Raw genomic sequence first — 282,813 nt, 5'->3', positions numbered from 1 at the left:
TGGCCATGATTGAATTCAAAGGTCAGTTGGTTTCGGGGTGTGGTTTGTTGTGTGTGTGTTTGCAAGTGGGAATAGAGTTAGCGAAATGATTTAGCTTCAGACGGTTTGTTTGCAACCTGACTTTGGATAGCCTTTCTCCGTATGTAAATGAGACAATATTTTCACCTTTTAGTTTTCTCATTCAATTATTTCAACATTTGTATATGAATTTCTACAATTTATAGTTGGAGGTTTTTAAGTAATAGAAATGTGGATCTATTGGAATTTGAACATATTGTCCCATGGACATTGTCTGATTTACCAATGGTCCCTGACTAGCCCCATAGGGATTTCCAAAGTCGACCCACATTTACCAGGCATTACGATCGGGTCACATGCAGCTTACTTGTGTTCTGCCAGCTGTGGGCAGTATTGAAACAAACCCAACCTTAATTTATGTTGTAATGCAGTCATTTATGTTGTAATGCAGTCATGACCACAAGTCTTACAAAAACACAGTTTTGGACAAGACTGACTTTATGACCAAAATTATCCTATTTACACCTTGTAGTCAAAATGTTTCTGACTCATATCGATGCCACACAGGCTGTTTTTAAATCAGGGGCAGTTGCTCTGTAAAGTTATCATATACTGACATGACCAGGGCAACCCAACTGAAAATGTTAATTCAAGTCTCTGTATAACAGCGCAACACAACTCCAAACATGACAGATAAGAAGCTACATAGCCCCTAGGCTATATGAATATAGAGAAATGAACCCCAAAATATGACCTGTAGAATGGAATAAGTTATTAGACCTCTAGGATTCATTTCATCAGTTCTACCAGCTAATGGACAATTTTTAGATTACATCATATTTGAGGACTCATAACTTCAGGGCCTATGTACTTTCAATGTTTTGTTCACCTACAATCTAACCACAAACTGGCCATCTTTACCCCTCTTTCTGTCTGCCCTCCCCTTCTAAGATGAGTTTGAGTACACAGGGCAATAAAATGCTTACTTGCAGGTTAACCTCTTGACAACGCAACAATAATAGAACAACTAAGTAGCTCAGTGAATAAAAACAATACAAATGAAGGCTCGATGAAATAACTAATAATGGGTGTTTTTTTATATATAATTGCATAGCCTATTTGGAAATAACAGCTACGAGCTATGCATGTTTACCTGTAGAATGGAATAGGTTATAAGACCTCTACCCTTCCTGAAGGCTCATCCTGACATGACCCTCCAGCATGACAATGCCACCAGCCATAATGCTCGTTCTGTGCGTGATTTCCTGCAAGACAGGAATATCAGTGTTCTGCCATGGCCAGCGAAGAGCCAGGATCTCAATCCCATTGAGCATGTCTGGGACCTGTTGGATCGGGGGGTGAGGGCTAGGGCCTGGGAACTTGCAGGTGCCTTGGTGGAAGAGTGGGGTAACATCTCACAGCAAGAACTGGCAAATCTGGTGCAGTCCATGAGGAGGAGATGCACTGCAGTACTTAATGCAGCTGGAGGCCACACCAGATACTGACTGTTACTTTTGATTTTGACCCCCCCTTTGTTCAGGGACACATTATTCAATTTCTGTTGATCACATGTCTGTGGAACTTGTTCAGTTTATGTCTCAGTTGTTGAATCTTGTTATGTTCATACAAATATTTACACATGTTAAGTTTGCTGAAAATAAACGCAGTTGACAGTGAGAGGATGTTTCTTTTTTTGCTGAGTTTATATGAAGATGTTAGTTAGCTAATGTTAGATAAACACGCTGAAACTTTTTGATAGCTAGTTTGTTGGTTGAAAATCATCCAAAAATAAATTTCAATGGCTTGATTAATTACAAAACAATTCAAAATGGCTACATTGTATGGCTAAATCAATTTGTTTTGTTGCAACTACAGCCTAAAATTGTTCCTCAGCTAGAAATGTTACGGCCTCTCATGCCGCCATCATGAGTCCCCCCAAATATCCAGACTCTGACTGAGTGACAGATTTTTTGCAGAGTAATAAGATTGACATCTAACCTGTGCGGGAGGGGTCAAGGGGACGTGAGAGGTCCACTGCGTTGGGAAATCTTAACCAATCACAGCACTCTGCCTAGCTTAGTATTTGTATTGTTTATTTTTTGTCATAAAAATTGCTCAGTAAAACACTATTTTGAAATATTGCGTAGCGCAAGTGATGTGTGGTTATGGAAACTCATATCAGACTGAAATGACTGGACCATCAAAAGGTTCGGGGCTGGATCAAAAACATCTGGAAGCTGGAGCTCCGAAAGCCCAGGCCTAATGACACCACTGGTGTTTAAGTTATTTGATTTAACTAGACAAGTCAGCTAAGAACAAATTCTTATTTGCAATGACAGCCTACACCAGCTAAACCCAGAAAAATTGTGCACTGCCCTATAGGACTCCCAATCAGAGACGGTTGTGATACAGCCTGGAATCAAACCAGGGTGTCCATAGTGACACCTCAAGCACTGAGATGTCGTGCCCTTAGACCACTGCGACACTCGGGAGCCCCAGATACACATGGTGTAAACCATGTGTATCTAGTACATAGGACTAATAACACTTGAAAATGAATTGTATTTAACTTCTGGCTTCCCAAGGACTGTTTTTGTGCAACGCAATACAATTGAAAGCAATGCTAGTGTATGTAAGACTGCTAAAAAGTTAATTTAATGGTTACATGGACTATCTGCATTGACCCTTTCTTGCACTGACTCTATGCACACTCACAACAATATACTGTACACAGTAAATGTGATATTTAAGTTTTTTATATTTAATACATATGTAAACATTTCTAAAAACCTGTTTTTGCTTTGTCATTATGGGGTATTGTGTGTAGATTGATGAGGGTAAAAAACATTTTAATACATTTTAGAATAAGGTTGTAATGTAACAAAATGTGGAAAGAGTGAAGGGGTCTAAATACTTTCTGAATCACTGTATGTACTATACACACACACACACACACATACACACACACACACACACACACACACACACACACACACACACACACACACACACACACACACACACACACACACACACACACACACACACACACACACACACACACACACACACACACACACACACACACACACACACATACACACACACACACACACACTACACTACACTGACACTCTCACACAAAACCCACACACATACACTACATACGCTTACACATAACACACGCACACAGATACACACACACACATACTGTATACACACACTTTCACACTCATCATATGCTCCTGCTACTCTGTTCTTTATTTTACTCTTATTATGATCTATTCTGATGCCAAGTCACTTTACCCTTTCTTCATGTACATATCTACCTCAAATACATTGTACCTATGCACATTGATCTCGTACTGGTACTCCCTGTATATAGCTTAATTATTGTGCATTTTATTCCTCTTGTGTTACAATATATCTATTTGTTTTTACTCTTTATCTTTGGGAAGGGCTCCTAAGCCAACATTTCATGCTAAAGTCTACACCCGTTGTATTCGGCGCATGTGACATAAAATGTTATTTGGTTTTGAATTTGCATTGCGGGATGGAGGAGCACAAACTAAATATGTTAGTGAAGTATGCCTGGGCCAACTGTAATGCTACTTTCTTACCATCAGATTGCGCTCTCATCACAGAAATTGCTTCAGTATGGGACCATGATTATCTTGCTGTATGAGTTAACAACCCAGGTCACACATTATTTGGATAGTCCGGATAGTCCATTTGTAGATGCTCTACAGACATGCTCTACAGATGGTCATACTATTAACAAACTATCTGTTGATAAGCAATTTGTTGATAAGCAACTGCTTTCTAATTCATTCCTACTTAGATTTGGGTGTATTGGGTATATGTTATGTAATTTGTTAGATATTACTTGTTAGATATTATTGCACTGTCGGAGCTAGAAGCACAAGCATTTCGCTACACCCGCAATAACATCTGCTAATCACGTGTATGTGACCAATAACATTTGATTTGATTTGATTTGAGGTTCCATTTAGAGTTATATTTAGAATAAGGGTAAGGGTTAAAGTTAGGGCTAGGGTTAGGGTAAGGGTTAGAGCTACGGTTAGGGTTAGTAGATAGTTAGTTAAAATGTTACTGATAAGCCTGATGGACTTTCCAAGTAAAATGTTATCGCCGCAACCCATGTCTTCATAGGCATCTCTCAATGGCCAGCTTCCTCCTTCTTGTGTTTTAAAGAAGTTATACAATAAAGCAACACATAATGCTGGAAACGTTGGATCACTGTATCCAATAGCATAAATCAATAGCAATGACACAGGTCCATGCAGCCATGTCTGATTCTCACTTCCCTTGTTGTATTTCTGCTTAGTCATACCTATACTGTAGATGGGATGCCAGTTCTTCCCGTAAGGCTTGCATACTATACTGATCACTTTCCTCCCATCGAAGAGGCTGAGAGGAGGTGAAACTGATAGGGAGGTGAGGAAGGCTGATAAAAAAAAGATTGAAAAAAATGTACCTTTATTTAACTAGGCAAGTCAGTTCTTATTTACAATGACGTCCTACACCGGCCAAACCCGGACGACGCTGGCCCAATTGTGCGCTGCCCTATGGGACTCCCAATCACAGCCGGTTGTGATACAGCCTGGATCAGCCTGGAGAGAGCGATGCTTGGTCTGCCAGGCTCCTCCAGCCTCCATGCTCTTCACTCTCATAGGAAGAGACATTCTACACGGAAGAAACCTATTTATAGCTAGGCCCCTGGACATCCGCTCCGACTTGTAGTGTAGTAGGCTACGGGATTGTCTGTGTGTATGTCGGGAGGGGGCAGAGACTGAGAGACCAAGAGACTGAGAGACAGAGAGAGTGAGACAGAGAGAGAGAGAGAGAGAGAGAGAGAGAGAGAGAGAGAGAGAGAGAGAGAGAGAGAGAGAGAGAGAGAGAGAGAGAGAGAGAGAGAGAGAGAGAGAGAGAGAGAGACATAGATCAGTGGATTAAGACATACGAAAGAGAGGAAGGAACTGCATGGTCTGAGGTCCATTGTTACATTGTTACATTGTTACATTGTGAAGAAGAGGAAGAGTTGTGATTAATCATTGGATTCATTTTTTTTAACCCATTGAGATCAGAAGACCTTTTTCGAATGGAGACCTGGAGTGGGAGTGTTGGTCCAGTCTATTTACACGGAGCCCAGAAGATCTTGACTGGTAGCCAGAAGTCTTCTTTCTGGTGAGTGTTTCCTTTTGGTACTGTTCTGTAAAGCAGCTTTGCCAAGATTCCCTCTCAGGTGTGGAAGGCAGAGCTTAGAGCTCAGGGAGGTTAGCTTCTGACCTCATAATAACAATGTGCTTGGCACTGGATTGCAGTGTCTTCTGTGATGCTTTTTAAGTAGTTTGGATTATATATTATATAGCAATTTTAAAGTAAGCAATTGATTGAGGTTTAAATTGGACTAGTTTTGCTATGGGATATTTTGACATTGAAGGTGGTCTCAAAATTATATGGAAAATATGTCAATTATCTGAACGTCAATGCACGCAGACCAAATACTTTCTGAGAAAGCTACAATTGCCATGTTTTCTAATAATAATTATAAACTGTGTGGTTCGAGCCCTGAATCCGGATTGGCAGGAATATCACACCGTATAGTACGGGTATGACAAAACATTTATTTTTACTCTTGTATTTATGTTGGTAACCAGTTTATAATAGCAATAAGGCACCTTTGGGTTTTGTGGTATATAGCCAATATACCACGGCGAAGGGCTGTATCCAGAGACTACGCATTGCGTCGAGCGTAGAACAACCCTTAGCCGAGGTACTCTATATTGGCTATATCATACCCCCTCAGGCTGTATTGCTTAATAATAATACATAGTCTAATAATAATCTGACATAGAATTAACTATGTGTTCCAGTGTCATAGATATTTTGTTAAAATATTTAACTAGGCCTTAATTCTAATATTACCACACACACAAATATTACTACAAACACAAATTATGGCTGGTACTCTGTTCAGAGGTGCTGTGTACTCGGCCGGCAAACGCTATAGAGCAATGGTATACCATTTTATGATTACTGACAACTCCACTGGAAGACGTGATAATGATGTGAATGTGGATTGGCTGTTTTGTCAGAAGGGTATAATGCCTAGTCTTTGTCTGTTGTTAGGACATCTCTGCAATCAGCTGACCCTTCCTCCCAACACACGGTACTTTTCAACAGTACTGCTTTTGTTCCCTCGAGAATATATGGTCTACTTTAACTAAGGTTAAAACTCAGCATTTCCAGTGTTGGATTTCAATGTTTGGTGATTAAAACAACAACAACAGTAAACAAACAAACAAATTATTGAAAAATGAATAAATTTACTAAATGCTCACATCGGATTTTTGTGATGATGTCATGTCACATAATTGGTCTAAATAAGGATATCCATTTTAAGATCCATTTCCTTCAATGACAACAGTTCTCCTATATCTTCTGGGCCAATAATACGCCATTAGATGAATTTCAGGGGGAAATTAGATAATTGAGTTGATTCCAGAAGGGTTCGTTGGCAGGTCTGTATAGTGCTGCATGGAGGACCCTCTTTCATTCAATAGGCCAGTAGCTCTATTCTGTCATCGCTCAGCCTCCTGTTCAAGGGGGTATTCATTAGAGCACTCCGTAGCGAAACGTTTTGAAACGGAAAAGGTTTTGCAATGAAAATAATAGTTTCTTATTTGACAAGTTTAGGTAGTTGCTCCCGTTTGGTTCCTAGTGAATACACACACGCCAACTGAATAGAGGATATAATGATGGCTGTTGTGTTGCGGTGTGGTGTGCCAGGTGTGGAGGGAAGCAGTTTCTCTAACATACCAGTAGAGGGCCCCATCTACTGTGTGAGAGGACACAAATGCTGCAGCTTGAAAAGCACTGCCTCTTGAGACACACCCTTCTCTCTGTCTTTTTCTCTCTCTGTCTGTCTCTCTCTCTCTCTCTCTCTGCTGCTGGAGGCCTGCTGGAGGTCATTTTGCAGGGCTCTGGCAGTGCACCTCCTTGCACAAAGGCGGAGGTAGCGGTCCTGCTGCTGGGTTGTTGCCCTCCTACGGCCTCCTCCACGTCTCCTGATGTACTGGCCTGTCTCCTGGTAGCGCCTCCATGCTCTGGACACTACGCTGACAGACACAGCAAACCTTTTTGCCACAGCTCGCATTGATGTGCCATCCTGGATGAACTGCACTACCTGAGCCACTTGTGTGGGTTGTAGACTCCGTCTCATGCTACCACTAGAGTGAGAGCACCGCCAGCATTCAAAAATGACCAAAACATCAGCCAGGAAGCATAGGAACTGAGAAGTGGTCTGTGGTCACCACCTGCAGAATCACTCCTTTTTTGGGGGTGTCTTGCTAATTGCCTATAATTTCCACCTTTTGTCTATACCTCTTGATTCCGGAGTTCCAAATTAAGCAGCAGCAGCTGAAAAGATGAGCTCCTACAAATATTGAAATTTAAATGTTTTTTTAGAGTAAAGTACATCGAAAAAAAATCAAAAGAAAACTGCAAACTGAATAGGAGACCAAACAAGCAGCAAACAAAGAAGAAAGGCTTTTGAAAAAGTAACAATTTTTCATAAAATTATACCGTTTTCTTAGCTAGCTAAGTTGTTTACCTGTTGCTAGGCAGTTGCTAGGGACATTCCTGAAAGAAGCTAGCTAGCTAACAAGGAGTGTCTAGTTGGCAGAAGAGAAGAAGGGACAAAGAAGGGACAAAGTGGGACAAAATAAGGACAGAAGAAAAGGGAAAGGGGACATTAAGGTGAAGCAGTCCTCTAAAGACACAAAAGACAATAATACAAGAAACAACACTTCTATTGCCTCTCCCTCTACGATACGCACTTCCGGTTTGGTTTGGAGCGAGTAGTTGCATTCCGCTTTGCTCCACAGGTAGTATTACAGGTAGTATTACATTTCATTTCATTACAGTACAACAGTTTGATTTGTTTGATCTTAGCTGGCTACATAGCCGTCTTTGTATCCAAGATAATTGTGTAGTCTAGAGTAATTGTCGAGGTTACCTAGCCAGTTAGAGGTTACCTAGCCAGCTACACTTTCAAACAAAGTCAACAACGCAGCCACTGCTAGCTAGCCTATTTCACCAGCCGGCAGTACTATATCATTTTAGTCAATAAGATTTTTTGCAACGTAAGCTTAACTTTCTGAACATTCCAGACGTGTAGTCCACTTGTCATTCCAATCTCCTTTGCATTAGCGTAGCCTCTTCTGTAGCCTGTAAACTATGTGTCTGTCTATCCCTGTTCTCTCCTCTCTGCACAGACCATACAAACGCTTCACACCGCGTGGCCGCTGCTACTCTAACCTGGTGGTCCCAGCGCGCACGACCCACGTGGAGTTCCAGGTCTCAGGCAGCCTCTGGAACTGCCGATCTGCGGCCAACAAGGCAGAGTTCATCTCAGCCTATGCTTCCCTCCAGTCCCTCGACTTCTTGGCACTGACGGAAACATGGATTACCACTGATAACACTGCTACTCCTACTGCTCTCTCCTCGTCTGCCCACGTGTTCTCGCACACCCCGAGAGCTTCTGGTCAGCGGGGTGGTGGCACTGGGATCCTCATCTCTCCCAAGTGGACATTCTCTCTTTCTCCCCTGACCCATCTGTCTATCGCCTCCTTTGAATTCCATGCTGTCACAGTTACCAGCCCTTTCAAGCTTAACATCCTTATCATTTATCGCCCTCCAGGTTCCCTTGGAGAGTTCATCAATGAGCTTGACGCCCTGATAAGTTCCTTTCCTGAGGATGGCTCACCTCTCACAGTTCTGGGTGACTTTAACCTCCCCACGTCTACCTTTGACTCATTCCTCTCTGCCTCCTTCTTTCCACTCCTCTCCTCTTTTGACCTCACCCTCTCACCTTCCCCCCCTACTCACAAGGCAGGCAATACGCTTGACCTCATCTTTACTAGATGCTGTTCTTCCACTAATCTCATTGCAACTCCCCTCCAAGTCTCCGACCACTACCTTGTATCCTTTTCCCTCTCGCTCTCATCCAACACTTCCCACACTGCCCCTACTCGGATGGTATCGCGCCGTCCCAACCTTCGCTCTCTCTCCCCCGCTACTCTCTCCTCTTCCATCCTATCATCTCTTCCCTCTGCTCAAACCTTCTCCAACCTATCTCCTGATTCTGCCTCCTCAACCCTCCTCTCCTCCCTTTCTGCATCCTTTGACTCTCTATGTCCCCTATCCTCCAGGCCGGCTCGGTCCTCCCCTCCTGCTCCGTGGCTCGACGACTCATTGCGAGCTCACAGAACAGGGCTCCGGGCAGCCGAGCGGAAATGGAGGAAAACTCGCCTCCCTGCGGACCTGGCATCCTTTCACTCCCTCCTCTCTACATTCTCCTCTTCTGTCTCTGCTGCTAAAGCCAATTTCTACCACTCTAAATTCCAAGCATCTGCCTCTAACCCTAGGAAGCTCTTTGCCACCTTCTCCTCCCTCCTGAATCCTCCTCCCCCTCCTCCCCCCTCCTCCCTCTCTGCTGATGACTTCGTCAACCATTTTGAAAAGAAAGTCGACGACATCCGATCCTCGTTTGCTAAGTCAAACGACACCGCTGGTTCTGCTCACACTGCCCTACCCTGTGCTTTGACCTCTTTCTCCCCTCTCTCTCCAGATGAAATCTCGCGTCTTGTGACGGCCGGCCGCCCAACAACCTGCCCGCTTGACCCTATCCCCTCCTCTCTTCTCCAGACCATTTCCGGAGACCTTCTCCCTTACCTCACCTCGCTCATCAACTCATCCTTGACCGCTGGCTACGTCCCTTCCGTCTTCAAGAGAGCGAGAGTTGCACCCCTTCTGAAAAAACCTACACTCGATCCCTCCGATGTCAACAACTACAGACCAGTATCCCTTCTTTCTTTTCTCTCCAAAACTCTTGAACGTGCCGTCCTTGGCCAGCTCTCCTGCTATCTCTCTCAGAATGACCTTCTTGATCCAAATCAGTCAGGTTTCAAGACTAGTCATTCAACTGAGACTGCTCTTCTCTGTGTCACGGAGGCGCTCCGCACTGCTAAAGCTAACTCTCTCTCCTCTGCTCTCATCCTTCTAGACCTATCGGCTGCCTTTGATACTGTGAACCATCAGATCCTCCTCTCCACCCTCTCCGAGCTGGGCATCTCCGGCGCGGCCCACGCTTGGATTGCGTCCTACCTGACAGGTCGCTCCTACCAGGTGGCGTGGCGAGAATCTGTCTCCGCACCACGTGCTCTCACCACTGGTGTCCCCCAGGGCTCTGTTCTAGGCCCTCTCCTATTCTCGCTATACACCAAGTCACTTGGCTCTGTCATATCCTCACATGGTCTCTCCTATCATTGCTATGCAGACGACACACAATTAATCTTCTCCTTTCCCCCCTCTGATAACCAGGTGGTGAATCGCATCTCTGCATGTCTGGCAGACATATCAGTGTGGATGACGGATCACCACCTCAAGCTGAACCTCGGCAAGACGGAGCTGCTCTTCCTCCCGGGGAAGGACTGCCCGTTCCATGATCTCGCCATCACGGTTGACAACTCCATTGTGTCCTCCTCCCAGAGTGCTAAGAACCTTGGCGTGATCCTGGACAACACCCTGTCGTTCTCAACTAACATCAAGGCGGTGACCCGTTCCTGTAGGTTCATGCTCTACAACATTCGCAGAGTACGACCCTGCCTCACGCAGGAAGCGGCGCAGGTCCTAATCCAGGCACTTGTCATCTCCCGTCTGGATTACTGCAACTCCCTGTTGGCTGGGCTCCCTGCCTGTGCCATTAAACCCCTACAACTCATCCAGAACGCCGCAGCCCGTCTGATGTTCAACTTTCCCAAGTTCTCTCACGTCACCCCGCTCCTCCGCTCTCTCCACTGGCTTCCAGTTGAAGCTCGCATCCGCTACAAGACCATGGTGCTTGCCTACGGAGCTGTGAGGGGAACGGCACCTCCGTACCTTCAGGCTCTGATCAGGCCCTACACCCAAACAAGGGCACTGCGTTCATCCACCTCTGGCCTGCTCGCCTCCCTACCTCTGAGGAAGTACAGTTCCCGCTCAGCCCAGTCAAAACTGTTCGCTGCTCTGGCACCCCAATGGTGGAACAAACTCCCTCACGACGCCAGGTCAGCGGAGTCAATCACCACCTTCCGGAGACACCTGAAACCCCACCTCTTTAAGGAATACCTAGGATAGGATAAAGTAATCCTTCTAACCCCCCCCCCCCTTAAAAGAGTTAGATGCACTATTGTAAAGTGGTTGTTCCACTGGATATCATAAGGTGAATGCACCAATTTGTAAGTCGCTCTGGATAAGAGCGTCTGCTAAATGACTTAAATGTAAATGTAAATGTATTCCATTTGCACAACAGCATTTGAAATTTATTGTCAATCAGTGTTGCTTCCTAAGTGGACAGTTTGATTTCACAGAAGTGTGATTGACTTGGAGTTACATTGTGTTGTTTAAGTGTTCCTTTATTTTTTTGAGCAGTGTATGTGAACCCATTCAGGATACTAGGCGTATGTCGCAAGTCACAACTTCACAGGACAGCCGTTTGAACGTAAAACTTATTTTTCTAATCAAAATGCGTTTTTTTGGCAGAAATGCCTTCTCGAACATGTGAACCTTTTGTGCCTTGAACACAAACTTGTAGGCCATCTGTAAATCCGAATAAAATTGTTACATTTGGTCCGTAAACATCTGCCAAGAAGCGTAATGAAATGTTTGCCAGCAGAGCTGGTTAGACTGTTTTCATGTTATCCAGAGGTAAACAAATCATTGACCAGAGCATCAAGTGTGCACTCTGAGAGCGAAATGAGATGGGTGGGGCTAAACCTTAAGAAGGTGTGAACAATGCTGAATGGGTGTAGACAAAGAAGAGCTCTTCACTAGATACCAAAACATTCAGAGGCGATTTTCTCAAAAGTGAGTTTACAAGTTGATCAACTTTCAAAGCAGAATTACTTTCCCATTGTTCCGCAAATGCAGTGTATGATATACCATTTTGTAGCTCTGAGTCTCTACTTTTATCCAATGCAAAAAACACCATTTCACATTTTGCTATATACGTAAGACCAAATCCAGGTGGTGAGTCACATATTTTAGATTTTAGATTCTTCGAAGTAGCCACCCTTTGCTTTGATGACAGCTTTGCACACTCTTGGCATTCTCTCAACCAGCTTCATAATGAATGCTTTTCCAACAGTCTTGAAGGAGTTCCCACATATGATGAGCACTTGTTGGCTGCTTTTCCTTCACTCTGTGGTCCAACTCATCCCAAACCATCTCAATTGGCTTGAGGTTGGGTGATTGTGGAGGCCAGGACATCTGATGCATCACTTCATCACTCTCCTTGCTCAAATACCCCTTACACAGCCTGGAGGTGTGTTTTGGGTCATTGTCCTGTTTATAAACAAATGATATTCCCACAAAGTGCAAACAAGATGGGATGGTGTATCGCTGGTTAAGTGGGAGATGGGATGGTAGCCATGCTGGTTAAGTGTGCCTTGAATTCTAAATACATCACAGACAGTGTCCCCAGCAAAGCACCCCCACACCATCACACCACCTCCTTCATGCATCACGGTGGGAACCACACATGCGGAGATCATCCATTCACCTACTCTGCGTCTCACACAGACACTGCGGTTGGAACCAAAGATCTCAGATTTGTACTCATCAGACCAAAGGACAGATTTCCACCGGTCTAAGGTCCATTGCTCATGTTTCTTGGCCCAAGCTAGTCTCTTCTTATTATTGGTGTCCTTTAGTAGTGGTTTCTTTGCACCAATTTGACCACGAAGTCCTGATTCACGCAGTCTCCTCTGAACAGTTGATGTTGAGATGTGTCTGTTACTTGAACTCTGTGAAGCATTTATTTAGGCTGCAATCTGAGGTGCAGTTAACTCTAATGAACGTATCCTCTGCAGCAGAGGTAACACTGGGTCTTCCTGTGTCTGTCCTCATGAGAGCCAGTTTCATCATAGCGCTTGATGGTTTTTGCAACTGCACTTGAAGAAACTTTCAAAGTTCTTGAAACTTTCCAGGTTGACTGAACTTCATGTCTTAATTGGACTGTCGTTTCTCTTTGCTTATTTGAGCTGTTCTTGCCATAATACGGAATTGGTCTTTTACCAAATAGGACTATCTTCTGTATACCACCCCTACCTTGTCACAACACAAATGATTGGCTCAAATGTAATAAGTGTGTGCCTATTTTAATAAGGCACACCTGTCAATTTAAATGGATTCCAGGTGACTACCTCATGAAGCTGGTTGAGAGAATGCCAACAGTGTGCATTCAGCAAGAAGCGTCGACATAGATGGTCGCCTTGCTTCAGGTCCTTAGAAAACTATGCAGTTATTTGTTTTTTATGTATTATATCTTACAATGTTAACCCATAAAATCTCAAGTGTTAATTACATACAGCCGGGAAGAACTATTGGATATAAAAGCGATGTCAATTTACCATCATTACGAACATCATTACAATATGCCTTTCCCGAGTGGATCCTTTGTTCGAACCTCCACCCTGGACATGCGATCTTATCCCAGAGGCCAACCCAAAACAACGTGGTCGCCGCAGGAGAGGCCGACGGAGCGGCCTACTGGTCAGACTCAGAAGGCGAGCACACCATCCACCACTTCCAAGCATATAACTCGCCAATGTCCAATCTCTAGATAAAAAGGTGGACAAAATTAGGGCACATGTTGCCTTCCAGAGAGACATCAGAGATTGTAACCTACTCTGTAGCGTGGAAACATGGCTCACTCGGGATATGTTGTCAGAGTCGGTACAGCCACCCGGTTTCTTCACGCATCACGCAGACCGAAACAAACATCTCTCTGGTAAGAAGAAGGGCAGGGGTGTATGCCTTATGATTAACGACTCATGGTGCAATCACAACAACATACAGGAACTCAAGTCCTTTTGTTCACCCGACCTAGAATTCCTTACAATCAAATGCCGACCACATTATCTTCCAAGAGATTTTCTTCGATTAAAGTCACAGCCGTGTATATCCCCCCCAAGCAGACTTTTAATCATGGCAAGGTGACCGGAAACACGACCGAATACAAACAGTGCAGCTAATCCCTCTGCAAGGCAATCAAACAAGCAAAGCGTCAGTATAGAGACAAAGTAGAGTCACAATTCAACGGCTCAAACACGAGATGTAGGTGGCAGGATCTACAGTCAATCACGGGTTACAAAAAGAAAACCAGGCGGACACCGACATCTTGCTCCCAGAACAATTAAACAACTTCTTTGCTCGCTTTGAGGACAATACAGCGCCACTGACACGACCCGCTACCAAAGCCTGGGGACTCTCCTTCTCTGTGACCAGCGTGAGTAAAACATTTAAACGTGTTAACCCTCGCAAGGCTGCCGGCCCAGACGGCATCCCTAGCCGCGTCCTCAGAGCATGCGCAGACCAGCTGGCTGGTGTGTTTACGGACATATTCAATCAAAGGAATACCTATGCAAGAATGCTGTTCATTGACTACAGCTGAGCATTTATCACCATAGTACCCTACAAACTTGTCATTAAGCTCGAGACCCTGGGTCTCGACCCCACCCTGTGCAACTGGGTCCTGGACTTTCTGACGGGCCGCCCCCAGGTGGTGAAGGTAGGAAACAACATCTCCACCCAGCTGATCCTCAACACTGGGGCCCCACAAGGGTGCGTTCTCAGCCCTCCCCTGTTCACCCACGACTGCATGGACATGCATGCTTCCAACTCAATCATCAAGTTTGCAGAAGACACTGCAGTGGTAGGCCTGGTTACCAACAATGACGAGACAGCCTACAGGGAGGAGGTGAGGGCCCTCGGAGTGTGGTGTCAGGAAAATAACCGCTCACTCAACGTCAGCAGAACAGGTGAGATGATCGTGGACTTCGGGGAGCAGCGGAGGGAGCATCCTTCCGTCCACATCGGCGGGACAGTAGTGGAGAAGGTGGAAAGTTTTGAGTTCCTCGGTGTACACGTCACGGACGGACTGAGGTCATCCACCCACACAGACAGCGTGGTGAAGAAGGCACAACAGCACCTCTTCAACCTCCAGAGGCTGAAGAGATTTGGCTTGTCATCTAAAACACTCATAGGCTTTTGCAGATACACATTCGAGCGCATCCTGTCGGGGTGTATCGCCGCCTGGTGCGACCACAAAGCTCACCGGAGGGTGGTGCGGTCTGCACAGCGCATCGCCGGGGGCAGACTGCCTGCCCTCCAGGACAACTACAGCACCCGATGTCACAGGAAGGCCAAGGAGATCGTCGGGGACAACAACCACCCCAGCCACTGCCTGTTCACCCCGCTATCATCCAGAGTGTGAATTCAGTGCAGGTGCATCAAGGCTGGGACCGAGAGGCTGGGGAACAGCTTCTATCTCAGGTCTATCAGACTGTTAAATAGCCATCACTGGCATAGAGAGGCTGCTGCCAACATACAGACTCAAATCTGTCCACTTAAATAAACTGACTTAATAAAGGTATCACTGGTCACTTTAAATAACACCACTTTAATAATGTTTACATATCCTACATTACTCATCTCATATGTACATACTGTATTGTACACCATCTACTGCATCTTGCCTATGCCGCACACCATCGCTCATCCATATATTTACATGTACATATTCTTATTCATCCCTTTTCATTTGTGTTTATTTGTGTGTATAAGGTAGTTGTTGTGAATTTGTTAGATTACTTGTTAGATTTTACTGCATAGTTGGAACTAGAAGCACAAGCATTTCGCTACACTTGCATTAACATCTGCTAACCATGTGTATGTGACCAATAATATTTGATTTGATTTGATTTGAAGCTGTCATCAAAGCAAAGGGTGGCAACTTTGAAGAACCTAAAATATAACATGTATTTTTGTTTAACACTTTTTGGGTTACTACCTGATTCCATATGTGTATTCAGACCCTTTACTCAGTACTTTGTTGAAGCAGCTTTGGCAGTGATTACAGCCTTGAGCTTTCTCGGTTATGAAGCTACGAGCTTGACACACCTGCAGATCCTCTCAAGCTCTGTCAGGTTGGATGGGGAGCTTCGCTGCACAGCTATTTTCAGGTTTCTCCAGAGATGTTAGATCGGGTTCAAGTCCGGGCTCTGGCTGGGCCACTCAAGGACATTCAAAGACTTGTCCCGAAGCCACTCATGCATTGTCTTGGCTGTGTGCTTAGGGTCATTGTCCTGTTGGAAGGAGAACCTTCGCCCCAGTCTGAGGTCCTGAGTGCTCTGGAGCAGGTTTTCATCAAGGATCTCTCTGTACTTTGCTCCAATCACCTTTCCCTCAATCCTGACTAGTCTCCCAGTCCCTGCTGCTGAAAAACATCCCCACAGCATGATGCTTCCACCACCAAGCTTCACCGTAGGGATGGTGGCAGGTTTCCTCCAGACGTGACGCTTGGCATTCAGGCCAAAGAGTTCAATCTTGGTTTCATCAGACCAGAGAATCATGTTTCTCATGGTCTGAGAGTCTTTAGGTGCCTTTTGGTAAACTCCAGGCGGGCTGTCGTGTCTTTTACTGAAGAGTGGTTTCCGTCTGGCCACTCTACCATAAAGGCCTGATTGGTTGAGTGCTGCATAGATGGCTGTCCTTCTGTAAGATTCTCCCATCTCCACAGAGGAACTCTGGAGCTCTGTCTGAGTGACCATTGGGTTCTTGGTCACCTCCATGACCAAGGCCCTTCTCCCCCGATTGCTCATTTTAGCCGGGCGGCCAGCTCTAGGAAGAGTCTTGGTGGTTCCAAACTTCTTCCATTTAAGAATGATGGAGGCCACTGTGTTCTTGGGGACCTTCAATGCTGCAGAAATGTTTTGGTACCCTTCCCCATATCTGTGCCTCGACACAGTCCTGTCTCAGAGCTCTAGAAACAATTCCTTTTGACCTCATGGCATGGTTTTTGCTCTGACATGTACTGTCAATCAATCATTCAAATGTTTTTATAAACCCCTTTTTACATCAGCCGATGTCACAAAGTGCTGTACAGAAACCCAGCCTAAAACCCCAAACAGCAATCAATGCAGATGGAAAGTCAACTGTGGGACCTCATATAGACAGGTGTGTGCCTTTCCAAATCATGTCCAATCAATTTAATTTACCACAGGTGGACTCCAGTCAAGTTGTAGAACCATCTCAAAGCATGATCAATGAAAACAGGATGTACTTGACCTCAATTTCGAATCTCATAGCTAAGGATCTGAATATTTATGTAAATAAAGTATTTCTGTTATTTATTTTTAATACATTTGCAAAAATGTCTAAAAACCTGTTTTTGTTTTGTCATTATGGTGTATTGTGTGTAGATTGATGAGGAAATGTTTTTATTTAATCAGTTTTAGAATAAGGCCATAACGCAACAAAATGTGGAAGAAGTTAAGGGGTCTGAATACTTTCCGAATGCACTGTATGTGTGTATGCTCATGTGTGTCTGTTTTGTGTCCTCCCCCTTGACATAGCTTTGACTCTAATCACTGCTCTGGTTCTGACTCACTTCTCCTCCAACGCAGAAAAGAGGAAGAGGACCACAGTAATTACCACAGCATCTCTACGTCTGACATTTATCACCGTTCAATGTTAGTCAATCCACAAACTAGTTGATTTTTATGGAGACCAGCCTTGTTCTCTCTCCAGGAAAGGAAACATATTTAGCCTTTAACTATCAAACCCAACGTCTAATAATTTGCACCACAATATGTCTGTTCTGTTATTGCTCACAATTACACCTGTGATACTGAGTTTATTATGTGGTCCATAACATCCTCCTCATTCATGTGACAAAATCTGCTCTGTATCGTGATTCATGGATTCTGGGAAACTGGGATTCTAGGATTCCCTGATTCCGTGATTCCGGGATCCACCCTTCAACACCCTGTCTCAGAGGGGGGCTCTGAGACACAGTGTGGCATGTAGATCCTCCCTTCAAGGATGAATATGACATGGTGTGTACAGTACATCCTTGTTGGCGCCATATCACTGACGTCATTGTCGCCCTGTTTGGCCCGAATGATGAGTGTGTGACCCTCGAGCAGAAAACTAAAAACACACATTGACAATGAGAATCAGCCCTATTTTCTCCGCTACTCCGACTCTGTCAATTACTCAGGATTAAGAGCAGAGATCAGAGAGGAAAGATGTTCTACTTCCTGAGGAAGTGCCTCTATAGTGGACAGGGTTTTCAGTCACAGGTCAAAATGGAGTCTAAGAGCATCTTTCCCATCTTTCCCAGCAGGGAAAACTTTACATTCCTTTGCTGTAGGCTACGGTACTGTATGTTAGAGAGTAGATGCCTAGATGCTGGACCGGTGCCAGTGGGTCCATTTGCAGGGAGATTAGAGAAGCTTTGCTGCAGAGTGTACTGTAGCAGGAGAATATTTGGGATGGAGAATTGTTACGCAAGCAGAAGGCAGACATCCTCGTAGAGCCAGACATCAAACAGAGGGCAAACAGGACTGTTCCAGACTGCCGGACCACTCTGGGTCAAGACGACCACAGTTTTTTCAGATAACCGTATTGACTGAGGTGTTAGCGTAGTAACAGGGTCGTTAGCGAGGACACACTGGATCAAAGTGCGGTGTTAGATTATTCCATTACTAGCGGCTGTTATTCCACTAGCTTGAGATGATGAAGAGAAATGAGTTGGTGAGGCACACCTGAAGAAGCGCTTCTCTTCCATGTGTTGTCAGCTGTCCGAAGCACCTCTGATGGTCAAAGCTTCTCTGCACCTGACTGACAACAGGTTAGTTCAGACCAATATCTCAGGTGCTACAGTGAAGTGGAGGCAAGTTGTAGGTGTTGTTTTGTCAACTAATTAATGACATTACTAGTATAATGTGTGTTTCTCAATATGCATACTACCGTGCTCCACACTCTCATGTTCCTAGTGCATTCTCCAAGGACCTTGTCTTGAGTACTTTCTTGTGAGGAAGAGAGTGTGGAGAACGCATGAAGCATTACATTTGAGAAACACTCACACTCCTCCTACTGTATTACCTCACGCTGCACCTCTCCATTCATGGGACCTTCTTCCAGCAAGGATACTAGCAACAATAGAGACGAAACAAGATATAAACAAGGCAAACGTTTAACTTCATAATTTTCAGCTAGCTACAGTTGAAGTCAGAAGTTTACATACACCTTAGGCAAAAACATTTAAACTCAGTTTTTCACAATTCCTGACATTTAATCCAAGTAAAAATTCCCTGTCTTAGGTCAGTTAGGATCACGACTTTATTTTAAGAATGTGAAATGTCAGAATAATAGTAGAGAGAATGATTTATTTCAGCTTTTATGTCTTTCATCACATTCCCAGTGGGTCAGAAGTTTACATACACTCAATTAGTATTTGGTAGCATTGCCTTTAAATTGTGTAACTTGGGTCAAACGTTTTGGGTAGCCTTCCACAAGCTTCCCACAATAAGTTGGGTGAATTTTGGCCCATTCCTCCTGACAGAGCTGATGTAACCGAGTCAGGTTTGAAGGCCTCCTTGCTCGCACATGCTTTTCCAGTTCTGCTCGCAAATTTTCTGTAGGATTGAGGTTAGGGCTTTGTGATGGCCACTCAAATACCTTGACTTTGTTGACCTTAAGCCATTTTGCCACAACTCTGGAAGTATGCTTGTGGTCATTGTCCATTTGGAAGACCCATTTGAGACCAAGCTTTAACTTCCTGACTGATGTCTTGAGATGTTGCTTCAATATATCCACACAATTTTCCTTCCTCATGATGCCATCTATTTTGTGAAGTGCAGCAGTCCCTCCTGCAGCAAAGCACCCCCACAACATGATGCTGCCACCCCCATGCTTCACGGTTGGGATGGTGTTCTTCGGATTGCAAGGCTCCCCCTTTTTCCTCCAAACATAACGTTGGTCATTATGGCCAAACCGTTCTATTTTTGTTTCATCAGACCAGAGGACATTTCTCCAAAAAGTACAATCTTTGTCCCCATGTGCAGTTGCAAACCGCAGGACTGGATTTTTGACGGCGGTTTTGGAGCAGTGACTTCTTCCTTGTTGAGCGGCCTTTCAAGTTATGTCGATATAGGACTCATTTTACTGTGGATATAGATACTTTTGTACCTGTTTCCTCCAGCATCCTCACAAGGTCCTTTGTGTTGTTCTGGGATTGATTTGCACTTTTCGCATCAAAGTATGTTCATCTCTAGGAGACAGAACGCGTCTCCTTCCTGAGCGGTATGACGACTGCGTGGTCCCATGGTGTTTATACATGCATACTATTGTTTGTACAGATGAATTTGGTACCTTCAGGCATTTGGAAATTGCTCCCACGGAGAAACCAGACTTCTGGAGATCTACACATTTTTTTATGACGTCTTGGCTGATTTCTTTTGATTTTCAAGCAAAGAGGCACTGAGTTTGAAGGTAGACCTTGAAATACATCCACAGGTGCACCTCCAATTGACTCAAATTATGTCATTTAGCCTATCAGAAGCTTCTAAAGCCAAGACATAATTTTCTGAAATTTTACAAGCTTTTTAAAGGCACAGTCAACTTCTGACCCACTGGAATTGTGATACAGTGAATTATAGTTTAAATAATCTATCTGTAAACAATTTTTGGAAAAATTACTTGTGTCATGCACAAAGTAGATGTCCTAACCTACTTGCCAAAACTATAGTTTGTTAAAAATAAATTTGTGGAGTGGTTGAAAAGCACATTTTAATGACTCCAACCTAAGTGTATATAAACTTCTGACTTCAACTGCTTATGTGAATCGTAATAATCTAGCTAGCCTGCTAGTTAAACAGGCAAAAATGACCTAAACTAATGTTATGCAAGGTAGATGTACATTCTTTGTGACTGTCTGTTAGCTCATTTGACTTACTATGGGCTTGCAGGTAAACATGTCAAAATTAACACAGCATGTTTTTATTAATTTATTAAGTTAAAATATTGTAGTCAGGCAACATATGAGATGTGAATAGACAACCTTTCATTCCGAAGTCAGAGTGTATTTTCTCTCGCTTCAGCTCAGCCCATTGGTTTCAAGACATTTTTCAGACTTTTTTACATGGTTGCATCATATTTCTGTGCATACTTTCCGTTGAAGGTTGCTTCAAAATATGTACATACGGAGTAAACATTCGAAGTGCCCTCCGTTTCGCATACTTTGTTTTGGACAGACCTTCCCGTGCTCCAATTTGTGTGCTCGGAGCGCCGTAGTATGCATTTTTGAGAAAAAAAACAATGTCTGGGTTTGTTAGGCTTTCAAAAGCAGCATATGTTGGGAGAGCTTAGCATTCTAGCAGAATATCCCTGTCTCGGACGCAGGGACATATTTTATATATTTTTTTATTTAACCTTTATTTAAAACTTCTTAGGGATACTTTTTTTTAATTTTCGCCCTAACTGCCTATAGCTCAGGCCCTGAAGCAAGGATATGCATATTCTTGGTACCATTTGAATGCAAACACTTTAAAGTTTGTGGAAATGTGAATTAAATGTAGGAGAAAATAACACAATAGATCTGGTAGAAGAAAATACAAAGAAAAAACCAACCGGCAAATCGTGAAGGAGACATTTGCATTCATATTACATTTTTTTGCAAGAATATCGTCAAATCTGTATACTTGGATTTTGATTTAGCTTTTCCAGTATTAGTAGCCATATTATAAGTTAAACATTTGCAAAACAACCAGTTTTCATAACTTCATAAATGTGAATATTCTTAGAATTTTTGTCCAAAAGGAAAAGGCATGCTGTCGTACAAGGTTAGTAGCTACATTTTATGACAGATACATGTTTTCCGGACACTCCCGTAAAGCCCATCTCATTGGATATCTAGCTAGCTTTGTTTGACGCCGATTGGTGCTTATGTGACAAAGTCGTTCAAGAGAAGACAGTCTGCATCTTTCGGGCGTGCCATGAAGGCGTCACTCTCTGACCAAATACGGTGTCCTATAGGATATACTACACCCCTAATGATATAGTGAAGTCTCGTTACATTCTAGGATTGCTGAGGAATACATACGAACGTGTTTTGACTGGTTGAAACAAAGTTTAGGTTTCGATTTTCACAGATTCCTTTCTTTGCAAATTGAACGAGTGGAAACACAAAATCAATTGTGCATGCTATATGGACCTTTTAAGGATATGAAAAAGGATTTTATCTAACAAAACGACACTTCATTCTATCTCTGGGACCCTTTGGATGATAAATCAGAGCAAGATTTCAGAATGTAAGTACATTTTTCACCTTCAGAGGTGAATTTATCAAACCTATCGAGGTGAAAAAGTGTTTTGTTGTTAGGAGCTCTCCTCAAACAATAGCATGACATTTTTTCGCAGTAATAGCTACTGTAAATTGGACAGTGCATATATATTAACAAGAATTTAAGCTTTCAGCCGATATAAGACACTTATATGTACCGACATTTGTTGTTTCTTTAAATTCTGCAATCGTGACACAAGGCGCTACATGATTTACAATTGTCCCGTCAAAAGAAAAAAATATTATTTACAATGACGGCCAACCCCAGCGACGCTAGGCCAATTGTGCATCTCCCTATGCGACTCCCAATCACAGCCAGAAGTGATACAGCCTGGATTCAAACCAGGGACTGTAGTGACATCTCTTGCACTAGACCGCTGCGCCACTTGGGAGCATGACACATTGTTGTGAATTAAATACTCTGTTAAACAGGGTGAAATCAGGCAAATTAAAGTGCATCACTCAGAAATCCAGTTGCCTTGATTGATGATCTGTTTTGTCTGCTCTAAGTTGTCTGGGTAAAGACAGCTCTAATTGGCCCTACGAGGAAAATGTATAACTTTCTATTGCAGTGTTCACTTGATGTTTTAGTATCATCTTAAAAACTCTTCCCTCCCTGTGAGACCTGTTATGAATACAGATTGATGAATAAGCTTATTATGAACAAAACTAAGAGGGAGAATGCAAACTGCTGATATTGAGCAGAATGGAGCTACGATGTATTTTAGAACTTGGGAAAACACATATTATTTCAATTTGGACATGATGAATGCGGAGGATGATTCAGCCAACTGTAGTCTACTGTATTCTACTATAACCTCTATAGGACAATTCTGACTGTACTGTAGTCTACACACACACACACACATACACACAAACAAACACACACTATTTCTTTCTCTCATAAATGCTGGGGCTTACAGTGGGTTGTAATCTGGCCATCATGGGTGCAGCTGTAGACAGGGAGAGGGATCATGGGTGCAGCTGTAGACAGGGAGAGGGATCATGGGTGCAGCGTCAGACAGAGAGGGACCATGGGTGCAGCTGTAGACAGAGAGGGGGCTGAAAGGGCTGAGGACATGGCAGAGCAGAACTAATTCCTCTGGAGAAAGTCTGGTCCCATGCTAGGCGTCTGCTGTTGTGCTGGCTTCTGGGAGTCATGAGGCTAGTGTAGCCTGGGACATATACACATGTTGTTGGTTTTTGTGTAGCCTGGGACATATACACATGTTGTTGGTTTTTGTGTAGCCTGGGACATACACACATATTGTTGGTTTTTGTGTAGCCTGGGACATATACACATGTTGTTGGTTTTTGTGTAGCCTGGGACATATACCCATGTTGTTGGTTTTTTGTGTAGCCTGGGACATACACACGTGTTGTTGGTTTTTGTGTAGCCTGGGACATACACACGTGTTGGTGGTTTTTGTGTCCCTGGGACATACACACATGTTGTTGGTTTTTGTGTAGGCTATGTGTCACGTTCCTGACCTATTGTTCCTTTTTCTGTTATTTATTTAGTTGGTCAGGGCGTGAGTTGGGGTGGGTTGTCTTTGTGTGTTTTGTCTAGTCTAGGGGTGTTGTATGTGTATGGGGTAGAGAAGAGTGAGGTTGTCTAGTTATGTCTATGGTTGCCTAGATTGGGTCTCAATCAGAGACAGCTGTCATTCATTGTCTCTGATTGGGAGCCATATTTAAGGCTGCCATAGGCAGTAGGCTTTTGTGGGTAGTTGTCTATGTTGAACGTTTGTTGCTTGTCTGTGCACTTACGTTATTTAGCTTCACTTTTGTTAGTTTGTATATAGTGTTCGTTTTGTGTTTTCTCTCTCTTCTCAATAAAAGAAGATGTATTTTGCACACGCTGCGCCTTGGTCCAATCTCTCGCAAGAAGACGATCGTGACACTATGACATACACACATAGTCTGTTTCCATCCCATAGTCTGTTCTTGTCTTTGGGATTGTGGAGAGACCTTTAGTGGCATGTCTTGCGTGGTATGCATGGGTGTCTGAGCTGTGTACTAGTAGTTCAAACAGACACCTCGGTGCATTCAGCATGTTAACACACAAGTAGTGAAGTCAGTCTCTCCTCCACTTTGAGCCATGAAAGATGTACATGCATATTATTAATGTACATTTAAGGGACAGCCGTGCTGCCCTGTTCTGAGGAAATTGTAATTTTCCGAAGTCCATCTTTGTGGCCCTTGACCACATGACTGAACAGTAGTAGTCCAGGTGTGACAAAACAAGAGTCTATAGGACCGTCCTTGTTGATAGTGTTGTCAAAAAGAAAGAGCAGCGCTTTATTATGGACATACTTCTCTCCGTTTTAGCTAGCTATGTTTTGACCATGACAGTTTACAATCCACGGTTACTCCAAGCAGTTTAGTCACCTCAACTTGCTCAATTTCCACATCATTTTTTACAAGATTTAGTTGAGATTTAGGTTTTAGTGAGTGATTTGTCCCAAATACAATGCTTTCCATTTTTGAAATATTTAACACTAACTTATTCCTTGCCACCCATTCTGAAACTAACTGCAGCTCTTTGTTAAGTGTTGCAGTGATTTCACTCGATGTAGTAGCTCAAAAATAATTCTAAAAATGGCGGCGGAAGAAATGGCAGCAGTTTTACGTGCGCCCAACTAATTGTGATATTATTTGGGGGTTTTTCGCGTTATTTGTAACTTATTTTGTACATAATGTTTCTGCAACCGTATCTTACGGCAAAAAATAGCTTCTGGACATCAGGATAGCGATCACTCACCTCGGATTAGACTAAGATTTTTTCTTCAACAAACAAGACGCACAAGACATTCTCCAAACACCCGGCAGGGCCGACATCCCCGTTATTTGCAAGAGGAAGCGATGCAGGTACAGAGGACAACGAGCCGGATGCCTGGTCTGTGCATATTTGTAAAGAAAAGCTGGTGCACGAAATCTAAGGAAGTCTAGATTTTGCTCGCCTGAAGTAGAGTATATTGTGATAAATTGCAGGCCACACTACTTGCCTAGAGAGTTTTCAGCTATACTTTTCGTGGCTATTTATTTACCATCACAGACAGATGCTGGCACTAAGACCGCACTCAGTCAGCTGTATAAGGAAATAAGCTAACAGGAAACCACTCACTCAGAGGCGGCACTCCTAGTGGCCGGAGACTTTAATGCAGGGAAACTTAAATCAGTTCTAACAAATTTCCATCAACATGTTAAATGTGCAACCAGAGGGAAATAAATTCTAGATCACCTGTGCTCCACACACAGAGACGCGTACAAAGCTCACCCTCGCCCTCCATTTGGTAAAACCGACCACAACTCTATCCTCCTGATTCCTGCTTACAAGCAAAAATTAAATAAGGAAGCACCAGTGACTCGGCCTATAAAAAAGTGGTCAGATGAAGCAGATGCTCAACGACATGACTGTTTTGCTATCACAGACTGGAACATGTTCCGGGATTCTTCCGATGGCATTGAGGAGTACACCATCAGTCACTGGCTTTATCAATAAGTGCATTGAGGACGTCATCCCCACAGTGACTGTACGTACATACCCCAACCAGAAGCCATGGATTATAGGCAACATTCGCACTGAGCTAAAGGGTTAACCTGCCGCTTTCAAGTTGCGGGACTCTAACCCGGAAGCTTGCAAGAAATCCTGCCTTGCCCTGCGACGAACCATCAAACATGCAAAGCGTCAATACAGGGCTAAGATTGAATCATACTACACCGGCGCCGACGCTCGTCTTATGTGGCAGGGCTTGCAAACTATTATAGACTACAAAGGGAAGCACAGCCGCGAGCTGCTCAGTGACACGAGCCGACCAGACGAGCTAAATCACTTCTATGCTCGCTTCGAGGCAAGCAACACTTAGGCATGCATGAGAGCATCAGCTGTTCCGGACGACTGTGTGATCACGCTCTCCGTAGCCGACGTGAGTAAGACCTTTAAACAGGTCAACATACACAAGCCTGCGGGGCCAGACTGGCAGGTGTTTTCACTGACATTTTCAACATGTCGCTGATTAAGTCTGTAATACCAACATGTTTCAAGCAGACCACCATAGTCCCTGTGCCCAAGAACACAAAGGCAACCTGTCTAAATGACTACAGACCCGGAGCACTCACGTCCGTAGCCATGAAGTGCTTTGAAAGGTTGGTAATGGCTCACATCAGCACCATTATCCCAGAAACCTTAGACCCACTCCAACTTGCATACCGCCCAAACAGATCCACACATGATGCAATCTCTATTGCACTCCACACTGCCCTCAACGTAACCAAGACTAAGGAAAGTGGACTACAGGAAAAGAAGGACCGAGCACGCCCCCATTCTCATCGACGGGGCTGTAGTGGAGCAGGTTGAGAACTTCAAGTTCCTTGGTGTCCACATCAACAGCAAACTAGAATGGTCCAAACACACCAAGAGAGTCGTGAAGAGGGCACGACAAAGCCTATTCCCCCTCAGGAAACTAAAAAGATTTTGCATAGGTCCTGAGATCTTCAAAAGGTTCTACAGCTGCAACATCGAGAGCATCCTGACTGGTTGCATCACTGCCTGGTACGGCAATTTCTCGGCCTTTGACTGCAAGGCACTACAGAGGGTAGTGCATATGGCCCAGTACATCACTGGGGCTTAGCTGCCTGCCATCCAGGACCTCTACACCAGGCGGTGTCAGAGGAAGGCACTAAAAATTGTCAAATACCCCAGCCAACCCAGTCATAGACTGTTCTCTCTACTACCGCATGGCATGTTGGTTTCATAGTCACTTTAACCATATCTACATGTACATACTACCTCAATCAGCCTGACTAACCGGTGTCTGTATGTAGCCTCGCTACTGTATATAGCCTGTCTTTTTACTATTGTTTCATTTCTTTACCTTCCTATTGTTCACCTAATACCTTTTTTGCACTATTGGTTAGAGTCTGTAAGTAAGCATTTCACTGTAAGGTCTACACCTGTTGTATTCAGTGCACGTGACAAATTAACTTTGATTTGATTTGAGCTGACGTGCATAGTGTTGAGTCATCCGCATACATAGACACACTGGCTTTACTCAAGGCATGTCATTAGTGAAGATTGAAAAAAGTAAGGGGCCTAGACAGCTGCCTTGGGGAATTATTGATTCTACCTGGATTATTATGTTGGAGAGGCATCCTTTAAAGAACAAACTCTGTGTTCTGTTAAACAGGTAACTCTTTATCCACAGTATAGCAGGGGCGGTGTAAAGCCATAACACATACGTTTTTCCATCAGCAGACTATGTTCCATAATGTCAAAATCCGAACTGAAGTAACAAAACAGCTCCCAAAATATTTTTATCATCAATTTCTCTCAGCCAATCATCAGTCATTTGTGTAAGTGCCGTGTGTTTCTATGGGCTGAAGTAGTAAAGGCCAAATTAAATATATTGTTTTGATACCTAAAGGGATCCTACATTTCAAATAGCTAAATGACTCATGGTATAACCATCTTGAAACGGCTTAGAATTTTACCCAATGCCACTGACATCCAGCAAATTCAAGAGGTAAGGGTAGAGGTGGGCTTCTAAAGCTTACCGTAACATCAGTTATGTTTTTGTATGACCCCATGAGATGCATTACGCATTTTGTTTTCATTGGTTGTGGCTCCCATTAGGCAACCCCATTGGGGAGCTGAGTGAGGGAGTGAAATATAGCTATGACATTTTCTAAACCCCAATGTTAAGTGGGAATCAGAACTGGGCTGTTACAAAAACAAATGTGGTCCTTCTCTGGCTGTTATAAATCTTGCATCCAGTGGGGAGTCTGATCTGCTGTGAAATTCTGTCATTCTTTTCACTCGGGCGAATGTCTGTCTCCAAACGGAAGCCAGGCGTATAAACTCTCTGCTATGTTAAGCTAAATGTAATCATATAACAAATGTAAAACTGATCAGTTAGACACAGCAGGAAGGGAGATGTACTGTACGATCTGCAGGACTGGTCAGATCCATGTAAAATGGCCTGGGAATGTACTTAATGTAAGTAAGCATATGTTTGGTCGTGTGTGCGTGTGCTTGTGCATGCTTCCTTCGTCTGTGTGTGTCCCTGCGTGTCAGTGTTCGTGTGTTGGATGTTGTGATAATTTGTCATGATTCAGATGTACCTTTCCTCACACACCCACGTAATTCAATATCATGTGATGTGATGTGAAGAGTCTGGCCCTGGAATGCATAGGGAATACCACTAATGACTGGTGATGTCATCCCCAGTGGAACACACACACACACAGACCAATATCTCACTGCACTTGTACTGAACTTCAGAAATAATATCAATGTCAACTCTGATTATGGGATGGATGGACTGAAATAGTAACCTGTGGTATTACAGCATCTAGAGCAGTGGTTTTCAAACCTTTTCAGCGGGGACCCCATTTATTTAGCCAGAATTTCTGAGGACCCTAGAATTTCTGGCGACCCAACTCCAAATCTAATGACACAACCTTAAAATTGGTCAAGCATAATTTCTTTCAAATTTTCTTTCTCAAAAAACATTTGTATGTTGCCCCATACAATAATCAGTATTTTTTTATTGTTTGTCGTTGTCCCCTACCCAAAAAGGTATTTGACACCGACTTTGAATACCACTGATCTAGAGTATTGCAGAGGCAAGCAATGATGCTTCAAGCATATAAGATGTATTCTCAAGGGAAAACTAGACTGTATTTCTTATGCACTTATGTCTGAAAATTAATTTTTTGTTGTTGCCTGTGCTACTGAGTGTATCATTCTTATAACACAGTAAGCAAATCACCATAAGCCTCTCTGTCTGCCACGTCTCAGTGGTGTGTGTGTATCCTGGCCAATGTGGACTCTGGTTTGGGCCATCTGGTCCACAGATATGCTCCAGTGGTAGTCTTTCCAGCCTGACAAACCCAGAGTCTGGACACGTGTTTGCCTTGGAACCCTGCATCTATTTGGCATGTGTTTTTTGGGGGGGAACTCTCACATCATGCATTCCAAATGGTGCCTTATTCACTATATAGTGCACTGCCTTTGACCAGGACACATATAAGGCTCTGGTAAAATGAAGTGCACTATATAGGGAATAGACACCATTTGGGATGCATCCATACTCCCAGTCTGTATTAGATAGAACGTCGCGGTCCCCACCCGCCTTGGGGGAAACCAACCCATGGTTACCTTGGTTACCCCATTGGATCACAGAAAAAACTTTTTCAAATGCAATTCTCTTGTTGTCTGCTTGTTTTAGTCACAAAACTACATTTAAGAAAAGTCCAACATGTCTAAAGATAACTTTTCAACAGTGCCTGCTCTCAGGCGTTCTCACCACTTAAACGTAATACGATAGGGCTTCCCTCATGCCCCTTTTCATGACGGTGCTAGCAGCCACGTGAGTGAGTGAGTGTTAGCTAGCTACCGACCGGAACATTAAGACCAAAAACACAAACAAATATACTATAAAACTACAAGTAGTGAGTGGAGTAACACATGTACAATACTAAACAAGTTAAATGTCTTACCTGTGATGAAATGTTTTCCACACTCATAGCTACGTGTATCCTACTTGGACACAGGGTCACCACATTTCCCACTATCCCACTATGAATAGCCTGAAGCCCCACGACTCTTCTCACAGGCCCTATTTCCCTATGTAGGAGCATTGTGAACCATAGATTGTTAACCTGGTTGTACATTGAACAACACAGCAGCTTTTCGGCACATTTTGTTATTTCTGTATAATAAAAATGTATGACGACGTTTTACAATGGGGGTCAATGGGATTTAAAAAATATATAAATATTTTACCCTTATTTTACCAGGTCTGTTGACTGAGAATACATTCTCACTTACAGCATCGACGTGGGGAATAGTTACAGGGGAGAGGAAGAGCGACGAACAAGCCAATTGGAAGCTGGGGAAGATTAGGTGGCCATCATGGTATTGGAATTTAGCCAGGACTCTTACGATAAGTGCCATGGGATTTTTTGGTGACCACAGAGAGTCAGGATGCCCGTTTAACGTCCCATCAGAAAGATGGCTCCCTACACAGGGCATAGCATGTTTGTTTTTCACAATTTGTGGTCGTGATCGAGAGGAATTCCTTCTTTTGACGTGAATACCAACTTGGGGTATAGACTTCTTATTGACCATCTAGAATAGCTTGGGGTAGAAATCATGATTTGTGGTGGTGAAGTCAAATTAAGGATGTCTATGTGTAACTTAGTCTTGGACATTAACCCTAAATATACTACCATAGATTGGTTAGAGCCTGTAAGTAAGCATTTCACTGTTGTATTCAGCGCACATGACAAATAAACTTGGAATTGGTTTGATTTAGAAGTAGGTTATACTAAACAGCTGTTGCAGAAGAGACAGTAGCTGGGGGATGGAGGTGTGGATTCATCCAAGATATCTATTATGTGGTGTGTTCTATCAATCTATTGATATCTATTATGTGGTGTGTTCTATCAATGTATTGATATCTCCTCTGTGTTCTGTTCTATCAATCTATAGATATCTATGCCTGTGTTCTGTTCTATCAATCTATAGATATCTCCCCTGTGTTCTGTTCTATCAATCTATAGATATCTATCCCTGTGTTCTGTTCTATCAATCTATAGATATCTATCCCTGTGTTCTGTTCTATCAATCTATAGATATCTATCCCTGTGTTCTGTTCTATCAATCTATAGATATCTCCCCTGTGTTCTGTTCTATCAATCTATAGATATCTATCCCTGTGTTCTGTTCTATCAATCTATAGATATCTATCCCTGTGTTCTGTTCTATCAATCTATAGATATCTACATTTACATTTACATTTAAGTCATTTAGCAGACGCTCTTATCCAGAGCGACTTACAAGTTGGTGCATTCACCTTATGATGTCCAGTGGAACAACCACTTTACAATAGTGCATCTAACTCTAAGGGGGGGGGGGGGGGGGGTTAGAAGGATTACTTTATCCTATCCTAGGTATTCCTTAAAGAGGTGGGGTTTCAGGTGTCTCCGGAAGGTGGTGATTGATTCCGCTGACCTGGCGTCGTGGGGGAGTTTGTTCCACCATTGGGGTGCCAGAGCAGCGAACAGTTTTGACTGGGCTGAGCGGGAGCTGTACTTCCTCAGAGGTAGGGAGGTGAGCAGGCCAGAGGTGGATGAACGCAGTGCCCTTGTTTGGGTGTAGGGCCTGATCAGAGCCTGAAGGTACGGAGGTGCCGTTCCCCTCACAGCTCCGTAGGCAAGCACCATGGTCTCCCCTGTGTTCTGTTCTATCAATCTATAGATATCTCCCCTGTGTTCTGTTCTATCAATCTATAGATATCTATCCCTGTGGTGTGTTCAATCAATCTATAGATATCTATCCCTGTGGTGTGTTCTATCAATCTATAGATATCTCCCCTGTGATCTGTTCTATCAATCTATAGATATCTATCCCTGTGTTCTGTTCTATCAATCTATAGATATCTATCCCTGTGTTCTGTTCTATCAATCTATAGATATCTATTCCTGTGTGCTGTTCTATCAATCTATAGATATCTATCCCTGTGTTCTGTTCTGTCAATCTATTGATATCTATCCCTGTGTTCTGTTCTATCAATCTATAGATATCTATCCCTGTGTTCTGTTCTATCAATCTATAGATATCTATCCCTGTGTTCTGTTCTATCAATCTATAGATATCTATCCCTGTGTTCTGTTCTATCAATCTATAGATATCTATCCCTGTGTTCTGTTCTATCAATCTATAGATATCTATCCCTGTGTTCTGTTCTATCAATCTATAGATATCTCCCCTGTGTTCTGTTCTATCAATCTATAGATATCTATCCCTGTGTTCTGTTCTATCAATCTATTGATATCTATTCCTGTGTTCTGTTCTATCAATCTATAGATATCTATCCCTGTGTTCTGTTCTATCAATCTATAGATATGTATCCCTGTGTTCTGTTCTATCAATCTATAGATATCTCCCCTGTGTTCTGTTCTATCAATCTATAGATATCTATCCCTGTGTTCTGTTCTATGAATCTATAGATATCTATTCCTGTGTTCTGTTCTATCAATCTATAGATATCTATCCCTGTGTTCTGTTCTGTCAATCTATTGATATCTATCCCTGTGTTCTGTTCTATCAATCTATAGATATCTATCCCTGTGTTCTGTTCTATCAATCTATAGATATCTATCCCTGTGTTCTGTTCTATCAATCTATAGATATCTATCCCTGTGTTCTGTTCTATCAATCTATAGATATCTATCCCTGTGTTCTGTTCTATCAATCTATAGATATCTATCCCTGTGTTCTGTTCTATCAATCTATAGATATCTCCCCTGTGTTCTGTTCTATCAATCTATAGATATCTATCCCTGTGTTCTGTTCTATCAATCTATTGATATCTATCCCTGTGTTCTGTTCTATCAATCTATAGATATCTATCCCTGTGTTCTGTTCTATCAATCTATAGATATCTATCCCTGTGTTCTGTTCTATCAATCTATAGATATCTATCCCTGTGTTCTGTTCTATCAATCTATAGATATCTATCCCTGTGTTCTGTTCTATCAATCTATAGATATCTCCCCTGTGTTCTGTTCTATCAATCTATAGATATCTATCCCTGTGTTCTGTTCTATCAATCTATTGATATCTATCCCTGTGTTCTGTTCTATCAATCTATAGATATCTATCCCTGTGGTGTGTTCAATCAATCTATAGATATCTATCCCTGTGTTCTGTTCTATCAATCTATAGATATCTATCCCTGTGTTCTGTTCTATCAATCTATAGATATCTATTCCTGTGTTCTGTTCTATCAATCTATAGATATCTCCCCTGTGGTGTGTTCAATCAATCCATATAAATCCGTCTGATTATGGGCTTGAGATGAGCCGGCTCAGTTCCACAGGCACCCCTCCGGATGGGGCATGTTATGTCCATAACACAATATGACAGTTGATCTGAACTGCAGTGATCTTGACAGCATGAAGATGAAGAGGAAGACATGGTAGTTAACCCAATGAGTCCCACTGTCGCGCCGGCTTGATTTAGGGCTGCTAACCCTTTTTAAACATTGTCTGTTTGAGCTCTAGACTTTTGAGTTGATTAACCGGGGCTGAGCTAGAGCAGTGTTTGTGAGATAAGGGCACATCCCGAAGGGGCCCGGGGCCTGGGGCCGAGTCTTTCTTTTACAAAGGTCTGTAGAGACAGAATGGTTTTAGCTACAAAATATGAAAATGTATCTATTAAAAGCTGAGACTCTCACAAACACCCACGTGGAACATGTTTTGCTCTATGATGCTCACAAGCTACACAAGAGTCGTTAGAAGGTAAGGGGTTCTTCTACATAGAAGATCGTAGGAAATCCTAGGACACAGTGTCTATAATACTGTAAGAAGCTTATATAGTTGCTGTCACAGACTACAAACTTCACAAAACTGTCACTGACTAGTTGGATATTCATTTCCCACTGAGGAAACAATTTATGTGCTTACAGCATTTATATAAATTCATTTTTATCAGGTTTTTTCTTTGGGGACCTTATTTTTTTTTTAAATGGCATATGTCAATAGCACTCATGAATAGAACTGATTATGTCAAATTTGTATTCTACTTGTAGCCCTGGTTGTCCTGAAAAGAAAATGGTAAAACACTTAATTGTGAGGCTAAATATAAGGGCTGGACATGCAGATAAATGAAAGTCAGATAAATGGAAGTCAGATAAATGAAAGTCAGATCAATGAAAGTCTGATAAATGAAAGGCTGATTTTTGCCGAGGTCTCAAGACTGATAGGGTTTTAAGGATTACTGAATGCATTAACTCCATATGAACTGTCACATTACGTACGTAGACAATGCAAAGAGAAACTTCAGGGAAATGATTCAGGACAACCATGAAGAGTCTCATCCACCTCTACCTGCACCAGGAGGATACAAGTAGAAATGAATGTTTGGATTTCATATGCATGAACTGAATCTCACTTCTACTGCGCCATATAAGGTAAAATAGCTGCAGAACGGCAGTTATTCAATATCCAGTGCTTCTTCCTTCACTTTTATACCATTCTGTATTCTACTGACCTACTTGTCAGCCCACATACAGTAACAGATCTGTAGGCTAAGCAGCTCAGAATGATGGTCCCACGCCTACGCTCTCGGCAGCATCAATGCTCTTTGCACTACAGCCTCACCCTTCTATTCCTGCAGTAATAGTCAGAGTTCAATTGAGAAAACTGTGTCAGTTACATAACACTTTGACTGCAGGGGTCCTGCTTGTTTGTGTGGGATGGCACAGGGTTGATTGGCGCTGGCAGGGTATACTTTCCCTGCTGTGACGACTGCCTTCGAGGTTTGGCCATTTTGGATTTGGCAAGTCTGTTCTTTTAAAAAGCCTGTTTGTGACTAAGCAGAAAATATATGTGTAAAAGGAGTCAACTGACAAAAAATGTCCCTTCTGCGCCAAACTAGTTACACACCCTCCCTAAACCTACAGTGGCTGTGGCAGAGAAAGACAAAGGTTCAGGAATAATCCTATATATACTGTGGGAGCTTAGCTTTTCACTCAGAAATAAGTGTTAGAATTGCTGTTTTTCCTGTGTTTTGTATCATATTGTACAACAGCTGATGAAACTAACACTGTAAACGTGTGAAGAAATGTGATCAGTGTTATTCCCTGACTATCTACACAGGACTTTCTAATCAGCAGGTTTGCATAGGCGGCAGTTTCGGCTTTCCATGGTGACATCACCATGCGGTATATTGGTTAAGAGATGGGTTAGTTGACAACGTCACGAAAATGATGTGCACGCCTTGCTGAGGCAGAAGCTCTTGAGTTGTTGTGATTCCGGATGACCAGATCGCTACCAACAATGATAAAAAACTGTATTGTGGGGAATCTCTCACAGTCTCACGTCAGAATTAGATGTTCATCCATGTTTCTCAAACGTCACATTTCTAAGTTGTTCCAAATGTCACATTTCAAAGTTTTTAAGGTTCAGTTTAGGCATTAACTCAGAATTCTGAATTAACTTCGAATGGTTAAGGTAAGAGTTAATGTTTTTTATATATTTTTGTATTTATTTAACCTTTATTTAACTAGGCAAGTCAGTTGAGAACAAATTCTTAATTTACAATGAGGGCCTAAAGTTAGGGATAGGTTTTAAACAAAAATTGCAAAAACAGCTTTCTATTACTGGATTTGAACGTGTAACCTTTGGCACCAGTGGCAGCTGCTTACACCCATCCTCCATAACCAATGCAAAACTGAAACCTATTTGAAAGTAACAGCACTCACTGTTGCCCCTAGTGGCCGGTTTCCATGTCATCTCCCGACGTCCTCAGACATGGAGGGATGTCGAATACTGACTTGTATCATGGGTGACCTGGCTGTTATAATCAATAGCTAATTTGATAACTGCTTACATAGATATGCTTCTACAGTATATGGCTCAGTAGTGGGAGACAATGGTATAACAGCTAAATGGATGACAAGTGGGGAAAGTATAGCTGCAACTCTCACTTTTAAGATTGACTCCATTTGCTTTCACAAGATAGCAAGTTCAGCCAACCTATTGTATCCCACTCATGCACGCATACTGTGTACACACACGCGCACACACACACGCACACACACACGCACCCAAACACACACACACACACACACACACACACACACACACACACACACACACACACACACACATTCCTTCAGGAGAGTGGCTGCTGCATAGCTGCCGTAATTGTATTAGATTGTATGACGGATTGAGGAGTGAGCTTGACTAGCTTGAGTGAATGAGGAACAATGTGATTAGTAGCGATCTGTTCTGGGAAACGGAAGGGCTGGCTCCCAGGCTTATCCCAGGCTGTTATCCAGGTGGCTGTGATGCTAACACTGGGACCCAGCTTTGGACTGTTATGCTGGTGAATGAGGACCCAAAAGCGACGTAATAGAAACAGAGTCTTTATTCCAGTATCAAACAAACAATGATTCTCCTGGATATATCAAAGGTAAATCCAAAACAGGAAACTGAAATCCTCTCGTCAGTAGAGAGGAACGACTGGAGACGCGACCACAGACTGCAGGTCGCTTCAGGAAGGCACAGGCCGTAGCTGACATAGACACCTGCTCACACGCAGCATCTGAAGAAGGCAAAAACACGACAGGGCGGAACAAGGACACAGGACAGCAAACATCAAACAAGAATCCGACAAGGACAGAAGCGGAAAACAGAGGGAGAAATAGGGACTCTAATCAGAGGGCAAAATAGGGGACAGGTGTGAAAGAGTAAATGAGGTCGTTAGGAGAATGAGAAACAGCTGGGAGCAGGAACGGAACGATAGAGAGAGAGAGCGGGAGAGGGAGAGAGGGAGGAGGAGAGAGAGGGATAGAAAGAGGGAAAGAACCTAATAAGACCAGCAGAGGGAAGCACAGGGACAAGACATGATGATCAAAGACAAAACATGACAGTACCCCCCCACTCACCGAGCGCCTCCTGGCGCACTCGAGGAGGAACCCTGGCGGCAACGAAGGAAATCATCAATCAACGAACGGTCCAGCACGTCCCGAGATGGAACCCAACTCCTCTCCTCAGGACCGTAACCCTCCCAATCCACTAAGTACTGGTGACCACGTCCCCGAGAACGCATGTCCATGATCTTCCGTACCTTGTAAATAGGAGCGCCCTCGACAAGGACGGGGGGGGGGAGGGAAGACGAACGGGGGCGCGAAGAAAAGGCTTGACACAAGAGACATGGAAGACAGGGTGGACGCGACGAAGATGTCGCGGAAGAAGCAGTCGCACAGCGACAGGATTGACGACCTGAGAGACACGGAACGGACCAATGAACCGCGGAGTCAACTTGCGAGAAGCTGTCGTAAGGGGAAGGTTACGAGTGGAAAGCCACACTCTCTGACCGCGACAATACCTAGGACTCTTAATCCTACGTTTATTGGCGGCTCTCACAGTCTGCGCCCTGTAACGGCAAAGTGCAGACCTGACCCTCCTCCAGGTGCGCTCACAACGTTGGACAAAAGCCTGAGCGGAGGGAACGCTGGACTCGGCGAGCTGGGACGAGAACAGAGGAGGCTGGTACCCAAGACTACTCTGAAACGGAGATAGCCCGGTAGCAGACGAAGGAAGCGAGTTGTGAGCGTACTCAGCCCAGGGGAGCTGTTCTGCCCAAGACGCAGGGTTTCGAAACGAAAGGCTGCGTAATATGCGACCAATCGACTGATTGGCCCTTTCTGCTTGACCGTTAGACTGGGGATGAAACCCGGAAGAGAGACTGACGGAAGCACCAATCAAACGACAGAACTCCCTCCAAAACTGTGACGTGAATTGCGGGCCTCTGTCTGAAACGGCGTCTAACGGAAGGCCATGAATTCTGAACACATTCTCAATGATGATTTGTGCCGTCTCCTTAGCGGAAGGAAGCTTAGCGAGGGGAATGAAATGTGCCGCCTTAGAGAACCTATCGATAACCGTAAGAATCACAGTCTTCCCCGCAGACGAAGGCAGACCGGTAATAAAGTCTAAGGCGATGTGAGACCATGGTCGAGAAGGAATGGGAAGCGGTCTGAGACGACCGGCAGGAGGAGAGTTACCTGACTTAGTCTGCGCGCAGTCCGAACAAGCAGCCACGAAACGGCGCGTGTCCCGCTCCTGAGTAGGCCACCAAAACCGCTGGCGAATAGAAGCAAGCGTACCCCGAACGCCGGGGTGGCCAGCTAACTTGGCAGAATGAGCCCACTGAAGAACAGCCAGACGAGTAGAGACAGGAACGAACAGAAGGTTACTAGGACAAGCGCGCGGCGACGCAGTGTGAGTGAGTGCTTGCTTTACCTGTCTCTCAATTCCCCAGACAGTCAACCCGACAACACGCCCTTCAGGGAGAATCCCCTCGGGGTCGGTAGAAACCACAGAAGAACTAAAGAGACGGGATAAGGCATCAGGCTTGGTGTTCTTATTTCCCGGGCGATAGGAAATCACGAACTCGAAACGAGCGAAAAACAACGCCCAACGAGCTTGACGTGCATTAAGTCGTTTGGCAGAACGGATGTACTCAAGGTTCTTATGGTCAGTCCAAACGACAAAAGGAACGGTCGCCCCCTCCAACCACTGTCGCCATTCGCCTATGGCTAAGCGGATGGCGAGCAGTTCGCGGTTACCCACATCATAGTTGCGTTCCGATGGCGACAGGCGATGAGAAAAGTAAGCGCAAGGATGGACCTTATCGTCAGACTGGAAGCGCTGGGACAGAATGGCTCCCACGCCCACCTCTGAAGCGTCAACCTCGACAATGAATTGTTTAGTGACGTCAGGAGTAACAAGGATAGGGGCGGATGTAAAACGCTTCTTGAGGAGATCAAAAGCTCCCTGGGCGGAACCGGACCACTTAAAGCAAGTCTTGACAGAAGTCAGAGCTGTGAGAGGGGCAGCCACTTGACCGAAATTACGAATGAAACGCCGATAGAAATTAGCGAAACCGAGAAAGCGCTGCAACTCGACACGTGACTTAGGAACGGGCCAATCGCTGACAGCCTGGACCTTAGCGGGATCCATCTGAATGCCTTCAGCGGAAATAACAGAACCGAGAAATGTGACAGAGGAGACATGAAAGGCGCACTTCTCAGCCTTCACGTAGAGACAATTCTCTAAAAGGCGCTGGAGTACACGTCGAACGTGCTGAACATGAATCTCGAGTGAAGGTGAAAAAATCAGGATATCGTCAAGGTAAACGAAAACAAAGATGTTCAGCATGTCTCTCAGTACATCATTAACTAATGCCTGAAAGACAGCTGGAGCATTAGCGAGACCGAACGGCAGAACCCGGTATTCAAAATGCCCTAACGGAGTGTTAAACGCCGTCTTCCACTCGTCCCCCTCTCTGATGCGTACGAGATGGTAAGCGTTACGAAGGTCCAACTTAGTAAAGCACCTGGCTCCCTGCAGAATCTCGAAGGCTGACGACATAAGGGGAAGCGGATAACGATTCTTAACCGTTATGTCATTCAGCCCTCGATAATCCACGCAGGGGCGCAGAGTACCGTCCTTCTTCTTAACAAAGAAAAACCCCGCTCCGGCGGGAGAGGAAGAAGGCACCACGGTACCGGCGTCGAGAGAAACAGACAGATAATCCTCGAGAGCCTTACGTTCGGGAGCCGACAGAGAGTATAGTCTACCCCGAGGGGGAGTCGTCCCCGGAAGGAGATCAATACAACAATCATACGACCGGTGAGGAGGAAGAGAGTTGGCTCTGGACCGACTGAAGACCGTGCGTAGATCATGATATTCCTCCGGCACTCCTGTCAAATCACCAGGTTCCTCCTGAGTAGAAGGGACAGAAGAAACAGGAGGGATAGCAGACATTAAACACTTCACATGACAAGAAACGTTCCAGGATAGGATAGAATTACTAGACCAATTAATAGAAGGATTATGACATACTAGCCAGGGATGACCCAAAACAACAGGTGTAAAAGGTGAACGAAAAATCAAAAAGAAAAGGAAATGGTCTCACTGTGGTTACCAGATACTGTGAGGGTTAAAGGTAGTGTCTCACATCTGATACTGGGGAGAAGACTACCATCTAAGGTGAACATGGGCGTGGGCTTCCCTAACTGTCTGAGAGGAATGTCATGTTTCCGAGCCCATGCTTCGTCCATAAAACAACCCTCAGCCCCAGAGTCTATCAAAGCACTGCAGGAAGCAGCCGAACCGGTCCAGCGTAGATGGACCGACAAGGTAGTACAGGATCTTGATGGAGAGACTTGAGTAGTAGCGCTCACCAGTAGCCCTCCGCTTACTGATGAGCTCTGGCTTTTACTGGACATGACATGACAAAATGTCCAGCAGAACCGCAATAGAGGCAAAGGCGGTTGGTGATTCTCCGTTCCCTCTCCTTAGTCGAGATGCGAATACCTCCCAGCTGCATGGGCTCAGTCTCTGAGCCGGTGGGAGGAGATGGTTGAGATGCGGAGAGGGGAAGCACCGTTAACGCGAGCTCTCTTCCACGAGCTCGATGACGAAGATCTATCCGTCGTTCTATGCGGATGGCGAGTGCAATCAAAGAGTCCACGCTGGAAGGAACCTCCCGGGAGAGAATCTCATCCTTAACCTCAGCGTGAAGTCCCTCCAGAAAACGAGCGAGCAACGCCGGCTCGTTCCAGTCACTGGAGGCAGCAAGAGTGCGAAACTCTATAGAGTAATCCGTTATGGATCGATCACCTTGACATAGGGAAGCCAGGGCCCTGGAAGCCTCCTTCCCAAAAACTGAACGATCAAAAACCCGTATCATCTCCTCTTTAAAGTTCTGATAATCGTTAGAACACTCAGCCCTTGCCTCCCAGATAGCTGTGCCCCACTCCCGAGCCCGACCAGTAAGGAGTGATATGACGTAAGCGATCCGAGCTCTCTCTCTTGAGTACGTGTTGGGCTGGAGAGAGAACACAATATCACACTGGGTGAGAAAGGAGCGACACTCAGTGGGCTGCCCAGAGTAACATGGTGGGTTATTAACCCTAGGTTCCGGAGACTCGGAAGACCAGGAAGTAGCTGGTGGCACGAGACGAAGACTCTGAAACTGTCCAGAGAGATCGGAGACCTGAGCGGCCAGGGTCTCAACGGCATGACGAGCAGCAAACAATTCCTGCTCGTGTCTGCCGAGCATTGCTCCCTGGAACTCGACGGCAGTGTTGAGAGAATCCATAGTCGCTGGGTCCATCTTGGTCGGATTCTTCTGTTATGCTGGTGAATGAGGACCCAAAAGCGACGTAATAGAAACAGAGTCTTTATTCCAGTATCAAACAAACAATGATTCTCCTGGATATATCAAAGGTAAATCCAAAACAGGAAACTGAAATCCTCTCGTCAGTAGAGAGGAACGACTGGAGACGCGACCACAGACTGCAGGTCGCTTCAGGAAGGCACAGGCCGTAGCTGACATAGACACCTGCTCACACGCAGCATCTGAAGAAGGCAAAAACACGACAGGGCGGAACAAGGACACAGGACAGCAAACATCAAACAAGAATCCGACAAGGACAGAAGCGGAAAACAGAGGGAGAAATAGGGACTCTAATCAGAGGGCAAAATAGGGGACAGGTGTGAAAGAGTAAATGAGGTCGTTAGGAGAATGAGAAACAGCTGGGAGCAGGAACGGAACGATAGAGAGAGAGAGCGGGAGAGGGAGAGAGGGAGGAGGAGAGAGAGGGATAGAAAGAGGGAAAGAACCTAATAAGACCAGCAGAGGGAAGCACAGGGACAAGACATGATGATCAAAGACAAAACATGACATGGACGGGTGACCTAGTGATACACTTTCTCCTGTCCTTTCTAAAACTCTGACCTCTGAGTCTCTAGGCATGTCACCTCTTCCCCTCTGTGGACATCGATGTCTCATCAGGTTTGTCTAGTCCACAGCCCAGGGAACAAAGACAGGGAGTTATTTGAATGTTTTATTTACAGTATTGTGAATAATTCAGAAAGTAACCTATACATATCATACATGCAATCATATACACAATACACTCCATTGCCTCTAACTTTGTGCAGGCAAAAAAACTAAGAGAAGTATTGTATTAATCCTATTATAGCTATTTTCGGTTAGTGAACATATGGAATATTAATCAGACTCTAGATCCAGTTTCATCATTTTGAGCTTTATCTGTAAATCCTCATCATGGTAATTAAACAGCAGAGCAAAGGATTACAATGATCCTATTACAATAGTATTAAACCATAAATAACATGATCATTTCTAGATGAAAATATACAGTGGGGAGAACAAGTATTTGATACACTGCCGATTTTGCAGGTTTTCCTACTTACAAAGCATGTAGAGGTCTGTTACTTTTATCATAGGTACACTTCAACTGTGAGAGACGGTATCTAAAACAAAAATCCAGAAAATCACATTGTATGATTTTTAAGTAATTCATTTGCATTTTATTGCATGACATAAGTATTTGATCACCTACCAACCAGTAAGAATTCCGGCTCTCACAGACCTGTTAGTTTTTCTTTAAGAAGCCCTCCTGTTCTCCACTCATTACCTGTATTAACTGCACCTGTTTGAACTCGTTACCTGTATAAAAGACACCTGTCCACACACTCAATCAAACAGACTCCAACCTCTCCACAATGGCCAAGACCAGAGAGCTGTGTAAGGACATCAGGGATAAAATTGTAGACCTGCACAAGGGTGGGATGGGCTACAGGACAATAGGCAAACAGCTTGGTGAGAAGGCAACAACTGTTGGCGCAATTATTAGAAAATGGAAGAAGTTCAAGATGACGGTCAATCACCCTCGGTCTGGGGCTCCATGCAAGATCTCACCTCGTGGGGCATCAATGATCATGAGGAAAGTGAGGGATCAGCCCAGAACTACACGGCAGGACCTGGCCAATGACCTGAAGAGAGCTGGGACCACAGTCTCAAAGAAAACCATTAGTAACACACTACGCCGTCATGGATTAAAATCCTGCAGCGCACGCAAGGTCCCCCTGCTCAAGCCAGCGCATGTCCAGGCCCGTCTGAAGTTTGCCAATGACCATCTGGATGATCCAGAGGAGGAATGGGAGAAGGTCATGTGGTCTGATGACACAAAAATTGAGCTTTTTGGTCTAAACTCCACTCGCCGTGTTTGGAGGAAGAAGAAGGATGAGTACAACCCCAAGAACACTATCCCAACTGTGAAGCATGGAGGTGGAAACATCATTCTTTGGGGATGCTTTTCTGCAAAGGGGACAGGACGACTGCACCGTATTGAGGGGAGGATGGATGGGGCCATGTATCGCGAGATCTTGGCCAACAACCTCCTTCCCTCAGTAAGAGCATTGAAGATGGGTCGTGGCTGGGTCTTCCAGCATGACAACGACCCGAAACACACAGCCAGGAAAACTAAGGAGTGGCTCCATAAGAAGCATCTCAAGGTCCTGGAGTGGCCTAGCCAGTCTCCAGGCCTGAACCCAATAGAAAATATTTGGAGGGAGCTGAAAGTCCGTATTGCCCAGCGACAGCCCCGAAACCTGAAGGATCTGGAGAAGGTCTGTATGGAGGAGTGGGCCAAAATACCTGCTGCAGTGTGTGCAAACCTGGTCAAGAACTACAGGAAACGTATTATCTCTGTAATTGCAAACAAAGGTTTCTGTACCAAATATTAAGTTCTGCTTTTCTGATGTATCAAATACTTATGTCATGCAATAAAATGCTATTTAATTACTTAAAAATCATACAATGTGATTTTCTGGATTTTTGTTTTAGATTCCGTCTCTCACAGGTGAAGTGTACCTATGATAAAAATTACAGACCTCTACATGCTTTGTAAGTAGGAAAACCTGCAAAATCGGCAGTGTATCAAATACTTCTTCTCCCCACTGTAATAATGATGGAAAACATTCAAAATATGTGAAACACACCATAGGTGCTTCTTTCTTGTCAACCAGCTCATTTTCAAATCACTCAAGATGGTGATCGTCATGAGACAGAGATGTTAAAGGGAAGGAGGATGCCGATGCCTCTCTGCTGGAGGCCATGTTATAAGATAAATCAGAGCTGTGAGCTGTTTTCTCACTGGGGGCCTTTGGTCATATTGAAGTTCCCTCTTGTCCCCACACGCCTGCCTGTCTGTCTGCGTTTGTGTGTGTGTGTGTGTGTGTGTGGGGGGGGGGGGGGGGGGGGTGACTGTGTGTGTGTGTGTGTGTGTGTGTGTGTGTGTGTGTGTGTGTGTGTGTGTGTGTGTGTGTGTGTGTGTGTGTGTGTGTGTGTGTGTGTGTGTGTGTGTGTGTTTCTGTGTCTGTGTGTATGACTGTGTCTGACTGTGCATCTGTGACTGTGTGTGTGACTGTGTGTGACTGTGCATCTGTGAGTGTGTGTGTGACTGTGCATCTGTGAGTGTGTTTGCGCGCACCCCTGTCTCTGCCCCCCTGTTTCTGTCCCCTGCTTTCTGTCCCCCTGTTTCTGCCCCCCTGTTTCTGCCCCCCTGTTTCTGCCCCCCTGTTTCTGCCCCCCTGCTTCTGCCCCCCTGTTTCTGCCCCCCTGTTTCTGCCCCCCTGTTTCTGCCCCCCTGTTTCTGTCCCCTGCTTTCTGTCCCCCTGTTTCTGCCCCCTTGTTTCTGCCCCCTTGTTTCTGTCCCCCTGTTTCTGCCCCCCTGTTTCTGCCCCCCTGTTTCTGCCCCCCTGTTTCTGCCCCCCTGTTTCTGCCCCTGTCTGATAAGCTCCAATCTGACATACCCAGGACACACAGCACAGGAAGTGGCAGTGGAAATGTGGAATCTGGGACTCTGATCTAAATTTAACAGATATATGAGGACAGGACTGTTATATAAAGCTTGTTCTCCTTTTTCCTACAGTCTTAGAAAAAAAGGTTCCAAAAGGGTTCTTCAGCTGTCCCCATATAAGAACCATTTTTGGTTCCAGGAAAAACCCTTTTTTGTTCCAGGTAGAACCATTTTGGGTTCCATGTTCTACATGGAACCTAAAACAGTTATACTTGGAAACAAAAGAGATCGACCAAGAACCAACAATGGTTCTTCAAAGGGTTGGGGACAGCCGGAGAACCCTTTTAAGTTCTAGACAGTACCTTATTTTCTAAGAGTGTAGTGGTCAGCTGTAGTGCAGTGGTTCTCAAATAGTTTGGCCTTGGGACCCAGATTCGACCAGGCTGTTTTAGTCGCCACCCAATACTTGCATCGCGGATGCCATCTGGAAAGCTATTTTTAATGCTATATTGAAAGTAACTGTAGAAATGTATATGACAAGGGAACAACATTCCCACCTTTTCCATTGTCAACAATTCATTTTGCCCATATTGTTATTGAAGAATGTTAGTAAGCGCACTGATTTGAGACCACAAAATCTGTTTATTGCTGTATATATGGAGCTATTTGTAATTTCACAATGTTCAATCTAGTTTAACTTAAAGATGATTAATTGTTTGTAAATCCAGCACATTAAAACCGCAATTTGAACATCCCCTAACAACAGTTTCTCTTTTCACATTTGACTATTCAGGTGAGTTTTTCCCTCAGAATTGAAACAAGAGTGAACCAATGGCATTACAAGACTCAGGTTCAACATAAAGAGATAATGCATAAGCGTGCAGGCTATACTAAACTTGAAATGCCCTCAACTTTGGATGGTAAGACTCGGCCCTGAATGGCAAGGGCTCTGCAACAAGCAATTAAAAATGAATTTAGCCTTTTTTTAATTTTAGGCAGAACATTTAGAATAGCCTGAAGAGGGCTTCTTGGTAGCTAGTTATGAGGTCGGGAGATTGGGAACCTATCTGTGCCAGCTAAAGACAACTTCATACAATTGCTAAGTGGCTAGTTGTATTACAGAGAACAACAACAACAACAAAAATCTAAAATAAATAGTAGATTTTTACATGACAAATCTGAGGGGGAACGTGCCCCTCTACACCCTATGAGCATGCCGCCTCTGCAGCTTGGCATGATGTCACACAAAAAATATGAGTCACTGTGTGTGTGTGTGTGTGTGTGTGTGTGTGTGTGTGTGTGTGTGTGTGTGTGTGTGTGTGTGTGTGTGTGTGTGTGTGTGTGTGTGTGTGTGTGTGTGTGTGTGTGTGTGTGTGTGTGTGTGTGTACGTGCGTGCGTGCGTGCATGCATGTGTGTGCTCATGTGCATGTACGCTTATGTATGAGTACGCTCATGTGTATGTGTGTGTGCATGTCAGTGTGTGTGTGTGCGTTGGTGTGACATGTGTGTGGAATGTGTGTGTGACAGAGAGATTAAATAAGAGAGAAAAAGAGAGAGGTTACAAACATCCTGTTACAATACATTTAATCCTCCTTTTTAGCTCTTCCATTGGCTCGTTTTGTGTACAGCATCCTCTGACCCCCACTCACACACTCTCTCCAACGCAGCGTGTGGGTCTTCAATTGTATTCTTCATCATAGGTTCATCCCATTGCAGTGGTTAGCAGTTGGTATGGAACACTGACATATGCACGACTGCTTAGGACTTTCAGTGGAATTATCCTGTGGCTTTGCGTGAAAGAGGAAATCTGCAGTTGGGTAAGAAAATAACCGTCCTCTCTATTTAAGTCTGTCAAGCCTTTTCAGAACAGATTCATATTACTGTTTTACAATTTTACACATGTAAATCTAGTATTATGGCAAAAATAGTCTTTTCTCTTTTTACTCCATTCCTGTCTGGTTCTAGGTCTCTGTGTGTCATAACAGGAGACATCTCTATGCTTTCCTTGTCAATCTAACATCTTGGTGTGTGGTGTGCTCTGTAGATATGGGCTGCATTCTACTGGATGTCATAATAATCTGTGGCAAGATTCAGAGGTACAGTGGGTTCGTAAATGTTGATAAACAAACACTGTCACGTTGACTAGTTTAGACCAAATCAGCAGACTATAGGCTAGCAGTGTATGTTTAATCAATAAGGCCCGAGGAGGTGTGGTATATGGCCAATGTACCACGGCTATGTGCTGTTCTTACGCTCGACGCAATACGGAGTGCCTGGATACAACCCTTAGCCGTGGTATATTAGCCATATTTCACAAACCCTTGAGGTGCCTTATTGCTATTCTAAACTGGTTACCAATGTAATTAGAGCAGCAAAAATAAATGTTTTGTCATACCCGTGGTATACGGTCTGATATATCACGGCTGTTAGCCAATCAGCATTCAGGGCTCGAACCACCCAGTTTATGAAGAAGTCTGTATGGGCCATGTGTAGGAGGAGGCTTGTCACTCCATTGTCATTAATGTCAAATCTATTCATGTTCATCTATGTGTGTGTTTGTGTGGTGTGTGTGTGTGTGTGTGTACGTGCGTGCATGTGCAGATGTGTTCGTGTGTGTGAGTTTCTGTGTGTGTGTGTCTGTACCTGTGAGTTTCTGTGTGTGTGTTTGTACCTGTGAATTTCTGTGTGTGTGTGTGTGTGTGTGTGCATGTCCACATGCATTAGTTCATAGAGTGTGTGTGTGTGACAACATCTGCTGCTCTCCTACTATGCCTACATTACATGTGTAAATGCAGCCTTACTAGCCGTACCTCCAGGTTGTTCAAGGCACTGACCTGTTGTGTTTATCTCCACTCCGATGATTACTGAATGGGTCATCTGGAACAGACACACGGAGCCATGTGTTGTACAGGAGGGCAAATAGGACTAAATCAACTACACGTCCAATTATATATTACATTGAGTATCTCATAGTGATTGCCTCTGGCGATCTACTGTGCAGCTGCAGCAGAACACGTCAACAAGTCCCCCACGACACAGATATCTGCTGCTGTTTTCTTTTGTTGTGATATGAGGGTGGTAGACAGGGGCTGGGTGTTGATGGGGAGGCCATGGTCACCGTAGCACAGGGTGGAGTCCATAATGTCTATAATGTCTATACTCTACAACCCGTCACATATATCTTTATACTCCGGACTCCGACATTGCTCGTCCTAATATTTATATATTTCTTAATTCCATTATTTTACTTTTAGATATGTGTGTATTGTTGTGAATTGTTAGATGTTACTGCACTGCTGGAGCTAGGAACACAAGCATTTCGCTACACCTGCAATAGCATCTGCTAAATATGTGTACGCAACCTATACAATTTGATTTTAAGATGTAGCATGAACCAGGGACATGACCAGACGGTTAGTTGGGAAGGGGTGGGGTGCTGCTGGCACGACCTTAAAGGGCCAGCAGTCCTGCTGCATGTGGCAAACGATGTCAGTCTGTAACGATGTCAGTCTGTCACTGACTCTCCCAGCATGCAGTTCACTGGAGGGAAAAGGGGACTGATGGAATATGTTTGTGGCAAAGCTGCTCCAACCGAAATTATGAGAATTATAATATTAACACAATTCTATTTTATTTGACGTGACTTTCATACCCACGTCCCCACGCAGTCCCGAGCCTCTGTTGAAATCATCTTTGACAGGACATACAGTGAATCTATCGACAGTAACCCACTCTCTTTCTCTGTGTGTCAGACAGACAGCCTGGTAGGTACACCTGTTGTCCAGTGTAGAACAAATGTTACAAGAAGCATGCCATTTTCCGTCTCCTACGGCTTGCAAGAATATGATCCACAGTATATTTTGTATGAGATAAACACATGCACGTGTTCTCTCTAGTCTCCCACGAAGCAGGACCACACACATGGAGCTCTACAACACCCCTCAATTTGTTTCTGATTGATTCCATATGATATGTTCAGTAACCTAACTACTGATATTTGATGTTCAGGAAGGACAGATGTCGGATCTTAACATAATCCCTCTGTTGTCGCAGAGAATTTACCTGCTGCATCAGGAAATTCAAATGAGCCTCGTGAGTTCCTGAAAATGAGCAGTTCTCTTTCTCTCCACGCGAAGGCAGTCAAGTCATTGGGATCTGGGCTTGATATCAAAATAATGTTCTCTCTCGCTCAAACGCTATAGGCCTAGGTCCTAGTTCTACACCCTTCAAATGCTCAAAAATGTATCTGAAATGTAGCCATACACATCAACAGCCATGGTTTTATATAGCTTAATAACACAAGATTGATATTGGTCTCCACTTGGCTACGACAAGTGTCAAGTGTATACTAGGGTCAAAATGTAGTTCAATAGTGGCCTGGGGTCGGTGTAGCAGTTAGGACCACTGTCTTCAGAGTGCACATATAGGCTTACCATGTCGGTGTGAGTTCAATTCTGACCCACGCCCTTCTGTAACAAATAACTCAATCGCCCGATTGACCTGGTTTATTTACACATTTCAAATATGGACAGTCCAGGGATATTTTACCCCCAATCCTGATAAGAAATGACCATACCAGACACTTTTGGATAACTGTCACGTTCTGACCTTAGTTTCTTTTTTATGTCTTTGTGTTAGGTTGGTCAGGGCGTGAGTTGGGGTGGGCAGTCTATGTTCTTTTTTCTAGGTTGTTTGTTTTCTATGTGTTTGGCCTGGTGTGGTTCCCAATCAGAGGCAGCTGTTTATCGTTGTCTCTGATTGGGAGCCACATTTAGGTAGCCTGTTTTTCATTGTGTGGTGTGGGTGATTGTTTCCTGTTTTCTGTTTCAGTGTTTGCACCATTCGGGACTGTTTCGGTTTTCATTTTGATTCTCTTGTTCTTTTTGTATTTTGTATTCATTCTCATTAAAAGTTATTATGGATACGTACCACGCTGCACATTGGTCCGACATTTCCTACTCCTCCTCAGACGAAGAGGACGAAAGCCGTTACAATAACATAAATAGATAACAAATAAATTAATAACAGTAGGCTACACCAACATTAGTTTCCATTCATAAAAGGTATCTGGTAAATTGCCAGAGTAGATTTGCCGTGGTGAACAAGGAAATACTTGATTTCTACTGTACAGAATGCTTGCCTGTTATAAAAGGACTAAGTTGTTCTGATTGCAATACCATCCAGAGGGCGAACTTATCTTGAAATACTTTGGTTGCAAGCAGGACTAATGTTAATATGTCATTTCGTAAAGCTGTCAAGATGTTAAAACTTCTCATGAGTCACCATCCCGGATCCGGGAGCACCCTCATCAGTAAAAAAGCTGACTAGCATAGCCTAGCATAGCGCCACAAGTAAATACTAGCATATAAATATCATGAAATCACAAGTCCAAGACACCAAATGAAAGATACACATCTTGTGAATCCAGCCATCATTTCCGATTTTTAAAATGTTTTACAGCGAAAACACAATATGTATTTCTATTAGCTAACCACAATAGCAAAAGACTCAACTGCATATTTTCACAATTTTTTTACCGCATAGGTAGCTATCACAAATTCGACCAAATAAAGATATAATTAGTCACTAACCAAGAAACAACTTCATCAGATGACAGTCTTATAACAGATTTATTATATAGCATATGTTTTGTTCGAAAAATGTGCATATTTCAGGTATAAATCATAGTTCTACAATCACAAATATCACCAAAGCAGCTAGAATAACTACAGAGAGCAACGTGAAATACCTAAATACTCATCATAAAACATTTATGAAAAATACATGGTATACAGCAAATGAAAGACAAACATCTTGTGAATCCAGCTAATATTTCAGATTTTTTAAGTGTTTTACAGCGAAAACACAATATAGCATTATATTAGCTTACTACAATAGCCAACCACACAACCACATTCATTCACCGCAAAGGTAGCGACAGCGAAAAAACCAGCAAAAGATATAAATTTATTCACTAACCTTGACAAACTTCATCAGATGACAGTCCTATAACATCATATTACACAGTACATATATGTTTTGTTCGAAAATGTGCATATTTAGCGGTACAAATCGTGGTTTTACAATGTGAATACGTAGTCAAAATGCACAAAATTGTCCGGAGAAATCTTGGAGAGTCACCTAATCTAATCAAATAACTCATCATAAACTTTACTAAAAAATACATGTTGTACAGCAAATGAAAGATACACTAGTTCTTAATGCAACCGCTGTGTTAGATTTTTTAAAATAACTTTAGTACGACATACAGCTTACGTTATAGCGAGACAGCACCCAAAATAAGAGCGGAAAATATGACTAAACATTTTCAACAGAAATACGAAATAACATCATAAATGGTTCCTACTTTTGATGAGCTTCCATCAGAATGTTGTACAAGTTGTCCTTTGTCCAGAATAATCACTGTTTGGTTGTAGAATGTCCTCTTTTCCTGTTGAATTAGCAACCAAAGCTAGCCATGTGGCGCAAACGTGCCCAACTTCACATAACGCAAAGAAAAGAAAATGCCGAAAATCGCAATAAACGTTCAATAAACTGATATAACTCGGTTTAAAATAACTACTTTATGATGTTTTTATCACATATATCAAATAAAATCAGAGCCAGAGATATCTAACGTCTATACCGAAAGCTTTTCAGAACGCAACCTGGGGTTCCTTCTCGCGCCTTCCAAGACAATGAAAATTCCTGACACGTCATTCCAAAAGCTCTTGTTCGGCCTCAGATCAAGCTAGACACCCCATTCCACCTCTCACTGCCTGTTGACATCTAGTGGAAGGCGTATGCAGTGCATGTAGATCCATAGATTTCAGGCAAATTAATAGGAAGGCCCTGGAACAGAGCCTCGATTTCAGATTTTTCACTTCCTAACAGGAAGTTTGCTGCAAAATGAGTTCTGTTTTACTCACAGATATAATTCAAACGGTTTTAGAAACTAGAGAGTGTTTTCTATCCAATAGTAATAATAATATGCATATTGTACGAGCAAGAATTGAGTACGAGGCAGTTTAATTTGGGCACGATTTTTTACAAAGTGAAAATAGCGCCCCCCAATTGACAAAAGGTTTTAATGCATTTGCGACTGTCCAAAGACGATTTTATTGCGAGGAGACACTTTCTCTAATGTATAAATGATCAGACTTTTCAGTTAACTTCTTGAAAACATTTAAATAATTGCAATTAACTTGTTGGGCATAATGTAGGCTCAGTCTGGATACTAGATCACCCAGCATTCACTCGGAGCTGGAGCGCGCTACTAAGATCACTGCGCTACAACAATGCTCGAGAAAGCACAAAGAGTACAAATGATACATAGACGTGTAGTTTTTAATTATTTTGTTTTAATCCTTCCCCAAACAATAACCCTAACCTTAAGCACTGGGAATTAATGCCAAAACTGTTAAACTTTGACTTGTTTATGTTTTAACCCTGTAACAACACATAATTAACCCTGTAACCACGCAGAATTAACCCTGTAACCATGCAGAATTAACCCCTTAACCACGTGGAATGAATGCGTCAAAAATAGACATTCATCCATGAGTCAAAGGGCAGTGGGACGAATTCGAAGCTATGTCGACTCTGGCATTTGTGTGCTGGGGTCAGTGACTTTTAACCGCATGACCACACAGGCACAGAGGCAACCAAAATAATCGATTTTGCCTATTGCTTGCCTTCAACATATAATAAAATAATTGATAAAAAAAAAAAAATCATAACGAAAAATACATTTACCACTTACATATATGTCAATTTATTATAATCTACATATGAATTCGCACAAGACTCTCTGTAGCTTGCACGTAGCCTACAGAAGTTACGGTACTGCCAGTGACAGCCAGTGTAGTAAATAAGAATTTGTTCTTAACTGACTTGACTAGTTAAATAAAGGTTCAATTGAAAAAATAACTAAAAGAAAAGAAAACTGCATTTTATACAAACACCTAACTCAGGATTATTTTCCTCCTGTGACAAAATTCTATATTATCTGTCACTTTAATCTTAGTTATATGTACATATCTAACTCAATTTCCTCGTACTCCTGCATATCGACTCGGTACTGGTACCGCAAGTTGTGTTACTCATTGTGTATTTATTATGACTTTTATTAATTAACTTTTCTATTATTTCTCATTTTTCTTTCTCTGGCCCGTAAGTAAGCATTTCACTGTTAGTGAAACTACGCCTGTTGTTATCAAAGCATGTGATCAACAAAAATTGCTTTGATTTGAAAGGGATTAAATTAAGATCCGACATTTGTAGTCAAGAAAACACCATGAAAAAGGCAACCATTTAGAATCAATCAATTGTAGCATGGTAATAGTTTGGAGACTATCACTTGGTCTTATCCACATGTTAAAAAATGCTGAAATATGATATATTAAGAGCATCATGTCATTTTTGTATTATTTTTCTTTCAGAAAACCATGAGCGGCGGTGTGAACATCAAGACCATATCCCAGGCCCAACCAGGCTCAGGTCTGGTCTCTGGTATCCCCCTTCCCCAGAGGATAACCCCCCTCTCCAAACTGGACCCCAAACATCAGGGGGGCAGCACCCTATCTAACCCCACAGCACAGTTTCAACTCAGCACCAAAATACATCCCTCCTACTCTTCATCATCTTCATCATTTTCAAACGAGCTGCTGAGTGGTGCAGCTTTGAGGGGTGGTATCTGTCACACTGGCTCCTCCTCCAGAGTCTCCTATGCCCCAGAGAGAGGCACCATCAGCCGGTCAGCCTACAGCAGTCCCCAGGTCCCCAAGAGACAGACACCACCACCACGCTCCAAAGACACCCTGGACCTCCGCAGCAGCAGTGCTCTGTCCCAGAAGGCTTTTCGAGAACTTCACACCAGGAGAAATGCCAATGGGAACTGGGCCTCAGGCGGGGTTCGCCACAGCCGTCTGGACGACAATGGAGATGCACAGGATGCCCTGTCGAAGCTCTCTGGTGGTGATCTCCACTCAGGCCAAAGCAGGCTCTCCAACACTAAAGCAGGGAACGGGAATCTGATCAGCGCTGTGTTGATGACCACCCGTCAGGAGCAGAGGGAGCTAAGGAACCTCTCCTGCCAAGGCATGGTCGCTTCTAAAAAAGACATGCCCACCAACAAACATAGAGCATCCCGTCTGAGCCAGGGTGGTGGTGGTGGTACCAGGCAGACAGTCAGTGTGCCACGCAGAGGGAGTGAGCCAGCCGGTAGTAACATGGCCACTGTGGCACCTTTCAGGTTCAGGTGAGGGCACACTGATAGCATCAGCTCTACTTTAATGTATACTCACTGGGAGTATGTCTGGAATACATTTAAGACAATCCACTGGGGACAGATGTCAATTCAACATCTGTTCCACTTTCAATTGTTCAATTGGTTGAGTCAACCAGTGTGTGCCCAGTGGGAATACATTATTATATAGGCTATTCAATACATATCAAAAATATTGTAATATTGTAGTGTACAAATGTATTATATGAATGTCCCTGACAGAATTGTATGGTGGTTTAAATTGATGGTCATGCTGTGCGTGTAGGTTGAATGTCCAGGATGATGATGCCTCTTCTCTGGAGGACCTGAGTGACTGCTCCTCTGACTCCATGGAGGTGTGCTGTGACGACCTGGGTGAGTCACATTCACTTGTTGTCTCACCACGTTCACTGGACAGTACTAGTATTAGGGTTGGCCTATTTAACTCAACGACAAAGTATACTGCTGCTTGAGGATTGAAGAACAAACTGGTTTTGGATACCACATTCGGTTCGACATCCATTAAACATCTTGTAGACATCCTTTTTAACCAATTCAATGAAAATATGTCATAGGGTTTACTGCCCCAGTCCTACACCAATGTGATTAAGGTGTTACACAAATCTCCAGATCCAGGGTTTGGTACCAAATCTAGTCCTCCTGCTGTAGAAGGTTATCTGAGCAGGCTTTATGGGTATTTATAGTCGTTTACAGCCACTTATCTGTGTCTAAATCCGTCCTGACATACTGGCAAAAATATGTAGACATCTTATTGTCAAATATCTCATTCCAAAATCAGGGCCATTAATATGGAGTTGGTCACCACTTCGCTGCTATAACAGCCTCCACTCTTCTGAGAAGAGTGTGTCTGAAGTAACCAAATCCACAAATTTGAAGGGGTGTCCACATACTTTTGTATATACAGTGTATGTATCCGCTCTGATCTGGAGCTGTCATCTGAGGCATCAAGGCCACATGTATGAAGAAACAGCCTTACATTTGGACATGATTTTGCATATACCAGGAATAGTAGAAAGTATGGTAAATTGTACTCTGTTATCCTTGAGGAAACATAAAACCATTGGAAAATGTTTCTAGACAATCTTTTTTTTTTTGCTTGTGATCACAGGTTGAATTGGGATTTTGCAGGATGCAGGTGGTGGGATTGTTTCCAACTATGCTGTCCAATAATGTTGTATTTCCATGTTCATTTTCAACAGAAATCTATTCACATTTCACTCTATGGTTAGGATCAATTCTGTCCCCTGACCATGTTTTAAAACTTCTTCAGGATTGGTGGGTCCCCTGCGGGACGGTTGAGCTAACGTAGGCTAATGCGATTAGCATGAGGTTGTAAGTAACAAGAACATTTCCCAGGACATAGACATATCTGATATTGGTAGAAAGCTTAAATTCTTGTTAATCTAACTGCACTGTCAAATTTACAGTAGCTATTACAGTGAAAGAATGCCATGCTATTGTTTGAGGAGAATGCACAGTTTTGAACATGAAAATGTATTAATAAACAAATGAGGCACATTTGGGCAGTCTTGACACAATATTTTGAACAGAAATACAATGTTTCATTGGATCAGTCTGAAACTTTGCACATATACTGCTGCCATCTAGTGGGCAAAATCTAAATAGCAGCTGGGCTGGAATAATACATTATGGCCTTTCTCTTGCATTTCAAAGATAATGGTACAAAAAAAATAAAAATAAAAATAATTATTTCTTTGTATTATTTTTTATCAGATCTACTGTGTTACATTATCCTACATTCCTTTCACATTTCCACAAAGTGATTCCTTTCAAATGGTACCAAGAATATACACATTCTTGCTTCATTGCCCGAGCTACAGGCAGTTAGATTTGGGTATGTCATTTTAGGCAAAAATTGAAAAAAAGGGGACGATCCTTAAGAGTTTTTATCAGATGATTCAACCATGATAAGCCACTTTATATCACAGATGACACCCTATCATTTATTTTGCTAACAGATCACACCCTACCATATCTTTTTGTCAGTCATGGCAACACAGACAGTTAGGACATATTGACAAGCAGTTGTTTTTCAGTAAACAGGACAGCATGCCACGCAAATATGTACTGGTTGTTATAGTATTCCAGTGTTAATAGGCACCGCCCCTTTCACTAGTTCTCACTACAGTGTCTGCCAACATACAGTACAGTAAACACTTCATTACTCCCCACCTGTTTTATACATCAGGACCTAGGATCTCCTCCAGCAGTTTGTCACAACTGCATCTCACTGCTGCTGTTATATAAATACAGTTTTTCGTAAACGCACATGTGGGAAAATACGTTTTCCCGACTGTCAAAATCACTCTTAAATCCCATACAGCAGATGACTGTTTCTACATCTCGGGAGTACACTTGCCGTGAAATGTATGTCAAAACTGTTTAAAAAGCCATTAGAAGATCTTAACTTTAAACTCCAATGTCTGTTTTATTCTTACCGGAGCATGTATTTGTTTTGCATCTTCAAATGTTGAATAGGAGCATAGCGATTCATTTCACAGTGACATGTCTGTGAAAATGTTTAGTACCAAGTTTTCAGACTGCTGGGGGACATGAGGATTGGACATTGGAATAGTCCTTCTGACAAAAATATAAATTTGCAAACATCCCTGTCTACAACAAACCACAATGTCAACCTACAGTATAACTAACATGGACCTACAGTAAGAGGAGAATATGAAAGGAGAATACGGAAGTCACTCTGAGCCTGTAATGGAGAGAGAGGGGTCTAAGTGTTGCCCTGATTAGTACTGTTTAGGAACACCCAGCATGTAGATAATGAGAAAAGGAACTCAGAAAACCACTTTCACTATAAAAGCCTTGTAAGTAGTTATAAAAGCCTACTAAGTAGTTATAAAAGCATTCTGAGTAGTTATAAAAGCCTTCTGAGTAGTTATAAAAGCCTTCTGAGTAATTATAAAGTCTTTGAAGTATCTCTTAATTATGGTGATAACCGAGAGAGGGTGTGGTGGCCCCCCCTCACTATATTCTTCTGGGAGAGGCTGTGGTGACCGCTCACTATATTCTTCTGGGAGAGGCTGTGGTGGCCCCCCCTCACTATATTCTTCTGGGAGAAGCTGTGGTGGCCGCCCCTCACTATATTCTTCTGGGAGAGGCTGTGGTGAACGCTCACTATATTCTTCTGGGAGAGGCTGTGGTGGCCGCTCACTGTATTCCTCTGAGAGATGCTGTGGTGGCGCCTCACTATATTCTTCTGGGAGAGGCTGTGGGTGGCCCCTCACTGTATTCCTCTGAGAGAGGCTGTGGTGGCTGCTCACTGTATTCCTCTGAGAGATGCTGTGGGTGGCCCCTCACTGTATTCCTCTGAGAGAGGCTGTGGTGGCCCCTTACTGTATTCCTGAGAGAGGCTGCGGGTGGCCCCTCACTGTATTCCTCTGAGAGAGGGTGATGGCCCATCACTATATTCCCCTGGTAGAGGGTGGTGGGAGGTTGAGTGGTTGAGTGGTTTTTAGGGCCGAATGGACAGATGCAGGACTGAGGGACCCAGTGATTTGATCTGGAACGCACTTTCGCCTCCTGTCAGCAAGTGCCTCTCGTCCCCTCCGGACAGCCCTGGGGGTCTCTTCCAACCCATCACTGTGTCTTAGACTGTATTGATAAAGGGGTAAAGAGAGGTCCGCTCTATATTGAGAGGATATATGTTTATTCCATATTGAGAATGTTCTCTGTGTGGCTTCGTCAGTGTAATCAGTGTTTAGCTTCATCAAATCAAATGTTATTTGTCACATGTGCCGAATACAACAGGTGTAGACCTTACCGTGAAATGCTTACTTACACGCCCTTAACCAACAAGAAACAGAGTAGAAATCGAAAATATTTACTAAATAAACTAAAGTTAAAAAAAATGTAAGTAACACAATAAAATTAGATAACAATAACGAGGCTATATAAAAGGGGTACCGGTACCAAGGAACTTGAAACTACAGCCCCGTCGATGTTAATGGGGGCCTGTTTGGCACTCCTTTTCCTGTAGTCCTCGATCATCTCCTTTGTCTTGCTCACATTGAGGGAGAGGTTGTTGTTCTGGCACCACACTGCCAGGTCTCTGACCTCCTCCTTATAGACTGTCTCGTCATTGTCGGTGATCAGGCTGTTGTGTCGTCAGTAATCTTAATGATGGTGTTGTCATGCTTGGCCACTCAGTCGTGGGTGAACAGGGAGTACAGGAGGGGACTAAGCACGCTCCCCAGCTGTTGAGGATCAGTGTGGCAGATGTGTTGTTGCCTACCCTTACCACCTGGTTAAACCAGCTGATCTATGGCAGCCATATTGGAAACAACACCTGTTAACATTTTGAAATTGGTGGTGGTATGTCAAGGAACAATATAATAGTATTACTTCTATGACAGCACACAAAACACTCCCAGGTTAAAAAAAGGAAGAAAGATAATCACTTTGGTGAGACTTGAAACGAGCAAGATGACTTAGTAGTTTTCATCGGCCTTCCTCTACAGGTCTCCAGCATATTGAGCTCAGCAGGAATATACTAATATTCAGCATATGGGGAAAGTTGGGAGAAGAAAATGCACTCACATTACTATTCAGGTTTTTACAATATCCTGGACCCTGGGGCTCACATTCCACTCAGCACAATGATTTCATTAATGTTTGAAAGGAGTTGTATTTTTATGGTAGGACATCAAGGATTCTTCTGCGTTTCTTTGACACCACACACACACACACACACACACACACACACACACACACACACACACACACACACACACACACACACACACACACACACACACACACACACACACACACACACACACACACACACATTGGGCAAGAACGTTCCTTTGTATCTTTGATATGTTGCAACATCATCATGGTTGTGCCACAGCAGCTGAGCCGTCACAGAATAATTACACAGACTTTCCAGTTCACTGGCAGCTGTGGAGCTGTCCACCCCATAGCCTCTATACTCACACACACACACACACACACACACACACACACACACACACACACACACACACACACACACACACACACACACACACACACACACACACACACACACACACACACACACACACACACACACACACACAGCTGGTCAATCGTAGAGTCAAATTAGTCTCCAGATGTGTGGGAAAGCAGCGGCAGGAGGCTGGATTCTGGATGCTGGTCCACCCTGGCCTCTCCTGAGGAAGGGTGTCTCCCTCCTAGCACTCAGATATGTTACAATGCCCTAGTTCATTAACCCAGCACAGATACGTTACAATGTCGTCGTTCATTAACCCAGCACTCAGATATGTTACAATGTCCTAATTAATTAACCCAGTCCTCAGATATGTTACAATGTCCTAGTCCAATAACACAGCACTCAGATATGTTACAATGTCCACTTAAGGATCCGTCCCTTTTTTTCGATTTTTGCCTAAAATGGAGAACACAATAGATCTGGTAAAAGAAAATACAAAGAAAAAACCAACCGTTTTTTAATATTTTTTTTGTACCATCATCTTTGAAATGCAAGAGAAAGGCCATAATGTATTATTCCAGCCCAGCTGCAATTTCGATTTTGGTCACTAGATGGCAGCAGTGTATGTGCAACGTTTTAGACTGATCCAATGAACCGTTGCAGTTCTGTTCAAAATGTTGTATCAAGACGGCCCAAATGTGCCTCATTTGTTTATTAATAACTTTTTATGTTCAAAACTGTGCACTCTCCTCAAACACTCTTTCACTGTATTAGCTACTGTAAATTGGACAGTGCAGTTAGATTAACAAGAATTTAAGCTTTCTGCCAATATCAGATATGTCTATGTCCTGGGAAATTTTCTTGTTACTTACAAACTCATGCTAATCTCATTAGCCTACGTTAGCTCAACCGTCCCATGGATGGGACACCGATCCCAAATACGTTTTTAACCCAGCATTCAGATATGTTACAATGTCCTCATTCATTAACCCAGCATTCAGATATGTTACAATGTCCTAGTGCATTAATCCAGCACTCAGATTCAGTGGCTTGCGAAAGTATTCACCCCCCTTGGCATTTTTCCTATTTTGTTGCCTTTACAACCTGGAATTAACATTTATTTTGTGGAGGTTTGTATCATTTGATTTACACAACATGTCTACCACTTAAACGATTTTTTCTTGTGAAACAAACAAGAATAAGACAAAAAAAATTTAAACTTGCATAACTATTCACCCCCCCAAAAGTCAATACTTTGTAGAGCCACCTATTGCAGCAATTACAGCTTCAAGTCTCTTGGGGTATGTCTCTATAAGCTTGGCACATCCAGCATCTGGGATTTTTGCCCATTCTTCAAGGCAAAACTGCTCCAGCTCCTTCAAGTTGGATGGGTTCCGCTGGTGTACAGCAATCTTTAAGTCATACCACAGATTCTCAATTGGATTGAGGTCTGGGCTTTGACTAGGCTATTCCAAGACATTTAAATGTTTCCCCTTAAACCACTCGTGTGTTGCTTTAGCAGTAAGCTTAGGGTCATTGTCCTGCTGGAAGGTGAACCCCCAGTCTCAAATCTCTGGAAGACTGAAAAAGGTTTCCCTCAAGAATTTCCCTGTATTTAGCTCCATCCATCATTCCTTAAATTCTGACCAGTTTCCCAGTCCCTGCCGGTGAAAAACATCCCCACAGCATGATGCCACCACCATGCTTCACTGTGGGGATTGTGTTCTCGGGGTGATGAGAGGTGTTGAGTTTGCGCAAGACACAGCGTTTTCCTTGATGGACAAAAAGCTAAATTTTAGTCTCATCTGACCAGAGTACCTTATTCCATATGTTTGCTTATTTTTTTCTTTAAGCAATGGCTTTTTTCTGGCCACTCTTCTGTAAAGCCCAGCTCTGTGGAGTGTACGGCTTAAAGTGGTCCTATGGACAGATACTCCAATCTCCGCTTTGCAGCTCCTTCAGGGTTATCTTTGGTTTCTTTGTTGCCTGTGATTAATGCCCTCCTTGCCTGGTCTGTGAGTTTTGGTGGGCGGACCTCTCTTGGCAGGTTTGTTGTGGTGCAATATTCTTTCAATTTTTTAAATAATGGATTTAATGGTACTCCGTGGGATGTTCAAAGTTTCGGATATTTTTTTATAACCCAACCCTGATCTGTATTTCTCCACAACTTTTTTCCTGACCTGTTTGGAGAGCTCCTTGGTCTTCATGGTATCGCTTGCTTGGTGGTGTCCCTTGCTTTGTGGTGTTGCAGACTTTGGGGCCGTTCGGAACAGGTGTATATATACTGAGATCATGTGACAGATCATGTGACACTTAGATTGCACACAAGTGGACTGGTCAGCAGTACGTGCCCATAGCCCGGTGCGCTATAGCGCAGCCCCCCGAAAGTGTCATGCGAGTGTGGGCATCCAGCCAGGGCGTATTGTGCCTGCTCAGCGTGTCTGGTCTCCGGTAGGCCGTTTCGGTCCAGGGTATCCTGCGCCGGCTCTGCATGCTGTGTCTCCGGGATGCTGGGAGGGTGCAGTGCTTCCTATGCCTGCGCTCCGCTTGTGCCGGGCGAATGTGGGAGTGGAGCCCAAGGGAGAGGTGCGCGTAATAGGCACTAGATCTCCAGTGCTCACCCACAGCCCGGTTCAACCTGTGCCTGCACTCTGGAGGGTCCGGACTAGAGTAGTTATCCAGCCTGGGGGAGTGGTGCCAAGAATGTGCACCAGAGCTCCAGTGCTCCCCCACAGCCCGGTCCTTCCGGTGCCTCCTCCAAACACCAGGCCTCCTGTAGGTCTCCCCAGTCTGGTGGGTCCTGTGGCAGCCCCACGCACCAGGCTGCCTCTCCGTCTCCTCCCTACAGGTGCGCCTGTCTGTCCAGCGCCGCCAGAGTCTCCCGTCTGTCCAGCGCCGCCTGAGTATCCCGTCTGTCCAGCGCCGCCTGAGTCTCCCGTCTGTCCAGCGCCGCCTGAGCCGTCCGTCTGTCCAGCGCCGTCTGAGCCGTCCGTCTGTCCAGCGCCGTCTGAGCCGCTCGTCTGTCCAGCGCCGTCTGAGCCGCCCGTCTGTCCAGCGCCGTCTGAGCCGCCCGTCTGTCCAGCGCCGTCTGAGCCGCCCGTCTGTCCAGCGCCGTCTGAGCCGCCCGTCTGTCCAGCGCCGTCTGAGCCGCCCGTCTGTCCTGAGCCGCTAGAGCCGCCCGTCTGTCCTGAGCCGCTAGAGCCGCCCGTCTGTCCTGAGCCGCTTGAGCCGCCCGTCTGTCCTGAGCCACCAGAGTTGTCCGTCAGCCAAGAGCCGCCAGAGCTGCCCTTCAGTCCGGAGCTGCCCTTCAGTCCGGAGCTACCCCTCAGTCCGGAGCTGCCCTTTAGTCCGGAGCTGCCCTTCAGTCCGGAGCTGCCCCTCAGTCCAGTTGGGCCCTAAGTTGCCAGTCCTAGGTCGGCGGCGAGGGTTGCCACTCAAAGGACGCTACTAAAGTGGACTAAGACTATGGTGGAGTGGGGTCCACGTCCAGCGCCAGAGCCGCCACCGCGGACAGATGCCCACCCAGACCCTCCCCTATAGGTTCAGGTTTTGCGGCCGGAGTCCGCACCTTGGGTGGGGGGGTGGGGGGGGGGGGGGGGGGTGGTACTGTCATGCCCTGACCATAGTTTGCTTTGTATGTTTATATGTTTTGTTTGGTCAGGGTGTGATCCGAGTGGGCATTCTATGTTGTATGTCTAGTTTGTCTGTTTCTGTGTTTGGCCTGATATGGTTCTCAATCAGAGGCAGGTGTTAGTTGTTGTCTCTGATTGGGAACCAACCAACCACTCAGATATGATACAATGTCCTAGTACAGGTATTCCCAAACTGGGGTAAGCGCAATGCCGTTGGGGGTACGCCAAATAAAAATGTGAATCACACTTTAAAATGTATATATATATATATATATTTAAAATAAAATAAAAAGTAATTTGTCTCATTTTCAAACAGTCCGTTTATATTTTCAAACGGGACAATACATTTGGGTGAGCTTGTTTTTGTCACGCCCTGACCTTAGAGATCCTTTTTATGTCTCTATTTTGGTTTGGTCAGGGTGTGAGTTGGGGTGGGCATTCTATGTCTTGCATTCTATGTTCATTTTTCTATGCTTTCTATTTCTTTGTGTTTGGCCGTGTGTGGTTCTCAATCAGAGGCAGCTGTCTATCGTTGTCTCTGATTGAGAACCATACTTAGGTAGCCTTTTTCCACCTGTGTGTTGTGAGTAGTTGTTTTCTGTTTTGTGTTGTTTCTCTTTGTTATTTTGTTTTGTGTTCTGTTATAATAAATTAACATGGACACTTACCACGCTGCGTTTTGGTCCGATCCTGACTACTCTTCATCAGAGGAAGAAGAGTGTTACAGAACTACCCACCACAAACGGACCAAGCAGCGTGGAATCGAGGAGCAGAGGGTTCAGAACTCCTGGACTTGGGAGGAAATCCTGGACGGCAAGGGACCCTGGGCACAGACGGGAGAGTATCGCCGTCCTAAAGAGGAGCTGGAGGCAGCTAAGGAGTAGCGGCGACGCTACGAGGAGTTGGCTCGAGGTGGCGTGCACGAGAGGCCTACCCCAGAATTTTTTTGGGGGGGGGGAACACGGGGAGATTGGCGGAGTCAGGTCATAGACCTGAGCCAACTCCTCGTGTTTGCCGTGGTGAGAGAGTGACCGGGCAGGCACCGTGTTATGCGGTGAAGCATAAGGTGTCCCTAGTGCGCACTCATAGCCCGGTGCGCTACATCGCAGCTCCTCGCATCGGCCAGGCTAGAGTGGGCATCGAGCCAGGAGGGATGGTGCCGGCTCAGCGCATCTGGCCTCCAGTGCGTCTCCTCGGCCCGGGTTATCCTGCACCAGCCCTACGCACGGTGTCCCCGGTTCGCCAGCACATCCCAGTGCGGCCTGTTCCAGCTCCCCGCACTTGCCGGGCTACAGGGGGTATCCAGCCAGGACGAGTTGTGCTAGTTCTGCGCTCGAGACCACCAGTGCGCCTCCACGGCCCAGTGTATCCGGTGCCTCGGCCAAGGAAGAGGCCTCCTGCATGTCTCCCCAGCCTGGTGAGTCCTGTGCCTGTGCTAAGCCCTAACCCTCCTGCATGTCTCCCCACTCTGGTGAGTCCTGTGCCTTCTCCCAGAGCCAGGCCTCCTGTGTGTCTCTCCACTCCAGTGATGATCCACGGCACGAAGCCTCCAGTGATGACCCATGGCAAGAAGCCTCCAGTGGTGATCCATGGCACGAAGCCTCCAGTGATGATCCATGGCACGAAGCCTCCAGTGATGATCCATGGCAAGAAGCCTCCAGTGATGATCCATGGCACGAAGCCTCCAGTGATAATCCATGGCACGAAGCCTCCAGTGATGATCCATGGCACGAAGCCTCCAGTGATGATCCATGGCAAGAAGCCTCTAGGGTTGAGACATGGCACGAAGCCTCCAGAGACGGCCTCCTGTCCGGAGCTGCCAGAGTCTCCCTCCTGTCCGGAGCTGCCAGAGTCGCCCTCCTGTCCGGAGCTGCCAGAGTCTCCCTCCTGTCCGGGGCCCGCTGCAAGGGTCCCCAGTCCGGGATCGGCGGAAAGGGGCCCCGCTCCAGAGGCACCACCTAAGTGGGCCAAGACTAAGGTGGAGCAGGGTCCACGTCCCGCGCCAGAGCCGCCACCGCGGATAGATGCCCACCCAGACCCTCCCCTATAGGTTTAGGTTTTGCGGCCGGAGTCCGCACCTTTGGGGGGGGGGGGGTACTGTCACGCCCTGACCTTAGAGATCCTTTTTATGTCTCTATTTTGGTTTGGTCAGGGCGTGAGTTGGGGTGGGCATTCTATGTCTTGCATTCTATGTTCATTTTTCTATGCTTTCTATTTCTTTGTGTTTGGCCGTGTGTGGTTCTCAATCAGAGGCAGCTGTCTATCGTTGTCTCTGATTGAGAACCATACTTATGTAGCCTTTTTTCCACCTGTGTGTTGTGGGTAGTTGTTTTCTGTTTTGTGTTCTTTCACCTGACAGGACTGTTTCGTTTCTTACATTCTCTTTGTTATTTTGTTTTGTTTTCTATTATAATAAATTAACATGGACACTTACCACGCTGCGTTTTGGTCCGATATTGACTACTCTTCATCAGACGAAGAAGAGCGTTACAGTTTTAGCGCCTGAATAGCCTTGTTTCACTGCCAAATATAAAAGTAAACCATCTACTGTTCAGCAAAATAATAATTTCAAATACAGGTAACCTAGTCAAATGATTAACATCCAATCAAATTAACCGTTACTCTCTCACGAGAAACCTTCCTTCTTGCGCAGACATTTAGAAACGAAACATGACAATTTGAAAAATTAGCCACAGGAGTTTTTTTTGCAAGAATAAAGATGACTTTCGAGTAGTAAGACATGTATAAAAGCAACAGATACCATTAATAAGAAGGGGCTAGAAGCGTCTTATATGGTGAGCTACCGAGTGGCTAGGACAGGCAAGCTGGGGGAAAAGGCAAAAAAAACTATACAGACAACGACTTCATCAAACAACACTATTTCACGACGCATCAGTGACATGGCAGGAGAAGTTTTGAAACAATTACTGCTTCGCATACAAGCCAGTGAATTCTATGCGTTACAGCTGGATGAGTCAACAGACGTGGCGGGCCTGGCACAGCTCCTGGTATATGTCCATTACGTTTATGGGGGGTCAATTAAGGAAGACATTCTCTTCTGCAAACCACTGGAAAACAACACAACAGGAGAGGATATTTTTAAAGTACTGAACAGTTTTCTGACATCAAATGGACTTTGGTGGTCAAGATGTGTTGGTATCTGTACTGATGGTGCAAAAGCCATGGCAGGGAGACATAGTGGAGTGCTAACACGTGTGCAAGCAGTTGCTCCTGACGCCACTTGGGTACACTGCAGCATCCACCGGGAGGCTCCTGCTGCCAAGGGAATGCCTGACAGTTTGAAAGATGTTTTGGACACTACAATTAAAATGGTTAAGTTTGTTATTAAAGCAAGGCCCCTGAACTCTCGTGTATTTTCTGCATTACGCTTTTACAACATACAGAAGTGCGCTGGTTATCAAGAAGTATTGACACATTTTTTTTTAATTGAGAGATGAGCTTAAAGTTTTCTTTACTGACAATAATTTTCACTCGTCTGCCGCTTGCATGATGACGAGTTTCTCACACGACTGGCCTATCTGGGCGATGTTTTTTCTCGCCTGAATGATCTGAATCTAGGATTACAGGGACTCTCCACAACTATATTCAATATGCAGTACAAAATTGAGGCTATGATTAAGAAGTTGGAGCTCTTTTCTGTCTGCATTAACAAGGACAACACACAGGTCTTTCCATCATTGTATGATTTTTTTGTGTGCAAATGAACTCAAGCTTACGGACAATGTCAAATGTGATACAGCAAAGCACCTGAGTGAGCTGGGTGTGCAATTCCGCAGGTACTTTCCCGAAACGGACGACACAAACAAGTGGATTCGTTATCCCTTTCATGCCCTGCCTCCAGTCCACTTACCGATATCTGAACAAGAGAGCCTCATTGAAATTGCAACAAGCGGTTTTGTGATTTAAAAAAAATATATTTTATATATTTTTTATTTTACCCCCTTTTTCTCCCCAATTTCGTGGTATCCAATTGTTGTTAGTAATTACTATCTTGTCTCATCGCTACGACTCCCGTACGGGCTCGGGAGAGACGAAGGTCAAAAGCCAAGCGTCCTCCGAAACACAACCCGCACTGCTTCTTAACACAGCGAGCATCCAACCCGGAAGCCAGCCGCACCAATGTGTCGGAGGAAATACCATGCACCTGGCGACCTTGGTTAGTGCGCACTGCCCGCGGCCCGCCACAGGAGTTCTGGTGCGCGATGAGACAAGGATATCCCTACCAGCCAAACCCTCCCTAACCCGGACGACGCTAGGCCAATTGTGCATCGCCCCACGGACCTCCCGGTCACGGCCGGCTGCGACAGAGCCTGGGCGCGAACCCAGAGTCTCTGGTGGCAGAGCTAGCGCTGCGATGCAGTGCCCTAAACCACTGCGCCACCCGGGAGGCCTGTGAAAATTGTATTTAATCAGAAGCCACTGCCAGATTTTGGGATAGGGCGGCGCTCAGAGTTTATTGCCTTGAAAAATAGCGCTGTTAAGACACTGATGCCCTTTGCAACCACGTACCTATATGAGAGTGGATTCTCGTCCTTCACTAGAATGAAAATTAAATACAGGCACAGATTGTGTTTGGAAAATTATTTAAGACTGAGACTCTCTCCAATACAATCCAACATTGCAGAGTTATGTGCATCATTTCAAGCACACCGTTCTCATTAACCTGTTGTGAGTTATTCACAATTTTTGATGAACAAATAAGGTTTTATATGTAAGATAGCAAAATAAAGAGCAACAATATTGATTATTATTATATTATTATTTGTGCTCTGGTCCTATAAGAGCTCTTGGTCACTTCCCACGAGCCGGGTTGTGACAAAAACTCACACTCATTCTTATGTTTAATAAATGTATCTTATGTGGCAGGCTTACAATGATGGCAGAAAACAACATTTGAGAGTGCGCTGACCCTGGTGCTATAGGGGGTACACAGCTGGAGGTTGAACGTTTGAAGGGGTATGGGACTATAAAAAGTTTTCTAACCACTGTCCCAGTTCATTAACCCAGCACTCAGATATGTTACAATGTCTTAGTTCATTAACCCAGCACTCAGATATGTTACAATGTCTTAGTTCATTAACCCAGCACTCAGATATGTTACAATGTCCAGAAAAATCAGGAAATGACTTAGCCGTATAATTAGCTGACTGCGTCATAATCATTTTTGGAGACTTTTGTAAGCTACTTTTGAGTGCTAACGTTCTCTTTACAAGGACTCATGCACAGTTCATATGTTGGGTATGCACCAGTGTTGCTGAGGCAGAAAGGACTTGTTGGAATTGCAATTTTTTCAGCTACATATTATAAATATGTTCACACAAAAAATACTTTCAAAATGTTGTAATCAACTTAGTCCCATCCACAATGTCTACACAACAGGATCCAAGCTTGTCAGAGCAGCTTGGGAGTGAGGAGTGAGGTCATCATCAATGGACTCAGCGTGGGGGTATTGCTTTTGACGAGCCAGAACAAGACGTTACATTGTTTTCAGGCCCCCTCGCTAAGACCCATCAAATGACTTCATGGCTCTCAGAAGAACCCCAGGCGCCCCGGGACCCACATATCAGGCCAGTGGAGCGTGTAGGCACAGTGGGAGAGTGGAGTGGGAAAGGGCCCTCAAGGCATTGTAACAAACTGGTCAGTTGCATCAAAGCAAAGAAAACCAGGTCATGCAGTGTTTTTTACCAGTAGTTGATTGGTTATCCTGGATAAGAACAATTGAGCACAACCTAGAAATACTTCCTTGATTTCTCAAATACTAGAAGCACAATTGTGAAGATTCATCATACACACATACTATAGACATACATATGTTTGCAAAAAGAATCGTGAGTATGTATGTCGAATATATTGTACTATTTTACTGTTATAGAACGTGGAGAGGCTAATGAATGGGGGCATGTGTGATCAGAAAGCCTCCTGGCTGGTGAAGCGGTCCTCATGCACGAGATGTTTTCCATGGTGCATACATGTGCTTTGGAGCATTACAGAGTTCTCTTGAGAGATATGTGTGCATGTGGAATATCATTAAAGATGCTGCAGTAAGGGAGGGTCTTAAAAGAGCTCATCACTCCATGTTATTTTATTTATTCGCTATTCATACAAATTATGCTATTCAAAATATCTATTTTAGAGACCTGTCTCAAGAAAAAATAAATACATGAATTAAATAATCGAGAAGCACAATTAGTGGAGCTAAAATAGCATTCAGAGTAAATGAAAGTACACATGATCTAAGGGGAGGGGATGAAACAGACAGTAATTATGCTGGTTGAGTAATTGCAGTGCTATACTTAACTCGCATACTAAGAGAGTCTGGTTTGGATGCTGTTCCCTGGGTTTAGTGCTTATGCTGCCTGCATTTCTTTCCACACATCTTATAGTATCACCTCTGGTATGTACCTGATATTCAATTGGATATTGTTGAATCAGATTGTGCCGAGTTGTGCATATTTTATTGAATCTCGGAGAAACAAACAAGTAATTAACAGGTTAACTGTGTAATTACCATTTCACCACGCCATTACCTAGTTATTTCTGTAGTGTAAAATAAAGTGCTGCCTCGTGGTACAGGGTGTGTCCTCTTTCACACTGCTGGTACGTGGGACCCAGTTACACTCATCCAGGCGGGATACTGTATAGTGAAAGAGGACCTGACCTGAAAACCTCCATACTGTATACAGCTGCCAAAATATCAGCACGTTGTTTTGTTTGTTAACCATCAATCATTTCTGGTACACGTGTAATATTATCAATCTATTTATTCAATTTGTTTTGTGAATAAGCAGGTAATGTCCATATTAAAGGATGACTTCCATATGATGTTGGTACAGTATGGGACATACTGATGTGGTAGTGATGCACCGTGAAACCTATCGGACAGAATTGCTATTATATCATAGAAACATCATTAGACTAGTGTTCCATTTAAGTAAAAAGCTGATAACACTCAGTAGATTTAAATATATGATTTATTTTCATTAAAACAAGGGTTAGGCAATAAGGCAGCTCAGACAGGATCAACAGATAAGCTGGTTGTTCCAGTTGTTGAGAGCTTTTGGACACAGATTTCCTCACCATTTCCACATTTCCACACCAGTAAATCATGCATAATTGTGTGTGCGAAGAACGTGCCTGAAGAAAGGGAGGTGGGAAGAACAAAGGGTTAGAGAAAGAGACGAGAGCATGTGAAAACAAGCCTGTGATCAAAATAATGCTGTCCAGTTTAAAAAAATGTCATGTTTATCATTTCTCATCGCCCCCTTACATTTCACACATTCTGCTGAGGCAGAGCGAAGCATCTTTAAATGCAACAGAGGAGGAGTAAGGGAGGAGGGATGGAGAAAGGGAGGAGGAGGAGGAGGAGGAGGAGGAGGAGGAGAGATGACAGGCAGAGGAAGGAGGAGGGATTGTGGTTGCGTCTGGTGCTATTGTCATTCTGCTGTTGTGTGCTTCAGCGGCAGGAGGCTCTGCTGAAAGGAGGAGTAGAAAACAGAGCCAGAGAGGACGGAGAGAGAGAGAGAGAGAGAGAGAGAGAGAGAGAGAGAGAGAGAGAGAGAGAGAGAGAGAGAGAGAGAGAAGAGAGAGAGAAGAGAGAGAGAGAGAGAGAGAGAGAGAGAGAGAGAGAGAGAGAGAGAGAGAGGGAGAGGGAGAGAGAGGGAGGGAGGACAGGGAAAGAAAGAAGAGAAAGGAGAGCCTGGGCAGCACTGCAACAGCTGCTGCAGCAGTCTGTCAGGAGGACAGAGAGAGGCAGAGGGAATGAGGAGAGGAAAAAATGAATAATCTGTCTGCAAAGAAGAGCAAAGATCCAAGGACTGTGCCTTGTTAGCCTTTTCTTGTTTTCTCCTGAAAGGATAAGGGGGCTGAAAGGAAGACTATTTTTCTCTCTCCTTGCTGATGCTTTTCTAAATGCTCTCATGCAGGAGGCATGCTCAGAAGTAGCGTGAAAGGAGGCAGAGAAGGAGATTTAAAGATGGAAAGGGCGGAAAGCACCAAAACGTACGGCCAAGCCGAGGGCAAAGCTGTTGGCATGGCAGCCAAGAGAGGCAAGTCGGGGGTGCCCCAGAGCGCTCAACGAGGGGAACTGAGGGTGTACCGTGCAGGTAGCTCTGAGGGGCGGCTTCCAGTGTCCTCCAACCTCCGCAAGCAGAGGTCCATGACCAACCTGGCCGTGCTCACCGATGCAGAGAAAAAGATACACCTCTACGAGCCCAAGTGGTGTGATGACATGGCCAAGTCTGGAGCAGGACCCCTCAAGAAAGGCAAGCCCAAGCTGGCAGGAGGGGGTGGCGTTGGCGGACGAGGGGGCGCGCCGCTCTCACGCAACCTCTCCAAGTCAGAGCACTCTCTCTTCCAGGGCAAACCCAAAACCTTCAGCCCATTGGCGGCTCCTTCTGGTCTGGTCAGACCCAGTCAGAGCCGGATCCCCCGGGCGCCGTATGCAGAGGTGAAGCCCCTGAGTAAAGCCCCGGAGGACGGAAAATCTGATGATGAGATTCTCTCCAGCAAGGCCAAGGCTGCCAGCAAGAAGCAGGCAGTGGGAGCTTCTGTGGAGTCAGAGGCCAAGAGCCAAGGGGATGGAAGCCAATCGTCCTTCCTCAAGGTGGATCCAGAGCTGGTAGTGACTGTCCTGGGTGACCTGGAGCAGCTTCTCTTCAGCCAGATGCTGGGTGAGTAAAACCAACTTTTTTCCCTCCTGCAGACCTCAACCTGCCTGTCGAGCCTGGCTGTGTGTCTGTTGCTCCCTACAGCACAAAACAAAAATGGCCCTCTCTCCTCTCGATGCCTCTCCCCATCAGCACGCCCCCTTACTACAGCTGTCACTAACACCTGCTTGCTACTGCAGTCCTCATTGTCCCTGAATGGAGCTAATCTTGCTGGGTATAAAACTCCAGGGGTTTTATACCGTCTCTCAGTGTTCATATTGCATGCACTTGAAAAGCTTTCTCTTGAATGCTGCCCAAGATTTGGCATTTTATTTTAAAGCTGTATCCTGATTATTGTGAAGCATGGGGTTTTGATCAGTCACTGCAGGTGGTGGTGGACAATACCTCCATTGTTTGCAATGCGTTTAGGTTATTGTTTCTAATATCCTACGGGCTGTTCTCTGGTGTGTGAAGCATGATGTCATTGATTGTGTGTATAAGGTTGTTTCCTGAGTTCCATTCCATCTCAGCTCTAGTCTGCTGCAGTGGGTTGACCAACCAGCTAGGCCCTCAGTGATCCTGCAGCTCTCTTTATGCTCCATGCAGAGATATATGTGAATGGTTGCAGAAAATAGGACCTGGGAAATAAACTGAGCCATTATGAATTGATTTTAAGCTCCTTGTGAGACATATTTAACCTCCTTCCAGCCCCATTCATCCGTGGCCATTGACAGATGGTGCCCACACTGTCTATATGGGAAGTAAAATGGCCAGGAGTGGCTGGGCTTCTCTGGTACTCTATGTATCTCAGTAAAACTATAAGCTCTTTCTTTTCAACCAGGTGGATAAAGAAGATAGAGTAGCATGATATAATGTGTAAATGTCATTGAATGGATACAGCACATTTTGAACAGAATAACTTTATTTTTCTGAAACATACAGTACAGTGTAATGTTTCTGACAGGATTTACACTGACCAGAGGTATAGGTTGATCACTGGATTTCTTCCTGTGAAATATATTTATTGGCTATGCATCTCATTATCCAAAATGAGTACATTAGATGAGTGTGTTGAGTTAATTGGTTAACTGACTTTGACGTTGATCAGAAACAAGAGCACATCAGTTTTAGATTAAGACCAAGAACCAAATATCCAACTCAAACCTTGCTGTCTTCCTCTGACTGTCATACATCCCACTGTACTCCAGTTTGTGAATCAGCTGCTGAATTGTTGACCTAATTTTAAATTGTGCCCCTACCTTATTAGATTGCCAATTTCAAATCCCAGACCCCATGGGACCAGGGATCCAGTCTAGAAGCACGGTTTCTACTGTTCCTAAAGTCTTACTTCAATACTGCATTTTAACTGACACAAGGCCCAGAATGACAATTTCTATAGACGGCCACATTAAGTACCACAGTATGAGTCATAATACCCATAAAGCAGTCAAACAGGGAAATGGTTCCAATCATTTTTCCACCATAAATTTTTCCCATAAGGGATTTTAGAAACACTTAAAATAAGGGCTGCGTTTCGTACAGACTTACCCTGGCGTAACGTTTTCTTAACCGTGTAAATCTCTCTAGGACAAGGTGAGTTTTATCAATATATTTGCTTGTATTTACTCCCCAAAAATGAAATGCTAATTAGCTGCTAATGTGGCTATCAAAAATAACTACAAAATGCCATGATGATCTGGACGAGACTGCCGAATCGAGGCAAAGGTAAGAATCTCTGGATTAACTATCTAATGTTAGCTAAATGTAGTAATTAATAAATTGGCGAAGTTTCTCAAAATGGACAATTCTGTGAATTGTCTTGTGCAATTTTTAAATTTGCACAATACAGTGGTTCCTCCTTTAAAAGTTGCGTCATACTGCGGCACACCTGGTGTGACACGTCATTTAATTGTCAGCCATTTTTTCTGTTACTGCAAGTTATTGATAGTTTGACCACCAGAGGGCATCTTTGAGAAGCATTTGATAGTATTCCGTATTGGCATTACCAGAGAATTTAAAACCTTTTTTGTAATAACATAGGATATGGGATTGATTTTAAGAAATTTGGCTTAATTAATTTGAATAATATTATGGTGTTTCTATTCAGAGAAAAATGAAAAACAAAACCCTCACGGTTTCCATTAGGATGGAATGGAAAATATGGCGCTGTACAACGTGACGGTCGGGAGTAGGCTACAGGATTGGATGATTCTAAATTGTTTACCTTCATTAGACAACTTTGTTCCAATATTTCTGTAAATCAGTGATATTTATTCCCATAGTAATTCATTACGGATCCATAACTAAATAAACATCTGCATTTTGAAAGAGTATTTTTTATCATTATTTTATTTTCAAAATGTGTTTATTTGTTTATTAGGCTACTGTGCAGTCTACAATACATACCGTAGTAAACATGGGAAAGTGCCTAATTCCTTACATAAGGGAGAGCAGGCCATGTCTGTACTACAGAATGCAGGGCATGCGGGAGACCGGTGTTATTTCATAGTTGTGATGTCTTCACTATTATTCTACAATGTAGAAATGGTAAATATAGAAAAATCGTGGAATGAGTAGGTGTGTCCAATCTTTTGACTGGTCCTTGCTTAATTAATTTGATTAATATTATGGCGTTTCTTTTCCATGAAAACCGAAAAACCCGCTGGGTTTCTGTTAGGATGGAACGGAAAATATGGCGCTGTACCACGTGACGGTCAGCAGTACAGTACTGGGCTATTTAGCAAAAAAAATCCCTGTGTTGTGCAGACAAGAGACCAGGGTTCAAATCCCCGGCGGGGAGGAAGGAGTAGGCTTGTCTCAGAGTCCCCATGCTTGTCTCAGAGCAGCGTGAAACGGTGCTAAAGTAGTTGTAGGCTTTTGCTTCTAACTTCAATTGATAAAGTGTTTTTAGCCACAATCGGGCCTTCCCCAATTAATACATTTGGGCACAGTCGATAGAGTGATGGACTTCGGGCTAGAATGTTGAGGGTTCGAAACCTACTTGTTTCGTTAAATTATTATGCCGGTCTCAGAGCAAATAGCCTGGATTGTTGCTCCCATTTCATTCCTCGCTCTCTTCCACGCGTCATTCAGCACACTTGTGGGCGTGCTGGCAGGATGTACTGTGTTTTATTCTGTATATATGAATTACAAATCAGCCTTTACTTAAATCATGTTTCTAGTCTATTGCATAGTTACAATGTGTAATCATTGATGTCCCAGGAGCAGGAGTGGTAAACACTGTTGAAGTGTATAATTGTAATACATACTGTACATGCAGACACAGCATCATTCAAATAATGGAGTTTGGTACACCTGGTATTGGATATGACTGGAAAACAACTTGCTAAATAGCAATTGTTGCAAATTAACTTTATGACAAAAGAATATGCACAATCGTTTGTCTCTGCATTAACTAACATATTCCTCTTAATTGTACATTTTTTGCTTGACTCGTTATGACGTTATAAGTTTGCTTCCCCCGTAATGTTTTGTCAGCCATCTTTGCTGAAGAAAGTCACCAGGGACGGGTGGCTCACGTCAAATTCGTCATTGTAACCACTCGATATGATTGGTCATATAAAAACTTTGGGACCCAAAAGCATAATGAGTGCTCTAACTCCCCCTTGTGGTAGTCTGGAGCAATGAAGGCGTGACGCTGGGTACCTCTAAGTCACGCGGTGAAAACTCGCAACTTTAAAGGAGGAACCACTGTACCTGTTAGCAAAGGTGTCAGCAAGAAATGCAGAAACTAGCAGGTATTTGCAGTTTTGCATGATGTCTACTTTGATGCTAATTAGCATTTTCGAATCTTAGAGTAAATAGAGCAAAATATATTGAAAGTCACCTTGTCTGAGAGAGATTTCAACGGTTTTCAAAACATCACGCCAGGGTAAGCCTACATGAAACACAGCCATTATTTTAAGTGTTTCTAACCATTTCCCTGACCGCTAGATTTTATGGGTATTTTGACACCTCCACTGTGGGGTTCTATAGAGAAGTTAGATTAGAACATTTCTAACTAATAAGAAAGACACTTTAGTCATCCCCTTCGTGCACAAAACATCCATTGAATTATTCAAATAATTGTCGCTGAGGCTGATTTTTTTTCCATCACTCACAGCCGATTATATTAACATTTTATATTCATTCAATCTCTGCCATGTTTTCGGATGGCGTGATGACGTCATCGCTGCTCACACTGATCCCTGTACGCATTGAGTGCTAATGCTCATGTGAAGTTGGGCCATGTAAACCGGAAGCAACCCGGATATAGACGGTCCATGAATCGGCTTTTGCGAACGTGAGTACTGTAGATTATGTTGAAAACAATGGTCGGACATCTTGGACATAGAGACCTCAGTGCCAGACCCCCATTGTTGTTCCATAGGATGCTCATTTTGGGGTGTATTTTTCTCTGCAGGCTTCTGAAAGGGTCAGCTCTTCTCTGGACAGTAATTGAAGATGGTACTGGATGGTTTGAGAACATTAGGCCATTGCTTCGACTGGATCTAGTGATTGCTCCAAGGGCGTTAAAGTCTAATGTTAGTGAGCTCTGTCCTGAATCATATAGCCTAGAGACTGATTCAAACAAGACAATTGTTGACTCCAATAATCATACTTGCTGTTTAGAATCGCTTCATTTCTATAGTATTTCAATATGTTCCTGAATGGCCATTATTGATATCAAGAGGTTTTATGAACTAGCCAGTCAATGAACATTCCAGCTAGCCAATATCAATGAAGTCTGTATTTTGTTGACATCCCAGCTAGGCAATATAGGTGTGTTTGTAAATTCACTCTGGCTATCTATTCCGACTTCAGAGCACTCTCATCTGAATATGCCAGAGCGCAGAATAACTGATGAATTTACGAACGCCCAGAGCACACTCTGGCACTCCAGATTAAATTTAGGAAACACACCCATAGAGATATATTTTGTTGACGTCCCCTATCTCAACTTAATGGATACATATTTGCTGATCCGACTTCATGGCCATGCTTCATTAGTTTATATGACGGGAGGTTGACCTCTTATGCTTGTCACGCTTAGAACCAAGTAAACAGTGTCAGTAAACAATCACATCGTGAACATTGTGAGTCCATTGTGTGTGTATGTATGTTTACATGCTTGCATTTGGTTGCATAGCAACCACTTGTGACACATTTTCAGAAATGTACTCAATTCTCACCCTCCTAGATTTTCTAAGGAATGGAGATTTTAGTTTAAATCCATTGAGGTAATTATTTTAAAATGAGGAAATGTCATTTAAAACATCTGCTTAATGAATTATTTATTATTTTACAGGATAATCCCTCATGAGACAGCATTGCAATGAATGAACAGCTTTGTTTTATGAATGGTAAAACCAGGCAGAATTTCAGACAGGATGAACAATCATATACGAGTCATGACTCGCCTTCCCATGTATTATAAAACAGCCCATGGGAGCAAATATTATAACACACACACACAAAACTATTTCTCTTTGTGGCGCTGGGAATTAAAGCTACAGGCAATTACCTCTGCATGTTTACAGTAAGGGGCAGCTTGACTGAAACGTCAACAAATACATGTGCAGAGGCAAGATGTTTGCAGGAGTAATTTTCTTCATTGATGTAACAGACTATAAGGGGTAGCCAATCGTCTACGAGTGTCCAGCACATACAGATAGCATTCTAATTCTATGGTCCACCACACTTCTCCTTATTCCAGGTCATAACATTCATTACAGAACATGTCTTTCTTTGAGACAATTCCCCTTTCCTACTGCATGGTATACTACAATAGCCATCCTTATTGGACAGATACATTTATTCATGGCCTTTCATAGTGCATTCATAGTCTGCATAATGCAGCAGTAACCCACTTTTCATTCATTTTTTTGCTCATTACAGCAATAATGAAAGGACTGTTTTGATTCGTTAATAGAGTCTCTATTTGTGGGACACATCCTATGACTTCATTCTGATTCGGTGGTACAATAGTCCTCTGGATGTCATAATAGACTTATTTATGAAGTCAGTTTGTGTAATGCAACCTCGCTCAATTACCGGAACAACTCATTATAAGAGCTGGAGATAGACTGGTTCTCCCACTATATTACCTCTATTGTACAGTAGAGTGCAACTGTAATGGACAAGCATGCGGAAGGAACTTCAATAGCAATCGACAATTGCCAGGATTCAACTTATTCAAGAGGAATATAGTAATGTGGACATACTGTTATACAGTGCATAAAGGGGGATGGAGAATAAGTGCACATGAACATAACTAAGGGAGATTTGACTCGTTCTGTACGGCATATTCAATATGAATTCCTCCAATAGCCAAGTCCACGAGGACAGCAGGTCAGGTTGGTAAGCAGAGCTCTGGGTTATTACGACTACTGCGCGAGAACTAGCTGACGTGGCGGAGGCAGAATCCATGAATTATTGCAGTAATTGGCTTTTTGCAGAATGTTACTTCCGTATTTACTAAAAGTGATTCTCTCTTAGAATTTTGGACGTCTTCTTCTTCGCCAGAAGTAAACAATGAAGTTTTGCGGTTTCGCTACGTCACGGTCGCCATAGAAAAAAGTCAGACTTGGTCCTCGGGGTGCCATAACACTACACAGCTGATTCAAATAATCAACTAATCATCAAGCTTTGATCATTTGAATCAGTTATGTAGAGTTACGGCAAAAACCAAAAGGTGCACTCCTTGGGGTCCCGAGGACCGAGTTTGGGAAACGCTGCCGTTGGATGTGAACAGTCATGCAAGCCCTCAATGACTGTGACAATAGAATTCACTGCCATAGAGTAATAGGTATGTAGGGTATAATGGGTGCGGCAAACCCAGTGGTGTAAAGTCATTAAGTAAAATACTTTAAATTACTACTACTACTTTTACGTTTACTTCACTACATTCCTAAAGAGAACCATTTACTTGTTACTCCATACATTTTACCTGACACCCAAAAGTACCAATTTAAAAGTTACATTTTGGATGCTTAGCAGGATAGGAAAATGGTCCAATTCAGACAATTTTAAGAGAACATCCCTGGTCATCCCTACTGGCTCTGATCTGGTGGATTCACTAAACACACATGCTTTGTTTGTAAATTATGTTTGAGTGCTGGAGTGTGCCCCTGGAGTGTGCCCCTTTCATCTATGAATGAAAAAAAAGAAAATGGTGTCGCCTGGTTTGCTTCATATAAGGAACTTGAAAAGATTTATACTTTTACTTTGGATACTTAATGTAAGCTTATTTGAGCAATTACATTAAATGTTGATACTTAAGTATATTTAAAACTAAATACTTTTAGACATTTACTGAAGTAGTATTTTATTGGGTGCCTTTGTCTTGACTAATTTTCTATTTCTACAATTGGGTACTTTTTCCACCACTGGGCAAACCTATCTGGTCATGCTGCTCCACTAGGAGAATATCTTAAACACTCTCCTCATGGCACTGGAGAAAATGGATCATGAAAGAGTGTGTACACACAGATGAAATAGCTGAAAGTGATGGGATTTTTTTTTTGCTGTAGGATTTCTCAACCCTTGCTCTCATCGAGTTGGGAAGAAGGTGCCATTATATTGTGCGATAGGACACTAGCATTTGGTTATCTCCTATCCTCTGGGCTGTTTGTACAGTTGGAGTGGGGTGTTTGCTGCGGGAAACAATATAAAGGCCTTTCACTGCCCTTCTATCTTCCTCTCAGTGAACAGGCTAATCTATTGAGTGGACCTTAAAGGGACGACCTGTCAAATAAGTATTGATTAACTAATCTATACACCTTCACCCTGTCTGTCTTAGACCTGAGAGCACTGAACAGATGAATTTAGCAATCTGTCAATTATTCTGCTCCCTCATTTTTCTTTTTTTAAGAAAAAATAATAATTTAAACAGTAGGTAAAGAGTTGTGGAAATGTATATGACATTCATAATGTCCGTGGTCTTTCCATTGAGATCTGCTTTAGCGTATCTGTCTGTGTGTGAGTGAGGTGGATTGCTGTCCCTCTCACAGATCACTGCAATGCAGGGCACCAGGGACCTGTCAATCACTTTAGCATGTATTTCCTCAGCAGATGTGGTGCATAGCCTGCCTGCCTGCCTGCATGTCTGCTATTTGCTTTGCTGGCTGCCTCAGCTTCCTGTTTTGGGCCTATATGAAGGTCGCTAGCATCTACCCCCTTTGGTGTCTGCCACTACAAAGAGATGGATGTTTTCCTTATAGCTCTATGATGGAGGCACTGACAATAGATCACATCTTGACAGTAGGTCCATGGCACCATGAAGTTTGTGAAAAGTGATTGATGACATATAGTACATACATTTTATGGTTAGGAGGATATTAAATCAAATGGCATCGTAGATAAAATTGGCAAATACATTTCAATGTTACCTTCTTTGACTATACATGCCATGATTGGGAATAATATCAAAACTATAAGGCTAGCTACTAACGCCGCAGCCCGTCTGGTGTTCAACTTTCCCAAGTTCTCTCACGTCACCCCGCTCCTCCGCTCTCTCCACTGGCTTCCAGTTGAAGCTCGCATCCGCTACAAGACCATGGTGCTTGCCTACGGAACTGTGAGGGGAACGGCACCTCCGTACCTTCAGGCTCTGATCAGGCCCTACACCCAAACAAGGGCACTGCGTTCATCCACCTCTGGCCTGCTCGCCTCCCTACCTCTGAGGAAGTACAGTTCCCGCTCAGCCCAGTCAAAACTGTTCGCTGCTCTGGCACCCCAATGGTGGAACAAACTCCCTCACGACGCCAGGTCAGCGGAGTCAATCACCACCTTCCGGAGACACCTGAAACCCCACCTCTTTAAGGAATACCTAGGATAGGATAAAGTAATCCTTCTAACCCCCCCCCCCCCCTTAAAAGAGTTAGATGCACTATTGTAAAGTGGTTGTTCCACTGGATATCATAAGGTGAATGCACCAATTTGTAAGTCGCTCTGGATAAGAGCGTCTGCTAAATGACTTAAATGTAAATGTAAATGTAGCTAGAATTAACCAATAAGGGTGTGGTATATGGCCAATATACCAGGGCAAAGGGCTGTTCTTATGTGCGATGCAAGGCGGAGTGCCTGGATACAACCCTTAGCCGTGGTATATTGGTCATATACCACAAACCCCCGAGGTGCCTTATTGCTATTATAAACTGATTACCATGTAATTAGAGAAATATATTTTTTTTGTCATACCCATGGTATACAGTCTGATACACCACGGCTTTCAGCCAATCAGCATTCAGGGCTCGAACCTCCCAGTTGAAAATCTCCTTTAGATCACATTCACCATTTCCATAAAAAAAATGTTTTACTGTAAAGATCCAATATATCAGCAGGCTTTATAGGATTAAGTAAATAAATAACTCTTCATGCTCTGGCAGACTAATGGAGCCTTCTTAAAGGGTGTGTCTGTTGTGAGGCTAAATACTAAGGAGGATGGATGCACGCTATGGAAAGGTGCTTGTCACAGCTATTTGCAAAATGGTGGTGAAGTCCATCTACACTGGTTTCTAAAGGAGATAGCTAGGCTATATCAGTTTGAGCTGATGTAAGCTGATTTGAACCCAGGTGTAACCTTACATTTTTTGAAATAGTGAGTGCTGCAGAGATGCTTATTTTCAATTCAGTGATGCTGAAAAGGATCAGACACTGTAATTGCACATGCTTAAAACAGCTGAATGAGAGTATACATTTAGCTTACAATAGCACTTCTCAGAACATTAACATGACAGACTTTTTTATGTCACCCTGTTCAGGAATGGTATACGTCCTATAGGATGCTGAATTTCGGCCTCAGCTAAGTTACCTTAAAGGGATAGATTTTATTTTATACTTCCACGTGTTCGCAATTTGTTTGCCATGTGTCCTTGATAATGAAAAAAAAGGCCTTTATTCCAATGCATTAGATTTATTGGTTGATTTATCATTGTTTTGTCAGTCAGCTGTGTAGAGCGCTCATTGTTTTGTTTTTCAGGTGCGTGCATGTATTGGTATTCTCCATGCTTTCTGTCACCACAAGAAGTAGACCATATATTTAGCTTTTTTATTTTCTATCGATATTTGTTTTCTTTCCTGGATCAGCTGATGATGGTCGGCAATATTACTAGACACCTAGCCTACAGATAGACCCCAATGCACATCCAATCCATCCAACAAGTAGGCTATAAGTAATGACAGTAGGCCTATATTGGCTATAATTGACTCTTTCGGGGTTAGGATCAGTTGATTTTGCAATGACATAGGCCTACATTATTTTGGATTTGCGTGCCCATGAGACATGTTTTCACAGCAAAACATAATGAAATGTTATGTAGGCATAGTTACTTACATGACATTTTCTGAGATCTCCAAGATCCAGGATTCCTACAGAGTTGAATTAAGTTCAATGTTCTAATCCAATTGTTAACTTGACAAATAATGTGGCCATAAATGTCATTAATGTAAGGAAATAAAGGTAGTGTTTTATGACACACGATCTGTGAAGGCTCCAAGAATATTTTACTGTTTACAATGTCTTTATCAATTCATTGTCTCTGTTTCTACATGGTGATTGTGTGATGACAGGATAAAAACTACTAACAATGCAATATCTTAATGGAGCTTTCAAGACAACTGGGAATCATTACAGTACATCAGTGATCTTCAGGTCGGAAAGTTGGAGTTCTAGATAGATGCCCAAGTTTCCGATTTGGAATTGCAAGTTGAATGACCATTTAAAACGTAGCTCGTTTTTTTGCGGTCGTCTTGAACGCACTGAAGTCTGAGATTTCTGCGTTCCCAGTTGTTTTGAACTCGGCATAAGCAGTTTTATATGAAGCCTGCGTGTGTGTAGCATTGCCTCGGTTGATAGGGTAGGCTACCGCCAGTGGTGCAGGCCCACCTTTTTATGAAAATGCATTGAAAGTATAGGGAGTGTAACTTTTTCCACCGCGACCTGCAATCGGAGTTTACCCACCATTTTTCTTTTTCGCACACTAGGCTACATGACTGGATACAGGTAGGCCTGTTTGAAGTCCATGATGATACACATTGTCATGTAGCCTAGTCTATTACATTGACTGTGTGTGTTATGGTGACCATACTGTTTTTCCTGGGACAGTTTCAGCCCCATTTCATGAGTCCCTACTTTTCAGGCTAAAAAAAGGGCAATTTTTTAGCAAGACGCATCAATTAATGTAGGTCTAATCAATGGCATTAGGCGAATGTCATTAAGCACACTTTTTGGTGTTTTGTAACAGTAGATATTATCCATTAATTTGAATGCTGGAATTATTTTGTGGTAGACAAACATGCACCAGACAACCTAGTTTTTGAAGGCAATCAGATAATAAAAGGTCATTCATTTTTACCATTAGGCCCATACAGGAAATTGTGCATGCGTGCAATCATAGTGTAATTAGCACTCTGCTCAGAGTAAAGAACTAATGAATACGGTATATGGCCCATTATTTGAGATGCATTTCCTCTGCTATGGTTGACTCTCAGCCAACACCTCCAATTAATTCAATAGATTATCATTTTTTCAACTGTCGTGGGGTTTTGCCTGTAGCTATTTTACTAGTAGCTATTTTACTGTATAGTACAAAACGACATGTCTCCTCTTCACTATCTTAGTCAAAGACAAATCCAGTCATTAATTTTAACAAATGAGACATCTCCGTGTTATTGATTTAGGATAGGATGATTATGTCTTGTCCACTGCCCATGCAGTTCCCAATCTCCCTTTGTTTTGCTATAATTTACTATGGATTATTGTTAGAGTGTGTGAGTGAGTGCATGCGTGTGTAGATGGGCAGTGGGGGTGACTGAACACTTGTGTGAAATGTTTATTGTGTTATGATAAAATAATTGCCTAAATGTATGCAGGAACATGCACACACATCCTGGAGAATGTGTTTAACCTTTTGGGAGGCTATAGAGCAGGGATATCAAACTCATTCCATGGAAGGCCTAGTGTCTGTAGGTTTTTGGGGAATCCTGCTATAGAGGTTGGAGTTCACCCAGTCATCAGTGTTTCACAGTTAGGGCTGTGCCATTCAGGATCCAAAAGAGGGGTGTTCCACAGTTAGGGCTGTACCATGTCAGGATCCTGTAGGGGGATTAGAGCAGCGTTGCCATGGTGAGAATGACGACGAAGGGGATGGCAGCCGTTTTACGGGCTCCTAACCAACTGTGCTATTTTTTTTTTTTTTTCGCATTGTTTGTAACTCATTTTGTACATAATGTTGCTGCTTATGACCAAAAAGACCTTCTGGACATCAAAACAGAGATTACTCACCTCGAAATGGACAAAGATCTTTTCTTTAATGAGTCCGATGCGAAGGATATACTGCTTTGTCAAGACAAGACCCAAATCAAATCAAATCAAATTTGATTGGTCACATACACATGGTTAGCAGATGTTAATGCGAGTGTAGCGAAATGCTTGTGGTGTAGCAAAAATGCTTGTCATCTGCGTGCGAATTCGCCGGCGAGTAGGTAAACCACCACTAACTCCATATTATTGGCCAACGTGCAATCATTGGAAAATAAACTGGACCATCTACGATTAAGACTATCCTACCAACAGGACATTGCAAACTGTAATATCTTATGTTTCACCGAGACGTGGCTGAACGACGACATAGATAATATAGAGCTGGCTGGGTTTTCCGTACATCGGCAGGACAGAGCAGCTACGTCTGGTAAGACGAGGGGCGGGGGTGTGTGTCTATTTGTCAATATCTGCTGGTGCCCGATGTCTAATATTAAATAAGTCTCGAGGTATTGATCGCCTGATAGAAAATCTCATTATAAGCTGTAGACCACACTATCTACCAAGAAAGTTCACATCTATATTATTCGAAGCCTTCTATTTACCACCACAAACTGATGCTGGCAATAAAAGACCGCACTAAACGAGCTGTATAAGGCCATAAGCAAACAAGAAAATGCTCATCCAGAAGCGACGCTCTGTGTGGCTGGGGAGTTAAATCCATTTAACCTCATTGCCACCAGAATGTCACGTGCAACCAGATGGAAAAAAACTCTAGACCACCTTTACTCCACACACAGAGACGCATAGAAAGCTGTCCCTCGCCCTCCATTTGGCAAATCTGAACTATTTTATTTTTTATATAACCTTTCTTCAACTAGGCAAGTCAATTAAGAACAAATTCTTATTTACAATGACGGCCTACACCGGCCAAACCCGGACGACGCTGTGCCAATTGTGCGCCGCCCAATGGGACTCCCAATCACGGCCGTTTGTGATACTCTGGTTTGAATCCAGGCTGTGTCTGTAGTGACACCTCTAGCACTGAGATTGGATCAGGGGAAGGGGGACCCTGGTACCCTGGAGAAGGGTACCAAAAAATGTCTGCGGCATTGAAGGTCCCCAAGAACACAGTGGCCTCCATCATTCTTAAATGGAAGAAGTTTGGAACCACCAAGACTCTTTCTAGAGCTGGTCGCCCTGCCAAACTGAGCAATTGTAGGAGAAGGGCCTTGGTCAGGGAGGTGACCAAGAACCTGATGTTCACTCTGACAGAGCTCCAGAGTTCCTCTGTGGAGATGGGAGAACCTTCCAGAAGGACAACCAGCCCTGCAGCACTCCACCAATCAAGCCTTTATGGTAGAGTGGCCAGATGGAAGCCACTCCTCAGTAAAAGGCACAAGACAGTCCACTTGGAGTTTGCCAAAAGGCACCTAAGGAAATCTCAGACCACGAGAAACAAGATTCTCTGGTCTGATGAAACCAAGATTGAACTCTTTGGCCTGAATGCCAAGCGTCACGTCTGGAGGAAACCTGGCACCATCCCTACGGTCAAGTATGGTGGGATGTTTTCAGCGGCAGGGACTGGGAGTCTAGTCAGGATCAAGGGAAAGATGAATGGAGCAAAGTACAGATAGATCCTTGATGAAAACCCGCTCCAGAGCGTTCATGGCCTCAAACTGTGGCGAAGGTTCACCTTCCAACAGGACAACGACCATAAGCACACAGCCAAGACAATGCAGGAGTGGCTTCAGGACAGGTGTCTGAATGTCCTTGAGTGACCCAGCCAGAGCCTGTACTTGAACCTGATCGAACATCTCTGGAGAGATCTGTAAATAGCTGTGCAGCGACGCTCCCAATCCAACCTGACACCAAATACAGGTGTGCCAACCTTGTAGCGTCATACCCAAGAAGACTCGATGCTGTAATCGCTTCCAAAATGTGGAAATAGTCAAGGGGTCTGAATACTTTCTGAATGAACTGTATGGAGACTTTTTCTTGCCAAAAATGTTGGGTTAAATACATTTCACATATAGAACAGACACTTCAGAACAAACTTAATTTTTATATTTTTGGGCGACAATCTGTTGATACATGTAGTGAATCTGTTATTCAATGCATTTCTATGGGCTAATAGCAGTAAAGCCAAAATTTGTTTTTCATCAAAGAAATGTTTTATATGTATTTTTTTATACTTCAGGGGGTCTTAAAATTCAAAGAAAATATTTAAAAAATCAAATAGCTAAATTATCCTTGGTATGACCTTCTTAAATCAATTCCATATTGCTTAGAAGAACCCCACCCTTCCCCTGGCTAAGACAGGGCTTAGACTCTGATGGGTTATGCTTTTAATGAGTACCATTTATTCAGTACAGTCTAATTCAATCTTTGGGAAATCAAAGTTATGTTTAATATATTCAATAACTGGAACTCGAATATTTGGGATATCTCAAGGTATAAAGACACAACAGTTATCCCACAACAGTTATCCCATTTTGTATCTGACCATAGTGACTGGTGTAATGTCCCCACAGACCCAGAGTCTCACCATAGTGACTGGGGTGAGGTCCCCACAGACCCAGAGTCTCACCATAGTGACTGGTGTGATGTCCCCACAGACCCAGAGTCTCACCATAGTGATTGATGTTATGTCCCCACAGACCCAGAGTCTCACCATAGTGACTGATGTAATGTCCCCACAGACCCAGAGTCTCACCATAGTGACTGATGTAATGTCCCCACAGATCCAGAGTCTCACCATAGTGACTGATGTAATGTCCCAACAGACCCAGAGTCTCACCATAGTGACTGGGGTGAGGTCCCCACAGACCCAGAGTCTCACCATAGTGACTGGTGTGATGTCCCCACAGACCCAGAGTCTCACCATAGTGATTGATGTTATGTCCCCACAGACCCAGAGTCTCAGAGGAAACGTACGGTGCAGAACGTCCTTGACCTCAGACAGAACCTGGAAGATACCATGTCCAGTCTCCGGGGAGCCCAACTCAGCCATGGGTGAGTACATTACCATACACTAAGTTCATAGATTATAGTTAAGCAATAAGGCCCAAGGGGGTGTGGTACATGGCTAATATACCATGGCTAAGGGCTGTTCTTATGCACGACGCAACGCAGAGTTCCTGGATACAGCCCTTAGCCGTGGTATATTGGCAATATACCACAAACCCCCAAGCTGCCGTATTGCTATTATAAACTGGGTACCAACGTAATTAGAGCTGTAAAATACATGTTTTGTCATACCTGTGGTATACGGTCTGATATACCACAGCTTTCAGCCAATCAGCATTCAGGGCTCCAACCACCCAGTTTATAATAGACAGTACATACTGGGGTGTTTCTGATGTTATGTACTGGTGTGAGTGGGGCATAATGTTAAAGAGCATTCTCTTTCTTTCCATCTGTTTCCATCTCTTTCCATCTGCTCAAACGTTACTTCCCACCCACACATTACCTGTCAGTCAGCGGTATATATATAATAGTTTCATTGATCACAAGTAGATATGCGTGTAAACTTAGAAGAAAGCTGTGGATTTGTTTGAGACATGTAATATACTCATACACACATGAAACACAATGGACAGATTGATGGAGTACACATGTAATCAATGTTTACACTCAATGTTAACTCTCATCCTCTGTCATCTTGGCAACCTGCCACCTGGTAAACATGTTCTGTCAATCCCTCTCAAACAGACTTTATTTGTCAAGACCGTCATGTTCGGTACACGTTTCAGACTGTCTCTATCACTGTGAGACACACACAATAACAAAAAACACCAGAGTTTAGTCCCACAGGATACCGAAAAAACTGGCAGAAACCGAAACATTTGTTACCAAAAAGTCATTCAGCATTCAAAGCCTGTATGCCTGCCATTTTGGCTGCTGCTTATCCCCAGCGCAACAGTATGTGCTCTGCCTACCAATGTTCCTTGCCTTTAGGTCTCTCTGTGAGGTGTGTACAGTTGATGTGCCAGGGGATTCCATCCCAGACATGAGCTCTGAATTGCCATAGCCCTGGCCTCTGGAGACTGACAGACTGTTCAGTAACTTTACACAAACACTTTGACCTTGGCCACCGAACTTCTAGGCACTGATCAAAATCTACTTTAGGTAACATCCACATTCAGTGCTACTAGTAAATCATCATCTTCTAATGACTTTAATAGTTCAGCTCCCTGTCATAACTCCCAAACATATACCCTAATGTATGGAATCGTTTGATGTGTATCTATACGTTTAAACTATCTCAATTGAAGCTACATTTCAAAACTCTCAAGGAAGTACCGTACTACTGTGGGATAGTTTATCATTCCACCCGAAGCATTGTGAGATTTGGGCTGTCTTTTTTAAACCTTATGCTTTGTGTATTTCACACATGCATAATCTATGAGCAGAATGACTGTTTTACCTCAATTAGCCATGAAATCCCTAGTTTGAAAGGGATTGTTTTTCTGGAAACTGTGCTGTGCCATTTTTCCATTTTTCCCCCCCATGTGGGCCAGCCGCGTAGCAATCAGAGTTCTAGCCAATGAGCTTCAGCCCCTCGCCATTTAAGTGACAGCTAGCAAGATGCACAAACAGCAGAGCAAGAGAGACAGAGAGCCAAGATGTGCTTCACATATCTGCACATACTGTATGTAATGTAGTTTGCAATTTTCTGGGACCACTTTTGGCTTGTGGGCACTACTTTCAGAAGTACTAGGTAAAAAGTATACAAATGTACCAGAGAATGTTTTAACCCCCTAGAATCGATTGATGCACCGGTTCGTCAATCTAAATTACATAACAAAAAAATATTCCTACAAATCTGTTAGTTTATTATGGAAAGGGGAGACACTCATGAACACAATGGTGGCATCCTCTGTTTTGCTCTACGACCCCCACAAGTGTCAGGAGACTCATCTGAAGTCGGTACCGTGGATGTGCCAACTTCTGTTTCGGTAGCGTCCGAACCGTTTGGGCTAACATGTTCTGTCAATCCCTCTCAAACAGACTTTATTTTTCAAGACCGTCATGTTCGGTACACGTTTCAGACTGTCTCTATCACTGTGAGACACAAACAATAACAAAAAACACCAGAGTTTAGCCCCACAGGATACCGAAAAAACTGGGAGAAACCGAAACATTTGTTAACAAAAAGTCATTCAAAGCCTGTATGCCTGCCATTTTGTCTGCTGCTTACTGTCTCTATCACAAACTAATGGGACCCCACTGTGGAAAGGGGAGATTGTCATGAACGTTATGGTGTCCTCCGTTGTGATCTACGACCACAAGTGTCAGGAGACTTGTCTGAAGGTAACTGGTACCGGTTTACAAAAACCAATGGAAGTACGAAGGTAGTTTTGTGCCGACCCAAAAAGGGGTTAAATATGTGTAAAAGATGAAAATAAAATAATGCCCTGAGTTTTTTTTTTATATCTCCTAGATTTAGGACAGACACTTCACTTCAGACACTTTGTTTCTTATGATTTTTTTTACATTTCTTTTTTTGCCATGTGTTATTCAATGTGTTTCTATACAGTTGACACAAGTCATTTCTCCAACAGTTGTTTACAGACAGATTATTTCACATATAATTCACTGTATCACAATTCCAGTGGGTCAGAAGTTTACATACACTAAGTTGACTGTGCCTTTAAACAGCTTGGAAAATTCCAGAAAATGATGTCATGGCGTTAGAAGCTTCTGATAGGCTAATTGACATCATTTGAGTCAATTGGAGGTGTACCTGTAGATGTATTTCAAGGCCTACCTTCAAACTCAGTGCGTCTTTACTTGACATCATGGGAAAATCAAAAGAAATCAGCCAAGACAGAAAATAAATTGTAGACCTCCACAAGTCTGGTTCATCCTTGGGAGCAATTTCCAAATGCCTGAAGGTACCACGTTCATCTGTACAAACAATAGTATGCAAGTATAAATACCATGGGACCACGCAGCCGTCATACCGCTCAGGAAGGAGACGCGTTCTGTCTCCTAGAGATGAACGTACTTTGGTGCGAAACGTGCAAATCAATGCCAGAACAACAGCAAAGGACCTTGTGAAGATGCTGGAGGAAACAGGTGCAAAAGTATCTATATCCACAGTAAAACGAGTCATATATCGGCATAACCTGAAAGGTCGCTCAGCAAGGGAGAAGCCACTGCTCCAAAACCATCATAAAAGCCAGACTACGGTTTGCAACTGCACATGTGGACAAAGATCGTACTTTTTGGAGAAATGTCCTCTGGTCTGATGAAACAAAAATAGAACTGTTTAGCCGTAATGACCATCGTTATGTTTGGAGGAAAAAGGGTGAGGCTTGCAGTCCGAAGAACACCATCCCAACCGTGAAGAACGGTGGTGGCAGCATCATGTTGTGGGGGTGCGTTGCTGCAGGAGGGACTGATGCACTTCACCAAATAGATGGCATCATGAGGCAGGAAAATTATGTGGATATATTGAAGCAACATCTCAAGCCATCAGATAGGAAGTTAAAGCTAGGTGGCAAATGGGTCTTACAAATGGACAATGACCCCAAGTAAACTTCCAAAGTTGTGGCAAAATGGCTTAAGGACAACAAAGTCAAGGTATTGGAGTGGCCATCACCGAGCCCTGACCTCAATCCTATAGAGAATTTGTGGGCAGAACTGAAAAAGCGTGTGCGAGCAAGGAGGCCTAGATACCTGACTCAGTTACACCACCTCTGTCAGGAGGAATGGGCCAACATTCATCCAACTTATTGTGGGAAGCTTGTGGAAGGCTACCGGAAATGTTTGACCCAAGTTAAACAATTTAAAGGCAATGCTACCAAATACTAATTGAGTGTATGTAAACTTCTGACCCACTGGGAATGTGACGAAAGAAATTAAAGCTTAAATAAATCATTCTCTCTACTATTATTCTGACATTTCACATTCTTAAAATAAAGTGGTGATCCTAACTGACCAGGGAGGGAATTTTTACTAGGATTAAATGTCAGGAATTGTGAAAATCTGAGTTTAAATGTATTTGGTTAAGGTGATGTAAACTTCATTCTTCAACTGTATGCTTTAGTAGTAAAGGCCAAAATGTAAGATTTATCAAATAATTGTGTAATATTTTTTGGGGATACCTTAATTAAAGGGGTCCTAAAAATCTAATAGCTAAATGATCACTAGTTTGACCATCTTAAAACGATTACATACAGTGCATTCGGAAAGTATTCAGAACCCTTTACTTTTTCCACATTGTGTTAGTTACAGCCTTCTTCTAAAATGTATTAAAAACTTTTTTCTCATCAATCTGCACACAATAACCCATAATGACAAAGCAAAAACAGGTTTTTAGAATTTTTTGCAAATGTATTAACAATAAAAACTTAAATATTACATTTACATAAGTATTCAGACCTTTTACTCAGCACTTTGTTGAAGCACCTTTGGCAGCGATTACAGCCTCAAGTCTTCTTGGTTATGACGCTACATACTTGGCACACCTGTATTTGGGGAGTTTCACCCATTCTTCTCTGCAGATCCTCTCAAGATCTGTCAGGTTGGATGGGGAGCGTCGCTGCACAGCTATTTTCAGGTCTCTCCAGAGATATTCGATTGGGTTCAAGTCTGGGCACTAGCTGGATCACTCAATGACATTCAGAGACTTGTCCCGAAGCCACTCCTGCGTTGACTTGCTTGTGTGCTTAGGGTCGTTGTCCTGTTGGAAGGTGAACCTTCGGCCCTGTCTGAGCTCCTGAGCACTCTGGAGCAGGTTTCCATCAAGGATCTTTCTGTACATTACTTTGTTCATCTTTCCTTTGATCCTGACTTCAAGGGAAAGATGGTGGTGGCAACTTCCAGCTGCCACCACCGTGCTTCACCGTAGGGATGGTGCCAGGTTTCCTCCAGACTTGACACTTGGCATTCAGGCCAGAGAATCTTGTTTCTCATGGTCTGAGAGTCCTTTAGGTGGCTTTTGGCAAACTCCAAGTGGGCTGCCATGTGCCTTTTACTGAGGAGTGGCTTTTGTCTGGCCGCTACCATTAAGGCCTGATTGGTGGAGTGCTGCAGAGCTGGTTGTCCTTCTGGAAAGTTCTCCCATCTCCACAGAGGAACTCTGGAGCTCTGTCAGAGTGACCATCTGGCTCTTGGTCACCTCCCTGACCAAGGCCCTTCTCCCCTGATTGCTCAGTTTGGCCAGGCGGCCAGCTCTAGAAAGAGTCTTGGTGGTTCTAAACTTCTTCCATTTTAGAATGATGGAGGCCAATGTGTTCTTGTGGACCTTCAATGCTGCAGACATTTTTTTGTACCCTTCCCCAGCGTACCAGGGTCCCCCTTCCCCAGATCCAATTAATTTAATTTAGCTTCAATGCTGCAGAAATGTTTTGGTACCCTTCCCAGATCTGTGCCTCGCCACAATCCCATCTTGGATCACTACGGACAATTCCTTCGACCTCATGTCTTGGTTTTTGCTCTGACATGCACTGTCAACTGTGGGACCTTTATATAGACAGGTGTGTGCCTTTCTAAATCATGTACAATCAATTGATTTTAACACACGTGGACTCCAATAAAATTGTAGAAACATCTCAAGGATGAACAATGGAAACAGGATGCACATGAGCTCAATTTCGAGTCTTATAGCAAAGTGTCTGAATATTTATGTAAATAAGGTATTTCTGTTCATGTATCGTTTATAAATTTGCAAACATTTCTTAAAACCTTGATGGTGATTGATGAGGAAAACATTTAATTGAATCAATTTTAGAATAAGGCTGTAACGTAACAAAATGTGTAAAAAGTCAACTGTATGTTAGTTTAGAACCCCCTCCCCCCCCCTTAGACTCTAAAGAATGAACAGTGTCTATTGATTCATTATCCATCTACAGAAGTACAGAAATAGCAGGAGGAAAAAACACCCACATGGTCTCAGGCAGGCATTGCATTATTCATCTGGGCTGGTTGGTGCATATGATTATGTAATGGCCAGACTCAGAAGAAACTACTCTCTAGTCTAGACTAGAACTACTTTTTAATCTAAACTAGAACTGGTCTCTAAACAAGAACTATTCTCTAATCTAAACTAGAACTAGTCTCTAATCTAAACTAGAACTAGTCTCTAATCTAAACGAGAGCTACTCTCTAATCTAAACTAGAACGAGTCTCTAATCTAGAACTACTGTCTAGTCTGAGCTCTCTCTCTACATGTACACATTGGCTCACCTTTCACTAGCTGACACTGGTCCAAAGTAGTCATGAAAAAGTCCTGGCCCGCTTGAGCAATCATACATTTTTTCAGTTGGGTTGTGTGATTATGCACTGATTGCCTTAGGTCTGTAAATCCCAGCTGGTAATGATGTTGTGAACATATGCTGAGGGTTATGAATGATCCTGTCAAAGGGAGAGAGGGGAGAAACTAGACTCTTCTCTTTTCACGCAATAATAATACATCCTTACATTGTAGCTAGTGACTTGCCCCTGAGTTCTGAGATGTCACACATCTTTGCTGTGGTGGCTGAAGGCTGAGAGTGAATGTTACAGTTGTATCTAGGTCAGCAGAGACTAAATGGCTGGATGGATTCCTTTAAATGCCGACTGACAGAGAGGGAAAATATAGAAAAAGTAGCTTTTCTCTCTCTAGAATTTTTTCTCTCTATAATAATATAATAATAATATCATAGTCCCTCAAACTCTACATTTTCCTTCCCTTTCTGTCCTCTCTCATCCATTCGATTTCTACAATACTTTAAACCTCTCCCTCGTCTTCTCTCCCCAGCTGTCTGGACAGCAGTACTGTTTGCTACGACAGTGACGAGACGAACGGCCGCAGCATGTCCAGTCAGTCCAACCGCTCCTCTCCTCTCTCCTGGCGTCACGGCCAATCCAGCCCCCGGATGCAGGCTGGAGACGCTCCTTCTTCCACGGGCAGCGGTGGGTACCAGGGTGGCAAGGCCGGTTCCCAGTACACAGCCCACACAATGCCCGCCCGAGTCTCCAGCCGTTTCAGCCACTCCTCCCGAATGGAGCTCATCGAAGGGTTGGATGTGGATGATGCGGACCTCAAGTCTGGTTACCTGAGCGACATCGACCTGCTGGGCAAGAGCATGCCAGAGGATGACGACAACAACCTGGCCAATGGGTAAGAGTCTATACCAGGGCTGTCAACTCATTCCATAGATGGCAGAGTGTCCAATTAAGACTTAGAAAAACCAGGTGAGGGGAGTTTCTAACCAATCAGTGACCTTATTGATCAACTAAATACTTGGACCTCCATGGAATGAGTTCGACACCTGTGGTCTATTCTGTTGTCTAACTCAGGGTTCTCCTATTCTGGTTGTGGGGGGTTCTCCTACTCTGGTCATGGTGGGGCATCTCCTACTTTGGTCGTGGGTGTGGGGGGTTCTCCTACTCTGGTCGTGGGTGTGTGTGTGTGGGGGGGGGTTCTCCTACTCTGGTCATGGTGGGGCATCTCCTACTCTGGTCGTGGGTGTGTGTGTGTGTGGGGGGGGGGGGGTTCTCCTACTCTGGTCATGGTGGGGCATCTTCTACTCTGGTCGTGGTGTGGGGGGGGTTTCTCCTACTCTGGTCGTGGGTGTGTGGGGGGGTTCTCCTACTCTGGTCGTGGGTGTGGTGGGGGGTTCTCCTACTCTGGTCGTGGGTGTGGGTGTGGGGGGGTTCTCCTACTCTGGTCGTGGGTGTGGGTGTGGTGGGGGTTCTCCTACTCTGGTCGTGGGTGTGGGTGTGGGTGTGGTGGGGGTTCTTCTACTCTGGTCGTGGGTGTGGTGGGGGTTCTCCTACTCTGGTCGTGGGTGTGGGTGTGGTGGGGGTTCTCCTACTCTGGTCGTGGGTGTGGGTGTGGTGGGGGTTCTCCTACTCTGGTCGTGGGTGTGGGTGTGGGTGTGGTGGGGGTTCTCCTACTCTGGTCGTGGGTGTGGGTGTGGTGGGGGTTCTCCTACTCTGGTTGTTGTGAAGGCTGCAGTAACAGTTCTGCAGTAACACTCACTTTGCATCCTATTGTTAAATGATCTTTAATGTGGTTCTTGTGAATACTATGGATAGTTGTGGTCACTTGTTCTTTGGACCAAATCGATCCTACAACATACAGTATGTCATAAAGCAATCATCAACCATTTTTGTGGGTAAAAATGGCTTTGAGTTGGCACTTGTGCTTGGAGTAGCCCTCTCATAGTGCTGTCCTCAGCAGTCTGTCTAGTGTAACTTTTGTTCCTGGATGGGTCTGTCAGGGCTTCATGGATCTGTCAGGGCTTCATGGGTCTGTTAGGGCTTCATGGGTCTGTTAGGGCTTCATGGGTCTGTCAGGGCTTCATGGGTCTGTCAGGGCTTCATGGATCTGTTAGGGCTTCATGGGTCTGTCAGGGCTTCATGGATCTGTCAGGGCTTCATGGATCTGTTAGGGCTTCTTGGGTCTGTTAGGGCTTCATGGGTCTGTCAGGGCTTCATGGGTCTGTCAGGGCTTCATGGATCTGTTTGGGCTTCTTGGGTCTGTTAGGGCTTCATGGGTCTGTCAGGGCTTCATGAATCTGTTAGGGCTTCTTGGGTCTGTTAGGGCTTCATGGGTCTGTCAGGGCTTCATGGATCTGTTAGGGCTTCTTGGGTCTGTTAGGGCTTCATGGGTCTGTCAGGGCTTCATGGATCTGTTTGGGCTTCTTGGGTCTGTTAGGGCTTCATGGGTCTGTCAGGGCTTCATGGGTCTGTCAGGGCTTCATGGGTCTGTCAGGGCTTCATGGGTCTGTTAGGGCTTCATGGGTCTGTCAGGGCTTCATGCTTCATGCAGCAACCATCTCAGGCTGATTCTGCTGAGACGTATCTGGATTTTGTTAAAACCTTTCTGCTGAGTAGAGAGTACCCGGACAATAAAGTCCTGCAGTATTCCTTTAGGGTAGCTGTGATGAGTATCGACTTGCATGTGAATCATCAGCTATTATTCTCAGATGAGTTATCTGGTATTACTAATGTGGATCCCCCTCTGGCTGACACTCATTGTTCTATGAAACATGCTGTGGTTGTTTGTTTTTGGGTGGATATGGCAACTAGTGAATAAACACATGTGCAAACACAAGGCTTAAAAAAATAGTCTAGAATCCAGAGTAATTCCAAAGTTTCAGCTTCACTATTTAATCTCTGTTCTTAGCCATTCCAAAAACTAGGGAAATTATGTGCTGAAACCAGACATTTTGCCTGACCCGTTTTTGAACGGAATCTTCCATTTTATAGCGATAGTAAACCAAGATGGCCGATTGGCAGGAAACCAGATCTGGATCTCTAAATGGGTCTAAATGAGTGCAGATCACGTCTGAGTTGTGCAGTAATGACATTCATTACATGCCTCCTGCAGAGCTGGCCATGTCACAGACAGCTGTGGGCATTCATTCATTCACAACCACATCCCACTGCAGAAACCGAGGACGGTGTGACTTACACAAACACACACACAGAGCCAATCACTGCCTGCCCCTCCACTAAATGTGTTTTAGCAAGTCCCTTGGTGCTACCAAAAAAACATAAGCAAAAAGTACTGACATAGAGTATGACATTGGTTTAATGTACTCCCCTACATTTTTAACATAGTCATAACCCACTAACTTACTAACACTAACTGCCCATTAGTAACAGTAGCCTAACGATCAATGCCATGGTACGGCATCAGTCAGATCCTACGTCAGGGTGTGTCACGATGTCAAGGTGTGTGAAGATGTGTCGTCAAGGTGTGTCAGGCTGTGTCAGGCTGTCAGGTGTTCTGTCTGTCAGGTGATCTGTCTGCCAGCTGTAGCTTTCTCTCCTTTAATCTCCCTTTCTCACTCTCTTTCAAACTCAAAACTCTCTCTCTCTCTCTCTCTCTCTCTCTCCCTCTTAGAATTCCCCCTCTTACCCCCCATCCATCTCTCTCTCTCCCTTTCATTCTCCCCCATCCATCTCTCTCTCTCCCTCTCATTCTCACCCTCATCCATCCATCTCTCTCTCTCTCTCTCTCTCTCTCTCTCTCTCTCTCTCTCTCTCTCTCTCTCTCTCTCTCTCTCTCTCTCTCTCTCTCTCTCTCCCTCTCTCTCTCTCTCTCTCTCTCTCTCTCTCTCTCTCTCTCTCTCTCTCTCTCTCTCTCTCTCTCTCTCTCTCTCTCTCTCTCTCTCTAGTATGTCTGATGATTTAAGAAATACTTGATAGTGAGTGCTCAGCATTGGGCCACCCATGTCCTCAATCACTAAATAAAGGTTAAACAAAAATTAAATAATAATCAGTAGGTGAGTATTTCAAGGTGACCATGATGAGAAACCCTATACCTCCTGTGTTGTGCCACCTATTCCAAGGTCAGTCCATACCCAGGACTATGGGCATTTTAGTTATTTAGCAGACAGTCTTATACATTTCCAAAGTTTTTTCATACTGGTCCCCCATGGGAACCAAACCCACAACCCTGGCGTTGCAAGCTCCATGCTCTTCCAACTGAGAGAGAGACACACACACACACACACACACACACACACACACACACACACACACACACACACACACACACACACACACACACACACACACACACACACACACACACACACACACACACACACACACACACACACACACACACACACACACACACACAGTTGAGCTCATTGGAAACCATTAGCCTCTACCCATCTCTTGAAAATAGATAATTTCTGCAATGCTCTCTTGCGTCACCATAGCAACCAGCTCCAATGTGATGGTGGGGAGAGGGAACATTTATCCAGCTCTTACACCATCATCCCTAGTATAGTCTTCTTTATCTGAATTGAAGCTATAGTAATAATGTCAACCATATCCAAAGGGAATTTTGACTTTCATGGGTAACATGGGAATGTTGATAATTTTCACATCTATTATTCTGGTGGTTCTGTGTTCTGATTCCTGGTTGGCTGTAAGGATGTTAACCTTTTATTGCAATGAGCTAAATCAGGATCACACAGAGTGTTTCTTGGTAGTCTTAAACAAATCTACTTTTAAAGAAAAGTATACACTTCACACACATGGTTATGGTCTTAAAAAAAGAAGACAGCTGTACCATATCAGATATAGAGTTGAAATGTGTTATATTTCAGTTTGCATCCCTTCACAGACACTTTTTGGTGCTATGCACTTCAGCACTCTGTGGTCCGGTTCTGTGAGCTTAATTTGATGGTGTGTATGAACTTTTGTATCTATAGTTTACATGCTATCAATCCAGATGGTCTCTCTGGGTATTGGGTTCTAGGGAGCGCACTGGACCTACAGCACATTGCTGGTGGCCTAATGGCTATTGATTACTGCTACACTAACTACTGTACCTTAATGTACTGACTGATGGCTGTGTGATATCTACAGCTGATCTACACTTTGCTGACTGATGGCTGTGTGATATCTACAGCTGGTCTACACTTTACTGACTGATGGCTGTGTGATATCTACAGCTGGTCTACACTTTACTGACTGATGGCTGTGTGATATCTACAGCTGGTCTACACTTTACTGACTGATGGCTGTGTGATATCTACAGCTGACCTACACTTTACTGACTGATGGCTGTGTGATATCTACAGCTGGTCTACACTTTGCTGACTGATGGCTGTGTGATATCTACAGCTGGTCTACACTTTGCTGACTGATGGCTGTGTGATATCTACAGCTGGTCTACACTTTACTGACTGATGGCTGTGTGATATCTACAGCTGGTCTACACTTTACTGACTGATGGCTGTGTGATATCTACAGCTGGTCTACACTTTGCTGACTGATGGCTGTGTGATATCTACAGCTGGTCTACACTTTGCTGACTGATGGCTGTGTGATATCTACAGCTGGTCTACACTTTACTGACTGTTGGCTGTGTGATATCTACAGCTGGTCTACACTTTACTGACTGTTGGCTGTGTGATATCTACAGCTGGTCTACACTTTACTGACTGATGGCTGTGTGATATCTACAGCTGGTCTACACTTTACTGACTGATGGCTGTGTGATATCTACAGCTGGTATACACTTTACTGACTGATGGCTGTGTGATATCTACAGCTGGTCTACACTTTGCTGACTGATGGCTGTGTGATATCTACAGCTGGTCTACACTTTGCTGACTGATGGCTGTGTGATATCTACAGCTGGTCTACACTTTACTGACTGATGGCTGTGTGATATCTACAGCTGGTCTACACTTTGCTGACTGATGGCTGTGTGATATCTACAGCTGGTCTACACTTTACTGACTGATGGCTGTGTGATATCTACAGCTGGTCTACACTTTACTGACTGATGGCTGTGTGATATCTACAGCTGGTCTACACTTTACTGACTGATGGCTGTGTGATATCTACAGCTGGTCTACACCTTACTGACTGATGGCTGTGTGATATCTACAGCTGGTCTACACTTTACTGACTGATGGCTGTGTGATATCTACAGGTGGTCTACACTTTGCTGACTGATGTTCCCCTGAGTGATGAGGACAGAGAGCGATGGAAGGGAAGGGTGTAACACACAGGGGTGTGTTCAGAACGGGTGAAACATTCAGATAGAAATACGATGCATAGAGCTGACAGGCTCTATTATTCCCCATGACAGGGAAGGTACTCTATGTTCTACAAAATACATTTCCATTTGAACTAGGCTCCAATGTGATGCTTTCTCTTTACTAAGCCTGTAGGAATCTGTATGGTACAATCATAATGTCTTTATAATGACAGAATAGTTATCCTCTTCACACCACATAATAATGGAGGCTTATGATGGTTTAACCATTACCAGTATCGTATTATAGTATTAGCAGCCATTTGAAACAGTTTCCACATGTTTTGGTCTCCGTGAATCATATTCCACTTATTGAGTTACACATAAATAATGACATTATTACTGAAAATGTGTTTGTTTTTATTTTCCAAAGCCGATAAAGAAGTGATCAATGTCCCACTATTCAATGCCATCTTTACAAACATAGAGTTACGTGGTGCACCCCTCTGTCAATTATGGTTACACACTTGGACCCACCAAGTAGCGCCATCAGCGTTCTGTTGCAACCTAATGGGCACTTTCTCATGTCCAATCGCTTCGTTTCAAAGGAGAATAATCTGTTTGGTCATTCATTCTTTGATTGATGGAGCGAATGGTTTAATGCTTTAAACAGAACATGCAAACATGGAGATTTTCTAAAGGAGGCCCACCCAGAATGCTCTCTGTTTATCACGACCAAGGGATTTACTCTCTTTTCCTGGCAGACGTTGATTAACTCAAAACATTACTGAAAGCTTATTTAGACTTTCAGACAGAAAACTAATGACTGTCAGCATTTTATTTGGATTCAGATTCTGCCCTGTTTACAGAACCAACTGTAAAGCACTTGACTGCACGGCAAGGTATCGATTATGGCAGTGCCTACCGGCATCAATGAGTAGCCTAGATTATTGTGTGGAACGGGAGTACTGTGTTAGTCTAAATATAAGGCTACCTATGCCCCCCCCCCACACACACACACTCTTTCCCATTGTGCGGTAAGGTTAGGTAATGTAATGTGTGTGGGAACGTGGTGGTGCAGGGCTGGTGGACTATAGCCAGCTAGGTGTGTGTGTGTGTGTGTGTGTGTGTGTGTGTGTGTGTGTGTGTGTGTGTGTGTGTGTGTGTGTGTGTGTGTGTGTGTGTGTGTGTGTGTGTGTGTGTGTGTGTGTGTGTGTGTGTGTGTGTGTGTGTGTGTGTGTGTGTGTGTGTGTGTGTGTGTGTGTGTGAGAGAGAGAGAAAGCAGTTCAGGAAAGATAAGGGGAAAGGAAGGCTGGTGCAGCAACACGCCTCTCATCATGCGGCACATGGATCAGGATGTGCTGCCATGGCAACCCTCCTCCTCTGACCCACTGTTCGGCTGTGCATTGTGTATCAGTGTGCGGTAGTGAGCGTGTGTGTATACGTGTGTGTGTGTGTGTGTAGCTCTGTGTGTGTGTGTGTGTAGCTGTACGCGGCTGTGTGTGTGGAGTATGAAGTGGCTTCATATTGACCTATTAAGCAGATTGTTCTGTATGCAAACATGAAACGGTGTAGTGGGCGACTGGGAGCTGGATGTCTCCGGCTCGTACCTATTGATAGAAGTCCTCTCTGAATCCCTCTATGGCAGACATATTTGATGGTTTCTGAGCTGCTATCAATAACCGCGGCACAATGGCTTGCAGGAGGTCATTACAATTTAAATTGATTGAGGTCATTAGAATGCAATCAGTTATTTCATAGTTAATGGTGTTTGTTTCTGATGAACAACAAACACAATCCTCAGTTATATTACCACACAGAATGCATATATAATGCTGTTTAAAATGCAGTACTATTCAGAAACTGCCCAGAGAGATTCATTTAAAATATGTGCTATCCAGTTAAGACATAGAATGGATTCCTACATGTTAGCTAATCCATTGTTTCAGTTTGCTCTTCTGGCAATGTCATTCCCATGGCAACGGTGAAAAATATTTGCACATGCTAGGAAATAGACCCCCCCCCCCCTTAAGCATCTACACACCCGTAAGGGAACGTGTATAGTACAGTAGGTGTATTTGCCTTTAGTCATCTAATAATGGTCCTCTTAGAAATGAACAGTCTGCCTTCAATTTATCTTTCCTTCATACATTGGACACTTCTCCACAGTCAGTCCCTGCTCTCCTGGCCAGCCTAGTGCAATGCCTTCCTGACCCACATAAAGCATGTGCAGAGTGATTGGGTCTGGGCCTGGTTGGCAGGGCCTTCAAAAAGCCCTGCAGGGATTATAGTTTAGTAGGACCACTTCTCGGGGTCAAGACTTTATGCGCCACGGCTCAGTGAAGAGGGAGGGGTACTCTACTCTATATATCCTCACCAAGGCCAGGACGAGTCTGGGGCCACATGTGAACAGAGGAGGCCCTATGCACGCACACACGCACGCACGCACGCACACACACACACACACACAAAATCTCTTGAAAAAATTGATAATTTATGCAAGCTGTGGACAATATGGGAGGCCTCCATCACTGGAGGGGTCACTAGTAAAGGTATATTTTACAGGATCAAGAAGACAACCCCTACAGTATCACCTCCACATACATGACTAATAAACAGACCAGTAAGTAATGATATGACTGTAGCCCTGAGGGCATGTCTGATAAACAGACCAGTAACTAAAGATATGACTGCAGCCCTGGGGGCATGTCTGATAAACAGACCAGTAACTAAAGATATGACTGCAGCCCTGGGGGCATGTCTGATAAACAGACCAGTAACTAATGATATGACTGTAGCCCTGGGGGCATGTCTGATAAACAGACCAGTAACTAATGATATGACTGCAGCCCTGGGGGCATGTCTGACAAACAGACCAGTAACTAATGATATGATTGTAGCCCTGGGGGCATGTCTGATAAACAGACCAGTAACTAATGATATGACTGTAGCCCTGGCAGCATGTCTGATAAACAGACCAGTAACTAATGATATGACTGTAGCCCTGGGGGCATGTCTGATAAACAGACCAGTAACTAATGATATGACTGTAGCCCTGGGGGCATGTCTGATAAACAGACCAGTAACTAATGATATGACTGTAGCCCTGGCAGCATGTCTGATAAACAGACCAGTAACTAATGATATGACTGTAGCCCTGGGGGCATGTCTGATAAACAGACCAGTAACTAATGATATGACTGTAGCCCTGGCAGCATGTCTGATAAACAGACCAGTAACTAATGATATGACTGTAGCCCTGGGGGCATGTCTGATAAACAGACCAGTAACTAATGATATGATTGTAGCCCTGGGGGCATGTCTGATAAACAGACCAGTAACTAATGATATGACTGTAGCCCTGGGGGCATGTCTGATAAACAGACCAGTAACTAATGATATGACTGTAGCCCTGGGGGCATGTCTAATAAACAGACCAGTAACTAATGATATGACTGTAGCCCTGGGGGCATGTCTAATAAACAGACCAGTAACTAATGATATGACTGTAGCCCTGGGGGCATGTCTGATAAACAGACCAGTAACTAATGATATGACTGTAGCCCTGGGGGCATGTCTAATAAACAGACCAGTAACTAATGATATGACTGTAGCCCTGGCAGCATGTCTGATAAACAGACCAGTAACTAATGATATGACTGTAGCCCTGGGGGCATGTCTGATAAACAGACCAGTAACTAATGATATGACTGTAGCCCTGGCAGCATGTCTGATAAACAGACCAGTAACTAATGATATGACTGTAGCCCTGGGGGCATGTCTGATAAACAGACCAGTAACTAATGATATGACTGTAGCCCTGGGGGCATGTCTGATAAACAGACCAGTAACTAATGATATGACTGTAGCCCTGGGGGCATGTCTGATAAACAGACCAGTAACTAATGATATGACTGCAGCCCTGGGGTCATGTGAACCGTCTCTGTATCATGTCAATGATGTCATGTCATCAGTCAATTCTCACTGGGGCCACCCATACCTACAATGTATGCTTTTGTATCAAAGAGTCTACTACATGATGTATATCACTCACAGAAGGGGGTGGCAGGTAGCCTAGAGGTTAGAGTGTTGGGCCAGTCACCCGAAAGGTTGCTAGATCGAATCTCTGAGCTGACAAAGTAAACATCTGTCATTCTGCTCCCTGAACAAAGCAGTTAACCCAATGTTCTTAGGCCATCATTGTAAATAAGAATTTGTTCTTAACTGATTTGCCTAATTAAATGAAAAATAAAAAAGGCAGGCAGCCTCCATTAGCCATATCAGGGCTAGGTTTATTTATTTTATATATATACTTTTTTATTTTAACAAGGAAATGCCATTGAGACCAATACCTCTTTTCCATGGAAGCCCTGCATGTACACCAATCATACAACATTTACAAATACAATGTAACAAAAACATAAAACCCCGATATTTACAAGCCGTGTGTCCCTGTGATGTGGATGTTAGGTAAGGGAACTCTCCTGTACTGTCTGAGGTCTAGTCTGACTCATGGAGAATGCTGTGTTGCTCTTGTTTTCCAGCCCAGTGGTTGGACAGAGGACATTTCCACAGGGATATAGCTACAGGGTTCCAGTTTCAGATGGACTCACTGATGCATTTCAGAACCATTACTGTTTTACTGCTACTGTTAATGGAGCTGCTTTGCTGTGCTGTACCGCCTTGCCTTGCCTTGCCTTGCTGATGCCAAAACAATCCTGTTAGCTATGCCAGGGTTAATGTAAGATCAGTGATCTACTGGTGCAGTGCATCACTGTCTTTCTCATTCATCTATTGATTGAATAAGAGGATAAATGGACATAATACACTAACTGAACTGCAGGGTAAGCCACTGGACACTGACTTTGATCCTCCGAGCGCTGCTTAGACACTTTTATACCCTTTCTAATGCATTAAATTATGCCACTCCTCATGATAAAGTTCTTGAATATAAACTGATTAATGAAATTGTGTGGACAAATTGTGCACAAATAGAACACAATATAGAAAGACTATACTGGCTAGACACCATCTGCAGACAAATATAGCAATGAGACCCAAGTCATTGTGCCAATCACTCTGGACTCATTGTGCCGTCTGCTGGAATGATTGTGTCGTTGCACCATTAGGCTTGGGAGTCATTATGGAGTAGAGATGTCAACAATGCTATTATTTAGGAAAATGGATTGAGCTCATACGATCTTTATCCAGGTTGTTGAGTCAAGCCTTTTTAAGTAGCAGTCGCTTCCTGGATGCCTCAATGGTGCTCCACAGGGTAATCAAATCAAAAGTGTTGTCAAAGAGCAGTGAATACAGCTTTCTATAGCGTTCTACAACAGTGTCTGGATACCTGGCTTTTACTCTGGACTGGGCTGAAGATTAAAGGTTTTATTCCATAGTACTGTACGGTGTAGATGAAGAGGCTCAGCCACCTATCAATATTTTAGCTGTGCTTTAATGCACTATCTCAGCCAATGCCAATTCTAGATTAATATTTAAGAATCATTCTGAGGGAAGGAAGTACAGAGCTCTATCTCTTGTACCCCTGTACGTCTCTCCCTCTCACCCACTCACCATCCCTCCACCCGTTTCATTTAGAACAAAATTAAAGTGTCTCTTTTTAGACTATTAAATGCAGGGGTATACCTACTAATTTCAACTAAACATCAAACTTGGATTTGCAAAAATGTTAAGTAGAAGAGACAGCTTTGCTCTTTACCTTTTGATCTGGTCCAGCAGGAAGAGCTGACAGACACAGATAGATAAAGGCCACAGCCATATGAAGGTCAGGATATGAAAGCAGCTTCCTGTCTGCTCTCATGCAACCTACAGAGAACAGCAGTTAACCAAAGCAAAGAGAGAACAGCACATGTTATGTGTTACGGCCATTGCCTACACGGTCATTCTCACTGACAGTGGAAATCAGTGTTTAAACAGCTTGTACATATCCCAGTCAATACTGCTATGTTATTGAATGGTGAGTCGTGACCTAAGCAAACATTTTGGAGAGGTTATTTCAGACACAAGCCATTTGGTCAAGAGGTAATGACAATATTAGTAGTTACACGTACACCTTAGTAAAGGTTACGTAGAGGATAGTTGACAGTTTGTTTAACAGCACTCTGAAATGCTCAGATAAACAGGAGACGTAAAGCATGTATAGTACTTGTATTCATGCCTGTTATACTGCAGCACCTTTCAAAGGAAGCAGGAAATACGTCTCCTGGGAAGGGCTTTCCGTATGAGCATAATGTTTGAAAAGCACTTCACAAATACAGTTATTATCTTTATTACGATACACATTCAATTTGATTAAGTTACAGTCGTTATGGATGAGGAAGGGATGAGGGTCGCTGACTGAATAAACATAAACAGCAACAGGGAAACTGATTTTTTTAATCAGATCGTTTGTACTAAAAGATCAGGGTATGAGTATCAAGAGATACAGGGAGACTGGGCAGAAATCTTCACATTGCCAGTTGTGTGGCTGGTGCTAGCTGATAAGAGATCTGTTGTGTGGCTGGTGCTAGCTGATAACAGATCTGTTGTGTGGCTGGTGCTAGCTGATAACAGATCTGTTGTGTGGCTGGTGCTAGCTGATAACAGATCTGTTGTGTGGCTGGTGCTAGCTAATAACAGATCAGTTGTGTGGCTGGTGCTAGCTGATAACAGATCTGTTGTGTGGCTGGTGCTAGCTGATAACATATCTGTTGTGTGGCTGGTGCTAGCTGATAACATATCTGTTGTGTGGCTGGTGCTAGCTGATAACAGATCAGTTGTGTGGCTGGTGCTAGCTGATAACAGATCTGTTGTGTGGCTGGTGCTATCTGATAACAGATCTGTTGTGTGGCTGGTGCTAGCTGATAACAGATCTGTTGCGTGGCTGGTGCTAGCTGATAACAGATCTGTTGTGTGGCTGGTGCTAGCTGATAACAGATCTGTTGTGTGGCTGGTGCTAGCTGATAACAGATCTGTTGTGTGGCTGGTGCTAGCTGATAACAGATCACTGACTGTTTAGTCTGTCCCAACTCAGGAACTACCATGGCAGATATCTGTGTACCCACTGTGTACCCATGACATTTATTTACACACTCTTGCTCCTTCTATGTGTAAAATCTCGAAGGTTGTCACAATGAAAAAAAAACGTGGAAATAGGTTGCATGCAAACATATCTAGCTAGCTTGGTTAATGTGATGATGATGATCCCCGAGACTGTATTCATATTTTGTATAAAAAATAAAAAAAAATGGATGGGAGGGGGTAAATTGATCCCGGCCCACAGTCCGCCAGTTGCCCATGCCTAGATTAAAGCCTGAACAAATAATAAACGAATCTCTGGCTTTTTTGTTCAGTGCTCCAACTTCTTTCTGTCTCGAATTAGTCATTTTTGAAGTTTTTCTTGGTAAGCCCTTTTGTTGGGGAGGAAACTTCTTGGCCCACACAGTGCACCTCCCAAAGTTGTTGGCCCGTCGCTCCTCTGACCTGATGACATCACGTTGAGAATGCTCTGTTACTAATGAGGGGAGGGACCAGGATAACGTTTTCCGAGGTTCCTCATGCCCTGCTGGAGGTTAGATTATGTTGTGGTTGACTTAGCCTTGTGAGTCATTCAGTACACAGAGTTACTGGATGCTAGTCTACCCAGCCCATGCCTGGACTTTCCACCCTGGTCTCAGAAAGTGAATAATGTTTTAAAATAGGTTAAAAAGAATAGGCCAGGGCCCTTCAACCCTGTTTCTAGAGAGCTACCCTCGTGTAGGTTTACTCTCCAACCCTGTTTCTAGAGAGCTACCCTCGTGTAGGTTTACTCTCCAACTCTGTTCCTGGAGAGCTACCCTCGTGTAGGTTTACTCTCCAACTCTGTTCCTGGAGAGCTACCCTCGTGTAGGTTTACTCTCCAACCCTGTTTCTAGAGAGTTACCCTCGTGTAGGTTTACTCTCCAACCCTGTTCCTGGAGAGCTACCCTCATGTAGGTTTACTCTCCAACCCTGTTCCTGGAGAGCTACCCTCATGTAGGTTTACTCTCCAACCCTGTTCCTGGAGAGCTACCCTCATGTAAAGTTACTCTGTCCAACCTCAGTTGTAACCAACCTGATTCAGTTTATCAACCAGCTAATTATTAGAATCAGGTGCACTAGAATAGGGTTGGAGTTGTCACGCAAAATGACGCTGGAGAGACGAAGCAGGTACGGGGAGTAACATTTAATAAATGACGGACATATAACGAGACAAGCACAGCGTCAGCAAACAAAAACTTAGACAAGAAACAATCAATGCAGCAGCAGGGAACAGAGCAAGGGAACAGACAAATATAGGGGAGGAAATTAACATGTAATAAGTGAGTCCAGGTGAGTCCATTAACGCTGATGCGAGTGACGAGAGAAGGCAGGTGTGGGTGATGGATGGCAGGAGCGTGTGATGCAGGGTAATCTGGCGCCCTCAAGCGCCAGGGGAAGGGAAGAGCGGGAGCAAACATGACAGGAGTGCCCGGTTTCCCAAAAGCATTTTAAGTTCATCATAAAAACCTTCGTAGGAGCATCTTTAAATATCCACGCTGTTTCACTTGAAAACGCTTGTTATTTATCAAGGGGCTCAGACCACTTGTAGAACAGCTAAGTGCATCGTTAGATAATTGTTTGCCCATCCACATCCATTTATACACTGAAGATCTCCGCTAAACATAGAATCAAGATGTTTATCTGTTTCTCTGTGACCAACGATCATTTCAGAACGAAGTTGACTACACATTCAAAGTTGCATATGTCTTTGCAATAGTCCAGTGTGGCTCAGTTGGTAGAGCATGGCATTTGCAATGCTAGGGTTGTGGGTTCCATTCCCATGGGGATCAGTATAGGAGGGAAAAAGGGTGAAAATGTATGCACTCACAACTGTAAGTCGCTCTGGATAAGAACATCTGCTAAATTTCTGCTCACGCAGGAAGCGGCGCAGGTCCTAATCCAGGCACTTGTCATCTCCCGTCTGGATTACTGCAACTCGCTGTTGGCTGGGCTCCCTGCCTGTGCCATTAAACCCCTACAACTCATCCAGAACGCCGCAGCCCGTCTGGTGTTCAACTTTCCCAAGTTCTCTCACGTCACCCCGCTCCTCCGCTCTCTCCACTGGCTTCCAGTTGAAGCTCGCATCCGCTACAAGACCATGGTGCTTGCCTACGGAGCTGTGAGGGGAACGGCACCTCCGTACCTTCAGGCTCTGATCAGGCCCTACACCCAAACAAGGGCACTGCGTTCATCCACCTCTGGCCTGCTCGCCTCCCTACCTCTGAGGAAGTACAGTTCCCGCTCAGCCCAGTCAAAACTGTTCGCTGCTCTGGCACCCCAATGGTGGATCAAACTCCCTCACGACGCCAGGTCAGCGGAGTCAATCACCACCTTCCGGAGACACCTGAAACCCCACCTCTTTAAGGAATACCTAGGATAGGATAAAGTAATCCTTCTAAACCCCCCCCCTTAAAAGAGTTAGATGCACTATTGTAAAGTGGTTGTTCCACTGGATATCATAAGGTGAATGCACCAATTTGTAAGTCGCTCTGGATAAGAGCGTCTGCTAAATGACTTAAATGTAAATGTAAATGTAAATGACTAAAATGAAAATTGTTACAAACTGAGATGACTGCATTAAAGGGTAAACACAGGCTACATAGTCCTATATATTTCAATCATATTGAAAGCACTTTCATGTTCATCCAATCGAGTTCTATTTTGCTAATTGTAGGCTACTGTCTGTAATTGTTGCCTAAATATATTTCATGATGAGTAGTGTGCTCAATGATGTGCCAAATCGGATTTTTTGCATTATTATAGGGTAGGCTAAGCATTGAAATAAGCCGCCTGAATATTTGCAGACATATAGATGATAATATATCTCTAGAAGCTGATCCGTCGTCAGTACTGAGGAATAATTATAATGTTAAGGTAAGATGTGAATGGAGAATAAAGTGTACGATCTGGGTGAACTTGGTCATCAGAATAAACACACTGTTTCAAAGCATAGTGCATGTCATGTTTGCCTAAGTACAATGGAATTACTAGGTGTTACACAGGATGTAGCTAGTTACAATGAAGTGTACCTTGAGGGGTACTTACTTGTTATTAATGTGTACTCATACAGTACATTACCCACCCTTACAACCTGGCCTTCAATTTAAAGCTTCTGGAAGTTTCACTTAATTTCTGTACCTTATTGTGAAATTATGATAATATATCTCTAGAAGCTGATCTGTCGTCAGTACTGAGGAATAATTATAGTGTTAAGTTAAGATGTGAATGGAGAAAGCTGATCCAAGAGCAGCCATGCCAATTGGCCTCCCGAGTGGCGCAGCAGTTTAAGGAACTGCATCTCAGTGCTAGAGGTGTCACTACAGACCCTGGTTCGATTCCAGGCTGTATCACAACCGGCCGTGATTGGGAGTCCCATAGCGCGGCGCACAATTGGCCCAGTGTCTTCCGGGTTAGGATTTGGCCCAGGTTAGGCTGTCATTGTAAATCAGAATTTTTCTTAAATGACTTGCCTAGTTAAATAAAGGTTCAATAAAATAAATAAAAAATGAAGTGGAACTTCCAGATGCTTTGAAACTAGTAATTACATGTACTATGCTTTGAAACAGTGTATTTTTCCACATCTGGGATGACACTCTTATTAGATCCCAGTCAGTGAGGTTGACCTACTGATCATGTTTTTACCAGCTGAACTAAGTTAACCCAGATGGTACACTTTAAAATGAAGTGTTACAGAACGTTCTTTCTGCGTGTTTTGAGAAACACATGTCCCATCTTTGGCCGTTGTAGGAATGATGCATCCTCAAAACACTCATAACTCCAAGTTCCAATGCTATCGGGAACCGGACCTGGGATGTGCTCTCCAGGAACACAGTAGAGCCTTGGAAGAGGCTGTGGAGCAGTAAGTATTTAGCTACAGTAACACAATGGGTGTATTTATTGTAGCCTATTAGTGTAGTGGTCTATTCTAAGTCTAAGTGAACATTAGTTGCTTCTCTATGTTCTCATGCCTAGTTAAAGAAAGGTTAAATAAATGTTTTTAAAAAACATATTTATATAAATATATGTTCTCATCTCTCCTCCCTGGTGGTCCTCTGACTGAAGGTCAAGCAGGGAGGGTACTCAGTCAAGCTGTCTTCCTGGAAGGCGGTGTCCCTTACCGCTCCAGTGTTCCAGCTTAGCAGGAGGGGGAGCAGAGAGAACAAAACTTAGCCCAGAGAGAGTATTTAAAGAGCTTATAGTCGGTTATATTGATTCGATTTATATCCTCTGAATATTTTAAGCGTATGTAATGTTGACATATATGGCCTACAGCAAAGGAAGGTAACTTCCAGATTCATTCTGTAAAATTATTTCTCTGTACATTTGACGTATTGTCATCTTAAACATAATAGCCCAGTGTCATATGCCATGTTATGTAATATCCATGTTAACCCTAGAGGGCAATATTCAAGGGTTATTGAACAATTAGTTTATTCAAGTAGCTATAATGGTGGTGATGATGATATGATGTGGGTTTACATGTGGCAGTTTTGGGAACAGCTGTTAGCCATCAGGAGAGGGAGAGTAGGGGGGTCACTTTTTAGCCTCTTACTTGGGGGTGTTTCCCAACTGGTCCGCAGTCCTTACTGTATGGGGAATAGGAGGTTGCTGCAATAAATATTTGAATGGAGCGTTGAGCCTTCCTTGAGGCTTCATGACGTTACGTGATTATTTTTCTTCTAAATGCTTTTTTATGTCAGAATTGCGCGAAAATGAGCGGACGTGTACTAATTGGGAAAGTGCCGCCAATGCGGAAGCGGACTGCGCCCGGTGCGAAAAGGACAATACATTTGACTTCGGGTCCAAGGTAGGCACTAAGCGTTGATGATTATAACAATACAGAACATCGTGTAACACCATCCGACAATGTACTGTAGCTCTGTAAATTTTTCTCAATACTGTGAATGCATGGAATTTGAAAGGTGTGTGTATGACTCCAGAGTTCACCAATGAACTGTTTAGAATGTAACATTGTGCCCATTGTAGCTTGCTCACCTGATGAAATGATGGTAATTAGACTGGCAACTGTTGAAAAACAAACAAAAGCATTGAAAAGAGACATTTCAATTGTTTTTTTTTCTAATTGAAAAAAGCCAATTATGTCTTTTTTTTTTATGTTATTGAAATCAATCAACTGAAATGCATAGTTGCAGTTTAACAGAAAAAATCACTCATCAGTTTATTTTATCTATCCACAGCAGCTTTCCCAATGGACATTTCGAATTTGTATATATTTTTTAACCTGTAATAGAGTTTTGATAAATTACTAGCTTATAGGCTATATAAATACTGACATTTTCTAAAACGTATATATCTGTATATAGGCTACCTGCTGGGTCAAATGTTCAAATGGATCTAGAGCAAGTGACTCAGAGGCAGACAGTCAACATTTTTCTTATCAAGCAAAGCTCTATACTTTGGCAAGTAAGCACTGAGGTCTTGTTAGATGGAGAGTTGGCACTTGTTTTTCACAAGCAATTATGGGATTGGTTAAAAGAACACCCTCCATGGTGGAATTGTAGCAACAGTACCACAGCTACAGTATCTGGGTAATTGAAGATTCATTGAGCGTTCAGCCACAGGTATGCGCTCCCAAGAGTCATGAACTGTGATTTTGCCTAGCTGTACGGTCTGCCGTCCTTCTTTCATTCCTTCTTTCATTCCTTCTTTCAGTCCAAATACATACAGTGCATTCAGAACTTGTTCACACCCCTTTCATTTTTGCACATTTTGTTGTGTTACAAAGTGGGATTCAAATTGATTCAATTGTCATTTTTGTCAACGATCTACACAAAATAGTCTATAATGTCAAAGTGGAAGAAAAATTCTAACATTTGTCAAGTATTCAACCCCCTGAGTCAATACATTTTAGAATCACCTTTGGCAGTGATTACAGCAGTGAGTCTTTCTGGGTAAGTCTCTAAGAGCTTTGCACACCTGGATTGTACAATATTTGCACACTGTTCTTTTAAAAATGCTTCAAAATCTGTCAAATTGGTTGTTGATCATTGCTAGACAACAATTTTCAGGTCTTGCCATAGATTTTCAAGCAGATTTAAGTCAAAACTGTAACTCTGCCTCTCAGGAACATTCACTGTCTTCATGGTAAGCAACTCCAGTAAAGATTTGGCCTCGTGTTTTAGGTGAATTTGGCCTTACTGAAAGGTGAATTTGTCTCCCAGTGTCTGGTGGAGCAGACTAATCCAGGTTTTAGGTGCTTAGCTCCAATATGTTAATTTTTTATCCTGAAAAACTCCCCAGTTCTTTTTATTCAGGACAAAAAGTGAATTGCTTTGCCACATTATTTGAGGTATTACTTTAGTGTCTTATTGCAAACAGGATGCAAGTTTTGGAATATTTGTATTCTGTACAGGCTTCCTTCTTTTCACTCTATCAATTAGGTTAGTATTGTGGAGTAACTACAATGTTGTTGATCCATCCTCAGTTTTCTCCTATCACAGCCATTATACTCTGTAACTGTTTAAAGTCACCATGGGCCTTATGGTGAAATCCCTGAGTGGTTTCCTTCCTCTCTGGCAACTGAGTTAAGAAGGAGGCCTGTATCTTTGTCGTGAATGGGTGTATTGATACACCATCCTAAGTGTAATGAATAACTTCACCATGCTTTAAGGGATATTCAATGTCTGCTTTACCCATCTACCAGTAGGTGTCCTTTGCAAGGCATTGGAAAACGTTGTGGTTAAATCTGTGTTTGAAATTCACTGCTCGACTGAGGGACCTTTTAGATAGTTGTATGTGTGGGGTACAGAGATGAGGTAATCATTAAAAAATCATGTTAAACACTATCATTCCACACAGAATGAGTCCATGCAACTTATTACGTGACTTGTTAAGCACATTTTTCCTGAACTAATTTAGTCTTGATATAACAAAGGGGTTGAATACTTATTGACTTATTGAATCATTTTTAATATTTTTTTTAATTAATTAATAAACAATTCCACTTTGACATTATGAGATATTGTGTGTAGGCCACTGACAAAAAAATCTAAATATTATTCATTTAAAATTCAGGAAATAACACAACAAAATCTGGAAAAGGCAAGTAGTGTGAATACTTTCATAAGGCCCTGTAAATTGAAAATATTGGAGGTGCACTTGATATAACTTGGAGTTTGCACTTTTGGGACTTTCCCATTGTTTCCATAGACTGGGCAATCTAAATCAAGTGCAGCTACAGTATTTGGGATTATATGACACAGGTCTGGTTGTTTCAAGGACTTGACCATTAATGGTTTACGCACCTTTTACTATCTCGTGACATCTATCGGGTCAGACGAGCCACATGTTACCACACACATCAATAGTGGGACTCTCCAATAGTGTGGTACAGCAACAGTGGCTTTAAACCTGTTCAATGAATCCCTGTGTATGTGTGTGTGGAGGAAGTTCTATGTTGTTTTATTAGGTGTGATGCCTGGGTGCTTATCCAAATGGACCACTTATTAGCCTTGCAGGAATGACATCAAAGTCTCATGGTAGTGTTGATCTTTCTCTGTATAAGGATGCTAGTGGTTTGTTTATGTAGTCACAGCTATATGAATATGGTTGACATAAATCATTATAGTGCAAAATGTCACACATTTCTCTGCATGATTGTTGATGTTTTCAATTTATTATGGTTGATTGAATCAAGTGAAATCATTGTTAGGTTTAGTATCCCTACAGTATGCAGAAAGTTGTCTTTTAGCAGTCAGATCATCTAGTAGTCTAGCCATGAACATCTAGTGCATTACACAATGACAATCTTTTGGTAACCAATAAGAGTCCTCTTGTTGCACACAGCTGGTCCCAGTTTGTGCTCCGCTAGGGAGGAGGGGAGAATGTAGATCATATTGTTCCCCCCTCCCTCCCTCCTTCACCCACCACACAACCCCTCCCTCAATCTTTCAAACCAAAACATTTCCTCAACGACAGAAATTCAAATAATAGCACTAACGCATGAATCAGCCGGTAAGCTTGGAGCAGTGCCACGGAAAACAAAAAGCTAATTTCCACCCCAAAGTATGAAGTACAGTGGGTGGTTATGTTCCTCCCACCCTCCTTGTCTGAGTTTTAACTCTGAAATGTAAGCTCCAAAGTAGACACATGTTGCAATATCAACAGACTACAGGCTATACCGAGTTGCAGACCCTCCCGGTCTCTCCTGGATTTGCCATCCCCTTGGGGAGATACTGGACTCGACAGGGTCATTCCTTTGTAACAAACCACTGGCTAGAAACTACTGCATAAGGTGTGACTTTTCAAATATAAAAGACTGGGGTGAGTACCTGTGGATCTCTGTTAATCAGTTTAATAATGCCAGAACACTGAATGACTTGCCTTAAAGAACAGGCTCTCCCTCAAAATGTGATCTGGTTTCACCAGTGTGTACGAGAATAACATTTTCAGATCACAATGTAGAAGATGGAACCTTTCCTTGGACATCAACTCATCACACATTTAGGTCAAGTTGTAGTATTACTAGGTCCATGCTGGTCTGTGGTTGTTCCAAGACTGCTGTTTATAGCATTGCTGCTTAGAGTGGCGACAAATGCGGCTCACCTCAGTCCTCTGTACAAAGTTTATAGACCAAGAAGTACATTTCAACCATTGCACATCACAAAACTCTGCTTAGCATTCAATATATAAACCCCCAATCTTGCCATCTTCAATATCTATTTTCTCCAAGCCAGCTAGACATAAAGCTAACAGATCAGACGGATGCAATATTCCTACTATTCTTGAAAGGATATTAAAAGGATTTTTAGAGGTTTGGAAAGGATATTAACTAATAATTGCCACTAATTTCTGTGGACTATCTTTAATGAGATGGTTGTGTTTGAGAACCACCTACGGAGAGCACTGCAGTGCAGCAACACAGATCAGGCTTAGAACTCTTAGCTCCACAACCGCCAATTAAAACATCACTCAACACCCTGTCTCTGTGTTGGCCAACAGTTCTATGTGTCTGTTTTATATGTCTACCTGATGAGGGATGGAAAGGAAATAAACCCCTTAGTTTATAAACTTCTTTTTAGATTCATGTATCCACTTAAGGTGATTGGTGCTTCTGAGAAATGCAAGATTAATTAAGGGACATTATACAATTTTGTGACCGACACCAACATATGCTTTTTGTCCTGTACATTTATGGTAGTGGTTCACTTCAGTGCGCAACATTATATACTGAAGTGTTCCAGTGACTGGTAGATTCTAGGTTTTACCCAATGCCCTTTTTGGGGGGGGGACTCACTTCTCCGTAGCCATGTGATTAAGTCCAATTGCCTCCTCTGCCTCAGACTTTCTTCAGACTGTTTTTTTCTCCCAGTGTTTTCAACATATGCAATTCCATGTTCCATCACCCTGCTAATTGCAGAGTAGGAACCCACAAAGAGCCATTTCAACTCAGCCGGGAAGGAAAGCACAGACAGAGAAGTCAGGAATGACTTGGCTTTCTAAGAGTCTTATTACAGTATCTTCCTTTTGCTATCTGACACGTTTGTGAGAGAACATAACAGTTACATACATCTAAGAGGTACTTAACATTACAGCACTCTTCAGATGTTTCTATTGAAACAATAAAGGCATACAAAGCTCGCTTTAGAACCCGGGTCTCCATTTAAAAAGTTCTATTGTCCTGTTCTGAGCTTTACATGACAATAATCGTCTCGACTACATCCTCCACCACTTGTTACATTCAATGACCTGTATTTTCAGAGTGTTACATTCTATGACCTGTATTTTCAGAGTGTTACATTCAATGACCTGTATTTTCAGAGTGTGAAATTCAATGACCTGTATTTTCAGAGTGTGAAATTCAATGACCTGTATTTTCAGAGTGTGAAATTCAAATTCACTCATTCAGATTTATTCAGGGTTCCATTTGGTCCAAGTATTAGTTGCTGTCTTGTGAGCGAGCAACACATTTTTGGGTTACAGTACCACACTGTAACTGCTCATCTGTGTGTCCACCTCCCTCCCTCCCCTCCCTCCCTCCCTCCTCTCACGTATGGGCCTCTCCAGCATCATCTGTCCCAGGACAGGCCAGGCCAGGTCAGGCAGGCGGGTGGCGGGATGACAGCCCAGACCCACAGGCAGCTGTCACTGGGATTTCTCCTCCTCTAACTCCCCTGTTCTATCGCTCCTTGGAGCACGCTATCCCTGAGCTTCTTGTCGAACCACTGCCACCCTCGGCCTCGCCCAGTCTACTTGATTTAACATAAACGTCCTGTGCTGAGGAAACTTCAGTCAAAGTGCCACTCATGGAACTGTAGTTTGTCACTGAGAGGATAAAGATAGTTCCTAGTTGTGTTAGAATCAAAGCAGCTGTGTGGTGCAACCTAGGCATCCCTTGTCTGATCGAACAGCATGTAGCTGGCCGTTACCATGGTATCCCTTCAGGAGGACAGATGGACAGTCAAAGCTGTTGCCAATTTAGACCTACCTTTGTCTTATCCTTTAATAACCTCCTCTTTAACTACGAGGGATTGGGTTAAATGTGGAAGACACATTTCAGTTGAATGCATTCAGTTGTACAACTGACTAGGTATCCCCCTTTCCTTTACTGTTAGATAGCTTTATAACTGTTAATACACAGTAACTATATATTCCCTTCTAAATAGTACCATGCTCTGCTTCATTATAACCTTTGACCCCTTCTCTTTTCAGCTGGGAAGAGAGCAGCTCCATCAGCAGTGGGCTCAGTGATGGCTCTGTAGACAACCTCAGCTCCGAGGAGTTCAACGCCAGCTCCTCCCTCAACTCTCTGCCCACCACACCCCTCGGATCCAGACGCAACTCCTCTGCCATGGTGAGTGAAGGGCACATTCAACCACAACAGCCTTAGCTATGTTTCTGTTGTATCTCTGTAAACTATATAGGCTACTGCCTGCACACACACGGATCATACTGGAGAAACTGTAAGCAGATACCCTGTGATGGTAGAGCAGTATACCTGGTATTTGACAGGACCTAAAAGCATAATCCAGCAGATAAAAAGGAACATCTTTATCAGTGTGAGTTATGGAAGAACACCGTTTTTCATCTATAAGTTTAGGTCAGTATTTCATGACTGACAATGAATCTATTTCCCTGTCAACCTGCTTTGTTTGACAAACTACTGTATGCGCACGCACACACACACTGTCTCACTGCTATAACTGGGAACAGATGAGAGCAGTCTACCTTGACAAGGTATGTGTATGACTCTTGCTAAGTTATATATATATATATATAAGACTACAATTACCTAAGTTCTTTGTTCTCAAAGTTCAGGTTTGTATTTCATGACTTACATTGCACCCATTGCCTGTCTCTTTGTCCCCCTGCCTGTCTGTCTCCCTGCCTGCCTGTGTGTATGATTCACCCTCTGCAGAAGCGTGTCAAATCTGTCATTTGAGTCCCAAAGAAACAGTTCACACGGCCAACACCACAATGTCAATCAATCAGACATGGATGTCATCAATCAGACATGGATAAAGATGATGACATCATCAATCAGACATGGATAAAGATGATGACGTCATCAATCAGACATGGATAAAGATGATGACGTCATCAATCAGACATGGATAAGGTGATGACATCATCAATCAGACATGGATAAAGATGATGACGTCATCAATCAGACATGGATAAAGATGATGACGTCATCAATCAGACATGGATAAGGTGATGACGTCATCAATCAGACATGGATAAAGATGATGACGTCATCAATCAGACATGGATAAAGATGATGACGTCATCAATCAGACATGGATAAGGTGATGACGTCATCAATCAGACATGGATAAGGTGATAATGTCATCAATCAGACATGGATAAAGATGATGACGTCATCAATCAGACATGGATAAGGTGATAATGTCATCAATCAGACATGGATAAAGATGATGACGTCATCAATCAGATATGGATAAGGTGATAATGTCATCAATCAGACATGGATAAAGATGATGACGTCATCAATCAGACATGGATAAAGATGATGATGTCATCAATCAGACATGGATAAAGATGATGACGTCATCAATCAGACATGGATAAAGTTGATGATGTCATTGTGCAGCACTTGTTTAGCATTATCCAGTCACTGGAAATCAATGTGATATTTTACATTTCATTTAACACTGCAAAATCATTCATCCAACTTAGTCTGTGGACATCTACATTGGATTGAAAGTCAATTTGGTTGAAAGGTGACACTTTTAGTAGGTGATCTCTCAGGTGGGAAAACAGTCACTGATATCGCTTCATAAGGCTCTTCTAATAGCCCTTTAGTGACCCCTTCGCTTATCCTTACAACACGAATGATCACGTCAACTTTCAGGAATCAACTTTGTTTTGAGAATTCAGATTTTCTTCTGTATCAGCGTGACGTGGTAAGTACAGAGGTTCTCTTTATTTTAAATGTGTATTTTATTTCACCTTTATTTAACCAGATAGGCTAGTTGAGAACAAGTTCTCATTTACAATGCGACCTGGCCAAGATAAAGCAAAGCACTGCGACACAAACAACAACACAGAGTTACACATGGAATAAACAAACATACAGTCAATAACACAAAAGGAAAAAAAAGTCTATACACAGTGTGTGCAAATCAGGTAAGATAAGGGAGGTAAGGCAATAAATAGAACATCGTGGCGAAATAATTACAATTTAGCAATTAAACACTGGAGTGATAGATGTGCAGAAGATGAATGTGCAAGTAGAGATACTGGGGTGCAAACGAGCAAAAAAAATAACAGTATGGGGATGAGGTAGTTGGATGGGCTATTTACAGATGGGCTATGTACAGGTGCAGTGATCTGTGAGCTGCTCTGACAGCTGGTGCTTAAAGTTAGTGAGGGAGATATGAGTCTCCAGCTTCAGTGCTTTTGCAATTCGTTCCAGTCATTGGCAGCAGCGAACTGGAAGGAAAGGTGGCCAAAAGAGGATTTGGCTTTGGGGGTGACCAGTGAAATATACCTGCTGGAGCGCGTGCTACGAGTGAGTGCTGCTATGGTGACCTGTGAGCTGAGATAAGGCGGGGCTTTACCTAGCAAAGACTTATAGGTGACCTGGAGCCAGTGGGTTTCGCGATGAAAATGAAGCGAGGGCCAGCCAACGAGAGCATGCAGGTCGCAGTGGTGGGTAGTATATGGGGCTTTGGTGACAAAACAGATGGCACTGTGATAGACTGCATCCAATTTGCTGAGTAGAGTGTTGGAGGCTATTTTGTAAATGACATCGCCAAAGTCAGGATCGGTAGGATGGTCAGTTTTACGAGGGTATGTTTGGCAGCATGATTGAAGGATGCTTTGTTGCGAAACAGGAAGCCGATTCTAGATTTAATTTTGGATTGGAGATCCTTAATGTGAACCTGGAAGGAGAGTTTACAGTCTAACCAGACACCTAGGTATTTGTAGAAGTCCACATATTCTAAGTCAGAACCGTCCAGAGTAGTGATGCTGGACGGGGGGGGGCAGGTGCTGGTAACGATCGGTTGAAGAGCATGCATTTAGTTTTACTTCCATTTAAGAGCAGTTGGAGGCCACGGAAGGAGAGTTATAAGGCATTGAAGCTCATCTGGAGGTTAATTAACACAGTGTCCAATGAAGGGCCAGAAGTATACAGAATGGTATCGCCTGCGTAGAGGTGGATCAGAGAATCACCAGCAGCAAGAGCGACATCATTGAAGTATACAGAGAAAAGAGTCGGCCCGAGAATTGAACCCTGTGGCACCCCCATAGAGACATCCAGAGGTCCGGACAACAGGCCCTCCGATTTGACACACTGAACTCTGTCTGAGAAGTAGTTGGTGAACCAGGCGAGGCAGTCTTTTGAGAAACCAAGGCTGTTGAGTCTGCCGATAAGAATGTGGTGATTGACAGTCGAAAGCCTTGGCCAGGTCTATCAATACAGCTGCACAGTATTGTCTCTTATCGATGGAGGTTATGATATCGTTCAGGACCTTGAGTGTGGCTGAGGTGCACCCATGACCAGCTCGGAAACCAGATTGCATAGCGGAGAAGGTACAGTGGGATTCAAAATAGTCAGTGATCTGTTTGTTAACTTGGCTTTCAAAGACCTTAGAAAGGCAGGGTAGGATGGATATAGGTCTGTAGCAGTTTGGGTCTAGAGTGTCTCCCCCTTTGAAGAGGGGGATGACCGCGGCAGCTTTCCAATCTTTAGTGATCTCAGGCGATATGAAAGAGAAGTTGAACAGGCTAGTAATAGGGGTTGCAACAATTTTGGCTGATAGTTTTAGAAAGAGAGGGTCCAGACTGTCTAGCCCTGCTGATTTGTAGGGGTCCAGATTTTGTAGCTCTCTCAGAACATCAGATATCTGGTTTTGGGTGAAGGAGAAATGGGGGGTGCAGGGGGGGTGCAGGGCTTTTGACCAGGGTAGGGGTTGCCAGGTGGAAAGCATGGCCAGCCGTAGAAAAATGCTTATAGAAATTCTTAATTATCTTGGATTTATCGGTGGTGACAGTGTATCCTAGCCTCAGTGCAGTGGGCAGCTGGGAGGAGGTGATTTTATTTTCCATGGACCTCTTTATTCTCCCAGAACCTTTTGGAGTTTGTGCTGCAGGATGCAAATTTCTGTTAGGAAAGCAAAGGCTAGCTTTTTCAAACTGCCTGTGTATATTGGTTCCTAACTTCCCTGAAAAGTTGCATATCGCGGGGGCTATTCGATGCTAATGCAGTACGCCACAGGATGTTTTTGTGCTGGTCAATGGCAGTCAAGTCTGGAGTGAACCAAGGGCTATATCTGTTCCAGGTTCCATTTTTTTTGAAAGGGGCACGCTTATTTAAGATTGTGAGGAATGCACTTTTAAAGAATAACCAGGCATCTTCTACTGACGGAATGGAGTCAATATCCTTCCAGGATACCCGGGCCAGGTTGATTAGAAAGGCCTACTCGCTGAAGTGATTTAGGGAGCATTTGACAGTGATTAGGGGTGGTCATTTGACCGCAGACTCATTACGGACACAAGCAATGAGGCAGTGATCGCTGGGATCCTGGTTGAAGACAGCAGAGGTGTATTTGGAGGGCCGGTTGGTTAGGATGATATCTGAGGGTGCCTGTGTTTACGGATTTGGGGTTGTACCTGATAGGTTCATTGATAATTTGTGTGAGATTGAGGGCATTAAGCTTAGATTGTAGGATGGCCGGGGTGTTAAGCATGTCCCAGTTTAGGTCACCTAACAGCACAAGCTCTGAAGATAGATGGGGGGCAATCAATTCACATATGGTGTACAGGGCACAGCTGGGGGCAGAAGGTGGTCTATAGCAAGCGGCAACGGTGAGAGACTTGTTTCTGGAAAGGTGGATTTTTAAAAGTAGAAGCTCATTGTTTGGGCACAGACCTGGATAGTAAGACATAACTCTGCAGGCTATCTCTGCAGTAGATTGCAACTCCGCACCCTTTGGCAGTTCTATCTTTTCGGAAAATGTTATAGTTAGGGATGGAAATTTCAGGGGTTTTGGTGGCTTTCCTAAGCCAGGATTCAGACACGGCTAGGACATCCGGGTTGGCAGAGTGTGCTAAAGCAGTGAATAAAACAAACTTGGGGAGTAGGCTTCTAATGCTAACATGCATGAAACCAAGGCTTTTACAGTTACAAAAGTCAACAAATGAGAGCGCCTGGGGAATGGGAGTGGAGCTAGGCACTGCAGGGCCTGGGTTAACCTCCACATCACCAGAGGAGGAGTAGGATAAGAGTACGGCTAAAGGCTATAAGAACTGGTCGTCTAGGTCGTTCGGAACAGAGAGTAAAAGGAGCACGTTTCTGGGCGCGGTAGAATAGATTCAAGGCATAATATACAGACAAAGGTATGGTAGGATGTGAATACAGTGGAGGTAAACTCTGGCATTGAGTGACGATGATAGAGGTATTGTTTCTAGAGACATAAATTAAACCAGGTGAGGTCACCGCATGTGTGGGAGGTGGGACAAGAGGGTTAGCTGAGGCATATTGAGCAGGGCTGGAGGCTCCACTGTGAAATAAGACAATAATCACTAACAAAAACAGCAATGGACAAGGCATATTGACATTGGGGAGAGGCATGCGTAGCATAGTTCTCTGTTCACAGGTGAAAAATGCTTTGCAGGCATCTTGTCACTCCTGGTGTTACTGTGGCAACACTGCTTCTTCCTGCTGTCCTTGTCCTCATTCCAGAGAGAGAAGAGTGATGAATTATGGGGATTAGTATTGCTGACTGAGCCATCTGTGACTATATCACATTAAGTAGGTGTGCTGTCAAGGCGTACTGTGCCCAATTGTTTTCCTCGGAGCCCCCCAATTCACAACAGGATACCCCATTAGATACGGTATGGTGCTCTCAAAGCAGCAACATAGTACCTACAATCAACTGGTCATATTTTGGGATGATAGCCTAGTACAGTATTTCCCTCTTATGGCTTGGTATAATGTTGTAGCTACTTAAAATCAATCAAATTTTAATGGTCACATACACATGGTTAGCAGATGTTAATGTGAGTGTAGCGAAATGCTTGTGCTTCGAGTTCCGACCGTGCAGTAATATCTAACAAGTAATCTAACAATTTCACAACTACTACCTTATACACACAAGTGTAAAGGAATGAATAAGAATATGTACATATAAATATATGGATGAGCGATGGCCGTGCGGCATAGGCAAGATGCAGTAGATGGTATAGAGTACAGTATATACATATGAGATGAGTAATGTAGGGTATGTAAACATTATATAAAGTTCCATTGTTAAAAGTGACTAGTGATACATTTATTATATCCAATTTTTTATTATTAAAGTGGCTATAGATTTGAGTCAGTGTGTTGGCAGCAGCCACTCAATGTTAGGGATGGCTGTTTAACAGTCTGATGGCCTTGAGATTGAAGCTGTTTTTCAGTCTCTCGGTCCCAGCTTTGATGCACCTGTACTGACCTCGTCTTCTGGATGACAGCGGGTGAACAGGCAGTGGCTCAGGTGGTTGTTGTCCTTGATGATCTTTTTGGCCTTCCTGTGACATCGGGTGGTGTAGGTGTCCTGGAGACCAGGTAGTTTGCCCCCGGTAATGCGTTGTGCAGACCTCACTACCCTCTGGAGAGCCTTACGGTTGTGGGCGGAGCAGTTGCCGTACCAGGCGGTGATACATCCGACAGGATGCTCTAAATTGTGCATCTGTAAAAGTGTGTTTTCGGTGACAAGCCAAATTTCTTCAGCCTCCTGAGGTTGAAGAGGTGCTATTGCGCCTTCTTCACCACGCTGTCTGTGTGGGTGGACCATTTCAGTTTGTCTGTGATGTGTACGCCGAGGAACTTAAAACCTTCCACCTTCTCCACTACTGTCCCGTGGATGTGGATAGGGGGATGCTCCCTCTGCTATTTCCTGAAGTCCACGATCATCTCTTTTGTTTTGTTGACGTTGAGTGTGAGGTTATTCTCCTGACACCACACTCCGAGGGCCCTCACCTCCTCCCTGTAGGTCGTCTCATCATTGTTGGTAATCAAGCCTACCACTGTAGTGTCGTCTGCAATCTTGATGATTGAGTTGGAGGCGTGCATGGCCACGCGGTCAAGGGAGAACAGGAAGTACAGGAGAGGGCTGAGAACGCACCCTTGTGGGGCCCCAGCGTTGACGATCAGCGGGGTGGAGATGTTGTTTCCTACCCTCACCACCCGGGGGCGGCCCGTCAAAGTCCAGGACCCAGTTGCACAGGGCGGGGTCGAGACCCAGGGTCTCGAGCTTAATGACAAATTTGGAGGGTACTATGGTGTTAAATGCTGAGCTGTAATCAATGAACAGCATTCTTACATTGGTATTACTCTTGTCCAGATGGGTTAGGGCAGTGTGCAGGTTGATTGCAATTTGTGTCATCTGTGGACCTATTGAGGCGATAAGCAAATTGGAGTGGGTCTAGGGTGTCAAGTAGGGTGGAGGTGATCTGATCCTTGACTAGTCTCTCAAAGCACTTCATGATGATGGAAGTGAGTGCTACGGGGCGATAGTCGTTTAGCTCAGTTACCTTAGCTTTATTGGGAACAGGAACAATGGTGGCCCTCTTGAAGCATGTGGGAACAGCAGACTGGGATAGGAATTGATTGAATATGTCCTTAAACACACCAGCCTGCTGGTCTGCGCATGCTCTGAGGACACGGCTAGGGATGCCGTCTGGGCCGGCTGCCTTGCGAGGGTTAATAACACGTTTAAATGTTTTTCTCACGTTGGCTACGGTGAAGGAGAGCCCGCATGTTTTGGTAGCGGGCCGTGTCAGTTGCACTGTATTGTCCTCAATGTGAGCAAAGAAGTTGTTTAGTTTGGGAGCAAGACGTCGGTGTCCGCGACCGGGCTGGTTTTCTTTTTGTAATCCGTGATTGACTGTAGACCCTGCCACATATGTCTCGTGTCTGAACTGTTGAATTGCGACTCTACTTTGTCTCTATACTGACGCTTAGCTTGTTTGATTACCTTGCGGAGGGAATAGCTACACTGTTTATATTTGGTCATGTTTCTGGTCACCTTGCCATGATTGAAAGCAGTGCTTCGCGCTTTCAGTTTTGCGCAAATGCTGCCATCAATCAACGGTTTCTGGTTGGGGAAGGTTTTAATAGTCATTGTGGGTACAATATCACCGATGCACTTGCTAATAAACTCGCTCACCGAATCAGCGTATACATCAATGTTGTTGTCTGAGGCTAACCAGAACATATCCCAGTCCACGTGATCAAAGCAATCTTGAAACGTGGAATCATATTCGTCAGACCAGCGTTGAACAGACCTGAGCACGGGCGTTTCCTGTTTTAGTTTCTATCTATGGACTTCCCCACTAAACCAGTGTCCATCTTGTATTAACAGACTTCTGCTCAGGGACGCGTTAGGTGAAACAGCATTGTGTCCTTGTTGTTTTGATGAATGAGTCTTGCGCTGCTCAACAAAGAGGAGAGCAGAGGTGATTCAATAGAGTTGAGGTGAATTGTGCCCTACAGGAAGGTACTATATTGTTTTGGCCATTCCCAGCCTTGGCCACCGTGCTGAACGTTATTGTAAGGAAAGGTCAGAGTGAATCATTCTCAGCTGGTTCTAGTTTAATTGGACAGTTAATATTGTGCCTGCCCCGCAGACCACGAAAGAGCAGTCGTTACGTAATATGGTAGCAGCGGCTTAGAAAGGGGAGGGCGTTGAAAAACATTGTGAAAATAGCTGAAGCAAAACTGGGGCATTTGGAATCGAGTACACTGTTAAATCAGCCCAGATTGACCAACCTTTCATGTAGCACGTCATCCACAATGCATGTCATGAGCATGTAATGTGGCTTCAGAACGCCAAGTCAAAAAGACTGATCATCCATGATGCACCAGCATTTATGGGATTTAAAGGAGAACATGATTCATCCTTGATTCATTCTTTCTATTAGTGACTACTGCAGTGAAAGACTCCTCAGATCATAACATAGTGACCGCAGTGAATCTCTGATGTTAAACAGTACAGGCTTATCAGTTCCTCCCACATGCTCTCTCTCTGAAATGCAGACAGACACTCAGACGAGACAGCAGAGATTACTGAGTGTAAACTGAGGTTCTGGCAGAGATAACAAACACAGTGTCTCATATGTACTGTACGCACACACGCACACACACCTGGCTGCCTCTCACATGATCCCTACAATTCAATTTTTTTAATTTTTTTAATTCAAGAATTCCTAAATCAGAATTTTGATACATTTTCTTCATTGATTGAACTGAAATGGAATTGACTTCAACACTGTGTTTACCATTGTGCCCATACAAATATAATTTTCCATTTGCAGAATACTTCATATCTCAATGGTTATGTCCCTATGTCCTTATGCAGCTCCGCACCGATGCTGAGAAGCGCTCTCTGGTGGAGAGTGGCCTGTCCTGGTACAGTGAGGATGCCAAGGCCGCACGCAAGATGGACGGGGGCAGCTACGAAACTGGGAGCCTCAAGACCGAGACCCCCAGCAAGTGGAGGAAGTCCTCCAGACCCATGGAGGGTGCTAGTGAGGACGCGGGGGTCAAAGGGGAACTGAGGAAGCCCCAAATCCTGGGTCAGCCAGGGAACTTTAATAAGAAGGGGCGCCACCCTCCTGTGGGCGTGACCTCACCCATTACCCACACCTCTCAGAGCGTGCTCAAAGTGGCAGGTCAGATTGAATAACATGTGTTATCTCTCTCTCGCTCTGTCTCTCTCGCTCTGCCTCTCTCGCTCTGCCTCTCTCGCTCTGTCTCTCTCGCTCTGCCTCTCTCGCTCTGTCTCTCTCGCTCTGCCTCTCTCGCTCTGCCTCTCTCGCTCTGTCTCTCTCGCTCTGTCTCTCTCGCTCTGCCTCTCTTGCTCTAAGGTCTTTCTCCCCTCTCTCAATTCAATTCAGTTTGCTTTATTGTCATGATGTAACAATGTACGTATTGCCAAAGCTTACTTTGAAAATGTACAATATTAACATAATTAATAATAATAATCAATATTGTCAACAGGACAATGGTAACAACAATAACCAAGGGTCAAAATAACCATACATTGAACAATAACAATAAGCATAGAGAACATGTGTAGGTTGCTTGGTCTGTCAGACACTGTCCCTTATCTTATGGCAGGGAGCAATGTAGTGCGCTGCCAACCCACAGCTCTCTGTGTGCCTCCCCCCAACAGGACAGATAGCCTATCCTCATCAGAGAGGTCTTTGAAACATTGAATAAGGGGAAATTAAACTCTCTGTCTCGGGTTCTGCTGTAGTGAAGTGGTTGCACAGCCTTTGTTTTCCTGTGTTTACCCTTCTCAAAGGCAAGGCTGTGCTCACTGCTCACTGAGCCTGTACTTTCTCAAGTTTTTATTTTTTAATTTAAATATTTTTTAATCCCTTTTTCTCCCCAATTTCGTGATATCCAATTAGTAGTTACAGTCTTGTCCCATCGCTGCAACTCCCGTACGGACTCGGGAGAGTCAAAGGTCGAGAGCCGTGTGTCCTCCAAAACACGACCCAGCCAAACCCCCCGGTTGCGGCCGGCTGCGACAGAGCCTGGACTCGAACCAGGATCTCTAGAGGCACGGCTAACACCACTGCCCCACTTGGGAGGCCCCCATCAAGTTTTTTCTAAGGTTTTGATCAGTAACCAGGGTAAAATTCTTTGCCACGGTGTACAGTCGATTTAGGGCCAGATAGCACAGCATTTTGCTTTGTGCTTGTGTTTCCCAATACATAATGAGGTTTTGTTTGGACTGTGTTGTAATTTGTTTTGATCTGATTGATTGGATGTTCTGGTCCTGAGGCTTCAGTGTGTTAGTAGAACAGGTTTGTGAACTCAGCCCAAGGACCAGCTGGATGAGGGGACTCTTTTCTTTGCTCAGCTCTTGGCATTGCAGGGCTTGGTAATGATATGAGAGGGGGTCACTGTATTTTAGATGTTTCTATAACTTAATTGCTCTTTTTGGAGTTTATTAATGGATATTGGCCTAACTCTGCCCTGCATGCATTGTTTGTAGTTTTCCTCTGGACACGTAGGAGAATCTTACAGAACTCTGCATGCAGGGTTTCAATGGGGTGTTTGTCACATTGGTTGAAATCTTATTTTGCAAGTGGACCCCACACCTCGCTGCCATAAAGTGTAATTGGTTCAATGACACATTCAATTTGAGTTTGTTTTTTAATGGCGTAGAATGCCCTGCGTGTTCTGCATCATTAATGTGCCTAGTTGAGCTTATTTTTAACCCTACGTAATTGTAGTGTGTGCAGTACTATATATATTTTGTACCAATTGAGAACTTTGGTCTAATTCCCTGAGATCTGGATCTTCTCTGGAAAATCATTATTTTAGTATTTTTGGGGTTTACTGCCAGGGCCCACGTCTCTCTCTCTCTCTCTCTCTCTCTCTCTCTCTCTCTCTCTCTCTCTCTCTGCACTATACACCTTGTTGTTGGTCCAGTCCTGTTGAGTTGGCAGTAACTTAGCAATTTGATGATTTAATATGAAATCATTATTCCAAGTGACTGCTATACAGGAAAGGGTTTTTACTGTTTGCATTCATAAAGAGTGTGTTTGTGTTAAAGTAGAAGTATGAATGGCGTGACATCTTCGGGGGAGGAAACATGATTGTTAACTTGTTTTGCAAGATATCTTTGTCGTCCATAACCTCCCCTAAATGGATTCCACATGGAGAGTAGCCACTGCCAGCGGATATCTGCTTGATATCAAATGAAATGTTGAAAGTCTGTGCCAGAGTTTGATTGGAAGGCCTAGTACTGTACAAGAACACTGAGAAGAAATAGCAGTGTATTCCATGCAGAACATGGATCATCTCTTTGGGTTTCCCTCTTGGTTAATCTTCCCATGCTTCTTATCAAAGACAAATTCACTGTAAAACACTGTCTGTGAAGCATTCTTTGTCTTATAGCTTCCTCTCTAACTTTAAGCATCAGCTGTCAGAGCAGCTTACCGATCACTGTACCTGTACACAGCCAATCTGTAAATAGCACACCCAACTACCTCATCCCCATATTGTTATTTATCTTCTTGCTCTTTTGCACCCTAGTATCTCTACTTGCACATCATCATCTGCAAATCTATCACTCCAGTATTAACACTAAATTATAATTATTTCGCCTCTATGGTCTATTTATTGCCTTACCTCCCTAGTCTTCTACATTTGCACACACTGTACATAGATTTTTTCTATTGTGTTATCGACTGTACGTTTGTTTATGTGTAACTCTGTGTTGTTTTTGTCGCACTGCTTTGCTTTATCTTGGCCAGGTCGCAGTTGGAAATGAGAACTTGTTCTCAACTGGCATACCTGGTTAAATATAGGTAAAAAAAAATGATTTTGAACATATTTTTGCTCCATACCTGAGTTTGAGGACTACGGATACCTCATTAACCTTTATGGGCAGTATCAGTAGAAAAATTACATTTAAACAGCAACAAAAGGTTTCCTTTTGTGCAAAGTGCAGAGTGCAGTATGGCATTTCAAATGGCGGGTGTGTGACTTGTTTCTTAATTAACCGTTTTTTTTTTATCATATTTTTCTCTGATTCATAGTTCAAGTAAAAATGTATCTTTTTCAGACTAAGACGTAGTAGCAAGAGTGTGCAGCAGTGGAGGCTGCTGAGAGGAGGGTGGCTCTTTACAATGGCTGGAATGGAGCACAATGGCTGGAATTGAGTGAATGGAATGGTATCACACACGTTCGATACCATTCCATTCACTCCATTTCATCCATTATTAGGAGCCGTCCTCCCCTCAGCAGCCTCCACTGGTGTGTAATGTAGTGCATTACCTTTTATTCAGCCTAAAGCCAGTTCTATGGATCTATTGTTTGCTAGTAATGAAATGCAGCGGATTACAATGATGTGTAGTGACTCATCCATCTGATCACAGCAATAATGTTGTGTTTAGGGGTTATTTAATTCCTCGCAATCTAATTATGATTGAACAATAGAGGAAACAATCAAACTGCAGTTCAATTTCCTGACTGATGCAATTTATTGTAATGCCCTCGACCACTTATTTGCCTGATTAATGTGGCTGATTAGAAGGCTCTATGTTTTTTGGCATCATTCTCTGGGCTAAAAATGCAGTCTTGTGAAATTCCCAAACAGACACTATTTTCTTTTTACATTCCCCAATCAGTTATGCTGCTTTACATGTCTGATTGTATCTTGAATTCCATTGACGGTGTCCAATTGAGGCTATTGCACATGGGAAAGACAGGCAGCTATTTTACTGGTCTTTGCTTTTGCTTTCTTAACTAACCTTCACCTTTTCTCCCTGACTGAGTGACATGCACTGTTACTTTATAACGCCTGTGTTATTCCTTAAGAGTCTATTGACGCGCCCGTTCGTCAATCTAAGTAACATAATTTAAAAAAATCCCCATTTAAAATCTGTCAGTCTGTCAGTTTAAGCGAGATAAATTATTTTCCATGGGCAGCGTCTCAATCCGCCGATATCGGCCTTCCACATCTGCAGTGGAAGGTGGCCGGGCTACAGCGCTGTTTGTCAGACCATGAGACATCCAGAAAATCAGCCTTCTGATGAAAATGTCTGTAGCGTCCGAACAGTTTGCCCTACAAACTAATATGACCACTCTATGGAAAGATGAGACCCACACGATCACGGTGGGAAGTCGGTTCAGCCGATGTGCCAGCTTCTGTCTGCAGGTACCCAACCGTTTGGGCTACAAGCTATTATGATCCCACTATGGAAAGGGGATATTCTGCTTTACAACCCTCACAAATGGCATGGGACTCATCTGAAGGAAACCCGGGACCAGTTTAAAAAGCGAATGGGAGTATGAAGGTAGTGTTGTAACAACAACAAAAAGGGGTTAAACATGTGTCTAAAAAACAAAAATATTTCCTGAGCTTTCTTGTATCTCCTAAATATAGGACAGACACTTCAAAACCTAATTCCTTATGATACTTTTTTTTACTGTCTGTTTTGCCATTTATGAATGTGTTTGTTATTCAATGTGTTTCTATGGGCTATAGTAATAAAGACCAAATTAAATAAAACAAATGTATACCTACAGGGGTCCTAAAATGATCCATGGTATGACCATCTTAAAACAATTTCATATGTTAGCTTAGTAAGCCCCCCCAATAATGCATGCATTTATAAATGTGTCTGAAAAACATTTTTGTGACTTGTACATGTCAAGTTGCCAGAATAATATGAATGAGTTACAAAGTGCGATTAATAAAAACTAAGCCTTTCCCTAATTTTGTCAGTCACCAAAGTATTTGCCCGTTGCATTTCATTACGTCTTGGTCAAGGGCCCAGTTTGTCAACCAGACACGTCTGCAGTACCTCAGATGTTTGTGGCTGTATGTTGGTGACTAGTTGTCTTCATCTAGCGAACATAAACCATCTCTTAGTAAATACACATGTTTCTTGTTATATACAGCTGTTTTTATGTGACCAAGTAGCCATTAAGCCATAGGGTATGGTTCTGGTCGTCCAACATTAGTCATGATGGTGTCATCCACATCCAGCCAGTTGACTGATGCTTTCTTCACACTTGATCTATATGCAACGGTCCACTTTCAGCTCCACTCATTATTACAGCTGGTAGCTGACTAATCATGACTAATGATAGTGGTATGGTTGAATCTAATCCCTCTCAATTCAATTTAAGGGCTTTATTGGCATGGGAAACATATGTTAACATTGCCAATGCAAGTGAAGTAGATAATAAACAAAAGTGAAATATCTTTTTTTTACATTAAACATTACATTCACAAAAGTTCCAAAAGAATGAAGACATTTATCTCTCTCTCTCTTTGCAGCACCAAAGAGTGACCACAGGGCGGTGGACAAGACAAAGATGTCTGTGAAGGCTTCTGGGCTGCAGCGATCTCGTTCTGACGCTGGGAGGGATCATCTTCCGCAGCAACGGGAACTCCGCAAGCCCCCATCCGGCCTGGTCAAGCCCTCTGCCGGGGCCTCGTTCGGCTACAAGAGGCTCCCGACCCCCAGCACCGCCACTGTCATGACAGCAGGGGGCAGTACCATCTCTAGTGGCTCTGCCACCGTGGGCAAGATGCCCAAGTCTTCTGGCATCCCTGTGAAGCCTCTGGGAGTTGGAGGAGGAAGAGGGGAACGTAAGAATAGCTTTGACGCCACCGGCAGTGAGGAGGGGGGCTTCCTGGGGCCCAGCGCCCGTAACAGCCTCCAGTACCGCAGCCTGCCACGCCCCGCCAAGTCCAGCACCCTCAGCCTGATCAGCCGCCCTGGATCGGCCCGGCCCGCCAGCAGCAGCATGGAGCCCGGCCTGCTCAGCCTGAAGCCTGTCTCCATGGCCTGCCCCGGCCCCAGGGGGAAAGAGCCTGGCAGTGGAAGCACTAAGGGGGCCAGTCGAAGAGGGAGCACAGGCCCTGTCAACCAGACAGACAGGGAGAAGGAGAAGGAGAGGGCTAAGGCCAAGGCAGTGGCATCTGATATGGACTCCCTGTGTGGCTCCCTGAAGATGGCAGAATGTCAGGGTGATTCCACTAGGGAGGCTAGCGCCAAACTGCATGGGCTGCGTAGGGCCAGCAGCAGCAAATACCCTGAGCTCTCATCACCCACCACTCAGAGGTAAAGTCACCATCCAGATACATTCCTACCGTACATTACAATTGTGCAATTTTTAGTTACAGTACTCTTTTTGCGGTGGTATGAGGTTAATAGAACCAGCTACATATATTACTCTGTTAGTGTCGACCCAGTTTGCTCAGCTGAATCTTCTAAGATATTTTAGGAAGAGTTACTGTGTAATTTTTTTAAACTACTCAAACCGCTTTATAGACATAAGAGAACAACACAGCAAGAAAACAAGTCACTGTCATTTTTTGTGCTGTGTTTTCATGTCTTTTTCATGCCAGGCCTGAGAACAAGTCCAGAAAAGCAGGGTCTCTGGAGCCTTCCTGGTTCTGGATGGTGCTGGATTTGACATTTTGTGTCTCATATCTAATTCATAGGATGCTGAGCTGCAAATCTCTGGGTCGGCCTCCGAGCCTGGCACACCTGGACAAGGTCAACTCCAACAGCCTGGACTTGTGCGTGACCATTCAGGACCTCCCTCCTAAAGTGCCCCCCTACTCCAAGCTCCAGGACCTGGCTGGATCCGGGCCACGCAGCACCATCCCCCGGGGCCTCACCCCCAGCCCAGCCCCCATCCTGCACCTCGACTCCCCCAGCTGCTACCCCAGCCAGACCCTGTCCATGGGCAGCTCTCCGCTGCTCTACCCTAAACTGTCTGGCCTACACCGCAGCATGGAGTCACTTCCCCTCACCATGAGTGTTCCTCCCAGTGGAGGATATATCCGGGCAGAGTCCAGAGACAGGGACAGCTACAGAGACAGGGACAGGGAGGAGACGAGGAGCACGGGGACCTGGGGTGCTGGGAGCAGGACCTCCCTCAATCTCCCAGACAGGTGGGTCTAGACAGGAGCAAGACCCTGATGATGGGGTGGAATAGGTTTCGGAACCCTGTACTTCATCAGTCAGTATCTGTATGTAGGAACATACTATGATCAAACTGTTGCCATCTTTCTACTGCATCTGAGATATTATTAATAACAAGATGTTCTACTATCATTGATTGTTTGATAGCAGAAAAGGTAATTATTGTTGTCTTGTTCTTTCTCTACAAGTTTGCAAACAGACAGGAACACCTTACCCAAGAAAGGATTAGGGTATGTCAAGTAAGTTTTTCATTGTTTTATGACACATTTGCTGTATCCAATGTACAAATGATGTAGTATATTTTTCTCGTCCGAGGCACGTTTAATTGTTGCTTTCTTCTCCATGCCCTGCTCCAGTCGCTACAGCTCTGGTCTGTCAGAGGATCAGTCGGAGGGGAAGGAGAGGCGTCACTCTCACACCGCAGTGAGCCTGATGGAGAGCGAGAGCCCCCCTCAGCTGCCATCGCCCACCCACATGCCCCACCTCTCCTCTGGCAAGGCTGTCCTCACTAACGTGGGTGAGTCTCAGTCTACTGCACCTTTATCCATCCACAGCCCTGCGGCTCTGAAGGCTGACTTGGAAAACTCTGTGTAACTCTAAACTCTCATTCAGACTAATCGTCCTGCTGGTCTGTATTTCAACACAGATACATCTGAAAGGTTTAAGGCACAGGTTGAAAGCAGCAGTAACAGCCCGGCAGCAGCGGATGCATTTACTTTGAGTATAAACCAGTCCGTGTGATGTTGGTCGTGTTGAATTATAGAAACACATAACGCTCCTTTAGAATGAACCTGTGAATACAGTAAATGTGTATCCACTGAAGTACATTAACACCCTGTTGACGTTATAGTTCAGAAATTGTTCTAATCATATTCAGAACTAATCAAGTTACATAGTTAAATATATATTTTATAGTTAAGATTTGGCTGTGTCAGTAAAATATGATGATCTCTTATATGTGTACTGATGAAGCGTGAATAAGCAGGAGATATAAAAGACACTCTGAGTAAAGCAATGCTATGTATGTATATACATACTGTATATCCCTTTGACTGTTTGTGGAACCTGAGTGTCTCCTTACACTGAGTCATCAGGGTGAGGTTCCCCTCGGGAGTGTGTGTGTGTGTATGTGTGTGTGTGTCGGTGTGTGTGTGTGTCGGTGTGTGCGTGTGAGTGACTGACTGTGTGATTGAGTGCAGGTATGTGTGTGTGAGTGAGTGCAGGTATGTGTGAGTGAGTGCAGATATATGTGAGTGTGTGAGTATGTAGTGTACGTGTGTGCCTCATACAGTTTCTGTGCCAGTCTGCCTCTTACCCATGCCAATTGTCCTGCCCTCCCAGTTGCCCCTATCCCGAGTGGTGCCCCCAGGATAACCCGCTCCAACAGTATCCCCACCAACGACATGGCCTTCGACCTGTACGGCTCCCCTCCACTGGGCAGCACCATGTCACTGGCCGACCGGCCCAAGAGCATGATGCGCTCTGGATCCTTCCGCGAGCCTGGGGATGACTGTGAGACAGCTAGCACATGTAAGTAACCTGTATACAAATATATCATTGCATTTCTAAAGCTGGCCTCTATGGCTTCATGTCTAAAGCTGGCTTCTATGGCTTCATGTCTAAAGCTGGCCTCTATGGCTTCATGTCTAAAGCTGGCCTCTATGGCTTCATGTCTAAAGCTGGCTTCTATGGCTTCATGTCTAAAGCTGGCCTCTATGGCTCCATGTCTAAAGCTGGCCTCTATGGCTTCATGTCTAAAGCTGGCCTCTATGGCTTCATGTCTAAAGCTGGACCCTATGGCTCCATGTCTAAAGCTGGCCTCTATGGCTTCATGTCTAAAGCTGGCCTCTATGGCTCCATGTCTAAAGCTGGCCTCTATGGCTTCATGTCTAAAGCTGGACCCTATGGCTTCATGTCTAAAGCTGGCTTCTATGGCTTCATGTCTAAAGCTGGCTTCTATGGCTCCATGTCTAAAGCTGGCCTCTGTAGCTTCATGTCTAAAGCCGGACCCTATGGCTCCATGTCTAAAGCTGGCCTCTATGGCTTCATGTCTAAAGCTGGACCCTATGGCTTCATGTCTAAAGCTGGCTTCTATGGCTTCATGTCTAAAGCTGGCTTCTATGGCTCCATGTCTAAAGCTGGCCTCTGTAGCTTCATGTCTAAAGCTGGACCCTATGGCTCCATGTCTAAAGCTGTGGCTCCATTTCTATGGCTGGCCCATGTTGGCTTGTCCTTCTTCTACTGCGGCCCTCAGTTAATAAAGAAACCAGGTTTGAGGTCAGCTCCATTTCAATTCAGGAAATTAATTGAAAATCCAATGGTGAAGGTGCATAAAGATGTAAGAAATTTTAATATGACGTCTTCGTTTGAGCACTATCCACAGACTTTTTAAACTACGGTGTGCGATATGGTTCAATGTGCCTATAAATCAGCACAATCTACTTTATTTTTTCAAATTGTGCCCGTGTTGAAGCTTGAATTGTGATTATGTATATTGTTCTAATGAACATACAAAAACATTGTAACGGGAGCACTGTACAATACGGAGAACTTAGAAAATGTGGCGTTTGTGGAAGGTACATGGGGACCGCCATCTTTATGCACCTTCGCCATTTCCATTTGAGTGACTGTGTTGAGTTTTCATGACTTGAAATGTGTATTTATTCACTCTCTGAATAGACTAAAGGGAAACGGATCTTATTCCAACCCTGTGGAACACATTCCCCTGATGTTGCACGCCCCCAGCCTAGACAACCCTCTAATGGTCTCCTTGAGGCTGTGTTCTCAATACAGAGAGAGAGAGGAAGCGAGAGAAAGAGAGAGTGCCTCCATTTTAGATGTGCGTTATGTAAAGGTGTAATGAGGTGACCCAGTTTGTCTCTGTCACTCCTCTAAAATCATTCATCTCTTCAACATTGTCAGTGTTGGGTTATGTTTTATGTTGTTTTCTATGAAGTACTTATATACTGCCACAGGTCAACTGTAATTCATACCTTGCTGTATATCTACACTCACAGTAGCAGGTTTACTGGCTATAAAGTATTTTTTACAAATCTGAATACGATAAATTAATCACATTGTAGCATATTCTGTGAAGTCTGGATATGGCATATGTCAGTATTAAACCATGTTGAATGTTTTTGCTCTCTCTGTCTCTCTCTGTGGTTTTTTTCTCTACACATTTCAGTCCATGGCTCTGTTCTCTCCTTGGCTTCAAACACTTCATCCAACTATTCCTCGGTGAGTACTATAATTATTAAATAATCCAGAAATAGTTATTGGGCTCAGCTGTTGTGTGCCCACAGGATATACTTTCACGATTATAACAGTTGGTCCCTTCACAATGACATGACTGTGTGTGATATAGGCCTGGCCTGCCAACTGTAGAAATATAACCATCTAGTGTTTCTCTCTTGGATTGAAAACATGCCTGAAGTGAGGTGATATGTTGTGCCAAATGTCATTGATGAGTTCCAGAGCTGTCAACGATGACTTTTTACCTCAAAACATGGGCTTTTCTCTCCTTTTCCAATTTTGTCCATGGTTTATAGATCACTTTATTGTTTACCCAGGTCTTTACCATTATGTTTACATTATATACAGTGGGGAGAACAAGTATTTGATACACTGCCGATTTTGCAGGTTTTCCTACTTACAAAGCATGTAGAGGTCTGTCATTTTTATCATAGGTACACTTCAACTGTGAGAGACGGAATCTAAAACAAAAACCCAGAAAATCACATTGTATGATTTTTAAGTAATTAATTTGCATTTTATTGCATGACATAAGTATTTGATACATCAGAAAAGCAGAACTTAATATTTGGTACAGAAACCTTTGTTTGGAATTACAGAGATCATACGTTTCCTGTAGTTCTTGACCAGGTTTGCACACACTGCAGCAGGGATTTTGGCCCACTCCTCCATACAGACCTTCTCCAGATCCTTCAGGTTTCGGGGCTGTCGCTGGGCAATACAGACTTTCAGCTCCCTCCAAAGATTTTCTATTGGGTTCAGGTCTGGAGACTGGCTAGGCCACTCCAGGACCTTGAGATTCTGACGGAGCCACTACTTAGTTGCCCTGGCTGTGTGTTTCGGGTCGTTGTCATGCTGGAAGACCCAGCCACGACCCATCTTCAATGCTCTTACTGAGGGAAGGAGGTTGTTGGCCAAGATCTCGCGATACATGGCCCCATCCATCCTCCCCTCAATACGGTGCAGTCGTCCTGTCCCCTTTACAGAAAAGCATCCCCAAACCATGCTTCACGGTTGGGATGGTGTTCTTGGGGTTGTACTCATCCTTCTTATTCCTCCAAACACGGCGAGTGGAGTTTAGACCAAAAAGCTCTATTTTTGTCTCATCAGACCACATGACCTTCTCCCATTCCTCCTCTGGATCATCCAGATGGTCATTGGCAAACTTCAGACGGGCCTGGACATGCGCTGGCTTGAGCAGGGGGACCTTGCGTGAGCTGCAGGATTTTAATCCATGACGGCGTAGTGTGTTACTAATGGTTTTCTTTGAGACTGTGGTCCCAGCTCTCTTCAGGTCATTGACCAGGTCCTGCCGTGTAGTTCTGGGCTGATCCCTCACCTTCCTCATGATCATTGATGCCCCACGAGGTGAGATCTTGCATGGAGCCCCAGACTGAGGGTGATTGACTGTCATCTTGAACTTCTTCAATTTTCTAATAATTGCGCCAACAGTTGTTGCCTTCTCACCAAGCTGCTTGCCTATTGTCCTGTAGCCCATCCCAGCCTTGTGCAGGTCTACAATTTAACCCCTGATGTCCTTACACAGCTCTCTGGTCTTGGCCATTGTGGAGAGGTTGGAGTCTGTTTGATTGAGTGTGTGGACAGGTGTCTTTTTATACAGGTAACGAGTTCAAACAGGTGCAGTTAATACAGGTAATGAGCAGAGAACAGGAGGGCTTCTTAAAGAAAAACTAACAGGTCTGTGAGAGCCGGAATTCTTACTGGTTGGTAGGTAATCAAATACTTATGTCATGCAATAAAATGCAATTTAATTACTTCAAAATCATACAATGTGATTTTCTGGATTTATGTTTTAGATTCCGTCTCTCACAGTTGAAGTGTACCTATGATAAAAATGACAGACCTCTACATGCTTTGTAAGTAGAAAAACCTGAAAACTCGTCAGTGTTCCCCAATATAGGCCATGCGTCCCCAATAGAGGCCAGGGGTCCCCAATATAGGACATGGTTCCCCAATATAGGCCAGGGGTCCCCAATATAGACCAGGGGTCCCCAATATGGGCCATGGGTCCCCAATATAGGCCAGGGGTCCCCAATTACATTCAGCCACGGGCTGATTTTTCCTTGAATGGATGGTTCGGAGGGCAGAACCATAGTTTTAAATAATTTGTACACCCAAGAATATATAGTTTAATAGAAAAACAGAATAATTTCAAACCTTGATTACATTGGGATACGATCACATATGCCTATCTATTTATGCGTAGGAATACTTGGGAACACATTTCCTAAATTAAAATCACTTTAACCTGATTTCCTGGTGATTTTACGGTCTTTCATGTCCAACAACGAAAAGTATTAAAAAAATTATAATAATTCCCGCAGGCCGAATTTGGGGAACCCTGCTATTCTACCCTGCTTTTACCCTGCTGAACTCCTATAGGATGCAGTCTGAACCCACTACCCTCTGTAAACCCAGGATAGTGCCAGACTTACAGAGCTACTGTGATACTACCTCAACCAACCGTATCATCCACTAGCCCCAAGTTCACTCTCCCAAGTTCACTCTCCCAAGTTCACTCTCCCAAGTTCACTCTCTCTCTCTCTCTTGTTGTTTCTTCTTTCCGTCCTACTATGCTCTCTAAGACCGAGGAGCGGATACAAGGAGAGGTAAGGCTGTTCCGCTGTTCCACTCTCGCCTTGTCTTCATCTTCCAAATATCATCTCATTCGCTTTCGTCCATCCGTACTGTTCACGTCCATCCATTCAGCGGTGCTTTAGGATCTGAAACATTGGTGTTTTCCAGTGTTTTTAATTGATTTATTTAGCATGTTCAGTGTAACTCGACATGCAGGGATATTGCTGTACAGCAACCATGTGTCTATTGTTTTTCATCAAGTTTCCTACTTTATAATCTCATCCTCTCCCATCCATAAAGCTTTATTTTAATTTACATTTTTTATAAGCTTACTTTGTGTCATGCACCTTACCCAGCCAATACCCAATGCCATATATCACCATACAGTGTAAGGCGCTTTGAGATGTGGAGAAAAGCACAGTATGGAGTTATGTTAAATTATGTTTTCCTGCACTGCCTGTCTAAAGGACCTTCTTGTTGTCATTTTCTTCACAGCAAATCCGCAAGCTGAGACGCGAGCTGGAGAACTCCCAGGAAAAAGTGGCCAACCTGACTACCCAGCTGTCTGCCAATGTATGTAGAACATGCTTCTCACGTTTCAACCTCTGAGCCTCTATATGGTGGCCATATTTGTTTCTGGCGTTGTCTAGTCTTGAGTTGCTAGGCACAAGTTGCATTGTTATGTAGTCTAAGTCTGGCCAAATCAAAACTAGTGTACTGTATGCTATTATTTTATTGTTGGCTAAATGACAATGGAGTTGGCTAAAGCAGCAACCGGTCTGGCTAGAATGGACATGAACCTTCTTATGATGGGATTAAGGGCAGCCATTTTGGTCAGGGAGTTGTTCAACTGTGGTTTGCCTGTGCTGTGATAAGATATTCTCTAAAATCATGAATTTGAAGAATGTATCTGCACTGTATGTTTGTTAGCTAGCTAGGCAGCCAGTTTTAGAGGAATAATTCCAATTTTCAAATTAACTGCCAATATGCCAACATTCAAACAATGCAGTCAATCCACAGCCGTACACTGACTGAAATCAGTTGATGATAGAACTTAGACTTAGGACTTGGGCGGCAGGTAGCCTAGTGGTTAGAGCGTTTGGCCAGTAACTGAAAGGTTGCTAGATTGAATCCCCTAGCTGACAAGGTGAAAGTCTAAAAAGGCAGATAACACATTGTTCCTAGGCCGTCATTGTAAATAAGAATTTGTTCTTAAAACTGACTTACCTAGTTAAATAAAAAAAATGGACAAGTTGTAAATGCAACAAGTACTGATATTGTATTATATAATAACACTCACTACTTTCCAAGAAAACAAAATGTTGAACATTTATGGTCTGTTTACATATATTTAAGAGCCTATTTATACAGAAAATGTGTAAAAACACATTTAAATTGTATAATTATATGACAATATTTTAGGTTGACAATAATTATATTACACAATTTTTGATATCACATGCCTTTTATTTTCTTGCATAAATCAAATCTGGATTATGCCTCTACTGCTATTAATTTCTATTAGACTGGGTTTGGATTTCTCCCTGGCTGTCTGTCATTTTCACCTCATTCATTATGTGCCTATGACACACCTTTGTTCTACCATGATTCTATTAGGATTGATTGTGAGAGTCTCTGTCAACAGCAGCCTCACAACTTGTCCCATACTACGGTAGCAGCATCCATAACAAACACATTTCTTAATGTCTGTGTTGGGACATACAGTATGATGGATGGAAGCTGTCTCTGGGTGCCAGACATTATTAATTGTGAAACATGAGAGGTGATGATGGGGTTTTTGCCACACAAGCCAACACAAAAACCATGTCTGAAAAATTCTGATATATTGATAAAGATATTATGAAGCTATTTAGAGTGCCTGGATCGTCAGGCGTTGATTACTCTGATGTTGAGCTACGATAGGAAAACATGCCGTAGAGGGTGAGATCAGAAATGGTGCTGGCTGTGATAGAGGCATAAATCTATCTGTGATTTTATTGCCCAGTGTTGAAAGCATAGTACGCAATCTAACTCCCTGACCAAAATCCACTCAATGATCATGTTAATAATTCTATAGTTGTGTATTGGTTAGTTAGAGTTTGGTTCAAGAGTTTTCCCTGGCCATGTGACCTTACTAGGACAAATCCCCTGGCCATAGTTGTAGTCACTGTGCAGGTAAGTAACCATAACCTCTCCTGGAGGGGCTATGTCTGCCCTCCTTGGCCCAGTCATAGCTGAACGTGATGGTGGTTAAAGTTGGCTTTGGCCCTTGCCAGCCATGATGAACCCTACTAGAGGCTGGCTCTGGCCCCCGCTCCATACCCATACCTAGGGAGTGAGTAACACCAGCAATAGTGGTTGAGATTTATGAACCCTAGGCACCACAGGGGGGTAAAATAGCAACGCTGCACCCCCACCACGTTATGGAGCCCTTCTCTCCTCCGTACTGACACAACCTCTTCTACTCTTTCTGTACTCCACCTCCACACCCCACCCGCCCCTCACCCCTATCACCCTCCTCCCCGCCCCTCTCCTCACCTCTCTTTACCTCAGCATGACACTCCTGCTATCAGATGCTTCATACAGTATATTACATGTGTTAAGAGAGTGAGTGAAATTCTGCCGTCATGCACTGTATTTGTTGAAAGAGACCATTTTCTCAAAGCTGTGGAGATACCAGTCTAAAACCAAAACTTTCTTTTCAGGAAATGCACTTGATTACTATGTGTTGCATGTTGTTTTAGCAAGTCAAAGTCCACTACAGTACTAACACTGTCCATTGGCAATACCCTTGAACATGCTCCAACCCTCTGACCTGAGTGTCTTACTGATACTGTGTGATTGAATGTGAGATGAACACAGACCTTGGTTCAGTAATAATACATTAATAAACAGTATTTATAAACAACTAATAAAACAATATAGTATCATATTATTGAATATGTTTTGCTTCAGCCTTTACCCACTGTGTTGTTGTCTTTATCATGTGTTAAATTGTATGATGTTGCTCTTAACTGTAGTTGATTATTACTGTAATTTGTAATAATTGATATTGAATAGCCAGCCCTCTGGCCCAATGTCTGTGTCTGTGTGTGTCTAGGTTGTGTGAATGTGTGCAAATAGTGTGACCCCGGCCTAATGCCACTGTCCCTCTCTCCTCCACTGTCGGCTGTATTGACTGCTGGTTCTGGAATATCTGCTGCCCCCTGCCTGCTGGCCGCTGACTCACACCTCTGGATGCTGGGTGTAGCAGCTAGGACAGGTTTGTTGGAATGTCTGTTGGAATGTCTGTTGCTTCCAGATCCCTCCTCCGTTCTTCGCTGTCACATGACTCTTTGATCGCCCATCCCGTCCCGCAGACTGACAGTCTAACCCGGTGATAAGGTTCCTGTCTGAGTCACCGTGTGGTGCCCCCAGCTAGGTCTCGACACCTACCTTGAATCATGTCTATAGGAGCATAAAAAAAGCAGACATTGAATATCCCTTTGAGCATGGTGAAATTATTAATTACACTTTGGATGGTGTATCAATAAACCCAGTCACTACAAAGATACAGGCATACTTCTTAACTCAGTTGCCGGAGAGGAAGGAAACTGCTCAGGGATTTCACCATGAGGCCCATTTAAAACAGAGATTAATGGCTGTGATAGGAGAACACCGAGGATGAATCAACAACATTGTAGGTACTCCACAATACTAACCTAAATAACATAGTGAAATGAAGGTAGCTTGTACAGAATACAAATATTCTGAAACATGCATCCTGTTTGCAATAAGGCACTAAAATAAAACAAAAACAAATGTGGCAAAGAAATGAAATGTATGTCCTGAATATAAAATGTTTGGGGCAAATCCAACACAACACGTCACTGAGTACCACTCTTCATATTTTCAAGCATGGTGGTGGCTGCATCATGCTATGGGTATGCGTTTCATTGGCAAGGACTGGATAGTATTTAAGGATAAAAATAAACGGAATAGAGTTAAGCACAGGCAAAATCCTAGACAAAACCTGGTTCACTCTGCTTTCCAACACACACTGGGAGATGAATTCACCTTTCAGCAGGACAACAACCTAAAACAAAAGGCCAAATATATACTGGAGTTGCTTACCAAGATGACATTGAATGTTCCTGAGTGTTGTAGTTACAGTTTTGACTTAAATTGTCTTAAAAATCTATGGCAAGACTTGAAAATGGCTGTCTAGCAATGATCAACATCCAACTTGACAGAGCTTAAAGCTTTGAAAAATAATAATGAGCAAATATTGTAAAGTGTGGAAGGCTCTTAGAAACTTACCCAGGAATACTCAGAGCTGTAATCGCTGCCAAAGGTGATTCTAACATGTCTTGACTCAGGGTTGTGAATACATATTTAAATGAGATATTTCTGTACTTCATTTGCTAAAAATTCTAAAAACGTGTTTTCACTTTGTTATTATGGGGTATTGTGTGCAGATGGGTGATATATCAATTTAATCCATTTTGATTTCAGGCTGTAACACAACAAAATGTGGAATAAGTCCATGTGTATGAGTACTTTCTGAAGCCACTGTATCTACAAATACCATATAAGTGAAAACATCTGGCTGTAGATATTGTTACCATATTAAATTACAGCCACACACACCACTATGCGAGTTCATTTTAGTCACTGAGCAGATGCTCTCATCCAGAGCGATTTACAGGAGCAATTAGGGTTAAGTGCCTTGCTTAAGGGCACACCAACAGATTTTTCACCTAGTCAGCTCAGAGATTCCAACAAGAAACCTTTCGGTTACTGGCCCAATGCTCTTAACCGCTAGGCTTTCTGCGACCGCTCAGAAAGGTCTCCCATGCTACTGTACCACTCCCGCTCCTCCTGGAGAAAGCCATTTGCTTGATGTGTAGTATACCTGTGGTGCAGTGACTCATCTCTGTGTTCTCTCCTCTCTCTCTCTCTCTCTCTCGCTCTCTCTCTCCCTCCCTCTCTACCACCTCTCTCTTTACCCTACCTCTTCTCTCTCTCTTTGAAGGCTAATTTGGTAGCAGCGTTCGAGCAGAGCCTGCAACTGATGACGTCACGTCTACAGACCCTGTCGGTCAGCCAGGAGCAGAAGGTACCGGTAAATGCAGCTGCCATAATGTAACCTTCTCTTACATTTGTTTACTTTCAGAAACTTCAGTGGAGCTGAGTTTTGTTCAATTAATTTACTATCCAGCTATTTCCAATCAATGTAAAATAAATGTTTATTATTCATAACTCTTTCTAGTTTACTATAATTAGATGTAGCAAAGATTCAGTATCTTCTGGTTGTGAGAATCTCATTTAAAAAAATGTGTGTGGGGTATTCATATTAACCTACAGTTTTTCAAACAAATGAACCAATTGACTTTTGTTCAATGAAAATCTGAGAGCAAAGTGAGCCTAGAGTGTAGACAGTCCGATCTCATCAGTGTGCGTTGACAGACTAACGTACCACAACAACCCCTAAGCCTGATCCACTAGACCCCCCCCCCCCAGGCACCATCTAACTGCTGTGTCATCCTGTTAGAGAGCAGAGGACAGGGACTCAGCACCGCTGCCGTTGGTCCTCCTGACAGGAAATGAAATCTAGTCAAAGGTTGACATGGTGCTAAGGTTGTGTTTTCACAAGCCACTCAACACGATCCTTCAGGAACTCCGAGACACCATAGAAATTCCATAGTCAATCCCCATCTGATATTGCCCGTTCTGATATTCATTAATTTCTTCTTATTTTTGGGGGGGATTATAGACACTGCGCTGCTGGAACTAGAAACATGAGCATTTCGTTGCACCTGCTTTAACATCTGCTAATCTGTGTACACAACAAATAAATGTTGATTTGATTAGGATTCATCTATCAGCGCTGTTCTATTGATGTTTGGAGAATTCCCAGATTCCTGCTTAATCCCTTCTGATCCCGGGAATCTTCCAAAATCTGGTAATTTTGAGAAAGTTCCCAGAGACAACTAACATTTTGTCAGTGTGTTTATGTATTGATCCTGTTTCCCCGTAGGACTCTGAGCTGACTGATCTGAAGGAGACCATAGAGATCCTGAAGACGAAAAACACAGAGGCCCAAGATATCATCCATGTGGCCCTCAGCAACCCTGACATCCCTCCTAAAGGTAGAGAGCCAACCAAGGGCCTAGCGTTCTTTTACCATAATCACTCCCCACATACCTTCTCTCTCCTCTTCTCTCTCCAGAACCATTTTGTTCTCTCTCTTCTCTACCTTCACCAGTAAATATTCCGGGATGGTTTTTCAAAACCGTCAAAACCATTGTCAAAATACCGTCAACAATATTCCCGTAGCTGAGGAGTGCTCAACTCCATTCTCTTATAACGAGGCAGAGTTGAGTTTTGACAACTGGTCACATGATTTGCTAGCATCAACATTCAGTCACCATCAGTCGATACTTGTAAAAATGGTCATTCTGAAAAGGCTTACCTGTACCTATGTTTGAGCGTTCCTCAGCTAGCAGGTCGGTTGCCCTAGTGACTCCACACAGACACATGCTGCTCCAGAGCCTGTGCTCTTATTCCCTCAGACAAGCAAGCCTCAAAACGTTGTTCATCTGCACAATGTCTCTCGATTACATTTTGCTTGTAAATGTCCAAACTCACCATTAAATGATATTCGGTAGATACTACCTATAACTTAATGAGCTAGATTGCCTGTCTTTGCAATTAGTTTATTTTCGTTTGAGCTCGTTAGCATATTTAGCCAGCAGCCTCTATAGAAATGAATTGTGATAATGTTGTTAGTATTCTGGTAATAGATGCCCAATAGGCTTTTTGTTGCGTGTTTAGCGCCCCCTTGTCTACCAAGACTGTAATACCGAAACTCCCGGTAAGAGAAAAGGAAAATCTGGAGACCGCCCAACCCTTATTCACCCTCCTCACTAGCTCCTCTCTCCAGAACAGTTCTTCTCTCTAGCTCCTCTCTCCATAACAGTTCTTCTCACTAGCTCCTCTCCTCTCTCCATAACAGTTCTTCTCACTAGCTCCTCTCCTCTCCTCTTTCCAGATCAGTTCTTCTCACTAGCTCCTCTCCTCTCTCCACAAGAGTTATTCTCTCTAGCTCCTCTCCTCTCTCCAGAACAGTTCTTCTCTCTAGCTCCTCTCTCCATAACAGTTTTTCTCTCTAGCTCCTCTCCTCTCTCCAGAACAGTTCTTCTCACTAGCTCCTCTCCTCTCTCCATAACAGTTCTTCTCTCTAGCTCCTCTCCTCTCTCCAGAACAGTTCTTCTCACTAGCTCCTCTCCTCTCTCCAGAACAGTTCTTCTCTCTAGCTCCTCTCTTCTCTCCAGAACAGTTCTTCTCACTAGCTCCTCTCCTCTCTCCAGAACAGTTCTTCTCACTAGCTCCTCTCCTCTTTCCAGAACAGTTCTTCTCACTAGCTCCTCTCCTCTCTCCAGAACAGTTCTTCTCACTAGCTCCTCTCTTCTCTCCAGAACAGTTCTTCTCTCTAGCTCCTCTCTTCTCTCCAGAACAGTTCTTCTCTCTAGCTCCTCTCTTCTCTCCAGAACAGTTCTTCTCACTAGCTCCTCTCTTCTCTCCAGAACAGTTCTTCTCTCTAGCTCCTCTCTTCTCTCCAGAACAGTTCTTCTCACTAGCTCCTCTCCTCTCTCCAGAACAGTTCTTCTCACTAGCTCCTCTCTCCATAACAGTTCTTCTCTCTAGCTCCTCTCCTCTCTCCAGAACAGTTCTTCTCACTAGCTCCTCTCCTCTCTCCAGAACAGTTCTTCTCACTAGCTCCTCTCTCCATAACAGTTCTTCTCTCTAGCTCCTCTCCTCTCTCCATAACAGTTCTTCTCTCTAGCTCCTCTCTTCTCTCCAGAACAGTTCTTCTCTCTAGCTCCTCTCTCCAGAACAGTTCTTCTCACTAGCTCCTCTCTTCTCTCCAGAACAGTTCTTCTCACAATCTCCTCTCCTCTCCTCTTTCCAGATCAGTTCTTCTCACTAGCTCCTCTCCTCTCTCCACAAGAGTTCTTCTCTCTAGCTCCTCTCCTCTCTCCAGAACAGTTCTTCTCTCTAGCTCCTCTCTCCATAACAGTTCTTCTCTCTAGCTCCTCTCCTCTCTCCAGAACAGTTCTTCTCACTAGCTCCTCTCCTCTCTCCATAACAGTTCTTCTCTCTAGCTCCTCTCCTCTCTCCAGAACAGTTCTTCTCACTAGCTCCTCTCCTCTCTCCAGAACAGTTCTTCTCTCTAGCTCCTCTCTTCTCTCCAGAACAGTTCTTCTCACTAGCTCCTCTCCTCTCTCCAGAACAGTTCTTCTCACTAGCTCCTCTCCTCTTTCCAGAACAGTTCTTCTCACTAGCTCCTCTCCTCTCTCCAGAACAGTTCTTCTCACTAGCTCCTCTCTTCTCTCCAGAACAGTTCTTCTCTCTAGCTCCTCTCTTCTCTCCAGAACAGTTCTTCTCACTAGCTCCTCTCCTCTCTCCAGAACAGTTCTTCACACTATCTCCTCTCTTCTCTCCAGAACAGTTCTTCTCTCTAGCTCCTCTCTTCTCTCCAGAACAGTTCTTCTCACTAGCTCCTCTCCTCTCTCCAGAACAGTTCTTCTCACTAGCTCCTCTCTCCATAACAGTTCTTCTCTCTAGCTCCTCTCTTCTCTCCATAACAGTTCTTCTCTCTAGCTCCTCTCTCCAGAACAGTTCTTCTCACTAGCTCCTCTCTTCTCTCCAGAACAGTTCTTCTCACAATCTCCTCTCCTCTCTCCAGACAGTTCTTCTCTCTAGCTCCTCTTCTCTCCAGAACAGTTCTTCTCTCTAGCTCATCTCCTCTCTCCAGAACAGTTCTTCTCACTAGCTCCTCTCCTTTCCAGAACAGTTCTTCTCACAATCTTCTCTCCTCTCTCCAGACAGTTCTTCTCACTAGCTCCTCTCCTCTCTCCAGAACAGTTCTTCTCACAATCTCCTCTCCTCTCCTCTTTCCAGATCAGTTCTTCTCACCAGCTCCTCTTGTCTCTCCAGAGCTTCAGATGAAGAGGCAGAACTCGTCTGAGAGCATCTCCAGCCTGAACAGCATCACCAGCCACTCCAGCGTGGGCAGTCTAAAGGAGCAGGAGGCCAAGAAGAAGAAGAAGAGCTGGGTGAGAGCACAGAACCGCCTGCTGTAAATAGAATAGATCATTAGAATTAGGATTCTAATTGAGATCCTGGTTCTATGAGAGAACCCACTGAGAACTCACTGGGGCCAGGGCAGTGGTGTACTGTCTTGCCGAATTCAGTCCGAGTACCAGAAACGGTCTGGAGTTTCTCTATCTCTATCTCTATCTCTGTCTCTGTCTCTGTCTCTGTCTCTGTCTCTGTCTCTGTCTCTGTCTCTATCTCTATCTCTATCTCTATCTCTATCTCTATCTCTATCTCTATCTCTGTCTCTGTCTCTGTCTCTGTCTCTGTCTCTGTCTCTGTCTCTGTCTCTGTCTCTGTCTCTGTCTCTGTCTCTGTCTCTGTCTCTGTCTCTGTCTCTGTCTCTGTCTCTGTCTCTGTCTCTGTCTCTGTCTCTGTCTCTGTCTCTGTCTCTGTCTCTGTCTCTGTCTCTGTCTCGCTCTTGCTCTTGCTCGCTCGTCTTTGAGGTGAGTAGCAGATATTGTGAGAGCTGCAAGTCCTCCCTCCATTCCTCCCTCCCTCCGTACACTGATGTGTCTCCGTACACTGATGTGTTCTAATCTCATGTTAAACCTAGCTAACTCCACTTCATTCACTAACTGTATGTTACATAAGCATACCATGTACGTTAAATATATGCCAGATAAATTATTCATAAATCACAAGTAAATAAATCGTTAACAAATTGAATTCATATGTTCTCAAAACCTGCAGTTAAATTCTGTTTGGTTCAGTGTCAGAGAAGTGAAATAGAGATTTCTGATTTCATGCAAAGCCAGTGTTAGTGAATGAAGCCGATATTTTTTCTGTCACATGACAATATAAACTTTTCGTGATTGATTTATTGTCAACCCATTGTGTTGTTTTGTTTGGTGGTCGTTCTTGAATATCATTAAATGAGGAGCAAGGCTTTTATGTTTATGTTGGGTTTGTTGACAGTAAAACCTATATGAGGAATTCTCCACATTTCTTAAGTGTCTGTACTATCTGTAAAGTATAAAATAAGTGTGCTTTAGGATTCGACAAGAAATAAAATCATTATTCTTGCAGCAACTCAAATCTGTACGGTCTGTGCAGCGCTCAAGGCTCATCAATGCAATTTCCAGCTGCTCTTCCCTCTCATTGGACAGTGCTCTTCTCTATTCCTTCCCCCTCATTGGACAGTGCTCTTCTCTATTCCTTCCCCCTCATTGGACAGTGCTCTTCTCTATTCCTTCCCCCTCATTGGACAGTGCTCTTCTCTATTCCTTCCCCCTCATTGGACAGTGCTCTTCTCTATTCCTTACCCCTCATTGGACAGTGCTCTTCTCTATTCCTTACCCCTCATTGGACAGTGCTCTTCTCTATTCCTTACCCCTCATTGGACAGTGCTCTTCTCTATTCCTTACCCCTCATTGGACAGTGCTCTTCTCTATTCCTTACCCCTCATTGGACAGTGCTCTTCTCTATTCCTTGCCCCTCATTGGACAGTGCTCTTCTCTATTCCTTGCCCCTCATTGGACAGTGCTCTTCTCTATTTCTTGCCCCTCTTTGGACAGTGCTCTTCTCTATTCCTTACCCCTCATTGGACAGTGCTCTTCTCTATTCCTTACCCCTCATTGGACAGTGCTCTTCTCTATTCCTTCCCCCTCATTGGACAGTGCTCTTCTCTATTCCTTCCCCCTCATTGGACAGTGCTCTTCTCTATTCCTTGCCCCTCATTGGACAGTGCTCTTCTCTATTCCTTGCCCCTCATTGGACAGTGCTCTTCTCTATTCCTTGCCCCTCTTTGGACAGTGCTCTTCTCTATTCCTTGCCCCTCTTTGGACAGTGCTCTTCTCTATTCCTTACCCCTCATTGGACAGTGCTCTTCTCTATTCCTTACCCCTCATTGGACAGTGCTCTTCTCTATTCCTTACCCCTCATTGGACAGTGCTCTTCTCTATTCCTTACCCCTCATTGGACAGTGCTCTTCTCTATTCCTTACCCCTCATTGGACAGTGCTCTTCTCTATTCCTTCCCCCTCATTGGACAGTGCTCTTCTCTATTCCTTCCCCCTCATTGGACAGTGCTCTTCTCTATTCCTTCCCCCTCATTGGACAGTGCTCTTCTCTATTCCTTCCCCCTCATTGGACAGTGCTCTTCTCTATTCCTTCCCCCTCATTGGACAGTGCTCTTCTCTATTCCTTACCCCTCATTGGACAGTGCTCTTCTCTATTCCTTACCCCTCATTGGACAGTGCTCTTCTCTATTCCTTACCCCTCATTGGACAGTGCTCTTCTCTATTCCTTACCCCTCATTGGACAGTGCTCTTCTCTATTCCTTACCCCTCATTGGACAGTGCTCTTCTCTATTCCTTGCCCCTCATTGGACAGTGCTCTTCTCTATTCCTTGCCCCTCATTGGACAGTGCTCTTCTCTATTCCTTACCCCTCATTGGACAGTGCTCTTCTCTATTCCTTACCCCTCATTGGACAGTGCTCTTCTCTATTCCTTCCCCCTCATTGGACAGTGCTCTTCTCTATTCCTTCCCCCTCATTGGACAGTGCTCTTCTCTATTCCTTGCCCCTCATTGGACAGTGCTCTTCTCTATTCCTTGCCCCTCATTGGACAGTGCTCTTCTCTATTCCTTGCCCCTCTTTGGACAGTGCTCTTCTCTATTCCTTGCCCCTCTTTGGACAGTGCTCTTCTCTATTCCTTACCCCTCATTGGACAGTGCTCTTCTCTATTCCTTACCCCTCATTGGACAGTGCTCTTCTCTATTCCTTACCCCTCATTGGACAGTGCTCTTCTCTATTCCTTACCCCTCATTGGACAGTGCTCTTCTCTATTCCTTCCCCCTCATTGGACAGTGCTCTTCTCTATTCCTTCCCCCTCATTGGACAGTGCTCTTCTCTATTCCTTCCCCCTCATTGGACAGTGCTCTTCTCTATTCCTTACCCCTCATTGGACAGTGCTCTTCTCTATTCCTTACCCCTCATTGGACAGTGCTCTTCTCTATTCCTTACCCCTCATTGGACAGTGCTCTTCTCTATTCCTTCCCCCTCATTGGACAGTGCTCTTCTCTATTCCTTCCCCCTCTTTGGACAGTGCTCTTCTCTATTCCTTCCCCTTCATTGGACAGTGCTCTTCTCTATTCCTTCCCCCTCATTGGACCACACTTACAAAGTCTAATGAACATCTCTGTCTCATTACCGGGTGCTAATTTCTACAGTTTCCCTGCAGACTAAGCTGTTAGGTTATTTCCATGTTGTGTGTACTGCAGCCCGTGACTATTGTTTTTTCACGCTGCCAGATTAGCCTTGGGTTCTCACATTGTCCCGCTTCACCTCAGCAGGAACAACAGCAGTATAGGGGTGGCGAGATTTGAGGATTTTGAGGACAATATTGTTTTCCTACTGGTTATATTCAAGTCTAGAAAATCAGAGGCAGTAGTTACTGCTGTGATTTTTGTATTATTTGTAGTTTTTTATAGCATATTAAAACATACAATCTACTTGTAGGGAAGCCGCTCAACATCTACATCACATTAGTGATCTAACAGACTCCCATCCAGAGCGACACACAGAAGCAGGGCCAGGGTCATCGCCCTGCTCAAGGGCAAGTCGACAGATCTCCCACAAGGTCAAAAAACGGGGACCCGAACCCGCAACCTATCTGCCATCGGCCAAAGCTCCCCACCGCCAGGCCAACAGCCCTCCCCCCAGATCTCCTGCTGTGATATTTTGATGAAGCAAAGGAGTGTGTCTCAAATGGCACCATTAACCCTATATAGTGCACTATGCAGGGAATAGGGTGCCATTTGAGACACATCAAAGAGTACGGGATGGTTACAGGGGTCTGACTGAGGAATTGTTCACTGTGGTTCTCTCTGGGTACTCTATCAGTCTTACAACTTTAATTCTGTTCCAGAAGGGGATCCTCACTCTTTATCTCTGTTATCTATGTACTCCTGTTGTACAGCTGAGGAGTTCCTTCAACAAGGCGTTCAGTAAGAAGGGTTCAAAGCTCTCTGCTTCGTACGCTGACATCGAGGAGATCGCCACTCCAGATTCCTCTGCACCCTCCTCTCCTAAGATCACCATCCACCACGGGGACAGGGATGGGGACGGGGACAACTCTCCCTCCATGATGAGGTCCTCTGTCTCTGTATCCTCCTCTGGGTAAGGCCTCACACATCCTGATCCCCCTTGGTGCCCCTCTAGTCTGAACCATGTTTCGATTCCATAAAATACATATTTCAAACATTGAGGTGCACCAAATGGTATGTATGTATGAATTTAATGTATCAGTATCTATCTCTCTATCATGTATCAGTATCTATCTCTATTTCATGTATCAGTATCTATCTCTATTTCATGTATCAGTATCTATCTCTATATCATGTATCAGTATCTATCTCTATATCATGTATCAGTATCTATCTCTATATCATGTATCAGTATCTATCTCTATAGCATGTATCAGTATCTATCTCTATAGCATGTATCAGTATCTATCTCTATATCATGTATCAGTATCTATCTCTATTTCATGTATCAGTATCTATCTCTATTTCATGTATCAGTATCTATCTCTATTTCATGTATCTATCTCTATTTCATGTACGAATATCTATTTCTATTTCATGTATCAGTATATATCTCTAATTTAATCTATCAGTATCTAGTTCTATTTTATTTATGTGTCTTATTTATCTCCATCAGTTTAATGGAATAGATTAGATATGTGCCACATCAGTTTCAATGGACATGATGCGTCTGTTCAGTGTTTGCATCATGTGTTTTTCTCCCTCAGGCTGTGTGAAGGAGGCGAGGATCCCCCGGAGGATGAGAAGGTTGTGTCTACGCTGCGCTCGGCCCTCTGGGAGAAGGAGAGGAAGCTGACGGACATCCGCCTGGAAGCCCTTAGCTCCGCCCACCAGCTGGAGCAACTGCAGGAGGCCATGAACAACATGCAGGTGTGTGTGTCTGCCTGTGTGTTTTTGTGTTACCTAATGATGTCTACTGTAACGTAGATATGGTTTGACCCCTGACCCTGACCCCATTAGGGCCCTACAGGACTCTCCTCACTAAGTAGTTAGCTGTGTTAGTATCCCCCTTAATCCTACACTGTGTCCCTGCCTGCAGATGACAGTGGAGAACCTGAAGGCAGAGAATGACCAGTTGAAGACAGGTGGTCCCTCAACCTCCACCTCCCAGTCCTCCAGCTTGGCATCACTGGGCACCGCCTCGCCACGTCAATCTGTTGCCATATCTCTGAGCAAGACCTTAAGCATGAGCCTGGGAGAAGGCAGCTCCCCTGGTGAGGGCTGGCGTCAGTAACACAGTAACTAGAGGAACACAGTCACCACTGAACAAGTTTAAGACTGAATGACTTCCATGAATTAGCTTTAATTTTAAATCTGAAACTAGAGATAATTATCACAAAACATGTCAGCTAAATAACCCTCCTTAAAGCGTGTATATGAAACCTAACAGTTGTTACAAAACGACCCAACAACCACCCAGGAGTCTATTCACAACCAGTAGTGATCTCACTTCACCTCATTTTAACTGTAAAAATTAACACAAGGACAATGTGTACCCACGTTTATGTGTTTGATATGTTAAAGTAGTCAGGGAAAGCACTCATTAGATTATTCCTTGACTTCTCTTTCTGTTTCCCCCTTTCTCTCTCTCTCTCCATTTCTTTCTTTATCTCTCTGCCTCCCTCTCTCTGAACAGACCTGTTCCAGACAGAAGCCGTCAGTCTCACCTCTCAAAGGGACGACCCACGTGTCAGAGTGGTGGTTCGTGTGGCCAACCTGCGCATCTTCAAAGATGTGAGTCTTTTTATTACAATTCATGATGAATGTGCCAGACGTATTCAGTTCAGTAGACCTCTATAATAAGAGTGATGGTTAACCTTTAACCTATCCAGTACTGCTGGTCCTTGTTCAACAGGAGGTGAAACAGCAGGACTTCTTCATCGGTACTGTGAGGGTTAACGGCAGAATGGACTGGCCTATGTTGGATTCGGCTGTCGGCCAGGCTTTTAAGGTGAGTCTCAACAGGCACCTCGACTGACAAAAACCCTGCTCTTCCTTCACAAGTGGCTACATTGTTGCTGTAAATGGACCTTAAAAATGCTAAATGTTTAACCTTCAACGGCAATGCAAAGGTAGGGTGTGGGGTTCTGTGTAGGATCATAATGTCAACAAACAGTAAACACATAAATATGGGAGCACTTTTCTTCTCCATGTCGACATGGTTTTGGCAAGGGTCTGTACTTAACCTTCACATCTTATACTGTAAGTTCTCAGTCTGCTTCCCCCTCCGCCACTAATGTTCCCCTCCGCCACTAATGTTCCCCTCCGCCACGAATGTACCCCACCACCACGAATGTACCTCACCACCACAAATGTACCTCTCCTCTATTCTCGCTCTCGCTCTCTCCTCCCCCTAGGTGTACATAGCCAAGGTGGACCCCACCTCCAGCCTGGGCCTGTCTACAGACTCTATCTACAGCTACAGTATGAACCACATCAGGAGGGTGCTGGGAGGAGAGTTGCCAGAGAGCCAACCCTCACACTGTGTATCCAAGGGGCCCAGCAGCGTCACTGTTACACTCAAAGGTAACCAGGATTATAATGGTACAATTATCAATAATGGCCTAATCCATTTTAATTCAATCACCATTGTAGAAGTGCTCAAAGTTGACATATTTTGCATACACAACCATACCATGAGACATCCAAGGGTTGAGATTGATATAATTTAAAAGCTTACAAACAGGGTTGTCAAACTATTTTATAATACATTTTTATAAAATGTGTCAGTTTTATATCATTTGAGGTTTTGGTATTGTGCCCGACATCGGTTGAGACACAACATGTTCTTGAATACAGGGTGTGTGTCATGTTTTGACTGATATATGTAATAAAATATAAATTTCTACTTTCAAATGGTACAACAAAGATGGTTGGAGGTCCACAGACAATATTGACTTGAATGGGAATATCTGTTGTTTTAAATTGCATTGTCAATCCTCCATAGGAAACCTATTGAAATCATAGTAATATAGATAATAGAATCGAAATGACCATTTAAGTTGACATTCGACGCTGGGTGAACTGGCAGCCATCTTTGTGGTAGTAATTATTTATGATAAGGGTTACATGGAGAAAATTGGACCTCCCTTCATCAAAATATATTTTACCTAAACCTTCCCTGAACTCGTGAAAAAAACAAAACAAGTGACCCTCCCCTATACCCAAAATAATAATTAAAACATAAAGTGGATAGCAGAGAAAATCCTTACCCTCAGCTCTTGGACAGACCAAAGCCTTAGATATGCAGTTTCAGAAACTGTTCTTCGTCCTGTAAGCATTGCAGGAATCTTGATAGCGCACATGGCTGCGGGCCAGAAGGTTGTGGGTTCACAGACAACCGTGAGCAAGAGTAGGGGTGGAAAGATCTCCTTTATAGTAAAAGCATTGGATGAAATTACCATCGTATTTGCAAGTCCGAGAAAAAATGGCCTTTAAACATTTCATACAATTCTACGTCATTTTACATAATAGCACACATTACTGAAATGACAGGCTAAGAATGGACAGAGAGATAGGCCTGTGTTCATCTTATCATATTTCTCCAATGCCAAATCAGTGTGTGTTTGCAACTAAACTGTCCCTGTTTCCAAATCATTAAATCTGAGACGTCATTAGGAATCTGAGCATGTTACTTTCCAAAGTCAGGCCTACCTTTCCACTCCAGACAGATTAGACCTACCGACGGTGAAAAATGTAAGCTTTAACTGCTGGCCGCTCTTCTTCTGTGGCTTAACCCAATTAGAAAAGATTACAAGTGTTTCCCTAAAAGCTGTCTGGGTTTAAGCATCTACTGTACTGTACAGAAAGTCAATAGCTTAATCAAATGATAGTGACAGGAATTAGATTACTTCCCAAGCAAAGTCAATTTTTTCTGAATGTCAAAGAAACAAAACAATGATACCACTTCTGCATCGGAGTCACATATTTCCCAGGTATTTTACAGCTTGTTTCTAGTGTAAATCACTGCGGACCAAAGCGCTGTCTTAGATCACTTTATATAATCAAATCTGTTTTATTTTCTTCAAAATCTTAAGCTAACAATGGGTAGTCCTTTGCTTTTTGCCATTTCTTTTATAAAAGGTAGGCCTATGGCATATCCAGTCATACCCCCTCAATTCAAGTCCTGTTTTGAACTTAACAGCCCTTCATTGACACAGAGGTACAGTAGGCTATTTAAAGAGTTCATGGTGGGTGAGGAATTGACTAAGATAGAAGCCTATAGCCTAATTTCATCTGTCAAACAGGTAGTCTACCTCTTATTTGTTAAATAGGAATGAATAGGCTCCAACACAACGCCCTCTTGTTAGGTCTAATTAAAATGAAGACGGTTTAAATGAATTATGGCTACTTTCAGCACCGTCAGCTGTCTGTTTCTGATTGATTGTGACGCGGCTGCTGCCTCAAATTTCAGCACCGCAATGTAAGTTAGTCGAATTTGGCTTATTGTGAGGTCAATAACTCTGAAATATATATATATATATATATCATGGGCAAGAAACATATTGTTTTTATTTATTAAATTATAGTAGTAGCAAGGTGGTAAAGTTGACCTCCGGTCCTCCTCATCTTCACGCTCCCCTTCTCAAACTGAACAGAACATAGGCTATAGGCTAGTCTGTGTGCAAGATATTGCATTTTTTAATCAAACAAATTTTTCTGAATAATTATTTGATTCTCCTCCTGACCTGCCACGGTAGCCCTACAAAGCACAGTCATTGGTTAGGCAGCACAAAACATGTTTTTATCAGGAAGAGCAGAGCAGGCCGGGGCTCAGCGTTGGAGTATCCATTGCAGTGAATGCAGCCTAGATTTATTTACACCATAGCAGCAGCTATCTTAGAAATATAACTTTGCTCTGTGCTTCTCCAGGCATGCTCTTCGTAGCCTATAGCCTGTAGGCTATTGATCATTTGATTGAGATCACACTAAATAGCCTGTAGGTACACTTGATATTGCACACCCGGCAGATAATCAGAGATGACGGGCGGCATTGGGTACACATCGATATAAACTTAGTGTACAAAACCATGACATAGACTGACCGGGTGAATCCAGGTGAAAGCTATGACCGCTTATTTATGTCACCTGTTAAATCAACAGTAAATCAGTGTAGATGAAGGTGAGGGGACATGTTAAAGATGGATTTTTAAGCTTTGAGACAATTGAGACATGGATTGTGCATAGGTACCATTCAGAGGGTGAATGGGCAAGACAACATTTTTAAGTGCATTTTAACGGGGTATGGTAGTAGATGCCAGGTGCACCGATTTCAGTGTGTCAAGAACTGCAACGCTGTTGAATTCTATTTCTATGATTGAAATGACACCCACCCTGTATTCAAGAGCATGTTGTGTCTCAACCAATGATGGGCACAAGACAAAAACCTTAGATGATGTAAAATGTGAAACAAATGTTTTCAAGAAATTCTAAAGTAGTTTGACAACCCTGTTTCATTTAAATAATATCACACTCAACCATTAATCTTTTCCAGTGATGATGTCTCATGGTATGGTGGGAATGGCAAAATGGGTCAACTTTGAGCACCTTTATCTCCTGAAAGTTTTGGCATTCAGGATTCAGGTCCAGGTCTTTCTGACCGCTTCTTGGGCAAACATGTATGGACAGCACAGGAGGCTGCTGAAGGGAGAACAGCTCATAATAATTTACGTAACGGAGCAAATGGAATGGCATCAAACACCTGGAAACCATGTATTTGAATCCATTCCACCTATTCAGCTCCAGTCATTAATATAAGCACGTTCTCCCCAACCTGCCGCCGACGGACGTGCCACCGACCGACCTGCCACCGACCGGACGTGCCACCGACCGACCTGCCACCGACCGGACCTGCCACCGACCGGACGTGCCACCGACCGACCTGCCACCGACCGACCTGCCACCGACCGACCTACCACCGACCGACGTGCCGCCGACCGACGTGCCACCGACCGACCTACCACCGACCGACGTGCCACCGACCGACCTACCACCGACCGACGTGCCACCGACCGACCTGCCACCGACCGACCTACCACCGACCGACCGACGTGCCACCGACCGACCTGCCGCCGACCGACGTGCCGCCGACCGACGTGCCGCCGACCGACGTGCCACCGACCGACCTGCAACCGACCGACCTACCACCGACCGACAGGCCACCGACCGACCTGCACCGACCGACCTAACACCGACCGACCTATCACCGACCGACAGGCCACCGACCGACCTGCCACCGACCGACCTACCAACGACCGACCGACCGACCGCCGACCGACCTGCCGCCGACCTGCCGCCGACCGACGTGCCGCCGACCGACCTGCCGCCGACCGACCGACCTACCACCGACCGACCTACCACCGACCGACCTACCACCGACCGACCTACCACCGACCGACCTAACACCGACCGACCTATCACCGACCGACCTATCACCGACCGACCTATCACCGACCGACCTATCACCGACCGACCTATCACCGACCGACCTATCACCGACCGACCTATCACCGACCGACCTATCACCGACCGACCTATCACCGACCGACCTATCACCGACCGACCTATCACCGACCGACCTATCACCGACCGACCTATCACCGACCGACCTATCACCGACCGACCTATCACCGACCGACCTAACACCGACCGACAGGCCACCGACCGACAGGCCACCGACCTGCCGCCGACCGACCTGCCGCGACCGACCTGCCGCCGACCGACCTGCCGCCGACCGACCTGCCGCCGACCGACGTGCCGCCGACCTGCCGCCGACCGACGTGCCGCCGACCGACGTGCCGCCGACCGACGTGCCGCCGACCGACGTGCCGCCGACCGACGTGCCGCCGACCGACGTGCCGCCGACCGACGTGCCGCCGACCGACGTGCCGCCGACCGACCTGCCGCCGACCGACCTGCCACCGACCGACCTGCCACCGACCGACCTGCCACCGACCGACCTGCCACCGACCGACCTGCCACTCACCTCCCGTGGTGGAACGTTATTTTTTGACCTCAAATGGATTTACTCAATGTTTCTATTTCTGGGAACAAAACATGATTTATGCATTGGTAGGTAAGAAAAGGGTGCCCTTTATCACTCTGCAACTCTGCAATCTGCAGTTTGTTTCTGGTGAGGAACAATATCCCTCTGAAGGAGAGGGTATTTGTTTATGTACTATTAGCTGATTATCACAGTAGAAGTAATTTTTTTGTGTGTGTGTTTTCTTTGAGCAACGATTTTTTGTGAACGGCAAATAAATAGCAGCTTGTGCCTAGCCTGTCTTAGATCCATTTGGGGTCAGCAAACAGTCAACAGACTTAATGTTCACCCCACAGGTAATTTCACCACGTTTTAGGTTCTGAGTTCGTCTATCTGGTCTAATGGACATTCACCTCCTTATCTCCTCTCTGGATTTTCTGTCCACTCTTTTCAGATCTCCTGTTATGTTTGGAAGTTTCCCATTCCACTTTCAAAGCATGCCCTTTGTTTCAGAAACCAAACAGTATCCACATCATTCCACACAGAACAATGATGAAAGGGATGTTTTCTTAAGATCCAGAATGATTTATGACCAGGGTGCTCACACTATCCAGACATTTGGACTGCTTGTCATGTTTAATACTAACATGTCATGTTAAATATCAAGTGGGATGGATGTTTCGCTGTGAAGTGTCATAATTCATTTTGTCTGCCTCGTTATCGCCTCAACTCTATCTCCCCCCTGTCTCTGACCCCTGGTACCCTTTAGCGTCAGGGGCTCAGCCTGGGCCAGACTGAGACTGATTTGTGGTGTCTAGCTCTCCCTACCTCTCCCTTATCGCCATGTTCCAGATTACCTTATTATTGAAATAATAGAATGTGTGGCTTCCCTCCGTCCCCCAGGAGACCCAGAGGAAAACATAAACTCAGACAGGCATTTGGCAATTAGATTTTCTTGGACCGATTAGTTTCTTGGAGCACATTTTCCTAGAACAGTGGTGTACATAGATCCATTCCACTATAATCTATATGTATCAGAGCCCATTAGTGATTTTAAACCAATGTCGAGGTGCAGGGGTAGGCAGTCTGTTCCTCCTGGCTAGGAAGGAATGCAGTAGGGATGGGTGGGATAGAAGGAGGGGTTCAGAGAAATATCCTGTTGCAGCTTGTGTGTCAGGCAGCTCAAGCATTTTGACCAGCTGGCCCAGGCCTCAGACACATGTACACACACACACACACACACACACACACACACACACACACACACACACACACACACACACATATAATACCCTATACATGTGGGGTGGTATGTCACACTGTAGGATGGAGGCATGGAGGAGGGGGAGAAGGAATGAGGGAGGGGGAGAAGGAATGAGGGAGGGGGAGAAGGAATGAGGGAGGGGGAGAAGGAATGAGGGAGGGGGAGAAGGAATGAGGGAGGGGGAGAAGGAATGAGGGAGGGGGAGAAGGAATGAGGGAGGAGGAGAAGGAATGGAGGGGGGAGAAGGAATGAAGGAGGGGGAGAAAGAATGAGGGAGGAGGAGGGCATGAGGGAGGAGGAGGAGATGTCATGAGGGAGGAGAAGATGTCATGAGGGAGGAGAAGATGTCATAAGGGAGGAGGAGATGTCATGAGGGAGGAGGAGAAGTCATGAGGGAGGAGGAGAAGGCCGGAGGAGAAGGAGGAGCACAGACTACTTGCTTCTGATCTGGGAGTTATTTCAGAACATTATTTCTGCACTCCTAGTTGTTTATGAAGGGTGACGTGACGTGTGATGCGGTAAATCGTTGAGCAGAACATTTTCATTCACATGGATGGACTTCTTGTTTTAACTACAAACATTCAACCTCTTGTTTAGTGTATTCTCTCAATGTTAGGAGAAATGGCTTGATAGTTTGTGTTTCTCTTGAATTACGGTATGTCTCTGTGAGGTCTCTGTGAGCAGCTGAATGGAGGGATGTTTGGAATGCTGTACACCCAAACAATCGTTGTACCTGTGTTGTCATACACTTTATTTGTTATGTTGCTAGGATGCCAATGCCCATGTTTGTTCTGTTTAATACTGTGTGTTTAAACTAAACAGAAAATAAATATTTATAATGTTAAACTTTTGAACTTTGACCTCTGCGTCCTGCAGGTCTGAAGGAGAAGTGTGTGGACAGCCTGGTGTTTGAGACGCTCATCCCCAAGCCCATGAGCCAACACTACATCAGCCTGCTGCTGAAGCACCGCCGCCTCATCCTGTCTGGGCCCAGCGGCACCGGCAAGACCTACCTCACTTCCCACCTGGCAGAGTACCTGGTGGACCGCAGCGGCCGAGACCTCACCGACGGCATCGTGGTCACCTTCAACATGCACCGCCAGTCATGCAAGGTGGGGACAGGACAGTGTGTGTCATACACACGCCAACAGTGTTCCTCACTCCTAGTTCTAGAGAGGAGCTATAGGATGTGCAGGGTTTTGTTTCAGCCCAGTACTAGTAACTGACCTGACCCAGCACATTATGAACTAATCATTTAGGCTATCACTAATCATCAGATGTGTTATTGCTGGGCTGGTACAAAAGCCTGTACACCTTACAGCTCAGGAGTATTAGAAAACAGTCAACTGTCATTGGGTTTGTGATTTAACACCATAGCATGACTTCTTTCGCTCCCGTACCTTTCAACAGGATCTCCAACTCTACCTGTCCAACCTGGCCAATCAGATCGATCGGGAAACCAGCACAGCTGAAATCCCATTGGTGGTTATCCTGGATGATATACATGATGCCACTTCCATCAGTGAGCTTGTCAATGGGGCCCTCACCTGCAAATACCACAAATGGTGAGCGGACTAACACACTGAACAGAAGCTGAAATGGAACCTTTTATCAAACATCTATAGCGCCATTTATGGTACATTTATGTTTCTAGTCTGATCTGTGATGATTCTGTGTCTATTTCAGTCCTTACATCATTGGAACTACCAACCAGCCAGTGAAGATGACCCCCAACCATGGCCTGCACCTCAGCTTCAGGTAATTGAACAGACAAATCATGTTTTGTTATTGTTTTGACCCAGTCTTAAAACACCTCATTGAAGGCTATATCCCTGCCATGAATCTATGCTTTGATAGATATTTAAATTGGGATAAACGTCTAATGTTATAGGTACATTAAATAATGTGCCTTAGGATATGTACCGCATGACCTGACCTTTGACCCTCCCTGACCCCCAGGATGGTGACCTTCTCCAATAACGTGGAGCCAGCCAATGGCTTCCTGGTGCGTTACCTGCATAGGAAGTTGATGGAGGCGGAGGACGAGAGGAGCCTGTCCAACGAGGACCTCCTCAGGGTGCTGGACTGGGTACCCAAGCTGTGGTACCACCTGCACACCTTCCTGGAGAAACACAGCACCTCTGACTTCCTCATCGGTAGGAAAACATTCTGTTTTACGGGAGAAATAATACAGGAATATTAAGGTAGGTCACACTTAATTTGGATAGTCCTCTATGGATGGTCTACAGGTCTAAATCTATATATTATCCAAATCAAGTGATGCCTAAAGTTAGTTAGATATTGGAGATCTGTCTGTAGCTTGTGGTCACAGACTGTGTTTGATTGGATGTGGTCATTGAAAGATATCTTTAATAGATTTATTCTCTCTTTTATTTCCTCTCTGTCTCTCTGTGTCTGTGTCTCTGTCTCGCTCTCTCTCTCTGTCTCTCTCTCTCTCTCTCTCTCTCTCTCTCTTTTTCTCTATCTCTCTCTTTCTCTGTCTCTCTCTTCTCTCTCCGTCTCTCTAGGCCCATGCTTCTTCCTGTCCTGTCCTGTGACTGTGGAGGAGTTCCGCTCCTGGTTCATTGACCTGTGGAACCTCTCCATTATCCCCTACCTGCAGGAAGGAGCCAAGGATGGCATTAAGGTCAGACAGATTTTACTATCCTCGTAGATCAATTATAGCCTGGTCCCAGATCTGTGCTGTATTGCCAATTCCTATTGTCATTGCCACGTCAAACATTTAGCGTAACGGCACAACCAGATCTGGGACCAGGCAAGATGAATTACAAGTTTGTCCTGAAAAAATGTGGATAGGACAGTGGTTGGGTCAGTGTATGACGGTGTTGTGGCTTTGTGCCACAGGTGCATGGTCAGAAGGCAGTGTGGGAGGACCCAGTGGAGTGGGTGAGGGGCACCCTACCCTGGCCCTCAGCCCAACAGGACCAGGCCAAGCTGTTCCACCTGCCTCCCCCCAGCATGACCTCTGGAGGCCCCGGCCAGCCCAGCGAGGCCTCAGCCAGGCCTCTTAATAAGGAGACCCCACCCAGCTCCATGGACACCCTGGACCCTCTGGTGAGACACTCTGGGGGTAGGCAACTGTGGTCATGGAGGTACCACAGTGTGTGTAGGATTTGGTTGTAGTCCAGAAACGATACACCTGATTCACCTAATAGTGGTCAAATTTGAGGAGCATTATTTGTTGATTAGTTGAGTCTGGTGAATACAACACGAGCAGGGCTGGAACAAAACCCTGAAACACACTGTGGGGCGCCTGTTTCCCAGCCCTGCTGTAAGGCCTTCTCTGTCCTTGTCTGTGTCGCAATTCTATTACTGTATGTGCTTGGAAGGTATCGTTGTCACCATACTGAACGTAGTGTAGAGTTAAGTTGAAATGATTCACCTGTTCTGACTCTTCTCTCCTCTGTCTTTTGATTCAGATGGCCATGTTGTTAAAGTTGCAAGAGGCAGCCAACTACATTGAATCTCCGGACAGAGAAACAATGGACCCCAGCCTCCCTACACTTTGAACATCAACTTCAACTGTAGACTCAAAACCTAGCACTTCAAATAGCCCTACATTTTTTCCCCTATGTGAGCTTCAGTGTATAATATTCAGGAACAAAAACTTTCCAATATAGTTTTCTGCTAATTTTGTAACTTATCTTGAACCTTAGCAAAAAACAATCATACTCCATATGGTTGATTGATTGAGAAGCCGTTTTGTTTTGTTATGTTGTTTTTAAACTTTATTCAATCATGCCAAGTCATTCCAAAAGACATTATAGCGATGTTTAGATATTCTATCTCTGTCGATTTTTCTTGAACTAGAGATTATATTCACAGTATAAAGTCTCTCTCTCTTTACAGAAGACGTATCTCTATCACTTCTGCCCTCAATAGAAACAGGTGCTAATTATCTAGATAATAAGTATTACTCTTTAGAAATTCATCCTCATCTCTCATTGGTCTAAGCAGGTGATTCTTCCAACAGCATATTTAAAAGACAAAAAAGCACATTCTTGCTTATCCACTTTTGCTCAACAACAGCAACATGGCCTGCAATGTGCCTGCAAAATCAAGTCAGTTTGAAACCTGTTTTGGGCTTATTGGAAAGAGTATGACGGCATGTTGTTGGCATGTCAGGTTGTATAGTCCTGGTCCTGAATACATATCTATCTATCACTCTTTGAAGGCCAAATCTTAGACATATGCAACTCTTATACATAACTAGGTGAACTGTTTTGACTCTGTGCTCTAACAAACTGAATGCCTTAATACATATATTCCTGATGGTCACCTCGAGATGGACAGCAGTATTCAATCGTGGTGCTTTGCTTTCATAACCATCGCCTCAGAGTAGAGTAGTGCGAGGACATTCTCTTGTCCCTCCCTCACATGGTTCTGGGGTCACATGGTTCCGGGGTGATTTTAAAGGTCATCTAACTATATTTGACAGATAACAATATGTTGCAGGTAGGGTAGATGGTGATGATCAGGGTTTCTTTGTCAAGTGAGAAAATAGAGGGTTGAACAGAGCAGAACACAGACACATGATTATTTCCTATGGTTAATATCTTTCATTATCATTCACGGCAAAATCTGTGCAAAATTACAAACGCTGTCATACTCATTACTAAAACAGGGGGAAAAATAATCAGTACATACTAATCTCAGCTTCTGTGGTACTATTTCATCGGTTTGTTGCAGGCAGCATACATTATATTTATTTGACTGAACATATATTTCAAATCTAACTACCTGTTTTGAAGAAATAAGGCCATGACAGTACTACTTTCATATAAATCAGGTATTACTAAGAAAGTTATTTTGTATGAATAATGCTTGAGCAACTGCTATTTGCTTATAGCTTAGATATTTCTCAACTTCTATTTTTAAGATGGTGAGGTATCATCTAATATATTCCACGCAATTATCCAATATAGTTACTGTGCTCAATTCTTTATGTAGATATTGATTTCAGTTTTATCTACACTAGTTGCATGGTGCAAATATCTTATATGCTGAACCAAATATTTTACTGTAATCTTGCATATTGACTGTCTGGTTAGGGGTCAGAGCATAAAAGTGCTTAAAATAATTAACATGTAGATATTTTCCTCAATGTGTTGGCCATGTAACATTGCAGATCATTTAGGTGCTTTTGAATGTAGCCTTTTTACAAAGCTACTGTCTCATTCCTTGCAAAAAAACATGTCTTTAGACCTACACCAAGATGGGTGAGTGAACGGATGAGTTCTCTGTTGCACCCCACAAACCATTGTAATCAGACACAGGTTAACAATCTTACATCTAATGTAGCTGCCAATGGTGCTGTTCACTTTTTGACTGATAATATTGCTTTGCTCATCTTCAGTTTAGTTAATGACCATTCAGACACAGCATAAAATGGATGAAAAATCTATTTGCTCATCAGCAATGATCAAGGGCCATTTCCCAGTTCAGAGTCATACATATAGGAAGATAAACGTATCAAAATAAGATATAAAAAAATGAAATTGTAAAGTAGAGTGGGTTACATTAGTGTTTTCGACTGATGCTGAAACAATGTAGGAGAATGTCTGTGCTTTGGTCTCTCCACACTAATGATGTATAATCTCTTGATCATAAGTCACCTGTATATAAACAGTGAAATGAATGTTCAATCGCTTTCTTTGTACAATGGTTATCACAACAGAAAGAAATGTTGCAAACTACTAAAGGTCATTATTAAGCAAAGTGGAACTAAACCACCATGAATACGTTAAAACATGGTATTTTTTTGTTGTTTTGCTTTTGCATCAAACTGTTAATCAAATCAATGACATCAAACTATTATTAAGTCCAAAGTCCATCTGATGACAACAAACTGTTAATGAGTCCAAAGTCCATCTGATGACATCAAACTGTTAATGAGTCCAAAGTCCATCTGATGACATCAAACTATGAATGACTTGAAGTAAATGGCTTTTGCTTCCCTGTGTGGTCACATTATTGCAGGTTTGCGTTTTGTGTTATGTATCTTGTTCTGGTGGCAGCTCTGCAGAGTGGTTACTAGCTAGCACAGCCACAAAGTCATTAACTCTAATGTTAAACCTAGCCTCTAACATTAACCACACTACTAACCTAATGTCCTAACCCTAACCTTGATAAATTAAATCCAAAAGGTATTTTTTATTTGTACATTCATTTTTATGATGTAGCCAATTTTGACTCTGCAGCTGGCCCATCTAGTGGAAGTCTCTCAGTTCTGGCACAAAGACAAGACTCATCCCAATAAATGTCAACCTGACACATTTTTACAAGTTGAAAGAAATCTGTGATGAATCATATGTGGGGAAAATGCCCCTTTGGCTTATCCGTTTCACAATGACACCATGAGACCCATCTGGACCTTCTATAATCTTAATAATTAGCCTCGTTAACTTAAACAAAACTATCATGTAGGCTCCCAATTTGCCATTGTACAAACACTGCATTGTTTTACTATTCAGAAGAGTATGAGAGTATAGTATACCCTGTATCTATGTATGCAGGTAAACAAATGCCATTATGTTTGTTCTTCATCTCACTCACTGGTCGTTGTGGCTGTTGCTCTGTAGTGGCTGTGCTGTGTGTTTGATAACAATCTTGTGTATCAGGACTATGCAGCAACTTTTACTGGTTTTGGCAATCAGAAGAAAAAAATGTTTTAAATTTGTTTTGAAAGCTAACAGACACAGTTTACTTCTGATTTGCATTGCCCCAGTCTTGCAGTAAGTTGGACCAAATGATATGTTACCAGACACGCTTGACTATGCCTTAATGTGAATTGTGATGCAAGTGTTGCATTATGAGAGAGAATGAGTATGTGACCTTCAAAAATGGAAGGGATGCCTTGTGTTATGAGTAGACTAACTATGTGAAGGTTGTTAGAATATGTGTGATGAAATCATTGGTCCACAAGACACCACTTGACTTAATTGGAAGTGGTAGGACCTCTGCTTTAGATCACTGGGCTATACCTTTGTGGCACACAGAAAATCTGGATTTGAACATAGGTCGGTCAAGAGGGATATGACAGCGTAAGCCTAGGTTCTAGAGGTTCTACAGCTTGTTGTCAAAACGGATTAGGCCCTAATTGCAGTTCGGCACAATTTAACTATTATCCAAGAACAAAGTTCATAGTTCAAAATAAAAACTAGATTTAAAAAAAATCGAAGATAAATCAATATTTCAATATAATCAGGTTCCTCGTAAAAACTTAACGAATATGAATTTATTCTAAATGAAGTATTGCCACTTGATGAAGGCCAATACAGGTTGCTGAATAGTCATAATTATTTTGCAAAGCTTGTTATTGACTCAAAATAAAAATGGTAATAATGTTGTACATGAGTGTGTGAACAGAACATGTAATAGCATTACGTTATCGTTAGGGGTTCACTATATAGATTAAGCTTTTCCTTTTTAATACGCTGATATTTGAGATTTCTTTTTCTAATGAATCCTTTGTAAATCTCATTGATCTATTTTGTACATGACATCATAATTGTAAACTTGTAAATACTTCAGCATACTGTAAGCGACAACAATCATTCAGGAAAAAAATACTCCATATAGGCGTACTACAAGATTAATAACTTTATCCCTCCAGAATTGAGTAGAATATCGGCATGCTTCTGAAACAACATTTCCATACACCTATCACTGTTCGTCGGAGTCAATAAAATAATGTCATATATATGATTTGTCTCATAATTGCGAATATATTTTACTTGCTCTTCATAAAGTATGCAAACAAATGCTTAATGAATGTCAGTGTTTATAAGCGTGGTTTATCAGAAAAAGGAAACTGAGTGAAACACGGAGGTTAAACCCCTCTGACCACAGAGGCAACTGTATATAGGGGTCCCTATTCCTACTAGGCCTATAATAAGATCCAAGATTCAGTCAAGTAAGTATCTGTTACATAAAATGCATTAGGGGGTGGAGCCTGCTACCACCGACTACATAGCCTGCCACTTCCTCTAGAGTGATGACTCTTTGAGGACTTAGCAGCAGAAACCGCCACCATGTCTAACGCTGCACCCGCTGAAGCCGCACCTGCTGAGGCTACTTCCACTGCCGAGGGCGAAGCTCCACCGGCAGAGACTGCACCTGCAGAGGGAAAGGCCCCAGTTGAGGGCGCTCCAGCAGAAGGAGAGGCTCCCGCAGAACCCGCGCCTGAGGAGCCCAAAGCTCCCACACCCCCTCCTCCAGATGGTAATGCGATAGTGCTTCATGAAATGAGTCTCGGTTGGGCTTTTAGCAGAAACATATGTGGGCTACTTTGTCAATATCATTGATCTCCTCTCTGGACTGGATGGATGATCCATGGCTACGTTTGTTTGGTGCGCAAGGGGCTATAAGTGACATTTTCCTAAGTTGACAGGATAACAAAACTTTGATATTGTTTGTTAATGGGTCTTTATACATCAAATATTTCGATGGAGATAATAGGTCTTATGTTGGTCCCTTTGTCACTGGATCTCTTCAAGGGCTGCTTTCTATAAATAGCCTCTCCGTTTTTGGTCCAAGATTGCACTTGCATCCATTGCGCGCCGCCAAACCCTGCGAACTATTCCTTTATATGTATTTTGAGATGATCTATTTTTCCACACCATTTGCAAAGAAAATAAGCAACATTCGTCCACGGTCAGTTCATATGAGATAACAGTAAAGCACTGAAGCCCCTACTTTTGAGAGGCCAATGTGTAAAAGAATAATTGCGGGCTTCTTGCGCCCTTTAACTACAAGCCTACAACGTGTCGTGTAAGTGGTTGTGTAAGGCACTTGAAAGCCTGACTACAGGGTCAAGTATCCCATGCTTGCTTATTCTACCCAATTGCATGCTGATTGTTAGATATCTCACTGTATATAAGAGATATTGATGAACCTTCTTCATTTTATATTAGTGTTCCATCCTTTGTGCATCCTTGCCTGCCCTGATTCCCTGGATAAACTATTGTGCTCGGGAGTAGGCTACTCTTTAATGGTAACTCTAAAGAACAGAGGAGGCTGATGGGATGAGCTATAGGAGGACAGACTCATTGTGATGGCTGGAATGGAATCAATGGGGCGGGTGAGATGGCTGGAATGGAATCAATGGGGCAGGTGAGATGGCTGGAATGGAATCAATGGGGCGGGTGAGATGGCTGGAATGGAATCAATGGGGCAGGTGAGATGGCTGGAATGGAATCAATGGGGCAGGTGAGATGGCTGGAATGGAATCAATGGGGCAGGTGAGATGGCTGGAATGGAATCAATGGGGCAGGTGAGATGGCTGGAATGGAATCAATGGGGCAGGTGAGATGGCTGGAATGGAATCAATGGGGCAGGTGAGATGGCTGGAATGGAATCAATGGGGCAGGTGAGATGGCTGGAATGGAATCAATGGGGCAGGTGAGATGGCTGGAATGGAATCAATGGGGCAGGTGAGATGGCTGGAATGGAATCAATGGGGCAGGTGAGATGGCTGGAATGGAATCAATGGGGCAGGTGAGATGGCTGGAATGGAATCAATGGGGCAGGTGAGATGGCTGGAATGGAATCAATGGGGCAGGTGAGATGGCTGGAATGGAATCAATGGGGCAGGTGAGATGGCTGGAATGGAATCAATGGGGCAGGTGAGATGGCTGGAATGGAATCAATGGGGCAGGTGAGATGGCTGGAATGGAATCAATGGGGCAGGTGAGATGGCTGGAATGGAATCAATGGGGCAGGTGAGATGGCTGGAATGGAATCAATGGGGCAGGTGAGATTGCTGGAATGGAATCAATGGGGCAGGTGAGATGGCTGGAATGGAATCAATGGGGCAGGTGAGATGGCTGGAATGGAATCAATGGGGCAGGTGAGATGGCTGGAATGGAATCAATGGGGTAATGGAGCTAAGTACCAGCACGTCACATTGTCTAATGCTTGAGCTCTTGTTCCTCTTATAGAATATTAGCTCAAAAGTATTGTGGAGCTCCTGCACCTAAATATAAACAGTGCCGACAACTATTTCAGTCCAAGTCAAGCACTGAATAGAATCAGCCATCTCAAACATATGGAAACCCTATTAATGACTCAGTTCCATTTATTCCATTCAAGTTATGACAATGAGCCTGTCCTGCTATAGCTCTGCCCACCAGGCTCCCCCATGGAAGTTAAAAATAAGTATAACTAAATTCAAAGCAATTCAACTGAGACATGAAACATGAAAGTCTAATTCATTTGACAAATCTTTTATCAAAAGGATATGCCACTTATTAACGCAAAGAATACATATAGGCATACCATTTAAAAATGTAGTTTGATTATAAGTGATTGTTCCCACCCATGACCTATTGCATTCTGTGGATTTCATTTTTCTTCTGTTATTTAAAAACATTAATGGAATTTTGAATTATTATAGACAACCCACAACATGATCTTAGAGCATTTCCATACCACTGTAATTTTTTAAATTTTATTTTGGAGAATGAGTTAAAAAAAGTTAATGTTTCACTCTTATGCTCCATGGTATTGGTAACCACATATGATGTACCTTTTGTTGTTGTTGATTGTGATAGAATAATAAATAAGTCATTTGAATTTAATTTAATTTAATTCAATTCTAATTCCTTTAATTCAAATGTTGCTTCCTGTGTTGTGTGGGGTGGCCAAATTAAATTCACAACTCAATTTAGAATTGACCACAGCTCTGTTAACTACATCATATATTTTGCCTATTGGCTAGTAATCAATCTAATATCAAATCGAATACCGCCCGCTACAGAGGAAGCTGCAGCTCCTCCCGCCACAAAGGCGCCTGCTAAAACAGAGGGTAATGCATGCATTGCAATACTTCATTTACATATTTCTTTATTTGACCTTTATTTAACTAGGCAAGTCAGTTAAGAACAAATTCTTATTTTCAATGACGGCCTAGGAACAGTGGGTTAACTGCCTTGTTTAGGGGCAGAATGCCAGATTTCTTCCTTGTCAGCTCGGGGATTTGATCTGGCAACCTTTCTGTTACTAGTCCAATGCTCTAACCACTAGGCTACCTGCCGCCCCAAAACATATCATTAACTACACCATATATGTTGCCAATAAGATTGTAATCAAACAAATTCCTAAAAAAATCTAATACCAGCTGTTGCTGAGCCTGCTGCCGCGGAGGCGCCTGGTGAGCCAGATGGTATCCACACATTGCAATATACAGAAGTCATAATTTACAGCGCATATAAACTACTTAATATCAGTTGCCTATAGGCTGGTAATCAAACTAATATCTAACGCCAGCCACTGCTGGGCGAGGAAGGTGCAGCTTCTGCCGTCGCTGAGGCACCTGTCAAGGGTAAAGCCGAGATGAGAGAAGTTTGTCTGGATTAGGCTACTTAAATTCCCATCACGGTGTAAAGCTGAACTTCTGCGACACGGATTGAATAAAGCTCTTAGGTGTTGTTAGCCAAAAATGATTTGCGATTCTTTTAAATAGGTATATCCATATTGAGCGGCATATGATGATGAAGATGTCACCTGGCACCCTGTGGATTGGTAGTGAGACTATTACCACCAGCGGGGGCTTCGCCCTCAGCAGCAGCATCAGAAGCGGCTGATATTCATTAAATGCTAGAGAGATGTTAGAACAAAAGCTGATTTTAAAGGTTTCAAAATATCGTACTAGATGTGACCAAATGACAAGCTTAAAGTATGTGGATAGAATGTGCCGGTACGTGAGTAAAGAGATAAATATGTTACAGTGAAGAGGTTAATAACCTCTACGGGATCAGTGTTCCCCCCACAGGACGGTTGAGCTAATTTCCCAGGACATAGACATATCTGATATGGGCAGAAAGCTTCAATTCTTGTTAATCTAGCTGTACTGTCCAATTTACAGTACCTATTACAGTGAAAGAATACCATGCTATTGTTTGAGGAGAGTGCCCAGTTATGAACGTGAAAATGTATTAATAAACCAATTAGGCACATTTGGGCAGACTTGATACAACATTTTGATCAGAAATGCAAGGGTTCATTGGATCAGTCTAAAACGTTACACATACACTGCTGCCATCTAGTGGCCAACATCTAAATTGTGCCTAAACTGGAATAATACATTGTGGCTTTTCTCTTGCATTTCAAAGATGATAGAACAAAAAGAAATAATGTTTTTTTTCATTGTATTATCTTTTACCAGATCTAATGTGTTATATTCTCCTACATTAATTTCACATTTCCACAAACTTCAGAGTGTTTCCTTTCAAATGGTATCAAGAATATGCATATCCTTGCTTCAGGTCCTGAGCTACAGGCAGTTAGATTTGGGTATGTCATTTTAGGCGAAAATTTAAAAAAGGTTCTTATCCTTAAGTTAAAGGCAATGTTCCCGCTTTAGCTGCATGTGTCGGCTCAATCGGAAATGACTTTCTTATGGCTGCAATCCCGCTAACGGGATCGACATGACAACAGCCAGTGAAAGTGCAGGGCGCCAAATTCAAACAACAGAAATCTCATAATTAAAATTCCTCAAACATACATGTGTCTTATATAATTTTAAAGGTAATCTTGTTGTTAATCCCACCAAAGTGTCCGATTTCAAATATGCTTTTCAGCGAAAGCACCACAAACGATTATGTTAGGTCACCACCAAACCACAATAAGCACAGCCATTTTTCCAGCGAAAGATAGCAGTCACAAAAAGCAGAAATAGAGATAAAATGAATTACTAACCTTTGATGATCTTCATCAGATGACACTCATAGGACTTCATGTTACGCAATACATGCATGTTTTGTTTGATAAAGTTCATATTTATATAAAAAAATCTGAGTTTACATTGGCGCGTTACATTCACTAATTCCAAAAACATCAAGTGATTTTGCATAGCCACATCGATTCAACAGAAATAGTCATCATAAATGTAGATGATAATACAAGTTATACACATGGAATTATAGATATACCTCTCCTTAATGCAACCGCTGTGTCAGATTTCAAAAAAACTTTACGGAAAAAAGCAAACCATGCAATAATCTGAGACGGCGCTCAGAACAATAACCAAATTAGCCGCCATGTTGGAGTCGACAGAAACCAGAAAATACATGATAAATGTTTCCTTACCTTTGATGAACTTCATCAGAATGCAGTCCTAGGAATCCCAGGTCCACAATAAATGCTTGATTTGTTCAATAACGTTATTTATGTCCAATTAGCTACTTTGGTTAGCGCGTTTGGTAAACAATTCCAAAGTCACAAAGCGCGTCCACTATAACGTGACGAAATGTCCAAAAGTTCCGTAACAGTCAGAAATACATGTCAAACGATGTATTGAATCAATCTTAAGAATGTTGTTAACATACATCTTGAATAACGTTCCAACCGGAGAATTACATTGACTTCAGTTGAGCGATGGAACGGAGCTGCCTCTCACGTGAACGCGCGTGTTCAATGCGTGGTCACCTCATGGCAGTGATTACTCATTCCTGTCTCCTTCGGGCTCCCTTCAAATTAGAGTCATCAGACAAAGTTCTATTGACTGTTGACATCTAGTGGAAGCCGTAGGAAGTGAAAACTCATCCATATCTCGCTGTAATTTCATTGAGAGCTTGGTTGAAAATCTAGCAGCCTCAGAAAATATCCAAACAGGAAGTGGAACTTCTCAGGTTTTTGCCTGCCATATGAGTTCTATTATACTCACAGACATAATTCAAACAGTTTTAGAAACTTCAGAGTGTTTTCTATCCAATACTAATAATAATATGCATATATTCGCAACTATGACTGAGGAGCAGGCCGTTTACTCTGGGCACCTCTGTGCACCTTTCATCCAAGCTACTCAATACTGCACCTGCAGCCAGAAGAAGTTAAAAAGATATCGCAGAATTTGTAACACCTCAGCTTTACAGATTGAATAGAGCCCTAACTTAATAGCGCTAAAAGATCTCAATGATATTTGAGCATTTTCACCATCATGTTAGGCCCTTATTAGTCTGGTCCCAGATATGTTTTGTGCTGTCTTTCTTGAAAATTGCTATGCTCATTTTTATAGTTTACATAAAAGACAGCACAAGCAGATCTGGGACCAGGCTCTTATGTCTTTTGAGCTAATTCATTAGATTAATCTTTAACATGTAACTAACACTAGCTGATGCTGCTGCTGTCATGTGAAATGGATCACTGATACCTTCACATCTGAATATATGTCCAATCCATTCCAGTATGGGATCATGTTAAGGTGTATGTAGTTTGGTATACATATAGGGCTAAAGTTTTTCCTGTCCCCATGACCTGACCAGGGAAGACTTTCAGCCCTAGTTAATGATAACAGTGTACCAGGGAATGATCCGGGCCTTAGATAAAGATTTGTATACCAGGGAATGATCCGGGCCCGAGATAAAGATTACAGTGCACCAGGGAACACTCACTCAGGGTCCTAGTTAAAGACTACAGTGTACCAGGAAACACTCCCGGCCCTAGTTAAAGACTACAGTGTACCATAGAGCATTAGATAGGTGTAGACTGTTTTCATCTTTCTACTGGACAACCAAGAGGTATTCAGAAAGAGATGGGATTGGCTGGAAGTGATTCTAGAACACTGCTCTCATACCTGCTGCCTCTAACCTTTAAATAAATGCACATTTAACATCATCTGCTCCTGTTGATGTGGCCCCCACAGAGGAACCCCCAACAAAGCACCCTCACTTCACCCCCACTCCACCCCCACCCCCAAAGGGTAAACCAACCCGACGAGCTGAGGAAAGATTGGTCAAACCGTTACGGAGCTCTTCACACGTTCTCCTATTACCATTTTTATCATTCATATGATAACCCAACATCATGTCCTCAAGTTGTACGTCGTCTGAATTGTGTTTGCGTTTCCAAACTGTAGAGCCCTATTGCCATGTTTCCTTTGAAATGCTAATCCAATAAGGCAAATTATTTCCTGTTGCGTCTTGAGTTGTACATTGTCTGAATTGTGTTTACGTTTCCAAACTGCAGAGCCCACCAGCGAGCCCCTGGAAGTGACAGTGGAGGACAAGAGTGACTCTTCAGTGACCATCACCTGGAGGCCTCCAAAGACCATTCCGGCCAACTCTGGACTGGATGGATACACTGTGGAAATCACCAAGGAGGGAAGTAAGTCCTTAAAGCCCACTTCAGCCCTTAACTAGCCTGGTCTTAGATCTGTTTGTGCAGTCTTGCTAACTCCTACGGACATGGGCATGACCAATCTCGGACCAGGCTACCCTTTAACTACTAAGTTCTTGAATGGTGTTATGTTGTCCCATTGGATTTTGTACATCTCTGATGTAAAACAGAGAATTTTCGAAGGTAAAACTGAGAATTAATCACAACCGTATGGAAATGTTTATTGATTGTTTTACCTAACACCTTACAATGAGGCTCTGTTACACTTTTAGCCGATACAATTGTGAATTATATTTTATTGGTTGGTCAGACCTATCAGTTGCGACTCTTCCCTGCATGTCACTAGTTGATTTATACCGTACCTAACCTCTCGCTATAAGGAGAGAGGCATTTCTGGCAGTGTCATGAACTAACTGGTGCCTGCTTTTAGATTCCAACCTAATGCTAATGTCAGTAACAGACTCAAGTCAAATGACAGAGAAGATACCTCAAGTTATGCAACTACACGGTTGACCTTGCAAATGCGGTAATGCACCCTGAAAACACAACAGAATATATTTTTATACATGAATCTTCTTGATTCGTCTATTTAAAAATATTGTTTTGGGCCCAGATAGGATAATAAGACCTGCATGTATGAATGCATGGTGCAATAAAATGACAGGACTTAAACTTTTGGGCTTCCGAGTGGCACAGCGGTCTAAGGCACTGCATCTCAATTCAAGAGATGTCCTTACAGTCCCTGCATCGAATCCAGGCTGTATCACATCTGGCCATGAATGGGAGTCCCATAGGGCGGTGCACAATTAGCCAGGGTAGGCTGTCATTATAAATAAGAATTTGTTCTTAACTGACGTGCCTAGTTAAATAAAGGATTTTTTTAAAATCAGCTGTTAGCTGCTGCTTATTGTCCTCACTGTGTTCATTCTCCTGCCACTGTTCCATATTGTCCTCAGTGTGTTAACTGTTCTGTCACTGTTCTATATTGTCCTCTTCCTGTCACAGCCGAAGACTGGAAAGCTGTCAACGAGGACCTGACCGTGTCCTGTCGTTATGTCATCAAGAACCAGACTACCAGCGACCGGCTGCTGATCCGGGTGGTGGCTGTGAACTCCGGTGGCCGCAGCCCCCCTGCTACCATCGCCGATCCCATTCTGGTCAAGGAGGTTGGGGGTAAGCAAAGAAAAGCAATACAGTGCATTTGGAAAATATTCAGACCCCTTGACTTCTTCCACATTTTGTTACGTTACAGCTTTATTCTAAAATTGATTAAAACCTCTACAGGATCGGTGGGTCCCCTACGGGACGGTTGAGATAACGTAGGTTGTAAGTAGCAAGATCATTTCCCAGGACATAGACATATCTGATATTGGCAGAAAGCTTAAATTCTTGTTAATCTAATGGCACTGTCCAATTTACAGTAGCTATTACAGTGAAAGAATACCATGCTGTTGTTTGAGGAGAGTGCACAGTTGTGAACTTGACAAGTTATTAATAAACCAATTAGGCACATTTGGCCAGTCTTGATACAACATTTTGAACAGAAATGCAATGGTTCATTGGATCAGTTTAGAACTTAGCACATACAATGCTGCCATCTAGTGGCCAAACTCGAAATTGCGCCTGAGATGGAATAATACATTCTGGCCTTTCTCTTGCATTTCAAAGATCATGGTACAAAAAAAAAAGATCAGATCTAATGTGTTATATTGTCTTACATTCATTTCACATTTCCACAAACTTCAAGTCTTCTTGGGTATGACGCTGTGAAATAGTGATGTGCAACATACACCTAGTTTCCTGAAACGGGTCACATATAATACTCACACACACACACAAACACACACACACAGCCCTGAGCTACTGTACTTAAGAAGCATACCATGGTCCATTTCTGCCAACCAGAAGATGTGATGGTTTTCTTCCACGTACTTCAAGTGGACAGTACTGTATTACCGGGTGGCTATAGCAGCATGTCCAAACTGTTTGTGATGGGCGGTGTCCGTCTTTATTGTTGAAATAGCTTTTCAAAACAGCAGACGTTGAAATAGCTAGGGAGAACCAGATATATTTTCCATCTCAGATATCCAAATGCCGTTGGCTTGGCACATCCCTGGCCTGTTAGAGTAATGCAACGGTGGTCTTCTCAGATTATTCCCACCAAGAGGGTGGTAGAACTCCTCAGTCCAAGCATGGAGCAGCTCCCCAGTTGTTAAGTGCCTAAAGTACTACCTTTGACACCTTTTGGATGCATGTTTTCACCGGTGTCTTCTTACTGTGCATTCAGGAGAAGTAATTTTTAGTCTTCCTCAATGATAACTTTTAATGATTAGTCAAGCATCTTCATTTACCAACACGCTCTCATAGTCTCACTGCGGAATTATACATGTTTTTGCACTTTTCTCCAAATGTTAAATTGCAAAGTTGCTCCAAATTTAAAATAGTTTCTGACACGCTTCTCCTGCTCCGCATCGTTTTGTTAGTTAAGGTTTGGCATAGGGTAAAACATTCCTATGCCAAACAATCCGGAGTCATGGGATTACATTAATCTGCCACCCCTCATCCACAATACCCAAGCCTTGATGGTAATAGCGTTCACTGTTGTGACTGGTTTTGAAGGCATTTCCCTACATCCTCAGGACATGGACAGACTTCCAATTTCAAAGTCAATCTTGTGCGGTCTGGCTGAATTTACAGCAATCATCATGGAATCAAGTTAATTGACTGTATACAGTGGTAGGCCCTGGATTTTGTGTTTTATTCAGAGTCAAAATTTCTAAACATACAGTAAAATCGTAAATAGTTGGTAGACCTACAAAAAAAAGACTGAGTCAATTAAAAAGTAATTTATGTAAAGAGAGATCATCAAATGTGTAATGGAGATATTTATCGGAGGGGAATGAAACCTGAACCCCAAGGACTGTCAATGTCCAAGTCCCACAAACTTAGCCATTGGTCCACCAATAGACCAATGGCTAAGACCAATGGCTACCAACACAATGGAAAAACCTCTAACTTTCCCACAAATCCTTAGGAAAATTGTTCGGATGTGTCTGCTAATTAACACAGATTGAATTTGGAAGGTTTGGCATCGGGTTGATTCCCAAGTCAGAATGCGTGCTGGAGAATTGACAAGCCAGCGATGGTGCGATGGTGACAAGTGTACTCGTTGGGGGTTGGGGACATTCCAAAGTGTCCAGTCTACACAGAGGTGGTGGGGACAGGGGAGGGATCTAATGTCTTGTATGCCTTCTAAGTCCTTTGAGACGACCAGGGACTCAGTGTTTATTTTTAAATATGCCACAGACTGACAGGGCAGTTCTCTTTTGACCTGATCCCCTCATAAGGAGTGTCAAGTCGGAACGCTCCACAGAGAAACACACCTAACTCTACCATGACCGATACCCAGTGGGTTGGTTGGTTTTTTTCATCCATTTTCTGATAGCAGCACATATTTCTGCCTATAGCACTGGACATCCCATGGCACTAGTGCATAGATTTTTTTAGGAGTGGGAATTCAATTATAGTTTCTATGTTCTGTTATTAGTTAGTTACAAATATCAACCGTTCTGTCCATGTTTTAACACATACAGCAAGCCATTTGCTGTGACTGATGTGTTTGTGGGGAACCCTATGGTCGAGGAGAATCTACAGTACAGTATCAAGTTGAGTGTGATTCTTAATGCAGCCTGTATAACAGTGTGAGCTGGGGTAACTATAGATCTCCATCATGTGTTCTATTTATATTTCTGATGCGATGGTGTGAGTTCAGATTGGACCTATTTAGAGTACTGATGTGATAGTGTGAGTTCAGATGGGACCTGTTCTGATGTGATGGTGTGAGTTCAGATGGGAACAATTTAGAGCTCTGAGATGGTCTGAGTTCAGATGGGACCAGTTTAGAGCTCTGACATGGTCTGTGTTCAGATGGGACCAGTTTAGAGCTTTGAGATGGTCTGAGTTCAGATGGGACCAGTTTAGAACTCTGATGAGTGTAACTCTGCTAGACTCAGCAGGTGGTTGGTTCCCAACTAGATATGGTCTGGAGTACAGGATAATCTGTCTCCAAGGTACAGAGTGGGTTTTGAGGATTTGTTTTTTAATTCTTTCTGATACATATTCAAATGCTTGTTCTAAAGTGTCCTATCCATCAAGTGTTTCAGTGATTTTACTTATTTGAACAGGTTGATTATTATTATTTGTAAACTGTTTGTTCCGTCTGTAGCTCGCCCCAAAGTCCGCTTGCCTCGTTTCCTGAGGCAGAGGTATGTCAAGAAAGTCGGTGAGAAGATCAACCTTGTCATCCCCTTCTCTGTGAGTTTGCATTATGAGATGATGAGTAGGCCTGGGAGTTTGTCTAGACAACATGACCTGAGCAGGATTTGTTTTAAATTGGACCCTAGCTATAGGCACATTTACTATTTAATGTTACTAGGGGCTAGAGTTTTGTCACATTGTCAGTAAAGTCTCCTGGGCATGATGTATAATAATTTTGATGTTGTAGCATGTCCATACAGATGTAATTTAGACTATTGATTGAGCCCAACCTTGTGTTCTTTACTGTCCTAGGGCAAGCCTAAGCCAGTGGTTAGCTGGTTAAAGGATGGAGAGCCCCTTGACCCAAAGAGGGCCAACATCCGTACATCTGACACAGACAGCATCCTGTTCGTCCGTCAAGCAGAGAGAGTGGACTCTGGCTCATATGAGATGTGCGTGAAGGTGGATGACTTTGAAGACAAAGCTGCTATCATCATCCAGATTATTGGTAAGTCAAATTTTATTAGACTATCCAACCTTGTTTTCATTTCCAAACAGATCATGACGTAGCATTAGCCTCTGACTGTCATGGTATATTTTGATAATAACTAGGGCCAGGTGTTGTTCCTGGTCAGGTCATGTGATCAGGAAGAAGTCCTGGACCTAGTCCTAACTGACCTGGAGAGCGATTGAGTTGTTGTGAGTTGATTGATACTAATGATGCAACCCATATTGAACCTTATATCTCTGTGTCTGCTCACCCACAGAGCTGCCTGGGCCACCAGCCAGCATTAAGGTTGCGGATGTCTGGGGATTCAATGTTGCCCTTGAGTGGACCGCACCTAAAGATAACGGAAACACAGAGATCACAGGCTACACCGTCCAGAAGGCTGACAAGAAAACCGGGGTGAGAAACCCGTCACTTACGTTATAATGCCAAAGTGAATGACAACTTCTGTAGCCAACTCGTTTACACAATTCCCATTGATTCAGCAGCAAATATTATCCCTGTAATTTTTTTATTTTACCTTTTATTTAACTAGGCAAGTCAGTTAATTAAGAACACATTCTTATTTACACTGACGGCCTAGGAACAGTGCCTCGTTCAGGAGCAACATGACAGATTTTTACCTTGTCATCTCAGGGATTCAATCAAGCAAACTTTCAGTTGCTGGCCCAACGCTCTAACCAGTAGGCTACCTACCGCCCATAATCACATCCAATCCAAACAAACTTTATTTAAAGGTACATCTCAGTACACTTTACACAAAAAATAGACCCCAAAAGAAAATACAATTCCTATAATAAGACTTTAAAATATAATTAATGCTCATATGGTGTCTTGCCCAGGACTGGTTCAACATTCTGGAGCACTACACCAGACTAAACGCCACCATCTCAGACCTCATCATGGGCAACACCTACACCTTCAGGATCTTTGCAGAGAACAAGTGTGGACTCAGTGAGGAATGTGCCAGGACCAAGGAAGAAGCCACCATTGTGAAGGAGGGTGAGACATTCTCCACACCACCCCTTTCTAAAAACATCCCCCTGCAACGTTAAAATGTTGGAGAATGTTAGAAGGAGTGGGACAGTAAAGTCTCCTTTTAGCTAGATGTCCCTATTTAAGACCTAATCTATGCTCGTGTCTCATTGTTTTTCAGTTATTGACTATAAACCTACCCCGTTCGTGGAGCGTGACTTCACCGAGGCTCCCAAGTTCACCACTGTTCTGAACGACAGGTCCACCACTGTTGGCTACAGCACCAAGCTGCTGTGCTCTGTGAGGGGATCCCCCAAGGTAAACCTTCCCTCTCTCAAACCAGCTCAGTACTGGAGGTTCTTCATGGAACTTGTAGGCTAGGCTAGCAAAACTGCTAAGATTCTAACACACCCACTCATTGTTTGTTGGGTGAGATTGTAATGCCGATGGCTCCACATGCCAGGCCCATGCACACAGACAGCTGCCAGTTGCGCCTTCCCTTCACCTACACACTGAAGAAGACTGTGAAGCTGAAACGTCTGTGAACGCTATCTCTGATGCAGTGAAAAGACTTAAAAACATTGAATAATGGAGTAGGCTTTATGCTCCACCTTTTGAGTGCGGACCGATTACACCTGCTTGTGCGCCTTCACTTTTTCCCTGGAAAATATGAATGGATGGGGATACACATATGTCACACACGCATGCGCACACACACACTCCTGTCCATCCGTCCCTGTCAATATATTTACTCATAGCAGAGCTGGTATGAGAAGGATCTTTAGTCTCCTTGTCAGCCTGCTGTCTGAACCTCCGGCTTCCAGCCTGTCCCCCCCCCCTCCCACCAGATACACTGGGTTGCCAGTTGTCACAGCAAAGCAGCATTTGGCATAGGGGGGGGGGGTTGGGAATTTACCTCCGTACAGGATTAGGTTCTGAGTCTCTGAGCGGAGCCCTGGACCCCTGGCCAGCTGGGTGGGTGGATGACAGAGAGGGGGTTGAAGGGTCAAATGTGTGACATTCCTGCCTTGAGGGGACCATGGGGGTCATTTACACTGAGCCACACAGTGCCCCTGCCACTGGACCCTCTGTCTCATGCACCCTAGAGACAGTGTGTCTTCCGAATAGCTGTTACATCAAAGAAAAGGGCTTAGAAACCAATATAGCTAAGCGAGTGAGTGTGTGTGTGGCTCAGTTGGTAGAGCATGGTACTTGCATGCTAGGGTTGTGGGTTCCATTCCCATGGAGATCAGTATACATCTGGCGGCTGATAATTAATGTGATGTTCCTTTATTGGGGAATTCGATTTTTCATTGAGGTATGTCCACTTTGCAATGCGCGGATCAGATTCAGTAGGGTGCATAGTAAAATACTCCAAGTACACAGAAACTGAAGTAAACAATTGTGACTTTAATCATGTTTCCATCCACAGTTATGATTAAAGTCATACTGTATAAAAAAAAGAATAAAGACAGCTGTGATGGAAACAAAGTTTCGGTGAAATTTTATAAACGCAGACAGATAATTTGTTTGTTTGACATGGTGGGATCTTTTTGTGCAGGTAAAATGAATGATGTGAGAAATGGCTGTGGAAATGCCTTCATGCTCAAATATTGATATAATAACCATCATATCAAATCAAACTGGGAGTCACATGATGATATGGTGGTTGTGGTCCTCCCACTACATCTCAGGAAAGCCTGCAGTTGATTAAACTACAGATGAAATAAATGATGATGAACTGCATAGGGTGGGGAAGGTGCAGAGTGATGGGCTTGATGCTCCTTTCCAATAAATGCTGATGGTTTACTCTGGTGACATGATGATCGATTCTTGACTGCCATTTGACAAATAAAAATATTCTCGCTCTTATCTAACAAAACTATCGGTAGAGTTGATAATGCGATGGGAAAAACATTGAACATTAGAATTTTATTCGGTGCATGAAAACTTAGGGCACAAAATGTACTTTTTTGCTTATGTCATCGCACACTGATTTTTATCCGCAGCAAGTCAGGTGGGAAAATTAGTATATTTGTAATGCAGATTTTAGAATATTTGCGTGATTGGATGGAAACCTAGCTGCTGACAATAAAACGTAAAAATTCAAACAATTGATCTGAACCATAGAAATGACGTACTATGTCATTGCAGCCTAAGATTATGTGGATGAAGAACAAGATGATCCTCAACAACATGGATAACCCCAAGTACAGGATGATCAGCACAGGGGGCATCTGCACCCTGGAGATCCGTAAGCCTGGCCAATATGACGGTGGAGAGTATGTCTGCAGAGCTGAGAACCAACTGGGGAAGGTCGACACCGGCTGCAAGCTGGAGGTCAAAAGTAAGTAGTAGTTGTGGTAAGAAGAGAAATAATAATTATAATATATTTTTCCTACTAGTACCGACTTTACTGATAACTTCTGTACTATTGAGAAAAAATGTACTTACTACGACTGTGGTATGTGGTTGTCTCCAGGGTCTAACATTGACACCCGCCACCTGCCAAATGTGGGTAGATTTTGGTATTGGCGGGTAGAATGTTTATTTCAGCAGCCACGTTGGCAGGTGGTCACACAGAGCAAAATGAAGAATATTCATTAATTTGCATAAGTTTCTCATAAAAACATGAACAGAATATATAAATTATTCTCATTTCCTGCAATTTTCTGAAGAAGCAATGATGTGAATTTTGGTAAATCAAATCAAAGTTTATTGATCGCATACACAAATTTACGTGTTAAGGCAGGTGAAGCGAAATGCTTGTGCTTCTAACTCCAACAGTGCAGTAAAATGTCTCACAAATACACAATATTGAAAAATCTAAACAAGAAATCAAGAACTAACATTCCAAGTAGATTTATTAGAGTGAGAATATAAATACTTGGTGTGTATAGACAGAATACAGAACATAATTTGGAAAATAAAATGGTAATGTACAGTGAAAGGTACAGTGGGGAGAACAAGTATTTGATACACTGCCGATTTTGCAGGTTTTCCTACTTACAAAGCATGTAGAGGTCTGTCATTTTTATCATAGGTACACTTCAACTGTGAGAGACGGAATCTAAAACAAAAATCCAGAAAATCCCATTGTATGATTTTTAAGTAATTAATTTGCATTTTATTGCATGACATAAGTATTTGATCACCTACCAACCAGTAAGAATTCCGGCTCTCACAGACCTGTTAGTTTTTCTTTAAGAAGTCCTCCTGTTCTCCACTCATTACCTGTATTAACTGCACCTGTTTGAACTCGTTACCTGTATAAAAGACACCTGTCCACACACTCAATCAAACAGACTCCAACCTCTCCACAATGGCCAAGACCAGAGAGCTGTGTAAGGACATCAGGGATAAATTGTAGACCTGTACAAGGCTGGGATGGGCTACAGGACAATAGGCAAGCAGCTTGGTGAGAAGGCAACAACTGTTGGCACAATTATTAGAAAATGGAAGAAGTTCAAGATGACGGTCAATCACCCTCGGTCTGGGGCTCCATGCAAGATCTCACCTCGTGGGGCATCAATGATCATGAGGAATGTGAGGGATCAGCCCAGAACTACACGGCAGGACCTGGTCAATGACCTGAAGAGAGCTGGGACCACAGTCTCAAAGAAAACCATTAGTAACACACTACGCCGTCATGGATTAAAATCCTGCAGCGCACGCAAGGTCCCCCTGCTCAAGCCAGCGCATGTCCAGGCCCGTCTGAAGTTTGCCAATGACCATCTGGATGATCCAGAGGAGGAATGGGAGAAGGTCATGTGGTCTGATGAGACAAAAATAGAGCTTTTTGCTCTAAACTCCACTCGCCGTGTTTGGAGGAATAGAAGGATGAGTACAACCCCAAGAACACCATCCCGACCGTGAAGCATGGAGGTGGAAACATCATTCTTTGGGGATGCTTTTCTGCAAAGGGGACAGGACGACTGCACCGTATTGAGGGGAGGATGGATGGGGCCATGTATCGCGAGATCTTGGCCAACAACCTCCTTCCCTCAGTAAGAGCATTGAAGATGGGTCGTGGCTGGGTCTTCCAGCATGACAACGACACGAAGCACACAGCCATGGCAACTAAGGAGTGGCTCCGTAAGAAGAATCTCAAGGTCCTGGAGTGGCCTAGCCAGTCTCCAGACCTGAACCCAATAGAAAATCTTTGGAGGGAGCTGAAAGTCCGTATTGCCCAGCGACAGCCCCGAAACCTGAAGGATCTGGAGAAGATCTGTAGGGAGGAGTGGGCCAAAATCCCTGCTGCAGTGTGTGCAAACCTAGTCAAGAACTACAGGAAACGTATGATCTCTGTAATTGCAAACAAAGGTTTCTGTACCAAATATTAAGTTCTGCTTTTCTGATGTATCAAATACTTATGTCATGCAAAAAAATGCAAATTAATTACTTAAAAATCATACAATGTGATTTTCTGGATTTTTGTTTTAGATTCCGTCTCTCACAGTTGAAGTGTACCTATGATAAAAATTACAGACCTCTACATGCTTTGTAAGTAGGAAAACCTGCAAAATCGGCAGTGTATCAAATACTTGTTCTCCCCACTGTATATTAGGATGAGCTATGTGGAGAATACAGTATATACATACACAGCGAGTAAACAGTATATAAACAGAATACTACACCGGCTCTGACGCTCGTCTTATGTGGCAGGGCTTGCAAACTATTACCGACTACAAAGGGAAGCACAGCCGCGAGCTGCCCAGTGACACGAGCCTACCAGACGAGCTAAATCACTTCTATGCTCGCTTCGAGGCAAGCAACACTGAGGCATGCATGAGAGCATCAGCTGTTCCAGGTGACTGTGTGATCACGCTCGCCGTAGCCGACATGAGTAAGACCTTTAAACAGGTCAACATACACAAGACTGCGGGGCCAGACGGATTACCAGGACGTGTGCTCCGGGCATGTGCTGACCAACTGGCAGGTGTCTTCACTGACGTTTTCAAAATGTCCCTGATTAAGTATGTAATACCAACATGTTTCAAGCAGACCACCATAGACCCTGTACCCAAGAACACAAAGGCAACCTGCCTAAATTACTACAGTCCCGTAGCACTCACGTATGTAGCGATGAAGTGCTTTGAAACGTTGGTAATGGCTCACATCAACACCATTATCCCAAAAACCCTATTTGCATACCCACTCCAATTTGCATACCGCCCAAACAGATCCACAGATGAATCAATCTCTACTGCACTCCACACTGCCCTTTCCCACCTGAACAAATGGAACACTTACGTGAGAATGCTATTCATTGACTACAGCTCAGCATTCAACACCATAGTACCCTCAAAGCTCATCACTAAGCTAAGGATCCTGGGACTAAACACCTCCCTCTGCAACTGGATCCTGGACTTCCTAACGGGCCGCCCCCAGGTGGTGAGGGTAAGTAGCAACACATCTGCCACGCTGATCCTCAACACTGGAGCTACCCAGGGGTGCGAGCTCAGTCCCCTCCTGTACTCCCTGTTCACCTACGACTGCATGTCCAGGCATGACTCCAACACCATCATTAAGTTTGCAGACGACACAACAGTTGTAGGCCTGATCACCGACAATGACGAGACCGCCTATAGGGAGGAAGTCAGAGACCTAGCCAGGTGGTGCCAGAATAACAACCTATACCTCTACGTAACCAAGACTGAGATTATTGTGGACTACAGGAAAAGGAGGACCGAGCACACCCCCATTCTTGTCGACGGGGCTGTAGTGGAGCAGGTTGAGAGGTTCCACAGGTGTCCACATCAACAACAAACAAGAATGGTCCAAACACACCAAGACAGTCATGAAGAGGGCAGGACAAAGCCTATTTCCCCTCAGGAAACTAAAAACATTTGGCATGGGTCCTGAGATCCTCAAAAGGTTCTACAGCTGCAACATCGAGAGCATCCTGACTGGTTGCATCACTGACTGGTTGCATCACTGCCTGGTACGGCAACTGCTCGGTCTCTGACCGCAAGGCACTACACAGGGTAATGCGTAAGGCCCAGTACATCACTGGGGCTAAGCTGCCTGCCATCCAGGACCTCTACACCAGGTGGTGTCAGAGGAAGGCTCTAAAAATTGTCAAAGACCCCAGCCACCCCAGTCATAGACTGTTCTCTCTACTACCGCATGGCAAGCGGTACCAGAGTGCCAAGTCTAGGACAAAAAGTCTTCTCAACAGTTTTTACACCCAAGCCATAAGACTCCTGAAAAGGTAATCAAATGGCTACCCGGACTATTTGCATTGTGTGCCCTCCCCCCAACCCTTCTTTTTACGCTGATGCTACTCTCTGTTGATCATATATGCATAGTCACTTTAACTATATATTCATGTACATACTACCTCAATTGGGCCGACCAACCAGTGCTCCCGCACATTGGCTAACCGGGCTATCTGCATTGTGTCCCACCCACCACCCACCAACCCCTCTTTTACGCTACTGCTACTCTCTGTTCATCATATATGCATAGTCACTTTAACCATATCTACATGTACATACTACCTCTATCAGCCTGACTAACCGGTGTCTGTATGTAGCCTCCTACTTTTATAGCCTCGCTACTGTATATAGCCTGTCTTTTTACTGTTTTATTTCTTTATTGTTCACCTAATACCTTGTTTTGCACTATTGGTTAGAGCCTGTAAGTAAGCATTTCACTGCACGTGACAAATAAACTTTGATTTGAGAATGAGGTTGTAGCGGTATTTATTAGAGAGGGGTAAAGATAAAGATTTTGTTCGGGCTCCAGGCAGGTATTAACCATGTCGAAAGGAAAAGAGTAGAATAGAGAGAGTACCACTACCAGACCCACACACATCAGCAGAAGAGACTGCCTAGAGTGTAGCCTGTTTACCAGATAGCCAGTGGAGAGAAAAGAGAATACACACCCTATAAAACCCACATCACAGCACAGGGGTAACCCCACCAAGAATACCTCATACAATAATAATAATAATAATGGCAGAGCAATTGAACAGCAACTTCATACAAGAAAGAACCCAGTCATCAACAGAGGATTTGCAGTAATATGTATTATCTTCCAGTGGAGGAGTGCAGAGGGTATGACTGTGGGGGGTGTTCATAGACACAACAAAGGCCTTAAAAATGTCCACAATCTTATCGGCCACATGTCATTAGTACACCCCACCTCAATACAGTTCAAATAACAATACACAACTTGCAAGCAACCTCCCTTTTAACTAAAATGTCCACCCAAATACTTCTGGCAGGGCAATAATAGTCCAGCTCTAATGAACTTCAATGTGAAGAGCATTTGAAAATAGAAAGTCTGTTGCAGGGTAAAGCACTGGAACGATAGAGGGAAGAGAAAGAGAGAAAGAGACCAAGAGAGATCTTAGCTGTGTTCTTCAGGCGTGCAGGTGTACTGTCTGTACTGTCTGTACTGTCTGAGCCACACGGTCCCGTGTGGCTCAGTTGGTAGAGCATGGCGCTTGCAACGCCAGGGTTGTGGGTTCATTCCCCACGGGGGGACCAGGATGAATATGTATGAACTTTCCAATTTGTAAGTCGCTCTGGATAAGAGCGTCTGCTAAATGACTTAAATGTAAATGTAATGTAAATGTAAATGTCTGACCGTCCGATGGTTTGTATGTCAAAACTTCGCAACAATGTTGCTACTAATCCATGTGATCCATAACCTGCGCGGTCCCAAACGAAAACAACCACGACCTAGAGCAGTCATACCGATTATTGAGTTAAATTCTTTATAAACTACACACGCTGAATACAAACAAAACTTCTGCAGCATACCACACACAATCAAACTGTCGCTCCTCCCCAAAGAGCTGAACGAGCTGTCTTTATTTCCTCCTTCCTTACTGCTGATGCACTCTTAAAAAGGCTCCGTGCAGGATTTCCCCACAAGATGGCCAGCGTTCAATGACTATCTAGATACATAGGGCATACTGTAAGTCTCAAGGTGCAGGGCTAAGTACCGGGCAGTTAGCCAGCTAGTGATGGCTGTTCAGCAGTCTGATGTCCTGGTGATAGAAGCTGTTCAGCAGTCTGATGTCCTGGTGATAGAAGCTGTTCAGCAGTCTGATGTCCTGGTGATAGAAGCTGTTAACAGTATGATGGCCTGGTGATAGAAGCTGTTCAACAGTATGATGGCCTGGTGATAGAAGCTGTTCAACAGTTTGATGTCCTGGTGATAGAAGCTGTTCAGCAGTCTGATGTCCTGGTGATAGAAGCTGTTCAGCAGTCTGATGTCCTGGTGATAGAAGCTGTTCAGCAGTCTGATGTCCTGGTGATAGAAGCTGTTAACAGTCTGATGTCCTGGTGATAGAAGCTGTTAACAGTATGATGGCCTGGTGATAGAAGCTGTTCAACAGTATGATGGCCTGGTGATAGAAGCTGTTTAACAGTATGATGGCCTGGTGATAGAAGCTGTTCAGCAGTCTGATGTCCTGGTGATAGAAGCTGTTAACAGTATGATGGCCTGGTGATAGAAGCTGTTCAACAGTTTGATGTCCTGGTGATAGAAGCTGTTCAACAGTTTGATGTCCTGGTGATAGAAGCTGTTCAACAGTTTGATGTCCTGGTGATAGAAGCTGTTCAACAGTCTGATGGCCTGGTGATAGAAGCTATTTAACAGTATGATGGCCTGGTGATAGAAGCTGTTTAACAGTATGATGGCCTGGTGATAGAAGCTGTTTAACAGTATGATGGCCTGGTGATAGAAGCTGTTCAACAGTTTGATGTCCTGGTGATATAAACTGTTCAGCAGTCTGATGGCCTGGTGGTAGAAGCTGTTTAACAGCATGATGGCCTGGTGATAGAAGCTGTTTAACCGTCTGATGGCCTGGTGATAGAAGCTGTTTCTCAGTCTGATGCACCTGTACTGTCTCAGTCTGCTGGATGGTAGCAGAGTGAACGGACTGTTGCTCAGGTGGCTGAGGTCCTTGATGATCTTCTTGGCCTTCATTTGACATCAAGTACTGTAAATGTCCTGGAGGGCAGGCAGCGTAACCCCAGTGATGCGCTGAGCTGACCGCATCACCCCCCCGAGTGCCATGCCGTTGAGGGTGGTGCAGTTGCTGTACCAACCGGTGATGCAACCCAATAGAATGCTCTCAATGGTGCATCTGTAGTAGTTTGTGAGGGTCTTTGCGGCCATACCAAATTTCTGCAGCTGCCTGAGGTTGAAGAGGCGCTGTTGTGCTTTCACCAAGGTGTCGGTGTGGTGGGACCATTTCAGGTCCTCAGTGATGTGCGGCCAAGGAATTTGAAGCTTTTGACCCTCTCCACTGCAGCCCCTGTGGATAGAGGCGTGCTCCCTCTTCTGTCTCCTTTAGTCAACGATCAGACCCTTTGTTTTTTTACATTGAGGGAGAGGTTATTTTCCTGGCACCACTCCGTCAGGACTCTAACCTCCTCCCTGTGGGCTGTCTCGTCATTGTTGGTAATCAGGCCTACCACTGTCATGTTGTCAGCAAACTTGATGACTGAGTTGGAGATGTGCTTAGCCACGCAGTCATGGCTGAACAGGGAGTACAGGAGGGAGCTGAGCACGCACCCCTGTGGCTACCCTCTCCACCTGGGGTCAGCATGTCAGGAAGTCCAGGATCCAGTTGCACAGGGAGGAGTTCAGACCCAGGGCCCTGAGCTTAGTGACGAGTGACGCACTATGATGTTGAAAGCAAAGCTGTAGTCGATGATCAGCATTCTCACATAGGTATGCCTCTTGTCCAGGTGGGATAGGGCGGTGTGCAGTGCAAAGACAATTGCGTTGTCCATGGATCTGTTGGGGAGGTGTGCAAATTGTAGTGGGTCTAGGGTGTCGGGCAAGGTTAAAACACTTCATGATGACAGAAGTGAGCGTACTGGGTGATAGTCATTGAGTTTAGTTACCTTTTGTTTTCTTGCATGCAGGAACAATAGTGGACATATTGAAGCAAGTGGGGACAACAGACTATGATAGGGAGCGATTGAATTTGTTCGTAAACACTCCAGCCAGCTGGTCTGCGCCTGCACTGAGGATGCAGCTTGGGATCCCATCTGGGCCAGAAGCCTTGCGAGGGTTAACATGTTTAAAAGATCTACTCCCGTCAGCTACAGAGATCAGGAGCCTGCAGTCCTTGTAAGCAGCGGGGCCTCCGACGGAGGCACTGTGTTGTTTTCCTGGAAGCAGGCGAAAAAGGTGTTAAGCTTGTCTTGGAGTGAGGCGTCGGTATCCGCGACGTGGCTGGTTTTCCCTTTATAATCCTGAGATTTTTTAACATTCATTAATTAATTAAGACTCAGGTCACAAAACATTTAACGAAACTGAGCAATATACCACATTTCTTCCTACTAGTGATACATTTGCTTTTTTAGAAACATTATAAAGCATGCTTTTCCATTTATTTATTTTGGGTGTGTAATTATGGCAACTACAAAAAATGTGTCCGGTAAAATATCTGAGTGGCTGATAGATCTTTTTGAATCTACCTGCCACTGTGGCTGGAGGACCAAACATTTTAGGCCCTGGTTGTCTCACCTTGTTATCTTAAGACGAATGCACTAACTGTAAGCAACTCTGGATAAGAGTGTCTGCTAAATGACTACAATGTAAAATGTAACTTAAGTGCTTTCTTATACATGGGTGTATCCGAGGAAGAAGCCTCACCAAAGTATAAACCGAGTTCATCTATAATATAGACACTGCTTTTGCAATCAAATGTATTTCTGCTTTAGCATTTGTTTCGGTGATGTTTTTACATTTTGCATTATCCATGCAAATTTAGATCTCGTTTTTTGTTGTATTTGAATCAGTCTGTGGAAATATTGCCATTGGTTCATGATCACTAAAATAATGATATTTACCTCAACAGAGCCTGTTTATGCAGATGCTGACAAAGACAAGGAGGCAGAGTGAATGCACATGCATACAGGTCAGTCACTCTTGTTGACATATTTTAAGGTTTCATATGGAAAGTGGGCTTCAATTTACAAAATTGGCCTGAATTCAGAAGTTGAGTGTGAATCAACAAATAAAGGCCGCTTTGATACAAACTACACATCTTTAAAATACCTGGCTTTAACCATGTCTTTACTTTTTTTTAAATTTAAATCCATATTGGCATTTAATTTGCTTTGACTTTGGTCTTGTTTTTTTACATTTGTTATGTATTTCACTTTTATTTAACCAGGTAGGCCAGTTGAGAACAAGATAAAACAAAGCAGTGCGACAAAAACAACAACACAGAGTTACACATAAACAAAAGTACAGTCAATAACACAATAGAAGAATCTATGTACAGTGTGTGCAAATGTAGAAGAGTAGGAAGGTAAGGAGAGTAAGTTTATATTATTGGAGAGAAAGTTTATATTTACCCATCATATTGTCACTTAGTAATAAAAAAATACCTATGAAACCTGAGAATTTAGCACCAAAGTTTATTTTAATATGTATCAGAGTCTATTTGTGTCCTGGTACATCTTCTCCAAGGCTGGACTTACATGGAGAGGCCACATCCCCATTGCAAGGGTCTGAGTGCCAGTACTAGCTGCTGCTCATAAATTACTCCTGTAATGGCTCCACATGCACTCAGTTGGGGGACTAAATCACATTTCCTTGACTCAGCAGCAGGGGGCCCATTAGGGACCAGCGAGACGGCGTGATTTACTACCAGGATCCACTGTAATGCAAGCAGCTTGTCACCCCCCAGGGTGTTGAATTTCCACAGTGGACACGACAAAATAACAATTTATGTGTGATATCATTAATATTTATACTGGCTTTAAAAAAATATATATACTTTGTTATGCAGATGTAGGATTTTAATGTGATCACTTTTGTTGCTGAGAATTTCCTGCACATTTCCTGTTGCTGTAAGATAATTTTTCCCTTGAAGGAATCGGGCTCAAATTAAGATCCTACATCTGTAACTGTTTATCTATTAGTAGCCTACTTAAGCTCTTGGAATATGCCTTTTGTAGGCCTGCTACTGCAGTTCTAGCCACCTCAGTTGGCTAAATATGGCATGTGAATTGACAGCTGTTCTGTTATTTACACCTGTTACAGTCCCAAGTTAGAAGCAAGCTGAATGAGGCCTTTACAAGAAAAGGTGAGGCCCACTTTATGTGCTCTAAAACTGTACCCTATCTCTCTCTTTTGATGTGAAATAGGTTTTTGGAAAGATTCAGTGAGTTTGAAAGTTATAAATGCCACTTGTTTTTCTACAGGACGGTGCTGGATGCTGGAAAAAAATGTACATATAACTGGAAAGAACATACAATCAAATTGTTATTACCTACAACCTCTGTATCCTAACCTATCCCACCCTATCCTATATTTATGAAGATTAAACATGTGTCCCCTTTATTTGTATTTTTCCCCTAGTACTCTCTGAAATAGTTAATATCCATGTCCACAACTCAGATGTCAACAACTGTCTGTCTCACAATGTCATTCTGAATAGGTCTCCATTATATAGAACAAATCGATTGTTCCTGATTGGAGATTAAAGCTGTAAAACCTCGGAATGTTTGTTACAATAAAGATTTTGATTCATGTTTTGGTTTTGGTGAATAAACCTTCTCTAACCTGAAGTAAAAATGATAATGTTGTTGACGGAAACCTACTGTACTTACTGATGTGAGAGAGAACTAGTGCTGGTTATGACATGACATTAGAGTGGCATTTGAAAGGGTGAATCCAAGATGATCAGATATCAGTCTACACTTTGGCTGGATTCACATGAGAGTAACAGACAGTAGAACTGAGAGAACTGAAAGAACCAGGGCAATAGAACCACTAAATCAAGAGGCAGAAGAACTTGTCCAGCCTTTGGGCGCTGTCTGGCTCACACACAAAAATATACAAGTGAAACAACAGCGTGTAGTGTGACTGACCCTCCTGTAACTGTCTTATCACACAGTCATGGAGTTATTGGCATAGTGATAAGAGGCTGTGTTGCCAGAGATATGTAGATTGTTGCCAACGATAACAATATGAAGAGTTTGGATGTCAGTCCACACAGTGGCCGGATGACAATGTGTCTTTAGGAGATTTGGAGAGAGAGGATGCAGTTGCAGTGTCTTTATTCACAACAGGACTAACCTAACGTAGCAGGCGTAAAAGGAACCAGACCGAAGGCATGGTAGACACAAGAGCACCACTATTACAACAGCTCCCTCTAGTGTCCTTACTTGCAAATGACAAGATGCATAGAGGTTATTTATATTACTGTGAAGTAGCTATAAGGCACAGGAGGATGGTGCCACCTTGATTTGGGAGAACAAGCTCGTAGTAATGGCTGGAGCGGAATGGGTGGAATGGTAAACACATGGTTTCCATGTGTTTGATGCCATTCCATTTACTCCGCTCCGGCCATTTTTGTGAGCCGTTCTCCCCTCAGGAGCCTCAACTGCTATAAGGAGGTTCTCTCTCTCTTTCTTGCTCTCTCTCTCTTGCCCGCTCTCTCTCGCCATGTCTCGCTCTCTCTCTCTCTTGCCCGCTCTCTCTCGCCATGTCTCGCTCTCTCTCTCTCTCTCTTGCTCTCTCTCTCTTGCCCGCTCTCTCTCGCCATGTCTCGCTCTCTCTCTCTCTCTTGCTCTCTCTCTCTTGCCCGCTCTCTCTCGCCATGTCTCGCTCTCTCTCTCTCTCTCTTGCTCTCTCTCTCTTGCCCGCTCTCTCTCGTCATGTCTCGCTCTCTCTCTCTCTTTCTTGCTCTCTCTCTCTTGCCTGCTCTCTCTCGCCATGTCTCGCTCTCTCTCTCTTTCTTGCTCTCTCTTTTGCCCGCTCTCTCTCGCCATCTCTCTCTCTCTCTGTATCCCATGTCAACATAAAAACCATAAACCAATGGATTGGTAAACAAATGGTTTCATCTATCAAATGTCTGTGGATAATCTTAATGTTGATCGATTCCAATCCAGCCAGTGTCTAACATGCCACATTATTTATTAAGGTGCTACATGATTGATTGGTAAGGAACGGACCTTGACGGATGCACTAAAATGGTTTTGCACTAGTGCTCCCTCTTCCCTAAATGAGGCCGCTTACTTTACCTTTAGAAACAAGCTAGTTCAAGACAGAAAATGTACTATGGCGATGGCTGTGGAATGGGAACTCCATTTTGTTTCAAATAGCTCTGTAACACTGTGTTGCGTAGTTTCAATCACTGGTAATGCAGTAGGCCAGGGCTGACGGCTGCTGCGTCAAGGGTATCTTTAAAGGCAATGAAATGGCCTGGTCCATCCTGGACCTAGAAGGCTGCCTGCCTGCCATTTGCTTAAGGCTCTGGCACTGTGCCCAGACGGTGCAATAAGTCTAATGGTGAAGCTGGCGGTCACACCAATGCCCCTGTATTCATCTTCCATAAAAAAGTACTGTAGCTGGAACACTGGCTGCTATATGAAGAGCAGAAGCACGTAGTGCACTCTATTTGAGTTATTCTGACTGAAGTCCACAAGCGAAGGAAAAAGGTGAGAGGAGGAGAGCGTGTAGATGCGAGAAGGAATTATCCAACGATCAAAGGGCTCATGCTGTTAGAATGTGGGTGATATGGAAGTGAAATGTGTTTGCGTTTGATCAGGGGTATATTAATTCCGTCAATTCTGTTGAAAAACATTATTTAAACGTAAGCAAACAGAACAAAACGGGAATAAATATACCTGAATTTGTCCAATAGATACTCACAGTATTAACTGTTGGACTAATGATTACACCCTAGATCAGCTAGATGCAGGCAAAATTGTGCAAGGCAGTGTTGAATGTGTCAATGTCTGTCACCTTTGACATGTAGTAGCCTGAACCTATCGATGTTACATTGAGCTGGGTGAATGGAATATGAATGACAGTCATCAAATGTGCTGTAAAAGTTTTTAAAAATAAAGCCATGCTCATAAAAATAAGTTGCCCTCCCTAATATTAAACGGCACCGGCCACAACTGTAATATACTGAATATACAGTTGAAGTCGGAAGTTTACATACACCTTAGCCAAATACATTTCAACTCAGTTTTTCACAAATCCTGACATTTAATCCTAGTAAAAAATCCCTGTCTTAGAACAGTTAGGATCACCACGTTATTTTAGGAATGTGAAATGTCAGAGTAATAGTAGAGAGAATGATTTATTTCAGCTTTTATTTCTTTCATCACATTCCCAGTGGGTCAGAAGTTTACATACACTCAATTAGTATTTGGTATCATTGCCTTTAAATTGTTTAATTAACTTGGTTCAAATGTTTTGGGTAGCCTTCCACAAGATTCCCACAATAAGTTGGGTGATTTATGGCCCATTCCTCCTGACAGAGCTGGTGTAACCGAGTCAGGTTTGTAGGCCTCCTTGCTCGCACATGCTTTTTCAGTTCTGCCCACAAATTCTCTATAGGATTGAGGTCAGGACTTTTTGATGGCCACTCCAATAGCTTGACTTTGTTGTCCTTAAAACTTATCTGGGATAGGGGGCAGCATTTTCACTTTTGGATGAATAGCGTGCCCAGAGTAAACTGCCTGCTACTCAGTCCCAGATGCTAATATATGCATAGTACTACTATTAGTAGTATTGGATAGAAAACACTCTGAAGTTTCTAAAACTGTTTGAATGATGTCTGTGAGTACAACAGAACTCATATGGCAGGCAAAAACCTGAGAAAAAAATCCAACCAGGAAGTGGGAAATCTGAGGTTTGTAGTTTTTGAACTCATCCCCTATTGAATACACAGTGGGATATTGGTCATGTTGCACTTCCTACGGCTTCCACTAGATGTCAACAGTCTTTAGAAACTTGTTTGAGGTTTCTACTCTAAAGGAGGGGCTCATAAGAGCTCTTTGAGTGAGTGGTCTGGCAGAGTGTCTCGCGCGCTCACGTGAAAGGTAGCTACGTTCCACTTCATTTCTGAAGACCAAGGAATTTTCCGGTTGGAACATTATTGAAGATTTATGTTAAAAACATCCTAAAGAATGATTCTAAACATCGTTTGACATGTTGCTACGGACTGTAACGGAGATTTTTTAGACTTTTCGTCTGCTCCTAGTGAACGCGCGTCATGAATGTGGATTACTGGACTGAACGCGCTAACAAAAGGAGCTATTTTGACATAAATGATGGACATTATCGAACAAAACAAACATTTATTGTGGACCTGGGATTCCTGGGAGTGCATTCTGATGAAGATCATCAAAGGTAAGTGAATATTTATAATGCTATTCTGACATCTGTTGACTCCAACATGGCGGATATCTGTTTGGCTTGATTTGGGCTCTGAGCGCTTTACTCAGATTATTGCTTTTTCGGTAAGTTTTTTTAAAATCTGACACAGCGGTTGCATTAAGGAGAAGTGTATCTATAATTCTGTGCATAATACTTGTATTTTCATCAACATTTATTATGAGCATTTCTGTAAAAAGATGTGGCTCTCTGCAAAATCACTGGATGTTTTGGAACTACTGAACGTAACGCGCCAATGTAAACTCCGATTTTTGGATATAAATATGAACTTTACCGAACAAAACATACATGTATTGTGTAACATGAAGTCCTATGAGTGGCATCTGATGAAGATCATCAAAGGTTAGTGATTAATTATATCTATATTTCTGCTTTTTGTGACTCCTCTCTTTGGTTGGAAAAAGGCTGAATGCTTTCTGTGACTAGTTGCTGACCTAACATAATGATATGTTCTGCTTTCGCCAAAAAGTTTTATTGAAATCGGATACTGTGGTTGGATTAACTTCTTGAGAATACAGGGGGTGCTGTTTTCGCATTAGCATAATTTGCTCTACAGATTAAACTGCCTCTTATTCAATTATTGCTCTTACTATATGCATATAATTAATACCATTGGATAGAAAACAATCTCTAGTTTCTAAAACCGTTTCAATTTTGTCTCTGAGTGAAACAGAAGTCATTTGACAGCACTTTCCCTGACCAAGAAGAAGAATGCAAGATGTGTATGCTCGCTTCAACGCTCTGCCTATATATGGTCACGCCACCTATGACCCGAAACACACTTCATTCGTCTTCCTCTGGGTGTCAAGAGGACGTCAGAGGAGAAATTTTTTGTTTATCTTGTACTGACGTGAAATAAGACCTATTTCTTTGGCGTGACCGACAACTTCCGGTTCTCTGAATCGCGCGATTTGGAGGTGCGATTGTCTACTGTTTTGCTGCCGTTACGGATGAAAACTATCTCCGTCTCGAAGTTTGTTTGATACATGTGACCATATCATCGTAATGTATGTTTTTTCAATATAGTTTAATCAGATTATTTGAATTTTTTCGGGAGTTTTGCCGTGTTCCGTTCTGTGACTTTTTTTACTTTGGACAGATCCGTGCCAGTCGACCAGTACCTATGCTAAATGAAGAGGGAAAGTTGCCATTATGAATGGATTGAACGACTCATCAGGACTAAGGACACCTTGATCAACATTCTGATGAAAGATCAGCAATAGTAAGACCCAATTTACGATGTTATTTCATATATCTGTCGTGCATGTGAACTGGTCGTGGGCGCCCAGCTGGTTCTGGCTGGCGTGGCTATGCTAATTTAGCGCTACATTTTGTTTTCGCTATAAAACATTTAATAAATCTGAAATATTGTTTGGATTCACCAGATGTTGGGCTTTCAATATCTGTACGCTGTGTATTTTTCTGAAATGTTTTAAGATGAGTAATTAGTTATATGACGTTGGTCTCTGTAATTGTTCTGGCTGCGTCGGCACTATTTCAGATTGCAGCTGCAATGTAGAACTGTGATTTATACCTGAAAAATGCACATTTTTCAAAAAAAAACTATGCTATACCATAAATATGTTATCAGACTGTCATCTTATGAAGTTGTTTCTTGGTTAGTGGCTATATATATTTTTATTTAGTCGAATTAGTGATAGCTACTGACGCAGGAAAAAACTGTTGGAGTAAAAAAATTGTGTCTTTTGCTAACGTGGTTAGCTAATAGATTTACATATTGTGTCTTCCCTGTAAAACATTTTAAAAATCTGAAATGGTGGCTTTATTCACAAGATCTGTATCTTTCATCTGGTGTCTTGGACTTGTGATTTAATGATATTTAGATGCTACAATTTACTTGTGACGCTATGCTAGCTATGCTACTCAGTGGGGGGGGGAGTGGGGGGTGCTCCCGGATCAGGGTTGGTGACTCGTTAAAGGTTAATGAGAATTTTATCTTTAAAATGGTGTAAAATACTTCTATGTTTGAGGAATTTTAATTATGGGATTTCTGTTGTTTTGGATTTGGGGCCCTGCAGTTTCACTGGCAGTTGAGAGGTGGGACGCTCACGTCCCGAACGGTCCCAGAGAGGTTTTAAGCCATTTTGCCACAACTTTGGAAGTATGCTTTGGGTCATTGTCCATTTGGAAGACCCATTTGCGACCAAGCTTTAACTTCCTGACTGATGTCTTGAAATATCGTTTCAATATATCCACATACGTTTCCATCCTCATGATGTCATCTATTTTGTGAAGTGCACCAGTCCCTTCTGCAGCAATGCACCCCCACAACATGATGCTGCCACCCCCGTGTTTCACCCCCGTGCTGCCTCCCCCCTTTTCCTCCAAACATAAGGTTGGTCATTATGGCCAAACAGTTCTGTTCTTGTTTTATCAGACCACAGGACATTTCTCCAAAAAGTATGATCTTTGTCCCCATGTGCAGTTGCAAACCGCAGTCTGGCTTTTTTATGGCGGTTTTGTAGCAGTGACTTCTTCCTTGCTGAGCGGCCTTTCAGGTTATGTCGATATAGGACTCGTTTTAGTGTGGATATTGATACTTTTGTGCCTGTTTCCTCCAGCATCTTCACAAGGTCCTTTGCTGTTGTTCTGGGATTGATTTGCACTTCTCGCACCAAAGTACGTTCATCTCTAGGAGACAGAACACGTCTCCTTCCTGAGCGGTATGGCGGCTGCGTGGTCCCATGTTGTTTATACTTGCGTACTATTGTTTGTACAGATGAACGTGATACCTTCAGGCGTTTGGAAATTGCTCCCAAGGATGAACCAGACTTGTGGAGGTCTACTTTTTTTTCTGAGGTCTTGGCTGATTTCTTTTGATTTTCCCATGATGTCAAGCAAAGAGGCACTGAGTTTGAAGGTAGGCCTTGAAATACATCCACAGGTGCACCTCCAATTTACTCAAATGATGTCAATTAGCCTATCAGAAGCTTCTAAAACCATGGCATCATTTTCTGGAATTTTCCAAGCTGTTTAAAGGCACAGTCAACTTAGTGTATGTAAACTTCTGACCCACTGGAATTGTGATATAGTCAATTATAAGTTAAATAATCTGTTTGTAAACAATTGTTGGAAAAATGACTTGTGTCATGCACAAAGTAGATGTCCTAATGGACTTGGCAAAACTATAGTTTGTTAACAAGAAATGTGTGGAGTGGTTGAAAAACTAGTTTTAATGACTCCAACCTAAGTGTATGTAAACTTCCGACTTCAACTGTAGCTGCCTCCGACTGTTCCCTATCAATGGGCCGAGAACCTGTGACGTCAGAAAGTCTATAGGACAAACTGGATAAGTGACTGAACTAATAGGGAAGAGACAATAGTGGCAGACTTGGTAGATTTTAATTATGTTGTAGTTGTCTTTAAGCAGGAAGTTGTACTATGATGTAATTTGCTGAGTCTACCATTAAATTAGTATAATGTTACACATTAGTACAATTCCAAAAAATGTGATAAATGGAAATGTGAATATTCTACCCAAGAATGGGAAGAAACGTGTCAGTTACCAATCTGAATCTGGTTTACAGTACCCCTGCCGCACCATTTTGAACTGTGTGATGACAGACAGGCCAGGCCTGAGGAGGGATCTCTCTTCCAGACTTTCAGAAACACTGCAGTGCATGTGATCAGGGATAGCCCTGCTCAGCCTGCCGTCTGTCCAGCCAGCCAGGGTAGGAACAAACATAACTCATTGTTTTCAGATGGTGGAATTGGACTTCCATCAAGTCCATTTAATTAGCACTAAGGTGAAGAGCAAAGCAAGTAGAGAGAAGCAAGGAGATTGTGAGGTGCACGTAGGGTATTGCATGCTTGACCCGGAATACAGTGTGATGCTATGCATCTGCCATATGCCTTTCTACAAATATAAGGCATATGAAGAAATTAATTATTGATGAAGAATAAAACCATTATTCACAATTGTACAGAACGCAAACGGTTTAGAAACCATGGGCTGGCACGTTTTTGGTTAAAGCGTTGGACTTGGACCAAAAGGTTGCAAGGTAAAAATGTGATGTTCTGCCCCTGAACAAGGCAGTTAACCCACTGTTCCTAGGCCGTCATTGAAAATAAGAATTTGTTCTTAATTAACTGACTTGCCTAGTTAAGTAAAGGTCAAAAAATTAATAAAAATGTTGCCCTGTCATAGTGTGTCCTTGTAGTCACCTTAGGACTCAAATTACTGTTTTTATTGTCATACTATTACTGCGTTATAGCTCATTGGTTTATAGATAATAGTCTTGTGAACACAGGCATTCAGGCAGTCAGTCAGTCGGTCAGTCAGTCAGTCAGTCCTACGGGCTGAGCATCTCCCCTGAGGCATCAAGATGCAGTGAGCTGTGGTACCCATGTAGCTTACCCCACCCTCCTTCCCTCTGGCATCTTAAATAATTCACTCAGTGCATATTAGCCGTGTGAATAAGGAAAAAAGAGACAGATCAGAGCCCTTTTTACTCTAGCAGAGTTTTCTGTAGCGTCATGGCAACCGCTGCTGGAAGAACCCCCCCCCTTCTCTCGCTTCACACACCTCACTGCACTCTGGTCCTGCATAGAGACAGCGTCTCCGAGAGGAGAGAGCAGCACCTACGGCCACACTCTCTGAGCCCCTGCAATGTGCCAGGCTCAGCGTCTGCACGGCACGTCTCTCCTCACTGCTTATCGATTCTCCCAGCCTTTGCTCCTCCCTCCCTTGCTCCCTCCCTCCCTCTCCCTCCCTCTTCTTCGCTCCTCCCTCCCTCGCTCCCTCTCCCTCCTTCTCCTTCGCTCCTCCTTCGCTCCCTTACTCTCTCTCCCTCTCCCTCTCTCTCTCTCTCTCTACTCCAGCCCTCCTTCCTTCCTTCCACCCTCCCTTTCACCCTGCGTCTAATTTTCAAAGCTCAGCATTCCCCTCTGCGTGTACTGTAGAGAGAGAACAAATGAACGAGAGGAGGAGGAGCAGAGTCCAGAGTACGCCATAAACCCCCCCCCCCCCACACCCAATTGATGACAAGTAGGATTTTTATTGAGTAGCTTTTCAGCCAATGAGGCTGCAGTGCCGGGAAATACAGCAGTGAAACGGCACATAGCTTTGATGCTGGTGCTGATTTGCAGTGTGAGAGAATGTTAATGTGCGCGTGTATTTCATTTCATTTTCCCCAGATCTGATTAACTCCTCACTACAGGCAACTGTTTTGTGTCAGTGTGTGTGAAGAGGGCTTTCGTGAAGAGACCCCCGGGGGTGACTGCGGGGACTGAGCACTTACAAGAGGCTTATCTCCTTCAGAGTGGGATAAACCCAAAAAACTATTCATCTCAAACATTTCTTCTCCTAAGACCTTATCTCAAGTGTCCTGCAGGTACTACAGACAGAAGTACCCTCCCTCTCTCTCTTTTTCTCCAGGAGACAACAGCTCTACGATACAGGTAAGGTGTCACTTCTTACTGTATGTACATATTTGTTGATCGGTGATGAGTGCCGTGGTCATGTATCATTTAGTCATGGCAGTAACCAGCCTCATTACACTGCCCGTCTACCTAGAGGACTGCAGTGGGAGAGGAAAGGCTCAAGGTAATTATAGCAGACAATGATATCTTCCCCAGTTTTAATTTCCTCTGGCTTAATGTAGAGACACTGCAGGGAAAGGGAGGCTGCGAGTGGAACTTTCTCTCTCAGTATTGAGGCAAGTCCTCATGCGCAGCTTCATACAGTGCTGCAGTATCACGTTACATAATAGTAGAAAATGTGTGTAAGAGAGTAGAACTTGGGATGGGGCTGTTTTTCACATTAGAAAACATTGAAACAACATATTTCACAGTCCTCTACTTATTATGGATACCATCACTTCAAGTATGCCAATTCAACTATAACTGAAGTGATCAACGGAGTGTGTTTTAGTCCCAATTCAATGTTTGATCAAATGCCTTTTCCATTTTTTAAATATTTTTTTTTACCCTGAACCAAAATCTGAGAGAAATTTACAAACAACCAATTTTCTATTGATCTGTTGATATCACGTTTATATGCAGTTATCTGGTTGATATAAGTCCATTTGTTTTCTATCTTTAAATTTAGACTAAAAGGAAGGTAAATGGTTGATAAAATGACATGATGGCAGTTTTGAAGTAACATGATGAGAGGAACAACCCCGTTCCACTATACATTCTGCTGCGCTGGGGGGCGCATGCAAGGTCAATTCTGCTGAACAAGCTATTCTGAAAGAGCCCATGCATGCATTGAAGAGGTGCTACCCTGTACTGTAATGGATTAAAAGTAATGATATTAACTGTCAAAGCTAGGTTTCTCATACCAAATGAACCACATCGCCCCTTTCCACCATGTGTAGCTTGTACCTAAGGTCATTGCATCATCATTGACTACGTTGACTGCGTATCTTTTCTTGGGTTAATTTCAAAGTCTTCCACACCACTCTGAAGGGTACCGTTTACCTGATAAAAGTGTACCTCAGTGAAAATGCAGCAGTTTATATCAGGTTATAAAACCTGATCTACTGAGCAATTCCATATTCCTCATATGCAAACTTTAGTCATGAGTCATTAGCATAAGGATGGAACCTCTATATACCACATCAGGATGTAAACGATGGTATTGAGAGGCAGCATTATCCAAGGTGACAAGTGAGTGTCTTTCTATGGGGCTGTTGTGTTCTCAGGTGGTGTTTCAGGCCAGTCGGTCTTCAGGGCCACTATGTGTACAGGACTGGGACTCTCCAGGTTTAGAACCTCCTATAGCTCCTCCCACCAGCTTCCTCCGGTGTACAGGACTGCCTGTACTGGGACTCTCCTGGTTAAGATGCATAGGGGTCCGCCTCCTCTGGCACAGCAGAGGTGATTCAGAGGAGCCATAGCCGCAGCACTCGCTCTCTTTCTCTCTCTCTCACTTGCACACATATGCACACTCGCGCGCACACACACACACACACACACACACAGTTGTCCAGGGAATAGTGCTGAGCTGGCCATGTCATGGGGGAGGATACTGGGATACGTACCAGTGCTAGTTCATAAATCAGTGAAATGGAGTCAGGGCTATTTTGGGTCGTAGGGGTAAGTGGGAGAGACATGTCTGGGGTTTTACTGCTTGGTTAAAATGGATGGGCTTTCAAAGGAATGAGGCAACACTACAGTAACCCTCACCCTAATTTGTAAGTAGAGGAGGTCAATTGCTGTTTTCTCTCCTGGTCAACATAAAAGCATTCTCGTACATCGATAGGTAATCTACTCTTCACGTTGGAGTGGTTGGGCAGCTGAAATGGAAAGACCTTGATGCTTCACCACAATATCTCGCTCTCTCTCTAGCTCTCTCTCTCTAGCTCTCTCTCTCTCTCTAGCTCTCTCTCTCTAGCTCTCTCTCTCTAGCTCTCTCTCTCTAGCTCTCTCTCTCTAGCTCTCTCTCTCTCTCTAGCTCTCTCTCTCTCTCTAGCTCTCTCTCTCTAGCTCTCTCTCTCTCTCTAGCTCTCTCTCTCTAGCTCTCTCTCTCTCTCTAGCTCTCTCTCTCTAGCTCTCTCTCTCTAGCTCTCTCTCTCTCTCTAGCTCTCTCTCTCTCTCTAGCTCTCTCTCTCTAGCTCTCTCTCTCTAGCTCTCTCTCTCTCTCTAGCTCTCTCTCTCTCTCTAGCTCTCTCTCTCTCTCTAGCTCTCTCTCTCTAGCTCTCTCTCTCTCTCTCGCTCTCTCTCTCTCTCTAGCTCTCTCTCTCTAGCTCTCTCTCTCTCTCTAGCTCTCTCTCTCTCTCTAGCTCTCTCTCTCTCTCTAGCTCTCTCTCTCTAGCTCTCTCTCTCTCTCTAGCTCTCTCTCTCTAAGATTTTATGCAGTAATAAAATGTTTGTATGATATCTCCCAGAAGATGTTTATTAACGACACGCCAGGTGCACATTGAGATGATACTGAGATGATATTTTTCATTGTGAGTCAAACTGTATATAAGCTAGGGAATTCTTCATGTGCCAATGGCAGACATTTCTGTAACATTCTGTGAAGTACATACGGATGTTTTATAATGTTCATTGTAAACTGACTAAAGGGAACTATGTTTTTGTTAGACTGATGCAAATTTTGGAAATGCAATGGTCTGTTGTAATTCTCTAACATGGCCTTTGTACCGTTTAGCCACCGCTTAGCCATGTTACAGCCATCTGAGCCAATGATGTATTACGAATACATTTTTAGCCCACTTTTATAGTGAGCCTGGACTTCCCTCTAAAAGTTACTGACTTGCTGTCTTTGTTTCATTGGGAACTGCAGGCAAACACTGTCAGTTTACGCTTTACTGCCGTGGTAGAGGGTTTGTTTGTGTAGCCAGCCACTGGGGTCAGATAGGAGAGAGGAGAAAAAGAGAGACAATACAAAGGAAGGTAATGAGATGTTGTCAGAGTCCTATCTTCCTCTCTTCGCCCTCTCCAGGTCCACTGCTACTGAAGCTAGCTGCCTGCCACCCCAATTGTCACTGCTTCTAGACAATAATGAAACCACCCTACAGGTTATTTGGCATACACATTATGGCAAGCTACTGCTGTTATTCACATACTCAGAGATAAAGGCCTACATGTTTAAGTTTTCTCTGCCTTATAGTATATAATACATACTGTATCTTTGGGATCCATAACATCAACATTGTATTGATTCTAAAGTTTGAACAATCCCAAAATGCTATGTTCAACTTGCTTTAAGTGTCATATCTAGCCTGAACCAGTCTGGTTGTGCTAACTTCCACTCCTTGCCACTCCTTGTCATGCATGACGAGGCAAGGAGTGGAATGTTAGCACAAACAGACTATCATATCTGTGTTTCTTGTTGTTTCATGCACTACTAACCGTAAACAGACTCTGAGTCAAGGATCTTTTGAATGATAAAACATGCTCTTGTTCAGGGTCCCCCTTCCAGGCAAACCGATGACTCAGCGACCTCCATCATACGTCTTGTCTTATCATCAGGTGAATGATAATGGCAAGGAGAAGTAATCTTTCTTTTAAAGTGAATAGATTTGGTAGATGGTTTTTCATTATTTTGACCTCCCCACATTATAATTGGAAGAGGAAGTGTAAACTCTAACATAGAGTGTAAACTCCAAAAACATTTTCACTAAGAGCAGCTGTTTAGCTGGTTAAAACAAAGGTTAGCCATGTGTTTGCAAACATGTATGTCCAAGTCAAGAAGCGTATCAGCAGCCAGCAGCCTATTCATGGGTGATTTTTAAAAGCCTATGTCAGATACTCCAGTGAGTGTAATTGGCTTAATATTAGGAGTTGAGAAATAAATGTGACATTATTTACATTTTTAGAAAGAAGATATTCTCCTCTTTTCTACTGTAGGTATGTAATTCACAATCTGTTTATTATGTTGTTGGTAGCAATATTCACAAAAACATTAAAACAAAAAATCTATATTTTTTTATGTATGTATATTTTCGCCGACCCCTGCAGTACCTCCACGGACCCCTAGGGGGCCACGGATCCCCGGTTGAATACCGCCCTCTCTAATGATTGAATAACTAGTGACTGAGTGTTGGTTAGAGAACTCCCCATTATCTCATAGTTGGAGTGAGAGACAACCATGCAGCTTTCATTGTTCCAGATCAGAGTAGTGTAGACCAAACCCTGCAGTCCCAGTAGCACTGATCAAGTACGGATCACCGACTCAGGAGGCGGACACACCATCCACCGCTTCCGCTTCCGAATATATTACTCGCTAATGTTCAGTCTCTGGATAATAAAATAGATGAGCTCAGGGTGAGGATCTCCTTCCAGAGAGACATCAGGGACTGTAATATACTCCATTTCATGGAATCATGGCTCTCTCTGGATATACGGTCCATACAGCCAGCTGGGTTCTCAGTATATCGCGCAGACAGGAATAAAGAACTCTACTGGAAGAAGGGCTTTGTGTATGTTTCATGATTAACCACTCATGGTGTGATTGTTATTACGTACAGAAACTCAAGTCCTTTTGTTCACCCAACCTAGAATACCACACAATCAAACGCCGACCGTTTTACCTCCCAAGAGAATTCTCTTTGGTTATAGTCACAGCCATGTATATTCCCCCTCAAGCCGATACGATACCCCGACGGCCCTCAAGGAACTACACTGGACTTTATGCAAACTGGAAACCACATATACTGAGACCACATTTATTGTTGCTTGGTATTTAAAAAAAGCAAATTTGAGGAAAATGCTATCGATGTTTTATCAACACATTGATTGTAGTACTCGCGCTGGGAAATCATTCGAGCACTGCTATTTTCTCTTCCGTGATGCCTACAAGGCCCTCCCCTGCCCTCCCTTCGGCAAATCAGATGACGACTCCATTTTGCTCCTCCTTTCCTATAGGCAGAAACTCAAACAGGAAGGTCTATTCAATGCTGGTCTGACCAATCGGAATCCATGCTTCAAGATTGTTTTGATCATGCGGACTGGGATATGTTCCAGATAGCCTCGGATATTAACATTGATGTATACACGGACACGGTGATTGAGTTCATCAGGAAGTGTATAGGGGATGTTGTTCCCACGGTGACTTTTAAAACTTACCCAAACCGGAAACCGAGGATAGATGGTAGTATTCTCGCTAAACTGAAAGGGTGAACCAACACATTTAACCATGGCAAGGTGACTGGGAATATGGTTGAATACAAACAGTGTAGTTATTCCCTCTGTAAGGTAATCAAACAGGCAAAACGGCAGTACAGAGACAAAGTGGAGTTGCAATTCAACGGCTCAGACACGAGACGTATGTGGCAGGGTCTACAGACAATCACGGATTACAAAGAGAAAACCAGCCACGTCGTGGACACCGACATCTTGCTCCCAGATAAGCTAAACACCCTTTGCCCGCTTTGAGGATAACACAGTGCCTTCGAAAAGGGCCCCTCACAAGGACTGTGGGCTCTCGTTCTCCGGGGCTAACGTAAGTAAAACATTTAAACGTGTTAACCTTCGCAAGGTTGCCGGCCCAGACGGCATCCCTAGCCACATCCTCAGAGCATGCGCAGACCAGCTGACTGGAGTGTTTACAGACATATTCAATTTCTCCCTATCCCAGTCTGCTGTCCACAATTGCTTCAATAGGTCCACCATTGTTCCTGTCCCAAGAAAGCAAAGGTAACTAAACTACATGACAATTGCCTCTGTCATCATGAAGTGCTTTGAGAGGCTAGTTAAGGATCGTATCACCTCTACCTTACCTTACACCCTGTCACGATCGTCAATGGGAGAGAGAGAGGACCAAGGCGCAGCGTGTGGAAAATACATCTTCTCTTTATTAGAAGAAGGAAAACGAAACAAAAACAACAAACAGACGAACGTGAAGCTATCAAAGCATAAGTGCTGACACGAAACACTTAGACATAGACAACTACCCACACAAGCCTACTGCCTATGGCTGCCTTAAATATGGCTCCCAATCAGAGACAATGAATGACAGCTGTCTCTGATTGAGAACCAATCCAGGCAGCCATAGACATAACTAGACAACTATACTCTACTCTGCCCCATACACATACAACACCCCATAGACTAGACAAAACACACAAAAACAACCCACCCCAACTCACGCCCTGACCAACTAAATAAATAAAAGAAAAAGGAACAATAGGTCAGGAACGTGACACACCCCAGACCCACCTCAGTTTGCTTACCGCCCCAATAGATCCACAGACGATGCAATCGCCATTGCATTTCACACTGCTCTATCCTACCTGGACAAGAGGAATACATATGTAAGAATGCTGTTCATTGACTATAGCTCAGCCTTCAACACCATAGTACCCTCCAAGCTCATCATCAGGCTCGGGGCCCTGGGTCTGAAACCCGCCCTGTGCAACCCAGTCTTGGACTTCCTGATGGGACAGCCCGCGGGTGGTGAAGGTAGGAAACAACACCTTCACTTCACTGATCCTCAACCCAGGGGCCCCACAAGGGTGCATACTCAGCCCCCTCCTGTACTCCCTGTTCACCCATGGCTGCGTGGCCACAATCATCAAGTTTGCAGACGACACAACCATAGTAGGCCTGATTACCAACAATGAAGAGATAGCCTACAGGGAAGAGGTGAGGGCTCTGGCGGAGTGGTGCCAGGAAAATAACCTCTCCCTCAACGTCAACTAAAAGAAGGAGCTGATCGTGGACTTCATGAAAAAGCAGAGGGAGCACGCCCCTTTCCACATTGACGGGACCACAGTGGAGAATGTGAAAGGCTTCAAGTTCCTCGGCGTACACATCAATGATGATCTGAAATGGTCCACCCACAGACAGTGTGGTGAAGAAGGCGCAACAGCGCCTCTTCAACCTCAGGAGGCTGAAGAAATGTGGCTTGTCCCCCAAGACTCTCACAAACTTTTAATGCACAATTGAGAGCATCCTGTCAGGCTGTATCATCGCCTGGTACGGTAACTGCCACGCCCGCAACCACAGGGCTCTCCAGAGGATGGTGCGGTCTGTCCAACATTTCACCGGGTGCACACTGCCTGCCCTCCAGAATACCTACAGCACCCAGTGTCACAGGAAGGCCAAAAAGATAATCAAGGACATCAACCACCTGAGCCACAGCCTGTTCACCCCGCTACCATCCAGAAGGCGAGGTCAGTACAGGTGCATCAAAGCAAGGACCAAGAGACTGAAAAACAGCTTCTATCTCAAGGCCATCAGACTGTTAAATAGCCATCACTAGCCGGCTTCCCCCCGGTTACTCAACCCTGCACCTTAGAGGCTGCTGCCCTGGAACACTAGTCACTTGAATAATGTTTACATACTGCTTTACTCATCTTATATGTATATACCGTATTCTCTTCTACTGTATTCTAGTCAATGCCACTCCGACATTGCTCGTCCTAATATATATATATTTCTTAATTCCATTACTTTACTTTTAGTTTTGTGGGTATTGTTGTGAATTGTTAGATATTACTGCACTGTTGGAGCTAGGAACACAAGCATGCTGCTACACCCGCAATAACATCTGCTAAATATGTGTATGTGACCAGTACAATTTGATTTTATTTGATTAATATGTTTGATGAGAGCCACAGTGAGCCTGAACAATCAGGCCTGTTGCTATGTCTGTGTTGTTTTTCCTAACTGTTAGAAAGATATGCTGTCTATGTTGTATGCCGGCAGAGTTGGAAGCTCAAGAGGTGAGAGAGGAGGACGTATAGCTGAGAATTCTCATAGCTGAGTTGAGTCCACATCAGCACAAACTCCATTGACTGGGGTGGGCAACTATTGCAGAAAGGGCTTCCCCCTGTACTTCACTACATCTGGTTGATGCATGTGGGTAATCTAATTAAAGTTCCATCAATGACGTGTTAAACCATGATTGAATTTCTGAGAAATCTATGCAGCCATGTTAATGGGCAAACAGCAATCGAAAACTATATCATATGACATTTACCCTCCTCTGTTAAATAAGGACAGCTCAACTTCACTGCCCCCTATTGGTCAGAATCCAGATCTTCAATTATAGACTTGTGCATCACCACAATGTGGGTGCAAAGATCTCAGAATAGCAACATTGTACATACTATCTTCAAATGATTTAGTGAGACTGAGAATATATCCATCCCACATTGAATGCTGTAAGTTAAGAATATTGACTATGTTCTGACCAGGAACAGCCTGAAGAGACAGGGAGAGTATTCTGCTTCTTTGTGAGGAAATGCTGAGAATAATCCTTCCATAATGATAGCAGTTTGTCTTCCTTGCTCTTCCTCTGTCTCTCAAGCAAGAAATCCTGGTGAGCTGCTGAAGCAGAAAATAGAAGATGTCCAGACAGAGTTTAGTTTGGTTTATATAAGTTCCTAAGATATGATGCAGGCCTCCTGCTGATGATGTAATTGCTGGCACAGCCTTAACTTTCAACGTTGAAGGATTCAGTCTAAAGAATACTAGTGGTTCTCCAGTTTCCTTAGCAATACAGAAAAATCACAGAAAAAAACAGAAAATCTTCAAATCTATTCAAATCAGCATTGACATTGTTGAGAGAGCATAGAAAAGGCAGATAAATGGGGTGCAAAGAGATAAGTGAATTAATCAGTCCCTTATAGTAGGCCTTTCCCTCAGTAGCCTACTCAGTCAAGTTGCCCCAGATCCGTTGAATGGGGCAACACGCTCTGCTCTTTGTGTAGGGTGATGAATTCAGACTGAGCTCTCTCTCTCCTTTATCCTCTCCCCCTAGCCCATCTCTAACTGTTTCAACCAGCTCTAGTCGGTCAAGCTATTTTAGGTACCAGCAGGAAGCACAAAAATAATGAGCGTGTGTATAATAGACAGAAAATGAGAGATGGAGGGAGAGTGTGTGTGTGTGTGTGTGTGTGTGTGTGTGTGTGTGTGTGTGTGTGTGTGTGTGTGTGTGTGTGTGTGTGTGTGTGTGTGTGTGTGTGTGTGTGTGTGTGTGTGTGTGTGTGTGTGTGTGTGTGTGTGTGTGTGTGTGTGTGTGTGTGTGTGTGTGTGTGTGTGTGTGAGAGAGAGAGAACTAAACCAAGAGCAGCCAAGAGGGTAAGAAAGAGTCAAAATGTCTGACTGGCCTAATTTGAGCAACCTTGGAAAGACAGAGGAGACAGAGGCTCTGTGATGGTGTTGAGATGGAGGGACTGTGATGGTGTTGGGATGGAGGGACTGTGATGGTGTTGGGATGGAGGAACTGTGATGGTGTGGGATGGAGGGACTGTGATGGTGTTGGGATGGAGGGAGTGTGATGGTGTTGGGATGGAGGGACTGTGATGGTGTTGGGATGGAGGGACTGTGATGGTGATGGGATGGAGGGACTGTGATGGTGATGGGATGGAGGGACTGTGATGGTGTGGGATGGAGAGACTGTGATGGTGTTGGGATGGAGGGACTGTGATGGTGTTGGGATGGAGGGACTGTGATGGTGATGGGATGGAGGGACTGTGATGGTGTTGGGATGGAGGGACTGTGATGGTGATGGGATGGAGGCTCTGTGATGGTGATGTGATGGTGATGGGATGGAGGGACTGTGATGGTGTTGGGATGGAGGGACTGTGATGGTGTTGGGATGGAGGGACTGTGATGGTGTTGGGATGGAGGGACTGCGATGGTGTGGGATGGAGGGACTGTGATGGTGTTGGGATGGAGGGACTGTGATGGTGATGGGATGGAGAATCTGTGATGGTGATGGGATGGAGGGACTGTGATGGTGTTGGGATGGAGGGACTGTGATGGTGATGGGATGGAGGGACTGTGATGGTGATGGGATGGAGGGACTGTGATGGTGTTGGGATGGAGGGACTGTGATGGTGATGGGATGGAGGGACTGTGATGGTGATGGGATGGAGGCTCTGTGATGGTGACGGGATGGAGGGACTGTGATGGCATTGGGATGGAGGGACTGTGATGGTGATGGGATGGAGGCTCTGTGATGGTGTTGGGATGGAGGGACTGTGATGGTGATGGGATGGAGGCTCTGTGATGGTGATGGGATGGAGGGACTGTGATGGTGATGGGATGGAGGGACTGTGATGGTGATGGGATGGAGGGACTGTGATGGTGTTGGGATGGAGGGACTGTGATGGCGTTGGGATGGAGGGACTGTGATGGTGTTGGATGGAGGGACTGTGATGGTGTTGGGATGGAGGGACTGTGATGGTGTTGGGATGGAGGGACTGTTATGGTGTGGAATGGAGGGACTGTGATGGTGTTGGGATGGAGGGACTGTGATGGTGTTGGGATGGAGGGACTGTGATGGTGATGGGATGGAGGGACTGTGATGGTGTTGGGATGGAGGGACTGTGATGGTGATGGGATGGAGGCTCTGTGATGGTGATGGGATGGAGGGACTGTGATGGTGTTGAGATGGAGGGACTGTGATGGTGATGGGATGGAGGCTCTGTGATGGTGTTGGGATGGAGGCTCTGTGATGGTGATGGGATGGCGGCTCTGTGATGGTGATGGGATGGAGGGACTGTGATGGTGTTGAGATGGAGGGACTGTGATGGTGTTGGGATGGAGGCTCTGTGATGGTGTTGGGATGGAGGCTCTGTGATGGTGATGGGATGGAGGGACTGTGATGGTGTTGGGATGGAGGCTCTGTGATGGTGTTGAGATGGAGGGACTGTGATGGTGTTGAGATGGAGGGACTGGGATGGTGATGGGATGGAGGCTCTGTGATGGTGTTGGGATGGAGGGACTGTGATGGTGTTGGGATGGAGGGACTGTGATGGTGTTGGGATGGAGGGACTGTGATGGCGTTGGGATGGAGGGACTGTGATGGTGTTGGGATGGAGGCTCTGTGATGGTGTTGGGATGGAGGCTCTGTGATGGTGATGGGATGGAGGGACTTTGATGGTGTTGGGATGGAGGCTCTGTGATGGTGATGGGATGGAGGGACTGTGATGGTGTGGGATGGAGGGACTGTGATGGTGATGGGATGGAGGGACTGTGATGGCGTTGGGATGGAGGGACTGTGATGGTGATGGGATGGGGGCTCTGTGATGGTGTTGGGATGGAGGGACTGTGATGGTGATGGGATGGAGGCTCTGTGATGGTGATGGGATGGAGGGACTGTGATGGTGATGGGATGGAGGGACTGTGATGGTGATGGAGGGACTGTGATGGTGTTGGGATGGAGGGACTGTGATGGCGTTGGGATGGAGGGACTGTGATGGTGTTGGATGGAGGGACTGTGATGGTGTTGGGATGGAGGGACTGTGATGGTGTTGGGATGGAGGGACTGTGATGGTGTTGAGATGGAGGGACTGTGATGGTGTTGAGATGGAGGGACTGGGATGGTGATGGGATGGAGGCTCTGTGATGGTGTTGGGATGGAGGGACTGTGATGGTGTTGGGATGGAGGGACTGTGATGGTGTTGGGATGGAGGGACTGTGATGGCGTTGGGATGGAGGGACTGTGATGGTGTTGGGATGGAGGCTCTGTGATGGTGTTGGGATGGAGGCTCTGTGATGGTGATGGGATGGAGGGACTTTGATGGTGTTGGGATGGAGGCTCTGTGATGGTGATGGGATGGAGGGACTGTGATGGTGTGGGATGGAGGGACTGTGATGGTGATGGGATGGAGGGACTGTGATGGCGTTGGGATGGAGGGACTGTGATGTTGATGGGATGGGGGCTCTGTGATGGTGTTGGGATGGAGGGACTGTGATGGTGTTGGGATGGAGGGTCTGTGATGGTGATGGGATGGAGGGACTGTGATGGTGATGGGATGGAGGGACTGTGATGGTGATGGAGGGACTGTGATGGTGTTGGGATGGAGGGACTGTGATGGCGTTGGGATGGAGGGACTGTGATGGTGTTGGATGGAGGGACTGTGATGGTGTTGGGATGGAGGGACTGTGATGGTGTTGGGATGGAGGGACTGTGATGGTGTGGGATGGAGGGACTGTGATGGTGTTGGGATGGAGGGACTGTGATGGTGATGGGATGGAGAATCTGTGATGGTGATGGGATGGAGGGACTGTGATGGTGTTGGGATGGAGGGACTATGGTGATGGATGGAGGGACTGTGATGGCCTTGGGATGGAGGGACTGTGATGGTGTTGAGATGGAGAGACTGTGATGGTGTTGGGATGGAGGCTCTGTGATGGTGATGGGATGGAGGGACTGTGATGGTGATGGGATGGAGGGACTGTGATGGTAATGAGATGGAGGCTCTGTGATGGTATTGGGATGGAGGGACTGTGATGGCGTTGGGATGGAGGGACTGTGATGGTGTTGAGATGGAGAGACTGTGATGGTGTTGGGATGGAGGCTCTGTGATGGTGATGGGATGGAGGGACTGTGATGGTGTTGGGATGGAGGGACTGTGATGGTGTTGGGATGGAGGGACTGTGATGGTGTTGGGATGGAGGGACTGTGATGGTATTGGGATGGAGGGACTGTGATGGTGTGGGATGGAGGGACTGTGATGGTGTTGGGATGGAGGGACTGTGATGGTGATGGGATGGAGAATCTGTGATGGTGATGGGATGGAGGGACTGTGATGGTGTTGGGATGGAGGGACTGTGATGGTGTTGGGATGGAGGGACTGTGATGGTGTTGGGATGGAGGGACTGTGATGGTGTTGGGATGGAGGGACTGTGATGGCGTTGGGATGGAGGGACTGTGATGGTGTTGTGATGGAGGCTCTGTGATGGTGTTGGGATGGAGGCTCTGTGATGGTGATGGGATGGAGGGACTTTGATGGTGTTGGGATGGAGGCTCTGTGATGGTGATGGGATGGAGGGACTGTGATGGTGTGGGATGGAGGGACTGTGATGGTGATGGGATGGAGGGACTGTGATGGCGTTGGGATGGAGGGACTGGGATGGTGATGGGATGGAGGCTCTGTGATGGTGTTGGGATGGAGGGACTGTGATGTTGTTGGGATGGAGGGACTGTGATGGTGTGGGATGGAGGGACTGTGATGGCGTTGGGATGGAGGGACTGTGATGGTGTTGGGATGGAGGCTCTGTGATGGTGTTGGGATGGAGGCTCTGTGATGGTGATGGGATGGAGGGACTTTGATGGTGTTGGGATGGAGGCTCTGTGATGGTGATGGGATGGAGGGACTGTGATGGTGTGGGATGGAGGCTCTGTGATGGTGTTGGGATGGAGGCTCTGTGATGGTGATGGGATGGCGGCTCTGTGATGGTGATGGGATGGAGGGACTGTGATGGTGTTGAGATGGAGGGACTGTGATGGTGTTGGGATGGATGCTCTGTGATGGTGTTGGGATGGAGGCTCTGTTAATGTGATGGGATGGAGGGACTGTGATGGTGTTGGGATGGAGGCTCTGTGATGGTGTTGAGATGGAGGGACTGTGATGGTGTTGAGATGGAGGGACTGGGATGGTGATGGGATGGAGGCTCTGTGATGGTGTTGGGATGGAGGGACTGTGATGGTGTTGGGATGGAGGGACTGTGATGGCGTTGGGATGGAGGGACTGTGATGGTGTTGGGATGGAGGCTCTGTGATGGTGTTGGGATGGAGGCTCTGTGATGGTGATGGGATGGAGGGACTTTGATGGTGTTGGGATGGAGGCTCTGTGATGGTGATGGGATGGAGGGACTGTGATGGTGTGGGATGGAGGGACTGTGATGGTGATGGGATGGAGGGACTGTGATGGCGTTGGGATGGAGGGACTGTGATGGTGATGGGATGGGGGCTCTGTGATGGTGTTGGGATGGAGGGACTGTGATGGTGATGGGATGGAGGCTCTGTGATGGTGATGGGATGGAGGGACTGTGATGGTGATGGGATGGAGGCTCTGTGATGGTGATGGGATGGAGGGACTGTGATGGTGATGGGATGGAGGGACTGTGATGGTGATGGAGGGACTGTGATGGTGTTGGGATGGAGGGACTGTGATGGCGTTGGGATGGAGGGACTGTGATGGTGTTGGATGGAGGGACTGTGATGGTGTTGGGATGGAGGGACTGTGATGGTGTTGGGATGGAGGGACTGTGATGGTGTGGGATGGAGGGACTGTGATGGTGTTGGGATGGAGGGACTGTGATGGTGATGGGATGGAGAATCTGTGATGGTGATGGGATGGAGGGACTGTGATGGTGTTGGGATGGAGGGACTGTGATGGTGATGGGATGGAGGGACTGTGATGGCCTTGGGATGGAGGGACTGTGATGGTGTTGAGATGGAGAGACTGTGATGGTATTGGGATGGAGGCTCTGTGATGGTGATGGGATGGAGGGACTGTGATGGTGATGGGATGGAGGGACTGTGATGGTAATGAGATGGAGGCTCTGTGATGGTGTTGGGATGGAGGGACTGTGATGGCATTGGGATGGAGGGACTGTGATGGTGTTGGGATGGAGGGACTGTGATGGTGTGGGATGGAGGGACTGTGATGGTGTTGGGATGGAGGGACTGTGATGGTGATGGGATGGAGAATCTGTGATGGTGATGGGATGGAGGGACTGTGATGGTGTTGGGATGGAGGGACTGTGATGGTGATGGGATGGAGGGACTGTGATGGTGTTGAGATGGAGGGACTGGGATGGTGATGGGATGGAGGCTCTGTGATGGTGTTGGGATGGAGGGACTGTGATGTTGTTGGGATGGAGGGACTGTGATGGTGTGGGATGGAGGGACTGTGATGGTGTTGGGATGGAGGCTCTGTGATGGTGTTGGGATGGAGGCTCTGTGATGGTGATGGGATGGAGGGACTTTGATGGTGTTGGGATGGAGGCTCTGTGATGGTGATGGGATGGAGGGACTGTGATGGTGTGGGATGGAGGGACTGTGATGGTGATGGGATGGAGGGACTGTGATGGTGTTGGGATGGAGGGACTGTGATGGTGATGGGATGGGGGCTCTGTGATGGTGTTGGGATGGAGGGACTGTGATGGTGATGGGATGGAGGCTCTGTGATGGTGATGGGATGGAGGGACTGTGATGGTGATGGGATGGAGGGACTGTGATGGTGATGGAGGGACTGTGATGGTGTTGGGATGGAGGGACTGTGATGGCGTTGGGATGGAGGGACTGTGATGGTGTTGGGATGGAGGGACTGTGATGGTGTTGGGATGGAGGGACTGTGATGGTGTTGGGATGGAGGGACTGTGATGGTGTTGGGATGGAGGGACTGTGATGGTGTTGGGATGGAGGGACTGTGATGGTGATGGGATGGAGAATCTGTGATGGTGATGGGATGGAGGGACTGTGATGGTGTTGGGATGGAGGGACTGTGATGGTGATGGGATGGAGGGACTGTGATGGCCTTGGGATGGAGGGACTGTGATGGTGTTGAGATGGAGAGACTGTGATGGTGTTGGGATGGAGGCTCTGTGATGGTGATGGGATGGAGGGACTGTGATGGTGATGGGATGGAGGGACTGTGATGGTAATGAGATGGAGGCCCTGTGATGGTGTTGGGATGGAGGGACTGTGATGGCGTTGGGATGGAGGGACTGTGATGGTGTTGAGATGGAGAGACTGTGATGGTGTTGGGATGGAGGCTCTGTGATGGTGTTGGGATGGAGGGACTGTGATGGTGTTGGGATGGAGGGACTGTGATGGTGTTGGGATGGAGGGACTGTGATGGTGTTGGGATGGAGGGACTGTGATGGTGTGGGATGGAGGGACTGTGATGGTGTTGGGATGGAGGGACTGTGATGGTGATGGGATGGAGAATCTGTGATGGTGATGGGATGGAGGGACTGTGATGGTGTTGGGATGGAGGGACTGTGATGGTGCTGGGATGGAGGGACTGTGATGGTGTTGAGATGGAGGGACTGGGATGGTGATGGGATGGAGGCTCTGTGATGGTGTTGGGATGGAGGGACTGTGATGTTGTTGGGATGGAGGGACTGTGATGGTGTGGGATGGAGGGACTGTGATGGCGTTGGGATGGAGGGACTGTGATGGTGTTGGGATGGAGGCTCTGTGATGGTGTTGGGATGGAGGCTCTGTGATGGTGATGGGATGGAGGGATTTTGATGGTGTTGGGATGGAGGCTCTGTGATGGTGATGGGATGGAGGGACTGTGATGGTGTGGGATGGAGGGACTGTGATGGTGATGGGATGGAGGGACTGTGATGGTGTTGAGATGGAGGGACGGTGATGGTGTTGGGATGGAGGGACTGTGATGGTGTTGGGATGGAGGCTCTGTGATGGTGATGGGATGGAGGGACTGTGATGGTGTTGGGATGGAGGCTCTGTGATGGTGATGGGATGGAGGGACTGTGATGGTGTTGGGATGGAGGGACTGTGATGGTGTTGGGATGGAGGGACTGTGATGGTGTTGGGATGGAGGGACTGTGATGGTGTTGATGGATGGATGGATGGTTACTGTGATGGTGTATGGGATGGAGGCGTACTGTGATGGTGATGGGATGGAGGGACTGTGATGGTGATGGGATGGAGGGACTGTGATGGTGTTGGGATGGAGGGACTGTGATGGTGATGGGATGGAGGGACTGTGATGGCGTTGGGATGGAGGGACTGTGATGGCGTTGAGATGGAGGGACTGTGATAGTGTTGGGATGGAGGCTCTGTGATGGTGATGGGATGGAGGGACTGTGATGGTGTTGGGATGGAGGGACTGTGATGGTGATGAGATGGAGGCTCTGTGATGGTGTTGGGATGGAGGGACTGTGATGGTGATGGGATGGAGGGCTCTGTGACGGTGATGGGATGGAGGGACTGTGATGGTGGTGAGATGGAGGGACTGTGATGGTGATGGGATGGAGGCTCTGTGATGGTGTTGGGATGGAGGCTCTGTGATGGTGATGGGATGGCGGCTCTGTGATGGTGATGGGATGGAGGGACTGTGATGGTGTTGAGATGGAGGGACTGTGATGGTGTTGGGATGGAGGCTCTGTGATGGTGTTGGGATGGAGGCTCTGTGATGGTGTTGGGATGGAGGGACTGTGATGGTGTTGGGATGGAGGGACTGTGATGGTGTTGGGATGGAGGCTCTGTGATGGTGTTGAGATGGAGGGACTGTGATGGTGTTGAGATGGAGGGACTGGGATGGTGATGGGATGGAGGCTCTGTGATGGTGTTGGGATGGAGGGACTGTGATGGTGTTGGGATGGAGGGACTGTGATGGTGTGGGATGGAGGGACTGTGATGGCGTTGGGATGGAGGGACTGTGATGGTGTTGGGATGGAGGCTCTGTGATGGTGTTGGGATGGAGGCTCTGTGATGGTGATGGGATGGAGGGACTTTGATGGTGTTGGGATGGAGGCTCTGTGATGGTGATGGGATGGAGGGACTGTGATGGTGTGGGATGGAGGGACTGTGATGGTGATGGGATGGAGGGACTGTGATGGCGTTGGGATGGAGGGACTGTGATGGTGATGGGATGGGGGCTCTGTGATGGTGTTGGGATGGAGGGACTGTGATGGTGATGGGATGGAGGCTCTGTGATGGTGATGGGATGGAGGGACTGTGATGGTGATGGGATGGAGGGACTGTGATGGTGATGGGATGGAGGGACTGTGATGGTGTTGGGATGGAGGGACTGTGATGGCGTTGGGATGGAGGGACTGTGATGGTGTTGGGATGGAGGGACTGTGATGGTGTTGGGATGGAGGGACTGTGATGGTGTTGGGATGGAGGGACTGTGATGGTGTGGGATGGAGGGACTGTGATGGTGTTGGGATGGAGGGACTGTGATGGTGTTGGGATGGAGGGACTGTGATGGTGATGGGATGGAGGGACTGTGATGGTGTTGGGATGGAGGGACTGTGATGGTGATGGGATGGAGGGACTGTGATGGCCTTGGGATGGAGGGACTGTGATGGTGTTGAGATGGAGAGACTGTGATGGTGTTGGGATGGAGGCTCTGTGATGGTGATGGGATGGAGGCTCTGTGATGGCGTTGGGATGGAGGGACTGTGATGGTGTTGGGATGGAGGATCTGTGATGGTGTTGGGATGGAGGGACTGTGATGGTGTTGGGATGGAGGGACTGTGATGGTGATGGGATGGAGGGACTGTGATGGTGTTGGGATGGAGGCTCTGTGATGGTGATGGGATGGAGGGACTGTGATGGTGTTGGGATGGAGGGACTGTGATGGTGTTGGGATGGAGGGACTGTGATGGTGATGGGATGGAGGGACTGTGATGGCGTTGGGATGGAGGGACTGTGATGGTGTTGGGATGGAGAGATCTGTGATGGTGTTGGGATGGAGGCTCTGTGATGGTGATGGGATGGAGGGACTGTGATGGTGATGGGATGGAGGGTCTGTGATGGTGATGGGATGGAGGGACTGTGATGGTGTTGGGATGGAGGGACTGTGATGGTGTTGGGATGGAGGGACTGTGATGGTGTTGAGATGGAGGGACTGTGATGGTGTTGGGATGGAGGCTCTGTGATGGTGATGGGATGGAGGGACTGTGATGGTGTTGGGATGGAGGGACTGTGATGGTGTTGGGATGGAGGGACTGTGATGGTGTTGGGATGGAGGGACTGTGATGGTGTTGGGATGGAGGGACTGTGGTGGTGTTGGGATGGAGGGACTGTGATGGTGTTGGGATGGAGGGACTGTGATGGTGTGGGATGGAGGGACTGTGATGGTGTTGGGATGGAGGGACTGTGATGGTGATGGGATGGAGAATCTGTGATGGTGATGGGATGGAGGGACTGTGATGGTGTTGGGATGGAGGGACTGCGATGGTGATGGGATGGAGGGACTGTGATGGTGTTGAGATGGAGGGACTGGGATGGTGATGGGATGGAGGCTCTGTGATGGTGTTGGGATGGAGGGACTGTGATGTTGTTGGGATGGAGGGACTGTGAAGGTGTGGGATGGAGGGACTGTGATGGCGTTGGGATGGAGGGACTGTGATGGTGTTGGGATGGAGGCTCTGTGATGGTGTTGGGATGGAGGCTCTGTGATGGTGATGGGATAGAGGGACTTTGATGGTGTTGGGTTGGAGGCTCTGTGATGGTGATGGGATGGAGGGACTGTGATGGTGTGGGATGGAGGGACTGTGATGGTGATGGGATGGAGGGACTGTGATGGTGTTGAGATGGAGGGACGGTGATGGTGTTGGGATGGAGGGACTGTGATGGTGTTGGGATGGAGGGACTGTGATGGTGATGGGATGGAGGGACTGTGATGGTGTTGGGATGGAGGCTCTGTGATGGTGATGGGATGGAGGGACTGTGATGGTGTTGGGATGGAGGCTCTGTGATGGTGTTGGGATGGAGGGACTGTGATGGTGTTGGGATGGAGGGACTGTGATGGTGTTGGGATGGATGGACTGTGATGGTGTTGGGATGGAGGGACTGTGATGGTGTGGGATGGAGTTACTGTGATGGTGATGGGATGGAGGGACTGTGATGGTGATGGGATGGAGGGACTGTGATGGTGATGGGATGGAGGGACTGTGATGGTGTTGGGATGGAGGGACTGTGATGGTGATGGGATGGAGGGACTGTGATGGCGTTGGGATGGAGGGACTGTGATGGTGTTGAGATGGAGGGACTGTGATGGTGTTGGGATGGAGGCTCTGTGATGGTGATGGGATGGAGGGACTGTGATGGTGTTGGGATGGAGGGACTGTGATGGTGTTGAGATGGAGAGACTGTGATGGTGTTGGGATGGAGGCTCTGTGATGGTGATGGGATGGAGGGACTGTGATGGTGTTGGGATGGAGGGACTGTGATGGTGTTGGGATGGAGGGACTGTGGTGGTGTTGGGATGGAGGGACTGTGATGGTGTTGGGATGGAGGGACTGTGGTGGTGTTGGGATGGAGGGACTGTGATGGTGTTGGGATGGAGGGACTGTGATGGTGTGGGATGGAGGGACTGTGATGGTGTTGGGATGGAGGGACTGTGATGGTGATGGGATGGAGAATCTGTGATGGTGATGGGATGGAGGGACTGTGATGGTGTTGGGATGGAGGGACTGTGATGGTGATGGGATGGAGGGACTGTGATGGTGTTGAGATGGAGGGACTGGGATGGTGATGGGATGGAGGCTCTGTGATGGTGTTGGGATGGAGGGACTGTGATGGTGTGGGATGGAGGGACTGTGATGGTGTTGGGATGGAGGGACTGTGATGGTGATGGGATGGAGAATCTGTGATGGTGATGGGATGGAGGGACTGTGATGGTGTTGGGATGGAGGGACTGTGATGGTGATGGGATGGAGGGACTGTGATGGTGTTGAGATGGAGGGACTGGGATGGTGATGGGATGGAGGCTCTGTGATGTTGTTGGGATGGAGGGACTGTGATGGTGTGGGATGGAGGGACTGTGATGGCGTTGGGATGGAGGGACTGTGATGGTGTTGGGATGGAGGCTCTGTGATGGTGTTGGGATGGAGGCTCTGTGATGGTGATGGGATGGAGGGACTTTGATGGTGTTGGGTTGGAGGCTCTGTGATGGTGATGGGATGGAGGGACTGTGATGGTGTGGGATGGAGGGACTGTGATGGTGATGGGATGGAGGGACTGTGATGGTGTTGAGATGGAGGGACGGTGATGGTGTTGGGATGGAGGGACTGTGATGGTGTTGGGATGGAGGGACTGTGATGGTGATGGGATGGAGGGACTGTGATGGTGTTGGGATGGAGGCTCTGTGATGGTGATGGGATGGAGGGACTGTGATGGTGTTGGGATGGAGGCTCTGTGATGGTGTTGGGATGGAGGGACTGTGATGGTGTTGGGATGGAGGGACTGTGATGGTGTTGGGATGGATGGACTGTGATGGTGTTGGGATGGAGGGACTGTGATGGTGTGGGATGGAGTTACTGTGATGGTGATGGGATGGAGGGACTGTGATGGTGATGGGATGGAGGGACTGTGATGGTGATGGGATGGAGGGACTGTGATGGTGTTGGGATGGAGGGACTGTGATGGTGATGGGATGGAGGGACTGTGATGGCGTTGGGATGGAGGGACTGTGATGGTGTTGAGATGGAGGGACTGTGATGGTGTTGGGATGGAGGCTCTGTGATGGTGATGGGATGGAGGGACTGTGATGGTGTTGGGATGGAGGGACTGTGATGGTGATGAGATGGAGGCTCTGTGATGGTGTTGGGATGGAGGGACTGTGATGGTGATGGGATGGAGGCTCTGTGACGGTGATGGGATGGAGGGACTGTGATGGTGGTGAGATGGAGGGACTGTGATGGTGATGGGATGGAGGCTCTGTGATGGTGTTGGGATGGAGGCTCTGTGATGGTGATGGGATGGCGGCTCTGTGATGGTGATGGGATGGAGGGACTGTGATGGTGTTGAGATGGAGGGACTGTGATGGTGTTGGGATGGAGGCTCTGTGATGGTGTTGGGATGGAGGCTCTGTGATGGTGATGGGATGGAGGGACTGTGATGGTGTTGGGATGGAGGGACTGTGATGGTGTTGGGATGGAGGCTCTGTGATGGTGTTGAGATGGAGGGACTGTGATGGTGTTGAGATGGAGGGACTGGGATGGTGATGGGATGGAGGCGCTGTGATGGTGTTGGGATGGAGGGACTGTGATGGTGTTGGGATGGAGGGACTGTGATGGTGTGGGATGGAGGGACTGTGATGGTGTTGGGATGGAGGGACTGTGATGGTGTTGGGATGGAGGGACTGTGATGGTGATGGGATGGAGGGACTGTGATGGTGTTGGGATGGAGGGACTGTGATGGTGATGGGATGGAGGGACTGTGATGGCCTTGGGATGGAGGGACTGTGATGGTGTTGAGATGGAGAGACTGTGATGGTGTTGGGATGGAGGCTCTGTGATGGTGATGGGATGGAGGCTCTGTGATGGCGTTGGGATGGAGGGACTGTGATGGTGTTGGGATGGAGGCTCTGTGATGGTGTTGGGATGGAGGCTCTGTGATGGTGATGGGATGGAGGGACTTTGATGGTGTTGGGATGGAGGCTCTGTGATGGTGATGGGATGGAGGGACTGTGATGGTGTGGGATGGAGGGACTGTGATGGTGTTGGGATGGAGGGACTGTGATGGTGATGGGATGGAGGGACTGTGATGGCCTTGGGATGGAGGGACTGTGATGGTGTTGAGATGGAGAGACTGTGATGGTGTTGGGATGGAGGCTCTGTGATGGTGATGGGATGGAGGGACTGTGATGGTGATGGGATGGAGGGACTGTGATGGTAATGAGATGGAGGCTCTGTGATGGTGTTGGGATGGAGGGACTGTGATGGCGTTGGGATGGAGGGACTGTGATGGTGTTGAGATGGAGAGACTGTGATGGTGTTGGGATGGAGGCTCTGTGATGGTGATGGGATGGAGGGACTGTGATGGTGTTGGGATGGAGGGACTGTGATGGTGTTGGGATGGAGGGACTGTGGTGGTGTTGGGATGGAGGGACTGTGATGGTGTTGGGATGGAGGGACTGTGGTGGTGTTGGGATGGAGGGACTGTGATGGTGTTGGGATGGAGGGACTGTGATGGTGTGGGATGGAGGGACTGTGATGGTGTTGGGATGGAGGGACTGTGATGGTGATGGGATGGAGAATCTGTGATGGTGATGGGATGGAGGGACTGTGATGGTGTTGGGATGGAGGGACTGTGATGGTGATGGGATGGAGGGACTGTGATGGTGTTGAGATGGAGGGACTGGGATGGTGATGGGATGGAGGCTCTGTGATGGTGTTGGGATGGAGGGACTGTGATGTTGTTGGGATGGAGGGACTGTGATGGTGTGGGATGGAGGGACTGTGATGGCGTTGGGATGGAGGGACTGTGATGGTGTTGGGATGGAGGCTCTGTGATGGTGTTGGGATGGAGGCTCTGTGATGGTGATGGGATGGAGGGACTGTGATGGTGTTGGGTTGGAGGCTCTGTGATGGTGATGGGATGGAGGGACTGTGATGGTGTGGGATGGAGGGACTGTGATGGTGATGGGATGGAGGGACTGTGATGGTGTTGAGATGGAGGGACGGTGATGGTGTTGGGATGGAGGGACTGTGATGGTGTTGGGATGGAGGGACTGTGATGGTGATGGGATGGAGGGACTGTGATGGTGTTGGGATGGAGGCTCTGTGATGGTGATGGGATGGAGGGACTGTGATGGTGTTGGGATGGAGGCTCTGTGATGGTGTTGGGATGGAGGGACTGTGATGGTGTTGGGATGGAGGGACTGTGATGGTGTTGGGATGGATGGACTGTGATGGTGTTGGGATGGAGGGACTGTGATGGTGTGGGATGGAGTTACTGTGATGGTGATGGGATGGAGGGACTGTGATGGTGATGGGATGGAGGGACTGTGATGGTGATGGGATGGAGGGACTGTGATGGTGTTGGGATGGAGGGACTGTGATGGTGATGGGATGGAGGGACTGTGATGGCGTTGGGATGGAGGGACTGTGATGGTGTTGAGATGGAGGGACTGTGATGGTGTTGGGATGGAGGCTCTGTGATGGTGATGGGATGGAGGGACTGTGATGGTGTTGGGATGGAGGGACTGTGATGGTGTTGAGATGGAGAGACTGTGATGGTGTTGGGATGGAGGCTCTGTGATGGTGATGGGATGGAGGGACTGTGATGGTGTTGGGATGGAGGGACTGTGATGGTGTTGGGATGGAGGGACTGTGGTGGTGTTGGGATGGAGGGACTGTGATGGTGTTGGGATGGAGGGACTGTGGTGGTGTTGGGATGGAGGGACTGTGATGGTGTTGGGATGGAGGGACTGTGATGGTGTGGGATGGAGGGACTGTGATGGTGTTGGGATGGAGGGACTGTGATGGTGATGGGATGGAGAATCTGTGATGGTGATGGGATGGAGGGACTGTGATGGTGTTGGGATGGAGGGACTGTGATGGTGATGGGATGGAGGGACTGTGATGGTGTTGAGATGGAGGGACTGGGATGGTGATGGGATGGAGGCTCTGTGATGGTGTTGGGATGGAGGGACTGTGATGTTGTTGGGATGGAGGGACTGTGATGGTGTGGGATGGAGGGACTGTGATGGCGTTGGGATGGAGGGACTGTGATGGTGTTGGGATGGAGGCTCTGTGATGGTGTTGGGATGGAGGCTCTGTGATGGTGATGGGATGGAGGGACTTTGATGGTGTTGGGTTGGAGGCTCTGTGATGGTGATGGGATGGAGGGACTGTGATGGTGTGGGATGGAGGGACTGTGATGGTGATGGGATGGAGGGACTGTGATGGTGTTGAGATGGAGGAACGGTGATGGTGTTGGGATGGAGGGACTGTGATGGTGTTGGGATGGAGGGACTGTGATGGTGATGGGATGGAGGGACTGTGATGGTGTTGGGATGGAGGCTCTGTGATGGTGATGGGATGGAGGGACTGTGATGGTGTTGGGATGGAGGCTCTGTGATGGTGTTGGGATGGAGGGACTGTGATGGTGTTGGGATGGAGGGACTGTGATGGTGTTGGGATGGATGGACTGTGATGGTGTTGGGATGGAGGGACTGTGATGGTGTGGGATGGAGTTACTGTGATGGTGATGGGATGGAGGGACTGTGATGGTGATGGGATGGAGGGACTGTGATGGTGATGGTATGGAGGGACTGTGATGGTGTTGGGATGGAGGGACTGTGATGGTGATGGGATGGAGGGACTGTGATGGCGTTGGGATGGAGGGACTGTGATGGTGTTGAGATGGAGGGACTGTGATGGTGTTGGGATGGAGGCTCTGTGATGGTGATGGGATGGAGGGACTGTGATGGTGTTGGGATGGAGGGACTGTGATGGTGATGAGATGGAGGCTCTGTGATGGTGTTGGGATGGAGGGACTGTGATGGTGATGGGATGGAGGCTCTGTGACGGTGATGGGATGGAGGGACTGTGATGGTGGTGAGATGGAGGGACTGTGATGGTGATGGGATGGAGGCTCTGTGATGGTGTTGGGATGGAGGCTCTGTGATGGTGATGGGATGGAGGCTCTGTGATGGTGATGGGATGGAGGGACTGTGATGGTGTTGAGATGGAGGGACTGTGATGGTGTTGGGATGGAGGCTCTGTGATGGTGTTGGGATGGAGGCTCTGTGATGGTGATGGGATGGAGGGACTGTGATGGTGTTGGGATGGAGGGACTGTGATGGTGTTGGGATGGAGGCTCTGTGATGGTGTTGAGATGGAGGGACTGTGATGGTGTTGAGATGGAGGGACTGGGATGGTGATGGGATGGAGGCTCTGTGATGGTGTTGGGATGGAGGGACTGTGATGGTGTTGGGATGGAGGGACTGTGATGGTGTGGGATGGAGGGACTGTGATGGCGTTGGGATGGAGGGACTGTGATGGTGTTGGGATGGAGGCTCTGTGATGGTGTTGGGATGGAGGCTCTGTGATGGTGATGGGATGGAGGGACTTTGATGGTGTTGGGATGGAGGCTCTGTGATGGTGATGGGATGGAGGGACTGTGATGGTGTGGGATGGAGGGACTGTGATGGTGATGGGATGGAGGGACTGTGATGGCGTTGGGATGGAGGGACTGTGATGGTGATGGGATGGGGGCTCTGTGATGGTGTTGGGATGGAGGGACTGTGATGGTGATGGGATGGAGGCTCTGTGATGGTGATGGGATGGAGGGACTGTGATGGTGATGGGATGGAGGGACTGTGATGGTGATGGGATGGAGGGACTGTGATGGTGTTGGGATGGAGGGACTGTGATAGCGTTGGGATGGAGGGACTGTGATGGTGTTGGATGGAGGGACTGTGATGGTGTTGGGATGGAGGGACTGTGATGGTGTTGGGATGGAGGGACTGTGATGGTGTGGGATGGAGGGACTGTGATGGTGTTGGGATGGAGGGACTGTGATGGTGTTGGGATGGAGGGACTGTGATGGTGATGGGATGGAGGGACTGTGATGGTGTTGGGATGGAGGGACTGTGATGGTGATGGGATGGAGGGACTGTGATGGCCTTGGGATGGAGGGACTGTGATGGTGTTGAGATGGAGAGACTGTGATGGTGTTGGGATGGAGGCTCTGTGATGGTGATGGGATGGAGGCTCTGTGATGGTGTTGGGATGGAGGGACTGTGATGGCGTTGGGATGGAGGGACTGTGATGGTGTTGAGATGGAGAGACTGTGATGGTGTTGGGATGGAGGCTCTGTGATGGTGATGGGATGGAGGGACTGTGATGGTGTTGGGATGGAGGGACTGTGATGGTGTTGGGATGGAGGGACTGTGATGGTGTTGGGATGGAGGGACTGTGATGGTGTGGGATGGAGGGACTGTGATGGTGTTGGGATGGAGGGACTGTGATGGTGATGGGATGGAGAATCTGTGATGGTGATGGGATGGAGGGACTGTGATGGTGTTGGGATGGAGGGACTGTGATGGTGATGGGATGGAGGGACTGTGATGGTGTTGAGATGGAGGGACTGGGATGGTGATGGGATGGAGGCTCTGTGATGGTGTTGGGATGGAGGGACTGTGATGTTGTTGGGATGGAGGGACTGTGATGGTGTGGGATGGAGGGACTGTGATGGCGTTGGGATGGAGGGACTGTGATGGTGTTGGGATGGAGGCTCTGTGATGGTGTTGGGATGGAGGCTCTGTGATGGTGATGGGATGGAGGGACTTTGATGGTGTTGGGATGGAGGCTCTGTGATGGTGATGGGATGGAGGGACTGTGATGGTGTGGGATGGAGGGACTGTGATGGTGATGGGATGGAGGGACTGTGATGGTGTTGAGATGGAGGGACTGTGATGGTGTTGGGATGGAGGGACTGTGATGGTGTTGGGATGGAGGGACTGTGATGGTGATGGGATGGAGGGACTGTGATGGTGTTGGGATGGAGGCTCTGTGATGGTGATGGGATGGAGGGACTGTGATGGTGTTGGGATGGAGGCTCTGTGATGGTGTTGGGATGGAGGGACTGTGATGGTGTTGGGATGGAGGGACTGTGATGGTGTTGGGATGGATGGACTGTGATGGTGTTGGGATGGAGGGACTGTGATGGTGTGGGATGGAGTTACTGTGATGGTGATGGGATGGATGGACTGTGATGGTGATGGGATGGAGGGACTGTGATGGTGATGGGATGGAGGCTCTGTGATGGTGTTGGGATGGAGGCTCTGTGATGGTGATGGGATGGAGGGACTGTGATGGTGTTGGGATGGAGGCTCTGTGATGGTGATGGGATGGAGGCTCTGTGATGGTGTTGGGATGGAGGCTCTGTGATGGTGATGGGATGGAGGGACTGTGATGGTGATGGGATGGAGGGACTGTGATGGTGTTGGGATGGAGGGACTGTGATGGCGTTGGGATGAAGGGACTGTGATGGTGTTGAGATGGAGGCTCTGTGATGGTGTGGGATGGAGGCTCTGTGATGGTTTGGGATGGAGGGACTGTGATGGTGTTGGGATGGAGGGACTGTGATGGTGTTGGATGGAGGGACTGTGATGGTGATGGGATGGAGGGACTGTGATGGTGATGGGATGGAGGGACTGTGATGGTGATGGGATGGAGGGACTGTGATGGTGTTGGGATGGAGGGACTGTGATGGTGATGGGATGGAGGGACTGTGATGGTGATGGGATGGAGGGACCGTGATGGTGTTGGGATGGAGGGACTGTGATGGTATTGGGATGGAGGGACTGTGATGGCGTTGAGATGGAGGGACTGTGATGGTGTTGGGATGGAGGGACTGTGATGGTGTGGGATGGAGGGACTGTGATGGTGTTGTGATGGAGGGACTGTGATGGTGTTGGGATGGAGGGACTGTGATGGTATTGGGATGGAGGGACTGTGATGGTGTTGAGATGGAGGGACTGTGATGGTGTTGGGATGGAGGGACTGTGATGGCGTTGAGATGGAGGGACTGTGATGGCGTTGGGATGGAGGGACTGTGATGGTGTGGGATGGAGGGACTGTGATGGTGTTGGGATGGAGGGACTGTGATGGTGTTGGGATGGAGGGACTGTGATGGTGTTGAGATGGAGGGACTTTGATGGTGTTGGGATGGAGGCTCTGTGATGGTGATGGGATGGAGGGACTGTGATGGTGTTGGGATGGAGGGACTGTGATGGTGATGGGATGGAGGCTCTGTGATGGTGTTGGGATGGAGGGACTGTGATGGTGTTGGGATGGAGGGACTGTGATGGTGTTGAGATGGAGGGACTGTGATGGTGTTGAGATGGAGGGACTGTGATGGTGTTTGGATGGAGGGATTGTGATGGTGTTGGGATGGAGGGACTGTGATGGTGATGGGATGGAGGGACTGTGATGGTGATGGGATGGAGGGACTGTGATGGTGATGGGATGGAGGGCCTTTGAGACTGTGTCCAGAGGGGTGCCTTGCACTTAGATCACTGTCAGCCTCTCACAATGACAGATCCTGTCCTGAGACATTACTAATTCATAATAATAGTCCTGAATATGAATCATGTTCAAAATCATTTCCTGTCTTTGATCCTTGACCCAGCCAATTTATTTACTGGAGGCAGCTATTTTTATTTGAAATGTGACTTCTTCCAATTGCTTGGGTTAGTTAGTTATTGTATTCATATCCAGTATAGCTATTACCATTAGTACCCAATTAGTTGAGTTAGTGTTTTGACTAGCTATTTCAAGTTTAAAATACAGTACCAATGTCTTACTCCTTCTATAGAATATTGCAGTGGGTAGTACACATGACCGAGATAAATATCATGAAGATCACTGTAGAGAGGACAAAATGCGGAAGATTTTGGTGTCTTTTGCAAGCTGAAAAAAGTTATTGTAAATCGTCATGGCATACAGTACATACTATAAAGTACTGGTCTGGCACAACATACTTGATAGAATTCACTGGGAAGTGCACTTTTAGATCAGTGAGATTACTGTTGGCTTTGTTCATTTGTTCATTTCTCTCAAAGATAGCAACTGTAGACAAACATTTCTCTTGAAGATAGCAACTGTGGAGAAGCATTTCTCTTGAAGATAGCAACTGTGGAGAAGCATTTCTCTTGAAGATAGCAACTGTGGACAAGCATTTCTCTTGAAGATAGCAACTGTGGACAAACATTTCTCTTGAAGATGGACAAGTATCTTTGTCCTGTGTTGTCCTTGTTGCCCTGTGTTGTCCTGTGTTGTCCTTGTTGCCCTTGTTGTCCTGTGTTGTCCTTGTTGTCCTGTGTTGTCCTTGTTGCCCTGTGTTGTCCTGTGTTGTCCTGTGTTGTCCTTGTTGCCCTGTGTTGTCCTTGTTGCCCTGTGTTGTCCTGTGTTGTCCTGTGTTGTCCTTGTTGTCCTTGTTGCCCTGTGTTGTCCTTGTTGCCCTGTGTTGTCCTGTGTTGTCCTGTGTTGTCCTTGTTGCCCTTGCACGTCTGGATGTCATGCTGCTGAAATGTCATGCTGCAATTTTTTGATCTAACACTTTCTGATTTTTCCCAGTGCTTGCATTTTCTTTTTACAAAAGGGAAAGCATTTGCATTGTTCCCAGCCTGCCACAGAAGGACTGGCGATTGCACAGATCTGTACAGGCGTTGTAGTTGGTGGCACGAAGCAGAATGTGGAATAATAACTTAAAAAGAGGGCACTAAACCAGTTTTATAGCTGATTTTTGTTATCTTAAGTTTTCAGTAAGGCCTTCAGTTTTTCCTGAACAAATTCACTGGCCAGGAAAAACTTAGGGCCCTACTCAGCAGTTGTGATGCTATATTTCTGTCATTATTGATAACTGGAGAAAAAAAAACTCTGACATAATCTGCATGCTTGATTGTTGATGCCGATATGTTTTACATCATTAATATGTTACCCAAATCTAGAACTAGTTATGTCACCAGGTGGTGAGTAGCCTATAGTATTCTAGAACTAGTTATGTCACCAGGTGGTGACTAGCCTATAGTATTCTAGAACTAGTTATGTCACCAGGTGGTGACTAGCCTATAGTATTCTAGAACTAGTTATGTCACCAGGTGGTAACTAGCCTATAGTATTCTAGAACTAGTTATGTCACCAGGTGGTAACTAGCCTATAGTATTCTTGAACTAGTATGTCACCAGGTGGTGACTAGCCTATAGTATTCTAGAACTAGTTATGTCACCAGGTAGTGACTAGCCTATAGTATTCTAGAACTAGTTATGTCACCAGGTGGTGACTAGCCTATAGTATTCTAGAACTAGTTATGTCACCAGGTGGTGACTAGCCTATAGTATTCTGTTGATGATGTGAAAGAAGTTCAGGCTGCAATGCCCCATGCGGTAGAGTGTATATGAATACATCTATTACTTTTAATGATCAGAGAATGTTCTATTTCACATAATCATATCCTTTAGTCTTCCAAGTGGTTGGATGTTTGGTAGGTCATCTTATAAAGTAGGTTTATGTGAAAGAGTAATTGAAAATGACTCCTCTTATTTCACAATTGATCTTAGTTAATTATAATAGAATTCTCAGGTCAATACATTTAATTACAGTTGGAGACAGGAGATTTTAATAAGGAAGAGCGTAATTAGTAAATGTCTGCTTCATTTTCCAATAGTTTCAAAGTAAGGAGTCTGATATTATATGTCTGTGTTGTGACAGCTGGATCGTTCTCCTTTTACCTATTCTGTGATGTACATGCGGTGCTATATGTATGATAATACTTAGAAGAGGAATGAAGATGAACCGATAGTTCCTCAATGTAACTTCTTCTTGCTTGAGCCTGAGGCCTTTACCAATATGGCTGATCACAACAGTTTTACAGCATTAGCCTAGACTATACAATGTTCCAGGTGTACGATCTAGTCCAAACACAGTAAGTAGAACATTGCCATTCACGTCCTGGGTATTTGGCCTGATTCAGGTAAACAGCCTTCCTTTCTTCCTACTTTGTGAGATCATTGTCATAAAAAAGGGCACAGTAACCAAATTACATTTTGACTCAGATTTATTTCACTTTAAAATGTATGCCAAGCAAAAACCATTGATGTAAAAGTTTAACAAACCATACAACTATGCATAAGGACTACTTTGAACAATTTCCATAGAAAATTTCACCAAAACTGTGCAAATGAAAAGTTTGCTAACAGAATTACGGTAAAATCTCCCTCAGTTTTTTATGCGACCACGTTTTCCCAAAAATCTGAATTAAGATTCAAAGATGTTAGCAGAAAGGATGGGGTGTCAGCTATGACTTTACACCTTGAGTTTGAAAGAAAATATTTTGGTTATTGAACTGCAGTAGGTGAAGTGGATTTACATCCGGTAACGGAATTACAGTCCCGGAATTAGATAAATGGTCCCTGATCTGTACAATACAGAAATGCATAATTATGGATATGAATATCATTCTCTTCATGGTGACGTATCCTGAATAGGTACACAAAGATAGAAATATGCAATATCCTTATTTTGCATATTTGGGTATTACATTTACATTTACATTTAAGTCATTTAGCAGACGCTCTTATCCAGAGCGACTTACAAATTGGTGCATTCACCTTATGATATCCAGTGGAACAACCACTTTACAATAGTGCATCTAACTCTTTTAAGGGGGGGGGGTGTTATTCTACACATTAGTTAATATTGTAATGAACTCCACCCACAAACAAGACCACATTTGGTTGGTCTGGACCAGACCAAATCTGAAACAATCATAAACGTCTATGTTTCACAAGTTTGGGCATCACAGTACAGCGCAGTAGAGTAGAGTTCAGTACAGTCCAGTATAGTACAGTCTAGTAGATATGTTCAGTACAGTACAATACAGTAGGTCTGGCCAGGGACCTCATGATACGATATTATCACGCCACTTGGGTGCCAATATGATATGTATTGCGATTCTTGCGATTCTCCCGATTCTGTATTTATTGCGATTCGATACTGCGATTTTATTGCGATTTGATGTTCCAAACATATTGCTCACTATACTGTATGTCTGCTGCGGAGAGAGCATGAGAAAACAAATTTTGATCAGTTAGGTAAATTAAAGTGATGAAAACATTTTTGCCCATTATTTAAAAAGAAGACGGCAAACAAGCTATAGGAAGAAAAATACTGGGGTTTTGGCGCAGGTACAGCCGACTAGCGCTAGCTAACGCTACCTACAGTAGAAAAAAAAATAATAATATATACACTACTGTTCAAAAGTTTGGGGTCACTTAGAAAGGCTCTTGTTTTTGAAAGAAAAGCAATTTTTTTTGTCCATTAAAATAACATCAAATTGATCAGAAATACAGTGTAGACATTGTGAATGTTGTAAATGACTATTGTAGCTGGAAACATCCGATTTGTTATGGAATATCTACATAGGTGTACATAGGCCCATTATCAGATACCATCACTCCTGTGTTCCAATGGCACGTTGTGTTAGCTAATCCAAGTTTATCATTTAAAAAGTTTAACTTGAGAAACAGACGCCTCACAAGTCCTTAACTGGCAGCTTCATTAAATAGTACCCGCAAAACACCAGTCTCAATGTCAACAGTGAAGAGGCGACTCTGGGATGCTGGCCTTCTAGGCAGAGTTGCAAAGAAAAAGCCATATCTCAGGCTTGCCAATAAAAATAAAAGATTATGATGGGCAAAAGAACACAGACACTGGACAGAGGAACTCTGCCAAGAAGTCCAGCATCCCGGAGTTGCCTCTTCACTGTTGATGTTGAGACTGGTGTTTTCAAATGGATCCAGGCTCTGTCTGTTTCTGACTCAATTATAAGCATCATATAATCTCACACCTTTTACATGAACGCTGACCCATAACATGCCTGAGCAGATCACCTGGAAATAGACAAGTCTTCTCAACAGAGGCCCCCACCTTCTTGATCAGCCCCACTGATAACGGATTTGTTACAGTTACAGAGATGATCTGTGAATGTAAAAGTAACTGTTGTGTGTTAGACCCAGAGAAAAGGCTATGACATGTTTGTATAACCAGTCTAGTGTATCAGCTTCAGGTCAAACTGTAACAATGATATCATCAGGGAAACAGTCCAGAGCTAACTACAATGCTACTGTTGAGACTACTGCTGCTGGTTCACTGTGATACTATCTGCACATTACTGCCATTTGTAGACTACACCTCCCTAGTTGTATTCTTGGCTGTCTTGTAGTTGCACTGTCAGCATTACGAGGGGCCCGGAGAGACACGTTTGTGTGTGGGTTTGTGTATCAAACTCCTCCTTTAATATATCTCAGCAATAGTTGATTTTTGAACTTTATCTTTGACCTTTATTTGTATAATAACGGGAGTGGTTCTTGCCAGTCAGGAATTACATTTTGGAAATGAGCACCAGTTCTTTTTTTTCTCTCTCTCTCTGTTTTACTGGCTGCCCCTGCTGACATCATGTGGCCATTTTAGGACTGGCCTACGTGCTCTTATTACAGAGATATAAACATACTTTCTGGTCAATTACATCAAAAGGTAACTTAATCAGAGGGGATAAACATAACAACCTTTCTCTGTAAGTGTGAATGAGAGAGAGAGAGAGAGAGAGAGAGAGAGAGAGAGAGAGAGAGAGAGAGAGAGAGAGAGAGAGAGAGAGAGAGAGAGAGAGAGAGAGAGAGAGAGAGAGAGAGAGAGAGAGAGAGAGAGAGAGAGAGAGAGAGAGAGAGAGAGAGAGAGAGAGAGAGAGAGAGAGAGAGAGAGAGAGAGAGAGAGAGAGATTAATCTTTGTACGTTACACCCCTGCATTGCAGTGCTGCCTGCAGGATCTGCAAAGGATGCAGTGCCCATCCTCTTTGCCGTCACAGCGGAGGGAAGTGAAACGTGGTCCAAATAATATTGACTACTAGAAGCCCCCTGCATGCAACTCAGCACAAACACACATTAACACTACGGCCGGGGTTTACTTTCTCTCTCTTTGACTTGGCTTGGTTGTTATCATGTCCTAGCTTAGCAGTCCCCACGGCTGAACTGAACCACTCATGTGGATCTGGGTCCAGGTTGAAAGAGTTTCTCTCACAGATAGATGCACTGGGGTTGATTTGGTTTTGAGGTGCAGGAGGGGAGGGGGGCAGGGGGACAAGGGGAGGGAGGGGGTGCGGGAATCCCATACGGCAGAAGGGGGGAACAGGAACCCTCAGGGATCAATAATTCAGGAGCTCCAGACCACTGTTATGTTTTCTATGCACTATGACCTTGCAGAATGGCTCGTCAAACGGCACCATCATACTAGAGCTGCTGGATCGATACAGTTAGAACGAGGACTGGTCGAATCTGGTTTGTCGCCACTGTCTGTATGTACTGTAGTACCATCTAACACTGTATTCACAACTCCACCCTGACTTCATCTTAAAGGCCTACTGCAATATTTGTTTGATGTTGATGGGTAACAGCATGTGAGTCTTAATTAGGTTAATTACTATCATGGGGTTAATGTATTCTTTGAACATTCGAAGAAGAATCTGCTCCAAAGTATTGCATTCATCAATAGCTTATGTGCCTTCTTTAGCAACTGTGTTTGCAACTTTCCAAAGAAGATACTAACCCACCTACTACCATGTACCGGATCATGTGTGCTGTAAAATCTTCATGAGTCAAGATGGAGCTGCCCTCTTCTTTATGAGCAAGGTTCTTTCTATTGGTCCAGGTTTGATTTACGGAACATACAGTCGAGAAATATGGGTCTGTTTGAACACAGTATCATCATCAATCCACCACACACTTTAGACAAGTGACAACTAAAAACGCCTCTGGTCAGCCATATCTCTTCACTTGGGCTGGTGTTGTTCTGTAGTCTGTGAGTTGCACATGTTAATCAAGGTCATGTTAAATTGGTACACATAAAAATAAAAAAAGCTTTTTCTAACGGATTGTGAAAAGGAAGTCTTCACATGGGGATTGAACGCTTGCAGTGCTGGAACGATGTGATAAAACATGTTGTTAGATAAAGCTATCCCGAGTTGATGACATGTTGGGAGTATTCTAATGAGCTTTTGTGAAAATCACTTGCATTTAATTGTATTATTTCCTCCTGTTAACACAAAGACAATTATGTTTGACTTTTTATTAGAATAATTGATATTCAAAGTAGTTTCCAAAAACTAGTCTTTTGGGAGTGTTTTTCTGGTTCAATAAAAATGCACTTTGAAAAATGGAGCTAAGACCCAGTTCTTAGATAATTCTTTGTAGTCCTCAGAAAACCCAGTTTGGTATAGATAGTTCAACTGTAATCATCTGATATTTTCTCTAGGATAAACACTGACAAAATATAGGCCTAGTTCATGTCCTGTAATCTTTTCAATGAGCATAGAGCACTAACGTTACATTAAGACTTTGGGAAGATTGGTCTCATATTTCAATAAACTGATTTCCACAGCCGCACGTTTCATTTCCATCAATTTGTGTATTAATGAGATAGATGACAGTAGCACATTTACATGTGCGTCACAACCTGCTATAGCCTACAGTACCAGTCAAACGTTTGGACACAACTACTCATTCCAGAGTTTTTCTTAATTTTTTACTATTTTATACATTGTAGAATAATAGTGATGACACCCATACTATGAAATTACACATATGGAATCATGTAGTAACCAAAAAAGTGTTAAACAAATCAAAGTACAGTATATTTTAGATTTTAGATTCTTCAAAGTAGCAACCCTTTGCTTGATGACGGCTTTGCACACTCTTGGCATTCTCTCAACCAGCTTCACCTGGAATTATTTTCCAACAGTCTTGAAGGAGTTCCCACATATGCTAAGCACTTGTTGGCTGCTTTTCCTTCACTCTGCAGTCCAATTCATCCCAAACCATCTCTATTGGGTTGAGGTCGGGTGATTGTGGAGGCCAGGTCATCTGATGCAGCACTCCATCCCTCTCCTTCTTGGTCAAATAGCCCTCATAGCCCTCCAGCCTGGAGATGTGTTGGGTCATGGTCCTGTTGAAAACAAATTATAGTTCCACCAAACGTAAATCAGATGGGATGGCGTATCGCTGCAGAAGGTAGCCATGCTGTGGTAGCCATGCTGGTTAAGAGTAACTTAAATTTGAAATAAATCACAGACAGTGTCACCACCAAAGCACCACCACACCATCACACCTCCTCCTCCATGCTTCACATTGGGAACCACACATGCAGAGATCATCCATTCAGCTAGTCTGCATCTCACAAAGACATGGCGGTTGGAATCAAAGATCTCAAACCAAAGGACAGATTTCCACCGGTTTAATGTCCATTGCTCGTGTTTCTTGGCCCAAGCAAGCCTCATCTTCTTTTTGGTGTCCTTTAGTAGTGGTTTCTTTGCAGCAATTTGACCACAAATGCCTGATTCACGCAGTCTCCTCTAAACAGTTGAGATGTGTCAGTTACTTGAACTCTGTGAAGCATTTATTTGGGCTGCACTCTGATGTGCAGTTAACTCAAATGAACTTATCCTCTGCAGCAGAGGTAACTCTGGGTCTTCCTTTCCGGTATGGCAGGTAGCCTAGTGGTTAGAGTTTTGGGCCAGTAACTGAAAGGTTACTGGATTGAATCCCAGAGCTGACAATGTAAAAATCTGTTGTTGCTCCTGTTTCCCAGGCTCTGAAGACATGGATGTTGATTAAGGCAGCCCCCCGCACCTCTCTGATTCAGAGTGGTTGGGTTAAATGCGGAAGACACGTTTCAGTTGTACAACTGACTGGGTACCTTTTCTGTGGCGTTCCTCATCATAGCTCTTCATGGTTTTTGCGACTGCACTTGAAGAAACATTCAAAGTTCTTGACATTTTCCGAATTGACTGACCTTCATGTCTTAACGTAATGATTGCTTATTTGAACTGTTCTTGCCATAATTTGGATGGTCTTTTACCAAATAGGGCTATCTTCTGTATACCACCCCTACCTTGTCACAACACAACTGATTGGCTCAAACGCATTAAGAATGAAAGAAATTCCACAAATTAACTTTTAACAAGGCATACCTGTTATTAATTTAAATGCATTCCAGGTGACTACCTCATGAAGCTGGTTGAGAGAATGTCAAGAGTGTGCAAAGCTGTCATCAACACAAAGTGTGGCTACTTATAAAATATGTTTTGATTTGTTTAACAATTTTTGGTTACTACGGTATTCCGTATGTGTTATTTCATAGTTGTGATGTCTTCACTATTATTATATAATGAAGAAAATAATGAAAAATCTAGAAAAACCCTTGAATGAGTAGGTATGTCCAAACCTTTTACTGGTAATGTATATCGGCCAGATACAGCATGGGGCTGGATGTGGGCTATGTTATTGTCAGAGATAATAACCCTGGGAGAGAGAGGTCACTACCAGACAAGGTAATCAATTCCAGCCTACAACACGGTATCCCTTTCACCTGACATAACAGGACATTCCTGTCACATGATTTGTGTACAGTACAAGCATCGTTTGTTTGTCATTACTAATACTCAGTCAATGAAAACATGATCTGTACCTCTGGGCAACTTCCACCCAGACACTGGCTGCTGTCCGATTTCTTGCCCGCCTCCCCAAAGTATGTGCTTGTCCACTCCATCTCATAGATGTAAAAGACATAAAATGGTGTTAAGGGAACTCCTGCTAACCCATTGTTACACAAATCAAATGCTTTAACATCCATGAGGGGGGAGTGAGTAAGTGGGTAGGGAGTGAGGGGGTATTAAGGAAGGTTTAGTGCAGTGGTATTCAAAGTCGGGGGAACTGCAGTGGGGTCGCCCCAAAAATGTATATATATATAGATATATCTCGTACAATAATCTGCACACTTCACCCCCCCCCCCCCCCCCCCAAAAAAGAAATATATTTAGATTATATATAATAATACAGATTATTGTACGAGACAATATACAAATATTTTTGGTAAAGATAATTTGAAAAATAAAACTTCATTTAGTAAATATATTTATTGGTTTCTTTTCAACATAAGAGATGAAAATGTAATGAATTAAAGGTTATTTGTTCATATAAAAATCTACATTTACCGATAAGGCGGTGTCTTCCGATTTGGGGTGGCGTGGGATTGCGAAATCTACAACAGAAAACAGAAAACAATGGGGTCCCCTCTGAAAAAGTTTTAATACCACTGGTTTAGGGAATATTGACATAGCACAACATAAAGTCTTACTTATTCCAGCCGAGGGCATAACCGGACCATGCACAGTGAGCTTTGAGTTCAGTACTGCCCCCCTCTGTGCAAAAGGAGTCATAACATCCTGAAACATGGCAGAGACAGAGCCCCTGCTGGGCCGGCCTGGCTGCCACCAGCTGTTCACTTCCACACAAACACATGGATGAGGCATTCCCTCTGGAGGTGTCTGGGTGAGTTCTGGAGATGGATGAGGTATTCCCTCTGGAGGTGGCTGGGGGAGTTCTGGAAATGGATGAGGTATTCCCTCTGGAGATGGCTGGGTGAGTTCTGGAGATGGATGAGGTATTCCCTCTGGAGGTGTCTGGGTGAGTTCTGGAGATGGATGAGGCATTCCCTCTGGAGGTGGCTGGGGGAGTTCTGGAGATGGATGAGGTATTCCCTCTGGAGATGGCTGGGTGAGTTCTGGAGATGGATGAGGTATTCCCTCTGGAGGTGTCTGGGTGAGTTCTGGAGATGGATGAAGCATTCCCTCTGGAGGTGTCTGGGAGAGTTCTGGAGATGGATGAGGCATTCCCTCTGGAGGTGTCTGGGTGAGTTCTGGAGATGGATGAGGCATTCCCTCTGGAGGTGGCTGGGGGAGTTCTGGAGGTGGATGAGGTATTCCCTCTGGAGGTGTCTGGGTGAGTTCTGGAGATGGATGAGGCATTCCCTCTGGAGGTGGCTGGGGGAGTTCTGGAGGTGGATGAGGTATTCCCTCTGGAGGTGGCTAGGGGAGTTCTGGAGATGGATGAGGCATTCCCTCTGGAGGTGGCTAGGGGAGTTATAGAGATGGATGAGGCATTCCCTCTGGAGGTGGCTAGGGGAGATCTGAAGATGGATGAGGTATTCCGTCTGGAGGTGGCTAGGGGAGTTCTGGAGATGGATGAGGTATTCCCTCTGGAGGTGTCTGGGAGAGTTCTGGAGATGGATGAAGCATTCCCTCTGGAGGTGTCTGGGAGAGTTCTGGAGATGGATGAGATATTCCCTCTGGAGGTGTCTGGGAGAGTTCTGGAGATGGATGAGGTATTCCCTCTGGAGGTGTCTGGGAGAGTTCTGGAGATGGATGAGGTATTCCCTCTGGAGGTGTCTGGGAGAGTTCTGGAGATGGATGAGGTATTCCCTCTGGAGGTGTCTGGGTGAGTTCTGGAGATGGATGAAGCATTCCCTCTGGAGGTGTCTGGGAGAGTTCTGGAGATGGATGAGGTATTCCCTCTGGAGGTGGCTGGGAGAGTTCTGGAGATGGATGAGGTATTCCCTCTGGAGGTGGCTGGGAGAGTTCTGGAGATGAGCAGAAATAGTACTTTTCCACTAAAGTCCGTACTGGAATGCTGATGGAGGATTTGGCTCAAACTAGAGGGGTTGGGAGGACAGGAACATGGCAGCTAGTTAGAAGACAAACCGGTCAGTTTCATTCAAGGGAGAACATTATTATTTCAGTTTTTTTTAATGTCACCAATTTGTTCTGCAAATGAAAGGATACCATATGGCGGAAGGGTGATTTCTGCTAGAGTTAAACAGATGAATGGATGGGGTATGCAAAACTGCCTTTTCTTACAAACCAAAACATACAGGTCACAACATGTTATTCACCAGTAGATTAAGCACAATCTTGACTCTGTAGGGCATACTAACACAACATACTTGGAAGGCTAACTTCATACTGTAGAGCAGACTAACTCCATACTATATGGAAGGCTAACTCCACATAATGTAGAGCAGACTAGAGCAGACAAAGCCAAAACTATAGAGCAGACTAACTCCATACTGTAGAGCAGAATAACTCCATACTGTAGAGCAGACTAACTCCATACTGTAGAGCAGACTAACTCCTTACTGTAGAGCAGACTAATTCCATACTGTAGAGCAGACTAACTCCTTACTGTAGAGCAGACTAATTCCATACTGTAGAGCAGACTAATTCCATACTGTAGAGCAGACTAACTCCATACTGTAGAGCAGACTAACTACTTACTGTAGAGCAGACTAACTCCATACTATAGAGCAGACTATCTCCATACTGTAGAGCAGACTAATTCCATACTGTAGAGCAGACTAATTCCATACTGTAGAGCAGACTAACTCCATACTATAGAGCAGACTAACTCCTTACTGTAGAGCAGACTAACTCCATACTATAGAGCAGACTAATTCCATACTGTAGAGCAGACTAACTCCATACTATAGAGCAGACTAACTCCTTACTGTAGAGCAGACTAACTCCATACTGTAGAGCAGACTAACTCCTTACTGTAGAGCAGACTAACTCCATACTGTAGAGCAGACTAACTCCATACTGTAGAGCAGACTAACTCCTTACTGTAGAGCAGACTAATTCCATACTGTAGAGCAGACTAACTCCTTACTGTAGAGCAGACTAATTCCATACTGTAGAGCAGACTAATTCCATAATGTAGAGCAGACTAAGCCCATAATGTAGAGCAGACTAATTCCATACTGTAGAGCAGACTAACTCCATACTGTAGAGCAGACTAACTCCTTACTGTAGAGCAGACTAATTCCATACTGTAGAGCAGACTAATTCCATACTGTAGAGCAGACTAACTCCATACTGTAGAGCAGACTAACTCCAATCTGTAGAGCAGACTAACTCCAATCTGTAGAGCAGACTAACTCCAATCTGTAGAGCAGACTAACTCCAGTCTGTAGGGCAGACTAACTCCAATCTGTAGAGCAGACTAACTCCAGTCTGTAGGGCAGACTAACTCCAATCTGTAGAGCAGACTAACTCCAATCTGTAGAGCAGACTAACTCCAATCTGTAGAGCAGACTAACTCCAATCTGTAGAGCAGACTAACTCCAATCTGTAGAGCAGACTAACTCCAATCTGTAGAGCAGACTAACTCCAGTCTGTAGGGCAGACTAACTCCAATCTTTAGAGCAGACTAACTCCAGTCTCTAGGGCAGACTAACTGATATCCGTATCATGTACTGTGGAGCAATAACCTCAAGTTGCAACTTGAGAGTTCAGAGTTTAAATGAAATGTTTACAAAATCCTTTTCTTTGCAGCTATATGAAACATGATTTCATGCTGGATCAATAACATAGTAGCTCTATGATCTTGTTATTTTCTATTGTAATTTAGTAATGAATCGTGACATATAATCAAATCATCTTTGTATCCGAATCAAAACAGGTCAAATGGATAATTTAGTCTGTCCATTATTACATCTATTGTGTGAATTGTAACAGGGTAACTGTCATGATTCCACCAAGGCCTTATCCTTGTTACATCCTGTTGTCACCTTTCAAATCCTCCCATGTAAGATATCTGTTGTGAGGAGGACATGTTCACCAGGAGCCATATGTCAAGCATCTCAGAGTAGGGGTGCTGATCTAGGATCAGGTCTTCCCTGTCCATGCAATCTGTGGCGGCAGGTAGCCTAGTGGTTAGAGCATTGGACTAGTAACAGAAAGGTTGCCAGATCAAATCCCCGAGCAGAAATCTGGCATTCTGCCCCTAAACAAGGCAGTTAACCCACTGTTCCTAGGCCGTCATTGAAAATAAGAATTTGTTCTTAAATGACTTGCCTAGTTAAAAAAAGATAAAATCTTATTTATTGTGATCTATAAGGCCAAACTGATCCGAAATCAGCACACCTATTCTGAGATGCTGATCCCTCTCAACTAAACCTGCATTCTGTCTCCTGCATTTTGAAGGGGTTTCTTGGCTGATAAGGATTGATTGTAGACTCTTCATATGGCATATCAAACATTACTACGATGGAAGACTGAATGTTTATACATGGTTGTTTGCTGAAGAGGAGAAATTGGTATACTCAGTACAGTGAATGGTATGACCCTTTTAACTTCAGTGTAAATAGTTTACCTCTCCATTTTCTCTCTTTCCCTCTATCCTCACACCTATATCCCTCCCTCTTCCCTCTTCCCTCTCTCTCTCTTTCTCCTCTTCTCCTCTTGTTTCTTTCTCTCTCATTCCATGCCTATCTTTCCGTCCCTCTTCCATCCCTCTTTCATACCAGTGAATCAGTGAGCCATTCCAACCCCTAAGAACAGAGAACAGGGGGGTTTAAATATTGATAATTTACGATGGCTTTCAGATGCTAGACTGATGCACAGCATACTGCATTCAGCAGTGTGAGCAGCATCGCAAATGAGGATGGAGAGAGTAAGAGAGAGACAATTGGAGAGTGTGTGTATGTTGAGGGAGAGACGGTGAGGGAGGAGGTAATTGAGAGAGTGTGTGTATATTGAGGGAGAGACAGTGAGGGAGGAGAGAATTGAGAGAGGGAGGTGTGTGATTGAGGATGGGAAAGGCGGGAGACGGTTTGTACAGGAGAGATAGCGAGAGAGAGAGAGCGAGAGAGAGAGAGAGAGAGAGAGAGAACTGCCCTGCTCTGCTGCAGTGGAGAGAAGTGAGGGGAAAGACTGCAGTCTCTGCTTATGGGAGAAATCAGTAGATATTACCACGGCACGGAAACGTTAGCCCTACGAGCCTGATTATTGGATGGGTCACCCAGCCAGTGGGAACATCACATTAGACTGGTAATACCTTCTACCTCACTCTCATTTCCTCCCTGGAAATGGTAATCAGCGGGTAATATAGACATGCAGGTCATTTAAGGACAACTTTAATACTGATTTTGTTTTTATTATACAGAGTGTCAAATGATTGTCAAATGATTTTTCTGTCGTTTGAAGATTTGAACTATGAATGTGCAAATCATTAGACAATTTGAGGGGTTTGTATGGTGTGTTTCTGGGGCTTTCGGTTTGTGACTAGCTAAGTGGAGCTGTCCAGTGTTGAACTGCATAAATGTAGACACTGGTGTCTAAGTACTAAGAGTACCTGCAGCGTTGGGGTACAGTTCGTACTACTGCTATGAATAGGATGGATAGCTTTCTTTTCTTGTCTCTGTCGCCTTACAGTCGTATACAAGTTGAGAATTAGACAAAGGCTATTATGCTATGATTGAATATAGCCTGTTGCTGTTACGACTGTTATTATAAGTCGTGATGTATGTCAATTTGTTTGGCAGGAATCATTTTAATTGTCATTTGTCATATAATTATCCTTATCTGTTAAGATTGGTATATATCGATGAATGAGAGCGAGGACAGAGTAAGCAGTTATGTCTATACTAGCCATTTTCATTCTGTCTGTGACATCAAACAATTAGTCATTTGATTTGTCTGATCCCAAACTCCATTGGCTAGCATGGCCTCAGGCAGGCTGTAAGGTATCAGTCAGAAGCAATTCAGCTGGATCTCATTTGCTCGGCAACAACTAGTTTCTCTGCTGTAACGTTTCATAAGGAGTCTGGAATTGAACACGTCTTGTGGAGTGGGATAGCATATAGCCTTTAGCTGTTTTAAGGTTTTTTGAACACTTAAAAAAATGCACCTGTTGGAGATGCAAAGCGTGTTGATTTGTGGCCTCTAGGTCAATGAAGATGAGGTTTCATTACGAAGACACGTTATAGAGCAGCGCACTACACAGCCGACAATGCAGCACTTGCGTAGGTTGCATTCACGGTAAAAGCTGCACATGTTGGCTCAATCATAAATGACCTGTCCGCGCTATAATGCGCCTTGCATTGAATCACAGTCACATACAAGTTATGAACTACGCTGACAGAATACTGTTTTACTGTTGCTGCTGACCCATGTCTTGATCATGTCACTGTCTGTTGCGACTTTAGACAATGCCTTTCCTACATACAGTATATCATTGCCTTAGTACTTGGTATCTTAGGTAGACAACTGTACAGTTGACAAAAGTTTCTGAAAACATAAATATGCCAACTGCATGTAAACACCTCTTTACATCTACAACAAAATACTGTTGGTTTGGCAAGGTAACATTCTTCTTTGATGGTAAAATCTATACAAAATAGAGTGTATGTGGTGATAGGGCTGGGTGATCTAGAGCGAAATAGAGTGCCCGTGGTGATCTGGCAGTGCACGTGGTGATCTGGCTGGCTGATTCTAAAGTCAGTAAAGATCCGTTGTAGACCTGCGTGTGTCGGTCTGTCTCCAGTGAGGACACATGTAATCGGGGTTAAGCTCTACGTTTGCCTGCCATGTATCCCAATTCTGTCCAATTGTCTTGCTTGCTCATTTAGATGGGCCTTAGAAACTGCTTGTCAACTAAACTGAGACAGATCGTTTTTGTCATCCAGCCCTTTTAGAGGGAATGAAAAACCTCTGGGAAGCTTTTTGCATTGGAGAGCCTCTCACATACAGACGCATATGTAACAGTATAACTTTAGTACGTCCCCTCGCCCATACCCGGGCTCGAACCAGGGACCCTCTGCACACATCAACAACTGACACCCACGAAGCGTCGTTACCCATCGCTCCACAAAAGCCGCGGCCCTTGCAGAGCAAGGTGCAACACTACTTCTAGGTTTCAGAGCAAGTGACGTAACTGATTGAAACGCTAGTAGCGCGTACCCGCTAACTAGCTAGCCATTTCACATCCGTTACACTCACCACCCTTTCAACCTCCTCCTTTTCCGCAGCAACCAGTGATCCGGGTCAACAGCATCAATTTAACAGTATAACTTTAAACCGTCCCCTCGCCCCGACACGGGCGCGAACCAGGGACCTTCTGCACACATCAACAACGGTCGCCCACGAAGCATTGTTACCCATCGCTCCACAAAGGCCACGGCCCTTGCAGAGCAAGGGGAAACCCTACTTAAGTCTCAGAGCAAGTGACGTAACTGATTGAAATGCTAGTAGCGCATACCCGCTAACTAGCTAGCCATTTCACATCCGTTACACATAGACACACACACACACAGGCTCACACACACACACACAGGCTCACACACACACAGGCTCACACACACACACAGGCTCACACACACACACACACACACACACACACACACACACACACACACACACACACACACACACACACACACACACACACACACACACACACACACACACACACACACACACACACACACACACACAAACTAACACACACACACACACATTATTGATGTCACTTGTTAAATCCAACTTCAGTCAGTGTAGATAAAGGGGAGGAAACAGGTTAAAGAATGATTTTCAAGCCTTGAGACAATTGAGACATGGATTGTGTATGTGTGCCATTCAGAAGGTGAATGGGCAAGACAAAAGATTGAAGTGCATTTGAACAGGGTATGGTAGTAGGTGCCAGGCGGACCAGTTTGTGTCAACTGCAACCCTGCTGGGTTTTTCGCATTCAATAGTTTCCACTGTATCAAGAATGATCCACCACCCAAAGGACATCCAGCCAACTTGACAACTGTGGGAAGCTTTGAAGTCAACATGGACCAGCATCCCTGTGGAACGCTTTCAACACCTTGTAGAGTCCATGCCCCGACGAACTGAGGCTGTTCTGAGGGCAAACAGGGGTGCAACTCAATGTTAGGAAGGTGGTTTTAATGTTCTGTGCACTCAGTGTGTTACAATATGCATATCTTCAATTACAATATATCCAGTTTCTATCCCTTTTCAATAGTTGACATAGCAATACTCCTTCACTGTTTGTGATAGTATTGTATACCAACATCGAGCAATAATGGTATTTTGTATCAGCTACTTCTCCAAAGAGTTTTTGTATCATCAGGAGATGATAGGGTTAGTCTATTACCAGACCAATAGGATTGTAGATGTCAGGAGAGATGATAGGGTTGATCTATTACCAGACCAATAGGATTGTAGATGTCAAGAGATGATAGGGTTGATCTATTACCAGACCAATAGGATTGTAGATGTCAGGAGAGATGATAGGGTTGATCTATTACCAGACCAATAGGATTGTAGATGTCAGGGGAGATGATAGGGTTGATCTATTACCAGACTAATAGGATTGTAGATGTCAGGAGAGATGATAGGGTTAGTCTATCACCAGACCAATAGGATTGTAGAAGTCAGGAGAGATGATAGGGTTGATCTATTACCAGACCAATAGGATTGTAAATGTCAGGAGAGATGATAGTGTTGATCTATTACCAGACCAATAGGATTGTAGATGCAGGAGAGATGATAGGGTTGATCTATCACCAGACCAATAGGATTGTAAATGTCAGGAGCGATGGTATGGTTTATCTATTACCAGACCAATAGGATTGTAAATGTCAGGAGAGATGCTAGGGTTGATCTATTACCAGACCAATAGGATTGTAGATGTCAGGAGAGATGATAGGGTTGATCTAACACCAGACCAATAGGATTGTAGATGTCAGGAGAGATGATAGGGTTGATCTATCACCAGACCAATAGGATTGTAGATGTCAGGAGAGATGATAGGGTTGATCTAGTACCAGACCAATAGGATTGTAGATGTCAAGAGATGATAGGGTTGATCTATCACCAGACCAATAGGATTGTAGATTTCAGGAGAGATGATAGGGTTAGTCTATCACCATACCAATAGGATTGTAGATGTCAGGAGAGATGATAGGGTTGATCTATTACCAGACCAATAGGATTGTAGATGTCAAGAGATGATAGGGTTGATCTATTACCAGACCAATAGGATTGTAGATGTCAGGAGAGATGATAGGGTTGATTTATTACCAGACCAATAGGATTGTAGATGTCAGGAGAGATGATAGGGTTGATCTATTACCAGACCAATAGGACTGTAGATGTCAGGAGAGATGATAGGGTTAGTCTATCACCAGACCAATAGGATTGTAGATGTCAGGAGAGATGATAGGGTTAGTCTATTACCAGACCAATAGGATTGTAGATTTCAGGAGAGAAGATAGGGTTGATCTATTACCAGACCAATAGGATGGTAGATGTCAGGAGTGATGATAGGGTTAGTCTATCACCAGACCAATAGGATTGTAGATTTCAGGAGAGATGATAGGGATGATCTATTACCAGACCAATAGGATTGTAAATGTCAGGAGAGATGATAGGGTTGATCTATTACCAGACCAATAGGACTGTAGATGTCAGGAGAGATGATAGGGTTAGTCTATCACCAGACCAATAGGATTGTAGATTTCAGGAGAGATGATAGGGTTGATCTATCACCAGACCAATAGGATTGTAGATGTCAAGAGATGATAGGGTTGATCTATTACCAGACCAATAGGATTGTAGATGTCAGGAGAGATGATATGGTTGATCTATTACCAGACCAATAGGATTGTAGATGTCAGGGGAGATGATAGGGTTGATATATTACCAGACCAATAGGATTATAGATGTCAGGAGAGATACTGGAGTGATCTATCACCAGACCAATAGGATTGTAGATGTCAGGAGAGATGATAGGGTTTATCTATTACCAGACCAATAGGATTGTAGATGTCAGGAGAGATGATAGGGTTGATCTATTACCAGACTAATGGGATTGTAGATGTCAGGAGAGATGATAGGGTTAGTCTATCACCAGAACAATAGGATTGTAGATGTCAGGAGAGATGCTAGGGTTGATCTATTACCAGACCAATAGGATTGTAGATGTCAGGAGAGATACTGGAGTGATCTATCACCAGACCAATAGGATTGTAGATGTCAGGAGAGATGATAGGGTTGATCTATTACCAGACCAATAGGATTGTAGATGTCAGGAGAGATGATAGGGTTGATATATTACCAGACCAATAGGATTATAGATGTCAGGAGAGATACTGGAGTGATCTATCACCAGACCAATAGGATTGTAGATGTCAGGAGAGATGATAGGGTTTATCTATTACCAGACCAATAGGATTGTAGATGTCAGGAGAGATGATAGGGTTGATCTATTACCAGACTAATAGGATTGTAGATGTCAGGAGAGATGATAGGGTTAGTCTATCACCAGAACAATAGGATTGTAGATGTCAGGAGAGATGATAGGGTTGATCTATTACCAGACCAATAGGATTGTAGATGTCAGGAGAGATACTGGAGTGATCTATCACCAGACCAATAGGATTGTAGATGTCAGGAGAGATGATAGGGTTGATCTATTACCGGACCAATAGGATTGTAGATGTCAGGAGAGATGATAGGGGTGATCTATCACCAGACCAATAGGATTGTAGATGTCAAGAGATGATAGGGTTGATCTATCACCAGGCCAATATGATTGTAAATGTCAGGAGCGATGATATGGTTTATCTATTACCAGACCAATAGGATTGTAGATGTCAAGAGATGATAGGTTTGATCTATTACCAGACCAATAGGATTGTAAATGTCAGGAAAGATGATAGGGTTGGTCTATTACCAGACCAATAGGAGCGTAGATGTCAGGAGAGATGATAGGGTTGATCTATTACCAGACCAATAGGAGTGTAGATGTCAGGAGAGATGATATGGTTGATCTATTACCAGACCAATAGGATTGTAGATGTCAAGAGATGATATGGTTGATCTATTACCAGACCAATAGGATTGTAGATTTCAGGAGAGATGATATGGTTGGTCTATTACCAGACCAATAGGATTGTAAATGTCAGGAGAGATGATAGGGTTGATCTATTACCAGACCAATAGGATTGTAAATGTCAGGAGAGATGATAGGGTTGGTCTATTACCAGACCAATAGGATTGTAGATGTCAAGAGATGATAGGGTTGATCTATTACCAGACCAATATGATTGTAGATTTCAGGAGAGATTATATGGTTGATCTATTACCCGACCAATAGGATTGTAGATGTCAGGAGAGATGATAGGGTTGATCTATTACCAGACCAATAGGATTGTAGATGTCAGGAGAGATGATAGGGTTGATCTATTACCAGACCAATAGGATTGTAGATGTCAGGAGAGATACTGGAGTGATCTATCACCAGACCAATAGGATTGTAGATGTCAGGAGAGATTATAGGGTTTATCTATTACCAGACCAATAGGATTGTAGATGTCAGGAGAGATGATAGGGTTGATCTATTACCAGACTAATAGGATTGTAGATGTCAGGAGAGATGATAGGGTTAGTCTATCACCAGACCAATAGGATTGTAGATGTCAGGAGAGATGATAGGGTTGATCTATTACCAGACCAATAGGATTGTAAATTTCAGGAGAGATGATAGTGTTGATCTATTACCAGACCAATAGGATTGTAGATGTCAGGAGAGATGATAGGGTTGATCTATTACCAGACCAATAGGATTGTAAATGTCAGGAGAGATGATAGTGTTGATCTATTACCAGACCAATAGGATTGTAGATGTCAGGAGAGATGATAGGGTTGATCTATCACCAGACCAATAGGATTGTAAATGTCAGGAGCGATGGTATGGTTTATCTATTACCAGACCAATAGGATTATAAATGTCAGGAGAGATGATATGGTTGATCTATTACCAGACCAATAGGATTGTAGATGTCAGGAGAGATGATAGGGTTGATCTATCACCAGACCAATAGGATTGTAGATGTCAGGAGAGATGATAGGGTTGATCTATCACCAGACCAATAGGATTGTAGATGTCAGGAGAGATGATAGGGTTGATCTAGTACCAGACCAATAGGATTGTAGATGTCAAGAGATGATAGGGTTGATCTATCACCAGACCAATAGGATTGTAAATGTCAGGAGAGATGATAGGGTTAGTATATTACCAGACCAATAGGATTGTATATGTCAGGAGAGATGATAGGGTTGATCTATTACCAGACCAATAGGATTGTAGATGTCAGGAGAGATACTGGAGTGATCTATCACCAGACCAATAGGATTGTAGATGTCAGGAGAGATGATAGGGTTGATCTATTACCGGACCAATAGGATTGTAGATGTCAGGAGAGATGATAGGGGTGATCTATCACCAGACCAATAGGATTGTAGATGTCAGGAGAGATGATAGGGTTGATCTATCACCAGACCAATAGGATTGTAGATGTCAGGAAAGATGATAGGATTGATCTATTACCAGACCAATAGGATTGTAGATGTCAAGAGATGATAGGGTTAGTCTATTACCAGACCAATAGGATTGTAGATGTCAAGAGATGATAGGGTTGATCTATCACCAGGCCAATAGGATTGTAAATGTCAGGAGCGATGATATGGTTTATCTATTACCAGACCAATAGGATTGTAGATGTCAAGAGATGATAGGTTTGATCTATTACCAGACCAATAGGATTGTAAATGTCAGGAAAGATGATAGGGTTGGTCTATTACCAGACCAATAGGAGCGTAGATGTCAGGAGAGATGATAGGGTTGATCTATTACCAGACCAATAGGAGTGTAGATGTCAGGAGAGATGATATGGTTGATCTATTACCAGACCAATAGGATTGTAGATGTCAAGAGATGATATGGTTGATCTATTACCAGACCAATAGAATTGTAGATTTCAGGAGAGATGATATGGTTGGTCTATTACCAGACCAATAGGATTGTAAATGTCAGGAGAGATGATAGGGTTGATCTATTACCAGACCAATAGGATTGTAAATGTCAGGAGAGATGATAGGGTTGGTCTATTACCAGACCAATAGGATTGTAGATGTCAAGAGATGATAGGGTTGATCTATTACCAGACCAATATGATTGTAGATTTCAGGAGAGATTATATGGTTGATCTATTACCCGACCAATAGGATTGTAGATGTCAGGAGAGATGATAGGGTTGATCTATTACCAGACCAATAGGATTGTAGATGTCAGGAGAGATGATAGGGTTGATCTATTACCAGACCAATAGGATTGTAGATGTCAGGAGAGATACTGGAGTGATCTATCACCAGACCAATAGGATTGTAGATGTCAGGAGAGATGATAGGGTTTATCTATTACCAGACCAATAGGATTGTAGATGTCAGGAGAGATGATAGGGTTGATCTATTACCAGACTAATAGGATTGTAGATGTCAGGAGAGATGATAGGGTTAGTCTATCACCAGACCAATAGGATTGTAGATGTCAGGAGAGATGATAGGGTTGATCTATTACCAGACCAATAGGATTGTAAATTTCAGGAGAGATGATAGTGTTGATCTATTACCAGACCAATAGGATTGTAGATGTCAGGAGAGATGATAGGGTTGATCTATTACCAGACCAATAGGATTGTAAATGTCAGGAGAGATGATAGTGTTGATCTATTACCAGACCAATAGGATTGTAGATGTCAGGAGAGATGATAGGGTTGATCTATCACCAGACCAATAGGATTGTAAATGTCAGGAGCGATGGTATGGTTTATCTATTACCAGACCAATAGGATTGTAAATGTCAGGAGAGATGATATGGTTGATCTATTACCTGACCAATAGGATTGTAGATGTCAGGAGAGATGATAGGGTTGATCTATCACCAGACCAATAGGATTGTAGATGTCAGGAGAGATGATAGGGTTGATCTATCACCAGACCAATAGGATTGTAGATGTCAGGAGAGATGATAGGGTTGATCTAGTACCAGACCAATAGGATTGTAGATGTCAAGAGATGATAGGGTTGATCTATCACCAGACCAATAGGATTGTAGATTTCAGGAGAGATGATAGGGTTAGTCTATCACCAGACCAATAGGATTGTAGATGTCAGGAGAGATGATAGGGTTGATCTATTACCAGACCAATAGGATTGTAGATGTCAAGAAATGATAGGGTTGATCTATTACCAGACCAATAGGATTGTAGATGTCAGGAGAGATGATAGGGTTGATTTATTACCAGACCAATAGGATTGTAGATGTCAGGAGAGATGATAGGGTTGATCTATTACCAGACCAATAGGATTGTAAATGTCAGGAGAGATGATAGGGTTAGTATATTACCAGACCAATAGGATTGTATATGTCAGGAGAGATGATAGGGTTGATCTATTACCAGACCAATAGGATTGTAGATGTCAGGAGAGATACTGGAGTGATCTATCACCAGACCAATAGGATTGTAGATGTCAGGAGAGATGATAGGGTTGATCTATTACCGGACCAATAGGATTGTAGATGTCAGGAGAGATGATAGGGGTGATCTATCACCAGACCAATAGGATTGTAGATGTCAGGAGAGATGATAGGGTTGATCTATCACCAGACCAATAGGATTGTAGATGTCAGGAAAGATGATAGGATTGATCTATTACCAGACCAATAGGATTGTAGATGTCAATAGATGATAGGGTTAGTCTATTACCAGACCAATAGGATTGTAGATGTCAAGAGATGATAGGGTTGATCTATCACCAGGCCAATAGGATTGTAAATGTCAGGAGCGATGATATGGTTTATCTATTACCAGACCAATAGGATTGTAGATGTCAAGAGATGATAGGTTTGATCTATTACCAGACCAATAGGATTGTAAATGTCAGGAAAGATGATAGGGTTGGTCTATTACCAGACCAATAGGAGCGTAGATGTCAGGAGAGATGATAGGGTTGATCTATTACCAGACCAATAGGAGTGTAGATGTCAGGAGAGATGATATGGTTGATCTATTACCAGACCAATAGGAGTGTAGATGTCAGGAGAGATGATATGGTTGGTCTATTACCAGACCAATAGGATTGTAGATGTCAGGAGAGATGATATGGTTGGTCTATTACCAGACCAATAGGATTGTAGATGTCAAGAGATGATAGGGTTGATCTATTACCAGACCAATATGATTGTAGATTTCAGGAGAGATGATAGGGTTGGTCTATTACCAAACTAACAGGATTTAGAGACGTCACGTTACTGTGACATGCACATCTACTCTCATCGTCATCTGCCATTATTGATTTTGGTGAGTAATAGATTTATAACCAATTCTGGATGTGCAGAATAGGGGAGGATCGTCATTTTCCACCTTAGATATCCTGCCCTGAGAGAAGGATACAATAGGGACAGCAGGGAGGCAGAGCCGGACAATGGCCGTGTGGCAACAAGTAGCTCTTTATTCTATGGGTTGTTGAGTGGGCTGGCTCAAGGTTAGCGGTACGCTTTTCGCACTGTCGTGACATTTCTCAGCCCTGCTTAGTCCTACCCAATCAAATATGAGTATGACTCACAATGAGTATCACCATGATCTGTAAATGTTAATCAGATGCTGGTGTCACCCCTGAGACACCAGTGTAGCTAGGAATTCTGGGAAATAAATTGTCAGACTTCAATGTAATTGGGTAACGTTCCCTACTCTTTCCTCCTGTTGCCGCCCCTGAGAGCAACACAGAACTGGCACAGAATGATATGATGCTTGCTGAGGCCTGAGATGAGAATTTATTTGGCCAGCTGTTTGTAGTCTATAGGATTCCCCAGAAGAAGACAGACGCGGGGTTATAGTGTTTCATGCATTCTTATTCTTTATGATTGTGGTTGGTGATTGCGGATTGCAGTCAGATTGATAAACACTCTTATTACCGTAGCCTGCATCTGGGTAGCAGGGCAGTTAATTCAGGAAGTAAACTCAAATTATAGTTCAATAATAAAAATAAATACATATATTTATTTTCAATTACTTCTCAATTAACTGAAAAGTAAAAGCTTTTTTTTTTTTTTTTTTGTTAAAACATTTCTGAATTGTACATTTCTAATCACTTCCTGAATTGACTGCCTTCAATTTGAGTTGAGCCAAACCCTGCTGGGTAGATGAGAAAATATATAATTAATTTGCTTCCTGTTATACCATTTTCTATTTCCACAGTGATCTCATCCCTCACTTTAAATATAATTTCTCTGAAAATAATCCCTAATTAGACATGAGAAGCCATCCACTGTTATAGATGATTAGACATGAGAAGCCATTCACTGTTATAGATGATTAGACATGAGAAGCCATTCACTGTTATAGATGATTAGACATGAGAAGCCATTCACTGTTATAGATGATTAGACATGAGAAGCCATTCACTGTTATAGATGATTAGACATGAGAAGCCATTCACTGTTATAGAGGATTAGACATGAGAAGCCATTCACTGTTATAGATGATTAGACATGAAAAGCCATCCACTGTTATAGATGTGTAATTATGAGTCAGTACATGATAATGGGAACTCCTGAGAACTTTTTGGGGAGCAATAGGAGGGGCCTATAACAGTTGGTCTAACATGCATCCGAAGGTCATAATTCCCATTCAGCCTCTCCATCTCACCTTCTCACAGGGTGAATTGATTCAGTACAGTACATTGCTAATCCTATTAGGATTCAAATCAAATGAAATTGTATTTATCACATGGTGTCACGTTCCTGACCTGTTTTCTGTTAGTTTTTATGTGTTAGCTGGTCAGGACGTGAGTTTGGGTGGGCAGTCTATGTTTTCTGTTTCTATGTTGGTTAACGGGTGACCTGATATGGTTCTCAATTAGAGGCAGGTGGTTTTCATCTCCTCTGATTGAGAATCATATTAAGGTAGGTGTTTTCACTTTGTTGGTCGTGGGTGGTTGTCTCCTGTGTTAGTGTCAAGTTTTGACCCCTTTCTTGTGCAATTCCCCACTTGAAAAGGACAGTCCCTCCACATGAAGATTTTAACTGGATTTCACTCAATAAACAGCCATGGAATCAGTTGTTTGTCTTTTATTTACCATTCTTTGGTTGGCAGTAAACAGGTGAAAAACCTCAAAAAAGAGATGACAAATACAAGTTATTATTTGAGTTGACAGCCTAATTAAATACACAAAATTATCCACATTCACCTCAGATAAACACATTTCTGCCATTATAAAATACAAGGTTTCCACTTAAGCAAATGTTTCCCAAAATAGAAACCCACCATTTTTAATCAAATGAGCAGAATCAGTATATTTTTATCTATATTTGCATTTTTAGCCAAATACATTAAAAATATTTTTAGTAGTAAAAATTTACATTTATTTTCTAATCAGTAGTTTTAAACAGACAAATCTTTCATTTTTTAGCCAAAGATTTTTTAGACTATACATTTGTTACTGAACTAAGAACTTGGTTTACTAAGATTTCTACAAAGTTTAAATTACTTTTAACCATTTCAAACAAGTTCTTTGTCAACAATGAATTTGGCTCTTCTTACTTTTCCTTTATACCCCACAAACAACATTTGAAGTTATAAATACCACTGCAAAAGTCCTATCAAAGTTAAGAGTTAAGAGTCTGTGTTTTCCAGAGTATCATTAGCAGTGCACTGCTTAAGTCAGTATAGTCAAGCATGGCCAATATGGCGCTTACCGGCTGTCTTTCACAGTTTTGTGGAGGGCTTGGACTTGCACAGTCACCTTGATCACAAAGATGAAGTTTCCTTGGTCTTGTGGTGTTATAAATGCTCCTTTCACTGCGGTCTAAAGACAACAGCAGAGCCAGGTGCTGGCACACCCTGATTGCCTGGAAGATTTGTTCCACCTGGTTCACCACTGATTGAAGGAGGAGTTTCACCACTGAGGAGCTCCCAGGCAGTTTGTCAGCACAGTTAGTGTCTGTCTATGTTGCACCATACAGGACTGTTTCGGTTTGTTTGTTCATTTTGTTCGTTCGGTTTTTATGTAGTCATTTCCCTGTTCGTGCGTTCTTCGTGTTACATGTAAGTTCTTACGTCCAGGTCTGTCTACATTCGTTTTGTTATTTTGTTAGTTAATTCAAGTATAGTTCGTTTTTTGTCTTCGTTGTTTTGTCGTGTCTAAATAAATATCATGTCTAAGTATCACGCTGCGTCTTGGTTCAATCCATGCTCCTCCTCTTCGGATGAAGAGGAAGAGGAAAACCGTTACACATGGGCCTTACTGTGAAATGCTTACTTACAAGCCCTTAACCAACAATGCAGTTTTAAGAAAATAAGAGTTAATAAAATATTTACTAAATAAACGAAAGTAAAAAAAGTAACACAATAAAATAACAATAACGAGACTATATGCGGGGGTACAGGTTAGTCGAGGTAATTTAGGTACTATGTACATATAGGTAGGGGTAAAGTGACTATGCATAGATAATAAACAGTGATTCATTGTTCAGCAGCCTTATGGGTTGGGGGTAGAAGCTGATAAGGAGCTGATCCTTTTGGACCTAGACGCTCCAGTAGAAAGAAGGATGTTTCGGTCACGAGTGCCTCATTTCAATTTGGTGGAGATCATTGTTTCAGAAGAGACATAGCATATTATAATTGATATATTATAATCACCTTAGTCTTTGCCATTCCTTCAGAGGGAACAGATCCCGCATCATAAATGGACAATAGTCCTCTTTGGAACACATTTTGGAAAGGGAGCCTTCGTATTTATTTGGCACGTTTTCCACCTCAAGTAGAAGACGTGTTAACTCCAACCATTCATTTTTATTTCATCCCTAACGGACCGTGATGTAATGCTGTAATGTTGAATATCGGCTTTCTTAAGGGACTGAGGGCCTCATTGACAGAATGTTATTTCATTGACATTCATGTAATATTAACATACTGTGTCTCATTCCTCAAACAAATGAGATTAGCCGTTTCATCCCTGAGTTAAATCCATTTAGGAGTTTATAGTACATTAAGGATGCAGTTCTACCGGCTGGCATTTTTATCCTCAGGGTCTGTGATGTGGACTGATGTCAAGGAGGCCATTTCCATACAAACCACTCCAGCCTTGTCACTGTGCTGCTCTACTGTCTGACACATTGCTAAGGAATTGAGTTGGGTCACATGGTAGAATTGTACATCCTCCATTTTGTTTCTTTGTGTGCAGAAAACCAATACTCAGCTACTAAATTGTTTCTATTGGAGTGGAGTGCCAGAGAGGACTAATCTAACTTCTGAAGTGAATCTCTAACAGATGCCTGTTTTTAATTCCCTAAACATTGCCATGATAGTGATACATGTATGGCGATAGGTAATGAGTGATGAAATACATGTCTTTTTGATGTGTGTGTGTTTGTGTGTTATACCAAAGGTTACACACTTCATTGCCTGTGCTGCTGGTGATGGCAACTGACCGTCTCTTTGTGTGTCTGTGACTTTCCCCAGGGACTGTGTGTGTGGCCTAGTCATTGAGGATGAAGTGGAACTTGTTCAAGAATAAGCCTGAGGCCATGGTGGGTCCAGAGCCCACGGGCACCGGCGCCACTATGACCGCGGCCCCAGCCGTCGCCATCGCCACCACCGTGGCTGAACCCCCAGGCAACGGCACAGTTTCCAAGAACGACATGTTCGAAGAGATCAAGAGCAAGTTCATGAACGAGATCGATAAGATCCCATGTATGTCTTCCCTGGTTAACCAAAATACTTTATTTTTTCCCAACCCTGACTCATAACTCATGTACTATGCATGGAACAACTTTGGAACATAGAATCCTAAATCTGGATGATCTCATAGGAGTACAACCCATATTGAGGTATTTACATAGTAGTGTTTTTTTCCTCGTAACTCCCCTGTGTGTGTTGCAGTGCCCTCCTGGGCCATCATAGCTATCGCTGTGGTGGCCGCCCTCCTCATCCTCACCTGCTGCTTCTGCATCATCAAGAAGTGCTGTTGTAAGAAGAAGAAGAACAAGAAGGGCAAGAAGGGCAAAGATGGCCTCAACATGAAGAACATGAAAGGGGACGAGGTATGGTACTTCGGGCTCCACATATAAACTCAGTTCGCAGAGTACATGCAGGTCCAACAGACATAACATATATCACACTCAGGATACGTATTTCATTTGAACACAAAACTCATAAAACTCATATGAATATGAACACAAAACTCACATGAATATCAGTACGTTAAGTTATTTATTTTTAGATGATGAACGTAGACAAAGAGGACTAGGAATTAATCTCGGGATAGCTGACAGAGGGCGTCTATAATTATTAGCCTACTAAGCCACAGACTCCATTCCTCCATAACAATATGGTTGCCTGTTTTATTTACTGTGCAACAATTTATTTTGTTTGAGGAACTTGGGAAAGTTTTGGTCAATATGTAAAGATGGAAGATCTTAATTTGACCACAGTAAAATACACTACCTGACCAAACGTATGTGGACACCTGCTAGTTGAAAATCTCATTCCAAAATGACGGGCATTAATAAGGAGTTGGTCCCCCCCTCTGCTGCTATAACAAATTCCACTCTTCTGGGAAGGCTTTCCACTAGATGTTGAAACATTGCTGCGGGGACTTGCTTCCATTCAGCCACAAGAGTATTAGTGAGGCCTGGCTTGCAGTTGGCATTCCAATTCATCCCAAAGGGGTTCATTGGGATTGAGGTCAGGGCTCTGTGCAGGCCAGTCGAGTTCTTCCACACCGATATCGACAAACCACTTCTGTATGGACCTTGCTTTGTGCACGGGGGCATTGTCATGCTGAAACAGGAAAGGGCCTTCCCCAAACTATTGCCACAAAGTTGGAAGAACAGAATCGTCTAACATGTGATTGTATGCTGTAGCGTTAAAATTTCACTTCCCTGGAACTAAGGAGCCTGAACCATGAACAACAGCCCCAAACCATTATTCGTCCCCCACAAAACTTTACAGTTGACACTATGCATTCAGGCAGGTAGCGTTCTCCTGGAATCGGCCAAACCCAGATTCGTCCGTCGGACTGCCAGATGGTGAAGCGTGATTCATCAAGTGTAATCAAATTCAAATAAGATTGTATTTGTCACATGTGCCGAATACAACAGGTGCAAACCTTACCGTGAAATGCTCAGTTAGAAGCACTTAACCAACAATACAGTTTAAAGAAAATAGAGTTACTAAATAAACTAAAGGAAAAAATTTAAAAAGGAAAAAAGTTAGACAATAAAATAACAATAACGAGGCTATATACAGGGGGTACTGATACCGAGTCAATGGGTGGTGGTACAGGTTAGTCGAGGTAATTTGTACATGTAGGTAGGGGTAAAGTGACTATGCATAGATAATAAACAGCGAGTAGCAGCAGTGTAAAAACTAAGGGGGGGGGGGGCAATACAAATATAGTCCATTTGATTGACTGTTCAGCAGTCTTATGGCTTGTCGGTAGAAGCTGTTAAGGAGCCTTTTGGACCAAGACTTGGCACTGGATTTTAAACACCTGTAAGTAACGGGTGTGGCTGAAATAGCCAAATCCAATCATTTGAAGGGATGTCCACGTACTTTTGTACGTATATACTGTAATTGCAGCAACAGCATTTGAATGTTTATTCCATAATGGTGCTTGATCAGTGGTTGGACTATTAGCTGGCCAAAAGTAGGCTACATCAAGAGTGCAATACTGTTAATATAACCGTGTGTTAGTGTGGGTTTTCTGTGAATTTATGTAAATCACAAAACTACTCTGAATTTCCTGCGGTGCAGGAAAATTCTCAGCAGCAAAAGAGTGAACAAATTAAGAACTGACATCTGTACATAGATTTGACCAACAACACATGCTCTTTATGCATCCCTTGGTGTATCAGTAACAACCTCTGATCTTTCATTGGCAGCACTTAGACCAGTCTTAGGGAGACAAGTCGATAGCCTCCTATCCTCTCTGTTCTCTTGATGTGGTTGTTGTTGTCGTTTTAAAATGTGTGCTGTACTTCATTGTGACATACGGTGAAAATTACACATTTGTTATGGGAAAGGACCAGGGATGGTTTGGGTAATGGGTAGAGAAGGTAATGAAGCCCTGTCTTTTGTGGCATTCCAATTAACGGATGACTGCTAGGGTAAGCTGCCCTCCGTGCTTAAGGATAATAGACATGATACCCATGGATCAGAGGAGCCATATCTCAGACTAAGCAGAATAAACAGGGGAGGACTGTGAAAAGTGCTCCTGCTTAATTCCAGGCTGAATGTGTCCAATATCATTAACAGGGCCCCATTCACCAGTAACAGTTATTAAAACAATTAATTGTCTCCACATGGTGAAAGATGGTCCTGGAAGTAGGACGTTTACATTTTTATTATTTTTTAACGAACAGACAATCACTGTGTCATTTTTCATCGTCCTAGTGTTGCCGGTGGTGTTGTTTGTTTTCTGGTGTGTCGTAAGTTCAAACCTCTTCCTCTCTCTGCTCTCCTCCTCTTCACTTTGTCTCTTATGTGTGCATCGTGTTTCTTGACTGTGATGGACCCCTGATCTACGGTAGGTGGAAGGATCGCGGTGATGCTCTCTGGCCCATGGGCAGATGATGATGATGATGAGGGGGGGTTTCATGGAATGAAAATCGTAGCGCCTTTGCTTTTCTATCATGTTTTGTACTTATGTTTTGAGAATTTAAATGAGAACGCTATGGTCTGCTCCATAAAACCCTGAGAGAAAAATAAATAAATATTGAAATAACGTATCGCCCATTATGTGACAGTGTGATGCCAAACTCACCCCAATATGAAACTTATTGGGCATAGTTTAAACGCAACCCACAAATAACACTATTAATATATGCATGTGAAAAAGGGCATGGTTGGTTGTTTGTGGGACATGATGATGACAATGATAACCGCATGACCAATCAATCAATATTTTTCATCTGCACCCCAATTACTTTGTCACTCAATGAAGAGTGAAAACCAGAATAAAAAAATAAAGCACAGGTTTGCAGATGAAATAGTCCCGGAAACTTGAACATGTCAGAAATAGGGGTTACCATAACTGGCTGTTATCTAACTGAAATACTGCTTCTACATTATGCAAATAGCTGGCTATACCCTTTAATCCTGTAGCTACCATTTGGCTGGGAAAAATGGTGACCTGACTTGAGAGGAACATTCCTTGGTGACACATTAATGGAATAAATAGAAAGCAAGTAAGATTATACAGGCCCTGCTTTTGAAGGATCAGTTAACTAGTTCCTTGGGAATATGGGGTAAGATGTAAAAGACAGGGTAAAACAATTGTGTCACCAAAGGACATTTTGAATTCAAGTCATTAACTAGAAAACATCATACCTGAGTCCCTAGTTACATTAGAGACAGGATGGTATTCCACTATGCCACCAGGTGAGAAGCAGGTAAGCGGGAGCAAGGCAACGCAACAAACCCTGGTGCTACGCAATGCAAGGCAATGCAACGCAACAAACTCTGGTGCTACAGTACGCAGCGCAACGCAATGCAACACAACACAAGCCTCCTGAACGACCACTGTCTGTCTGTGGCATGCTGTCTGTGGTGGGTGGGGCTCCCGCCATCTGCCTCCTACACATAACCCCTGACCCCGCAACTCTGATCCCTGTGTCCTGTGTTCTACCACTGCAGAAACAGGACGATGACGACGATGAAGGCGAGACAGGCCTCACGGAGGAGGAGAAAGAGGAGGAAGAGAAAGAGGAGGAGAAACTTGGCAAGCTGCAGTACTCGCTGGACTATGACTTCCAAGACAGTAAGGTCAGTGGCTGATATTTTCCCCTTTAAATCCTTGTAGGCACTGCTCAGCAAAACCTGTATTAGGCTGTTTTACCTTAATACAATATTTGCAGCATTGTCAGTCTATCAGTAAGAGTCCATCAACATCCAGGGATGGGAATATGATTTTTTTTACTATAAAAAAACCCTACAATTTTTAGAACACAAGGCCCGCACTGAAAAACATTATGTGTGCACATTTATCTATATGCCAACAGTGTGCAACAATGTCTAATTTATCATAACCATTACAGATAACAAATCCTAATAACTAAATTGACCCATATATTCAGACAATAAAAACACTAGTGAAAGTTTAACATTAATTTATTGAAACCGTAATATCAACTAGTTATATTATATTGTGGGAAACACAATCTTGAATAACAATCTTCAAAAAGGCAGTAACATCAGCAGTGGCCCTTGCTTGTGGAAGCATTATGTTAGGAATCAAAAGGACTACTAAAAGTAAGTTGAGTAATTAAATATAAACTGAAATCAAATTGCTGCATTACATATTCAGTCCACATGAAAAAAAGTCATTTGAATCATTCATTGAAACCATAATTAGCTGTGTTACCTGCTCGGCTTTGGTGATGTCACAGCGGCGCTTTGCAGCGGCAAAAGATGTGATGGGAGATTGCTGCTCCTACATGTGCCTAGTATATGAAACAAAAGGTGATCTGTGGTTAAAGATTGAGTTTTGACGTCCATTCGAGTACTCCAATACTGGATTACTCCTGCCCAGCCCTATCATCTTCTAGAAATGAAAGGCATAGTTACAGTAGTCTAAATGACAGACTTATGGATATCCAGAGAGTAGACTGGTGGACCTGAAGAACCTGGTGGTGAGTCATCCATCTAGAAATCTTTTTTTTTTTTACTGAGCTACGGCTCAGCTTTGACATTGTTGAGTACAAACCAGTGGGCATGGTGGGACCCTTGTGGGCATGCTCCACATAGCATGCCTACATCCCCTCAAAGTACCTTGAACAAACAAGCATCTTTTATCAACAGCTCTGTAAAAACATCATCAGAATTGTGCAGCGACAGTTTTGGGGAGGGACAGCTGACAACTGCTGGATTTAGGGTTGATGAATAAAAATATTCAAGAGACCAGTGAATCCAGATCAGGGTTCTGGGAATGAGAGGGTTTCTCTAGTAGATTCAGTATCGTTGTAAATGAATGGGTAGAGTCAGTGTTACAGTGAGTGTGCAATGCTACGCAAGATTTTGGCAGTGTGACATAAGTCCAAGAGGAGTGGAAATGCAGAGTCATTCTGAAATAAGGAAGTCCCTCATGAGATACGGACCCAGGATCAGGGCTTGGAGTCACTGACGCAGGATCAGGGCTTGGAATCACTGACGCAGGAACAGGGCTTGAGATTAAAGCAGGTCCTTTCTTTCTAACTGAATCAATTTCTGTACCTTAAAAATAATGAATCTCTCCATCATTCAGAGCACAATGATACTTGGCACAAGTTCCTCTTTTTCAGATATGCAAAACTACTGTAACATGATATTCTGTGACTTTCTGATGACATGGCAGCAAATATATTTGACAGCTCTAGTGTGGATATCTTGTGTCTAATCTTGGTCATCTAAAAGGGCTGTGATAATTCTTGTTGCAGCTTTAGGTTGTCAGCCAACGGGCCACAAGCTTATGTAACAACGCTGCAGCATTTGTCTGCAGCAGTGACAGGAAGAACACATGAATAGATTAATGTATGTTGTTTTCTCATCTAATATGGTTGGTTTGTCTCAATGCTGTCTCTGACCCCTGAACACTCTGCCCCCCCTCCCCTCCCCTCACAGCTCACAGTGGGAATCCTCCAAGCTGCTGATCTTATCTCCATGGACAGCGGAGGTACCTCTGACCCGTACGTCAAGGTCTTTGTCCTCCCAGACAAGAAGAAGAAGTTTGACACCAAGGTTCAAAAGAAAAACCTGAACCCTGTCTTTAATGAGTCATTTGTTTTCAAGGTAAGTCATAACACAGTTTCTATACCAGGACTGCACTTGCACCGAAGTTAGTTGGAGTATTAAAGGTATCAATCATCCTGCCAAAAATATTGTGTCAGGCTAGTACAGCGGAGTCTCAAACTAAATCTAACTTAACATTTTTGGTGTTGTAAAAAAATCAGACCTAAGATGCTACATGGTATAAGACTTTGTGGTTGTTGCCTACATTTATTTTTCATTATGAAGTCACAGGATGTGTTCTTGTTGTGTTCACGTCAAAGTGTAGAGCAGTTCTGGCTTGCCATGCCTGCCTGCCTGCTATATACCCTCTTGCCTGTGTACTAACTGCAGCTTCCTGTACTACTCAATAAGGTCCATGGAGACTGTATAAGCCTCTCAGTGTCAATGTGGAAGCACTGTCCCCAGAGTAGGGACCATCCATGAACAGTTTGGAGAATTTACAGTATATGAAATCAGATGCCTGCCTTTAGAATGTATTTTTTATTTATATTTGTCATATAGGAAAATGGAATGTCTAGCTTCTAGCTCCTAGACCTGCTTTAGTGTATTATACACTCGTTGGCAATTTCAACCTGTTAAAGCCAGCACTCTGCTATTTTACAACCCTTAAGCTAGGATTGGTAATTTACCTGTCTTATGTGAGCTCGCTTGCGCTGAGGTGCGAGGGGTGGCAATATCAGAGGTACGTTTCATTTGATTGAAAAACAAGCCCTATGGTAAGGCTACCCTTACCATAACAAAAGCTGATTCAACAGAAATGTCTTCCTTATCCTGGCCATGCATTAGCCAAGTATCCTATCCATAAGATGTTTTTAAATGGTCTACTTGTGAGAATTTTGCTGTCATATTTTGCATTATTCAGAATTCAAATAGGCCTATCCTGCAATGCATACTCCATTCGGCTTGTATCCATCCCCATATCCAAATAGAGCCTCTTGTCCAGTTATTAAAGACCCGCTCCTCCAAACATATTCAAAATATTCAGTCCTATAACACCGTATCAACAGTAGGCCTAGGCTATCTCTTGCTTATTGAGAACGTTCCTCACATATACAATACAATTTATGGGAGCCTAGTATTTGTTATTTGCATAAAGACATCCCACTGGGAAAAAACTGGTTGAATCAACGTTGTTGTCTTTTTGTCAGCAAAACTGTTAACCTAAATCCACTGACATGGTGAATTTTTTTGTTGATTTACCATTGTTTAAGGTTTATTAAAAGAGCCCCAGGTCTGCAAGGGCTGGAGTGAATCAATAGAACCCATATTAGATACTCTAATTATGCTTTAGTGCCATTAGAGCTGAACAAATCTCTCCTTAGATGTTTCCTGAGTAAAAACCGTGCTACACATTAGAATTCAGCCTAACCCATTTTCTGCCTTTCCTATTCTGTGTTGTAAAACTCTGTATATTAGCTGCATGTTAGCTGACATTGTGCCGTATTACTGATGTGTCAGTAATCAATGTCTTGCCAGCAGCCCATGGCAAAAAATAAGATGTTTATTTCTTAAAAAAAAAAAAAATCAATAGCACAGATTGTATTAACAATTCAAATAGTATACAGTAGGGACATGTGGTTACATTCATATTTAATAATCCAGTTGTGTTGTTGTTGTGTTGTGGTGGTGTTGTTGTTGTTGATGTGTTCCTTCCTCAGTTACCATATGATGAGCTCGGTGGGAAAACCCTGGTGATGTCAGTCTTTGACTACGACCGATTCTCCAAGCATGACATCATTGGAGAGGTGAGGATCCCCATGAACACCATTGACCTGGGACAGCCCATCGAAGAATGGAAGGACCTGGAGAGTGCAGACAAAGAGGAGGTATGCTCTGAAATGAAACAGAAACTAACTAAGCTTTATCTAACTAAGCTAATCGTTGGACGGGAGCGTTGCCCAATCAGAATTAACAACAGCCAAGCTCTGACAATTGTAATATACATTTTTGTCTATCTTTCCCTCTCTGTGTCGTTGCTCTCTCTGTGCTTGCCCTCTCTCTGTCCTTAATCTCCATGCAGCCTGAGAAGCTGGGAGACATCTGTATCTCTCTTCGTTACGTGCCCACCGCTGGCAAACTCACTGTCTGTATCCTGGAGGCAAAGAACCTCAAGAAGATGGACGTGGGTGGACTGTCTGGTACGTTAAGACTTCCACTGGACGTACAGTTTACTCTTGAGATTCTTAAAGGGTTCTTGAAAGGTTCTTTGCAGTGAGTGATGGTTCTATGTAGAACCATGTCTTCTCAAAGAACCATTCTATATATAGAACCCTCCCCTTCCAAATTGTTCTTTACAATGTTGAAGCAGTCCTTCACTAGATGGTTGTGGGTAATTATGAATTCCTGTTCTTTATGTTGCATTATTTCACTTACTGTGTGGTACCTATGATTTTGTTGTTTTATTCTACCTGTCTTGTGTCTGTGTTTATGTTCATGGGTTCTGTTGAGGTGGCTAGTCCGATACCGTCAGTGAGAAGGGTCTGCAAGTATATGCGAGTTTATATTTTTGGACTAACTTCATCATTTGACATGGTTGAGTCAGGTTGATACAACTCCCAGGTGAGAGTGATTAAGCATGATCAACCCCATATTACAACACAGTAGCATAACAATGTTAAAAACTGATTACCTTCATCATCATACATATCATATACCAATTACTCATAGATAACTGTTACAGAGGTTAAATGTGTATGGTGCTATTCAGAACCATCTCATGAAATAATATATATTTTTAAAGTTCTAAATAGCACCTTCAAGAAAGGAGTCTACAAAGCCCCAAAAAGGGTCCCGCCCTGGTCACAAATCAAAGAACCCTATTTTAGTACTAAAAATGTACAGTTTGTCTGCTGTTAAAACAACTTGTGGGTGGACTGTCTGGTAGGGCAAACCACTGGACATAACAGTAGATCATTTCCAACCAATCAGGCATGTCAATCTGCCATTAATTAAACAGCTCAGTGATGCAGAATCTCTGATTTATTTGCAGACATTGTGCTACTGTATGTTGCATTAATGAGCTCTCTGAATAATTTTTCGAATTAGCAAGCAACTCAATATCACATCACATTTTTGCTCTACCGAAGTGATGCATTTAAAACATGAAATGAGAGATTGAATATCTGTTGGTCTTTCTTTGCAGATCCCTATGTGAAGATCGCGTTGCTGCAGGGAGGCAAGAAACTGAAGAAGAAGAAGACTACAGTGAAGAAGAACACACTGAATCCGTACTACAACGAGTCCTTCAGCTTTGAGATCCCAATGGACATGATGCAGGTGCAGAACACTACATATTTTTGGTGGTCTGCTCTTGTTTTTTTCTCTCTAGGCCTACAACCGCATTTCCATGTTCGCTATGCTTTGATGCTTTACAGCAATTCAATGATGAAAGAAAATCAATACGATTCAGTGGAATTTTATAGGAAAATAACACTCAAAAACTATCTTTTGGTATTTGTTTCATTGGTCCACTGTTGATACTGTTCCAAAATAGTTTTGCTTGTCAGCAATCACATTTTCAAGATATAGAACTTTCAAAATACCACTATGATGCATTTTGCAACTAACATTTTGGAACTGTATCAACAGTCGACTAATGAAACAAACACCAAAAGACAGTTTTTTGAGTGGTGTTTTCTTTTAAAACCTGGTAGTTTAATACCTACTGTATGAGGTTTGCATATGAATGGCTATGTGAGTGCACACATGTAGAATCTACTACACATATACATGTTTTTCTCTCTTTCCTCTTCAGAAAATTTTGGTGGTGGTGACAGTGTTTGATTATGACAAGATTGGCAAGAATGACGCCATTGGGAAGATATTTGTGGGCAGCAAGGCGACGGGCCCTGGTCTGAAGCATTGGTCTGACATGCTCTCTAACCCCAGGCGTCCCATTGCCCAGTGGCACCCACTACAACAGGAGGAGGATATAGATGCGGCACTGGCAGGTTTAAATGCAAAAAAGTAACTTCGCTTGTCCTGTTGATTACCAACTAACCAACTAACTCAGAAACCCTCCCTCCCCAACTGCCCTACTCTGCATGAAACTCATGATTTCCACATGATTCTGTCATGTCTATTTGAAACACTGAACAAAGAAAAAGAAACATCTAAAATATCAGCTTATTCATAATTAAATCGAAGAACATAAACAACACTTTTCCCAACACCATAGCATTTCACATATTTAGTGTAAAGAGAGAAGAGGGAGATTGAGCGATAAATTGATTGATTGATTGATAAATTGATCTGTGTTTCATTTGAACATGCTTTTTAGGAACAGATGCTTAGATGCTGACAATGAAAGTTTGGAGAAAGACTCAATGAAATTGATGCTGGTTATAGCTTCTTCATTTAGTTAGTAGAACATTGTGCATGCTTTACTTATGCTCTCACCGCTCTACATAAACCATGCCAAACTGATTCCCATTAGCATATATCTTGTTCTCAACCCATAAGTGTGCCATATCTTGCAGTAGAGATTAGTATTGGGCCATTTCTGACATAAAACAGTTTTAAGTCTACTAATGGAAAGGGTTTAGGTGAAATGGTAGGTATTAAGGTAATACAATGCAGCAATTCATTCCAGAATGTCTTTCTGAAAGAACTTTACAATGCAATGTTATTTTGTTCCAGTTTTATTATTATTAGTATTATATGTATTCCCATATATATGAGAGATGGACATATTGTGGCAAAAATGATATTTGGCTTTGCAGTTAATTATTATTTATCAAACATGATTAATTTCGATGCCGTTAAGGACAGGGTCAATACAGCTTCCAGTGTTTTCAGTGTGATACACAGACTGGGAGGAATTCATGGGTGCCTTTAGGCTCTCAACTTAGAGTGCACGGAGGGAATCTGTATCCCTGGCAAACGTCATAATGACACAGTCCAAAAGGAAACTGCAAATGTGCTGCAGACCTACTTTGACCACTTGGATGTAAAAGTGATTACTTATCCATGTCCAAAGTAAAGATGATTGAAGAATTATCACTGTCATCCAAAAGCATGACGACCATGCTTTGTTAGTGATGAGATATTTACTACTAATAGCATGTGTTGAAAACACATTTGACCTTTAACTATTTTAAGTCAAAGATACACAATGTTGAGGATGTATGTTCAAGAAAATAAAGAGAAATGATCAATCATATTCTACTAAGACAACATTGCACCCTGTACACTATTGTGAGCACATTTTTGGCATTAATGCTATCGAGATGAAAGAAACATATGTTATAAGATGGGACCATATGCTTGTTACAGCCACTGCCTGTGAATTGTAAAGCACTCTGCATCTCTGAAATGACTGATACAAACATACTAGAGGGGATGTTTTCTCAGTTTAAAAGTGTGTTTGCATGAAGGCCCGACGTCTATTTCTCTCTGCTGAGGATGACTGTAGTGGTGTGGGTATACATTCAATTATTGGATGTTCACATCATAATGATGAAAAGTTCATCATCAAGCAACCGGAAATGCAGCATTTGCTTGAAACAAATGAGAGTAAAGTAAGCATGATTTATGCTTTGTGCTTATCTTCATGTCGTTAGCTTTGACTTTTGCACCATGCACTCATCAGCAACCTGCTTAGTATGTAACCCTTTCTGTAAGATGCCAAAGTCCTGAAACATTGTGGTATTGTCCGCTGTTTATTCAAACCTGTTTTTCCCAAGGGCGTTGTTCGTTAGACATCCTGATATTTTGATTGCCAGGAGGCCATGGTGTATAAGGTGATCAAACTGAAAGGAGGGGGAACGTTGGCATACTAATAAGTCCATTGATATGTAGTTTTGCCCCCCTCTCTCTCGTACCTACTGTAAACATTATACAGTGAGGAAATGTGTTAATACAGCATGTATCTATGAAATGTTGTAAATAGCAGCATGTTTTAAAGAGGAACCATAATTAGTGTGTATGTGTGTTTGTGTCCAATGTCATTTTGATAATAAAATGGAGAGAAAAATATGCACTGACTGCACATTTGATGTATTTTCCGTTAAGGGTATAATAGGACTGAACATATGTCTGCATAGTATATGTTGATTTTACAGGCTATTTTCTTGCCTGGATTTCAACAGTGTTACTTAATTTGTATTTTATTTATATATGTCTACAGTGGACAACCTGAAATGTATGACTATATGCTGGGGCTACAAGTCAAAATGCAATATTACTTACATTTCCTGCTTTCACTTGTATGTGTGCATGGTCTTCGATGGCCAGGATTTATTGTGTATTTATTGCAAAAGCGGAACATTTACTAGCTCCTTTGCTTTGTAATTATAAGTACTGTAAGTGTTTCCTTCATGTATCCTGCCGGAGGTGGTAGTCACCGTCTTATCAAAAATGATTTGAATCTGCTGTGTTGGGTTGACCAGTGTTCTAGTACTAAGTCAGACTACAGTACTACACAAATTTAAGTCCAAGTACTAGACCGTACTTAACGTTAGATTGTTTAGTCCCAGGTTCATGTTATCAGATATAGCTCATTGTATAGGAGTCAAAGCATGGACTTGTAGCCCCCTTTCAATAACTCTCTCCATATCTGTACCCTGAGTAGTCCTCTGCTTGCTGTCATTCACTTGTGTCATTGCTTAACATAACAGTTAAACATGTATTTTTGTGTATGTTGATTAACATAAGAAGTAAAGCCATACAACTTGAGCTTAAATTTCTATACTCTGAGCAAAGGTATATTACTACTCATTTAAAGACCTTATAGAGATATTTTAACAGAGCGGCTGATTCACACTTGATTCCTTTCCTGTGCAAGAACAGGTCAAAAATGATGATATTTGTTCATCTATCGTCACCAGAACCAGTTCTGTTGGAGTTTCACCTCACACTGTATAATGCATGTTTTGCTTATTGAAATATGTACTTAACATGATGATAGTGGTCATGTTAACCAACATTATTGGTATGACTTAAAGTTGATATTGTAAGATGTACATGCCTCTGTATTTATGAAATCATATGACTGCTTGGCTTTTAGTGATGATCATATACATACTTATGTTCAAAAGAGTTTAAAATGAACCTTCAGTCATTCGTATCATTTGCACATGGAATGCAAAACAATGTTTGTTTTTTAAACGTTAGCATAAAGAGCCTGTAGCAGCAAAATGTGGCAACATGTCACTCGATTGCATTAGCTCCTTTCCACTGTCACAGTACACAGTACATATGCTCTGAATACTCCAATTGCAAGAAGGCCTAAAGATCTGATTTGTAAAAACCATTCAGTATAACCTCCATTCCAGTATGGCAGTTATTACTCTGAATATTAGTTTAATTGTGGTGATAAATTAATACTGTTACTTCCTGACTTGTTTTCCCTATCCCTCCTATTGAGTGTACTTGGATTGATTAAGATCGTTTTATAGATTGGTCCTGTGTTACTTGTGTTTATTATATCTTGAGCAGCAACCATCATTTTGTCTGCCTTAAATGTTTCCAATTGTATTTACAATAGGACCAATTACGTCTGTGTTCTTCTAACGTTTCCTCTGTGAACTGAAACTGAGTGGGTTTGTAAAATGACTGCAATGCAGGCAACTAAATCCCCGTCTTCCTGGGCCTTTGGAACTCTTTTGAGCACGGGGCGGACCCAAACAGTGCAGAGCTACATTCACAATGCAATACCGCCGACCTTGCTGCTTAAAAAAGAAAAATGGTTCCTCTTTATGCATAGCGTTTTGATCCTCCATGGCCATCATACTACAAGAATTCCAAAGAACTGTACCCCTCTGCCTTACCTCTGTACTCCCTCCTCTCCTCCTCACTCCCTCCTCCTCCGTACTCCCTCCTCTCCTCCTCCTCACTCCCTCCTCTCCTCCTCCTCACTCCCTCCTCTCCTCCTCACTCCCTCCTCTCCTCCTCCTCCTCACTCCCTCCTTTCCTCCTCAGCACTCCCTCCTTTCCTCCTCAGCACTCCCTCCTCTTTTCAAATTCACTACTTCATGTAAACTATATGAATTACAATGTATATAATCTATAACCCTTACAAATGTGTACCAATCCTGATTCACATTACAGTATATACTGTAGGCCTCTGCAGTATGATGCATTACCACACGTGACCAGTTGATGACACTGAATACAAGAGATTGCGTTGGATTGCAGCATAGAAAATCTTTATAAATAACTTATACAAGGCGTAGGAGACTGTTCATGTGATGGATTAAACAAAAAAATGAAAAAAACATTTCAAATGTCACATAGTGATACAAAACGTGATAATATATAAACTGTTACATCAGCTTATAGATTAAACATTTGCAGACATTCATACGGTATTATTATGTGCTGTGATTATATAATTATGCATTATAACAATCCATAAATTAATACAAAAAATGTGCAAATATGCAAACTGCGTGTGAAGACTATTGGTGTTGGTGGGGGTGTTGGTGGGGGTGGTGGGGTTGGAGAAGTGGGTGTAAACATGGGAAATAAAGCAGTATCATCCCCTCCTCTCTTCCCTTTCCTCCTCTTCTCACTTAGACAGTTTACTGATGACCCGGATTAAGGCTCCGTTCTCGTCCTTCAGTCTCTGGTTCTCATTCTTCAGCTCTGTCTGGACCTGTGGAGGACAGCAGACAACAAGCAGACAGAGAGGGTTATGGTTGGAGTTAGGGTTAGAGTTGGGGTTATGGTTGGGGTTGTGGTGGGGTTAGGGTTGGGGTTAGGGTTATGATTGGGGTTAGGGTTGGGGTTAAAGTTAGGGTTGGGTTTATGGTTGAGGTTAGGGGTTATGATTATGGTTGAGGTTAGGGTTGGGGTTATGGTTGGGGTTATGGTTGGGATTAGGGTTGGGGTTATGGTTGGGGTTATGGTTGGGATTAGGGTTGGGTTTATGGTTAGGGTTGGGGTTATGGTTGGGGTTATGGTTAGGGTTGGGGTTATGGTTGGGGTTATGGTTGGGGTTATGGTTGGGATTAGGGTTGGGGTTATGGTTGGGATTAGGGTTGGGGTTATGGTTAGGGTTGGGGTTATGGTTGGGGTTATGGTTATTGAAACATTGTAGGTGAAACAAATCCAGTTCAAGTTTGATTCACAGAACAAATGACAACGACACTCATCACCAACCTCTCCTCCAAGTCAACTGAACATGTAATGTTCTCCCACAAAGATTGTCTATTTTCAGTTCAGTGTTCCATCTTTATTGAGACCTCTCATTCAGAGACAACAAAATGTTGTTGTCTGTACCCTCCTGTATGGAACACAGCAGACGCTTGTGGCAGTAGTGATTGTGGAGGAATACCAATGGCGTACTCACTCCATGAATATAAATCAATGCACTCACACATTTCACAGCCAACGGAGCATAATGATGACATAATGGTGGCAAATGATGTCAGCTTAGAATACCACATCACACACCAGTTATGCTTTGTCACTGCTGGCTTGAGACTCAGGCTGCATCGCAACTGGCACATTTGACCAGAAAGCAGTGCATTATAAAGGGAACAGGGTGTCGTTTGAGACAGACACACTACAGTATGAAGGCACGCCCCAGAGGGATATTCCCTGTTCAGCAGCTTGCTCTGTCTGTCTGCAGGGCAACTTTGCGATGGCTAGGCCTCCTGTGGAGACTGTGTTTTGGAAATATGTTCTGTCTCTGCTGTGGCTAGGTTTAGTCTATTGGAGATGTTCTCAAGAAGTACAAGAACTGGCTTTAAGCCACAAGAAAACGACACCAAATTGGTCAGACCTTGGACATCTCTCAGTATCAATTCAGTAAATTCACCGTTATTGCAACTGGACAGATACCTTCACTTCATCTTCCATGTCTGATATCTTCTTCTGCAGGACACGTGTTTCCTACAGAGAGGAGAGGAGACATGTCACAATGGTGGAGACATGTCACAGTGAGACTGAACATGATGGGGCTCCCAGAGAGGAGAGGAGACATGTCACAGTGAGACTGAACATGATGGGGCTCCCAGAGAGGAGAGGAGACATGTCACAGTGAGACTGAACATGATATGACTACCAGCCTTACCATGACTGGACCTTTAAAATAACATATATTGAATAGACATGCTGTACCAGGCCAAGAGAGAAGTTAAAAGGGCATAAGCAAACATTCAAGGACATAACGATCTCACCTGTTTTTCTGTCTCAAGCATGGACCTCTCATTGGACCTTTCAGTCATTGTTATCTTTCTCTGCAATGCAAAAGCCCATGGTTAAAATGGGTACAATGAGAAGAGCACAATCCCTGAAGCCAGCAGACATTTCTCATATATACCTTTGATAAAAACCATGGTCACCTCACAAGCATACTACCGTACTTCACAAATAACACCTCCCAAGCATTTACCTCTGGAATCAGCCAATGCATCTTCCTTGCATAACCTGTCACATTCTTACCACTCCTGCAACTTTCCTGATTCTATTGTGCAGTGGTCATTGCAGTAGGATATGGAAGAGTTATTCCACCATGAATTTGACAAGAACTGTACACTGGAAATCACAATGATAAGCAATAAAATTGCACAAACAGACACATACAGTGCATTCGGAAAGTATTCAGACCCCTTGACTTTTTACAATTTTTTTTACTTTACAGCCTTAGTCTAAAATGTATTTAAATGTTTTTTTTCCCCTCACAAATCTACACACAATATCCCATAGAGACAAATCAAAAACAGATTTTTAGACATTTTTAGAAATTACAACAAAAAAACTGAAACCACATTTACATAAGTACTCAGACTCTTTACTCAGTACTTTGATGAAGCACGTTTGGCAGTCATTACAGCCTCGAGTCTTCTTGAGTATGACGCTACAAGCTTGGCACACCTGTATTTGGCAAGATTCTCCCATTCTTCTCTGCAGATCCTCCCAAGCTCTGTCAGGATGCACAGCAATTTTCAGGTCTCTCTAGAGCTGTTTGATCGGGTTCAAGTCTGGGCTCTGGCTGGGCCACTCAAGGACATTCAGAGACTTGTCCCGAAGCCACTCCTGCATTGTCTTGGTTGTGTGCTTAGGATCTTTGTCCTTTTGGAAGGTGAACCTTGACCCCAGTCTGAGGTCCTGAGCGCTCTGGAGCAGGTTTTCATCAAGGATCTCTCTGTACTTCACTCTGTTCATCTTTCCCTCGATCCTGACTAGTCTCCCAATTCCTGCCACTGAAAAACATCCCCACAGCATGATGCTGCCACCACCATGCTTCATCGTAGGGATGGTGCCAGGTTTCCTCCAGATGTTACGCTTGGCATTCAGGCCAAAGAGTTCAATCTTGGTTTCATCAGACCAGAGAATCATGTTTCTCATGGTCTGAGAGTCTTTAGGTGCCTTTTGGAAAACTCAAAGCGGGCTGTCATGTGCCTTTTACTGAGGAGCGGCTTCCATCTGGCCACTCTACCATAAAGACCGATTGATGGAGTGCTGCAGAGATGGTTGTCCTTCTGGAATCTTCTCCCATCTCTCCAGAGGAACTCTGGAGGTCTGTCAGAGTAACCATCGGGTTCTTGGTCACCTTCATGACCAAGGTCCTTCTCCCCCGATTGCTCAGTTTGGCCGAACGGCCAGCTCTAGGAAGAGTCTTGGTGGTTCCAAATTCTTCCATTTAAGAATGATGGAGGCCACTGTGTTCTTGGGGACCTTCAATGCTGCAGAAATGTTTTGTTACCCTTCCCCAGATCTGTCGCTCAACACAATCCTGTCTCTGAGCTCTACGGACAATTCCTTCGACCTTATGGCATGGTTTTTGTTCTGACATGCACTGTCAACTCTGTAACCTTATATAGACAAGTGTTTTCCTTTCCAAATCATGTCCAATCAGTTGAATTTACCACAGGTGGACTCCAATCAAGTTGTAGAAACATCTCAAGAATGATCAATGAAAAACCGGATACAGCTAAGTAAAATTTTGAGTCTCATGGCAAAGGGTCTGAATACTTATATTAACAAGGTATTTCTGTTTTATAATTTGTATACATTTGCAAATTTTTATAAAACTTGTTTTTGCTTTGTCATTGTGGGGTATTGTGTGTAGATTGAGGAGGAAACGTGTATTTAATACATTTTAGAATAAGGCTGTAACGTAACAAAATGTGGAAAAAGTCAAGTGATCTGAATACTTTCCGAATGTACTGTACTTCTTCATTGGACTCTTCATCTGATATCTGCAGTTTCGTTTGATGTTTAGGATGATGGTTTGTTGGAGACAGCGCTTGACTTGGACTGAAATAGGTTCCGGTACTCAGTGGCGGTTCTGGGGGGGGGGGGCAACAATTTTGGACCCCCCTGTGGCCCCCCTAAATGTGGAGTATGAAATAATTTTTACATAACAAATTTTTGCTATCGTTCTTTTTTTACATCCGTTATTAGACAGTGGCAACAATGATGATTATGAACATGGTCTTTTGCCTGCTAATGCCTGCAATGCAGTGAAGAAAACGATGACAACAATAACGTCTAATGTAACTGGCCCCTCTAACAGTACAACTGGCCCCAGCTTGGCCCCCCAGTTGAAATGGTCTAGAACCGCCACTGCCGGAACTAATTTTGAGTGGCGTAGATTTAGGTGCAGGAGCTCCACAATACTTTTGAGCTAATATTCTATAAGAGGAACAGTAGCTCAAGCAGTAGAACATTTGAGGTGCCGGTACACAGCTCCAGTGAGCTCCTGCCCAAGTCAACCACTGGTTGAGGAACAATTTAATTTTTTTTCATGTTTACAATGACTGTTTGTTGGGGAACTATTTTGTGTGGTGGATGAATACCAGTTGGGGATAATCACCTGTGTGACTCTCTCCAGCTGAGTCTGCACCAATACCAGCTCCTGTTTGCTGCCCTGCAGCCTGGACTTGAGTCTCTCATTGGTAGACAAGGCCTCCTCGTACATCTGTGATGCACAGGATCCCACAGCAAACTCAGACCCAGAACATCATAACATGCCACATAATTTGACTTAGGTAATCAACAAGTTGTGTTTTTCATGTAGCCTGATCTCCAATTCAAATCAAAGTTTATTTGTCACATACACAGGATACAGCGCGATGTAAACAGTGAAGTGAAATGCTTACTTGTGAGCTACCTCTCAACAGTGCAATGAAATACCATGTAAATATATTTAAAAAATAATTGTTTTCATAAAGAAATACCAGTTGTGGGGATTTTGGGTTACACTGTACTTGAAGCCACAGTCATAAGGGCTACAAAACAATGTCATTATCATGACATAACAGATTTATAACAGACCATTAGCAAACTACGGCAATTTTTCTAGGTTACAGGTTACCTTCTTATAGTCAGTGCATCCTGCCTCTTCCTCTGCTTTTTTCCGTGCTGCCATTCTGTTTTCCCTTCGAGCGTCATAGGCCTCGCGGTCGTAAGCACCAGACGAGTCCAGTCTGAGGGTAAGATTGCACAGCTGAACCTGAAACTACTGCACTGTGTCAGAGCTTATTCATCAATGTACCTTTGACCCTAATTGTAATAACAATCAGTTGCAATGGAGGCCTGAGTGACCAATGGCTGTTAGGATATGTTTCAGTGCCTGATAGTGAAAATCTAAAGCACACCTGTGTCTTTTGATGAAGTTAATTGAGTTGAAAGCATCTTACCTGGACACTCTTTCATGCTGAAAACAAACAGAGAAGATATGTCACTTACAAAATGCATAGAACATGAGTAGTTTTGGATGATCTGCAACTCTGAGGTGTAATGTCTTCTGACAGCAGAGCTGTCAAGATGAGCACTTTGTAAAAGGACTTTGTGTCCTGTATGCATAAAGAAAACCCCATGGCCTTAGTTATGAACTCTCATAGAAGACTCTAACAGAAGACCTTCACACTGTCCTGCAGCCAAGCATGTGGATATCAACAGAGAGCATCTTGGGATGAAACTCGATACTCACGCCAAGTTAGAGAAGGACAGTGGAAACAGTCACATGTACAAACTGAGACCCAGAGATAAAGCTAAACACATCCAAAAAAGGTAATAACTATGGCAGCGGCTTAGCTTGGGAATCTTGACGGTTATTGCCTGCTGAAGGGTTGGAAACAGGGGATATGAATCTGTTTTTAAAGAGACACTCCCGCAAAAATGGCAACGTTGACAATGGCAGTAATGTTCGGGGCATTTGTTACTTCAGTCTCTTGCCTTGTGGATTTATTTCAGTAGAAGAGTTGAAAAGGTTATTCCTGATACAATACAAGATACAATACTATAGGATAAAATAGGAGATGCGTTCCACTGCAGACATAATCATTCCCGCTAGAAAATGTCCTCAGTGATTCTCTTACAGTGTTTGGGCCAGCCCCTGACCTCTGTGTTCTCAGGCTGCAGAGGACAGCCTGCTTCCGTTTTCAAGCCTGTGCCGCTTTCTATGTGTCCAGGGAACCATGACGAGCAACCACTTTGTCAGGCAATTTCAGGAGTTCAGCCCTCAAAGCCAAATATTTAGGCTTTTACGCCATGGTATGCAACAGTGAGCAAGAGTGAAGGCATTAAAACATTGCTTAACATTGTGATATCCATAAATTACGTCAATTGATTTAGTTAACAATGTACGATTACATAAATATGTTCTTGTTTTTTGTGCACTCGCCTATTATTGCTTCAAGAATAAAAGAGACTTGAACTGAAGTCTGGAAAACAAACTTAAGGTCATACACACAGGCATAAGAACTCATTGCAGTGTTTAGACATAACACACCAAATAAGGCTCTATGGAGACGGATATAAATTCACCTGAATTGTTCAAGGGGCTCTAGAAGGATCATGTATAAACACACACGAATGGTTCCCATCAGACATCAACAAGCTCTCAGGATGTTCTCTCTCCGTCTGTGTCAACACTGTCAGCTCTCTCTTATTAAAGAGTCTGTCTTTGTGTTTGGAACCATTGTAAGTTATCATTAACAAGGCTTACCTCCTGAAGCTCTGCTTGGATCTGGCACTGGGAGAAGCTGGGCTGTGATGGAGAGGGCCTGCTCTGAGTCTAACATGCCTCAGCGAAGCCTTCCACCATGACCAGACCCAGCCAGGAATAACCCCTACAATATTTAACCCCTCCACAACAACCAGACCCAGCCATGAATAACCCCTACAATATTTAACCCCTCCACCACAACCAGACCCAGCCAGGAATAACCCCTACAATATCTAACCCCTCTACCATGACCAGACCCAGTCAGGAATAACCCCTATAATATCTAACCCCTCTACCATGACCAGACCCAGTCAGGAATAACCCCTACAATATCTAACCCCTCTACCATGACCAGACCCAGCCAGGAATAACCCCTATAATATCTAACCCATCTACCATGACCAGACCCAGTCAGGAATAACCCCTATAATATCTAACCCCTCTACCATGACCAGACCCAGTCAGGAATAACCCCTACAATATCTAACCCCTCTACCATGACCAGACCCAGCCAGGAATAACCCCTATAATATCTAACCCATCTACCATGACCAGACCCAGCCAGGAATAACCCCTATAATATCTAACCCCTCTACCATGACCAGACCCAGTCAGCAATAACCCCTATAATATCTAACCCATCCACCATGACTAGACCCAGTCAGGAATAACCCCTACAATATCTAACCCATAGGCATTTTATGTAGATCAAAAATAGTTGGATGATGTAAATAATATGGTTGTAGGTCCATCTGGTTCTCTAGTAGGCTTGTATTGATTAATCATTACACCAATATCATTACACCAATAGAATCCTTTCAGATTCACACCAGTGCTCAGAATGTAGGAGCTAGTGGTTGTTTTTGGACCAGGCCAGTCTTTCTTTGTGCTCCCCTCCTACTCTGTTAGATCCAATGGGGGACTTCCTGTCTGCTGACTAGCTCTTCCAAAGAAGAACATGTGATATATATATATATATATGATGTAAAGAATATGGTTGTTTTTATATATATATATATATATATATATATATATATATCGTATCACTGCTTGAGTAAACATTTGAGATCAACTTCTTATTAAACTTATTAAACATTTTCCTGTTTGTTTTCCCGGCTGGCTTGTGTGCTGGAACGTGCTGAGTCTTGTCCAGAGTGATATCAGGGGGACCCACTTGAACGCATGCCTCTGAAAGGGTTTGATCTAGTTGATCCTGTCAGATAACTATCTTCAATGACAATCTGAGTTGTATATATGTCAGCTGTCTCTTTTGTTATTTCATTAAGTTACACAGGACTCCTCTCAGTCAAATTCCGAGGCAACTTTCTGCCTTATGAAAAAATTGCTTGGAGCTGATGATGTCATGGAAACTCAAAAGTTATCTGACACTTATATGACCTGTCGTGGGAGGAAAATGCTGAGGCTGTATTGGACGGATTCTGGACCTCACAAAGAGAGAGAGAGAGTCTGTGTATGAGTACACTGTGTATGTTTAATGTGTTTTACAATGATATTTGAATAGTTACATCCATGCAGCTGATTCTGAAACTTCCTATTCCTTATGTCAAATTTACTCCCACATAAGCCACTTGGCTCAAGAGGGCTAATCACCATCGCTCACTACAATCTTCATGAAACAATTACAATGGTTTCCACTAAAAGCATGAACAGTATGCCATAACACCTATGGTATTAAACATCAACATAGTGCTTGGCTAGTCTGAAGTGCTCCAAACTAACGGTTAAAGTTACAAGTCAAGCATGGCATTTTATCTGATCCACAGCTTTTTTCAACACATGGCAATGTTTCCAAAAGGCACCCTAGGCGTCTCCTTGTTATTGCCCATAGAAAAGAGAAGTAATCTGTTCTTACTTTGAGGCTTCTGGAGGTCGGCGAGGGTTTAGCGGGAGACGAATCAGTGGATGACTTTCTTGTGCGTGGCTGATCCTTTGCGTTGCGGGGGGAGAGATGAGATGACATCGCTGCAGGTTACTCTCCACGGCATGAGGTTCAAGTGGGGTCCAGAGGTCCAGTCCAACCAACTTGATTCCAAAAGTCTACTGCATGAACAATCCAGTGACACACAGTTAAAATCCCTGTGATGTGAATGAAGGTGGTGAAGGGACAGAGTCAGGAGTGTGATCAAAATAATAGAGTTCTAATGATACAGAAATAGCTGTGGTCAGGAGTGTGATCTCACTCCAGGTGATGTTGAGTGATCCTGAGATGAGATGAGTGGAAGGTGAGTAGCAAAAGGGAGGGCGATGTGGAGGAGGAAGAGGGTGGGCGCTGGGCGGTGCTGTAGACTGTATGGGGAGGGACACTGCCTGG

At 44.0% G+C, this 282,813-nt stretch overlaps 4 protein-coding genes across 11 annotated transcripts; 3 read left to right on the top strand and 1 right to left on the bottom strand.

Annotated features, from left to right (window-relative positions):
• The first annotated feature begins 69,764 nt into the window (after window positions 1–69,764).
• Window positions 69,765–167,750, top strand: LOC139542608 (neuron navigator 1-like). 5 transcript variants are annotated; one of them, XM_071348277.1, is made up of 29 exons: window positions 69,765–71,050; window positions 86,201–86,303; window positions 93,040–93,402; window positions 116,470–116,611; window positions 125,628–125,940; window positions 131,076–131,865; window positions 132,249–132,704; window positions 132,924–132,965; window positions 133,092–133,252; window positions 134,077–134,265; window positions 135,923–135,975; window positions 138,597–138,620; window positions 139,084–139,161; window positions 143,603–143,686; window positions 144,608–144,719; window positions 147,571–147,689; window positions 151,650–151,849; window positions 152,484–152,646; window positions 152,816–152,990; window positions 153,413–153,510; window positions 153,632–153,727; window positions 154,134–154,302; window positions 160,899–161,134; window positions 161,433–161,587; window positions 161,709–161,780; window positions 161,982–162,178; window positions 162,551–162,669; window positions 162,888–163,097; window positions 163,463–167,750. In XM_071348277.1, the coding sequence occupies exons 1-29, from the start codon at window positions 70,309–70,311 to the stop codon at window positions 163,550–163,552; spliced, it is 5,751 nt and encodes a 1,916-aa protein (XP_071204378.1). In that variant the 5' UTR covers window positions 69,765–70,308; the 3' UTR covers window positions 163,553–167,750. The 5 variants fall into 5 exon arrangements, with proteins under 5 accessions (XP_071204378.1, XP_071204359.1, XP_071204351.1 ...); XM_071348258.1 differs by having other exon boundaries at window positions 143,603–143,692; window positions 147,535–147,689; XM_071348250.1 differs by having other exon boundaries at window positions 132,924–132,974; window positions 143,603–143,692; window positions 147,535–147,689.
• Window positions 167,751–168,041: 291 nt separating this feature from the next.
• Window positions 168,042–193,418, top strand: LOC139554444 (myosin-binding protein H-like). Its single transcript, XM_071367249.1, has 12 exons — window positions 168,042–168,266; window positions 175,011–175,148; window positions 176,166–176,333; window positions 179,386–179,474; window positions 179,730–179,925; window positions 180,185–180,324; window positions 180,768–180,927; window positions 181,082–181,218; window positions 183,055–183,247; window positions 191,735–191,794; window positions 192,928–192,970; window positions 193,089–193,418. The coding sequence occupies exons 1-10, from the start codon at window positions 168,077–168,079 to the stop codon at window positions 191,776–191,778; spliced, it is 1,455 nt and encodes a 484-aa protein (XP_071223350.1). The 5' UTR covers window positions 168,042–168,076; the 3' UTR covers window positions 191,779–191,794; window positions 192,928–192,970; window positions 193,089–193,418.
• An 8,728-nt stretch (window positions 193,419–202,146) lies between these two features.
• On the top strand, window positions 202,147–271,557 carry LOC139554428 (synaptotagmin-2-like). 3 transcript variants are annotated; one of them, XM_071367217.1, is made up of 9 exons: window positions 202,147–202,500; window positions 259,274–259,504; window positions 259,694–259,854; window positions 263,456–263,578; window positions 265,412–265,579; window positions 267,238–267,405; window positions 267,600–267,717; window positions 268,722–268,855; window positions 269,334–271,557. In XM_071367217.1, exons 2-9 carry the CDS (start codon window positions 259,303–259,305, stop codon window positions 269,547–269,549), a joined length of 1,290 nt encoding a protein of 429 aa, XP_071223318.1. In that variant the 5' UTR covers window positions 202,147–202,500; window positions 259,274–259,302; the 3' UTR covers window positions 269,550–271,557. The 3 variants fall into 3 exon arrangements, with proteins under 3 accessions (XP_071223318.1, XP_071223297.1, XP_071223307.1); XM_071367196.1 differs by having other exon boundaries at window positions 202,158–202,500; window positions 263,450–263,578; XM_071367206.1 differs by lacking the exon at window positions 202,147–202,500 and adding an exon at window positions 244,821–244,952 and having other exon boundaries at window positions 263,450–263,578.
• Window positions 271,558–273,698: 2,141 nt separating this feature from the next.
• Window positions 273,699–282,609, bottom strand: LOC139554437 (protein phosphatase 1 regulatory subunit 12B-like). 2 transcript variants are annotated; one of them, XM_071367237.1, is made up of 7 exons: window positions 282,355–282,609; window positions 279,172–279,188; window positions 278,847–278,958; window positions 278,346–278,450; window positions 275,704–275,763; window positions 275,343–275,416; window positions 273,699–274,175 (listed from the first exon to the last, which is right to left on the bottom strand). In XM_071367237.1, the coding sequence occupies exons 1-6, from the start codon at window positions 282,460–282,462 to the stop codon at window positions 275,345–275,347; spliced, it is 474 nt and encodes a 157-aa protein (XP_071223338.1). In that variant the 5' UTR covers window positions 282,463–282,609; the 3' UTR covers window positions 273,699–274,175; window positions 275,343–275,344. The 2 variants fall into 2 exon arrangements, with proteins under 2 accessions (XP_071223338.1, XP_071223328.1); XM_071367227.1 differs by having other exon boundaries at window positions 275,366–275,416.
• Window positions 282,610–282,813: the final 204 nt, after the last annotated feature.

Source organism: Salvelinus alpinus, chromosome 2, assembly GCF_045679555.1.
Source record: "Salvelinus alpinus chromosome 2, SLU_Salpinus.1, whole genome shotgun sequence".
Lineage (NCBI taxonomy): Eukaryota > Metazoa > Chordata > Actinopteri > Salmoniformes > Salmonidae > Salvelinus > Salvelinus alpinus.
This window is presented reverse-complemented; position numbering and strand designations above follow the sequence as displayed.

Excerpts from the sequence above, each read along its gene's own strand:
- LOC139554428 (XM_071367196.1), top strand. The coding sequence starts at position 259,303 with ATGAAGTGGAACTTGTTCAAGAATAAGCCTGAGGCCATGGTGGGTCCA. Across the intron at positions 259,505-259,693 it reads CGAGATCGATAAGATCCCAT|TGCCCTCCTGGGCCATCATA; the intron begins GTATGTCTTCCC and ends TGTGTGTTGCAG. Across the intron at positions 265,580-267,237 it reads ATGAGTCATTTGTTTTCAAG|TTACCATATGATGAGCTCGG; the intron begins GTAAGTCATAAC and ends TTCCTTCCTCAG.
- LOC139554444 (XM_071367249.1), top strand. The coding sequence starts at position 168,077 with ATGTCTAACGCTGCACCCGCTGAAGCCGCACCTGCTGAGGCTACTTCC. Across the intron at positions 180,325-180,767 it reads AGGCTGACAAGAAAACCGGG|GACTGGTTCAACATTCTGGA; the intron begins GTGAGAAACCCG and ends TGTCTTGCCCAG. Across the intron at positions 181,219-183,054 it reads CTGTGAGGGGATCCCCCAAG|CCTAAGATTATGTGGATGAA; the intron begins GTAAACCTTCCC and ends ATGTCATTGCAG.
- LOC139542608 (XM_071348250.1), top strand. The coding sequence starts at position 70,309 with ATGCTCAGAAGTAGCGTGAAAGGAGGCAGAGAAGGAGATTTAAAGATG. Across the intron at positions 86,304-93,039 it reads GGAGCCCAACTCAGCCATGG|CTGTCTGGACAGCAGTACTG; the intron begins GTGAGTACATTA and ends TTCTCTCCCCAG. Across the intron at positions 93,403-116,469 it reads GACAACAACCTGGCCAATGG|CTGGGAAGAGAGCAGCTCCA; the intron begins GTAAGAGTCTAT and ends TTCTCTTTTCAG.
- LOC139554437 (XM_071367227.1), bottom strand. The coding sequence starts at position 282,462 with ATGTCATCTCATCTCTCCCCCCGCAACGCAAAGGATCAGCCACGCACA. Across the intron at positions 278,451-278,846 it reads GATGCACTGACTATAAGAAG|ATGTACGAGGAGGCCTTGTC; the intron begins GTAACCTGTAAC and ends TGTGCATCACAG. Across the intron at positions 275,764-278,345 it reads AGCTGGAGAGAGTCACACAG|AGAAAGATAACAATGACTGA; the intron begins GTGATTATCCCC and ends TTTGCATTGCAG.